The following is a 288,358-nucleotide window of genomic DNA, read 5'->3' as shown; positions in this document are numbered from 1 at the left end:
TCCTTCAAAAGTAACCATTGAGAGAGTGAAAAGGCAAGGCACAGAATAGAGAAGACACTGGCGACACCCATAACTGTTACTGGACATGATGGAGACTTTATGAAAAACTACTACAAAGAAATAAGAAAATGAAAGACAACACAGCGGAAAAACAGACAAAGACTTGAAAACGTACTTCATTAAAAAACATTATCAAATGTCCAAAATGTGGCAAGATTACCGATTAGTAATCATGGGAAAGCAAATAAAAAACACGTTATCTACCTTGATGGTTAAAATTAATAAGACTGACTTGCCAAGTTTTGGTGAGGATTTAGAGCTGTGGAAACTGAGATCTTGCTGGTGGGAGGGTAAATGAGGACAAACACTCTGGAGAACAGTTTGGCATCGTTTACTGAAGGGTATGTGCATGCAGTCTATTACTCAGTAATTTCACTCTTAGGCATAAAGCCCAAAGAAATGTGTGCCCACGCACCAAAAGACATATACAGGAATGTTTATAGCACACTATTCATGCTACCTCCATGAGGTAGCAAACAATCCAAATGGCCATCAGCAGTAGAATGGATACGTAAACTGTGGAATGTAGTGTGGAATTCTATAAGAGCAATAAAAATGAATAAACTACAGCTGAACACAAAAACAGATAAATCTCGCAAATATAGTGTTGAGTGAAAGAAACTAAAAACTAGATCCAAAAATGTATGTGCTGTGTAGTTCCATTTATATAAAGGTCAAAAACAGGCAAAACTAAGTATTTAGGGATGCACAGTAGGGGTAAAAGAATAAGGAAAAGCAAGTGAGGGATTAACATAAAAGTCAGGCTACTGATTGCCTTTAGGAGGATGGAATGGAGGTTGGAAGGGTCACAGCCCACCCCTGGGATGCTGGATGCTGGCACTGTTTAATTTCTTGTCCTGGGAAGTGATTGTATGGACAGCAATCCATCAAGCTGTACATTTATGTGGTAGGCACTTTTTGTATACATACTTTATTTTAGAGTAAAAAAAGTGTTTTTTTAAAGAAAATAAAAAAATTACAGGTATTTCAGTGTGAGATTTAGGTAGATTATAGTAGAGAGATACACAGTTTTGTAGGTTACTCACTGTTAACCTTCAAGAGAGAAGTTTCAGTGGTGGGAGCAGCAGCCACATTTTGAGAAGTTAGGAAAGAAATGGGTTTTAAGGAAATGGAGGTTAATAGTAAAGACTTGTAAAAAGTTTTCTGATGAAAGGAAGGGAAAAGATGAGCTAGCTTAATTGGCTAGGAAGTTTAAATTTTTATTCTATTTTATTTTTAAGGCTGTGAGATACTTCAATAAGAAGACAATATGGAGAGATTGAAAAATGCCGATGATGGAGAAGAGGATTGATGGATAAGGTCTAGGGGTATAAAACAGAGGTGGCCGGATTGGCTGTCACAGGGAGGGATTTACTTCCTCAGCGATGGGCATAAAGGAAGAGAGAGCTCCTGGGGAATGGAGGTTCGTCCAGTCAAAGGTCATTCAGTGGAAATCTGTACAGCAATGTCCATATGAGTTTAAGGAGTTCCAAAATACTCTTGCAGAACTCCACTGGGAACTTAGGAATGCTCCCAGGGTTTTGCAGAAGAGAAAGAAAGGGAATTGGACCTTTTATAGATGACATACATTTATTATCTGTGAAATTCAACTGGCTACTTAGAGTACGATTGCTGTGTACTTGGAAGAGTGGAAAGATGGGCTAAACTATAACTCCACCATATTGAGTATGCATATTATTTCAGTTAATATTTATGATGGTCTTGTGGGTCAGATCTTATTACCATCATTTATTGCGTATTCTGTTATTTTACACTATTTTTTCAAATTACAAGAAAATGCATCCTCCTTGTAACAAAGTACAGGGGTATGCATAGTGTAAATTGAAAGTCTCTTTCTTAACACATCTCATCTCTCACCCTTGCTGTTTTTGTGATAGAGACAGTGGTAGAGGCAGTAACGAAAGCCAGGTTTGCTTAACTAAAGACACTTTAATCTCTGTTTTATTACTTAAACACTGCTGCCTAGCACTGGTCTTTTCAGGAGGGGTGTCACAATGAACAGGAAAGAGAATCAGCAGAGATCTTGTGGACTACTTTTTGTCCATTGTTTACTAAACAGAAAGATCAGGCCATGTCAAGAAAATAAAATCTGCTGTGAATAAGGAAATTTTACCAACATGAGATGACCTAAACTCTCTCTGTGTATGGTTCTGGACTTGCTCATAAAAGCAAGCAAACATATAGCTGACTTCCACTCCAACCAAAGATGAAGTAATAAGGACAGGTTTTACCTTCCTACCTGAAAAAAAAATAAAAGACAATGGACATCAGCCATGACAGTGAGTGCCATGATTGCCCCAGAACACTGCCTGGAGAGAATGTGCAAGCTGTGGCACTGGCAAGTGGAATGCAGCTGGTCCCAGTGGCCTCATTGAGTGGAGGAGTTGAATGAGGAGTCTGGAGTGGTCAAGTCAGCTAGAGTTCTCAGGGCAGAGTAGCAGAGAGGAGAACACGGCACACACACAAAACTCCAGACATCCACAGAGGTTCCCCCTTGAGTCTTCAGCTTCATGCTGAGTGGCACATGAAACTCTCAGGGCTAGTAAATGAACCAACCAAAAGGATTATGGAGAACATAGCTGGAGCTCACACAGAGCAGGGCAGAGTTTCTGATCCCATCAGCCAGAGTGCAAAGCCTCGTAATCCATATCAGATAGAGTACCGAAAAGGTCTTTGCCTCAAGAGAGGAACAGAAGTAGCTCTAGAATAAATACTGCTCTGGCCCCACCTAAATTACCTTAAACTCAAGACCCAGAAGGATTAAACTGCTTCTAGGTAACTTAATTGCGTACCAGAAAAAAATCTCATGGATGTTTATAAGAGTACAAAAAGACCCAGCGCTCAACCAGGTGAAACTGTCAATGTCTAACATTCAGTCAAAAATTACCCCCAAATTATGCCTCTTCCTCAATCTGTGTTCTCAGTTCTGATCGATCTGTTCCATACTATGCCCACGTGCACCTTAGATGGCAGGTGTTAAATGTGTCTTTTATACATCTCTACCACTTTCTCTCAGCAACTCCTATTCCGCCAGACTTTTTCTCCCCCAGGAGACCGCCAGCTGTCACCTCTCTCTGCTCTCCTACCAAAGTTGTCTAAAGATACCTTTTAGAAGAGAGGCAGAAAAAAAAAAAATCACTCTCCTTTTATAATTCATCTACTCAGAGCTGCAACTTTGGGAGTGAATAACATAGTTTGTCTGACAATGTCTTAATATTATGATGCCACTCAATAGAAAAACCAGCAAACAGTAGGTTTGACAAATAATGTAGCAGTTTAATGATGGGAAGATTTGCATTCTGGCTACTCTTCCCAGCAAACCTCCTCAAAGACACAAGAAGCTTAAGGTTTAAAGGCAGAAAATAGAAGTTAAAAATGTGATTTACCTGGGTAAATAGGACCAAAAATATAAAATTTAAAACACGCTCTAGAAATATCCACATCTTCCCATGGAGCATGCTCTCCTTGTGTAATTAAACCACATATTTTAGATATTTCTCAGAAAGAATCCGATTTCATTCTTGGAGAAGAGCTATTAAATTCCAAGATCTGTGCAATGCATGATCTCAGACTGCTTGCTAAAAAGTAATGATACATTACTTTCCAGCAGTAATGATACATCAAAAACAAAGTCAGCACTGAAAAAGTTTGAACTGCAGTGATCTCTGCCTTATCAGGGGCAGGTCTCCCAGGCTGGGGATATAGGTTCAGAGGATTCACCTGGAAACTCTTGATACCCTGGGGATGACCTCTTAGGTAACCAAAGTGACAAATACTCGAGTATTCCTCATATTCCTACCATGTGCCAGACTCTGTGTTGTGTGCCAAAGGCTCGGAAGAAATGAAGCTAAGACCCAGCCCCTGGCTTAGTGATGTTCTTATTTAGGTAGTTTTGGTCTGGCCTCTTCTGATGGTTTATTCCATATTACCTAATGGTTAAAAGCCCCTATTTTGTAGCCAGTGCATCTTTCTGTGGGAACCAGGAGAAGACGAGATGGTGAGGTAGGGGAAATACAGCTTCATTCCTCCTCCCACTCTCTCCGTCTCCTTCATGCCCTCTGTCAGGGCTGTGGCGGGCAGGGGATCCAGTGTTCTCGGCTTTAGTTGTAAGTTGTCCCGTTTTGTCCAGCTTTTCCTCTAAGTACTGCTCTCCTCTCTAACTGCCTCCTCATGACTAAGCCTCACCCCTTGCCTTGCTTTAGTTATTCTTAGTACTCAAAGATCCCTTTGGTATATTTTGGCTCTAACCTAAGGCTAATTTCTTCTGGCCCAGCCAATCTCAGCTCTCCCTTTGGTCATGATGCACCCAGAAACAAATCTACCTTCTGCAAGGACCAACATCTTTGTGTGGCAAGTCTCAGGACACTCTGCTGTGTATTAGCCTGGCGATCAGGCCCCGCTGGGCTGGGCTGGGCTGTGAATGGCTTGTTCATGAATGGTCAGGACCCTTCCTGGCAGCCTCAAGCTCCTCCCCATAAACTGTACTTGGCTGTGTCCTGCTCCTTCCCCCTTCCAATCTTTGTATATGATGTTGCTTCTCCCTGGACCTCCTCTCACCATCCCTGCCCACTGCTCCTGTTTTCACCTAGTCAATGCCATTCTTCCAATGCTGCCTCCCAGAAAAGTCTTCTGGTTTAGGTCTTGTTTGTGTTGAATTATGGCTCCCCCAAATCCATAGGCTGAAGTCCTAGCCCCCAATACTTCAGAATGTGACCTTACTTAGAGATAAGTTTTTTATAAAGGTAATCAAATTAAAATGAGTTCTTTAGGTTGGCCCTAATCCAATATCACTAGTTTCCCTATAAAAGGGGAAAATTTGGACAGAGACATGCAGAGGGAAGACGCTCTGAAGAGACATAAAGAGAAGATAGCCATCTACAAGCCAAGGAGAGAGGCCCTCAGCCCTCAGAAGAAACCAACCCTGATGACACTTGGTCTCAGATGTGCAGCCTCCAGAACTGTGAGGCAATAAATTTCTGTTGCTTAAGCCAGCCAGTCCCTGGTACTTTGTTATGGCAGCCCTTGCAAACGAATTCTCTTTTCTCTGGAAAACAGAATCGGGAACGAAGATTTGGTTAGGCAAGTTTACTGGGGAATCTTTGAGATTAACACCGATAGGGGAGTGACAGGAGACTGGGCAGAGCCAGGAGTTGAACAGTGATGTATCTGCAATCCAGAACTCAGCTGATTCCAAGATCACCCTGGAGCTGGGATGGCCCTTCGGAGTTGTCCCATTTTGAGCACAGGGAGGTAAGGAGGGGATGCCAGATCTTTCTGCCCAACAACCTCTACCTCCCAACAGGAATCAGTCATTGAAAGGGAGGGGGCACCTTGGGTGAAGAGACTTTCTTTGACTGAGGGCAATTCCTGCAGAAGGACTCAGCAGACAACCAACAGCACGAACACCAGTAGGTGGGGAATGAACGATCTGTCCTGCAGGGGGAGCCAGGAGGCACCCCAGCATCCATTACATCCTCTGACGGGGGTTGCCCCTCTGCTGCACTCCCGTGACAGCACTGACCTCTGCTTCTGCTGCACAGGACTCGTCACAGTGATAATTTATTTGTACTTTATCGTACCTTTGTTAGTTATATGTAAATATAATACTTTGTGTAAGGAAGGGTGGTAAATGTTCAAAGATTTGGTTTGTTTCTGCTCACTTTTATATCAGCTATGCCTAGAAAAAGTGCCTGGACTGTAAAACGTACTTAATAAATATTTGCGGCTGAATGGATGAATAGACCATTGCCACTATACTCAGACCTGAGTATGACGTGCTTCTCCCACTGAATCCCCCAAGCTCTGGAATCTCTCCCCCTCTGAATTTACCACCTACCATCTATCCTGAAAAGTTAGCAAATGAAAGCAGATAAAAGTGCTTTAGAATTGGAGTGAAATCAGGACCTGAACATAGATCCTTGTTGTGTTAGGTGGGTCTTTGGTGTTATGGACTGAATTGTATCCCCTAAAAACTCTTATGTTGAAGTCCTAACCCCTAGTGCCTCAGAATGTGACTGTATTTGGAGATGGGGCCTTTAAAGAAGTAATTAAGGTCAAATGAAGTGATAGAGGTGGACCCTAATCCAATAGGACTAGTACCCCATAAGAAGAGGAAGAGATGTTTGGAATTCAGGTGCACAGAGAAAAGGCCGTGTTAAGACACAGAGGGAAGGCAGCCGTCTGCAAGCCGAGAAGAAAGGCCTCAGGAGAAACCAGCCCTGCTGGCACCTTGATCTTGGACTTCCAGCCTCCAGAACTGTGAGAAATAAATTTCTGTTGTTTAAGCCACACAGTCCATGGTATTGTGTGATGGAAACCCTAGCAGACTATCACACTTGGCCTCCCTGAGCCTCAGTTTCCTCATCTGTTAACCAGGAGTGGTAATTTCTATTTCATGGGTGCATGTGAGGATTGAATGAGATTGTCTGTGAAACCCCTGGATGGGTGGTGGTGCCATTCACAGTGTGGGGGACAGGAGGACATGTCTGTGCAGTGTGGGGGAATGAGTTCAATTTGGGACTTACTGATTATCAGGTGCCTGTGGCACGTCCAGGTGGGCATTCTAGTAGGCAAGGGCAGTGCTGGATAAGTGTTAAATCAATGTTGATGGAATCCCTTCCTTCTCCCTGCCCCTGAATGTCCCTCTCCCTTATTGGCATGCATTTCATAATCCAACAATTCAGCCTTTCTCCATCAGCCTCTCCACCTCCACTCTTCTCCCTCTCACTCCTTGTAATGTATCAGCACATGGACTAAAGCATCTATCTGCCTGCCTCGGATAGTTGGGGAATCATTCACTTTATGGAAAAATATAAATAACAGAAATGCATGGAGTATATGGGAGATGAATAGAAGGCTTCAGAGTGGAGTAGGGCTCCCTTTGTGTTACAAAGACGAGTCTGGGAGATGTGGAAGGATTCATGAGGTTGTCGATAGCACTTACTATGAGGAGAGAGCTGGGGAGCAAAGCAGCCCGTTTAGTAATATGAACTACTTCCTTCAAACATTGTTCATGGAAACATGCAAATAGAAATACCCAGGCACGGAGTCTCTGCACTTTAGTTGCTTCTGGGTTTTAAAGAAATAAATTAGAGTGCATTAAATGATTGTATCTGGGAAACTATATCTTATTGCTTATGCTTTGAAATGAGGGGAGCTCTGTCCTACGTTCAGCATGTGTATGCATGTGCACGTGTGTATGTGTACATATGTGTTCACATGTGTATGTGTACACACATGTATATGTGTGTGTTTGGATAAGAAAGTGAACTGAGGGAGAGGAAGAGACCTAATGTTTGCCTGTATTTACTAGGCTTTATCTTATCTCAAGCTGAAATCCTTTTTCTCTGGATACCTGTAAACTCTGATGACAAGTGTTAGTCAAGACTAACATAATGCCCAGAAAGAAGAAAACACAAAGTAAAGTTACCCAGAGAAAAGCCCAGACTGGACTTTTAAGTTTGACCCACTCCCTGACTTATTGTCATTCACAGAATTAGGATCCACAGCATGTTAGAACCAGGAAGAGACACCAATGTCACTGGTCCAGCTCCCTCATTTCAAAGACAGGAATGACAGGAAGAGAAGCTAGGTGACCTGTCCAAATGGCCTGCGGAAGAGCCAGTGGAAAAACCCCATTTGAACCTGGGCAGGTTTTCATGCTGAGTCCACTGACTGTGTGATCCGCGTGAGAATCGAGGTCAGGGATGACAGGCCTTTGAGAGGGCAATGCTTGAGCATGGCTTTTAAATTTATGAAATTGAATCCTACTTTGCAGTAAGCTGCTCATCTGCTGTTGGGGCAGGGGCCCTGGTAGCCTTTGGGACAAAGTAGAAAGAGCCAACCCCTCCATGTACGTGACATGAGGAAAGAGATGTGCCTCTGAGTAAAACGGGAAGCTCTTCTCCCTTCGCCACCCTGAGTAGGCACAGTCTGTCCATAGTGAGTGGGTGAAAGTGGAGTGCAGGCTGGATTGCCCCACTGCCTCTCTGCTGGGTGCTCTTCTGCAGAACAACCTGCCCAACTGTCCGGGGCAGCCCTCCACTCCACAGAACCGTGGGCTCCCTGTGCTGAGGGAACAACAGAGCGCTTGGGAAACAAGAGGAGACCTGGGCTGCTCTAAGCTGCTCCGCCTCTCTTCCTGCCTCATTCCTGTCCCTTCTCCTTTATCTCTTCTTTCTTTTCTCACTGTCAGCTAAAGTGGCTGGCATGGCCCCATGCTGGGAGCTAAGACGCTATTTCAGAATAACATACTGAGATTTATGCACTTGTACCCAAGCTTGCAAGTCATCAGCTCAAGGGAATCCTTGCCCAGATCCACCCTTGAAATGTCTGTAATCTTGTCTTTGATAAATGAAAACCATATCCATACTCCACCGTGGTTAATAGCTTTCTCTGGGCTTTGCCTCTTATCTTATTCAACATAGTTTCGATAAAGCCTGGAAGTCACAATTTAGGGTCATAAATATGTTTCAGTCCACTGTTTCCTCAATTCTATTTTCCACAGCTCTTCAACTTCTCTCTCTAGGTGTTTAGCGTTTTTATTTGGGGTTGCCAAAATAAATGCAAGTGGAAAAGAAAAAGAATCCTTTGCACGTTCCCTTAGGGCCAGCACTGGGCAATGAGAGTATGGGAAAAGCACAAGATGAACAGCCGGGGGGCCTAATATAAGCCTCTGCTCTGTCATTTCCTAGACAAGTGACATTGGGTAGGTCCCTTAATTCCACTATGCCATGGCTTTTTTCCCATTTGGAACAATGGGAGTAAAAACAAAGTCTAACCTTTTAAAATGAGACAATGTTTACAAAAATACCATAACTCCAAAGCACCATGGAAATGTTTATCATTTATTTTTGTTGTATTTGTTGTTGGTTAAAGATGGCCACAAATTCTTGCCACTCCTCCCACCAAGAGGTAGAGTCTACTTGCCCTCCCATGTGAACTCTGGACTGGCCTTGTGACTTGCTTTGACCAACAGACCAGAGATTGGGAAATAAGTGAGACAAGCAGTGCCATAGGAAGGAGAAGTCTGGACCTCGATGGCACAGGGGATGGGGAGACCTTCCCATCATTTACCAGGGGTAGAGCTAAGTTTGCCTCACACAGTCCAGAACAGCTTAGGGATTTACAAAGCTGAGAACACAGTGGTGAAACAGTGGAAAGAGGCCAGGGGAAGGAGGCAAAGTGGAGCAGCTGAGAAGATGTGGGAAAGAAAAGGCTAACACTCAGGCTTAAATGGGGCTAAAAAAAAGAGAGAATGGATTGTTCCCCTTACCAAAAATCGTCCTCCCTCTGGAGCACGTGGTGAGGTTTAAAGAGGAGAAAGCAATGAAGAGGTGAAGATGGGACGGGGAAGCTGCTACAGGACACTGAGAAGCGCAGTGGAAGCACGTGGATGTCGAAGTCCAACTAACTCGGGGTTGGTGCTGGCTCTCCTCTTCACTAGCTGAGACTCTGCGTGTCCACTGCCTAGAACAGGGGCTGGTACAGAGGACTAGAGAGAGAAAGATTAGAGGCATGAGAACCTTGTGGTGGAGACCACCAGTGGTCCCCCAAACCCACTCTCCCCTTCTTCGGACGCATGCTTGGTCTGTATTTCCCAGACTCCCTGGAACTTAGGCATGGCCATGTGACTGTGTTTCTTCTGACAGAATAAGAGCAGACAGCATGTGTGTCATATCCAAGCCTGGCGCATGAAGGACTCCCTGCATGTTTTTCCGTTCTCATTCCCCTTTCAGGCTGGCTGAAGTGTCAACGCCCACGGAGCCCTTGGAGGCCACTCGCTGAGCACAGGCAATGCTTCCTCACTCAGTGTCTCTGGAAGACTGTGCCAGGGAGAGCTGCCCCATCAACTTTATAACAAGAAATAAATTTTCATTGTCAAGCCATTAAAACTTTGGGGTCTATTTTTTTCCGCAAGCTAATACAATCCACTTAGGGGATTGTTGGATGCCCCAGGAAAGAGATGACGAGGGTCTGGACTAAGGATGTGGCCATAGGAGATAGAATAGCAAAGTAAATTGTGACTCAACTCCCAGAAGCTTGTCCCACATTCCTCATCAGAGAGGATGGTGAGGAGTTAAGGAGTGGGCACCCTTTGGAGTTAAATGAAAGTTCTGTCTGGAAGAAATGAACAGCAGGACGCACAAACAAGTAGCCAAACAAATAAGGGAGCTGATGGTGGAGGCGTCCTTAGGAAAAGTAGTAGCCATGGCAGTAGACATCCAGCAAGGCCATCAAGAAGCTGGGAGCGCAGAGTGATCTAGCAGGGACAAATGCAACAGGAAAACTTTACCAGCAGAGAGGATGTGGAAGCTGCTTAGACCTTCTGGGTAAGGCAGAGGTGGGGGTCCTGGGTTTAGCTTGGAGAGTGTCCTTGCTCCAACAGGCTCATGAGCTTGGGGGATCCAGGATACAGAGGGAGCAGAGGAGGATGATGAGATCTGGAGCTGGGACCTGCTTGAGTCCTTTCCTCTTCCACTTCTCTGTCCTCTCGAGAAACTTCTCACCCAGACCCTCCCTGGCTGTTTCCTAGGAAGGTAGAGCCCAGGCTTCTGGGCAGACTAAAACATTCCCGAGATGAACAGAGCCCCAAACACTTGCTAATAACCCATCTTAAGAGTTTATGTAAAGTGAGGGGGTGGAGTAAAACAGCTCATTAGAAGGATAACTGCTGACTTGGGCGGGTCTCAGAGGCAATTGCTTTGAGCCATTATTTGTCCTATTTTCCTCTATCCGCCTTCTCCTGTCCCAGCCTAATTTCACAGATCCATTCCTAAGTGGTTAAGAAATCCATGTGCTCTTGCTTCTCTTCCCCAACCTATTTTCTTTTGCTGTCAGTCTCTATTTCCACTTCTATTTCTTTCCCAGATATTATTGCAGCTCTGTGAAAACTTAATTGAACTTTTTTTTTAATGTGAGGATTTAGAGCAGAATGGAGCTGAATGGATGCTGTGCCGAGGGTTGATTTTATTTCAGCAGAGCATCCTTTTTATGTGCTGGAAAACACATGATATTTACTAAAGGATAGTTTTCAAAAAAAGGCAAAATCATGACTCTGATAGAGCTATAAAATGAACACGTGTTAAAGATTTTATTTGACTCATTAATTAATTAAGAGAACCAGGCAGATATTATAAGTGGATTAAAAGAGAAGTCAAGGGAGCACAAATTTATACTCCAGATTTATACAGAGTAAAGGAATGCTGAAATGAATATGCAAATGAAGGCAAAACTGCCCCCTTTTGGAGGGGGGGAAGGGTTGTCCCTCCCCTGGACAGAATTCATTTGCATGTTTATAGACAAGAATTCAGTTGTCTACAATTTTCGGAGTAAAATAGGTCCAAGGAATCAGAATCAGACACCCCAGAAGAGCGGGCTTTATACGGAGCTTTCGACTGAAGCATAAATTTTTTTCTTATATATTGATGGGGTTCAGGGCAGGCCGCCCCAAGATGCACCACTCTGGTATGTGGACTATTTTGGAGCTGAAAACAATAAAGGCTCAGGCTCAGCAAGAACATTTGACCTTTCCCCCCGTAACTACCTAAAAGAAATTTAAAATAAAGGCCTGTCCCCAGGACAGGCCATCATCATAGATAACTTTGGGTTCCGGTAGACTGGGAGGATCCTTGCTAAGCCCACTCTTATCAAAGTTCTATTTACCAAATATTGGCTTTTCCATTTCCATGTGGGTTGCCTTCCTCCCCTTTGAATTCCCAAATCACTACCCGAAATGTCCTCCTTGTCTGTTGCTGAAGATACTTAAACAGGCAGCCTTGGCCAGTTGGTGGAGTTGCTCAGTTTCCCTGAGCCTCTCCCATGTATACATGTTATAAAGCTTTGTTTAATTTTCTCCTGTTATTCTGTCTCATGTGAATTTAATTCATTGTCCGGCCAGAAGGACCCAGAGCAGGTAGAGGAACTGTCTTCCTCCCCTACAATATTTAGACCAAGTGCTTCTGGCCCAGGAACTCACTCACTGGCATCTTCCATAGATGGCTTGGGTGACCTCAGAAGGTTGATTACAATTAACATCTTAAATTTATAGCAATCTAGGTTAAATTAATACTAATTTAACTTCAATAGTATACAAAACTCTACTCTTAATGAGCTCCATCCCCTTTATGTTGTTATTGTCACAAATTACTTTTTACATTGTGTTAAGAAAGATACCTGGGTCTAATTGCAATTTGCTTTGCCGTTGCCACACGAATAACCCAAATCTAAATTTCACCCTGTCTGATTTTCATGGGAGGGCATTAAATTGCATTTCATGCTGAATTAAACAACCAGTACTGACTTTGGTAGTCAGAGACCTGAGATCTAGTTCCAGCTTTCTGGCTAAAGGCGTGTGTAATCTCTAAACCTCAGTTTTCTTATCGCAAAATGGGAGAGGGCAGACTAGATGTTCTCAAAGGTTCCTTTTAGTCCTTAACTCCTACGATTCTACTTCTCATGTCAGTGGGCTTTCTGTTTTACATTACTGTGACGGTTAATTTTATATGTCAATTTGGCTGGGCCATGGTGCCCAGATATTTGGTCAAATGTTATTCTGGGTGTTTCTATGAAGACATTTTTTGGATGAGATTAACATTTAAATTGGTGGACTTGGAGTAAAGCAGATTCTTCTCCATAATGTGAGTGGGCCTCATCCAATCAGTTGAAGACCTTAGTAGAATAAAGACTAACCTCCCCCCAAGCAAGAAGGAATTCTGCCAGGAGACTGCCTTTGGACTTAAACTGCAGCTCTTCCCTGAGGCTCCAGCCTGCCAGGCCACCCCATTAGATTTTGGACTTGCCAAGCCTGCAGAACTGTGTGAGCCAATTCCTTGAAATAAATCTCTCTCTCCTTCCCTCTATAGTATAACATATAGAGAGAACCAACAGGATGTGCGTGTGTGTGTGTGTGTGTGTATATATATGCACATATATATATGTATATATGTATGTAAGCGCATATATATATTGCTTTAGGCTTTGACAGAGAAACATATATAGAAAGAACCAACAGGATGTGTACCTTACATACATACACACATACGAGGAAAAAGGGAGAAAGTTGTTGAAAATGGATATGTCTAGACTCCTCTGAAATCTGATAAAACCTATGATCTTCTGCTCATACTCAGGGCAGAAGAGCGAAGTTTTGCATACAATATCTACCTATTCAAACGACCTTCCAGACTTCCTTCATAAAATCCAGCACATTTGTTGAGTAGGAAGAAGAGAATATGTTTGCAAGTGCGAGTCTGTTCCGTGGGTCATCTCCATTCCAGAACTCAGCTGAAGACACAGTTCCTCTATGGGATAAGCCATTCTAGTGACCATCAAGTGGAGTAGCAGCTGTCACATAACTGACCTGGAGGGTCAAGAGCCTATAAGTCCCTTCCCAGCTTCCTGGTAAAGTCTAGTTTTCTCCCTAGGAACCAGAAAGTTAGGTTATTATCCTCGACTTTTCACTACCACATCCACATGAGACAGGATGAGAGTCACCAAGTTTGAAAACACTCATTTGACTCATGGATTTATTAAAGTCCAAGGGTGAACAGATGGGATGAGGCTGAGGAAGCTGGTTGGAAACCAAGGGTCCATCTCTTACTGGCAACAGATCAAAACTATTTGCGTAATGACACCAAGTGTGCCAATGATCTATTACGGAATGAGAGAGTCTTACAGTATGGTATTTTTAAGCATAAAACATACCATGATGATATTGGGCTCCCACAATGTGCTAGGCTCTATTCCTTCCTGCAAGAGTACACATCTCCAGTTATTGTCGTGGGGTTTTCACTGCCTTCTGTAGGAGGACTATACATTTCTGGCCCAATGACATTGGGCTTGGTCATGTGACTTGCTTTGGCCATGACATGTGGACCACACGTGCTATGTTTGAGTAGAAGCCTTAAGAGCAATTCTTTGTTTCCAATAGCTCTCTTGCTTTTTTCCGTCTGCCACTAGAATGGCTTATCCCATAGAGGAACTGTTTCTTCAGCTGAGTTCTGGAATGGAGATGACCCACAGAGCAGACCCAGAGTTGCATATAATGACCCACAAGTATCATATAACATGAGTAAGAAATAAATCTTTGTTGTTGTAAGTAACCTAAACTTTGGGGTTGGTTTGTTGCCACGGCAAAACTGACCAGTATTTTTTTTTTTTTACTTTATTCTAAAGGCAATGGATTTTGGAAAAGACAACAAAATTTTCCTTTCTTCATTCTCTGGCAGTCCCATGTATTTCAGTGGTGAACAAAACCATATTTTAATTTCTGAATCTATTCAGATTCAATTGCTTTTTTCATACCAGAGACAATTCTGGAGGGAATAGAATAACAATTAGCTTAGGGCTCACTGTTTGTAGCCACTGGATTAGATTCACCTGGAATCCATGTAAATCTGATAGCACTGTGCGCTTCCAACACGTCGTAGCTGATGGCAGCAGAAACATCACTTCCCTCCAAATTGTTAAGTATATTGCCAATTTGCCAGATAGGAAAAAAGATTTCAAATTTAAACTTGAAGCTTTATTTTCCAACGATGGAATATTCTATTCAGGCTCAGCAAAGAAATAAACAGACAGATGTTTCATGCTGAGATGACCACCAGGGACATGACTTGGTAATGCTGGCCACAATGCTGAAAGTTTGTGCTGCCGCCAATGTAACCAAGCTCAGAGAGGTTTAACCTTCATTAGGTTAATGAGCAGAATTTGAGAATACATTTGTTAGTACCTCTATTTCTTATGTATCACTTAATTGAATACTAACAAGGGTCATCGTTCATCATCCAGTGTGAGAGGGAGCATGACAAGTGGAGAGCATATGAGCTTAAATAAGACAGTAATAGTGATGATGGTAAAGAAATAAAAAGAGAGAATGGGCTCTGGATTCAGTTAAACCTCAATTGCAAGAATGGCTTGCAATTTACTAGTTATAGGTCTGGAGAGAGCAACTTTTTAAAATCCTTGGAACAAAGTTTCCTTATGTATGAAATGGATGTAATAATGCCTCTCTGCTCTTCTGATCCTAAGGATAATACGAGATAAAGAACGTAAAGTACTTGCATGTAGTAGGTGCTCAGTAAACATTGTTGGAGTTTTCGTTCTTCATCTTTTAGTTTTTAACCTGCATCTCATCTGAATGTTTTTCCCAAGCCTATCAGAATCCCACCCATTCCACAGTGTCTGGATTTACCATTTCATCAAGGCCTCCTCTGACTTCAGGGTGTGATACTCTACCTTCTCTGAAACAGCCATAGATGTTCATTGTTTGAATTTATTAATTCATCCGTTTGTTTATTTAACAAATATTTCTGGAGTACTCTCAACCATGTACTTTTCTAGGTGCTGGAAATACAGCTGTGAACAAAGTCTCTGCTCTCGCCAAGCTCATATCAAAGTAGGAGGAGGGGGGTTATTAATAAATAAATAAATATGTAGCAAGTCAAATAATGATTAAGTGCTATGAAGAAAAATAAAATAGGGCAAGAAGAAAAGGGAGTGCCAGAGTGGGAGGGATGCTGTTTTATATCAGGTGACCAAGAAAGGCCTCACTGAGGTGATACTGGAGCAGAGGGAGAGAGCCATGAGGAACCTGTGGGATGAAATTTCAGGGTAAAGGGTCTATCTAGCCAGTGCAAAGGCCCTGAGGCAGGACAAAGCCTGACATGTTCTAGGAAGGGCAATAGTGTGGCTGAGCAGAGTGAGTCAGGGAGAGGGTGGTGGGAGATGAGGTCAGAAAGATCAAGTCTGGGCTTTCTGGGTGGGGGATGGGAAAGGATGGAAGAGCTTTGATTTTTAGTCTGAGTGAGTTGGGAATCCATGGGAGGGTTTTGAGCAGAGAAGTTACATTATTTTACTTAGATTTTTTAAAGGCTCACTCCATATGCTGTGTTGAAAATAGATTTCAGAGGAATAAGGACAGAAGGAGAAAGAAAGTTAAGGGGCTTTTGCAGTAAGAGGTGAGAGACAGGATGGTAGTAATGGAGGTAGTGAAAACTGGTTGGAGTCTGGATATATTTTGAAGAAGAAATAAAAAAGATTTTCTGGTAGATCGAGAATGTGATGTGAGAGAAAGAAGGGAGTCAAGGATGACTCCATGGTCTTTGGTCTGAACTGTGGGGACGTGGAAGATGGAGGGGAGTAGATTTGAGTAGAGGGAGAGTTGCATTCATTTTGGCATCTGTTGAGTTTGTGATATCTATTAGATATCAAGTGGACAGCCAGTAGACAGTTGGATATGAAAATCTGGAGTTAAAGGGAGAAATCTAGGCTTGAAATATGAATTTTAGAATCAAAAGCAAATAAAATTTACAGCTATGAGACTGGAGGTCACTGAAGGAGTGTTCAGGGCTTAGGAAGATGAGAAGGGACAAGGAAAGGAAACTGAGAATGAGCAACCAGTGAGGAGAATGGAGAGCGATGTCCTGGATGCCAAGTGAAGAAAGAATTTGAAGGAGGAAGTTATCAACTGTGCTGCCAATAAGTTGAATAAGATGGAGACTGAGAATTGGCTATTGGGTTTGGTGATGTGGAGGTCACTGAATATCTAGGTAAAAGCAATTTTGGGGGAGTAATTTTGAAAACGAAAGCCTGACTGGACTGTATTTAAGAAAGACTTAGAGAAAGAGGAAGATGGAAGTTCTGGGTATAGAAGGCTCCTTCAGAGAGATTTGCTGTAAAGGAGAGCAGTAGCTACTGGGGAGGGCGGGCTCAAGGGAGGTTTTGTTTTATTTTTGTAAGATGGATGGTAATTCAGCATGCTTGCATGCTGTTGGGAATGACCCAATAGAAGAAAGAAGAGACGACTGCTGGAAATATGTTTGTAAATATGCAAGAAGGGGTGGGATCAAGCGTGCAGTGGAAGGGTTTGGCTTATACAGGAATGCACCAACATCATCCAGAGCAACAGGAGGGAAAGCAGGGCATTCAGATACACATGCAGTGTGCTGGGAGCAGTGCGAGTTGGGATTATAGGGAAGTTCTCTTCTGAGAGTTTCTATTTTTCCCTCCAGTGAAATAGAAAGAGGTAAAAGGCTGGAGGAGGTGCTGGAGGTTTGAAGAGCGAAGAGAGCACATAAAATAGTTACTAAGGAAGTAGAGGATGGAACGGATCTCGACAACGTAGAAGGATTATCAGCAGCTCCAAGAGCCCACTGAGGTTGAGAGTTATGAGTTTAAAATGAGCCTTGTCAGCATGGTTGCGGAGGTTCTCTGCAGCCACAGTCAGGAGCTCGGGTGCAGGTGTAGTGTAGGACAGGAGCTGGATTTAAGCAGGGTTTTACCCGGGAGACACATGAAAGAAAAGTGACTTCAGGGAATGTGAATGAGGAGAGTGAATGCAAGTGAGCAATTGTCAATGATGGGCCATGGGAGTGTAAGCTGAATAGGGGGGAAGTAAAGACCTTAGGGGGCGAGGGACAGTGAAAGGGATAGACTGTAGGTCCAGAGGAAGTTGAAGAATTGTTGGAGTTGGAGTATTAGAGGAATGGCCCAGAAGGATAGGGTCAGTAGGTCTGAGAGCGGGATGCAGGAAATGGCAAGGTCTAGGGTATGACTACGGAGTAAGTGGCTGAGGTGAGGCGGAGGTCATTCACGAATTTTACCTTGGTCTAATGTCCCCAGCGAGCACTTAGAGGAGAGGAGCCATATCCTGTAAGTCTTTGCCTTTCTCCCCAAGCGTCTAGCACAGCACTATGAGTTTAGCAGGGCCTTCATTAACGTTTATGAATACATGATGAATGAAACGTTTAACCATTGTTGAAGAACACAGAAAAATTGGGGCAATGAGACAGATTTTCTACTATAAACTGCCACTGTCTGCACTCCCCCCTCCACAATGATTGCCAAGCCATTGGGATCAACTAGAGAGGATCCCTGGCCTTAGAGGGTTTAAAGTAATGGTTTCAATTATCCAAAGCCGACCACAGAATTCCATGGCAGGAGGTCATTTGTAATTTGTGAGAGCATGAGTTTGGACTCACCGGTTTTGAGCCATAGATGGTGAGTGAGACTAGCCAGCTACTTAATGTCTACACCTTTGTGTGGCCTGCTATTTCGCAGCTATATCAGATCTGTAGACAGTCTCTGAAGGGAAGAAAATGAATTCTCTGTAAAAATTGCCTAAAACTGAAAGCATCACTTTCATTGGGGAATCCACAGAGGCGTCTGCATACAAACCTCAAAAATGGAAGAACAACAAAACTTCGCATCCATGTTATTTAAATGCATTCAATCTGTATTTCAGCCTGTTGCTGAATACTCAGGCCAAAAAGTACCAAGCACTGGGGGACATTATCTTCAGCCCAAACTAGCATTAGTGACAAGCTCAGAACAGAAAAAACCTTTTGGGGTCATGGGCTGGGGGAATGAAAATAAACAGAGATTAAAACAACAACAACAACAAAAAACAACACCTTGTCAAATAAAATGTACTGCTTTACCCAGCAGTGGAGGGATAATTGGGAGGCTGAGGCTTATAGTAACCAACCAGATCTGACCACACAGCAGCTTTGGCAAAAAAGAGAATGGGGGCTTAAGTTAATGTTTTGGCAGGAGCTTGCTTCCCTTCCACTTGCTCTGCCCCGAGAGACAAGGTCTTCAGAGGGGTTGGGCATATCAGTAACACCATCCTCACCCCCGTGTGGTCCTCCCCCATGTGGTTCTCTGCAATCCACACATCTCACTGAATAAATTCCCACAACCACCCTATGCGATAGATACTAGTGTCTCCCTTTGAGGAAGTGAGCTACAGGCTCAGAGCGTCCAGGTCATGTGCTCAAGGACATCCAGCTCATAAGTGGCAGAGCAGTGATTCAAATTACATCTTCTGTATCCAGGGCGGAACTTTTCACACCCCAACCAGCCCAGTGTTCACAAGAGTCCAGCTTGGGGGACACCTTGTCAGCTCACTTGGGGCATTTGTCTTAGCTTACTGAAAAAAATACCATTTGGGAGGAAAGAACAACCCAGACACAGATTTTCAGCCTTGATTTTAAGAGGGTTGTGCTTTCCTTCATTATGTTTCATATCTGTTTCTTCCTCTTCTCAGTCCCACTGCCCTCCATTGCCTCACGCCAGGCTGTTGTATCTAAGCTGAACATTCTGCCATTTGTACCTCTTTCTTCTAAACCAGTTTTCACATTGATGTAGGTTAGTGTTCCTAACATGCTAGCTTCATGACTGATTTTAAAATGTTCACTGGCTATTATTCTCAGGATCAGGTACAAACTTGTTGCCTTGATATTCAAGACCTTCATAATTTGGCCCCAAATAATTTTGTAATATTATGTCCTATTCCTCCACCCCTTGTCACCTCAGAGTTTGTGTATTCCCAAATCTAAAGCTTTTTGTCTTGTGTTCACTCTGAATGCTGTGCCCTCATCTCTCCTCTTACATCTATTTATTCTACTTCTAGTCTTTCAAAGCTGAGCTCCATTTTACCTCCTCGTAGCTTTTGCCAAAATATTTCAGTGCTTGGCTATTCTTTCAGGGCTAGTGTCTTCTCTTTGCCCCTCCAGATCCACTTTCCACCCTCTCCACCGGGCTCTGTGCCCAGGAAGTCGTGCTGTGGACTGCCTCCCTTATTCCCCAATACTGAACTCTGTGGTTTTCTTCCCACCCAACACTCTCCTTTGTAAACAGCCTTTTTGAAAAATTAAAGTCTGCTCAAATTCCCAATTTGACTCTGCCGTCTGCATCCCGCCAGGACCCTGACTCATATCTTTCCATTCTTCTGTATACTTGCAGGCCTTATTTATTGCTTTCAGCCTTCATGTACCACATCAAAGGCTGCCTTGAAGTAATGGCTATGTTCCTATGTGATTATGTACACCCAACCTCACTAAAGTTTCCTGAAGGTAAAAAATATGTACTATACTCCTATGTAGGCTTGAATATCCCCCTTACCACCTCCTATCCCAACAGACCTTAGCACATCTTCTATTGTTATGTGTCCCGTGTAAAGAACACCTAAACTGGTGACAAAGCAGACCTATTTAAAGCCTTAACAAACACACACTTGAAAGTATCCGGAAATAATGGAAATCGGTAATTGGATGCTGCTGGGAGTTGAAATGATATATTGCACTTTCCTCCCCCAGGTAATTAGTTCCAATTTAGCCTTGCTCAGAATTAAGCAGATTATTCAGTAACTCAAAGATGTCTCCATTGGCCTCAGTTTACTTACTTCCTAGCCAGTGAGGGATAACTACAAAGGATGCTACCAACATTAAGACTCTGACAACAACATTTCTGTCCCTCAGAAATGGCTTCTAAAAGACCTGGGAAACAATTTTCCAGAAATCAAGGAAACATCCAAAGTTGTTGTAAAAGGTAAATCTACCCCTCATGACTTTTGTGAAGACTAAAATAATAAATGTAAAATACCTAGCTCAGTGCCTGCAACATCTTATTATTCTACGGAATAGCTCCCTTTCCCCTTATATTCACATGCATATATATTATATATATATATATGTATATATATAATTATATTAAAAATGTGAAATTACATATACAAAGTATACATAGGTTTAATTATAAATGTGTTGCATACATTAAATGTAGCATCAACATAATACAGATTGTGCTTTTGGAACTTAAACTGAGAACAAAATATACATGCTTTTTATTATAGTGAACATATCATACATTAAGGGAAATTACCATTTCCCAAAATTCATAAGCAAGAGAATCACTGCCTAAGACAATCTGCTGAAAATTAAATGTGATCTGTACAATGTCTTTGTGGCTATTGTGAATTGCAGATGTGGAAATGTTTTGGTTATTTTATTTAATTGCCCTGGGCATTACAATTGGTATAAATCTATAGGCTTTAAGAAGAATGACAACTGAATCAGTGGACAAGAAAAAAGATTTATAAAGAACCAACTAAAAAACTGTCTTTAGTTCCTTATAAAAGTCTCATAAGTAATGGGGGATTGAGGACTGCATCACACTGAATCCCAACTCTAGGGCGGACTGGAACGACCTGGGCTTTTTCGGATTGCCTCCATCTCTGCTTCTTTCTCCTCCTGCTTTTCCTATTCCTCTGCTGCTTTGTTTCTTGAACTCTGCTGCTTTGCAGTTCTTCTTGCTCATGGTTTCTACAGCCTGGTGGCTTCTGTTTTCTGTCTGTTTCTGAGTCCCCTGGCTTCCTCTCCACTCTACTGTTGGCTGAGTCTGTGCAACTCAAATGTCCTACGTCAGGGCATCTTCTAGAGGGTCGGTCACAACCCACAGAGCATGTTTTTTTGAAGCAAGCTCTAGTACCAGGTCAGCACCAGCATAGAGACGGCTCTTCTGCTTTAAGAGCTGCTCCAGGCCCTGCTCTAAGCAAATGTGACCAGGGGATTGATGTCATATGATACCTACATTTGAGAAGCTCCTCAAAGTGGTCTGTGGACACACCCGGCACCAGTGTAACTGGCAGAAGCATACAACCATCCCAGGAGAATGACCTTTGAAGTCACTTCTAACTCTAAGTGTCTATGACTGCCAAATCAGAATGAGATTCAATTAGCACACGTTGGATGAGTGTCATCTGCCAGATATTCGCACATAGATGGTCTCATTTATATCTTGTAACAAACTACGGAATGATTTTACCTTAGTTCATTGAATCTAAGATGCCACTAGTTGTAAACTGAACCATTATTTTATGTACCACGAAGATTGAAAGAATAATGCCAATTAAATTTCGACACAATGTTCTCTTATCACTTAGCTTTTTATGGTATGCATATCAAAAGAGCTTTCTTAGACTTATACAGTCATAGCTTTTGATTACACTTCATTTTGGTATATATATTGAAAGGAAAATATAGCAACATAAACTAGTGAAAGTATTCTGAAAACCTCTTCACTTTTCCGGTCCGACTCTTCTGGATTACTTTTCTATTGCGTTGTCCAAAGATGCCCGTGCTTTTGCCCTTGCTATCGTCCTTTAGACCATCAAGTGCATTGGGGATTCTGCTGCTCTTTAAAAAGTGCTCCACTGTTCTCTCTGATATTTTCTTTCATGCTGCTGATACCCAACCCCATTTTGCAGATTTTGATCCTAGGACATTGTTTTTTTCTTATTGGAAGTTGTGGAAAATTTTCCACCCACAACCAGGACTCACAACCCTTCCTCTAATTGTTCTCAAATGGTCAGGAGTGCTATCATTGTCCAGTCATGCCATCAGGAAAAAGAATAAGTTCACACATCGCAAGCAGTAACACCCATGTCGCAGCTGCCCTCTGGCTAACCAAGATTGTAAGACGCTGCCAATTGTAAGATGTTAAAATGCCAAAAGTGTATTTTAGAATCAACAATATAGGTATTATTACCAATTTATAGATGAGGCTCAGGGCCATTTCACCTGGTTCCCCGTGGAAGAGCTGCGAAGAAAATGAACAGTTACTGAGCGTCTACTTCTTTGGGCATTCTAGACACTTCATTTGTGTTATGTCATTTAATGCTCAGAGAAACTCTTTCACGTATGTGTTGCTTCTACAGATGGGAAAACTAAGGCCAGAAGGTTAAATAATGGGCCCATGATCACAGATCAGCAAATGGCAGAGCCAGAATGTAAAGCCAGGCCTTTCTTGTTCCGAGCTAGACCTGTCCATAAAGGTTGGAGTGGGATTAGAAGATGGGGCAAGAAAGACAACTAAGATTTGGAGAAAGTGTTCTTTAACAGACCAGCAAACTGTGTATCAAGGATGTTCGTGCATGAGTGGGGGCAGCTCCCTCGTGTCTGAGGTCTGGCAGTTAATGCTGCCTGCTTGGCAGAAGAAACCAGCTCCTGGTTTGCTCCCTCTTACACCCTAGGTTTTGAGTGGTGTCTCATCAGCTCTCAAGGGCCTGTCACCTATCACATGGGAGTCACACTACGACAGTTACATTCTGCATTCATTTCTTACCATTTCATCCAGCCTGCTGCTGGTCTGACCATGACCCTTACTTGCTTTTTTCTGCTCTTTTGTTGTCATTGGTGGTGGTGGTGGGTTTGTTTATTCGGTCCTTAGGTACTAAAAGGATTCCATTTTATAAGGAGATCCCAGAGACAAGATTTAAATGATTTTTGCTTTCATTTCATTCAACAGATTATAATGAACCAGGAACTTATCTAGTATAAAAAGAACTTGAAATGGGAGTACAGCTGTTTCAGAATGTTGTTCCTGAGATTAAAATTTCCACTGTGGGCAGAGGGAAAGTGCTGGATTATTATTTCAGATTATATTGTTGCTCTGAGCTCCTCAAACTCTTGGCAGGCAGTCAGGTGGCTGTGCGTCTAAAATGGAAATACAAAGGACAAGAAGTCAGACCAAACAGGGCTAGAGCTCTCCATGAGGTGCGAGTGTTTGATGAGGTTTGCTTTTCAGCTCCCGTTGCCCAGACGTTCCTGGGGTGTAGCTGTAGGAAGCAGGGCCATCTGCCATTCCTACGAAGCCATGGCCAACAGTCTAACTCCCAGCTCCACGAAATGCCCTTGGACAGAAGTGAACTCAAGGTTGCTCACCCTGGTCTGGACTCCCTTCCACACCCAGGAGAAGCAATTGATGGAGAGGTCTCTGGCGAGCTCTGTGAGATGGGGTAGATTTCAACAACAACATTAAATGGCTACCGAGTATTAAGAACATACCATATTTTGGCTATTTCACACATTTCATCTCGTTCAAGCCTCACAACCATCCTATGGAGACCTATTATTATTCCCATTTTAAAGTGAGGATACTGAGATTGGAGTGGGTTAAGCAAGATGCCAAAGCTCACACAGCCAGCAAACAGCTGAGTCAGCGCTCAAAAGGAGGTGACTGCCCAGACTGTCCTGTCTGCGGGCTGCACTGCCTCACCACGTGGATACCCTGGGCCTGGACTGGCCATACCTACGGTGACCAAGCAAAGATTTCTGCTCCAGAAAAAAAATAAAATGCCTGGAGGTTGAGGTAAGCTCTGCTTCGGTTCATAGAATCATAGTTTTTAAAACAAACAAATGAAAGTAAAAGCAAGAGTTATGCATTTGTCCTGCCTTCAAGGCTGTTAGCCTGAGTCTCACACTGTTTGAGCTGGGTGCCAGCCCCTTCCTTTTGCTTCTGCTCTCTCTTTGACCACCAGCTCCTACATCCCATCCAGCTCCAGGCTGTCTGGTGCCCTGACTCTGACCTTTTTGACCCCCTTGCCTCCATCCTAGCTCTGTCCTGACTCACTCTAGTTTGAAAACCTACTCCTTTGGCACTTTTCAAACACGTAGCTGCTATCTGAACACCTCTTCCCTTGATTTCAGCCTACCAAGTTGGTAAAACAGCTCCAGACACAGAGTCTCTGGGAAATGGGTGGGAGTTGAGGAGAGGAGTCTCCTAGATTTCCCCACAAAGCCTTGATCTTTAGATAAAAGCAGTTGACTGGGAACAACCAGGATACAAAAAGAACTGCACGGCAAACCAAAGTTGGGTAGTCAAGTTCTGTTGGAATTCTGTGGTCGATCGTTGGGTCTCTAATTTTGGAGAGCTGGCATGAGAGATGCCTATAGAGATTCAAGTTGACTCAGTCCTGGTTCAAGGTTCAGTGGTGGGGCTTCTAGGCACAGAAGAACAGGAATCATTGGAGTGAGTGTGTGTCTGTGCGTGAGAAAGAATGTGGAATTCTGACTGAGCAGGTGTGGTACAGGAAGATTGTGTTGGGAGGACAGCTAGAAGCTGTGGTTCAAGGAGGAAATTGTAAGCGGATATGGGTATTTTGGAACTATGAGTAATCTTTCTGTCTCATTCTCCATCTTTTACTTTCAAAACCCTTCTTCCTTTTTCTTCGTTGGTCAGTTTATTCACTCAACAGATACTCTACTGTATCTGAGTTCCTAGGACTCTGCATTTACTTTCCTCAGGGAAAAAGTTCACTCTCATAAAATTTCCCTATAAGGAAGAGAATTATTTGAAATATTACTCCACATATCCTCCCTGGAGTGCATTATTGACTCCTTACTGCATCATCTCCCTCCTCAAGACATTTCTCCTCAGGGAGGCCCAGTAAATGCTCAGTTGCCTCCCACAGAGGAAGTTGGAGGCAAGATTCAGACCCATCATCCACCCAGAGGCTCAAGTTGTTACCTCAGTGCTGTGTGTTTCAAATGAGCCTCCTGGCATAGCAGTCTGAGAAATTTGCTAGTTCTAAATGACCTTCCACTGACATCCCATTGTTGTTAAAATCAGGGGGAGAGGAGAAATAAAAAAAGAAGGGAGGGAAAGGAGTAGAGGGGAAAAAAAGAGGAAGGAAAAGGAAGGGATGGGAAGGGCAGGGGAGGGAAGGGAAAGGAAGGATATTGCCATTTCCCCCTGCTGGTCTGAGGAGAATAATTCATTGGGTCATTAAAAGCATCCTAATCCAGGAAGGGTCCAGTTATGGTGTATGTGTGTGTGCATATTTTTGCACAAGAGCACATGTGCCGTTTTTACTACTGCTTTGGAAGTCTTGTTAAAATGGATCACATTTGATCCATGACCAGGGTGCTGTTTATGTGCTTTACATTGAATTTACTAAATAAGCCAAGCTGAATAGGCCCCAAAACTGAAAATGAGATGCCCCTCTTCCTTGGCTCTCGCTTAACATTCCTTGATTGAGTTACTGAAGGTCTGTTTCAGTTTAGATCTATTTTTCTCTCCAACAAGGGTCAGTCCTGGTCTAGGGAGACCATATATCTTCAGCTTCTATCCAAACTGAATATCTTGGTGACTATACTAGTACAAAAGGGAATTACCAGTCTGAATAAGGTCCAAACGCATCCAGTATAATAACTAACTCTCTCTCTCTTTCTGTTTGGTCTTTGACCTTAGGGTCAGGCAGAGACTCCAAAGCTTTTCCATGACAGGTGTATCACTGCTGTGTCTTAGTCTCTGAGTCTTGGCGTCTGTTTCTCTTGTTCTAAGCTTTGCATTCTTGATCACTCTATTATAATGTTCACCAGGACTTGTTACTCGTTATATGAGTCTTGTCAATGAGTCATCACTGACATTGTTGTTACTCCTGTGCATGCTTGTTTTACTCCCATAGGTTATGACACTACAGAGGGCAAAAGCCTGTCCTCTTCATGTTTCCACGCACTTAGTAGATACTCAATAAATATTTGCTGCAGAATCCATGAGTGGTTGTTATCTCTAAACAAATGCTCTTTAAGAATGGGTAAGAATTTTCAGGTGTTGACAAATGATATTCCTTTTGATGGAGACCATTTCAAATTGCTGAGTAGTTTGGAATTTGTTTAATGGTGTCAGCTTGGGCACAGTATCATTATTTCCAGCAGTGAGTACCATTTTTAAGTGCTTACCACCTGCACTATGTTTGACTGATAACTTTTTTCTAATTTATTCAACATCCCTGGATACAAACTTCATTATTTTCATTTTAAAGATGAAGAAACTGAAACTCAGAGAGGCTACGTAACCGTCCCAAGATACCATAGATAATGAGTAGCGTTGTTGGGCTTCTTACCCCAGTAGGTCTGCATTCATTCCCTACATCTTCATACTTCTTATAACCAAACTCCAAGGAAGAAATAGGAACTCTAAAGATTGCTTGGGTATGTAATTTATGCAGTGGGTAGCTTTTCTGGAAGCAAAACCATTTTACCTTTGTATAGCATTTTAGAATGCATTAAGTACCTATGCACATATTGCCTTATTTGATCTTCTCTCAAACCTTATGAGATATTATGTTCATTTTTATAGTCTAGAGAATTTTATTGGATCAGAAAGATTGGAAAACCTGCCCCAGGACACATGGAGAGAAGTAGCATAGCCAGAACTAATCAGAAGATTTTTGTGGTTTCCACCACATGATTCAACATCCCAAAGACAGCGAGGAATCCTAAAAGACTGAAGGGAGCAGCAGTCAGCAGACGGGCTCCAGTCTAACGCTATGGAAACAGACTCGAAAATCAAATATGTGCTAAAATACAATGCTTCAAGAACGTACATTTAAAGAACATATATAGCAAGCACACTTCAGTGGTGATAGGGCATGGTTTCCATAGCAATATGATTTATTTCCAGTAGAAGTTGTCAACAAAAATTGTAAGTTTCCCCTCATTAAAAAAACAAATAAAAAGTTCACTGATTTTTTTTTTCCATTCTACAAAGATCATAATGTTTGCTTATGGCAAAGAGACAATAATTCTCACCACAGAGCAAATGGGAAATAAGGTCACCATGGTTTGTCTAGAACAAAATGGATTCCTGTTGGTCTTGAGGAGCTGTAGCAAAGAAAGGACACTGAGTGCCAGACGTGCCACTCCAAGGCTGGAGGTCGATGCAGTGCCAGCAAGAGTACTATGGTATACAGAAGTTTAAAGTGGCCTTCCTTAAGTAGGAAAAAATTAAAGAGAAAGAATGCTTTTCTCCAGGAAGGAGCACTTAGCCTTGAATGCAGCACGGAAACCTACAACCAGAAGAAAACAACAGTAATGAAAGCTAACATTTATTATATTCTTTCTCTGTCACACACTATTCTAAGATCCTCCTTCGAATGATCTCAGTTACTCTTCCCAACAGCAGCCCCACCACCACCGTGAGGTAGGTACCATCACTATCCGTGATTGACAGATAGGAAAAGGGATGCACCAGCAGTTGGGTATCTTGCCCAAGGGCTCACAGTTGGAGATGGGCAAAGCTAGGATTTAAGTTCTGGAAGTGTGGCCCCCGAACCTGCACTTTTAACCACTCTTCTACGTAAGTAAGCAAGGAAATAAAAAAGAGAAAGTTTCTTGCCTAAGCTCCCATAGTGTCTTAAGTGACTGAACTTAAGATCTTAGACAGTAAGTTCACTGGGATTTCCATCTTGCCAGGCTGGTTCTCCAGGCACAGGCCAGGAATTAGGAGAAGCAAGAGACTCGTGAGAAGCAGAGTGGTGAAGGTGCTAAAGGCCCTTGCTTTTCTCATGGTTTTTAATAAACATACTCGTCCCTCTGATTTCAAACAGAGTTTTCTCCAAAACTCCCTCAACGGCTCAAACCCTGCTAAAGCTACTTGGACGGCATGCCCAAGTTTGGATGGAGTTACAATTTGATTAGCTGATAATTATCGAGCCTCGGATTTGAGCTTGAAATGCCTTTGCCATCCAGTGATTGTTGTGTGTGGAGGAACGGGATTTCAGTGGCGCTCCTTGTAGCCCAGGAGTGGCGATGCTGTAAAATGGCCGCATTCCACACACCGGCTATCTTTGCTGACCTTGTAGATAAAAATACCTTGATTCAAAACAGGGACTTTGGCAGTTACTTGATGAAACTGAAAACCAAAAAGTTCATCTGTGAGCTGGAGTATGAAGATAAACACGGTGGAGGCAGCTTTGTATAGTGATTCATAATGTCACTTCTACAGGGGGGTCAAATCTCCCCTCTGACATCTACTAGGTCGGTAATCTTGAGGAAGTTATAGAATCCCTCTGAGCCTCAGTTTCCTCACCTATTAAATGGGGCTAATAACATCAGCCTCATATTGCTGTCACAATTAAGCAAGATAATCAATGCAAAGCAATCAGAACAGCATCTGGCACACTGCGAGATGTGTGCCTCCTGCTTCCTTTGCCCTTTGACCTCCAACAATACTGACTTTCTCTTCATTCTTGAAAATGCTTGTTCTCAAAGCCTTCCACTCTGCCTGGGAGGCTCTTCCCCTATTTGTCCTTTTGAAAACCCCCTCCTCATTCTTCAAGTTTAGCTCAAGTGCTTTCTGACTCACTCAAGCAGCCTTACATATCTCTTCCTTCCTTCCACTGATTCTAGTAATCCACCATTTCAATGCTCACTAAATTGTGATGATCCATCAGCACGTGTTTCTCTTCATTCCACTCCCCGAGTCTACATTAATCCTTGGCGCCCGGTGCAGAGCCTGGTCATGAGAGGCATTCACTCAACTGTTGTTGAATAGGTAAACAGGAAAATACTGAGTTTCAGTATAAAGTCCTGGCTTATGTTCAAAAAAATAAGAAAATCTTCTGGAGGTCTTAACAATTTAATACAATCAGTCAGGAAGGCTCTAAAATCTCAAGTACATTCCCATTTTGATTTTAATTGAACTCTAAAGCTTTAGAAATTATAGTCCAAATATAATTAGACCCCGAAGAGATTCCAGATCATTTTGTGACACGAGGAGATTCATGAGGCCAGTGAAAGGAGGCTGAGATCGTGACCCAACCTGCACCAGAGAAATTCCGCAGGATTCACATGCATGTCCCAAACAGCAAATTATCATTGATTTCTCTTGCCACCTAGAAAGTTTCTGAATAATAATGTGCTAAGAGACATGGGTATATAAAAGCACATCAAGAATAACTAACTAGGTATTGTCTTTCACACTAAACAAAGGGTCTATAGGAATAGTTATATCCCCTTCACTGTTCCAAAGGCTTATCCAGTTCTTGGGCAGTTTCACTGTAATGGAAGCAGAGCTATGAGTTAAGTCTGGAAACCAGCCCATCCACGCGTTTCAAAGCTTCTGCGGCCTAGACTGCTGTAGCAGGCAGGATACCGGCAGATGGGTCAGGGCAGAATATTTCTGCATTTTCTAAATGAGAACTGGGGGAATACAGAATAAAGGAAAACCTTTGTAAAGACACCCTGCAGAATGCCACGCTTAAGTAGCTTGCTGACCAGCCAGTGGAAAGCTGCATCAGCTCACAGCCAGTGGAGACCATGGAAGTCAGTGGTATTAGGGTAGCGGCAGGGTATCCCACAGGCTTCTGGGTAAAGGCCCCACAGAGCAGAGTGAAAGGCAAAGGTTACTCTCAGACAAGTCCCACAAGAATTTCCCATCTGTGGGTGGATTACACAGGATGCCTCAGGCTTGGAGGGGCCTCTGAGGTCCCACAATTTCTTTTACAGTCTACTACTGCTTTTGTAGACTCCATCTGCAATGTCATGCTCAGAAGGTGTGTGTGCCTGTGTGTGTTTGTTGCATAAGAACACCACCATATATTACTCAAGATACAGGACAAACTGATACCTTTTACAACATCGATCCTGGGAAGGCGGAAGTGTGCCCAGATTGAGACCCACTGAATCCAGTTTCCAGGGTTTCATCTGGCCGGGCCAGGGGTAGCTGTGTACGTTGAAGTATGAAGGCTGCAGAATTTGTGCAAAGACTGAAATCATGGCAGGTCCAGAAACTGATACTCAATTCTTTTTCACTGGTATTAAAAAACATTTCAATTCTTACTCTTCTAGGTAGAATGAATTGCGTCCTGGCCACATATGGAAGCATTGCTTTGATGGTCTTAGAGTTCAAGTGAAAGTCTAAAAACTCTCTAGCTGTGAAAGGAACATATGGATTCTACACTGTCTGCCCCTCATCTGTTAAGTTCCCTCGCCTGGAGAAGCTGATGTCAACTCATCATGTGATACTCAATTTGTACAATAAATTATGAACCTGGGGAAAAACAGAATCCACCTTACATTTCTCATCATTTTCCCACTTGGTTGTTTTCTGGTTTTCATAGGACAATGGTTATTCCCTCCTCTGACATTTCCTTCCACGTGCCGGGCACTGGATGCGAGTAATGCTTCTACTGTCTATCTTCTCCCTCACTGGTTCCTCCCCAGGGTGGAGCGACTGCTGTTGCTGGTGACTTTGGGAGAGGAAGCAGGCAAAGGGAGCTCAGCCCTTTCCACTCTCCTTCCTCTAGGGAGTCAGCTGTGTTCTGTTCTGACTCTCCGTGCTGTGTTTTCCATATAGGGAGGCTAGTGGCTGTCCAGATGAGGTTGTGACAAGGTGGGAAAGTCTGCCCGATTCTGGGGTGCAGTCTGAGGAAGCTCATTCTTACTGCACCTAAACCACCTTCACAACCCAGCCTTTACCAGCAAAAGAGCAGACACATTGGACTCCATTTACCTGACCATTCTCTGTATCTCGATTGGCTCAAAACTGGGCCGGGGAAAGGGGTATACTTATGGGCTCTCTAAAACCCCAATAGGTTTGTAGACACAGCTGATATTACCCATGGTGTTACCACCTTGTCTTTGCCACAGCAGGACTGATGGCAGTGTCTAACGGGTGCCCTCTCGTCCTTCAGGAGGGTCCCAGTAACCAAGTGGATCTCCAGGATAAAAGTGCTCAACTGCAGTGTTTGCCAGTTTCCATGGTGCAAATACCACACCATGGCTGATTTCAAGCTACCCTCGGGACGTCATTGAACAGTGTTGGGAAGAGATGTCCAAAATCTGATCTCTCCAGCCAGTAAGGAGCCAACTCTTCCAATTTGCTGCACCTCCCTAGCACCAGAGAAACATACTTCTGGAGAGACAGATGCCTCTGGCCGTGGCTAGATGTGCACCCCTTGGCTGGATTTCCTGTGTGGTGTTCGCTTGCTGCCTTAACTGAGAATAGCTCAACTGTAGGGAAGGGCCAAGCTTTTGTGCTGTATTCATTGGCAAGCCTATTGTCGATTCAATACATAATTAAAAGAAACAAGATGAGAACAAGGTCACCTTGCAGGTGGCCGCGCCAGGAACCAGCCCAGCATGGATTAGAAGGACTTTCTTCCCAAGTTCCTGAAGTTGCACATTTCCCTGGTCTTATTTTGGAGTTTGGTAATCATGTCCCATCACATCAGAAAAGTCATTCTTCTGTCCCGAGTCCTGATTTTCTAAGCAACAGGAATACTAGAGTTTGAATTCTGCATAATAGTTGAGTGATCATAGGCTGGTTGCTTACACCATCCTGACCTGAATTTCCATATTTGAAAGAAAAGGGAGATTGTGATATTTTCCCAGAAGCTCATTGGAAATATTATAAATGATGTTTCTAAACCAGCTAGGATGGTGTGTGGCATACAATAGGTAGGCATACAATAAATGGTAGACATTTAATGACTCCTTTGTTGGTGGCAGGGGTGCCAACACAGCCCAAGGAGGTGGGGTGGCGAGCAGAGCTCAGCAAATGTGGTTCCTTTTGATTCCCTTCCCATTTCCTCCATATGTGACGGTTCCATTAGTTTTGCCCACTTTGCAGACTGCATGCCTGCCCTCCTTCCAGTTCCGCCTTCTCCTGGGCCTCCCTCTCAGAAGTCCTCACTCTTCAGGGCCTGTGGGAACCGCAAGCAGAAGCATGTGGAGGCAGGGCCCTTGCTCCTAGCAGTGGATAAAGAAAAAAGTGTCCTTAACATGCTTATATGATTACCATTTTTTCATCCTTAAAATATACATTCTAAGTGGATGCATAATATCCCATTTAGTAGACACACCATAGTTTGTCATAATTTATTTAACTAGATCCTCAATTAGGTTGTTTTCAATATTTCACTATTATACAAAAATACTTTATTGAACATCTATGTGCAAAAATTCTTGCCTACAGTCAGAGTATATTTCAATATAGAATATATATAATATAGAAGGGAATATATATTCTATAAAATGTTACGATATTTTTATACATAGCAAGCAGAAAATGTGTGCCTATAAGAAACACTTCTGAAGCCATTCCAAGCCCCACCCAAGGAAAGCTGGGCAGTTTTCTTCCTAGTCAACCCACAACGATCTTCTAGACTCATTCCCTCCTCCCTCAATACTGCTTCCATTATTTTTATATATAACTTCCTAAAATAATCCAGTAGATCCAGAACAAAAAGATACCTCAGGATCTTAGTAAACCTGTTTCTTAGGTGGATTCCCCCAAGAAGCACTATGAAACAAAGATTCAAGTGCAAGTGGTTTATCTGGAAGCAAGGGAGTGGGAAGGCAAGATAAGGAAGAGAAGGAAGCCATCAAAGGATGAAGCCAATTACCATTATGGGCAACTGGAACTTATATCCTGAGAGAACTGCTTGGAGCCAGTGTAAACATACGCCTCAGAGACATCTCACCCTAGGGACAGGGGACCTGGGGGAATTATTCACCAAATCCTGTTAGTCACTGATTGAGAGCCTCTGCTGGACGGTGTTAATACCCTGGCACTTCCTGTGACACAGGTGAGTAACGTGGCTTCCTTGGCCAGGGAAAGCCATCAAGCAAAGGAATGCAAGTATTGATAGTTGGAAGTCTGCTGGCATGCGCTGAAGTTGTAGGGGTGAAGGCATATGGGTGAGAGGCCAACAGCATCTGCTAGAATCTACCACTAGGGAACACACAGCTGAATTCCTGGAATGCGGTCATTGCTTTAAATTGTGACAAGTGTGTCCATAAAGGAGGACATTCATGATCTAAAATCCATGCTCCCCACCCTATTATATGCCAAGCGAATATTGGGCAAGCTGTGAAAACAGACCACAACACAAGAGAAAGTAAGTATGGCTTCACATCTAAGAAGGTGACACTCATTAATTTAACAGGCAATTATCGAGGGTCTTTTAGTCTGCCAGACTTGATGATAAGCACTAGAATACAAAGGTGAGTTCAGCATAACCCTTGCCTGTAAGGAGCTTACTTTACCATCTGGTGGAAGAGACAGAATCCTCAGACCAGAAGGTGGGATCAGAGAGCCAAGGAGACCCATGACCTGCTATACAGGTAGATGACCTGGGAGGCAGCAATACCCCAGGGAAGAAATACCTGCTTGGTATGTCTAGGCAGACAGGGCCTCAGAAACCTCACAGAGTCCCCCAGCCCTAGCGTGGTCCAGAAGTGGAGAATGGACCCTGGCAATCCCCAGAGGTGTTGCAGGACGAATATTGTGTACCCAAGAAGGGCACAAAAGCAGCAGAGAAAGTTGTAAGGCATGAGGGGTGTTTGTTATGAGACTGAGGAATGCTGGCCATGACCCGAGGACAGGATGGATGGCTTAGTGGGCCCTAGTCCTAGCAAACAACAACTAAGAACCAGATGCCTCCCCTCCCACCCCAGAGTCCTCTCGGAGCTTGGATAGAACCAGAGAAGTCAGTTGAGAGGCAACCTGGACTGACTAAGAGTCCTGTCTCCGCCAGAGTGAGGTCTTCTCCTACAAATCCTATTGAGTTTCAGACAAATGAAGCACGACATTTATTCTATATTCAAGTTTGTGGATCGAAAGCGGTACCCACTGCCCAGTGATCCCCCTAATATGTTGTTTTCATCAACAAATCTCCCAGAGGGGTGAAGTAAAGAGAATATAGTTTTTGGAGTCACACAGACTTTGATTCGAGTCCTAACTCTACTGATTCCAGTCCTTACTCAACGTGATTATGGGCAAATTAACAATATTTAAACGCTTTTGAGCATTTGTTGCCTCCCCTGTAAAATGGTGGTTAGGGTGAGGATTAATAAGACAAAATAGAAGATCGTTTCCTGGGGAGTCTGAGAAGAGGAGGCTTCTAGAGGGGAGCGGCGTGCTGCCATGATCCCTGGCTTCACGTGCTGCGGGATGACGTCACCATGGCTCAGGGACGGAGGGGAAGGAACCCTGACGATGGGCCACAGCAGCTCCGCCCAGGCTGGGTGACAGTGTGAAGACCTCACAGACTTCATGGAGACATTCCAGATGCACAAGCTGACGGGAATTCGGAAAGGAAAGGCTCTGCTAGAGGAACAGATGGCACGGAGCAATCTTCTCAGAGGAGCTATTGCGTCATCCTCTCCTTTCCTTCTGCAGATGCAATTATATCAACCCCCAAGGATGAGGGAGTTTGCCACAAATCAACAAGCACTTCCAAAAAATAAAAATTTTACATATATATATCTCTGTGTGTGTATCACACCAGTTTTAAGGTGATGAGTAAGCATTGCAAATTCTGATTTTTATTATGAGAAATGCTAAATAGAATATTATTTTTGTATACATGCTTATGTTTCTAAAGATTTAAGATTTTAAGATTTTGTATAAGATGCTATTTTTTCCCTCTGTCAGATACATCCAGATGTTTTTAATCTCTGCAAAGTAAGGATGGATATGTACTGCATTCCTCGACTGATTTTCAAGATGTATTTATATAAAAGGGTTTTAAAAACACAATTCTTTCAAAATTGGTTTATTTTTTACCACATCTTATGGCCTGGAAAACTATTTTTCTATTATTTTGCTCTTTGGAGTTAAGATATCCCCACTTCAGAAATATTGTTAGTCTGAGGCAAATCAAGTCTCGGGAATTTTGGAAACAACTGCTTTCTGTAATATGAGTAAAAACATTATACACAGTGTTCAACAAAAGTTATTTTCCTCCCTTCTCCCCCCATCTGGAAAGAAGCCATCTGGAAAGAAGCCCACTTTCCCATCGTTCTTGTATATTGGCATGCCCACTCCTAGTCTGCCTCAAAACATGAAATATCTTCAGACGTTTCTGCTTAAACTGCACCAGGTGCTGGGAATGCAGAGAAGACTCCATCACTGCCCTAAGAGGCTGACAGTCTAGACAGGTTGAAAGGCACGCAAGCTTGGCAGACTGTCAGTCTGACACTCACCTGTCTAGATTTGATTCCACAGTTTCCTGCTACATTATACAATGACCTTCTCGCATGGCCAGCTCCCTATCGGCTTTCTTGTTCCTCAGGCCACCTGGTCCAGTGAATAGGGTCAGCCCTTCCCAATTACACCTGCCTCACACAAGTCCTTCAAACTCTAAGCTCCAGAAGACAAACAGCTCCATGGTTAGGCTTGAAGATTCCTTGAACAGGCTTTCTAAATGAAGGAGAATCTGCTCCTGAACTAAAGAAAGAGAAACTTTTTAAAAGCAATGATTCTAAATTAGAAAAAAAAAAAAAAAAAAGCAATGGCTTTATATGTAGCGAAGATAGCTGCCTACTCAAAATTTAGATTTTAGGAAACAAATTCTCTCACCCTCTTTCATTTTTACCCCTCGAACTTTTCATTTAATAAATATAGATAGGCTGTCAGCTTTGGGCCAGTCACCGTATAGGCACTGGGTTAAGATGAGGTAAACGTGGTGCCTGCCCTCGAAAGAGTTCACGGCCAAGTGGAGAAGAAAGGCAAGTCAACAGACAATTAGAGGAGAGTGCAACAAGGGCAATGACAGAGTCACGCACAGGGAACTTCAACTGAGGATTGCCTCAACCAATTTGGTAAAATTTGCTCTCTCACTGTGTGCCCCTGGCCAAGTTAATCTCCATTACTGTAAGAGCAGTGAGCCTGGCACAGAGACCAAGAAGTTATTTTTCCTGATTTCAATTTGGCTCCCCAGCGAGGTGGGAGTGGCGTATCTTAATGTTTGCATGCTCCCAATGTTGGGCTCTAAGGCCTGTTGAGAAACTGATCTCAATCCAACAGCCTCCTGGACTCTCTATTCTATGTCCCTGAGGACATGTCAAGAAATGGCAACAGAGGGACTGTCACTGGCATTGTCAAGCTCCTGCCAATAGAGCCTGGTGTAGAATTGTTTTTGTCCACACTGAAGGGAAGATTACCCCCTGGTATTTCCAGTCTTGGTCCACTGGTATCCCCCAATGGTTGGTGCTCCTCACCACCTCCTTGTTTATCACCATCCCCAGGCTGGATTAGATCAAGCAGAAAGTCTTCGTTTCCCTCCAGTTCTCTCTTTCAAAGGTGTGTCCCCTGAGCCTGTTTATTCTCATAATGGAAATGTGAGCTGAGGGGCTGAGGAGACTCTCTCCACTGATTCCAACTCAGAGAACCAGGAGACGGGGCGTGTCCTCTCTTTTGGGTCCCACCACTGCCTTGTCTAAAGTGGGAAGCTGACCTTTGCAGTGCTGGAGATGGAAACAGGGTTGGAGGAAAAGATGCAGGAGAGGCCCTGTAACCTGTGGCAGAACGGGAAGTGGGGAGACCAGCTGGCAGTGGGCCTGGTGGGCGGAGGTGGAATCGCGAAGGAAGTCTCATCCACCAGGCAGAACTCAGTGTGCATAGGAACGACATAGGTGGTGAGACTCAGAGCGCTTTTTAAAAAACTTACAAAGTTCTTAAAATAACATTTAAAATGAATAGAAATCAAGCCTGAAATACTTGATGCTTTGAAACTGACAGTTGTTTGTACATTTTTTTGGTGAGGATGAAAACTCATTTACAAATTGTGGAGTTGCTGGAAACATCACCTCAGGTTCTAAGGAGGTGTTGTTTATGAATTGAGAAGAGGAATGAGACCTTCTCAGAAAACTTTTTTTTCTGATTGAAAAAGGTTTCTACACCGCTGTGTGACTATAGTGTGACCACAGTGGTACTTTTTCTGGTTTTGCTCTGAAGAAGGAAAAGAGAGGCACCCCTCCAAGGAGGAGAGGGGAAGTGATGCTGGGTTTTCTCCCTCTACTTGCAGATCTTCCTCAGTTTAATGAACGGCAACAGGACTAAAATCACAGAGAGCAGCCCTGGGTTGCTGTAAGAACAACACGTTGCTCCAGTACAGAGGTAAGCTTCACATAAGCTGAGAGACTTCATTGGAAAATCAAAAAGGGGAGAGAAAAAAGCCAGGGTTTTGTCTACAGAAAGATGCAGGAAGTTTTAGGAACCATAATCCCTGAGGCTTAGTTAATAAGAAACTAAAAATATATGTAGGTGTTTATTTCTTTAAATTTTGCTTTATACTAATGGCATGTTTAAATATAGTGTTCTTGGGGCCAGCCTGATGGCGTAGTGGTTAAGTTCGCACACTCCACTTACGTGGCCTGGGGTTCACCGGTTCGGATCGTGAACACGGACCTACATACCACTTATCAAGCCATGCTGAGGCAGTATCCCACATAGAAGAACTCAAAGGACTTAACAACTAGGATATACAACCATGTACTGGTGGTTTGGGGAGCAAAAATAAAATAAAAGGAAGATTGGCAACAGATGTTAGCTCAGGGCCAATCTTCCTCGCCAATAAATAAATAAGTAAATATAGTGTTCTTGAACGTTCTCAAATATTTTTTAATAATACTGTATTTTCTAAGATGATGACTGGATAGAAAAGCAGAGTTTCTTTCTCAACTCACTTGCCTGTCGTGCAGACTCTCTGAGCGACACTAAGATAACTCAAGTGACCCGAAGTCAGGATGTCCAAATTGCAGGAACGCTCTGTAAGGAAGTTGGCATTAGCAGACTCTTAAGTGATGAATTGGCAACCTAAATATAAAGTGACAAAAGGTATTTAATAAATGTCTATCTGGAAAATGTCACTCTCGTAGTCATCAAGACATCTCAAAGACTGAACTGGAAGCACTGCGGGGAAACCATTCCCACCGAGCTCTGAAGGCGGTCAACACAAACTAAGGGCTCTGCAAAAATGATTTTGGAAGTCAGAGGGGGGCTTCTACGGGGATTTTAACTGTCGCAGTTGGAAACAAAGCCAAAGTAACCTCTCAGAAAAACGCAATCCCAGACACGGAGAATGATGCGATTTTTTTTGTTCTGAGATATGGGCAGATAATTCAAAACCATAGCAGTTCATTCACTGGATACCATATCTTGAAAGAGGTTAGATAACAAAAAATACTTTATGTATTTATTTATGTATGTGTTTATTAGGAGCAGAAAACCATCTACTCCTCTCTTGCTCTCATGGACACTTGCTTTAGGAATCCAGCCACCACGCTGTGAGAGGTCCAAAGACTCTCAGGCAGAGAGACCACGTTGGGAGCCACCTACAGGTGTTCTGGCCACCAGAGCCCAGCTGAGGCCCTAACCACCAGGATCAACATGCCAGACATGTTGAGAGGATTCCAGCGCCTCACCATTGTGTCTTCCCATCTGAGAAGTTCCAAACACGTGGGGCAGAAACTAGCTGTTCTTGCCATGCACTTTCCAAATTAATTGACTCACAGAATCTACAGCATAATAAAATGGTTATTCTATCCCACTAAGGATATTTTAGGGGGGATGGGTAATTATGCAGCAATAGTAACTGTGGTAGTTAAGATCTGTAAGTTCTCCAGGCCGGGGACTCTGTTACAGTACCCAGAGAATAAATCTCCATCTTCATCCAGGATAGAGGAGAGGCAAATGCCAGTCATTTGGATTTGGGGAGAGGATCCCAGGATCCAACTGCTTCTTTAATGTACTTTTTTTTTGGTCAATCTTGTTGCCTTTAATCACACACATAGTTCCACTTCTAGAGGTCGTGGTGCCATCAAATCGTGAGCCCTTTGATAGATCTGCTAGATTTTTTTCCTCACCTTTCCTTCGGCCTTTCTCTGGTCTGCGATGTGAGCCATCACTCATCCCTTTAGTATCCCAGCTTCCATAATTTTGTTGCTGCAGTCTTCTCTTGCGTTACTTTTCCTTGTGAGTTGATGCTTTTAAAAAAATTCTCTTATTGATGTTTTAGTGGGATTTGGGGAGGAAATGGAATTAAATGCCTATGTTCACCTTAGTGTCTTTAACTGAGATATTACCTAGACTTTTTATATCTTCTCTGGATATGTTGATTTCATTTCCTTTTATTTAGTTAGTTAAAATAAATTACTCAAAAGTGCTGGATACAAAAAGGCTTGTGCTTTATTGGAAAACAGCAATGACAACAACGACATCAACAACAAAAACCTTTCCACTCTCTTTTTTCAAATATTTCGGTTCTCTGAGATTTGTCCAAAGGCAAGCGAGTCTGACGTCTCCCCTTTCTCTAGTTCTAGTCTTCATCATTAAAGAGCTCTTGTGTATGGTCTGTGTGGCATGTTCATAAGAAGTTATAAAAACACAGGTTTATCCCTGAAGGAGATGACAGCCTAAATATGGAGAACAATGTGGAGAAGGCACAAAGCCTGTCAAAGAGCACGCCGTGATTGCCAATCAGTAGACTGGGTGAAATATTTACAGAATGAATGGGCCAAGGGTTCAGTACACCAGTAGGTGGTTTGGGCCATGAAGTCAAGAGACTTTGAGGTTTTGCTGTGATCATAGCTGTTACCACTCATTAGGATCGCTCACATGACCCTCCCTGCCCTTGCAGACAGGGCCTCGGAGGCTGCTGTTTCTACTGTTGGACTCTCTGGAAACAGGATAATCTCCCTCTCCTGTTCTCTCTGCTTTGGCAGAAATGAAAACTGCTGCCTGAAGGATGCTCTTTCTAACCCCTCAGTTCTGAACCACAGCTTTTCTGTTCCCTGCTGCAGGTCTTCCTTGGGGCCTCTGTTGGATGGCCAGAAAGGGCTGCACAGAGAAGCCTTTCTCCACAAACCAAGTTAACCAGCACCTCTGCTCCCTCATTTCTTGATCTTCTAGTGTTGGACAGCCATTCTTCTAGACTTCTACACATGCTGACCCATTCCAAACTCTAATTCTTCTCTACTTGTTAACTGATGTGGGGTTGGTGAGCCAAGGAGTCGAAAGAGAGACTTCTTGGACTCTCAAGGTCTGGCAGTAGTGCTATTTTATTTAGAGAATAGTATGGAAAAGCATGGGGACAGGACCCATGGGCACTCAGAGCTGCTGCTGCAGGCATGGGTTGAGAGTAGGGCTAAATTTAAGGCATAGGTATGTGAGTTATCTCTTTACAAGACAAAGGAAAAAAACACATTAAAAAGTCCTTAAAATGATATCAGTGCAGGTGGGGTCTGGTTATTGGGTGGTCCTATAACTTTAGATAAGAACTAGACTGGATTAAGTCAGGATGTCCTATGCTTCCCGGCGGATGCTGGTGGTGGGGGGAGTCTGCTACATGAGGTTACCAGACAAGCACAATAAACGAGACTTAAGTCCTTTCCGTCCCCATTAAGAGTTTCTGGAGATAAGGTCATCCCCCCTTCCTCCTGGTGCAGAGAGGGAGACACCCCCACAGATGGCAACTTCCTTCACAAATGCAAATGTCTCTCTCTCATCAAAGAGCAAGCAAATTCCACTCCTAAGAGCCTCCTTCTCATCTACAGTTTTTAAAAGTAACCAGCCTAAAATAATCCTCATCAGTAACCTCTCTCTCAAAAAAAAATCATATATACCTGTATATATATTCGCGTTTTAAAAGAGTTAGGGCATAGCCTGATGTGGTTTTTCACTGCTCCCACTAGCCAATGAAAGTTCAAGCATCCTGTGATTGTGTGAAAACCACACCTGCTAATTCACAAGTGTTTCCCTTGATAGATGGGAAGTAGATAGTCCTTAGAAAAATTGTATGTGTTCAAGTATTAAGTTTTTTATAGTAAGCTTAGAATTTCTTTGGATATAACCTTAAGCTAGTGTCACTTATTTTAAAAGTAGTGCATAAAAGCATTTTTGATAATCATATGCATCTGCAAACTTCTATTTATGCAAATACTTTCATGTAGAGTATTTATTTTTTAATTGAAAGTCTAAATGATTCAAGGAGTGTAAAAATAGTTGAAAAAACAAAGAAGTGCTTAAATGAGAGCCAAATGGACTAAGAGAAAAAAATGAAAGACTATGAAGACAAAGAAGACTGAAGGAGTTGTATCAGAAATGAAAAGGAGTGAAATGATATAAGACTAATGAAATAGAAACACCCAATGAGATAACTAACAAGCTATAATCCAGGTAAAAGAATGTGATGGGAAATGTCAGCTTCCTGTAATAAATGTCAACATTGATCTCATAGCACACAGTCCTTTCATTCCATCAGACAGTACTTCCCAGAGGCAACGAGACAGTTCTTTATACACTGCACACTTCCATAGTGACTAGTAAGAAATCAAAGGGGCAGATTTTAACAGAGTCTGCATATACCTCTGTTTTTATTCACAGTTATACATTGATCTCTCAATAATTCTACCATAGAACTAATTAAGTGTAGCATTGCTTTTTACAAACTGAGTTTTACATTACAACTGAGAGTGTACATTATGACAAAGCTGTGTCCTCTACGCTCATGACAATTCTGACATCAAATGTGTGGGTTTGCACACTAAGGAATTCTCCAATTCTCAGCAGAGTGGGTGTTCTACAGTTTAACTCAATTGTGACACTAACTACCTGGAGTTAGTGCAGACCCCATGGGTTAAGGGCTCAGTCCCATGAGAGTGCTCCCCAACTTCTGGCACCATGGCACGCCCCAGGTTGTTATTGTATTTCTCACTGACCAGCTGTAAATCAGAGGTTCTCACCCCTTGGGTTCAATAATTTGCTAGAATGGCTCACAGAATCCAGGAAAACAATTTACTTACTATTACTGATTTATTACAAAGAATATTTTAAAGGCTGCAAATGGACAGCCAGATGAAGAGATATACAGAGCAAGGTCTTCTTCTTCTTGCACAGAGGACAGGAGCTTCTGTCCCCATGGAGTGTGAGGCACACTATCCTCCCAGCAAGTGGATGCATTCTTGTTCCCTAACCCTGAAGCTCCCCAAACCCCATTATTTAGGGTTTTTATGGAGGTTTCATCACATAGACATGATTGATTAAATCATTGGCCGTTAGTGATAAACTCAACCTCGAACCCCCCTCCCCTCTCCAGAGTTTGCAGGGTGGGACTGAAAGCTCCAACCCTCTAACCACATGGTTGGTTCCACCGGCAACCAAGCCCCCCATCCTTCAGGCCTTTCCAACAGTCGCCTCATTCACGTAAACTCAGGTGTGGGTGAAAGGGGCTTGTTATGAATAACAAAAGACGTTCCTTTCACCTTTATGTATCTGGAGCTGTTTCAGAACTGGGGACAAAAACCAAATATTATAACAAAAGATGCTCCTACTGCTTTTATCACTTAGGAAATTACAAGGGATTCTGGAGCTCTGGCTAGGAGCCAGGGACGAACACCAGAATATATATTTCTTATTATATCACAATATCACATACATTATGTTCAAATGACACATATAAATAAATAACTAAAATTCAATAATAATTTATTAATGTGTTTAAAAATCTTTAAGTTCAGGTTTAGTACTCTAAAGTAAATGTGACACTCCTCAGATAAAACATCACAGCTCTCCCTTATTTCTCTCTCAATTTCCATTCCCCCTTTTGCTACCACTGTAATTTAATTCACTATGTAGTTAGATGCTCTTCCAGTCTTTTTTATTTTTTTGAAGAAGATTAGCCCTGAGCTGACATCCACCACCAATCCTCCTCTTTTTGCTAAGAAAGACTGGCCCTGAAGTACCATCCATGCCCATCTTCCTCTATTTTATGTGGGACACCTGCCACAGCATGGCTTAACAGGCAGTGCATAGGTCTGCACCCAGCATCTGAACCAGTGAACCCCGTGCCACTGAAGAAGAATGTGTGAACTTAACCACTACACCACTGGGCTGGTCCCCTTCCAGGCTTTTTCTGTGTATTTACACATATATGAGCATACACACATTTGTGATAAGCAGAATAAAGTCCTCCCAAAGATGTCTAAATCCTAACCCCTGGAATCTGTGAAGATGTTAGGTCACCTAACAAAGGGAAATTAAGGTTGCTAATCAACTGACTTTGTCGTTTATCTGGGTGGACCCAATGTAATCACAAAGGTCCTTAAGTGTGGAAGAGGGAAGCAGAGGAGGTGGGAGCAATGAGAGGTGAGGAAGACTTGACCTTCTATCTCTGCCTTTCAAGATGGAAGGGGCTAGGAGCAAGGAATGCAGACAGCCTCTGGAAACTGGAAATGATAGGAAAACAAATTCTCCCCTAGAGTCTTCAGGAAGAAACACCTCCCCGCTAACATCTTCATTATAGCCTAGTGAGACTTCTCTAGGACTTCCGGCCTCACAGAGCTGTAAGAGAATAAACTTGTGTTGCTTTAAGCTACTAAATTTGTGCTAATTTTTTACGGCAGCAACAAGAAACTAATATGCGGACATTGGGAATTCCTCAAGAAATGGCCTACTCAGTTCACCCAACAGGGAAGTTCAGAGTCAACAAGCCTTACACATGTACTCAGTTTCTAATCAGCGCTTTCCATTATTCTTAATCATGAGCAGACAGACAAGGATCTCCAGACATCTGATGAAAGTTTCATAATGAAAGATAAGAGAACAAAACAACTTAAAAAAAAAATCTTGCGTCATCAAATCTGTTCATCTTCTCTCATGGGGCGTCTAGATTTTGTGAATTGGTAAGCCAAACCTGCCCTCCTTTCCCATCAAGATGCTAAAATTAGTTTCCCATATTTTCCTCCAATTCTTATGATGTTTTAGTTATTAAGTTTTAGCTCTTAGATTCTCTCCCTTCTACCTATAATCTTACTGCCCAAGGGATGGGTGGGGAGGGTCGTCTGCCTGCCGCAAGACATGCCAATAGTTGAGAGGCAAGGTGGTAGGAAAGAAAGGGTTTTACTGCAGCTTGCTAGCAAGGGGGAAGATTGTGGACTAATGTCTGAAAGAACCATTTTATAGAACAAAGACTACAGGTCAGTTACATAGGTGGCTGGTCTCCAGGTCGGGGAGGCATCTGGTCTCTGGGTGGGCAGACATCTGGCCTTAGTTCCTGACAATCTTTTGTTTTACAAGATATGCATCAGATACTGGAGCAATGCCCTATAGCCTGATCTTTCAGTTGTCATTGATGATGGCTATCACCATAAACTCTCTGCCCGAGGGTCATCACATTCCTAAAGAACTCAAAAGAACAAAGTTATCAGCATATCACAGCTGCGAAGTCGTAAAATCTAGGAGCTTGTGTATCTCCCGAAGGGTGCATATCCAGCTGGGTTAGTTAATCAGAGGTCATTTCAAGTTATAGCATGGTTTCTTTTCCACAATATGGTTTCCCTTATCTCAACCTTGTGTTGAGCCAGTACCAATAAGCCTGGCCTGATGGTCTCAACCTTCTAGGGCATATATGGATGATTAGTGCCATTTATCATGGTATCCCCCTCCCTGAATAGTACTAGCCCTCAATGTTTTGTAAAAACAAATGGGTTAATGATTACAAAAGCAATTTGTAAAAATACGAAATATAAAAATACAAAATATAAAAAATTTTTAAAAATATTTTATATTAAAAAAATATAAAGAACACCACTCAAATATAAAGTTTTAGGATGATGACAGTGATTATCGCTATTTCCAACAGTCCTACTCTTTTCCAATTATCTGTAGGTAGTTCTTTCCCATCATCCCTGTAGTCTCTGTATTCCTGACTTCCCTTTTGTTCCCTCCTCATCTCTCAAGCCCCCAGAATTCTGGTGAGGAATTCTGCATTGCCTGGGAAGACCAACTTTTCATTATCAAAAATGTTGATGAAAATAATCCATAACCAATCTATAAATGAAAATTTGGGTGAGTTTATTCAGAGCTAAAATGTGAGGATTATAACCCGGGAGAGTCTTTCCACAAAGGAACAGAACACTCCAAAGAAGTGGGGGTATACAGGGTGGTTATATACCCTCAAAGAGTATGTTTCACATATGATTGAAATGTCCCTTTTACAATAGTCACGAGGCTGCTCTGTCAGCACAGCAATTGATGGAAACGGCAGATAAGTCTGCTGTCTCAGTGAACCCCTCAGGGTGGCAGGTCTGTTGCCTCGAGCTGGGCGGTCACAGATGAGCGCTGCAATCAGTTCCCAGCCTAAGGAAAGATGCTTAATCTTTAAGGAGATGCCAACGTTGGGAGGGGGAGTTGCACCTTTATCTTAAGGCCATTTGTTCTTGCCATAGTAAATGTTTTAAAGCAGATATACAATGCATGCTCAATAGCCACAGTCAGGCCCTTTTGGAAAAAACAAAGTCAGGCTGAATTAGGTTTATACCAAATGGCTTCCTCATATACTCCAATATATCCTATTGCTTGCCATTTTTATTTGTCAGAAACATGCCTAGATAGCACAGGAATCTAGGAACTCTAGTCATGACTCTAGTGTCACCGTTTGGAACAACTTTAATAATGACAGCTGCTCCACACAGACACAAGCAGCTCATCCTCTGGCTCCACCCTGCTGAGGTTTGTTTACCAGGCCAGTATTCCACACAGAAGCCCCATTCACTTCATCTCTCTTTCAGGCTTCGGAGGGTGGCAGAAACACACTCTAGGCCATCATTGAACCTGGGTAGGCTTGTTAATCAAAGTTTCTTTAGCTTCATCTAACAACAGGGGTGTGTTGAATAAAACTCCCAGAGTCAAGTATTGGCTCTGCCTTCTTGAAAAGAAAGCAGTGAAACAGGAAAGGCATCCAACTGAGATAAAAGCTAAGTTAACAAATGATAGCATTTCCAAAACAAATCACTGGGCTTGAATGCCCTGGAATGAACAGAGGAGGAGGGAGTGTCAGAGAAGAGCACAGGCTGAGTTCAACCCACTGGTCAAGAAGGCAGGGGGTAACAGAAGACCTTAGAATAAGATGTGTATCTTTCTGACAGTTTTTCCAAGAGCCCACGCTGCCTGTATCATTCTGCTCCTCCTGTTTTCCTCATATTTCCTGTCTTCTTCACAAGGTGCGTGTTGAGACGACATGTTAGACTGTCATTCTGTGTTTAAAGTTTTCCCTGTTTTATCTAAGGAAACAATCTATTGGAGAGAAACACAGAGCTGATTGAGAAGAAATAGCCTCATCATTTGAGCGTGGACAAGGAACAGTGAGAAATGTGGACCAAATGTGACAATGGAAAGCTGTTCGATGGTAGAGCCAAAATCAAGCTCAGGCCCCTTAAGTCACATAGTTGCTCCTACGTCCTGGTCAAGATTCCACTGCAAATCACTGGTGACAAGACACACATAGGTGATATCTGCATCAGACTGCTAAGGAAATATAGATGGGCCACTGAGGTGTGCTGCAGGAAATCATCTCAATGCATGACTTCTCGGTAGCTTCTCTGTGCCAGGCATTGTGCTAGGCTGGAAGGAGCATAAGGATAAGCAAGAAACCATTGTGCCTCTATGGGCACATCATCCAGCAGAGGAAATGGAAAAGTGGGGACACATGACCCAATCACTGAAGAGTTTCAATTGGATTTGGTGACTGTCTTCATTAAAATTCTTTTGGTTTCAAGGATGAACTTGAACTAACTAGCCTTAAAGTGAGCACGTTTACTGGCACTGTACTATGGAAAAACCAAGTATTGTAAAGGGCAATGATATAGTGGAGACTCAGAGTCAACTGAAACCAAGGTCTTGAATACTGTGAAGAACTATTTTTGCATCTCAAGCAACTCCATCTTTCTTTGCTCTTTCTCTGTTGACTATTCTCTGCCTCTCTTGAAAAGTATCCAATAGCATTCAGCTATTGGGGAGGGGCTATTTATTTGTGTTCTTTCTTGATTCCAAGTCTGAAGGTGTTGGGAAGGTCTCATTGATCCATCTTGATTCGTGTTCCCACCTCTGACCAATCCATTGAAGTGGGAAAGCAGATCGATACAAGAGCCCAGAAGCTCCCATGAAAACTTCACAGCTACCCTTTTCACCTTGGTAAACACCTCCAAGCTTCGCCTCTCACACTAACTTGGTTTCTCTTGCTTATCTGTTTTCTTCTGTTTTTCTCATAGAGTCTTGTATCCAGATTCTCCTTCTTTGCCCTGATATTTCAAAATGATGAGTGATCTGAATGATCTATGTGGTTTGAACCAGCTACAAGACATTGCCTCATGGATCTCCCACCTCAGCTTCACGAACATTTGGCCATAGGCTCATGATGTGTATCCGCCCTGGGCTCCCCGATGCTGGGTACCTTTGCCTAGATAGTGAGATTAAGATATCAATCAAATGACCACATGGAGCCATCCATAAGGCTGTTAGAATGTCTGGAGCCCAAAGAAGCATTAGAATTGAAGGCATTGATTCAGGGGAATCATCTGCCTAGTGATGACAGTTGAAGTTGTGGAAGTGTGCACAATTACTAAAGAAGAAAATGGTGTGTGAGAAGAGAAGAGGACCAACCTGGAGTATCCTAGATATAAGAGATAGGCAGAGGATAAGAAGCCTTCAGGTACGAGGAAGAAGATGAAGAGAAGGATAGGAATTTGATTCACGTAGATGACCAAAATGTGTTATACTGCAGGCAACTATCCAATGGTCGACAAGTGGTAAACTTTTCAGGTCCATGATTTCTCCCTATTTTTCTGTTTCTAGTCCTCTATTTCACTTCCAGATAGCATTACCCCTTTGCGACTGAGAAAGCAGATGGATCAATTTCATTTTGCTTCCAAGCGCTAGGCTTGATCAAAAGGATTGAATGACCAAGGTGTAGAGTAAAAATTTTTATTTTTTTACTTATGGATTTTTATCATCCCTCCAATACTGCATTAAAATTGTACATAATTCCTTAGTTGCTTAGGATTCTAAGTAACAGAGTGACAGACTTCCAAATTTGGGAGACCAAGGTATATAAGTTTGCTTATTATTCACTAGGGAGATCTGTCACTATTGGATATCCCTTTTATGTCATCCTGTTGTCCTTGTATTTACACACTTGGCATTTAAACCATAGCAGGAAATGAACAACTCTACTGAGAAAAATATATGTCTGTGTTAGTAATAGCATTCATTGCCTATTCATTGCTTTGGCCAATTTCCAAGCTTCTGAGTGTGGGTCTAAGATGGTCATGCCTGGCAACTGTGAAAAGATATAACCATAAATTAACATGGTTGTTGGAGGTCATAAATGATTTAGATAAGGAGCTCTTCTCTCATTAATGATGCAAAATCTTCCCTAAGGTTTTGAAAATCAAATCCTGTGGGTCAGATTATGGTTCTCTGCCAGGCAAGGTATATGTCCCATGATGGGTTTTTAATAAACGGCTCAGAACAATTTTCTGCAAGAGCCATTCATCATCAGCTTCCAAAATTAGCAATAAAGGAAAATTTCCAGTGTCCTTTAAAGATTCCTTTCTCTTCATACTTTGAATAATGAGCCAACTGAATGAAATCAGGAGATCCCTCCAAAGAAACAACAACAATTACAGTAAGTAGAAGTAGCAATCGTAGCAGTGTTGGCACCACCCTGGAGTATCAGTACCAGTACTGCACTCAGAGTATCAATCCCAGTACCACACTCAGAGTATCAATTCCAGTACCACACTCAGTTGGGCACTTCAAATATTTAGCGACAGGGATCACAGCAAGTTCTATGGTGTTTGCACTGTACCAGCCTTCACATATCCTACCAGTCTCCTACGTCTTCCCATTCCTGTTTAAACCACGTTTCCTAGACTCCTTCTTATCTTAGACATTCCCCTTCAGATCCACTCAAAGGTCCCTTTTTGTTTGCTCTCTTTTTTTTTTTTTGAGGAAGATTAGCCCTGAGCTAACATCTGCCACCAATCCTCCTGTTTTTGCTGAGGAAGACTGGCCCAGAGCTAACATCTGTGCCTGTCTTCCTCTCTTTTATATGTTGGATGCCTGCCACAGCATGGCTTGACAAGTGATGCATAGGTCTGCACCCGGGGTCCGAACCAGCAAACCCCGGGCCACTGAAGCAGAGCGTGCAAACTTAACCGCTGCCCCACGGGGCTGGCCCCAAGGGTCACATTTTAAATGTGGGGCCCAACCAGAGCCAAGGGCAGCAAGAGGACTCATACCTCTGGAGTCTGAAAACTACATTTCTTTTCCGCACAGACTTTGATAACAATTGCTTCATTAGTGACCTACTTCTTGTTTATTAAAATACATTTTATGGAATGGTTTATGTAAATCATCCGGCTCTGGGAAATCTGAAATTTGAAGCACAAGAGTTTTGGGGACTGAGATAAATTTGAAGAAATATTTCTGCCTAAGGAGCCATGGCCAGAGAGAGGGATTGGGTGAGAGAGCTTACTACTCTTAAGGATTAGGGGAAGGCAAAAATGAGGTAAGAAGTACCAAGATTGATAGTGGAGGAATTTGAATGCAAAGTGGGATCATGAGTGAACTATGGGCAGAAAAGAGTAGGGGCCACAAATAGAAGGATCCCAGAGCACCCCGTCTTCACAGTGTCCTGTGAGTGTTTTGGGAATAGGAAGCATAGTTGATTAGATTTGGCTGGACAAGATCTACTTAATTAAGTATTTGCAACAAAATCAGATGAGGCATTTATAAACATCACCTTCTCCATGGTTTCCAAATGAGAAATAAAACGTTTGATCCTAAGTGGGGTGGCCATGAGTGCTATTCACAAATTATTTCTAGCTTTCATTTTCTAGGCCTTGCCCTTCACTTCCCCTTTGAAGTTGGACGTGGTCATGTGATTATCTTCAGCCAGTGATTTGGGAGTGGAAGCCTCACAAATTGACATACAGTTTGCCATGTTCCAGTCCCACTGCTGAAATGATGGCAAAAGCACGTGCAGCATGATGCCTCTACCAGGCTGAGTCTCTGAGGGTTTACAGTGGGCTCAGCCCTTCTTCTGATCTGCTTTGGCCATGGAGCATTACTGAGAACTAGGATTCCAAACTGGTCTGTTTTGAGAGTGAAAAGGACAATAGGCACAATTCAAAAATGTATGGTGGTCGTGTTACCAAGATTAAAACTTGTGTTAAGCCACTGACTTGGGGGTTGTTTTTACTGCAGCATAGCCTAGCTTGTTCTGATTGATATGTCAAGGCATGTGTAAAAACCTGCACTAACTCCTTTCAAGAAGGCCAAGAGGGGAACCTCACTATAACTGTGAAAGGTTGGCAAGGTGAGGTCAGCTATGTTAGGATGGCAACTGAGTAAACTTCTGGGATCCAGAGCTCTTGGCTTCCAAGTGAAGGCTCTCCTCCTTCAGATCTTGCAAGGAAATACTTGCTGACGAGCGACCGTGAGGTCAAGAGTGGCTAACATCAGCAAAGGGTTAATATTGCCCAAAAAGACAAGCCTCAGGCTTGCCCATTTGACCCTATATGGCTCTGCATAAAAGTATGGCACCAAGTTTCCCCTGCAGAGTCCCTGAGAGCCAAATTCAGCTAGAGAATGTCTGATTTGGCCAGCAGGATATTGCACAGAAAAAGAAAAATTGTTCCCGCCTTCAGATTAAGCAAGCACTCTCAGGTTTGCCAGTACCTTCTGTTCCTTGCTGTTGTTATATCCTATTATTCTCCTCTCCTTCACTTCAATTACATTACAAATACCCACCTGGCCCCTGAAGGCATTTGAGTTTGGACCTCTGTAGAGAGGCATTGTGCCTAAGAAGGAAAGAGGACATAGGACCAGGGTTCAGGTGCTCATGTGACACGGGGAAAAGAAGACATGAATGTCAACAATTTCACTTCATTATCTCTCCCCACTCCTCAACACCCACCATCAGCGTGGCCTGGCTCTTTGCCATCCTCTGGGCCAAGTTGATGCCCAACCCCAGAATGGAGGTGAGCCCAACAGTTATATACCAAGAACTTCTTGCACATGACGTGGAGTAGGAAAAGAGGGGGTAGTCACACATCTGGGAACAGCCAGTAACATCTGCTCTTGCTAGCACACGCAGGGTGACTTTGTCCCTTCTTTCATGGTTAAATGGGAGAATGGGAATGGGGAGATAGGCTCTAAATATTATCAGAATCAAAGCAGTAGTTTCAAAACATTCTAATTCACAATTAAGCTCCAGTGGCAATGAGCGCACCTACTGCCCAGATCTTGGTCTCTAATACCATTTTTCAATAAAAGAAACCAGGACTCCTTCAAGAAATGGATGATTCTAGGTCTGGGGCTGCTAAAATACAAAATGAGCCTGAAGCATTTGTAGTACCAGAAAGTGATTGAGTGCTCAAAAACAAAGAATGGGAGTAAGTCAAACATACTTTGGAGGCAATCGAGAGAGCTCCCAATGGCCAAAGCTGGAAGCATTTGAGCAACAAAATAAATAACATAGTATTGGATTACAACCAAAGTATAAAATAAATATACATGAGTCCATACTGACATAAATAAGTAATTGAATAAATAAATGGGAAAGATGAGACAAACCATCCTTTCAGAAGAAGTCTATTAAATATATATAGATACTCCCCACTTAGGGGTATATAACATCATACTCTCCTAGGAGTGGGATGGATTTAATAACGTGCTTTCAAAGAGTAAAGCATGGAAAGGGGAAAACGGTAACTTGACAGTGGAGAAGTCTGGTAAACACGATCTTAAACAAGCGATGAAAGTTAGTTAGCATCAGCTGTGATGCCGTGTAGCTCTCAAGTACCCTCTAAAGTGATGAGAAAGGTACTTCTCCTCCGTGGTATTCTTTTCAGAAACCCATAACCCCAGTCTAATCATGAGAAAAACATCAGAAAAACCCAGATTGGCAGACATTCTAGAGGGCACCTGGCCAGTACTCCTCAAACTGTCAAGGTCATGAAAAACAAGGAAAGACTGAGAAAATATCAGAGACCAGAAAAAAATGGGGAGACACAACAACTGAATGAAATGTAGTACCCTGGATTAGATACTGGAACAGAAAGAAGTGGTAGATGGAAAAACTGGTGAAATCTAAATAACGTACTAAAGATGGTTTCTTAGTCGTGACAAATGTACCATGATAATGTAAGATGTTAACAATGAGAGAAACTGGGCAAGGGGTATTTAGGAACTCTCTGTTGCTTTTATTTTCAACTATTTCTTATTTTTCAACTTTTCTATAAATCTAAAATTATCCAAAAATAAAAATCTTATTTAAAAATTCTACTTCATATAGTGATGAAGAAGACACCATTCATACCTTCAAGGAGTTCTTAGTCCAACAAGGGAGATATAACTAACCATAACAGTGGTGGGAACTGCTGGCTAGTCACCAAAATCCCATCCCATTTCCTCTCCTTCCTCAGCACACAGCTCGATCACATTTGCCAGCCTCCTTTGCAGGTAAGTGTGGTCATGTTACTGAGCCTGACCAATGAAATATAAGTGGAAGTCATGCAGCCACCTTCAGGCGTAGCTCGTAAACACTTTCTACATATCGTTTTTCATACACTATCCCCATTTTGGTTGATAAGGACTAAGACAACCACATCAACCTTGGAAGCCACTTGTTGAAGACAGCAGAGATGTCTTCAGCCTGGGTCCATGAATGATGACATAAGGAATAGCATTCTCTGACCTAGAATCCCCATCTTGATTCTTAAACAGCTAAGAAATAACCTTCTATTGTGTTGAGCCATTCAATGTTTGGGTGCTTGTTACAGAAGCCTTGTGTACTTCACTAACCCAACAATACAACGTGGAAAGAACCTCATGAAGGTGGGAACAGAAAAGGGTCTTTAATAGGCAGGGTGGAGAAGGCAGCCAGGGAGAAAATGGCTCAGAGAGGGCTTCAAAGAAGAGGTGGTGTTTGAGTTGGGTATTTGGGGACAAGCTGGGGTTCCAGGTAGAGGGAATAACACAAAGAGCCCCAAGGACATGACAGTATCTTCCCATTGTTTTTGCAAAATCACAGGAAGCCTGGCTGACTTCAGCTCATAACCACCTCCCCTCTTCTCAGAGGCCCCTGAAGCCACTTGCAGCCGTCCCAGGGTTTACTGCAGACATTCTTGCTCCATTTGATAGACAATTCCCCACAGTCTCTAGTTCCTCTGTTGAGTGCAGAGTAGCTGTTGAATGATCACCCCAAATTATACTCATTCATTCAATGAACATTTATTGAATACATATCATGTGTGAGATTCTGTTCTAGATGCTACAGATACAGCAGTTTATTTTAGTGGTGGGGAGGACATGGGGAGTAAGAAGAAATAAAAAGTAATGAATAAATTAGAAAAATAATCTTAGACAAGGAAGGTTCCATGAAAATTATGACTATATAACTTATCACCTAAACTAAGACATTTTTAAGAGTGAAAGAGGATTGGCTAAGACAACAGGTATAAACCAGGAATGCCCTGGGGAAACCAGGAAATATGGTCACCTGGTCTATGGAGACAACAAAATCTGATGGTGGTCAGTTAAGTCTTGTCTAAGGAGGTGGCACTGGAGGTTAGACCAGAAGGATGAGAAGGAGCTAGCCATGTGTTGATCTCAAGGAAGTGTGTTCCAGGCAGGGGAACAGAAAAGGCAAGGACCTGAAGCAGTAATGAACTTGGCGTATCTGAGGAACACAAACAATTTCGGTATTTGTTTTTTGTCAGAGTGAATAGGGAGGAGAACAATACAGAGATCGAGCCGGAAAGGTATTAGGGTCATATCACGTAGGGCCCTGTAGGTCAGGGTAAGGAGCTTGGATTCCATTCTAAGGACAAGGAGAAGCTGTGGAGATTTTGAAACACATGAATGATATGGTTTCATTTATTCTTTTAAAATATCACCCTGGTTTTTAACTAGGGAATGGGCCATGGTGGGAAGGGCGGAAGAGGAGGAACCGTTTGGAGATTGTTGCTGGAGTTCAGGAATGATGGTGGTGACCTGGGCTGGGTTGGAAGCAAAGTTGATGGTGATGCCTGAACAGATTGAGGACACATTTTGGAGGCAGAGCTATCAGAACTTGCTGATGGATCGGATATGGGGATGTAAGAGGAAAGACAGGAATGAAAGTTCTAGGTTTTTAACCTACATAACTGAGTTGACGGTGCCATTAACTGAGATGGGAGTCTTGAGGAAGAGAAAGTTTTAAGGAGAGATGGGTGGGAATCAAGACTTCTATTTTGGCCGTGTATCAATTTGTGATCCCATCCATGCCCATAGCACCAGATATCATCCACATGCTCAGAATGCCCAGATTTATGTCTCCAGAGACAAGATCCTGACTCTAACATCAACTGCCTGACATTCCTGCTTGTTTGGCCAATAGACAGCTCATTCCTATCACCTTACCGAGAGAAGGCACCTACCTCACACCAGGGCTGCTGGAACTCTCAGGAAATTGGGTCCCGCTGGTTTCTTCAAGTTCATTTCCTTAGGTTTCCCCTTGCCTGCTACTGCCTTCAGAGGCCTGACTGACTTTGCTCTGAATGCCGGTACACCATCCCAGCATAAGTCGTTCCAACTCCACCAGGAAGGACCATCATCCTTTAGCTCAAGAAACACACCCCAGACCTCCAGGGCTCTGAGACCTCCTAGGTTTGTCCTCAATGTTCCCTGTGTGACACTATAACTCAGTATGTAAAGGCATTACCGCAAAAGGATTTAAGAATTCCTCAATTTGGCAGAGGTTAAAGGAGTTTTAGGAAAGGAACCTTATAACTGGAAGAGTTATGTGATGACTGTGAGTTTAAGAAATGACGGCAAGGAGATGTGGCAAGAGCAGTGAAAGTATCCCATTCCTTTCGTAACATCAGTAGTGCTGGGAGACAAGGGGAAGAGGGGCCCCCGCCCCAGGCCCAGCAAACGTGACCCAGCTCTGGCCCCCTTCTGGCCATGTCCCTTCTCACAGGGCCAAGGGAACGGGCTCCCATAGAGCCCATGCCTTCCCTTCTTTACCATATACCAGATGCTCAAGCCTCTGTAATTCCTCGCCCACATGTCCCCAGATCTGTGCAGGCCCCTTCTGTGGCTCCATCTTCCAAAGGGTGGGCTGTCTAACCATTTGAGCCCACCTACACCCTGGTGGTGGCCAACGGGAGGCAAGATAGTGTGGACAGAGCTTGGGCTGGTAAGCTAGCGTGCCTGCATGCAGGAGGCCCCCTGTGGGGTGGGATGGAGCCAGGGGATGGGAAAGGAAGGCAGGTGGGCTGTCAGCCGGGACTGGGAGCCAGGGGCTGGCTGTCCCATGCCATTGTGCTCTGGGGAGGAACTCTGAGCAGTCCAAGAATTCTAAAGTGGAGCCTGGCCTCCCAGGTCTTTATAAAGATATATTTGTGAGAGTAGGAGAATAGAATATATTAATTCATCAGTCTCTTATCTTGATGTAAAACTTCTAAGTATTTAGACATACGGCTTAGGGCCTCCTTTGCTATCTGCGCCGGGCCCTGCATACACCAAGTGGGAAACCACACCGACCTGCTGCTCTGACGCTCACCCTGCATCCAGTAGACGAAATGCTAATGGCTTGTGGCCCTCTCTACCCTGCTCTGCAGGGTGCATATCTTCGTAAAGGGTGCAGGGCCCGGTTTAATAAGCAGAAGATGGACTGAGCACAGCAGCCTCAGGATAGAAATCATCATCCCTCTACTCCCACGCCATGTCCTGGGGCAGGAAAGGTTACCTAAGTGGGGATAAAGGATTTTATGATTTTCTGTACAGAAAATCCATAGTCAGAACTCATGCAGTTGGCTTTAAACGTGAGGAGAAAGAGGCAAAAAGGTAAATGTTGAAGTCTGTATGGGGAAGATGATCAAGACCAATGCTGAAAGGTGAGGAAGGAACAGGCGTGTCTTTGATCTGCTGGAACTGGAGGAGTGTGTGTACATGTGTGTTGAAGGATGAGGAATGGGTGTGTCCACCAATCTGTCAGAGGTCAGACAACCCGCCCCCCCGCCCCTCCTGCAAAGAGCCAGGCCACTCAGCCTCACATGTTCAGAATAAGGCATCAGGCCCCACCTCCGCGTGGGACCCACCCTGAGGCCCACGGAGAAGAATCTGGGTCCCTGTTTGGCTCATCTTCACCCACCTATTCGAAACCCAGAATATGCTAGAGCTCTTCACGGCTGACACCTTTTTATATATTTATATAATTTATATTATTATTATAAATTATAAATATAATACACTTTTGAAATAAACATAAATATAGACATACATACAGATAGCCTCCTCCATTCATATATATTTTATAGAAAGGAAGCCAAGAGAAGATTCCTGGCCCACCTAACACGTGTGCACCCCAGGGGGAATTGCATTTCCAGCTCCCAGCTCCCAGCTCCCGCGCGCACACGGCCACTAGGGGGAGCCTGCGCCTGCGCTTCCAGCGGTGGGGTGTTTGTTCTCCCAGGTGGTTTAAAGCCCCAGTTTATCCTCTTTTTCTTTCCCCATTCTCCTTCTGCGCATTAAGCCCAGAGCAAGGGGCAAATGGAGACATTGAGGAATGGTGTCTTTTCTCTCTAAGACAGTACATAGTTCTCACCCAGGTCTGCCTCCCCTCCCTCACAATTCCCCACCTGGGATTTTAACTCAGTTGGTCTAGGCTAGGGTGGAGTCTAGGCGCGAGCAGTGTGCAAGCTTTCCACGTGATCCAAGGTGCAGCCAAGGTCAAGAATCCCTGCTCTAACAGCAACTCCCCCTCCCACCCCACACCTGCGAAGAGGTGTTCAGTCTCAGGCCAAACTTTCTCAAACTGCCTGGCCACGGAGACTTCATTCAGGAGAGCACACCCTCGGGCGTCGTTTCAGCAGCACTGGGCAAGTCTGTGCTGCTGCTGTAGACACAATAATGGTGAACTTAGACTCAGTGCAGTGTCCATGGCCCATAATGTCTCTCTCTTCCCTTGCTTGCTGTTAATATCATTTTGGGCACTGATAAAAATCAATATAAATATAGCTTACTGTGAGGGGTGAAACTTAAATATCTCAACCATTTCACTACTTAAAAAATACAACCCCCAGGGGCCAGCCTGGTGGCACAGTGGTTCAATTCATGTTCTGGGCTTCAGCAGGCTAGAGTTCCCTGGTTCAGATCCCAGGCACAGACCTACACATCACTTGTCAGCCATGCTGTGACAGTATCCCACATACAAAATAGAGGAAGACTGGCACAGATGTTACCTCAGGGTTAATCTTCCTCAAGCAAAAAGAGAGGAGGATTGGCAACAGATGTTAGTTCAGGGCCAATCTTCCTCACCAAAAAAAAAGCCAAAACACAACCCCAGGCAATATTTTATATCAAGAATAAAAAATACTTAAGAAAGGTTATTATAAAAATATTATATTTATTCTTAATAATTATTAGTCTTTTCATTTGTACAGAGGTCTTTTGCATGTGAGCTCTTCTTTTCCCAGAAAGGATGCAAGGAACCCTGCTGTGTGGACTGAGCTCTCTGGGATCCTCACCACTGATCATCTGCCCTCAGGCCAAAGGCAGGGGAAGTCCCACGGGAGCTCCCCCCGCCCCCAACCCCTCCTGAACCTCAGCCCTGATGCTGACAGCCTGGCATCACAGACTGGCTGCTGGTCCCAAGTCCCCTCCCCTCCCTGGACCATACTTTTTCTATTTTTTGAAAGACATTGAGAAGTAACCCAGAAGAGAATTTGAAAAAGAAAATGAATCGGAATGTCACTGATAATGGTCTCTGCCTCTACGGGGAGCAAAGAAAGTTTATCTGAAGGATAAAAAAAGGCATGGCAAGGTAGATGACAAGGAAGAGACTAGGAGTTGTTGTAGTCATAAGATAACAGCATCCAAAGAGCTGCGTGTCAGTTTCCAATGGCATTTGCTCTTTGATTAACTTGAGGCTGAGAGATAAGTCGTTTTCCACTTCACTGGTGATAAGTCAATATTTTTACTCCAAAGAATGAACACTTTCATCCTTCTTTTGCCTAAACAAAATTCTTAATTGATTAGTGTTTAACAATGTAAAACATTCAAACAGAGGTTTTAGAAGCACATCTCTCATTTAGCTCGGAACGATGTGTTTTAAGAACGTGTAGGCTCACCATGGGAGCCATTCCACGGCGTGGGCACCTGGCTGCTGCAGCCAGAACCTGGCGTGGCCGGTCACAGATGACCAGAGAAGATTCTCTCAGAAACCTTCTGAAGGTGAGAAGGGATGAAGCAGTGTCAAACACTCTAGATACATCCTCAAAACCACTCTAGAATTCGTAATTATTTCCATTTCGCGGATTGGTATGGCAGGCCTTTGAATAAAGGCAGAGAAAAAAACAAAGGACTATAAACACATAGCACATCCCTGTTATAGGAAAACAGATGGGTTAGGTTTTCAGTAGAGCCACGACACAACAACCCCACGTCCTGGGATTTGTCCTACAGATACATGCACACCTGCAAAACGTGCGTGTGCATCATTTTCATTCCAGCGTGCTAAAATGGCAAAAGCTTGGAAGCAAACTAAATGTTTACTGATAGTAGATTGGTTAAATCAATTTATGGCACATCCATCAATAGAATATTGTACAGCCATTAAAGTGAAGCCTCTCTTTCTGATGTTGAAGGATCTCCAAGGTATATTAAGCAAAAAAAGAAGATACAGAGTAGTGTGAATGTTGTATATAAAGTATACATGTATTCATTTGTATTCATATATATTCTATATTTATAGGATATCTCTGGAAAGATACTCTGGGAATGGGCTGCTTCTGTGAGGGGAGCTGTGTGGCTTCAGTGATGATAGGAAAGACTTACTTTTCACTTTGCACCTGTTGAATTTTGTACCATGAGCATGGATTACTTATGAAAACAATTGTTTTTAATGATTTTAAGGGGTCTATAGCCCTCAGTTAAGGCTCAAGGAAGTAAAGCGATAAGCTCAAGGTCACACAAGGTTGGAAGTGATGAAGCCAGGTCTGACCCGGGTTTGTCTCATTCTTTCACTGGCTTTCCTGCTGCTGCTCTGCTGTCTGTTCTCCCTCCGTCACTTCAGATGGTGAGACTTTGGGGCTGACACAGAACTCTCACCATCGGAACAGGCCCACTTCCCATCTTCAGCAGGATGGCCTTTAACCTCCCCTGAAAGAGGCCTGCCTATATTTAAGTGCCAAAAGAAATCCAAGAAGGAGGTACCTTATCTTGCTTGTTTCAATATCTTACAGATAATTTTATCCAGCAAAGCTTCTTTTTAATATTCTGTGGCAAACCAAGCTCCTGAATAATTTATGTGAGAAAATATATTACAAACCTATACTGTGACTTTAAGTTACAACCTAGAAATACTCATTCATTTACTTCAAAGACATTAACTGAGGGCCTCGTATGTACCAGAGCCTGTCTGGGCTCTCAGGTTGCAACAATGAATGAGATGCCTCCAGCCCTCAGAGGGCTTTGATGCAGGCCTGTTGGGAGATGAGACAGGCACGCAGGAATCTATGACATGAAGCAGAATGTGATGCCAACCATAAGCCAGATACAGAAAGTGTGGAACAAAAGATAGGATGCACTTGTCACATTGTCCTCAGAGCCCTGGTCATAAATCACAGGTCCACAGGATCCAAGCGGTACCACAAATGAGCAGTGGGGCCTGTGGGCATGGGATTGGGGGGAAGCTCAGGCCCCATCTCGAGGGGCATCACTGCTCTCCTCCTGCTATCACTGCCTCATGGGAAAGAGGGCCCAGTGTTGCCAGATCTTCCTATTTTATGTGAAATCTCTTAACTTGTATGTAGTGGCTTATATTTTTTAAAAGCCACCAAGCTTCTCAAAGAAAATGTGTCTATGGGCGAATTCTACCCACAGATCACCAATTTGAAACCCCTGTCCTTATGTTTTCATGTGCTTCCCACAGTTTACCCATGGACAAACACAAAGGCCCGTAACTTTCTCCGACTAGGGTAGAGGAAACTTCCAGTGCAGTAGGCAGCTACACACTTACTAATGATTTCCCCCTTACCTCATCATCACTTCATTAGAATGTCCTTAAGGACACATTTTCAATTCTTAATCTTCAGGGCAAATTTTCCCAGAGAGTTTTCCATAGCTCACCCCGCAGACATATCTTCTGTCTAAGAGCTGCCCAGGAGTCACTGTGCCCGTGATAACAGGGCGGTCTCCTGCCGATTGCTCCCGCCACATCCTTCCTGCTGACTTCAGTGCAGGTCTTTGCTCACACAGGCTTGCCTCAGCGTTGGAAGGGTATGGGAGAAGGGACCAAGCTCTAGAGTTCTGGGAAGTTTTCCAAAGTCTATTTAAATGTGGAGACAGCCTGGGCATGGAGCCAGGAGACTTGCGTTTGAGTCCTGGTTCTGCCTCAAATTCACCGTTTGACCCTGGGCAAGTCACTGTCAGTTAAATATCCATTTGCTCACCTGTTTAGTGTAGACTCTGATGAGAACATTCCTGATGTCCTTTCTGGCCCTTGTCAAGACTCACTCATCCTGATCTGAATGGACATAGAGAAAGCCACTCTCAACAAGAACTCTGTGGCTTGACACATGGCAGATTTAAATGACAGCTGAAGGACCGGGGAAGGGGAAGGGGTATACTCCAAAGGCCCCATATTCTTTATTAAGCCATCTGAGGACGATGCACAGATTTTGTCAAAGGGAGCACTGTCCTCAAATGCTTGAATCAGAGTAAGGCCATGCAGCATGGGGCCAGGAGAGATGAACCACTGGGGTTTTCCTTTTCTCCCCCTCTAAGCCCAGCTGGCAATTCCAAGTGATGGATGCTCTGATGCAGAAGGACATGAGAGCAGGTATCTAACCCAGGGTCAAGGGGAGTCCAGATCTTCTAGGATAAAATGCTCTTTAAGTAGAGGCCTGAACTGTGGGTGGGAGTCAGCCAGGCAAACAGAAAAGGGAAATGCAGGCAAACGGAAGAGGAAATACATTCTAATCAAGGAAAACAGGGAAGGTAGGGGCTCAGAGTTGCAAAAGAGTCACCACATTAGCACTGACTGAAATTCAGTATGGCTGGAGCATGGAGCGCAAGGAATTGGGACATGATGAAAGAGCATGTGTCTGGAGACTTAAGCAGATGCCATGTCATGACAACCATATTAAGCCATGAACTTCTACGACCAGTTCCTCGGTTCATTCATTTATTCATCCATCTTTGCATCCCATCCATCCAGTAGTCCACCCATCCATCTATTTATTTATCCATCTGTCACCCATCCAGCAAATAATGCGGTGGTTCTCAACCTTGGCAGCTCATTAGAATTACATGAGGAACTTTAACTATCCCAATGCCTAGGCTGAATCCCAGACGAGCTAAATCAGAATCTCTAGGATAGGACGTGGGCATCAGTATTTTTTAAGTTTCCCCAAGAAATTCCAACATACGGCCAAGCTTGAGAACCACTGAAATGACGTGTTAATTTACACACCTATCAAGTTAAACAAAGTCCTGCAATCAACTGTTCCACTTTCCCTTATTGCTCTGCATCATGCTTTCTTTATCCCGGGCCCGTGACTTGTGTGGGACTGCACATTCAGTCTAGACCACCTGTGGTCTATAGGACATCATTGTGCAAATTAGAACAGGTACTGCACCCTCAAAACATGTTGCTTCGCCTGTTTGAAATTTTCTTAATGTTGTATATTGATTATACTAGAATAAAATCTGTCCATCTGTCGTGAAATCGTTGTAATAATCATACAACTCTATGATGTCTACAGTGTGAATAGAGATCCTTATATGTGGCAGCCTTGTACAGTGCACAGTCTGTACAATCGTATGTGATGACCCTCATTTAGTCAGGAAGGGTGGTTCCAACTCCCTAACTCTCCAGTCTGAGCCCAGCCAACTTTCTCTTTGATTCCTTTCCAGTCAAGATGATCCATAAATAAGGGGAATATATTTCCAAAGCCTAAATGTATACCCTTGGCACTGAGAAAGGCTTTTGCTTTTCTGATTAGTGGAATTACTTAAAAGTCCCATAAAGGCGTAGAAATTAAATCACATTTAGTTATTTACCTAATGAGCCATCTTTATTAAAAATAATTATATTGCATGAAATTGGAACTGTTCTGGAAAATCTGAGAAGGATCGCTGCCAAACTCTGACTTCCAGACTGAAATTCTGCAGCTCTGCTCTCCAGTCCCCCATGGTGGGGACTTTCGTGCCCCACTCTGCTCCCTATGCCCAGCAGTTTCTTTGTGGTTTGGAGGCCACTGGTGGTTGAGATGGTTCTGACTGGGAAATGAGAGATGTACAGAGCACCATCCTTGCTGTGCTCTCCCTCCATGGGCTTTTGTGCACAGACAGGGCTGCTTGAGAAGGAACAATTAAGCCCTGCAATGTCTCTTTTAACTAGCCCTTGGTAGGTACGCCACGGTGGTGCTGCCATGAGGTAGCCTGGGCTCACTAATGGCCGAGGAAAGGAAAGACAAAAACTGACAAGGGTGATGGTGGTCCCAGAGACCCACATGAAGCACTTGTCCCGCGGACGATCAGGAGGGAGGGGGACGCACCTTCAAACCAGGAGGAGCTGCGCTGCGCTGGAAACACCATTGTGAGCTTGAGCAAGGCATCCTCTACCCACCCGTGGAGAACAGAACAAGGACTGTTAACCAGTACACAATGCAGAGCATTGTAAGTAACACAAAGCAGTGAAAGTAATCTTTCAGAGAACTGTCATTCAAGGGGGGCGGGGTGGGAATAAGGATATGACTAAGCCCCATCCTTCACAGAATTCTTTGCACAAATAATCTAAGGGTACTGTGAAAAGAGTCACATTCTGGAAGATAGGATTGCAGTCCCAGTCCTGATATTAACCAGCTGTTTGATCCTGGGCAGGCCACCCCACCAGCCGGTACCTGTGAATCCACATTTGTGGAATAAGAAGGTGAACTAACTGACATCCAAGATCCCTTCCAGATCTAGAGGCAGCGCAGCACGGAGCAGGGACTCTGGAGCCAGAACACCTGGAGACTCTTAGTGGCTCCACCTCCTGCTAGCTGTGTGATCTCGGGCATGTTACTCATCCTTTACATGCTAGAGTAAAATGGGATAAAAATGGTACCTATTTCATAGAGTTGCTGTGAGGATTAAGTGAAACCACATTTGTGAAGTGCTTGGAACAGAGCTTGGCACATAGAATATGCTCAATAAGTGTTCTTCTAGAATGGAAGCCACATGGGAGCAAGAATCTGTGTCTGTTTTGTCATTCACGTGGTCTAAGTGCTGATAACATTATCTGGCACATAGTAAACGTGTTGAAAGAATGAATGAACCACTACACACCTATTAGAATGACCAAAATTCAGAACACTGACAGCACTAAAGGCTGGTGAGTATGTAGAGAAACAGGAACTCTCATTCATTGCTGATGGGACTGTGAACTGGTACAGCCACTTTGGAGGACAGTCTGGCAGTTTCTTACAAAACTAAAAATACTCTTACCACATCATTCAGGAATCACACTCTTTGGTATTTACTCAAAGGAGTTGAAAGCTTGTGTCTACACAAAAACCTGCCCACAGATGTTTATAGCAGCTTTATTCATAATTTGCAAAAGTTGGAAGCACCCAAGATGTCCTTCAGCGGGTGAATGGATAGATAAACTGTGGTGCATCCAGACCATGGGATATTATTCAGCACTAGGAAGAAATGAACTGTCAAGCCATGAAAAGACATGGAGTAACCTTAAATGCATATTATTAAGTGAAAGAAGCCAATCTGAAAAGACTGCATACTGTATGATTCCAACTATATGACATTCTGAAAAAGGCTAAACCATAGAGACAGTGAAAAGGTCATTGGTTGCCAGAGTTGGTGGGGTGGGGAGGATGAACAGGGGGAGCACAGAAGATCTTTCAGGGCAGTGGAACTGTTCTGTGTGATATCATAATGATGAATACATGCCGTTATACATTTGTTCAAAGCCTTTGAATATATAACATCAAGAGTGAACCTTAATGCAAACTAGGGACTTTGGGTGATAAAGATGTGTCAATGTAGATTCATCAATCATAACACATGTACCACTCTGGTGGGGGATGTTGATGGGGGGAGGCTATGCATGTGTTGGGGCAAGGAGTATATGAGAACTCTCTGTGCTTTCTGCTCAATTTTGTTGTGAATCTCAAACTGCTCTAAAAAATAAAGTCTATTTATTTTTTTAAAAAAATGAATGAGAGAATAAACGTTCTGACTTTACAGCCTCAAGATCAAGGTTTGCAATTAGGTCTTCTCCTGCCCCCACTGTCCTCACTGAGGCATCCCACCATCATTCTTATTATCGTGCAGAGAATCTTGAAGAAGTAAGAGAGAAGAACAAAATATGTAAATTATATATAAAAAAAAGAAGTACTTAGTTACTGTGACAGATTGCATTTTCCAAAAATGGCTGCAACAATATTTTCAGTTCCACATGCTCTTCCAGAAACTTGCCGCTTCCCCACCAATAGTTGGAGTCTAGGTTCCCTCCGCTTGAACATAAGCAAGCCTTTTGACTGCCTCGACTATGTGAATATGGGTGAAGGGTATGGTGAATGTGATTCTGTGTGACCTTCCAAGACTAGGTCAGAAAAAGTGATACAACTTCTGCCAGGCTCTCACTTTCTTAAAATACTCAACTTGGGACACTGAGCTACCAGGTAAGAAGTGCAAGGCTGCCATGCTGTGGGGAAGCCCAAACTAGTTTATGTGGAGAGATACCATAGAAAACCCCTGAGACCACCTGAAGAGAAAGAGATGCTGGCCAGCCCCCAGCTGCCCCAGCACCCCTCCCCCATTCCTGCTGCAGCTGGAGCTGACTGACCATAAGTGCATGAGAGACCCTGAGCCATAACCACCCAGCTGAGTTGTCCCCTGACCCACAGAGACTATGAGCAATAATAAATGCTGTTGTTTTAAGCCAGTGTTTGGGGAGGATTTTTTCTGCAGCAATAGATAAACTGGACACACTGCTTGGAAAAGCATAACAAGCAAGTCTGGCTTATTCAAGCCCACCTTTCTCAAGCCCCCATGGCTACTTGGGCCTTGAGAATGTTGGGGCTTTTCTGGCAGGAATCCAAACATAACCTCCCCCAAACCACCTGGGAATTTTACTCCTGGCGATACACCAAAACCCCAAGCTCCCACTCCCGTGGTTCACGACCAAAGCACCATGTATTACTCTAGCCTTGGCCCTCAACCTTGCTAGCCCTCTTTAGTTTACAGGGAAACCTTCACTCTTCATCAGGAACCTTGTTTTGTCTCTTTACTTCCAGTAACTATTAGCCACCTCAAGAATCCTTTCTCATTGGCTCTTTCTTGAAAGGTTTCACATTTCCTTCTTTTTCCCATCATTCATCATCACTTTGCTCAAGTCTCAGGATGACAGTACCTCCAATGTCTTCGTTTGTCATTAACATTTGACTGATTATGAAAGTGAACAGCTATCCACACTGATAAGCATATAAAGAGTTGATTCTAGGAAGATAAGGTACACATCATGGTGAAGGAGGAAACTATTCACCACAATGGTAATTCAGGATGTATATTTACACATTTTAAAATAATAACTGTATTTTGGGTAATCTTTTACAATAAAGTGTTCAAGGAGTTCTTCACACAAATCTCCTTGATAAATTCAAGGCATGGCTGCTCTTCTGGGACAGAAACGTCAAAGAGAGAACAAGCCCATATCAGACATAACAGGTCTTGGATGCCCAAAAAGGTGTTCTCCAAAGTTGAGAACAGAAAGTAAGAAAGCATAATTCCAAGGTTACCACAGCAGACAAGTCAGGTCTGACTTCTCAGAAGCAGCTCATAGTGCGGTGGAGAGAGCCTAGAATCTGGAGACAGAAACTGGCGCTTATGTTCCAACTCTGTGACTTACTAGCTGTAAGACTCAAACAAGTAAGATCTCCAAGGCCTAATTTCTTCATCTGTAATATAAGATATTAATAGATCTACTTTAAAAAGTATATAAGAAGAATTGAAAAAAGATGTTCAAACAAAAATTTGTGCACAAATCTTCATCACAACACTGTGTACAATAGCCAATAGGTGGAAATAACCTGAATGTCCATCAATTGATGGATGGATAAATGAAATGTAGTACATCCATAGCATGCAATGTTATCCAGCCATAAAAAGGAAGAGAGTACTGGTATATGCTACAACATGGATGAAACAGGAAAACATGTTAAGGAAGCCAGACACAAAAGGCCACATATTGTATGATTCCATTCATCTAAAGTGACCAGGATAGGTAAATCCCGATGTAGAAAGCAGATCAGTGGTTTCCTGGGCCTGAGAGCAGGGAGGAAAGAGGAGTGACTTATTAATGAGTACTGGCTTTCCTATTGGGATGATGAAAATGATCTGGAACTAGATGATGGTGATGGTTGCACATGACCGTGAATGTTCTAAATACCACTGAATTGTACACTACAAAATGGTGACCATTATGTTGTGTGTGTTTAACACAATAACAAAATTAAGTATGTAAAGCACCTAGCACATGTGTCACCTTCAGTCCCCCCCCCCCGCCTTGTCATTAGACTGAAAGGAAACGAGCAGCAGCCTGGAACAGGTTGTCCCAACCACTCCATCACAAGTGGACATTCCTACTAAAAAGTCAGCAAGGGAAAGGACAATAAATGTCAGAGATTCTGCTTCATTTGCTTTGGATGCAACTGGGGCATGTGTATTTTGCACAATCTCCCCTGGTGATTCCCACATATGCCCCTAGTTAGGAACTTCTTTACAAGGTCAGGCAGCCTCCCACCGACAGGCTCTGGCCGAGAACTCCGCTTCATACTGAGCGTCTTGTTTACACCTGAGTTCACCTACAGTGACGTTCTCTCCACCAAAGACACATAGCTCACAAGACACTCTATTCAGGAACCATCTCAGGAGGACAGACAAGCCCCTTGGTGGCCCAATTAAATGGAGCTGCCTACCTCAAGTGGGTTGAATTGCAATCAAAACTCTATCCTTGGCTTTTATCACCGTGAGAAGCAGCCATTAAAATATAGTTCTAATTATTTTGCAGAATTGTTATGGAATGCCTTGTGTAGTGAATTGAATAGCAGCTCCCCAAAAACGATGTGTTCAAATCCTAACCCTGGTACCTGTGAAGGTGACTTTACTTGGAAATAGGGTCTTTGGAGATGTGATTAATTTAAGGATCTCGAGATGAGATCATCCTGGATTTCAGATGAGCCCTAAATCCAAAGACTGTTTTTCTTACAAGAGAAAGGAGAGGAGTTCTGAATCACAGAGGGGAAGGCCATGTGAAGACACAGGGATACAGAGACACACAGGGAGAAGCCATGTGAAGACAGAGACAGAGACGGAGTGGTGCATCTCCAAGCCCCGGAACTCCAAGGATCGCCTGCAGCCACCAGAAGCCAGGAGAGAGGCGTGGATTCTCCCTCAGACCCTCCAGGAGGAACCAACCATGTTAACACCTTGATTTTAGACTTCCAGCCTTCAGAATTGTGAGCAAAGTTTCCGTTGTTTTAAGCCACAAATTTGCAGAAATTTGTTACAGCAGTCCTAGGAAACTAATACACTTGGTGTCTTATATCACACTTAATATTGGGGTTAGAGAACAGATGTCCTTCTAGAATTCAGCACAAGGAAGCATTGCATCTCTCCAGATAAATGTGCACGCGCCCCTTACTCAGCAAGGACAAAGAGGGTTGTGTCCTGCACGTTTTGCACTTTTTTGGTCAGAAAGCTCAGATGGAGGCTAGGATTCCAGTTCCCTGATGACGTTTCCTGGATTCTTACTATAAACGTCTCCTTACTTTTCTGTTTCTGTTCTCACTTTCATTTTGAATTTTATTTTTAATTAGCTTATTCTGTATATATATATAGTTTTATTGTTATTCACCTAAAATCCCATTTGAAAAGCAATGGCTATAAAATTACAAATAATAGCAGAGAGGCTGACAGAGTGGGCTCAGGAACCACACTTCCTTGGCTAATTCCCAGCCCCACAACTGAGGAGCTACGTGGCTGTAGGGGCACTCCATGCCTCAGTTTCCTCAGCTGTGAAGTGTGTGCCCTATCAGGCTGTTGTGAGGATTAAATGAGTTAATACACACATGCAGAGCACTAAGAACAATGTCTGACGTATAAAAAGTATTCATTCAATGAATGTTAATTACCACTATTATTTGTCTGTGTTACTGCCTTAGTTAAAACTCTCTGCGGTGCTTCATTGCCTGCAGGATGCAGTGCAAGCTCCCTATCACAGCACACGAGGCTTTTCATGCCTGCTTCTTCCTGGGGCTGCAAGCTCGTCTCCCGCCAGGTGTGTCCTGCCTGACCCTCCAGCAGCACTGACCACGTCCACACACTCCGCTGTCTGCTCTGCTGGAGATGCCCTTCCTGGCTCCTACTCACTCTTCCAGGCTCGGCTCCGGGTTACCTTCTCCAGGAACCCAGCCGTGCCTCCCCCCAGCTGTGGGAGATGGTCCTCACCTCGGTTCCCTGGGCCGGCCTTCATCTGCAGCCACCACTTCCACAACCTGTTAGGGTGACTTGTGTCGTGTCTCTCTTGTCCAGGACATGTCTGCATCTCCTGATTTCAATTGTCCCTGTGGGCAGAGAATGAAAGCACTGAAGCCCTTTGAAAGATTGAACTGTTAGGCTGTGATGAGAGAGGGCCCTGTCTGAAGTCTGTATCCTGACTGACCGGATGTCCCTGGAAGGGATAACTAGCACTTGACAATTTAAAGCTCCAGAAGCTTCCGCAAACCCATCCGGTCTGCTAATGCTTGGGGTAAAAGTTGACTTTTCCACGAAGGCCTTTGACTCTCAGGGCTGGCGTTACTCGGGTGGCTGAACGTCATTCTGGTCATTCTGCGTTTAGCACCACTGACCCCTGCTTTTGAGGGAGTTAAAGAATAACAGCCCCGGGGAGAAAGAGAGTTCCCAGATGGCTTTGTTTAATCAAGTTTGGGAGAACGACATTAAATCCTCTTAGAGGTTTGCCCTCATGCTCTTTTTTTTTTCCAGCTTTACTAAGGTATAACTGACAAAGTTATAAGATTTTTTTTTTTTTTTTTTTTTTAAAGATTTTATTTTTTCCTTTTTCTCCCCAAAGCCCCCCGGTACATAGTTGTGTATTCTTCGTTGTGGGTTCTTCTAGTTGTGGCATGTGGGACGCTGCCTCAGCGTGGTCTGATGAGCAGTGCCATGTCTGCGCCCAGGATTCGAACCAACGAAACACTGGGCCGCCTGCAGCGGAGCGCGCGAACTTAACCACTCGGCCACGGGGCCAGCCCCAAGTTATAAGATATTTAAAGTGTGCATTGTGGTGATTTGAAATATGTACACACTGTGAAAGGATTGCCACCATCTAGTTAATTAACACATCCATCACCTCACATATTTATCTATTTTTTTGTTTTTTGGTAAGAACACTTAAGTTCTACGCTTTTAGCAAATTTCAATTATACAATACAGTGTTATCAACTGCAGTCCCCATGTTATACATCCTCAGAACTTCATCTTATAGCTGAAAATTTGTACCCTTTTACCAACCTTTCCCCGTTTCCCCTTGCCCCAGCCCCTGGCAATCACTTTTCCATTCTCTGTTTTTATGAGTTTGGCTTTTTTTTAGATTTCACGTATAAGTGATACTGTGCAGTACTTGTCTTTCTCTGTCTGGCTTATCTCACTTAGCATAATGTCCTCAAGGTCCATCCACGTTGTCACAAATGGCAGGATTTCCTTCTTTTTCATGGCTGAATAATATTCCTCATGCTCTTTTTGAGCACCTCAGATCTGGAGCTTGGTGTAATGTATGTGTTGTGAGAGAGAGACAGAGACAGAAACAGAAAGAAAATTGGTCAAACATTGCCATCTGGTATCATGGAAACATCCTCGTTTGAGAATCAGAGGAAAGAAACCTGCATGTGGACCTGGGTATAGCTGGCCCTGTGTCCCACACTCACCCACAGCCCAGCTGTCCAGCTGCTCCCCACAAAGTTCAAGGTCTCCCCTCCCAGAGGCCTCTCTTCCTACCAAGCAGGATGCATGAGCAAGAAGGCCCAGGCCTGGTATGGGAGGGCCTGCACACTTCCCAGGACTGGACCTGAGCCTGCACGGGGGAGAGGGGGTTCCCTGACCACAAGGGACCTCCTGCTTCCCCAGGGCCCTCCCAAGGCTGCACCCTTTGACACCCTCCACCATTCAAGGGAGCTCTTACTGGTCTCTGGTATTCAGATGCAGAAAATGAGGTTTTGCCAGGTGAGTGGAAAGGGATTAGAGGATGACTTCTCCTCAGGACAGGCCTCCGCCGTCAGTCAGTGTGACAACAAAATCGAGCCTGGAGTCAGACAGACCTGGCTTAGAGCCTGGGGTGGGAGGAGGAGGGAAAATGGGAACCTGCTCCATCCACACCAGATTCGAAAGGCCTGTGAATGGGTAGCCAGGGCCAGGCTCCCCTGCCTGGACCCAGCCATGAAGGCTGGCACAGAGCACATTTTCTTGCACACAGAAACCCTTGCGCATCAGCCTCTACTCTATCTCCACGTCCCAACTCCTCCACCTTCCCAGTGGCGGGGTGAGACTTGGTACTCCTTTGAGGTCATCTGGCCCAGTCTCATCTTTCAGCAGGTGGGAAAGTGGGACTCAATGGTGCTCATGGCAAGATCAGACCTGTCTTGAGCCTGAGTTGAGCTGCAAGTGAATACATCCCTGGCTCTGGAGCAGGGCTCAGATCACTTACAGAGAGGCCACAGACAAAAGTCAAGCGCAACCCAGGAGGCAAAGTCAGTTCAAGTGCAGGACAAAAGGTGCCAAGTGGAGCACCCATCAGCCTGAATTATGATCTGGGCTAAGGTTGGACATCAGCAGCAGCAAACAGGTGGCAGTTAGTCAGTTAAGAGATCACTAGTGAGCGCCCAGTAAGTGTCAGGCACCCTTCCAGGTGCTGAGGACAGAGTGGGAGCCTACATTCCCAAATGAGAAGAAAATGCCAGTGATCCAACCCAAGTCTGGAAGGTGCCCTGTGGTGTGGTGAGGAGCTCACACTCTGTCTGGGTTTGACTCCTCTCTGCCCCTTACGCCTGTATGACCTCAGGCAAGCGATGTAGCCCTCTATGCCTCAGTCTGCTCATCTGTAAAATGGGAATGGTAAGAGTAACAGCCTCAGAGGGCTGCTGTGAAGATTAAACCAGTTAGGTAATACACTATGCGTGGTGAGAATTTAGCTATTATCACCCTGGACACGGCTCTTATAAAAATGCTGGGAATGTGCAATGCTTGCACTCCAGAGCATTTTAAAGACACCCAGGGCCTGACAGCTTGTGTTCCATCAGCGGTGACAAATTGTCGCCTGGCCTCAGACAGCTCACTAATTGTTCTCAGCCTCCATTCCATTCCCCAGGCTGGGGATGGCAGAGGAGGGATGATGCCAGATTGCTCAGAAGGCATTGGGAGGCGATATGAGGTCACCTCCAGTGGAGTCAGAGCAGGCGGCTCTGTGTTTGCCATGGAAAGAGATAGAAAGGCAGACTGATCACAGAGGGGGCCCTTGAAGCTTCATCTGGGTAGGAACTTGGGGCTTTCAGAAGTTGTGTGTGCACTTGTGAGCTGCCTGAAGGGTGGCATCTAGAGTTGTTGTGTCAATTTATTGAAAGTTGTACTCAAATTAAATTGAGATTGAAAGGTTAATTACTGAACTCTTATAGTTTTTTAAAATATCTAATTGTTTCATTTTGGTGAAGTTGGGATAAGAGCAAGCAAGGAGAGGATTCAGTGTCCTACAAATAAAACTCAGGAAGACTGTCACTATTTGCTCTGCTTTGCCATGGCCAGGGCACAGTCTGAAATAATATGTGTCCAGACACCAAAAAACTTGCTCTTTGTTGTGTTTAGAATATGTGTACTGTCCAATATGACAGCCACAAGCCACATGTGGCTATTGAGTACTTGAAATGTGGCTAATCCGAGTTAGATGTGCTGTATGTGTACACTCTGGATGTCTAAGACTTAGTATGAAAAAAACATTAAATAGCTCATTAATAACTTTTTGTTGATTACATATCGAAGCACTAATATTTTTGATCTATTGAGCTAAATAAAATAAAATAAGTACACTGTCAAAACTGATTCCACCTCTTTTTATTTTTTTTACATGACTACTGGAAAATCTACTGTAATGTGTGGTTTCATGATATTTCCACTGGACGGTGACTTTTAGATAGAGAATGGTGGTCTTGGGGTCTGCTTTTCCCAGCAGTGCCAGTTGAACAATAATTGATTTCTCTGAACAAGCTCTCTGCTCCTTCCCCCGCTCTTCTCCCTCTGGGATACCTATAACCCTTATGTCCCTTTCCTAATCGAGTTAGATATTTCTGGAAGAATTTCTTTGTTTTTTTACAATGTTGGTTCTTTCTCCTCCTCCACCTGAAGCATTTCTAGATTTCTATATTCCAGGTCACTGACTCTCTCCTCCATAAGGTATGCTCTATTTTTTGTGTTTTCTACACTATTTTTTATCTCATTAATTGTGTTCTTCATATCTAGAATTTCTGTATGGTTTTTTTAGGGCTTCATTATCTTTGGTGAAGTAGTCCTTCTGTTCATTCATTTTATTCCTGAGCTCACTGAACTGTCTTTCTGGGTTTTCCTGGAACTCACTGAGTTTCTTTATGACAGCTATTTTGAATTCTCTGTCATATAGATTTTAATCTGTGACTTCAGGTTTGGTTTCTGGAGAGCTGTCATTTTCTTTCTGCTCTGCAATGCTCCTGTAGCTCTGCATGGTATTTGATGAATTGATCCTCTGCCAAAGCATCTGTGGCAGTAACCACGTTTTCTTACTTGGATACAGCTTTGGTCACTTTGGATCTGGTCACCTGGGCCTTGTGCTCGTCCACTGGGTCTCCACAGGCCTGGATGCTCCTGTCCCATATACCACCTGCACTGCTGTGCCTGGGTTGTCTTGGGGTGCTGGCTGCACTGCTGTCAGGAGTGCTGGGTTCACAGGTGTCACTGTCACTGGCAGAGGCCGGGGGACCCAGAGACTTGTAGACAGCCCCTGCTGCTGGTGGATCTGGTGTTGCGGTTGCTGTCACTGGGGGCTGGGTCATAATTTCTGCTGTGGTTCCTGTTTCTTCTGGTCACAGATTCCAGCTGCTACCACTGTAGGGAGGGCCAGGGGCTGTGTTTTCTGTTCCCACCCCAACTGCTAATAGTTGTGCACATTGAGGTGCTCTGTGTTTGTGCAGGCTGGCTGCAGCTGTTCGATGGGTCATGCTAGCATGGACAGGGTGCCCTTGCATGGGCCAGGATGCTGCATTTGGTGGACAGGTCCATCTGGGCTGCTGTGCTTGGCAGTCAGGGTGACTTTGCACAGGCTGAGCCACCACCACTCAGTGGGGAATGTTCATGCATGCAGGTTACCATGGCAGGCCAGGCTTACCATTCTGAAAGTTTTCGCATGTGGGCCAGGCTATCCTTGCCTCCACTCACAGTTGCACCAATGACTGTGTGAGGATCCATGATCTGGATCACTGCCGCTGAGGAGGGGGAGGAGTCCACTCCCTTAGTTCCACTGTTTTTCCGGGGTCCAGTCCACCACCTTCAGATATATAGCTGCTTGGATCTCTCAGGTGTCCTGTTGTGCTGTGTAGGGAATCCTCCATGGGTTAATGGATGTCCATTTAGTTGTAACTTCAAGGAGAGAGACAAAGGGAATAACTCACTCTGCCATGATGCTGACGTCATACTCTCAGCTAACTTTTTTATTTTTTGAGGAAGATTAGCCCTGAGCTAACATCTGCTGCCAATCCTCCTCTTTTTGCTGAGGATGAGTGGCCCTGAGCTAACATCTGTGCCCATCTTCCTCTACTTTATATGGTGGGACGCTTACCACAGCATGGCTTGCCAAGCGGTGCCATGCCCACACCCAGGATCCGAACCGGTGAACCCTGGGCTGCTGAAGTGGAACATGCGAACTTAACCACTGCACTGCTGGGCCAGCCCCTCAGCTAACTTTTAAGTAGTGTCCATAATTGATTTTTTCTTTCTCAAATAGCAAGAAGATGTTGGGAGGGAGAAAACACTGGACCACGAGACTGCTGATCCAAATGATCATTTCACATTTGTCATAAAGTTGCCGCATGGCCTTGGTAACAGGAATAATAGTAGCAAACACTTCTATAGTGTTTTTTATAGTTTAGGCCCCATTTTAAGCATTTGACACATGTCAGTGTCTTACAACAAGCCTGTCAATGGGAATTTAATAATAGTTAATAATAGCTCCCTTTTCCACGTGAGGACACTGAGGTGTGAAGAGGTTAAGAAACAAGCCCAGAGCTCAGGGTTGGAAGGTGGTGGAGCTAGGATTCAAACTCAAGCCATCTGGCTCCGGAGTCTGTGCTGTGAGCCACTTCATTGCCTCTCAAGTTATTCAGACTAGCTTGCATTCAGTTTCTTTACCTATAAAACAGAGTCAATAATATCTGTTTTGTCTACTTTACAGGATTGTAATGAGGACCAGAAGATGACATGGGTGACCACAGACTGTACAAGTGTAAGGCGGCAGAAGCTTAAGAAAGGAAATTACATTGAAAAAGCTTCCCACTTATAAGGCCATTAAAATCCAGACCCAGTTCGTTCATACAGTGTCTTGTCAAATGCCCCACATGGAATAATGTTTCCCGTAGCTGCGCTCCATAGCATTGTGTAACACGTTACAGTCCTTCACACGACTTATCTTTCATTGCGTGTATGTGTCCATTCCCTTCATTACGCTTCAAGTTTCTTAAAGGCAGACTGTCTTGAAGGTCAATGTTTCTCAGCTGGAGGTAACTTGCCTTCCAGGGGACATTTGGCAACGTCTGGAGACATTTTTGATTGCCACGACTTGGGGGGCTCTACTGGCAACTAGGGGGTAAAGGTCAAGAATGCTGCTAAACATCCTACAAAGCACAGGATAGCCCCCCACAACAAAGGATTATCTGGTCAAAATGTCAGTAGTGCCAAAATCATTATATGAGCCATTGTGCCTCTGACACGCATGAAACAATAGGTACTCAATAAATGATGAAAGATTGATTGAGTGCATGAATAATACATATTATAATCACCAATCTGCCTTGGATATAACTTCTTTGGTTACACTCAACAAACACATATTAAATACCCACTACACGCCAGGCCCATGGTAGGGCTGTGGAGACAGGGGAATGCAAAGGTCTGAAAGACAAAGGCCCCTTGCCTCAAGGATCTGGCTATCTCCCAGGGGGGTCAGAGTCGACAACAAAGAGACTCTCAAATAATGTGGAAATGATGAGTGCTGTAGTCCTCACCAGCCCTGTGCAGGAGCACCTCTCAGGAGCTTTGTAAAAAGACAGATGGCTCAGCCAATCTGGACAGAACTAGTCATTTTTTCTCCATTTTTTATCTTGAAAAATTTCAAACACAGAAAAGGCAGAAAAACAATACAATAGACACTTATTTATATAGGAAATCCCTACGTGCACGACACAGTGAAACTTCAGTGAACAAGTCCTCGCAAGCAAAGCACCTTCTGCTGAATTTAGCCGGGCACAGAGGTGGTCTCCCAGACCCTTCTGTTCCAGGTTGGTGCTGCAGCTGCTGAGGGCAGGCAGGGTGGGCCTCGAGAAAGTGGGGCAGCTATGTCTGAGGGGGCGAGCTCACACAGCCATCCCCAACATTGTCTCATAGGTCTCGGAAAGGTGCATTCCCTTGTCACAGCAGCCCGGGAAGGAGGGATGGGGCCCCATCGCAGGGCCATGGCGGAGAATGCATATCCAGGTCTCATCCCTATGACTACTATATCTTCTTTTGATAATAATACTTTTTCTAATAAAATGATAAAGACGATCACTGGAAGCTCCTGTGATGAAAATTTTATTTTTTAATAAATGTGGAAAGAGCAGGAATGGGCTTTGTTGTGGGAGGGGGAAAAACTTAGAATGTGAGGATATTGTGGGCAGACGGAGTCATTTCTCAGGCCTCTATTGAGTCCTAAATTGACAATACCTCACCAATATCAGGTCCTGGGAGAGTGGACTGACATTGCTGGGTTCTTCATGCTGTGGCCCAACCCTGGAGGCTAGATTAGTTCTAGGAAAACTCTGTCAGGGTGGGCTTCTCACCTCCACCACCCACCCATGTGATCTAGGCTCAGCCACTTCCCCCAGGAAAATCTTTGAAATTCTCTCCAGTTCAGACCCACTGCTTGAATGTGGCCCACAATGGATCTGGCTTGGGCCATCATAGTGCTCCAAGTGGCATTTATTTTCCACAGGGCTTTGTGTCCAGGTGGTAGCCAGGCATTTCCACATTTTACTTGTTTAAAATTAAAGCCTTTCTTGTGAAAACATAAAGAAACTAGATTCTCTAAACTAAGATCAGGTGACGGACAGACCCCTCTATGTACCAGTGGCCAGCTTGTTGGTAGTCATCTTTTCTGAAGCCAAGCCAAGACCTAAGCTCTTTAGGAAGAGAAGGCCCAAATCTAATTAAGCAGGGAGATGAAGTGCCAACTCGCCAACACTGCATCTCCAAGTCCCTTATTTCTCTCTGCAGACATCTGCTACTTTTGGCCTCAACATCACAGTGGTGTCCATCAGTAATAGTGATGAAGTCACTCCTGAGGCTCCAACGTTGGACAGGCTTGTGTTTATTCATTTTGTTTCTCTTCATTACGAATGGGTTTGATTATAATTAGCACACTCCACGGAGTGCTACTGGGTTTCAGAATCTTTATATATCTGCAGTAAAAATATTTCCTTTTCTTACCAAGATACTTGATAAATTGGTGTTTAGTTGAAGTGTATATTCAGCCTCATAACTAAATAGAATTTGCACCCAGAGGACTGGCCAAGTTCTGGACATCTTCTCAGAGTGGGAGCCTGGTCCTGGAGGATGGGGGGTGAGAAATGCCCTGGCCTCTTCCCTTTTTGCTGTTGACTTGGGTGGTTCCGATTTTGGAAAAACACTTCTGAACATGGACTGTTTCTCTCCCAGATCAAGTGGGAAAGCATCGCCAACTTTCAGTGAAGGAGCTTTACCCTAGACTTTTGGCCATGTGCACAGTTAATCAACAGGCCGTGCAAATTAGATGATAATTAATTCCTGGTAGCAAGAACATTTCCATTTAAACTGTTGCTCCAGCTGCATATGCTGTGTGGTAACCAGTTTGCTCTCCGGGGAAGCTCTGGCTCCTTCCGTCGTTTGTGGGTGTTGGACTTGCATAAAGAAGGCAGGTTTCAGAGCCTTGAGAACATCAACCCTTTCACTCAGTCCCACAGCTTATCTTGCCCAAGAATGGAGAAAGGCAATCTGGGATCATATACGCTGGAGCCTCTTCAAGTCTCTGCACCTTCTACCTTATCTAATGCTTTCTCTCCGCACCCGGATTCATCCTACACAGAGTTGCAAGATCAGCCTTCCTAAAGAACAGCTCTAATGACATCACTTACCTGCCAAAAACCTGTTACGGCTTCCTGTTTGAATTACCAAATGATGTCTAAACCCCTCAGTAATGAACTTACTTGAAACTCCATGTGGTAAGAGAGAAATCGCCCACTTTCTTACGTTCATGAAGCTGAAGTCTGTCCCTCTCGCTGTGACTGGAGGTTTCTCCATTCCTGATAGACGGCTCTGCCAGCCTGTGTCCACTTCAGGCTGCTCTTTAAGGCAAGGTGTGGCGCCTTTAAGCCAGGGTTTCATCTTGCCTGCCTGGCAATTACCATTGGCTCCTAGGACAGTCATAATCATCAGTTATGGAAATCTGATCTGACTTGGGTATGAGAAAGGGACTTGATTGATGGCATCTGTTCCTAGTATTTGCCATTCATATGGCAAGGCCAAGAAAAAAAGTGTCTGTGTGTGTATACACACATATAATCACAAACTGTACAGAGCCCTCCCCGTCACAAACGGTCTACCACCAGGGGGCCCGAAGGAGGATATTCGCTGACCCCTAACTGCAAACAGGCCCTGAGGACTCGGGCCTAGAAGCTGGAAGCAGACGATCTCAGGACAGGCTGGGAATGCCCACTTCCAGGCTGGTGAGTTCAAAGGGCCAGGAGGTCAAGAAGAAGCAGAGAATCAAAGCAGGCCCCCTATCAGAGGCTGAAGTCAGGAAAAGCCAGGGACAAAGGAGGAGGTCAGTGCAAGCTGAGCAATTGAGGGAACGGAGGGAACTTTGAGACTGAAGGCAACCATCCCCAGACATCACCCTCTTCAGGTGTCCTGCTGTGGATGCTGGGCTTCCTGGGGGGAGCCCTGCCCCAGGCCAAGTTCTGCAGTGTTGCTGTGCCCTGATCCCCACCCCTGGCCTCGGAGGTCAGCCCATGCCCGCCTCTCCCCAGCTGTTCTGAGGGCACTAAGCACACCCCTGCCTCAGGGCCTTTGCCCTTGCCGTTCCCTCTGCCTGCAATGCCCTTCCACCACAATCCCACGGTTTGCCTCCTAACTTCATTCAGGACTGCTGAACTGTCACCTTCTCAGAGTGGCCCTCCCTGATGCTGCTGGCTGAAACAGCATCTCCTCTGACTCTCCATCCCTTACCTTGCTTTATCATTATGCGTAGCACTTCTGTCTGCCTGACAATATATTAAATTTCTATTCAATTATGTTTTTAGTGTTTTATCTCCCAGCAGAATGTAAGCCAACTATGGGCAGGGACATTTTCTTATTCACCGTGGTATTCCCAGTGCCCAGGACAGCTTCCAGAACATAGGAGAGTCTCAACAGATATTTGTTGTCTGAAGAATGAACTGATTTAACAGATGAGGAAACTGAGGCTCAAAGGGATGGAGTGATTTTCAGAGGTCAGGGAAGCTGCTAACATCCTACAACGCACAGGACACCCCTCCACAATGAAGCCATGACGTCCACAGTGCCTGGTTGAGAAACGCTGGGCTAGAGATGGGTTGGGGGGTTGGGAGTGCAGAGAGCAGGCAGTAGAGCTGGACCCAGAATGGCCGCGCCGTTTGCACATAGGGAGACAGGCAGGAGCTGCTGAGGGAGGCAATGCGAGCCCTGGTTCCACCTCTTCCTGGTGTGTGACCCCTGTAAGTCAGACTGTCAGTCACACCCTCATTTGGGGCTTAGCATCCACCCCTCCAGTTGTGCCAACCAAAAATATCTCCAGATATTGGCAAATGTCCCCTGGGGGACAAAAATTGCCCTGGTTGGCAACTACTGAGAGTTTACCCTCTTCTTCCTCAGAACTTCAGCCCCACTTTGCTACAACCCTTCTGAGATATTGTGATTTATAATAAAAAATATATATCTGGTCTTCCGACCCCTTCCTGGCACAGGGCTCCTAAAACCCTTGGAATTTCCTAAGTGATGAGAACGATAAAGGCATCTTTTGTTATGTCAGTGAGGTGACTTTTGGAAGCACCTAAGAATGGGGTGGTTGCCAGGAGAACAAACCATATGATTAGAGGGTGGGAAATTTTAGTTCTACCCACCCCCAACCCCCCAGCTCTGGGGAGGCGGGAGGGACTGGAGATTGAACCAAGCACCAATGGCCAATTGTTTAATCAATCATGCTATGTAATGAAGCCTCCATAAAACCCACAAGGAAGGGTTCAGAGAGCTTCTGGGTTGGTAAACACAGGGAGATTTGGGGAGAGTGAGGCCCTTGGAGAGGGCATGTAAGCTCTACTCTCTTCCCCAATACTTTGCTCTATCTATGTGTCTCTTCCATCTGGCTGTCCCTGAGTTATATCTTTTGGCGACTGTTGACCTTCAACAAATAGCCAGTAATTTCTCCAGCAAAAGTGGGTTTATTTTGGATCAGCAAACACCTGCAATTAGGAGTCTGCCAACATGGTGAGCCATGTGCAATCCCCCAGCAGCAAAGGGAAGAGAAACTCTTATAGGAAGGAAGAAGTTTGAAGGACTGTTGCAAACAGAGTTTGAGGTGTAGTAGCTTTGCATCTGCTGAGTTGGGACAGTCTCTCATTGGCTGAGCTTCTTACTGGTCGAGAGGAGGAAGTCTTTCTTCCTCTTGGGCTCTGATATCAATGTAGGGCTTGAGAGCGCCCTCTTTTGGTCTCCTAACGCCAATTTAATGAGGTTTCTGTTAATTAATTTTAAATAATAATCAGGTGATCTAGTAAGTAAAATGTTTCTTTGAGTTCTGTGAGCCGCTCTAGGAAATTAATCAAACCCAAGAAGGGCGTCGTTGGAACTTTGGATCTATAGCCAGTTGGTCCGAGTGCAGGGGACAACTTGGACTTGGCGATTGGCGTCTGAAGTAGAGGTGGGGACAGTCTTGTAGGACTGAGCCCTTAACCTGTGTGATTTGGTGCTACCTCCAGGTAGTGAGTGTCAGAACTGAGTGAAGTTTAGGGTACCCAGCTGATGTCCGAGAATTTCTTGGTGGTATGGGGAAAAACCTACACACGTTGGAAGTGGGGTGCATAATCTTACCTTCTTAAAGGCCCCGAGTTCTATGTTGGGGTCAAGAGCGCCCCTTTAACTTGAGCATCTTCTCTCCTGCTGGGTTGTGGCTCTTCATTCACCATCTTCCTGGGTCCCCTGTGCACACTGGTTCCTCTACACTGTGCCCATTTCTTCACACACAGGAGCAAGGGGCATCCTGGGGAATCCATTTCTAAAGCACTTGGCTACCATTGAAGGAGAAATGACCTAACTTAGGGCCAAACAGAAACAGGTAAAATGTCTAGAGATTCTGGATTTCAGTGGCTGCTATACAGGTATGATGATATCAAGCCATTATGCTAGACAGATTTGTAAATAACTCTCCTATAGCTCTGATATTATAGGGAAGCCTTTTGAAATAAGAGGCTGACAAGTCTCTATTAATCACCACAGAACATTTGAATGAAAGCTGGGAGAGGAAAGAAGCACAGAGGGCAGAAAACCAGGTAACTTGATTGGCAGTTCAGACAATAGTCCCTGAGGGCCACTCGAAAGGGCTCAGGACTGCACCATTTAGCATTTAAAGACGTTGCTATCTGTTCATTCAAAGGGAAAAACAAGCTATTTTTTGTTTGGTTTGGCTCTCTTTCTTTCTGGTTTTAAGATTCACCACATCACCCAGGTTGGTGGATTTCACTGAAATATTTTCCCCAAATGACCTACAGTTCCATTTTCTAATATACTGCCACCCACCCACAGCATAGAAGCCGGAGATTGATATTCTGTAATTTTCAGCCGCTAGCTGAAGCTTTCCTGTGCACTTCAGTAACACTGCTGCTTATTACAGGTAAAAATAAAGAAAGCGATAATTATGCTTGTGGAAAACTCAGTTGCAGCTCAAAGCCGATATAATTCTAAATTGCAGAAGGATTAGGAATCCATGGCTGGACTGAGCAAGTACAGGTCAGCAATTTCACGTTAAATTGCTTATTGCAAGGTGGGGCTGGAAGATACTGCAAAGCAAATTCAATTTACTTTGAAAATAATTAGTGAGATGCGAAGGCCTGGAGATGGAAAATTTCTTTGAAATTAATTATTGCTGCTCAAATCTAGCCAGTCTCTTTCAGCAGCAAGGACAGTCTGCAACTAGAGATTTTATCTCTTTGAGTGTTGCTGAAAGGATCTGTTGGTTTCTGACCTAAAATCGGCTTGAGTCTGGTGTTATAGGGGAGAGCTCATGCTGTACAAGGAGCTCAATGAGTCTCAGATGAGCTTCAAAACGCACAGGCAAGAGAAAAGTAGGAAGCAATATCTGAACCGAACAATCACGTCTGATTTAGAGGCCTTAGCCTGGTCTAGTAACCCAGGTGACTGTCACTTCCTTTGTGTGGATGAGGAGAGATGACTGTCTCCTTCACTCATCAGACACAGCACACCCTTAGTCGTTGAAGACGTAAAAATCGAAGGGAGTTGACACATCCCATTTCTAACGTGCAATTCACAGCACCCTTACTTGGGAGCACTCCAGGCGCTGAGGCAGAAGTTGTGAAGTCAATTAAAATCATCAGCAATGACTGTCAAGGAAAGGAGCTGAGAGTCTGAGTCTAGGCACCACCCCCCTCCCCACCGCCCCAGGGCTGGACCTCATGTCCCACAAAGGAGGGACATTTCATTGCTCTGAGGTGTCCTTTGCCCTTTAGGTCTGTTTTTGTTGCCTACACTGAATATGGGAATACCAGGAACAGGTTCTGCCGACTGTACTGCTGATCCTGCATCGCCCGGGCGTCCCATGAGCTGGGGGAGGGTGAGTCTGCACGGTGACCCAACTGGAGGAAGAGGTGAAAACAGCCGGCCATGGCTGCTTTGCCCACAAAACCCCAAACAACCAGAGGGACTGTTGTCGTTGGTCTGTGGTTTTCTACGTCTGTTGGAACAGCCAAAGTGGTCAACACTTGGAGAGCAACGGGAGCCCCGCCCTGTTACTGCTTTTCTGGCTGCAGCTGTGAGTAGAGATGACTCAGGCTGCAGGCAAAGCTCAACCCACAGGATGGGGGGGGAGGGAGGGACAGCAGAAAGAAAATGGATCTATTGGCAGATTTTCTTTTCTTAATGAATTGAAGCTCAAATACGTACATTTGGCCCAAGGTGGCACCAGCCCGTACTCCCTGGTATGAGCATTAAGAAAAAGCAGCTTTGGGCCGGCCCGGTGTCCGAGCAGTTAAGTCGTATCTCCCCAGGATTCACCAGTTCTGATCTCAGGTGTGGACCTACACACCGCCTGTCAAGCCATGCTGTGGCAGGTGTCCACATATAAAATAGAGGAAGATGGGCACAGATCTTAGCTCAGGGCTGGTCTTCCTCAGCAAAAAAAAAAAAAAAAAAAAGAGGAGGATTGGCAGCGGATGTTAGCTCAGGGCTAATCTTCCTCAAAAAAATAAGAAAGAAAAGGCAGCTTTTTCTGCAGGCAACAGCTTGGTGAGCAGATTGCAGGCTGAATTTCAGGGTGCAGCCACTAAACCAACATGCACACACTCCATGACCATCTATAACAGTCATATTCCAGCAGGAAATAGATGGCACATTCAAATTAGGATAATTCAAGGAGAACTTAATAAAGGGACATTGACTAGTGTATGGGCAGGGTGCAAGAAGGAATCACAAGGGATAGCACAGAACTCTTAGGCTGAAGGGTTGAGGGTCAGAGCATCGCTGGAACCTGGAAAGAGAGGACGGGGTGGAGAGGGTCGTCTGACAGGTGCTCTGACCTCTGAAGAGCAGCCAGCCGGAAGCAATCTCACAAGGAGGAAGTTGAAGGAATAAATACCCCATCCTCACCCTACTCCATCCCTCCAACCTCCTTCTGACTCCTTATTGGCTGAACTCACCTGGAAAGCCAGAGGTGAAGGAGCCCATTGATGCGGCCCTGCAGGTCAGCCTCCTGGGCAGAGAAGCAGGTAGAGGATGGAGGTGGATCTGGGGGCACACATGGGAGGTATTTGCCAGCCAAGCAGGGACACCCCAATTGTTTACTCGTCTTTCAAACATATCAGATCATCTCCTGGACACTGCGCCAGGTTCTGGGGACACATCCATTACGGATCCCTAACCTCAAGCAGCTTTTTCCAGTAGGGAAGATGGGTTTGTTCTTTTTGTTTATTTGTTGCCTGTGAACCAGAAATCTTTTTCAAAGAATGGATTTAACAATCTTGGGAAATTGAAATTCTTTTCTCTTTCTTCCAGCCATGTGGCTTAAGCTTCCACTTTAGGTGACTAGAGGGGGCTGACGTTATCTCGACAGCTTCCATTTTATGAGTTTATCTGCTTTATGAAATATGAATCAGAAAAATATTAAAGTTTGCAAATGCAGCCACAGACCCAGAGGGACAAGGAGATGAGACAATTTTTGATATGTTTTTAAAAACATAAAAAGCATATCTGACAACAGAGGGGGAAAAAAGCAAGGCGAGGTTATTTTCCTCTTTCAACGTAAGCAGGATGCTATATGTTTGTTTTCCATGGACAGGGCTGATTCACCAACGATTTAAGGATTACTAATGAGTGTTTTCGCTTCTGGTTTACAAATGGAATATATTAAGAAATTGCTCAGCCACTCTGTGTGGCTTTTAATTGAAACCTACCCGTCCGTATGGAAGAGCAGAATTTGTTTTTCACTGAGCACCGGGGCTGCTTGACCTTTACAGCTTCGGAGGGCCTGAGATGTGGGCGACACATTTCCTCTCTTCACATGAACGACCCATGCAATCTGTTTAAATAGAGCAACCAAATTGTCTGATTTTTCTCAGAATTCAGAACTCATTGCCTTAGAATTATCTCCTCCCTCACTCCCCCCGCCCATTTCTCCCATCCCACCTTCTAACACCTTTTAAGTAGAGAAAAATGCAGTAGGAGATGACACATTTATTAGCCCAACTTCTACTCTCAATTTTAAAATATGAAGCAAACCATAGACTGGAACGAATTATCAGCCCAAATGGGACAGGCAAAGAGTTAATATCTGCTCATATTCAAATGCCAGTAAAAGTCAATAAAAATCCGACACTGGCAAGTAAATGGGCAAGGAAGATAACCAGACAATGCATTCAGAAACCACAGCTACTGAACAGACTGGGGGAACTTTCAACCCCATTTACTCACTCATTCGTTAAATAAACATTTATTGAGCACCCACTGTGTGCCAGGTACTACACAAGACCCTGGGAACCTATTGGTGAATAAAACACAGACTTCATCCTCAAGGGGTTCCTATTTTAGCAAGACAGACCTGCAAACAAGATCCATGGAATAGGCTGCTGTGCTCAGGGAACTACAAGCAATTAAGAAAGCTAAAATCAGGGCCGGCCAGTGGCCCAGTGGTTAAGCTCGTGCGCTCCACTTTGGTGCCCCAGGGTTTTGCCAGTTCGGATCCTGGGCATGGACACGGTCATCAGGCCACGATGAGGGGGCATCCCACATAGCACAACCAGAGGCACTCACAACTAGAATCTACAACTAGAGGCACTCACAACTAGAATCTACAACTATGTACTGGGGAGCTTTGGGGAGAAGAATTTAAAAAAAGGAAGAAGATTGGCAACAGTTGTTAGCTCAGGTGCCAATCTTTAAAAAAAAAAGAAAGCTAAAATCTTTCAAAGGTGAAGATGTCCAAAGGAGGATTCAGCAGCCATAGAAGAAAAGAGAATTCAATGAAGAAATTAGCTTTTTTTTTTGGAGGACAATTAGCCCTGAGCTAATATTCCCCGCCAATCCTCCTCTTTTTGCTGAGGAAGAGTGGCCCTGAGCTAACATGTGTGCCCATCTTCCTCTATTTTACATGTGGGACTCCCGCCACAGCATGGCTCAATACGTGGTGTGTAGGTCCACACCTGGGATCTGAACCAGTTAACCCCATGTCACCAAAGCAGAGCCCGTGAACTTAACCGCTGTGCCATGGGGCTGGCCCTAGCAAATATTTTTATGATAACACTTAATGTTGTAAAGCAATAGTGAATCGGGATGACCTTATGACTATGCAGTAATAACCATGGTTCTCTAACTCTCTTTCTGGAGATCCATATTACTGGTGTAATCTATCAGAAAAGCCATATGCCATAAGATGTTTATATGTCATGTAATAACTAGTGTTTAGAGAGAGCAAAAAGTGGAATCTTTCTAAATGCTCAACAACCACATTCAGTGAGTTATAGTATATCCATTTGCCTGAATATTCTGCACCCATTAAAATGTTTACCATATATTAACTGAAAAAAATTATGTATACACTAAATAACAATTATTTAAAGATATGCACAGAAAAATAAATCCCTGGGAGGAAATACATTAAAATGCTAACAATGATCGAATGTATGGCGTTTTTTTCTTTTTCCTATGTTTCAAAATTTTTTAATAAAATAAAAAGTGAAACTTGCATCAAATGCCTAGTTATCAAAGAAAATAAAATCCCACCCATGTCATACAGTGGCAGTTCTCCACCAGCTTGAATCAAACCGTGGGAAAAGCAGTGTCATCCATCACAAGTCCTGGATGGCGGGCCTCTCTCTAGTCCCTGTGTAATTTTGGCCAAGCCAAAATTTCATTGTCAGAAAGTGAGAGACATGCACTGAATTATCTCTAACGCTCCTCTGGCCCAAAAATCTACGAATCTTGGCATTCTAGAAGGCAGAGCACGTGCCTCCATTCACTGAAATCACAAACAGGCACTGAGACACATCTTCACACAAATCAGGAGCAAAATGTCGGGCAGAGGAGAGACAGAATCAGAAAATAATGTGTGTTTGTCTCACCAGACACTTCTCGGAAAAGATTAAACGGCGTCTTTTCCCACTGAATTCCTTCCATCCTCTGGTCCTCGTTCCTAAAGCCAGTCTTTACGGAAGAACAAGCTTTATCAATTATTCAACACCTCCGTCTATTGTTATTTGGCCGTGTGGAGACGTGCCGTTTATGCAGGATTTGGGTTTCCTTATGCAAATACAAAATCTCTCTCTCTAATTTATAGGTTCTCCTGCCCTTTTTATGGTCATTCACAATACAGCATGCTCTGAGCCTCTACAGATGCACTGTCTCAAACTGAAGATGATCTGGGTAAGAAAATCTACCCCATTTCTTCAGGCTGGGGCAAAGTGCAGCCTTAGTAGGGTATTTCTTAGCATGTGTATGCTTAGGGGCCTGGAAATACTCTCAGTTTCTTTTTCCAGTTAGAGAGGTTTTAAACATGAGGTTGGTCTTTTCTTAGGGGCCAGAGTAAATAAGTCATCTCTTGGATTGAATGAAGGCTGACCGGCTTCCCTTGATCAAAGCAGTCGATCAGTGGTTGGTGAAACGAAGCCTGAAATCCCTTCCATTTCATGGGTGGCCGTGGGTGAGTCCATCCCCACCTGGGAAATGGGGAGGCTTGGGCTTTATGCTCTCAGTGCTCCCTGCTGGCCCCTTACTTTACAGTCTCACTACAGAGCATCCACAGCTGTTAAGTGCTGAGCTACTGGAAGACGCAGAGGTAAGAGCTTGTGGGGCTCTGGGGGAAGACCCACAAGAGTTACCTACATCTATGAAAACAGAGAAATGAATGGCACTACTCTGGCAGCTGTGCACAGCTTCCAACTTCCAACTGAATAAGGCGACTGCCCACACGGTCACTGAGCATGAAAAACCTCACCCACACTTGCCCTCTCTTTTCCCCATAGGAGGGTTCCTAGGGTTCGGGGGATACCAGAGTAAAGAAAGCAGGCAGGAAAGAAAGAAAAAGAGCTGAAAGAAAAAAACGTCCCTGGATGATTCCCCCTGACTGTTGAGCGGTCAGCTAATAATGAACACATTCGGGATCCTCAGAGAGCTTGAGCTTCCACCAGGTGGGGATTTACTGCTGGTTGCGGTGGGCTAGCCCTGGGAATGTTAGAGGTGCAGTCCTGGGCCCCCTTCTCTTCCCCATGATACACTCTCCTTCAGAGTCTCATCTAGTCTTTAGGCTTTAAATATCAGGCTGCTGACAAGTCCCAAATTGATCTCAGACTCGTGTATCTGACTGCCTAGTTGACAACTCCATGTGGATGCCTCATAAGACATCTCCAACTTAAATATCCAAAGAGAACTCTTGATTTCCTGCCTTCTACTTCTAAATTTGGTGCCCCCCGCCCAGAAACCCTGGAGTCATCATGGACATCTTCCTTCCTTTTCCCTTATCCTTCACAGTCATTTCAGCTGTCAGCTCTGTGCCTGATCGAGATCCATCTTGTCGCTTATTCTCCATCTCCACTGCCACCACATGGGGGCAACACCAACAACCTCCTAGTCACTCTTCTTTCATTCTTGCTCCCTCTCCAATCTATTTCCACATAGCAGCCAAAAGTTCTTTTTTAAACATGATTTGATCTATGCCATTCACCTGCTTAAAGCTTTTACCTGGCTTCTCTTTGTTCCTATAATGAAATGGAGGTTCCTCCTGTGGTGCCCTGGGCCTTGCATGCTGGGTCCCCTGCTCTCCTCTCTGCTTCACCAAGGGCCACACTCTCTTCTGCCCAGCGAACTGCAGTCCCACTGGCTGTAGACAGGATGCCAAGTCTGATCACACTTGGAGCTGTGGCCCCCTCTTCCCTCTTTCTCCTATTCTGTGTGGCCAACTCTTTCTTCTCCTTCAAGTTTCGGTGTCAATGTGACTTACTCAGAGAGGCCTTCTCTGATCCCCTATCTAAAGGATGCCCCACCTTCCTTCCTATCTGTGGTAGTGCCCTGTTTCTTTCTTTTTTAGCACTTACTTGTAATCAAAACTTGTAATTATTTTATTATTTATTTGATTACTGTTCTATACCTTGTCTAGATTATAAATTCTACAGGAGCAGAAGTTGTCTTCGCCCTGAGCATTTCACATCCAGCAATACATACTTGTTGATCAAGTTAATTAGTTAAAGAAGGCCATTAGTTATTCATGCCTTATGGCAGCTAGTTGTTAGGACATCAATCTGATTAACCTTATCTGATGGAGGCAGACTGTTTTTCTCCCTCTGCCTCTACAAGTAGAGGTCCAGCTGCAGAAAAGGGGAAAAACATTTGCAGCCTCATTTCTTGAAACAAACTCCTAAAGGAATGGGAGGGTGTACGCCTTGCTCAGGAGAGCATCTGAACTACTGCCTTCTCTACAGCCTCTCCCCTAGAAAGTTCTGATTTCGTAGGGTATAGACAACATTAATTATAATTTACGTGAGCTGTCCCCCATTTTATAGTCAATTACCTTGTAGCTCAATAACATTTATGTATATCATTAATATGTGTCAGATTGGTTTTCTTGTAAGTTTTAATTATAACTCAGATAATACTGTTGTCCCTTTTTTAAATTAAAGGAAACAATATACCAACTAACTAGACTATTATTCAACCATAAAATTGTTATTATGTAAACATAATAATAAATAATAATGTTTATGATTCTCTTTGAGACAAAAGCAGAATACGTAATTGCTCTGATTTGTAATTAAAACTATCAATGTTATGTGTACGAATGAACAAGTGCTAATACGAAACAGGAAGAAAACATCTTGGTTTTCTAGAGTGATGGATTAATGCATGCTTCTTTTTTAAAGTATTACTATTTCTTGGTACAATATTAATTGCACAGTAACCCCTGCGGGAACGTGGGCTACGTGATTGCTGGCGTGCTCCCACAGTTATTGTAGTCATCAGAAACACCTGGGGTTGGTCCGAGACCGTCTCCTTGTTCCTGTTCCTGCTGGTTTGGACTGCCTGGAAATTGTGCCCTTCTGTTCAATGCCTATGACTTGAGAGCCTGATTAACTCCTTCACTCGGGTATTCCAGCCAGGAAACAGCTGCAAGAATGAGCGCCTTTAACAGTCATTGCCTGTTTGTGTTCTGCGTGAACATCCTTGTGAAAGTGTGTGGATTAGAGTGGAGGAAACAGGGAGGATGATGCATTTAAAGTAAACACAACAAAATAAGTTACAAAAAATGAGAGGGGTTTGTATGTCCTAGATGGAACAATTCCCAAAATATTTTGTTAAATTGACTGTCTTTAAAAAGTAGAAATGTGCGCATCGTGCTACCGTGTTAAAAACAAAATAAAACAGAAAAAAAATCAGAGTGTATATGCATATATTATTTATTTGTTTAGTTGTATATAGTTATTTTCATAAAGGATGCATTTACATAAATGTTATATATCTATAATATAAATGTGTATATTCTACACATATACATACACCACACACGTGTTTTTAAGTAAAGATGTCTCTAGAAAGGTAGACTTCTCGTGGGAATAACGGCTGCCTCTAGGGAAGAGACCTGAGGGTCTGAGGTGCTAGTGAGGTTTACCTTTCACCATATAATTCTTCATCTTATTTCAAATGTTTACCACGGGCATATATCATCTATTCAAACAAATGATCAAGTCTTTGTTCGTCAACAAACCAAAGTATCTGCATATGAAGTGAATTACATTAAACATGTTTCATGAATGGATTTTTTTAAATACCTAAAAAATAAAATAAATGCAACTGGTATTATTAAGTGCTAAGTTGTGTGCTGAGCATTTGGTGAGGCACAATGGGGCAGAGGTGTATAAGATGTCTCTATCTGTATTGGTTTGCGAGGGCTGCCATAACAAAACACCACCGCCTGGGTGGCATAAATGACAGAACTTATTCTCTCACCGTTCTGGGGACTGGAAGACGAAGGTGTGGGCAGGGCTGCTGTCTTCTGAGGCCTCTCTCCTTGGCTTGCAGACAGCTGCCTTTCTGCTGTGTCCTCACACGGACTTTGCTCCGTGTGTGTTCATCCTGGTGTCTCTTTGTGTGTCCTAATCACCTCTCTTATAAGGACACAGTCATATTGGATTAGGACCCACCCTAACAGCCTCATTTTACCTTTTTTTTTTACCTCTTTTAAAGGCCCTCTCTCCAAATACAGTCACACTTTGAAGACTTCAACGTATGAATTTTGCGGGACACAATTCAGTCCACGACACTATCCTTGAGGAGTTTTCAATTTAGTCAGCGAGCTGTATATACTTGGAAAAAAGGAAAGAAACTATGTTAAAGCCAGCGAACAATTAAGTATCAAAATGAATAATTTTGATATATGCTATATAGAGGCTAATAAGGTGAGACTTTCTGGAGATTCCCAGGCACAGTCTCCTATTTTAAAAAAAAGTGAAAATCAGGAACACGTGAGGAGGAAAATAGCAGTCAGTCCTCAGCATAGTCACTGTGCACAGGTCAAGGGTCTGTCTGCAAAGACTTTGGGAAAACAGTTCACTAACTTAAATATACGGTGGGCACGCTACTAAAGCAACTCACTAGTTCAATCAATTCAGTGGAAAAACAGTACCTCTAATGCTGTTTGAAATGGTCTAGGGAGAGAAAATTAGATTATTGGAGTGTTTTATTTGTTATCAATTATTTTATAACAAGAACAAGTGAATGGGACTCATATACATAAAAATACAAGAATTCCTCCATCCAACAGAAGATGTTATAAATTACCTCTGTTAATCAGTTTAAGTGAGGTGCTCAGACCATTTCAGGGCTCGTGATGGAGCAGAGCAGGGAACTGGCACGTCTACCCAATGGAGCACTCGATCCAGCCAACTGGAGCTTCCAGGGGATCAGAGGCCCTTGCCTTTATTTTTACACCCTGACTTGTCTTCCTTCCATGCTTCCTCTTAGCCAGCTTCCCCTCCTCTTCTTTCTTTCCTCATTTTTGTCTCATTCTGTGTGCCTTTTTTTATCTGTAAAAGAGCACGTGATCTGGAACCACACTGCAGCAACTTCATCTGTAACCTCCCTGATCCACACAATAAGACAGTGAAGCCATTATATGACCCATTATACACAGGGGCTCCCAATGATATTCTGTTCAACCTACTCTGCAGAAATCATGAGGGTTTGATGAGGCAATGCATGTACAAGCATTGTAGGAGTGGTGAAGCCCTCTTCAAATGTTGCCGTTACTTCAGTGGGGAACTAAACAAAATGGAGAACTGAAACAAAAACCGGATCCACTGGAGCTGGTCAACTGGCCAAGTCTACTCCAGCCATCATGTATCTTGAGAGTAATAGGACTAAGATGCTTTTGTTCCCGCGAAGGGTGAAATGTGGAGCCACATAATGAGGGAAAGGCTCATTGGCAAATGTATCAGGAGCAAATATACGTATTGTGGAACAAAGGGAATTTCAATATCCTCTTGCTTTTTGTAAACCATTTATAAAGCAGTGTTGACCCTTAGGTTTTCTACAAAACGCCTGATTTTTGGGCGTTATCTCAAAAGGACATATTGTAAAACAGAACAAAGTGGTAGTTTTGGTGCTCTGAATTCCAGGAAAACAAAAAGAGACCCAAGAAACTCCAGGGCCCATCAGCTCCTCAATATGATCAATCATTTGGGGTAGATTAGATAGTGGCTGAAAGAGAGTTTAAAAGCAAAACAAGTGATGGAGCTAGTGGCCTGCAGGTTGACTGCACAGATTGCCTTTCCCTGAAAATGGAAGCCACTTCCAGCGTAACAGCAGCCTCAGTCTGCACCACTCTGCCCCAGGCACCGGCAGCTGCTCCCCCGACCGCCTTGGTCCCTGTGACACACGCCAGGGGAGATGACTCTTCAGGACAATTTTCCAGGCCATTGACCCAGGCTGGGTTTTCCTTCCAACACGGAATCTTAGGGGGAAATTCAAACAAAGAAAGGAGTTGTCAACTCCATTTTCTCAGTTGAAATTCCCAGAGGGTATTCGGGGGGTGGGTGGGGCGGGGGGGGGGGGGGGGAAGCAGCAACGTAAGACCACTTTTTGGATTAACTCAGCTCCTTGCACGAGTCTACTTCTTTGTTTGTTTTTCCCACTGACCTGACTTAACCAGTAATCTAAGTAGCAAACTTCCATTTTGCCTGAACGCCCAGCCTGGTTTCCCTGAGAACCTCAATTTGTTTGAATGGGAGGTCCTTGGGCCACTCCCCTTCCGACAGAGAAGTGGCCACTCCAGTGTGAGCTGAGGGACTTTCCAGCTACTCCACAGGCAGGGAGGAAGCCGGGATGGGATGCTGGCCTATCACTCCAGTCTGGGTGCTTGTCTACTAGATGGCACCCATTGCCCCTAAGCTGAGCCAGAGGGAGCATCCGGAAAGCACTCAGGCAGCACGGAACTCTTCACTGTCATCAACTTGCTCTTCCCTCTCCTGCTTTAGTGCTTCCAAGAAGAGGGAGGCTGATACAAAACTGGGGGATCAGATCTGCTGTGCGGTTACATTACACTCATGCTAGGCAGGGCTCTGCTGGGGATGGCTGTGCTCTCCTCACACTTTCTTGGGCTTCCACTGGGCATCTGCAGAAGGAGGTGGAAGGAGGGACGAGGAGAGGCCGCATGCTGCACAGACGTGGTGGTTAAGCCTCTGTGTCCTTCCTGCTGAGAGGTAGCATGCTCTGAGGGAAAGGGCATGCTCTGTCAAGTCAGACAGGCCTGGGTTCAAATCCTGTTTCAGTCACTGTGCTAATCAGCTTAGGCTAAGTTTTGCTGCAGCAACAAACAAACCCAGAATCTTGGTGGCTTGCAATAACAGAGGTGTATTTCTCACTCAAGCTATGTATTGATTGTAGGTCAGTCAGAGCTGCAGCTCTGTTCCATGTTGTCTTTTTCTCAAGACCTAGCTAAAGGAGAAGCCTCTATCTGGATAATTGATCTTATGGAAGAAGGAAAACAGACAGTGGAACCATATGCTGGTCTTTAAAGTTTCTACTTACATCACTTCCACTCATATCTTACTGTCCAAACAAGTTATCTGTCTAACACTGACACCAACAGAGCAGGGATGTCTAACCCATCCCCAAAGAGGGACAGCAAATATACTGAACAATAATACAACTTAACACAGCCACTTACCAACTCTATCCTTTGGCAAATTACTGTGAGGTGAGAATAATGATATGAACCCTGAGTTGCTAATAGGAAGATTAAATAAAATATAGATTTTAAAAATGAGTATAACATAGTAGGAATTAGATAAGTTAGTTTCCTCTCACACTTCAAACACAAGACAGAAAAGAAATTCTCGTCCCTGCAGAATTAGCTCTTCTGACACTCTAATATGCAGACGTGCCAATGTTAATTACTTCTCTTGGGAAATACTTGCATTTTAATAATGGCCTTGCCTGCTATTTTAATCTAAAGCCTTAACTCTTACGGTGGGAATTTCAGGCACCAGAAGGTGTTGATCTGCTTGACCACTTGCCTCCCTGCACCTACGGCCCTCTAAGCTTTCCAGTTTGGACCACTTGATCTTTACCTGTGGATTCAGCCCTGGGCCAGGCGCTGAGACCATTCCTCTTTCTCACCATAGAGGATTATGTAATCCCAGAACAGACACTCGGTCACTTAGTACCAAGGCAACCTTGAAACTTGTTCCATGCACCCTTTTCCTGTGATTCCTACAGGTTCCATGTGGTTCCTATAGGTCCCCATCCTGGTTCCCTACGCTGCACCAGATTTTCCTAAAACCACAGTTCTCTCACCTGCCAGGGCATTCGCCTTTTGCCTCCCACAGGACCTCTGTGATACCCACTGTCCACCTGTCTGGATTGCTACCAACTGCTGGCTGATTGTACCTCCTGTGCCCTCATTGATGTGTTGGCCCCAGTTAACCATATTCTGATGGTCCTGGCACCAATCACACTACCACTCAGCAGCAGGTAGGAGGGAGGTGTTTTGTGGAGTTGCGTAGTCACTGCCACCAAAGCCAGGCCTGGCTGATATTATTCTTCCAAACATCAAACCATATGACATTTCCTCCAGCCACTGGGTCACGGCCTCCATGTAGTCTCAACATAGCATGCCAGTGACAGGAACAGGGGCAACAATAAACAAAATCAAGGAGTTCATGTCTTTGGTTACCAATCTGGCATTTCTGGCTCCCTCAAGCCTTTGTGACAATGATAATTAGGGGTCCATGAACACATTTTCATAATTTCAAAATTCCCTGTCACAAGACACTGAGCAGAAGCTTTTCTATTGCCCTGCAGTTGGTGACTAGATATCTTTACGTTCTAATGGAGCCATCAATGGTTGGGCCACACATTGCCCCCAGAACAAAGTAAGAGCCAACAAAATGTTCCCTCCCATGCCCCACCTTCACCCCAGCCCAATCCCCAGTTTATGTAAGACTGGAAGTTGAGAAAGAGAGTGTGATGTGTTCCATGTAAGGCCTTTGGTGTTCATTGTGAGGGCTTCTTTCTCACTGTACCAGGGGAGAGGATGGGTGCTTCCTCCTCACGTGTAATAGTGTAGCATTAGCTGCCGTAACCAGTGACCCAAACTCTATAATAGCTCAAACACAGTAATTTATTTCTCACATCACAGTTCAAAGCAGATGTTCCTGTTCAGCAGAGACCTTTCATTTGTAGGTGATTCACGGATTCCATCTTGTGGCTTTGCCATCATATCCTGGGTCCTTATTATCACCTCCAACCAGCCTTTGGAACTGGAAAGAGCGCCTGGAAGAGGTATGTCTGCTTCTTAAATGCTTCAGCCTGGAATTGTCCCGTATCACTTCTACTCACTTTCCACTGGTGAGAACCAGTCCCATGGCAGACCCAGACAAAAAGCGGGCTGGGAATTGTAGTCTCTGGTTGGGAAGTTTTTCCAAGAGACATCTCTCTACTGTAGAAGGGAACACAAATCTTAGGGGACATCAACCCACAACTGTTACATCACCTAGTGCCACACGATGGAGAGAAGGCTCCAAGGGAATCATTTGTAGAGATTGGAGGTGGTCACAAGAAGCGGCGCCTATCCTCTCACCCCCTAGATGGATGCTTGCTGAGCAGCAGAATCTCCATCCTGCCCTGATCTTGCCTTCCAGAGAGGGACAGAGTGTGGTGACAGAATTCTTAGGAGATCTTGACACATGTCCCCTGATGGGGAGAGGAGATCTAAGACAGGTGCTTGCTTCTTGTCTGGATATTTCTAAAGGGGGGTTATGGAAATGAGCAGTAACTATAATGTATCATGCCATGTAAGAAAATGATAGTTGGGACAGCCTCAGCCCAGTCCCGCAGGACTCTCAGAGGATGTGGAATACACCTCAATGGCTTTGATGGCATCAAGGAAAGCAGCATAGGAGCTTCAGTAGGAGGGAGGAGCTATAGGGTTTCCAGGGCAGCCACCAGGCCAAGTGAAGTGATACTCCATCAGGAGAGGAGGGTGGAGACATGGACCACTCGCCAGGCCAAAAAGAGACCCAGCTGTCTCTCTCTGAGGGATTCTCAGTACCAAGGGTGGGGCGGAGCAAGAATCAGACAAAATTTGACACCACCCTCAAAGAAACCTTGAATAGTATCTATGCAAAACCACCCCATCAGCAGAGGCCACCAGCATCAAACAGAATCAGATCAAAACACAGCTTGGCCAGGGGCAGGCATCTCCCTGCCACGCACACACACACACACGCGCACACACACACACACACACACACACACACACACGGCTAGTTATGTAAGATGACCGCTGCCTGCACTATCTCTCCTTCCAGCCCCCCAGGACCCTGGAGGATGGAACCCTAGACGAGGAGGGGGCAGCATGCGTCCGTCTCCCCTCCTCTGCCTCCAGCTCCAGAGGCCCCTGCTCAGCCTTGTGCTGCAGGAAGGGGACCGTGAGCTTTAACAGACTTTGGAATTGAACTGGACTCTTAATTAGCAAACGTGACAAGAAAGTTATGGAATCAGCTAAAGATGCTGTTAAAAACAGTAAATGGAGGACTTATCCGAGCATAGTTTAAAGTGGTAATTGGAAAAAATAAAACTGTCTTACTCCACTGAGTTGAATCTCCTCAATAAATTGTTAAACCTATTTCTGAATCATTACCTGCTTGTATTTGCCTGATTAAGGACTAACTTTCTAATTTCAGGGGTGGAGTTAAAAGCAGGTTCTTTTTCATTTAAGTAGAGGGCATTAATTCAGGGAACACAGGCTGGTATGCACAGGTGAAACCTAAGCAAGAATTAATTCTGCCTTCCAATCTCCCTGGTCCCACAGGGATCCTAAAAGGGGGAGGAGCTCCCAGCCAGAGAAAAGTTTCTTCTCATTCCAAGCAGAATTTCACACTTATAGATGGTAAAGAAGGGATGGAGTGGTTCCAACTGCCTGTGATTTCCTAAGAAAACTAGGTCTGCTTCCTCCAGTCAGGGGAAAGGACAGCGTGGGAGTACATCTCAGAGGATGCGTTGTGGACACATGGGCTGGTGTGTCCCCTTACCTGAGACTGTCCTGGAGAGACTGGGAATAGCCCTGAGTCTTAACAAGAGTGGTGAGGCTATTTCCTCAATAATTAAGCAGACACATTCGTTCAGCAGATATGTGCTGAGCATAGTGCGGCAGGCATTCTTCTGCTTCTCTGTTGGGATACCTCAGTGAAGAAACGGAAAACTCCCTACCCTTATAGTGCTCGCACTGTAGTGAGGGAAGAGAGATAACAAACAGTGATCATATACCGTATGTTTTTCGAATCAAGTGAGGAAATAGGCTGTGCAGTTTTCTCTGGGGGAAGAGCCTTCCAGACAGAGGCTCTGAGGCAGGAGCTTGCCTGTTGTTTTTCTGTGTTTTTGTTTTTGTTTTAAAGAACAATGAAAAGATCAGTGTGACTGGAGTAGACTTTGAGGGGAGGAGAATTTAGTAGGAGATGCAGTCAGAGAGGCAAAGGTGAGGCCCATCACAGGGACTCTGGCTTGTACCCTGAGTGAAACTGGGAGCCATCAGAGGCTTTTGAGCAGAGAAGTAACATGATTTGATCCTTTAAAAAGGATCATTCTGGCTACTTGAATGACTTGATGATAGCTTCTAGGGAGGGCAAGGGTGGATGTGAGGAAACCCATTAGGAGGCCATGGCAATAATTCAGTTAAGAGATAACAAGGACTCAGGCTAGAATAGTGAAAAATTGCCAGATTTGTGTGTTTTTTAATGTATAGCTAACATGATTTTCTAATGGATTGGATGTAGGGTACGAGAGAAAGACAAAAGTCATGAGTGACTATGAGATTTAATTGAGCAACTGGGATATAGAGTTTCCATCAATCAAAATGAAGAAGATGGCCAGTGGAGCAGGCTTGAGGGAGTGGATCAGGAGGTCAGCTCTGATCATGTTAAATTTGAGATGTCTATTAGACATCAAGGAAGAGACGCTGAGTTGACAACTGGATACACTAGTCTAGTATTTAGAAGAAAGGTCAGGACTAGAGATGTAAATTTTGGATTCATGGGAATATGGGTGTTTTTAAAAATCCTGAGATTAGATGAGATTACTAAGGGCATTCAGTGTAGACAGAGAAGAGAAGGGGACCAAGGACTGTGCAATGGGATATGGAAATGTTGAGAGTCAAGAAAAGAGGAGAAATCAATAAAGGAGATGGAGAAGCAGGGACTAGTGAAGCATGAGAATAACCAGTGATGTGCTGGTAAATTTATAACAACCAATTCACCAGAAAAAAAATCCTAATACATAGTGTTTGCCAATTTCCGTGGCATAAATACCCTCACCATGGCCAATTACCAATCGTGACCAGTTATTAATGTGACATCAACTACTCACGAAGTCCCTAAAAATTTAATAATCATCAGCTCTCATGATACAATATGAGCTAGCACCACCATACCATTTATATGACTATTATAAACAACTAGAAACCAATATGTTTGAAATCCCAGTTAAAATGAATAGGCAGAATTGACACAAGAAGAAACAGAAAACTTGTAAAAAACCAATTGCCTTTAAAGAAGTTACAATTGCAATAAAAATCCCTTCTTTCCTCCCAAAAAGCATCACACCTGCATGATTTTTTGTATGAGTTCTATCAAACTTTGAAAAATAGATAATCACTCTCTAATACAAGTTGTTTAAGAAGAGAAAAAGAAAAGCCATCAAACTAACTTTGCTAGGATTGTATAATCTTGATAATAAAATTGGAAATGGACAGTATAAGACTAAAAATTACAGGTTGAGGGGCTGGCCCTGTGGCCTAGTGGTTATGTTCAGCTTCATCAGCCCAGGTTCGGTTCCCAGGCATGGACCTACATCACTCATTGGCGGCCATACTGTGGTGGTGTCCCACATACAAAATAGAGGAAGATTGCCACAGATGTTAGCCCAGGAAGAATCTTCCTCAGGAAAAAAAAGTTACAGGTTGATTTAACTTTTGAACATAGATACAAAATGCAAAAGAAAATGTTAGCTATCTCATTTTGGGATACCCCAGAAGCAAACCCTAAGATAAGGATTCATGCACAGTGATTTATTTGGAAGGTGATTCTAGGAAACACCAGTGAGTGAGTTGAAGAAAAAGAATAAAAGAAGGAAGCAAGTTCATTTTCAAACAAGATACTATTATGAGCAACTTGTGTTTAATCCATTGGGTCAGACTGGAAGCAAGTGTAGACCATGGACCTTAGTTTTCTCTCTCCCAAGGGGCATGGAAACTGGGTCCTCTATCCTCTCAATTCCATCAGTCATTGGTTGAGGGCTGCTCTTGGGATGGGAGAAGCATTAATTCTCTGGGACTTGCAGCCTGATCTGCACACAGGGCAGAGGAGGCTCCAGTGACCAGAGAAAGTCTCAGGCCAAAAATTACAGATACTGGCGGTCCGCTCAGCTGGCACAGAAATGGTCCATACCAAGTGGACACGAGCAGGTCATAAATAGCATCTACTATTTTCACTAACTGAATTCAACGGCATATTAAGTATAATACTATCACGGTCAAGGAGGGTTTAATGTAGGAATTCAGAGAACATTAGAAAATCTATCAATGTGATTTGTACCACATTATAGCCCTACGTGTGAAAACCTGCACAAATATCTCAGTACACAGTTTTCAAAAGTATTTATCGAAGTCCAATACCTACTTATGATTTTTTTAAAAAGGTTTTAGGAAAAGAGAGAACTTATTTGACTTCCTTTTGGAGCAGGCTGCACGCAGAGATATACGTTTCCTCTTCTCTTCTTTGCCAACAGGCCAGATGCCACATAAGCAACTTCATGTGATGGCGTCAAGAGCTTATCCATCACTGCCTTGATGCTTGGTGTCAAGAAGACTTATAGTGAACTGCTGTCCTTCCTTATAAAGACTATCCATGATAAAAATGACGTACTCTTGGGCCAGGAAAAGCAATTAGAAACCTTTATCACTCTCATGCCACACCCAGAGTACGTGCACTCCTTTTTGTATCTGTGGATTGTATTAACATTTAAATTAAAAAACAGTCTTTCAAAAGTATCTAGATTCTGGTCATTTCTCACCAAATCTATCACTCTCACACTGATGTAATTGACCATCATTTCTTATCTGATATATAATCAAAGTAATAAACCAAATCAATAGCAAAAGAATGTGTTATTTAGAAAATGGTATTGGGGAAAAAATACTGATATATGGATAAAATTGAGCGGAAGCCTCACCTTTCACCATATTTAAAAAAAAAAAAACCCTTCATGTGTGTTAAATACCTAAATGCAAAGGTAAATATAAAGAAGTGGGGATGGACTTCAAATCCTGAGACTGGAATTAGAACAAGGATGTCTGCTACCCTTCTCTTGAATATTGTCTTGGAAGTCATAACCAGTACAAAGTAACAAAAATAAATGAAGGCATAAGCTTAGAAAAGAAAAATGAAAGTGTTGCTGTTTACACATGACATGATTGTGTAGACAATCCACAGATTCTAAAGATAAACATTTAGAATTAATCATTTAATTTAGCAAACTTACTAGATACCAAGTCAATATTTAAAAATCATTAGTATTTCTATATGTAAGCAAAAAATTAGAAAATAATATTTTCATAATAGCATTAAAAATATCAATTACCTAAAAATGTTTAACAAAAGATGCATAAGACCTCTACCCGAAAACTCTAAAAAATTATTGCCATAAATAAAAGAATACTTAAGTAAATGGAAGGATCCAGCATGTTGCAGATTAGAATACTCGATATTGTAAGTAAATCCATCCTCCCCAAAGCTGATCTAAATATTCAATGCAGTTCAAGTTGAAATCCTAAGTAGGTATTTTTTTTGGAAATGAGCAAGATGATTCCAAAATTAATAAAGAAGTGCAAAGGGCCAAGAATAGGCAAAAATCTTATAATAAGTAAAAATGGATGTACTTGAGTAAATTCAAGACATATGAAGATATGGTTTTTAATAGAGAGAAGTGTTGATGTCGGGATAGACAAATAGATCAATGAAATAGAACAGAGGGTCCAGAAACAGTCCCACATGCATACGGACTCTTGAAGTAGAACACTGTTGCACTGCAGAGTAGCGGGGAAGACAACCTTTTTAATGCTGAGTCAATGGGTTATTTGAATATTTTAAAAAACGAAATGACCCCTACTTGACCTTACACAAAAATCAACCGAAATGGACTGAGAATCTAGCCGTAAAAGGCAAAACAACAAAACTCAATGAAGATAATATAAACTAATATCTTCATATTAGAGATAAAGATTAAACAGATACAAAAAAGCACTAATAATGAAAGAAAAGTTGATAAATTGGACTATAGTAAAGTCAAAAACTTCTGTTCATCAAAAGATGCCATTAAGAGAATGAACAAAGCAAGCCAGGGGTGGGAAAAGATATTTGCAATTCTTGTAATGAAAATTTATAAAGAATTGCCATGAAGCAATAAGAAAAAGGTAAACAACGCAATAGAAAAACGGGCAAGACACCCAAATACACAATTTATAAGAGAAGTTACCCAAATGCTCAATGAAATGAAAAGGAGCTCAGTCCAATTAGCAATCAGGAAAATACAAATTAAAGCTGAAATAAGATGCTGCTATATATCTACTAGAATGGCTAAAATTAAAAAGACTGATAACACCTAGGGCTAACAAAATGTGGAGTAACTAGAACTCTCATACACTGCTGATGGGGATGTAAACTGATAAGCCACTTTGGAAAACTATCTGGCCTCATTTACTAAAGTTAAATATATGCATACTCTATGACCCAGCAATTCACCTCAGGTACATACCTATCAGAAATGCACGTGTGCACCAAAAGTTATGTCCAAGAACATTCTTGCAGTATTATTTGTGGGAACCGCAATGTAATTCTGAGTGAAATAAGCCAGACACAAAAGAATATATATTTCATTATTCTATTTCTATAAAGTTCACAGAGAAGAAAAACTAAAAGATGTTAGAAGTAAAGATAAGTGTAGTCATGGTTTTAAAAATATGTCCACAATTCTTTGATATTCCTTCCTTTAAGAAGTGGAGTCTAATTCTCCTCCCCTTGAGTGTGGGCTGAACTTAGAGACTAGCTTCTAACAAACAGAATAAAGTGAAAATGACCATGTGTGACTTCAGAGACTAGGTCAGAAAAAAGCACTACAGCTCCTTCCTCTCTCCCTTCTTCCTTCCACCACCCCCACCCCTCACTCTGGGAAACTTAGCTATCAGGTTCCGAGTAGCCTAGGGAGAGGCCTGTGTGGTGAGGGACTGAGGCCTCTTACCGTAACAGCCAGCGAGGAACTGAGGACTCCAGTCAGCAGCCATATGAGTGAGCTGTCTTGGAAGGAGATCCTCCAGTCTTAGGAAAGCCTTCAGATGACCACAGTGCTTGATCACGTCTTGACTGCAGTCTCACGAGAGCCTGAGCTCAAACCACCCGTCTAAACTGCTCCTGGATTCCTGACACTCAGAAACTGTGTGAGATAATAAATAAATGTCTATTGGTTTAAGTCACTAAGTTTGGGATAATTCGTATGCAGAAATAGATAACTAAAACAGTTGTTAACTTCAGGGAAGAAAGGGGGTTAGTAAAGAAAAGAGAGCAAAAGGCAGACATATTTGTAATGTTCTGTTTCTTGTCTTGAAAGAGAACAAAGGAGTGTTCACTTGGTGATAAATCATTAAGCTGTGCATTTATGATCTGTGCAAAATTTTGTATCTATGTTATATTCTAATTATAACCCAATCTGAAAATTTTGCTAAATGCAATTACGCCATTCAAAAAATTTTTGTTCATTAAATAGACAAAAATCAAGAGGTGACTGTCTGGGAGAGGGTGTTTATAATATCCATGACTGACAGTAGATTAATACCTCAAATAAACAAAGAATTCTGCAACACAAAGAAAGGTAAGCAAATAGGAAAGTGGTCAAATGATAATAGCAATTCATAGTAAAGGAAGCACAATTACTTAATAACTATGCAAAGGAACGTTCGACCTCACCAGTGATCAGAGAAATGCAAATAAAACAATGGAAAGATACCACTTAATACACATCAGATTGGCAAGACATAGAAAAGCAAACAATATCAGGTGTTGATGAGGACTGATGAAAACGAGACTCCTCTCGCACTGCTGGGGGAAATGCAACTGGAGCCGCCATTTTGTAAAGCAATCGAGCCCAGGACGCATGCTGTATGTGACAGCTCTGTACCACTCCGGGGTGTATACCCACAGAAAGTCTCATACGAGCGCACAGAGTAAATGGTTATTAACTGGAGTGTGGTTTGAAACAGTAAAGAGTAAGACTCAACCACCAGGGGATTTCATAAGTAAAATGCAGTAGCTGCATAAATTCGGGTATCTGATAGAATGAACTAGATCTGCATATTACAATGAAAATAAAGCTCAAAACATAATTTTGAGCTTTAAAATAGGAAATATAATGAGATTTCTGACAAAAAGCCATTTCTGTACATGTAAAACACACACACAGCAATATTGCGTATTTTCATTTATATACATGTGTGTAAATAGACGTGAATAGTGAAATAGAAAGACGTTCATAAAATAAGTGAGAATGGCTACCTTTGAGTGAAGGAGGAGATTGGGGTTGGGGTTAGAAGAAAGGGGGAGAAAATATTGAAATAAAATATAAACAAAAGAAGGGTTTTCTATAAACTAATGGCTATTGTAAGGCAGGAATTCGGGAGAAAGTGAGCATGAACTTGGGAACAGGCCCGATGAACTCAATTCTGTACTGCAGAGTGCAAAAGAAGACAAAGAAATCCAGGAACAATGGATAACCCATTTCTAGACTACCCTGGAGAGGAAATTTAGCTCCAAAGCCATTGAGGGCTCCTTCCCGATTGCCCCAGCCTCCGCCACATACCTGCCAGTCAGCTCCTTTCCCAGCAAGAGTAAAAAAGAAATAAAGTTGCTCTGGGCCTACCTGCGATGAGACTGTTGGCTCCTATCCAAAGATAGTGTCTTCTGCTTCTCTGTCTATACACCACCCCAAGAGAAAAGAAATCTTACTGGAAATAGTAATATTTAAGTTTAGTAACCACCATTTATAGGGCACCTACTGTTTGTCAGGAACCATGCTGGCACTTTACATGTGTTATGCCTATAAATCCTCACTACAATTCTGCAAGTTAAGTTTCTTACCCCACTTCATAGATTAGCAAACCAATGCTGAGAGAATTAATTTCCCCAAAGTCATAGAGCTGGCAAATAAAACTAAGCTTCCAGGTCTATCTGGCTTTGTGCTACTGTGCTGCCTCCACACCGGTCTCAAGAAAAGAAACAGATACAAGCCCTTTGGGACAGAAAAGTCCACACATCATATGACTAAGAGATGGAAAGCAGCCCTAGGTTTAAACATTTGTTTTAAAAGTATGTCCCCAGAATTAGTGCATTTATAAAGATGGTCTTGGCCACAACCCTGACAATAGATTCTGGGAAAGTGGGACCAGGAACAGCTGCTGCACTGTGTGTCTCCAGACACCCACCTCCAGCTGCCTACACATATCCATGGCATTTGCTGCATCAGAACGGGGGTGCAGAGAACACCTCCACTCTCTGCGCTGCCCCCACACTACTGTGTGAGCCTTCCTTGCTGCTGCTGAATTATAAAAGGAATGAGACTGTGAAGAACCTGTGTGCGCTCTCTCTGTGATGACTGCTCTTAAACACTTCCTTCTCTATTAGTCAAAATGGAGCCTGCCCGCCCTCTGCCCAGTCTGCCCTCTAGATAAATATCTTCATTTTCCCCTCAATTTTAGAAACCAGCACTGTTTATACTATCTGCTTTACCTACACAGAAATATATTTCACCCAAGACAGCAACACTTGGTTTCTTAGGTGCATGGGTGGGGCACCCTACCATTCTAAGAACCACACCAAGTTTAAGGAAAATGTCTTCAGCAGGTGAAAGGGACTTATAAATACTGTCTGGAATATTGTCTGATCATTCCTGCCTAAGTGACCAACCTCTACTTTATTTCCAGGACAGCTCATGAGATGAAAGCCGTAAACGCTAATGATTGTTTTAGATAATCCCTGATTCTCTTAGAGCTTTCCAATAGCACCCACCACAGTGGACTGTAATTTTCAGTGTGCTTCTTTGCCTTCTCCATTAGATAGTAAGCTCCCGGAAGGCAGAGATTATATCTTCTACTGTCTATTCCTAGTAACTAGCATGGCATTGGCTACATGGAGGCTTTATAAATGCTTGCTTAAATAAGTGAGACTTAGAGCCTTCTGATGAGTCTAAATAAAAACCTAGAGGATGTACAAGGCTTTAAAGCTAAAATCAAGGGCTAAATTCTACTATCCCTTCCTCAGACTTCTCTTGGTTTCCTCCCCAAACCCAGGCCTTCCCCATTCCGTTCACTCAGGCCACCATCTTAAACTGAAAGAAAAATCATAAAACATTTTTTTTATCCACTCAAAAATATGGTCTAGGAAATGAGTATGGTGAGAAGATGGGAAGATGGTGAAAGGAAAGCTCATGGTCCAGGAGCTAAAGGGGATGATGTCACTCAAGGCAATGTCAACTCCCAAAATCAAAAGAGAAATCATAGAAAGAAAAAGAAGTGCTTTTACATATAAGAGTGCTCAGTGAAAAATGCCAGATCATCCAAAGCCAAAGAAGCCAGAGGTAGGTATTGAAGGCAGAGGACAGAGTACAGATTCGAAGTTAGTAAGATGGAAGCAAGAGCAAGCATTAAGTGGATGTCACTATCTTTATACATGGAGGCATGAAGGAGAGTACAAGTCATTCTCCATTTGTGGATGCCATCCATCTAGATAGTTTAAGAGAAACTGAATGTGAATGTCTCTTAATGTAGTTTTTCTAGGAAAAATTTTCACAAACAACCCTGGCATAAACACAGACAATTTCTAATCAAAGCGCTTAGTCATGTCTGCCATCGCTGACGAGCTCCAGACATACTTTTACAGCAGTTCAAATTTAATATGACTTCAGATATTTTAAGAACTGTTCACTTAGTTTTACAAGGGCACAGAAGTGCTCCCTTCCAAAATGATGCACTTTTCCATGAAAAATTGTTGCTGAAGTATTAAATGAATCATGAACTCTGATACAGATTGTTACAGAGTGAAGCAATATGGAGAAGAAATCCTACTCATTTTTTTCTGTAAATTCGCAATCTCTCATGCACGCTCTGGTTTTTCAACTATTGATCTGTGAAATGAATAAAAAGCATAATAATTTAATTTGATTAGAATTTTATTTCATTAAAAGTCTCCACTGGAAGAGAACAATTTTTTTGCATGGGCATATGGAAGCTTTGACAGGTCATCCATTTGAGTGACCATGACTTGCCATAGCGATGTCAACTTTACTAGCAAATTTTTATACACTGATGATTGGAGTTGATCATTTGAGTAATGTGTTCTGCTACTAGTAACAAATATTTCAAATAAGAGTGGCTTAAAAGATTTATAAGTTAATTTTTCTCTCACATAAAAGAAGGCTCTAGGTAGGAAGTCCAGGGCTGAACTGGCAATTCTGCAGTCATAAGGAACCTGAGGTCTTTCTGTCTTTCTGCTCCACCATCCACAGCTCATGATCTCCATTCTCAAGATCACCTCCTGGTCCAAAATGACTGCCTTGGGATCTAATGATTACATCCTGATTCAAGGTAGGGAGCATGATAAAACAGAGAAAGTAAAGAAAGTCACATGTCAACTGTCATTTCACTTTTTAAGGAGATTTCCCAAAAGCCTTAGAGGCAGAGTAGACTAAGTATAGACTTTAGCTGGCAATTTTCCAACCAGAACAAAAAGGAGTTACTGTTACTAAGGAAAGAGAAAATGGGTAGCAAGTACGTGAGTAGCTCCCATTATTTGGATAAGGAAAACAAAGCTCCAAGTGACTAGCTGGCTTGCACACTCTCACACAGCTAGTAACGACAGATCCTAGACTAGTGTCTAGGCATCCACTCTTCTCTTTCTTCTGCTCTCCTAACAGAACCCTGATTTTCTTCAGGTATCCACTCCTCCCACACACAGTGCCCTTGTATTGACAGAATCTGTCCACATGTCTGCTCCAGAGGTGGACTTTATTTCTTTAAAGGCAAGGCCATCCCATCTCCCTTGCTATAATTGGCTCTGGACTAGTCACATGATGTCAATTGTGTCAATTAGATGCAAAAAGAAGTTTGCTCATGGCTTCTGCAAAAGTTATTTCTTAATCTTCTGGAGGGAAGTACCCAGAAGCAATACTTTATTTTCCTTTGTATTCTCTCATTGGTAGATATGAGGCTAATTCTAGAGCAACCACCTCTCCATACCAGCATGAAGCTACCATGGAAAACAAAGATGGAGTAATGGATTAAGTTAGCATAGTGGTCTGCCTACCTCTGGATTCTAGATAAATTTCCTTGTTCTTTATAATGATTTGAGTCTGCTGGTTCTTGTTGTTATTGTCAGTTTGTCAGACACACCTAATTTGGCGCTGGTCCCGACTTGTTTACCTGTGCCATCCTGAAAGACTCCTATACATTCTACCGTGGGAGCCATACTATTAACATTCTAGGCCTAACGGCACTTTGGAAATAACATGCAAAAGACCATCTGAGTAGTAATAAGTCATTTCTTGAATTTAGGCTAATCCTAAGGATATTTCCATATTTTGCTATTTACCACAGTAACTGTAATTAAAGTTTCCTTTTTTTCTGCTTTCACAGAAAGCCATGCTTTCTTTCTCCACCAAAGCCTGGTATCATAGGAAGGGTCACAGCTTGTCTTCCCTATCTCAACAATCATGTCAGCTTTGCTGCTTGACACACATTGGGAATCTCTTGACTTCCTGTTGCTTAAGTCTGAATTCATTCCTCATTGTATCTGATCTCCAGCTCCTGCAGCATGTCAGCTGTCTCCTTAAATTGTTACTTGCTGACACATATTCGAGGCAGCAATCTAATCAGCTGAAATTGATGCTGCTACATTTGCTCCTGGAGGAGTTTCCATCACAAATGCCATTGCAGCTTGGGTGAACGTGCCATGACCGAAGTCCACTGACAGGTGAACTTCTGTCAATGTCTGGCTTTCCAGAACTGTACACAAACCATCTTTACTGATGGCTGTTTACACATCCAACAATGTGGGTTGATCCAAGTGCTTATCGTAATTGGAAAGTTTAAAGATTTTTTTTGTCATGGTAAGTATTTTGATGATTAATAGTTAAATAAGGAACAGGTCATTAGAGGATGTAAGCAGCTCTGTCAACAAAAGCACAAATACTGATTAGAGGATTATTAAGGAATTTAGCCAGTTGATGGACATTTGCTGTAACAGCAGCTACATATATAGACAACAGTGTCTATAATTGAAGTTACTCATTTATATCAAAATTGAGGAAAGCATTTGATGTAATATTTTTTAGTAAGAGAGGAATATTAGCAAATTTGCCCAAAACAAACCTGTTTACATTTCCGTTATCAATGTAGTTCGCTATAGTCATATCTGCCTATATGAAGTCATATACTTTTATCTCAGAAATAATAATGAATTATGCATTTGGAGTTTGATCCCTGAGGTCTGTCCCTATTCCATGGTTTTGAACTGTGGTTGTTTTTGTAAAGGTGCAATGTCTTAAGATTAAAAATAGCAACATTTGGGCAGAAACTGTTAATACATTTGCTACAAGCTATTCTCTGTTTTCCAATTGTAGCCTAATTTGGTTCCTTATTAAAAGCACGCTACATATTACATATGAGGACACAAGCATAGAATGCTAAAATCTAAAGACATCTTAGCAGTCACATAGTGCAACTCCCTATTTTACAGAGAAAAAACTTGAAGCCGGGGAGGCTAAGTGATTTGCCCAAAGTTGTGAAGATACTTAGGATTTAGAACCTATGCCTTCTAATTCTTGGTCTGTGATCTTTCTACTAAGCCACAGTATTGGGTAATTGTCATTGTTTATAAACGTTTACAGTCATCCTTAAACATAAATGTCTATTCATTTGTGTAATAACTACAACCTTTATCAGGGTACAAAGTCTACTTGAAAATCCCAATTGGACTGAGATTTCTGCATTAGTTCCAGGTCTAGAAACAAAGTTCTCAAGTTCTTCCTATAAAAACGTCTAGTGATCAGACAGAATTTGTGTATTCAGATTTTAAAGAATTCGAATAGAACAAAATGCATTTAACGCTAAACCTGTTTCGAATGTTATTCAGCCTATGTCTGATGATTCAGAGGTACTAGCTATGTTTTGAGACTCATCATTGCAAATATTAACCAACACTGAACCATTAATTCATAGACATACTGGCCAGCAGAAATTTTCAGTATATAAAGACCAAAATTGATTTTCCAAATTTTAAGAACCATTAAGTTTTTTAAATGGACAGCTATATTTCTAAAAATAAGCCCTACAAACGTTTCAGAAGGTAAGAACTAAATCTATAAAATGACATATTGATAACTAAACGGATGGCCACCCATTTATTTTTATATCCAAGTCACTCTGGTAATAGAAATCAATGTGGAAACCTAGAGCCAAGCATGCTAAGATGCTTTAAGAAGTTCAGAAATCGCTATCTGGCTTTAAATATCTCAGTGTCATCATCAAGCCATTTTTCCTAGGATTAAGAATATAAAGAATTCTATTAAAAATGTTGATGGACTTCTGAGGCTTCGAGAAGAAAGCTTCAGAGATAAGGTCCTCCTGTTGTTATCCACTTGTTACTGGTTCCTGCAGGCGGCCAAAGGAGTTACCATTTAGTAAGCAGCTACTTCATGCCAGGCACCATTTGGCACTGTGTCATCACCAACTTATGTAACCATTCCCCAAATATGATGAGGTCAGTGTTATTATCCCCTTTGTCCCATGAGAAACTTGGCAATCAAAGAGGTTAATGATTGACTCAAGGCTATATGACAATTTGATGTCTGTCTGTTCCCAAACCCATGTTTTCTACCTCTGGGTATTCCAAGGGGAATAACTGGCACCGTACTTTATGCTGCAGAGCATAATTTCTCCCCACATGACACTGTCCTAGGATACTGAACGTGTTTCTAAAAATAACTCCTTTGATCATAGAAGCATCCATCTGGTCTTTCTCCAGCTATTCCAAAGGCATTGTTTCCTGTGCTCAGCACCATATATCTAAAAGCCATTGCTGCTGCTTTTTTCTGCAACTGGAGGTTTGGGATAAAACATTTTCCAAAGCAAATCTGCGGCTCTGAGTGATTGCTCTGAAATCTCTATTCCTCATTAAACGATGCCAGTCATGAAAAAAACAGTAATAACTTACATTTGCATTGTAAACTAGAAAATGCTACTAAATTTGTGATCTTTTCTTTGATCACAACAACCTTGTGAGGTGGATAGGGTAAATATTATTATCATTTCTCCAATGAGAGAGACTGAATTTCCGATATGAGATATGGAACTTGTCCAAGGTCATGGAGCTGGGACACAGCATCACTGAGTTCCAAAATCCATTGTTCTTTCTGTCATCCCCAGCCCCTTCCTATACACGGCCCACGCCTGCCTGAAATCCTTTGTAAAAGGAGACTAAATAGGTAATATCCCAAAGGAGAGACAAAGAGAGAATACAATAATATAATCCTACTCTCCTGGACTTTGTTTGAAGTTGCTTCCCCCACATCCAACTCTTGTTCTTTGGTAACCACCCAGTTCACTCAGCCCCCACGTGATCAAGGGGAAATGAATCCCAATTCCAGCCTCAGGGGTAGAATACTAATCAGCATAATCCAAACATCTGGTTAGAGCTTTTGATCAAGAAAGGGCCTATGACCTAATTCAGGCCAATGAGTCTGAAGGGGATGTTCACTGGGGGCTCGTGAGAGTGAAAGGCATGCTCTCTCCTTCTTGGTGGTAAATGATGCAGATGTGAAGGCTGGAACCATTGCAGCCATTTTGATGCCATAAAAAGAAGCTTTTTTTGATGACTGTGTTAAGCCACTGAGTCAAAAAGATCCTGAACTCTCCCCTACATATGATCTATCTAACTATCTATCTATCTACCCATCCTTGTCCTAAAAAAGATCTAAGCAGACATAGTTATAAGAGCCAATAAATTCCCTTTATTTTCAAGTCAGTTTGAATCAGGCTTTCCGTCACTTGCAACCAAATGCATCCTCACTGATACATTCATACAAACATTTATACATTCTTGCATAAAAATGTATCACCCAGTGCTCTGTAGCAGCTCCCACTAAGGCATCTCAATGCCACTGCTCTAGAACATAATAACTTAGCGCCTGGACCAGTGTCTTCTGTCACTTTTCAGATTGACAGCGAGGAGCAATTTACCAGTCTTCTTCCTTCAAGCAGCCCTTTCCTCTGCTATTTTCTTATGGCACTAAAATAAAAGATATTTTCACCAAGGCCAAGCTAATTGGCACATTTCACATCTTCATTAAGGGTTTTGGAGTCCAGCAAGGTGACAGGTGGAGCTACAGGGAACTTGGAATCGGCTATGACATTTTGACAACTAATGACAAGAAGACTGGTGTTTGGTAGCTGAGGTCCTTGAGTGACTAGAGCTGATGGCATCTAAGAGCTAGTGAGATGGTGTGTGGGGGAAAGACTTGATAAAGCGTACAGCGCTGAACAAATGCAGGGCGGTACTTTGAAGAAGAAATGTAACCACTGTTATCATTGTCGATATGGCTGTCCCCTGGGGTGTAAAAATATCAGGCAATGCGTTTTTCATCTTTATTTACAAATAACTTTAATGGAGTCAAATAAGAATCTGTAGGCACAAGACTGTGATTATTATGCAACGTTATTTAGGGACCAGAAGGCACTTAGGACTGCATTTCCCCAAGTGTGTTCTACTGAAGAGTAATCTCAAGAAAAAGGATTCTGTGGGTGTTAAGTTTGGGAAATACGCCATTGTTTTCACCTGCCCAGAATCTATTTTCTTCTGATAATAGTTTCCTAAACCCGCTCCCAGTCCGTATGGTTTATGTGGTGCCAACCCCACCTCCCAGAACTGTGATGGGCACAGAGCATACACCGGCCAATTGTCCCAATCCACTTCCCTGAACTTAGTGATTAATTAAGGAATGGGCAAACGGCCTCAGTCCAATGAGCGTCAGCCCCAGGACTAGCGGAGCTATTGAAAAGAGATACTCACCTTTCACCGGGGACATTAACCTGGTAAACAGTGAGCCTGGAGCCACTGGTGGCCATTTGCCACCCTTGAAGAGAGCTTGGCTGAGGATGAAGTTAATTCAGAAACAAACAGAATTAAGAGATAACGACAGACACGTAGGGACGTTCTTTCAGCACCTGGACCCAGCTATGCCTGAAATTCCTGACTTTTCAGTTACGTGAGCCTTGCCTTTAGAAGGTCATTCACAGGGAAGACAAAAGAGGCCAGGCCACAGCCACATTCTCCTTATTGTCCACTCAATTTCAGATCACAGCAAGGCCAACCAAACTGCTGGGCACGGGCTGCCCCTCACCTCTGCCTACTCTTCATTCACACACACCATCCTAGGGTCTACATCCAAAAAAATGTCTCAGCTCTTCTAAGCAAGTCAGATTTTTAGGTAGCTCTTTTCCTCCTTTCTTTTATCACAAAGGCCCAGCTTGGTCACCGTGCATGTGGTGGCTCTTGGGAATTAGCTATTTGATGTTTGTTGAATGAATTTTCCACAGGGCAGCTGTTCTGAAGTTCTCTTTGAAAACTCACATCTCAGATTCCACCTCTAATTTGGTCATTCAGAGTTTATTTTGACTTAGTCAACAAGTGACTGAGATCTATGACTTTCCTGAACTCCATCTAGTCAGCACACAAGAAATGTTAACCATTATAATTTTTTATTTTAAAAGTCTTCTAGCCTTCTTGACCAGGATGAAATCACTCAGAAAAGAGATGCTTTTTCACTTGCATCTTTTCCATTTTGTTCAAATAAATATCTCCTCCAACAGCTGTCCTGAACCACTGCAAGCCTCATCAGGGACGGCCTCGGGCCAGAGCTATCATCTCCACATCTCCCGTCACTGAAGGTTATTTTACCCCTCACAATGTGTACAATTTGGGATTTCTTCATCTTATAATTCACTTACCAGACGTGGTAAAAAGGCCTAATTCTCAAAGTATTTAGTGCTATTCCTTTGACTTACCTCTCAAAGCCGAAGGCCACGCCGCCTTCCTAAGCAGGACGAACATTCTATTGTTGCTCTCCTTCATGTTGACCCTTTTTCTCTTGTTTTGTGAGGGTTCCTAACCCGCGGAAGGCATTGGTATGTGTGAGATGGCCCCAGTTTTATGCAGAGTTTCTTTAGTAAAGAATCAGGGATGTTAGTGCTACTTAAGGAATTCAAAGGAGATGGGCGCTTGCTTGTTAAACTAGCCATTGTCAGCATCTGTTCTGGACAAAACAATTACAGGCTTTAAGCTGTAATTGTGCGATGGGATTAAGTTTGCCTCATTTCCCATTATAGCTTAAAGTACTTCTTCTGATGATACATTAATTGGTACAAACGTTTCCAAGACTAAACACAGTGAAAAGAGCAGCAGCTGATTCAGCCAGGGTAAGGGGCTTGCGGTGGGGGAGGGGGAGGGAAGGCCTAGACACCGTTCCTGCACTGTCATCATCACCTTCATAGCAGAATATCTTCCCATCAGAAGGGAGAGATTCCAGAGAAGAGGCAGAGACGCTCATGACTGGAAGCAGACCTCGTGGGCAAAGCAAACCTTTGCAATGACTTATCAGGGCAGGGTAAGGACAAGGGGAGCCATCTTTACTCCTCATAACAGTGGTATTACACTAGATAAGTGCCTCCTGTTTGATCATCCTTTTAGCAGAGGCTCAAACCTCTGCTGAACGTAGATATACGAACATAGATCAAAACGGGAAAAAATTCAGCGTAGCTCCTGTGCAATGATACAGGACTTGGCTAGCTAAGTAAAGGTGGGGCCTGCAGGGTCAGAACCTAGAAAGCAGTGAGCTGGTGTCTGGTTCAGGACTTGATCCAAGAGGCCGAGTCATATTTCAAGATGTGGAAGCTCCCTGGTAGTTGCCCCGAGCCACACGAAGAAGGTGTTCCAAACTCAGCTGAACGCAGAGCCAGGGGCCAGCGCCCAGAGCGATGGGCCAGTCTCGAGGCAGAGGGCTGCAGGGAGTGGCTGCTCCAGCAGGATGACTGAGTCCTCCAAGCAGAACGTACTGATTCTCGCCTTGAGTCATCTTAAAGGTGCTCCTGGTACCTGACACAATGAGACATAGGAAACCTTGATGCAAGGATAACTAAACACTGAAACATTTTGTGGAAGGAAGGGGAGTGGGGCAGCCAGGCTGTGAGCTCCTCCTCCTTGGGGATTCTGAAAACAGAAGTCTGCAGTTGATGATTTAGGCCTTCCTCAGCTGGGACCTGGAGGAAATAAAGACTGGAACTTCATTCTCTTTTCTAAATTGTCTCATCACTTTCGTCTAATGTGCTGGAATGCTTTACAGAGTCTTTGGTCTTCTTAAGAGCTTTAAGAAATAAGTAAATGGAATGAAATATTCTCATTTTCTAAAAGTCATTGAATTAAACAGGAGAAAGCTTATACACAGTAGGTGAATACATAGCTTTAAAAGGCTGACAATGAAATAATCACTGTTTTACACGATAGATGCTTACTCAGATGGTGGTGATTTGCCTGCCCGTCTCGTGAAGGGAATCTGCTGTGGACATAATTGACCCACTACCAGTATAATCCATTCTCCACTTGGTGGCAATAGCTTGGGCTGCCGAGACTGGAGCAAGCTGACGATCCCATTGGAGTGAGCTTCGTTCCTCTCCCTGCGATTCTTTCAATGCTTATTGACATTTTTGTTTTGTATTCAAAGCTGCTGCAGTGGCTGCTGCCTCGGCATTTAGCAACGTAATCTTTCCCACATGCAAAGGTGGCTACAAAGACCACCTCTTGACCCATAGTCACCCCTATAGCGCCTATTGTTGTAATGGGTCATGGATTGGTGGCAATGGCAACAAAATGAAGTCTGCTACTGCCTGGGTCTCAGGAACTCTGCCAGTGGGCCCGGGGACTCCTTCACTCAGCATGAGCTCTTCCCGTTCTCCTCGCTGCACCGGGTGTGGCCCCTCACCACGACTAGTCCCCCGCTCTCCCCAGGAGAACACCACGACTCCTGGCTCGCTGACTTGAGTCTATGAAAGAGCTCTTAGAAGAAATCTGCTCTGCTCCCTCATTTTTCTGAAGAGCAAATGGAGGCTCAGAACAGGAAACTCCCAGGCTAAATTCATTCAGGAAGGTGGAGACTGCGCCTCTTTGGTGTCTTTCACAGCCATCTTCTTAATACTAATAACACTAAGAACAGCCATTGATACTGAGCAACCATATGTGCCAGGCACTTTACATATATTATTTCCAATCTTCACCACAATTCTACAGCTGGTCATTATTATCCCCTTTCACAGGCTGAAAGACTAGGTCTCAGAGAACTTAAATGATTTGACAGATACCACATCATTAATAAGTACATGAGTTTGGATACAAACCCAGGTATGTCTGACTCCAGAGTCCCTGCTCCTTCCCACCATGACCTCAGCAGCACAAGGGACAATTCTAGCCTCCATCACTCTCGGGCTCCAGAGGAAGACTCCCCAACACCCACACTGGCCTTAACGTGTGATATCCTCCCCTCAGTGGCTTCAGAAGAAGCTCGGTCTCCCAGGAAGACTGTATAATCTCACATAGCAGCCAGAGGATGTTCCAGCTGTTAGTCTGCCTGTGCCTGCTACAGCAAAGCCACGTCTCGGGAATTCTGATGTCCGTGTGCACATGTAGTCTATCCTTCAGGACCAATCCCGCCCTGCTCTGTAAGAAGACTTTCTCAGACTTCCTGAGAGAGACTCTAGATTTACAGTTGGGCGTTGATCCTGATTTACTCTCTTTGTTGACCTTGACAAGTTGTATAAGCCCTGTAAGCCTCTGTTTCCTTGGGTGTGAAACAGGCTAATAACAACCTGATGGGAATGTTAGGAGGATGAAATCACATAAATGTCCTACCACAGGGCCTAACATTTAGTAGGCCCTCAAGAAACCGTTGTTTCCTTTCTTTCCCTTACTTCCCTTTTTCTCTGCTCCTCTCACTGTCCCAGTCACTGTGGCCACTTTTCTTTTTGATGGCCTTTGCTGTCATCAAATTTTCCTGGCATCCTGCATTCTCTCTGCCATTATACTACCTTTTTCTTCCATATGATACAGAAGGACCCAGGGAGAAAATGGACTCATGGTGGCCCCATTGGCCTGTGAAACTTGGATAGAGGAAATCATGAGAAGAGGGGAAAAAAAATGAGATGACACAATCAAAGATTGTTAGAGATAGAAAAGCTATATATTTGGTAGAGACCTTTAATGTTCATTGTATCTGATTCCACTCTCATTCTAGGCAGATGGAAGTACTATTCTTCTCCACTCCTCCTTGTAATTGCAGTTGAGTGGGGCCATGTTCTGGCCAATGGGTTGTGGGCAATAGTGATGTGTATTACTTCCAAGCAAGAGCATTTAGTTGCTGGAACAAGGTCCTCCAGCCTTGGTCCTGCCTGTCAGGGTGAACTCTAAACCCTCATGTTGAGATGGGGCATCATAAAATGGTATAAAGTGACTCCATGGTGCAGAGCCCATAGTGACCCACAGTGGAGACATAACATGAATGATAAATAAACTTTGTTATTTTTTAGCTACTGAGAGTTTGGGCATGTTTGTTGCCACAGCATAACCTATAGGATACAGCAGTCCAAACTTTGGCTTTCCTGTCGTAGCCCCATGAAAAAGACTTTTTTGGCCCTGGTAGTAAGTCAGTGACCTTAGAGATCTTTTGGTAAAGAGCACTGGATTGAAAGATAGGAAGCCTATGAAGTGAGTTTTAGCCTGGCTCATCTACCAACTAACTACAGGACCTCACGTTATCCACAACCTCCAAGTCCTCACTTTTCTCATCTATAAAATAAGAGTGAGCATATCCCAAGTGTAGGACACATACCGTCACTGGTACTTTAGATCCTTGCTACTCAAGAGTGGTCCAAGAACCAGCTGCACCAGCATCACTGAGATTGTGTTAGAAATGCAAGTCCCTGGGTCCCATCCCAGACCCACTGAATCTGATTCTACATTTTTAACAAAATCTGCAAGTGATTCTTATGCACACTAAATAGGAGAAATATTGATTAGACAGTACTAAGACTCAGCGCTAAATGGCCTATAACCACACAGTAAGAAAGTTATTCCTTTTCCACTTGTCTTTCAATCTTTCTGATAACTTCATGGAGAAAGTCTCAGTTTGATGCCAATATATCTTTACCTCTCTAACAGTTGCCAATTGTCTTTTTTAATAAGGAGAGAATAAGCCTCAGGTCCCTGGGCAGGCAATAGTCTTTAACTTGACTATAATAGCATTCTTCTATTTTTACAGTGTTTATTTAAATGGTTATCTTGTATTTATTAAAACCAGTTTTCTATTTAAAGTGGTGATGGAAACCTCTTTAAAATAAATTCATCTAAGTAGAAAAGTGAATGTATTTAAAGAAAACACGCAATAAGTGGGAAGAAGTGTTTGCTTTAAATGTTTCCTTCCATTGCAGGGCATTGGTTTGACAGTCCTGACTTCTCTCCACAGCTTCATCATTAAGCAACTTTGTTCACTCTGCATGGGGCCAGTGGGGAGTACTACATCTCATTGTAAATTTGGGAGGAATGAAATGAACATGCTCAGGTCAGCATCTCCCTTCTTCCTCTTGGAATTTAGATGCCCAGAAGATAATTACTCATAGATAATTGGCTTATAAATTCCCAGTCTAATTGGTAGGATCCAGCAGCAGGCTATTTATTCAACATGTCTTTATTGTGTGCCTATGATATGCTGGGTTCTGGTTCTGTGTCTTCTCTTCTCTTTCTGCTGCCCAGAAGCCCTTCTCCCTTTGCAGGGCTCTGGACCAGACTCTGGCCAGGCTGTTGCAGTGTCTTGGTTTCTTATCTTCTGAATCTTTCCAGGGGCAAAAGTCAGGGACATCAATGAGCCTGGGGTCCTTCTAGAAGAAAGCATCAGGTACTCATCATTGTAAATCATGAGACAGAAACAGGTAATCGTGTTCAAGGCATATGGTCAATAACCTCATGGCCTAACCATAATACATCCAAGCAGGTCAATCATTAAAGAATTTTAGTGGTTACCCTGCTAATGACAGAGACTTTTGGCAAAAGACCTTAGGTGTGAGGGCACAGCCCATTCCTTGGAGAGTAAGAAATTTTGTGTCTGAGCCCTGCATTTGCCTTTATCAGTTTTCCGCCACTCAACTAAAATGGCGCCCCTTCACTCCTTATTATATGGCTCTGTTGTGTTTTCATCATGGTATTTATGTCCACTTCTTTGTTCACTTGTGTAGGGTCTGACTTCCTCCACTAGACTACAAGCTCAGGGAGAGCAGGAGCCATTTCTGTGTTGTTTGTGGCTGTATCTCCAGTGTCTAGAACATGTCAAATAAGTGAATCAACACTCCCATATTCCAATTGTTGGAACAAGAAAACTAGGATGTGTACTTTCAAGATCTAATAAGCAGTCACTCTGTAGGTTCATTGCTTAACCCTGGAACTGAGCTGTGCATCAATGGTTCCTGCTGCGTGTGGGTCGAAGTGCTTGACTACATTTTTATCTACTGCATTTCTGTTCATCGGTTCATTAATGCTCTGCCAACAGCTGCAAAGTGTCTGCAGTGACTTATAATGGAAACAGTCAAAAGATAAGAGCTCATAAGTAAAGGAGTAGGACTCAAGGGAAACCTTATCAAGAAATCATTGTTAAGGTATAAATTTCTATTGCAATCTATGCAAGATCTGTCACCCAAGCTCCCTTTTCTGCCCTTTTCTGGGCATTCAAAACTGGTTTGAAAAAATTATTCACAGTCCTGGAGCAATTTCTAGTAAAACTACCCGACATTTTCTGAAATTTATACTCATCCAAGTAACTACTTATAAGGCACCATTTTTGAGGCAAAATTAAATTAGTTCATGCTTATTCTTCCATTTCTCATGTTTGCGCATGACAACACAGGAGTGGATAGGAGTCAGAGGCAAAATTTTACCTGGCCTGGACAATTTTTTAAATGATATATATATGAGCACGGGTAGGCACCGTCTGGTCTTTTGGTCTCCCTAAATATTAAGAGGTCTAGATTGACACTTTGTGAAGAATATTAAAAGGAAACAAGCCAGGAAACTGAACAGGAACCTGCTGAACTGTGGGGGAAGCTCCTCAGGAGCCCCTGCTCATGTGAGCGTTTCATTGGGTTTATTGGCAGTGAATTGCAGACTCGTATCACCATTCAAGGTGCTGATGAGTAACCAGAAATTGCTCCTGGGTGCTGAATATTTTTTCTAGGAAATCAAACCCATTTTGAATATCCAACCCCAATTTTACTTAGCAAAAGCAGAAAAGCCTGCTGTCCAGAAATACAGGCACAAACTTAGCTCAGATATCAAATACACATAACTACTGTGATTGTGGCTGGTGTCATTCTAAAAATGAAAAGCCAGGAAAAAAATGAGATTTAATCCATAAATTCATCACAGAAGAGAGGGAAAATGGAAAACACAGCACTCAAAACACTGCACCCCTTAAATTGCATGCACACACACAGACTCACAGAAACACACCGACATTTCAGTAGCTGCCTGTTTCAAGACAAGTGCCATCTCCCCATCCTTTCATGCCCATAATGCAGCTGGATGGGAATAAATTCAGGGTTTTCTTCAGTCCATAATATTAATAGCTTGTATTTGTTTACTCTTTACTTTTCAGGTGTGGCTTCTCCTACATTATCCCATTTGAACGCTACAATCATCTCATGGAGAAGGCATACAGACATTCTACTCCCATTTTAAAGATGAGACTCATAATTTGAATGATTTGCCAAAGATCACACAATAAGTAATTGGCAGAGCATTCACTAAGACTCCAAACTTCGGATTCTCTAAGTCTATGCCTTTTCTGCCATGTTTCACTGCTTCTTGGGTATCCCAGAAAGTTTGATATACCCTGAAGGACTCTCATAAGCTTAAATTATGGGGATGTCCCAAGACTTCAGGCCTCAATGATAGTCCAAGGCAATAATAAACTCGAGCTAGGTGGACTTACCAAGACTGTCCTGGCACTGATCAGTCATTTTTCTGGGGAGAACCCAGGGCCTCTGAGCTAGAACCAACAACCTAAAGTAGATTTTAACTGTTCCATCCCAGGGAGGGGGTATCAGTTAGCCAGTATTCTCCTCAAACACAAGCCAGTGAACTTGTTTCCAAGGGCAGGGAGTTACATTTCATTAGCTCCTATATATTTTGAGGGCTTGAACCAAAGAGGCAAGAATTCGTGAAGGTACTTTCCATCTATATCAGTCTACTCAAAGCATGTTAAATAATTCACTCTCTGATGAGGCCAAACACGGCTGAGTTGGTACCATCTGGTCCTCATCCTTTGAGACATAACTCTGGAATACTCATCTGAATGGAAACAGTGAAAAATATAAGCCTGTGTCTCTCTTGTCTCCACTCAAACTAGTTATCTGTCTAGCTTGACCTTACAAATGCCCCCTTCCAAGTTTACAAAAGATAGCTCCATTCTGCTGGCACAAATCACAATCTTCTTGTTTTCTGAAATTTATTTTAACTGAGGCAGGGGAAGGACTCTTATTTACTGTGTTCCAAGTATACGTCCAGCACTGGGCTAGGCAATTTCAAGAACATTCTCATTTCTAATTCTCATGACAGTCCTGTGAGGGGGTCATTTCACAGATGAGAGAAGAAAGGCTAGGAGAAGTCAAATACCCCAAGGTCACACAGACTGGAATTCCTGGCCCCTCCTCAAATCTCCAATCCACAATCTTTCCACTCTAAGATGTTGAGAACTCAAAGATAAACTTGGCCCACTTGAGCTTTGGAGAAGGAAGAGGGTCCTGTCTTTCTTAGGAGGAGAGGGGAAATCCATCTCTCCCATTCGTTCTTTCCAGTAATGCTGAGGGAGATGGGAGAAATTTAGGAGCAGCAAGGGCCCAGCAGAGGAGGGGGAGAAGCTTTCAGAGGGCAGGGAGCAGATCTGGGTAGCCACCTTGGTTCAGTGCCTAGGCCAGCAGAGGTGGAGCTGCTGGCAGATGCCTTCTCAACACAGGTACACTGCAGAGTCCTGCCTGGTCCTGCTTTCCTGGAGCAGAGAACTGACCCTATCTCTGGACCCCTCAGCCTCTGGACAGCCTGAGATACTGGAAGCGGCCCCTGGAGGCTCAGTAGACCAGGGACAATTTGAGAGTGGCAGATAGCAGAGTGTGTGTGTGTGTGTGTGTGTGTCTGTGTGTGTGTCTGTGTCTGTGTCTGTGTTGGGGGAAGAAGGGAGGGGTGTCTGGTGAGAGGCTTTGGCTCCATAATGTAAGGGGTTGGGCCGCCCATGTGACTCCAGGAAGGCGGGGACAGGCTAGCTGGAGGGAGGACTGACAGGCCGCTGGGAGGGGTGCGGGGTAGGGGGAGCGATCTGAATAATTGAGGAGCTGTTCAGCAGCAGAGGCTGTCTCCTGCCTTCCTTTGCCACCGCCACCCCGCTTCACAGTGGGAGACACAGAGCCAGCGCTTAAGTGCGGACCGCTACCAACAGCCCGGGCAGCCAGTTCATCGCCTCCAACCCTTTGGTGAGTGAACGTCCCCCTTCGCCGCAGTCTGTCTCCCTCTGCGCCCCCTGCATCCCAGCTGGACCCTACGAATGGGATGATCACCTCTCGTTGAATGAATCAGGGAGCCGGAGCCACTAGGAGGGGGGAAGCAGGAACATGGCGCGGAGGCTGAGGGCGCCCTCCGGGAAGGGGTCCCCTGGAAGAAGGAAGGAGCTGGGTCGGGGTGTCTCTGGCTCTGGCCGGTAATGGGGCCTGGACAGTGTCCAGGGTCAGGGCACGCCGGGCTCCGACTCGCGGGAGCTGCCAGGCAGGGCTGGGGCAAACGCAGCCCCGGCGCGGCCGGAGCGAGGGGCGGAGGGGGGAGCTGCGAGAGGCATCCCGGCCGCCCAGGTCTCCAAAGAGGCCGAGCGCGTCCTTTTCTCCCCGCCTTGGTACACACTCGGCTCCCGCAGCTCAGTTCTCGGCCTCGGAATGAGTCCACGGAAAGGAAGAGACGCTTTTCCGGCCAAAGCCCGAGGGGAGGGCGGGGACAACGTCTGCCCTTTTACCTGAGAACAAACTCTTCAAAGGGACTCCAGCTGAGCCCAGTGCCTTGACCAGGCCTGTGTGCTCCAAGGGGCATCTATCCCCAGAGAGTGGTGACATGTCGAGGACGTAGAGGAGGACGTGATGGGAGCAGTGTCCCTGGCCTGGGTGGCAGCCCCCGGGAAAGAATTCACTCCCGCACTTATTCACCCCGTCAGAGGCTCCTTTCTTCCCCCATCCCAAAGCACAACAGTTTCCTACGAATCCAGAGGGCCGGAGTAGGGCAGTGAGGCCCCGCAGGACGAGGCCCCGAACCTCCTGCTCCCTCCTGAGTAACCCCTCCGCAACGTATATTTTACATTGTAATTGAAAAGTAAGATAGAAGTCTTCAAATGACTAGAAGCAAAAGGAAGGCGGAGGAAAGATGCGGAGAAGGCTGGAACAGCAGGGTTCTCGCCTGCTCCTGTCGCTCTTCACCCCACTACCTGTGCGAAGCTCAGTTCGTTGAGGTCTTGAACTGAGAGGCGCAGAGGAACGGCCCTGGGGAGGGATTCTCACCAAAATGACGGGGCAGTCATTGGCTAGAGATGGCCAAGGACCACAGAATCATAACCCGCTCCCTCGCCAAGGTAAGGGGTCCGGAGAACACCGCCGGCAGGACAGCACCAGGCAGGACCCTGGGGCGCAGAGCGGACTGCAGGGAGGGGCGCTGTCCGCGGTGCTGAAAGTTATCCGAGGCGGGTTGCTGATACTGCCGGGGAACTGGCGTCTCAACCCTTGCCAACATTTCCCAAAAACAGAAACTGCATTTGAACCACATAAAGTGAGTCAGGTGGAGCAAGCGACCTAGAGAGACAGGGAAATGCACTGCCTTCCTGGGTTCTCTGAATTTCCCCAGACTCCGTCTGGAAGGAGGTTTTCTGCACTCCCGGGTAGAGCAGCAAGGAGCGGATGTCACTCCAGATTCCAGCTTTGCTAACTTTGGGTGGGGGCGAGGAGACCTGTGGTGCCTCGTTCTATTTCCTCTGCCTGCGCGGTGAATCTTCCTTTTGGTAAAGTGTTGGAAAAGCAGTTAAGTTCTGGTAAACACTTCTGTGGCTTTTAGGAACCAGAGAGTTGTGAGGCTACACAAAGGAAGAGGTTTCATTCCCGAGATACTGGGCTTTCCATTCCTGACATTCCTGACTATGGCTTTTCCTCTCTCCAGCACCCTTCTCTCCCCACTACGTGTTGTTTACATCCTCTAGATATAGATCTCTAAGCAGCCCTGGGCGTTTGTTTCTTTGACTAGCCTTTTATATTATGGGTAAGATGGGGAAAGAACTAAGCCAATTTTGGGAAGTCAAATTATGAGAATATTTACTGATTATCTACTATCTTCTGGGTAATATTATCTCATTTAAACTTCACAATAGCTGCTAACTGTAATTACAACAAAGATAAGAAAACTGAAGTTAGGTATCTCGAATCCAGAGCTTGGATTCAAATTCAGGTCTGCTTAACTCCAAAGTCCAAGCTGTTTTCACGCCCTCATTTTGGTGTTTGGCTTTGGATAGCTGTTATTGGGGAATATAGCAAGAGAATGTTAAAGGAGGAAGGCCTGCTTTCTTTTTCACACACACTATTCTCTCTTCCAACCCTTTTCTCTTTAATTTGCCCACCCACCCACTGTCACTCACTCCCACCATACCAACTGCTTTTGTGCATGCTGCTTGAGATACCACTGTTCACACAACTTGAGCTTCAGGAGTACAGAAACAAGTTAGAGGACTAAAACAGCAGGCTTTCCTGAGAGAGAGCAGGGCTTCAGGGAATCTGGAGGACTAGAGCCCACATGTGCTTTTGTATTCAGAGTTATACTGTTGAATTTTAGGACTTTAAGGAATAACCTTAAAAATCATTCAGCACCCTTATTTTACAAGAAGAAGAATTTGGGACCAAAAGATGGTCATTAGTCTGAGTCATGTGATTGAAAAGTTAGGATTGGAACCCAATTGCCTTCACTCCAGAGCCAGTGCCCTTTCCACTATGCCTATGTTGCCTCAAATACTCTTCCATGCTGCCTTCTTTGATTATCTTTGACAAGAACATTAGCATCAGTGAGCTATATTCAGTAATATACCATAACGCAAGCACCTAAAATACAAGCAATCCTCTTACTTACTTTGTCTTGCCATTCCTTCCTCTCTTGTCTCACTATTCCAGTGTTGTCTGACCTAACATGCCTGAGACATCCAACATACCTTCCTCAGAAACAGTTCCCCCTATGGCAGCAATTTGCAAATGGGGATAGTGGAGTGGCATTCCTCCACTTGCCTTTATGTTGTCTATATTTTCTCTTCTGTGATCTATTCCCAATAAAATAATTTTTCCAAAATCAAAGTGTAGGTATATGAAAGTACTTTAAGGAGCATGATTAAATCTGTAAAGGTTGATAACTTCATACAGAAGTAGTATAGAATAGTCTAGTATATAAACAAATAGGATTGTTTTAACTGATGCATTTCTGAATGTTTTTAATCCCTGGTATAAATGTATTTTGCTTTATTATCATTTTTCCACTGAAGAAAAAACACTTTCTGGTTCTTGAGATTTCTAATTGATTAGGTCCTATTAATTAAGTTCTATTAATTACTGTGTATTGTTTTTGGTTTAGTTTATTTGGTCCTGAATATTTCTTTCAGGAAAAAATTAACCAGGAAGTCTCAGTGGTTCTCAGCTTTTACCTTCTAACTGATAGTTTTAAGTCAGTTGTCAATAGCTATCCTGTCATAATAATAAGGATTCAGAGATACCATAAAAAGTATTATGGATATTCCTCAGTATGGGTAAGTGAGGGGGATAATTTAAAAGGAATATTTTCACTATTACTAGTTGAAATGAGCTTATACCCATCTCATGAGACAATGAGAACAAAAATAATTCTATTTCATGCATTGATCTCAAAACAAACGTAAAGACCATTAATTTGACTGAATTCTCGAGGATGCGTTAGGGATCCTGATGTTAAGAAGTCTTTAAGCCACCCATTCTCTATGATAAAATAAGCTCAGGTCATGAGTAGAACCTTAAGCACTTAGCTAACATTTACTCTCAAATCTGGCACCTATTGCTCACCCTTGAGCCTTGATCTATGGTGCTTATGCATCAAGTAGGAGTGCTTTTTTATATCCCTGACTGGGTCAGGAGATGACACAAATGCAGCCATACCTTCTTTAATAGGTCACCATTTTGATACTTAAATATTTTTCTCTTACAACACCAAGGTTCACACAATGCTCAGGCAGTATAGAAAAGAAGCTTTCAAAGGAAGCTGTTCCATCAGATGATTCTTAATTGTCTTTATTATGGTTGTTGTTCATCTTGAAAACTCAGAGAAGTATTTTATTTTATTTTATTTTTATTTATTTATTTATTTTGTCAAAGCACCTGAGAAATCAAGCTGAGTATGGCCAAAGGCTCTAGAGTCTATCTCTGGTTCCAGGATCTCTGGCAGGTTATTTCCTTTCTTAGGCACCTAGTTAAGTCTTAACAAAGGCATCGATGATAACTTGTAAGATGCTCTGCCAGAAAAATAGCTGACACATACTCTTAGCCCCTGATGCTGATCAAGCATGACTTTCTCAGGCCATTGTTGCATATGGAATTATATTACTAAACAGAAAATTAGGGATATTGTCAACTCTGGCCTCTAGTAGATCATGCTGGCTTTAATAATAAACACTCTTTTGGGAGGAATCATGGTTTATTCATTTCATGGAAATTGTTTATCTCTTGGAAGGACCTGGATTTTGAAAGAGGGAAAATATATTACCTCGGAGTTGAAAAGAGTTTAATTTTCACCATCTTTAGCTTGAGGGATTTCACTGATTTTGTATCCCAGGAAATAAAGAGAACTGACAATGTAGCTTTGAAACTCATGCTGGTAACATGCAGTCATTCACTTAATCAATAAAGTAATTGAGAATTGTCCTATAGTGTCCCAGAAATGCTGTGGTTACAGGTGTTTGGAACTCCCATAGCCTGGCACATGAGTGCTCAATAAATATTTGTTAAATTCAGGCCATTGTTCTAGGTCATTTCATGCCATATACTCATCTAGCCAAGAAATGAGTATTCTCTGTGGCATTTTCCTTTAGCAAATAAAACTGGAGACAAATACAGAACATCAAATCTGACCCTGACAACCACACTTCTAACCCCTCTGGGGGCATAGGTAGTGGTGGCCAAGACAGGTTGCTCCTGAGGATTGTGTCTTCCTGCCCTTCTCCAGGGAACAAGGAACACAGCAGCCCAAGGATCTTGCATGTCACTGTGATGAGGCAAATTCATAAACTCAATGCTTAAATGGAGTCATATGTTATTTTCCACTTTTACCTTAAAGAGATATGTGTTATTTCGAGAAAGTATTTGATTGGCCTTCATGATTGTTGCAGGCAATTACTATTGTTCTTAAACTCAGAAGGAGCTCAGCTTAGAATGAAAGCACATACATTAATTAGAGAAGAGCTGGTGACATCACAGTCTGGCAGGTCACAGAATATTACCCTTTTCCAGGAATAATTGGGCCTCCCTTTAAGAGTCTTAACTGGTGATTACTGACAAAAATGAAATAAAAATAGATCATTCTATTCTAGCAAGTCAATAAGCAAATGCCTGGAATTAACTGATTCTCATTTGCCAAAGGCAAAATATTCCAACCCAATAAACTGTCCTACAAACAAGCAAGCCGGTTTCCATGGCCTGTTCACTTTTTAAATTGTTTTTTTCCCTGTTTGTTTTTTAAATAATTAGCAAATTAAAAAACAATTGTATCCAGGTGTTTGAACATTCTGATGACAAAATCGTCTTCATAATTGTAAAGACTTAATTGTTCATTAGAGATTATATTTGTACAACATAATTAATTGTATAATATATGTAAAATACATAATATAATATAAGTAAAATTTATACAATATACTATTGCAATACAGTCATATTTTAAACTAATACAATATTTTGTAATAATCATATAACCCAACTCTCTCATTTTACAAACAGAAATTGAGGCTGAGAACAACCACTCAAGTTCATTGCAGAGGCAGAAGATTTGAGTCTCCTCTGAATCCCCTCTTCTTTTCATCCTTTAACAGCATGCGTCTTTTCTTTTTTTTTTTTAAGATTTTTTTCCTTTTCCTCCCCAAAGCCCCCCAGTACATAGTTGTATATTCTTCGTGGTGGGTCCTTCTAGTTGTGGCATGTGGGACACTGCTTCAGCTTGGTTTGATGAGCAGTGCCATGTCCATGCCCAGGATTCGAACCAACGAACCACTGGGCTGCCTGCAGCGGAGCGCGTGAACTTAACTACTCGGCCGCGGCGCCAGCTCCCAGCATGTGTCTTGTCATTAGTCATGAAAACTTATTTAGTTAACGAGTTTAGCCAACAAACTAATACCAGGGCTGCTAGAAGTAGGAAAGTGGGTGTATTTGGATTTCATATTATTTCCCTTTGCACCTCCAGGTGAAAGAATTTCTGGTCAAGGATAGTCAACAGGGAGAAATGTCATGGGTGGCACTATGAGCCAGAAGAAATCCAAGAATCCTTGTTGCCAGAATTTGGGCAGGAATTTAACTCCTCTTACCTTCATCATCCTCATCTCTAAAACAAGAAATTTGGATTAAATAATGTTTCAGGTCCTGCAAACTATGGCATTCTATGGTTCTATGAAATGGGGCCAAGGACTTGAATAATCCATACTCTGCCTCATTCAGCCCAAACAATCAAAAATAAATCAAGATTATTATTTTTACATCCTTATTTTTTGGAAGCTCTGACAACTCATGATAGTTCTTCACCCAGTAACAATAATGATAATAACAACAATAATAATGATGATGATGATGATAGCTAATACTTACTTACATTTACTATGACCCCATCATCTTGGTAATGTTTTCATCCCCATTTTCCAGATGAGAAATTTGGATCCCAAAGTAGTTAAATAATCTGCCCAAATTCATACAGCTAATAATTTTGTACCACTGTGCTACACTGCCTCTTTGATAACCACTAGTCTCTCAGATAATTGATATGCATCATTTATAGGCCACTTAACACACAAATCCCTTCTCTGGTGAATTTCCATTTTACCTACATTTTATGGCTGGAGGAGCAATCAAGACGGTGAATAGGACTTCAAGCTCCAATTGTGATGAAGCTATATAGGGATCTGGATTGTCTTTCTGCAAGATGGCTCTTGTCTTTTTGCAATTGATGCCACTGATCAACTGTTTCAATGGTTCAGTATTGAGTGTTGGTACTTTGCAGGCTGCTGCATGCAATGAGGACCCCTCTGTTGCTTTTCCCAGAATGTGTGGACAGCCTGCATTGCCAGAAGTGGATGTATACACGTGCAGGATCCAGCACCTTCTAAGTCTACAAAAGTTAGCCTACCACATCTTCACTGTTCAGTGGAGTTTTCTGCTTTCCGCCTCCAGGTTTCAGACACACAGTGATAATCTAGACAATTTTAAGACAGAGAGAGAGAGCTTCCAGAGTGTCGTTTCCTAGTGTGGGCTTTGGTCAAAAGTAACACTAAAACTCTCAAAATAGTAGTAATAAAATAGTAATGTGAAATTTATTTTCTTTTCCTAAAACCTACCTTATCAAATTAACCATAAATACAATACACGACAGTGCCCATCTATTTCACTGTGGATTTTAACGTGAGCTAAATCTGCTCATGGGCATATAGCATTTAATATGGCACATCTAACAAGCTGAGACTGCTCTGATAGCAGCCAAATAAATGTATCTTTTTATTCTTTAGCTTTACCTTCTGGCTTGGTAAACCAGCCACATAACCCACCAATACCAAAGCCGATTATAGAATTCATAACTCTACTTCTGTCTCTGTGATTTTCTAGATGACTTGTGGGGAGTGAGATGACCTAGAAGTCAGTGGAGACCTGGTTTCCAGTCTCAGTTTTGAAACGGCTGTGAGACTTAAGCCAGCACCATTCAACTTCTTTAAGACTCAGTTCCATTACCTTTAAAATAGGGGTGACAGAATCTGCCCCTCATATCACAAGAGAGGCCAGTGAGATAGCATTTGTTAAAACTCCTTGTAAATCATAAAGTCTGTACAAAAGAAAAGGAATGGGACTTCCATCCTTTCAGTCCTTCTCAGTCAAAAGTAACTTTCAAGCTGCTGATACCCAGTCCTGAACCAGCGTTGACAGCTAAATCAAAGCCTTCAGGGTTAGGAAGACCTTGGATCTAAACTTGCATGTCTAGAAAATGGCATTTACAAAATGGGAGGCATCCTGGTTTCTTCTAAAATCAATGGTTCTTAACCTGGGGCAGTGCCATCTCATTAAGGGGTATTTTTTATTGTCACAGACACTGCGGGGATAGGTATTGCTACTGGCTTTTGGTGGACTGGAATCAGGAATACTAAGTATCCTGCACTAAGCAGGACAATCTTGCACAACAAAAAAAGTATCCCACCCAAAATGCCACTAGTACTCCTCCACTGAGAAATAATGCTCAAAGTAATATGCTGTTCATGATCCCTAACTCCAGAGTTGATGCCGACTGAGAGAATTTACTTTTGGTAACCTCCCCCAGGTAAAACCCAGCCATACTCACATGAGGCCTACAGCAGCTCAGAAGCATTACTGGGCTTCCAACAATTTTATTGAGAAAGGAAATATGAGGTCAGAGATCATTGGTTTTCAAATTGGCCTTTGGAAATTTCTACAAGAAGCCCTCTCCAACTTCAGCAGGGGCAAGGAGTCACAGTAGGTTAACATGGTCATACCACAAGGCTCAGATAAAGGTTAGCATGTGGGGACCCAAAACCAGTGAATCATGATTCTGAAAACCACCATCTTTGTAGTTCGTCTTTGCAACATTGAGCTATGCCCCTATTTTGTGATAAGCATGGGTCTAGCTAAGCCCTGAACACAATCCTTGCCCTCAAGTCATCAACAATCTGACAGGCAGACTGGTGTAAACTCCTCTAATTATGTGTGCAACATGACATATGCTGCAACCTGTTATGAGGGAGCCTCTGAGGAGAGACCAGAGAACAATTCACTTCCGTAGAAAAATTACAGTTGAACTGTACTTTGAATGACATGTGATATTTTTTCATGTGGATAAATGAAAGGAAAAGTCATTGCAGCAATGGGAACAGCACCAGCAAATGCTGCAGTTGGGAATGTAAATGACGTAGGTGCAGACCAATGTGGTTAGATAAAGACCTGGCTGGGAATGGTGGAAGGTCATATTGGAAAGACTCTAAAGAAACTTGAAGGTAGCTGAGCAGATATATTTATTCAGCTGAGTTTACCCTTTGAACAGGGTTTTTATGAATACTTTGGGAATATCATTAAATTCAGGCTGGTTCATGGCAGACATCAGAATCATGAAGTCTAATCTCACAGCTAGAAGGCATCTCAGAAATCATCCCAGCCTTCTCCTTTCCCTCTGTTTTACAGTTGAAGTAATTAAAACCCAGAGATGTTAAGTGACTTGCCCAAGGTCAGCCAGCAAATTAGTGGCAGAACAAAGACTAGAGCCTATCCATAGTCTCAGTTCATAGTGTTTTACCCTGCTTTGTGCTGCCTTCAGGCATTTTATTCCTCATTTAGCATAATCTAATGTAACACACAATGTGATTATTCAGTATTTCTGCAGCTCCAAGTTTTCCATTGCTCACTGTGAAGATATGGTTCCTTCATTACAATCTGGTGAAAGATCAGATCCTGGGTTGCTTCTACATGAGAGCCTTCTCTTCAGAAATGCACACAGCATACCCGGCACACGAGCATGACATTCTTCCCCCGCCTCACACACCCTCCCCTGCCTCTTCGTTTCAGACTGCCAGAGATTATAGAGGCACAGCCTGAACAGAAGGCATCATAATCTCTGGTGGTTCTGTAAATAATATGTTGTTCATGCTTGCGTATAAATGATCACAGCCTCCCTGTTTTCTAGATGAGGGAGCCTTCACAAAGACAAAGTTGCCTGCGCACAGAGCACACCAGAGATAGGATTTCAGACTCCAGAGCACCAGACCTCTTTGTAACAGGGTTGAATTTTTCACCTATCTGCACATTCCTAGTAATTTATCCAAGCTTATGGTCTTAAATTTCATGTCTTACTCAGGTTAGTCTGTGCATGTGTAGGTTCTAAGATTGGTTATTTCCCACTTCCCTGCCTCTGGTCACCTTTACTCTACTTTTTATACAATGTACATCCAGTAAAATCATCTAAACTAATCCACTCATTTTACAAGAGTGGAACCTGAGAGCCAGAGAGGTGAGGCCACTTGCTCAAGGTTGCACAGCTAACAGCAGCACTGTGACAAGATTCTCTGACACTCAGTCCCATGCTTTGCCCTCCACATCAATTTGCTGCTTCCCAAGGGTAGATAACACAACATTTTCCCACTCTCCACCACCCCTGCCCCCCATTCACTGCATAACCTCATAAGGATAGATGGAAAAGACTGATTGCACTGTGCTCAGAGGTTCATTAAAGAACCTTGTTTAGAATACGCACAACTTGCTATCCCCCATGCTGTACTGGTCCACCTATCATGTGAAGAAGTTGGTTACAAAGGAGTTGAACACACTTTCTGGTCTAGACGATAAATACCATCCACGCCATCACTCAGGTAGAGATCACCACAGAAAACAGGTGCCCACAAAGAAAGAGGGCAGGGCCCATGGCTCCTATCATTTGATAATGGAGCAGAGTTCATCCCAAATTTACAGTAAGTGGTAGATTATTTGATTCATAATCCCAGAGAACAGACAATTGGGTAATCAGATGGATTTAAGTAAGATTGGTAGCAGCCAAGAAAGTGAAAAAAGACCACTGCCAGACCATTTCGGCTGCAAGGGCAAGGTGTTTTGCCTGAATTGATCAGCAAGCTTCATTGAATTTAGCGTACACAAAGTTTACAATGATGAATTTTTTCTTTTTTGCTCATTTTAGAAAATCAATGGAACTCAAATTTTCTGTGTAAAATCCTTCTGAGGAATCATTTAAGACAAAAACTTCAGTAAAAATTATATTGAAAAGAGAACCAGGAAAGAGGGGAGAGAAATCCAAGAACTAGCTTCACAGGCAGGGCTTCGTAGGGTCGTGACTGTCACACAGTCTGACCAGGCTCATTAGGTCCAGAAACTCAATTTTATCAGTTCTATCAAAAGTCATCTGGTTCTGCAGAATCAAGCCATGCTCCCCAGATCCCAAGAGGCTGATTTGTTAACTAGATGCCAATATAGTCACATGCAGTGGGACATGCTTGTGAGTGTTGCCCTGGTCATTCCCTTCCTGGTAGTAGGATAGTGAGAAAAGCAAATGAGTGGTCAAAGATGACCTGTGAGCACAACATCAGGGTTAATGGATTGGACAGACAGTCTCATGAAATGCGCCATCCAGCTGCAACAGAGACTAGGGAATCCTTCCAAATTCCACCCAAGAACACCTTTCAGGTTACAGGAATAGCTGTGCCCTGCAAATAGAGGGTCTTGTTTCCTCTTTTCATAGAGTCAGAGAAACTTTAGCAAATTCTTTCGGTAGAAGATAGAGGTTTTGTCTAGTCTCTGTGCAGCCCGTGTCTTCTGTTAAGATATTCTTTCAGACATGTTATAACTTTGTAACTCACCGCCTATCTCATATTGTTACATGCTAGTCTCCTCGGGTAGATGCCCCCGTTTACATACAGTCATGAATAAACCACCTTGGTGGTTGAGTTGTTTCTGTAAGGGGCAAATCTCTCATACTGTGCACTGATTCTGTATATCCTGCTTCAGAGGGGAGCATGATCTGACCTCACTCTGAGAGCACAGAGGTCTGGCTTATCCTTGTCAGTAATCTCCGTGTGTGGATCCTGACATTTGAAACTCTATCTGTTAGTCACTCTCAACACAGAAAACATTCATGGGGTGACTATGACTCATCCACAAAATGCCAAAAGAATCAACTCTCAAAAGGTTTTTAAAACTCAGACAACATGCTTACCTCTGAAAGAGGCCAAACAACCATTTTGATCATTTTTATTCTCCCCTGGGGCTGACTGGTTATCCTGGTTCCAAGCAGGTACAAACTACACAGACTGTTTGAGATTCATTTTAAGTTCTTTTCTAGTTACACAGACTTTTGACACACTTTCTGTTCCAGCATCCAAACACAGAGGGAGAAAATATCTGAATGAGTATAGACTGTCACACCAGAAATAAATTCCTAATATAGACAACTAAAATATGCCACTATAGAACTTAGCTGTCAAAATAGAAACAAGACTTCTCTGTTTCGATACTATCTTAGTGACTAGCTTGTGTTCTTCCTTTCTGCCCCCAAGTCTATTCCAAACTACAGTTATAAGCAAATACTATGGTGCCTTCACAGTACATTGAGAATCTGGCAAGAACTTGTCAACTGAGCATTATGATACCTATTTACACATGTGATTCCAATATGGCAAGTTATTGAGTGTTCTTAAAGTCAAGGATAATTAGATAGCTACGTTATAATACTTCTGATAATTACAACAACAGCTCACATTTACTCATTTAGTCCTGTGAAGTAGGTATTATTATCCCAATTCTACATAGGAGAATTATCAAATTTTTTTTTTAAGATTTTATTTTTTCCTTTTTCTCCCCAAAGCCCCCCGGTACATAGTTGTATATTCTTCATTGTGGGTCCTTCTAGTGGTGGCATGTGGGACGCTGCCTCAGCGTGGTTCGATGAGCAGTGCCATGTCCGTGCCCAGGATTCGAACCAACGAAACACTGGGCCGCCTGCAGCGGAGCGCGCGAACTTAACCACTCGGCCACGGGGCCAGCCCCTGAGAATTATCAAATTTAAATGACTTGCCCAGGCTCTCATAGCCAGAGAGGGTTATGGTCAAGATTCAAACGCTGTGCATTCTGACCGCCCCATCCATACTGCCCATCCACAGTTTGAAAATGCCCTCTGAAATGGACCAGTCCTCTTGTATCTTACATGACTGCAGGGGTAAGAACGACTCTGCAAGTCTCCCTTTGTGGCCTTATCAGAGGATCAGACCCAGGCATCCAAGGACTTGGTGTGGAACTTCGGGCAAGTCAGATCTTCTCCAGACCTCAGTCACTCCATCTAAGAAAGTGAAAAATAGCGGCTGTTTATTCATTTAGTTATTCATTCAACAAATGTGCTAAAAGCTGTAGCTACAATAGGAAAAAACACGGACTAGGAGCTGTTAATAAAAATCAGAACCACTGTCTAATACCAAGTTCCAATTGCCTAGCATACGTGGAGAATTGCATCAAGACTGGTTGTTTTGGTTTGGTTTTCTTAATCTGTGAAGTGATATGAATTCTTCCCGGGGACCTGTCAAATAAACAAAATGACAGGCCCAATTGACCAACATAATGCAAGTTACTACTTACAGAGGCAACGGTCTAGTTCCTCAAGCTTCCTGCGAATGGTTTCTGGAAGACAAATTTGCCCTAAACTTTCAGAGATGCACACTGCATCTCCAGACTTAAATTAATATTCTAGAACTCGAAAGTACATTTTCATTTGCCTACGGGAACTCATTTCTTTCAGTGAAGGCTGAGATTGGGTGATTACCCCAAAGCAAGAACACAGCACGGGGAGACTCATGAGCTGTAACGGGACAACTAATGGCGGAAGGGATATTTACTGAGCAAAACAGAATGGGGCATTTGAAAAGAAGCCAAGTAATTTGAAAGGGCATTTTGCTCAGTTTAAGAGAATTCTAAAGTTTAATCTTGCTGATAGACCAGAGCACATTACAGAAATGTCAAATGGGATAGCAAAAAAGAAAATTAAGTCAACAAAAAAAGGAGGGGAAAAAATTATATTCTTTCTAAAGCACTTTCCCTTAAAAGAGAGAGTTGGGGTGGGAGGTGTCAGGGCCTTTGCTGGGCCTTGAGAAGTGAGATGCGTCTCCTTCCCCTTATCAAAGCCTTTGTCAGTGTCCTAGGCTTGAGAGAAGGAGGTATGTCTCGCACACAAATGAACAATTGGCCTTTTCTGAGTTCTGAATCATTCAATTGTTCCCCAATTTTCAAAAGTCACTTTCAAGAAGCATTATTAAGAAGCTATTAACTAATGATCCCAACTTCACCAAGCCTAGAGGCCTAATCTATATATCAGAAACTATTTGGACTTTTAAGGTGATTTTAAGGTCTTAAGACCAGAGACATCAAGCCTTTCCTAGCGTAAAACCAAAACAAACAGACAAAAAAATCAAGAAGAAACCACTGTGATTAGAAAATGAAATAAATTTGCCAGCCTAATCTCACAGCTCAGCTTCCACGAAGGGCCAATGTCTAGTCCAGCGGAATGTTTATGGTGTAACTCAGGGCATGACTGCATAGCAGCACCCAGGGTGGTCCATTTTAACTTTGCTTTAAATACTAAAGCAAAGGTCTTGGGGTTGGCTTTTTTATTTTTTTGACAAACTACAAGTTGATCCTTGCCAAAACTCGTTTGGGGCTCAGCAGCTTGGAATTTTTCAGAGAAGCATTTCATTACAAGCTCAGTGGCAACAAGATGAGTAAAAGGCATCTCTCCCGGACCTTGAATGCCAAGCTAAGAAGATTAGGCTTCAAGCCACAAGCAGTGGGAGCTGCCAAAGGTTTCAGTGCAGAGGAATTGTGACCAGAAGAGTGACAGAAGGTTCTGGTAAGTGAGTAAGATAGATCAGGTAGACACGGAGAGAGGACAGAATAGGAAAGTAATTCAGGAGATTAAACTGTGAAAAATGTGAGAGAAAAAGAACATCTCATAGCTGTAGAATCAGGGCCCATTGTTGCTATTCCTTGCCTGGTTTTGAACCATGTTGGAGACAGCACAACTCTGAGGACTGGGGAGAAAGAGCGCCCTCTCCTTGTTGGCTTCACACCTGACTTGAGTGGCCCCCCTTTCTCTCAGCTGACAGGAGCCACTCTCCACTTGTGGTGAAAGGACTGGTGGGGACGGGCAGAAGTGCAGAGAGAGGGTAAACCAGATGACCTTTGCATGCCTAAAACCAAAACAAAGATAAGGAAGCCCCATGGAGAAGTGGAACCGGGCTGGTGGTTTCACAGCCTCTCCAGCTGTGCGCACCTCACCTCACACCAGAGCCTTTGCTTTTCGGGGCCTGAGACGCCTCATCTATAAGACAGAAAGCCTAGCACAGATGATTGTCACAGTGCTCTCCAGCTTGAAAATTTATAACATCAGCAGCATATTATTAATTTAAAGATGCATTTCATGGATCACATTCGATTCCATTCGGTTCCAGGGTGGACCACTGTACAAAATGCTCAAGCTCCTAAGGGCTTGATTTCTTCAATTTCTTCTTCCGCCCTTCATTTCCTGGGGGTTTTTTTCCATCCCTTTTCTGATGCAGTATTTTTCCTCTCTTCCATTTTTTTCTTCATTCTCTAGTGACAGCAGGGAAGGGGCTGTGTCCATAGGACAAGACGCTGAGGTCATCTGTTTATCGACAGGACAGGGAGGAGCCAGGGCCTCTCCAGCCAGCTATTTTCCACACCATTCTGCTGGTCACCCTCAGCCCTGCACCAGCAAGAAGAGGAAGTTGAACTCAGCCTCCCTTCTGACTTACCTTTTTATCACTGTTTTCTCCGCCAAGCTGCAGGCTCCCAGATGTTCCAGGGAACTCTCTCTTTCACTGCCTGCAGGTCAAGCAAGGGGATGGTTGTCACTCCCTTTTCCTAGGAAAGTAATAAAGAGGGAGGCGATTTGCACAAGTCTTGCTGTAGTTTCACTTGACAATAACCACTATACACATGCACGTGTACACACACCGCCTCAGTCTCCCAACTGCAATTGCCTCTATTTAACCTTGGCCAGCTCAAACCCAGCAGGTCAGCAGAGCCACGCCAGCCTCGCTCCCAAGGACAAGACTGGATCCTGAATTAGTCACTCGTCTTCTAGTCCCTTGAGATACTATTGCATTGGAGCACCATCAGCTCATTGCCTCGCTCATCTCAGCTGAAGCTGAGCTCAGGTAGGGTCTCCCCTACCTTGTTACCCCCATCGCCACCCACCTCCTCAGCCCAAGGCTTCTGAAGCACTGCTTGGGTGTCTCACTTCCCGTACCAGCCTGGCTCTCTTTCTTTTGAGACAAGGGAAGTTGCCCTAGAAACATTCAGTGAAGAACACAGATTTATTTCTCCTGGTCCTCAGAGCCTGAGGGGCTACAGATTTCCTCCCAACAATCCAGGATTCTGCAGTGAGAACCAGACCTTGTGTGGCTAGAAATCCTTTAAAAATAAAACCCTTGATTCCCAAGAAAGGCCTTTGTGGAACCTGAATCTACATCGAGCCCAAAGCTGGAGAGATGAGGAAAGACTTAGTTGCCAAAGAAGTGCTGTAGAAAATGCACGTTATTGTTAAAATTATAGGTCGCAGCTGGTCCACCACCATCTTTTGGAATAATAATAATAACGTCTGTATTTTCGTCTAGTATGTACCGGGCACTTCCTATACATTAACATGAATTAAGATAATAATCCTACAAGGTAGGCATTATTATCCTCATCTTTCAGATGAGGAAACTGAGGCTCAAAAAGACTTTAAAGCTGCAATAGATGGGACAGGGATTCTAACGCAGATCTATCTGACTTCAGAGAATATAGCCTATTACTTCTGCAAAAGAATAAACTGCTAAAGCTTAAATTTCTTAAAAGAAAACCCAAACCACTGTACTAGAGACAGACCTCCTGAGTCCTTACTGCCTGTAACTAGCACTGTGACCCTGGGCACGTCTTTTGGGGTCAGATCTGATCACTTCTTCCAGCTCCAGCCCTGGGAGCACGCTCTCTGATGCCTCCATGTCTCCTCCATGGGGGTCAGTAGCTAAAAATCTCACCTCAGCACAACAGAACTCTAACAACAGGAAGTGCCACTTCAGAGGCTCTGGAAATGACTCAGAAAATAATTCTGTTCTCCAGAGAAAACCTATAATTTGTATGACTGTGATTTCCCACTGGTCAGGGCTGGCTCAGGTAACATTCCCTGCTGTTTATTTCACAGCACTCCACTCCATGGCGCTCTCTGACAACATTGAAGAGAGGACCTGCACTCAATATTTGTCATCCATGTGTTTAAAGAGTAGTGACTCAAAAGTGAAACAGGAAGAAAAGATAAACATTACACACCCACACAAACCTCTTATGTGAAAATCCATTACCAGAACACCTTAATGGTAGATTGGGCTGGAATTATTTTCCGGCAAGGATTCTTCATTTAATAAAAGGAATCACCAGGATTCCTAAATAGTATGTGTTTACAGGCTATCAGAGACTGAACTTGATGGAGAGATAGATACTAAATTCAATGTTGACTAAATGCAGATCAAAACCAGAGGGGAACATGTGTTATTTAATGTAAAAATATGATATTCTGTTTGCAAAAGTCTGCTTTACACACAACTTTTAGGAACCAGTGTTTGTTGAACTGATGGGAATGTATCTTCTGTGTGGCGTGAGGCCCAACGGTGTAAATCTATACAGAGGGACTGGGTGCACACTGGTGAGGGAGGGAGAGAGGGAGGTGGAGACAAGATGTGAGAGCCCCATTTCTACTTCAAAAGGCACCATGGTGGTAAATATTGCATTGACTTAAGGGAAAAAACTGGAAGGATGTTGCTGAAAGAGAGGATGACATTTGATGCAATTCTTTGAGTTAAACAACCAAAAATGAAGCTTCCTCTAAGCCTTCCAGAATATCAATGGGGCTCCTTTGGTCAACATATTGACCATTAAAGGGAGTTTGACAAGTGAAAAAGTATTTCTGTAGCAAGGCCAGCAGCCAGACAATGCTAGAATAAACAATATTTCCCAAGAGGAATCAGGAAATCTTGTTATTGCCTCTGTGGTTTGCCAAGTCCTGACCCACAGACAACAGCACATTATCAACAACATACCATGGGTAGCCTTTTAAACTTTATAACACTTTCCCACATGGCATTTCTCATTTAATCCTTGTCACAGCCCCGTGGGGTAAGCAGAGCAGAGCAGATATTGCATTCTCATTTCATAGACAAAGAAACTCAGGTTCAGAAAGGTAGAATGATTTGTCTAAAGACACACAATTTTTCTACCACAGACTAGTATAAAACCCTGGACTTCTGACTCCTAGTCCAATACTCTCTCCGTAACACCCCAACAGGATCTCTGGCTTGGGGGATCTCCAACCATATCAGTTTAATTGGAAAACAACTTATATATTTTGTATGAAGATACACACACAACAATTGCCCAGACTGGTGAACTTGTGGATTAATTAGCAAACATTTGTTGCAAGAAGCTTGCTAGGTTCCATATTAACCCTGAAAAAGACTAAAACGTGGGTCGTGCCTTCAGCAAGCTGAGAGCTGTGGGGCCTAGACTGTAAAGGGACTTCAGGCCACAAGACGTATCATCAGAAGCAGAGTTAGCTCCACTTAAGTTTCAGAGAATGACGAGGTGAAAGAGTCAGACGAAAGAAATGGGGACACGCTCCTGCAGGGGAGGGTAAGAGGAAGAAGGTCTCTGAGACCCAGGAAAGGGCACTAATGCTTAAGGGCTTGGCCTGGAAGGCCCATGCAGAAGAGACAGTGGATGGAGGCCCATTGGAGGAAGAGAGTTGGAACCAAACCTCCTACATGGAGCTAGGACCCTCAAAACACCTCACTCTTGGTGAAAGGAGGGACTAGAGAAATCCCACCCACTGCAGCAGTGATCATCAAGGAAGCTTTTCCCTGACCAGTGCTCTGAGTAGAGGACAAAAAAAGCTTTGCATGAGAAATCAAAACCTCAAGCCTTTCCATGCAAGGATTTGGAGTCCAGATTCACACTACTCACGTGGTGTGAGAATCCCAAGGCTGAGAAGTTAACATAAAAATTGGGCATGGATACCCATGAAGTACCTGGCAGAAGGAAAATGCAAGCCAACTCTGGAGGGATATTTTTCTCAATCCAGGCTAGAGAGGGCACTTCAGAGAAAATAAACTCCATTAAAGTTAGCTAACAGACAAAAATTATAAAACAGATGAAGAAATACTCCCCCAGGAGTCAAAATGAACTGGAGTTAGGCATTCCAAGAACCTGAGAAAAGAGGAAATCTGAAGGAGAGTATGAAATAAATGAACATAAAATATTAAAGAGCTAAAAGAAAGGGGGGAGGGGACCACAAAGAAAACACAAGATGTCATGAGAAAAAAATAAGCAGTTTGCAAAATAGTCAATTGAATTTTTAGAAATAAAAATATGGTTGTTGAAATTTAAACTTAGGCAGCAGATTACACATAGCTAGACAGAGAATCAGTGAACTGAAAGACAGACTTAGGGCAATTGCACAAGATGCAGTAGAGAAAGATAAAAGAGCTGAATATATGAAAGCATCATTAAGAGACAAGAAGAATGAAACGAGAAGGCCAAGTGTTTATCAAATATCCCTTTCAGAAAGAGAGATCAGAGAAAATGTGTAGGCAAAATGTTTGAAAACATAGTGTCTGAGAATTTTCCAGAATTTCATAGAGATATGAATTCTCAGGTGTAAAGACAACCATTCGCTCTGAGCAAAATAAATAAAAAAATAAATCCACACCTAGATATATGCAACAAACTTTAGAATCTCAAAGACTAGAGGAAAAAAATCCTAAATGTGTGCAGTGAGGATAGAAAGATTACCTAGAAAGGAATGGCCGTTGCAACTCACACTTGCCAAGAGCAACAACAGAGGCCAGAAGACAATGGAATAGCAGGTTCAAAATGCTGGAGGGAAATAACTGTCAATTAGTATTCTAAACACACTAGGAGTAAGGCTGAAATAATGACATTTCCCAACAAACACTAGGAGAGTTAATCACTCGGAGACCCTTAATAAAAGAAAATCTAAAGAATATTCTTATGGAAGGAGATTAAACCAGAGAATAATGAGCAAAGAAAGAAACTGGGAAACTTGTGGGTAAACCTAAAGAAGCATCTACCTGTTAAAAATAAGAAATAAATCAAAATAAAGGATAACTGCCAAAGCAGTGAGGACTTAAAAACAAGACGGGAATGAAATAATAGGGAACGATGACACTGAAGAACAGGGGAAATTAATAAGAGTGACATGAGTCCAAGGCACTTGTTTCATGCAGAAGGCAGGCAATGATATTGACTAGCTTCAGATTTTAAGTGAAAATTAAAGAATAACTGACAAAAATAATAGACTGTATAACAATCAAATGAGAAGAGAAAACTTACTTGTCCTATAGAAAATTAAAAGGAAGTGGGGGGTGAGAGAGGCAAAGCAAAGGCACGGTAACCACACAGCACAGAATAATATAATGGAAATAATCTAAATATTCCAGTAATCCAATAAATATAAACAGATTCAATGAGTCATTTTAGGATTCTAAACGTGGATGTTTAATATTTTCATTTCAGGGATATACTTGAAAAACATAAAGACACAGAAAGGTTTAATGTAAAGGGATAGAAAAAATATAATCAACATTTTTCAAATACTAATCAAAAAAGGCTGTTATAGCTCCATTAATATCAGACAAAATAATTTTATATAAAAACATGATTATTATAAATAAAAATGGTAATAACGTAATGATAAAAGGAAAAACCAGGAATATTTAATTCTGAACCTGTATATGCCTAACAACATAGCCTCAAAATATATAAAGCAAAAATTGCCAAATGGATAAAATTCCCAAATGTGAAAAGCTAAATTTTAGAACTTCTAGATAAATATGTAAGATAAAATCTTTATGACATCAGCATAAGGAAGGATTTCTTAAACAAATCATACACACACACAAAAAAAAAAACAGTAAATCATAAGGAAAAACATTGACAAATTTGATTACATTAAAATTAAAGACTTCCATACAATAAAAGACAGTTTTAAAAAGAAAAAAGATAAGCCACAGACATTATAGCACTGCATTATGAGCTACATATAAAATATTAGAATGCGGAGTAAATGTTAAAATAGGAAACAAGACGAGCCCCCAAAGCTCATTTCTTCCTTACATACCTAAGAATAAAAACAAATGTAGGGAACTGGCTGGTCCTGTTTTCACAGGTCAGCACAGCACAGTTTAGCGTGTGTGTGTGGTGTGTCTGCTATGCGTTATTACAGACACGGGGAAGGTGGTTAGACATGTCGCGGACGCAGTTTCAGTGTATGGTCTAAGGTGAAGTGAGTCAAACAGATTAATTGAATACAGTTGTTCATTGGAAATTAACAACACTGTCCGGCTCTCCTCAGGATTGTCTTCTGTTGTTGAGAGGAGCTGCAAATGCTGGGCCCCTTCCTGCTCTGGCTATTGTTTTCCGTGAACCAAGACTTTGGTCGCCAGCGTACAGACGGCGAGGGGCTCGAGGCTCTTGTTCTGTCTCCAGGGGAGGAGGCTCCTCTCCCAGTTAGGTGATTTCTTTTGGTTTTAGGACATAGGAGTTATTTTAACCAAAAATTTTTGAAGCATCCAGGCTGTATTGGATAAAGAAAATCCAATCCCCATACTTCCCCCTTTTTTGGTGAAATTTCTCTCCTCAGCGTTTTCATAAGAAATGGATGACTTAGAGCCTTGTCCCAACTAAATTCCCTCTTGAAGCAAACGTCACGTGAGCTCTCAGAGCGGGCCAGAAACAGCACCGGAGGTCTGCATTTGCCATGGGACGGTAGCATCTTCCATTTTAGGTTCTGAAAACCAAGTTTCATCGGAAAGAAAAAATCCCTTTTTAATTTTAGGATTCTGTCGGCAAAGTAAGTGTAATAGTCAAGTCTCCTTGACACATAAGAAAATGAACTTTAAAAAAAGGAAAAAAAAAAAGAAAAGCCACAGACCAAGAGATATCTTCAATGCATATAACTAACAAGAGATTAGTATCAATCAGATGTATTTTCGAATTCCTACAGATGTATAAGAAAAGGACAAAACACAGTAGAAAATGGGCAATGATTAGGAACAAGCAATTCACAGAAAAGGAAACCATATGGTCAAAACACATGTGACAGGACCTAGTTAACTAAATGGACAATCAGAGAAATACCAATTAAACCTCTTGAAGCTATTTCAAACCCATCATACAAGCAACAATTTTAAAGTCTGCTAACACTAGGTGTTGGCGAGGACGTGCAGAACCAAGAAGTCTGACACGTTGCCGGTGGAAGCATAAACTTCCGCAACCACTTTAGAGAACAAATTGGCAATATCTAGTAAAGTTAACATCCCCCCACCTTACACCCCAGCAACTCCAACCACACGTGTGAAAGGAGGCACACACTGCCAGGGTATTCACGGCAGCATTGTTCGTATTTGTGGTGAAAAGAGAAACCACCAAACTGCCAGCATTAGAAGAATGAGTAAATAAATTAGTATATTCATACAGTCAGATATTATGCCTGAGTTAAAATGGGTTATCTAGACCTAGAGACAGACAAATCTCAAAAATAAAAATTTGAGTGAAAAAGCTAGTTGATACTAGTTTCAAACATTTTGAACACAGACAAAACAATAATCTATATGGATACAACTTATGTGGTGGAAAAAAAAGTTTAAAACATCCATGGGCGTGACACATACCATCTCCAGGAGATCAGTTACCTCTAGAGATAAGGAAGGAAGAGAAGACCCAGGGGAGCCGTAGCTGTTAACTGGTACCTTGTATTTCTTTTCAGAAAGAGAGATCTGAAGCAAAAATGTTGAAATCTGTTAAATAGGTATGGCTGATATTGCTTTCTGTACTTTTGCTTATGTCTAAAATATTTCAGAATTTACATTTTTTTCCTATTTTATTTTTTATTGAGGTTATGATAGTTTACAATTTTGTGAAATTTCAGTTGCATATTATTATTTGTAAGTCACATTATAGGTGCACCACTTCACCCTTTGTGCCCACCCCCTACTCCCCCCCTCCCCTGGTAACCACTAATCTGTTCTCTTTGTCCTTGTGTTTGTTTATCTTCCACATATGAGTGGAGTCATACAGAGATTGTCTTTCTCTACCTGGTTTATTTCACTTAACATAATACCCTCAAAGTCCATCCATGTTGTTGTGAATGGGACAATTTCATCCTTTTTATGGCTGAGTAGTATTCCATTGTGTATATATACCATATCTTCTTCATCCAATCATCAGTTGATGGGCACTTAAGTTGCTTCCACGGCTGTTGTGAATAATGCTGCAATGAACATAGGGGTGCATGGGTCTCTTTGAATTGCTGATTTCAAGTTCTTTGGATAGATATCCAGTAGTGGGATAGCTGAGTCATGTGGCATTTCTATTTTTAATCCAGAATTTAAATTTTTTAATGTTTTATTTTTAAAGAAGAAACACTGTGCTAGCCCTGTATCAGAGCAGCAAGATGGCCTCGGTGAGGTTGAGGGAATTAGACAAGTCTTCCTAACAATTCACGAGAGAAAGTGGAGTTTTGGAGGTCACAGTCCCATGGAGGGAGATGGGGAATAATAATACCACCAGGCTCCCCAGGCAGGGCTCATGCACACCTTGATCAGCCCAGTCCTATTCGTGCTTGTTTCTTCAGAGATCCCGGCAGCATCAGCCACAGATGCTCTCTAATGGAAGGAAGTTCTTCCTCTAGCTTACTACTGATCCCAGAGGATGACTCAGCCAGGCCTGAGAGGCTGCCAAGACTGAGCCGGTCCTTCTCACCTCTGAAACGCCAGTGGACTGAAAGGGTTCGATTCGATTTGGTTGTTAATTACACATTGTGAGAGACCGGAGTCCCACTTAATAAAACCAGCCACGGTGTGGCCTCCCAAATTCAAAAGAGAAAGCAAAAGATGGAGAGAGAGGGAAATGGAGAGAGAGAAACTCTGTACGTTGTCAGTTTACTCCGTCTGCTTGGTTTTTAACCCCGGTATTAGAATTAGTCATTTTTTTAAAAATCTATGGCATTTAATTAGAGCATGGATTAATCAATATGCCTTTCCTGAATAATGCAAACTAATGAGTGTTCATGGATTAAAAAAAAAAGATTTGCTGGAGAGAAAGAAAGGAATAAAAAATTACTCTGTGAATATTACCTGTCTTACATGAAAATAACTTAAAAACTGATGTAACAGTAGTAGGCATGTTAAGGTGATAGACTATAGGTCTTTTTCCTACCTTCCAAATTTTCTACAATGATAGCTAATTATTACTTTTACAGTAACAAAATTTTTAAGGAAAAGGGGTAGCACTGCATTTCTGAAACCAATTAGCTCTACTGATTAAGACAAATATATCTTTTCTGGTACCCAGAAGACGATCTTTACAATTCCTTAAGAAAGCGGTTTAATTTAATAACCATCCACCTCTCCAAAAGAGAAAAGAATTGCAGTCTATATTCTCCCCTTGAACAAATGCAAAATTTGAAACAACCCTTTGAAACAATTAATGTACTGTTTAAATAGGTCATTGATCTGTATTAATGCTAGCAATTGGTAAGAACATATTAATTAGTAATTTTGTGAGGCACAAGTTTAGAAAGCACAGTCTGTCATTTGCAGGTTTTGTGAAGCTGACTTTCATGCAGGTGGACTCCTACATAACCTCCCAAGAGGGTCTCTCCGCTGGGCGGCTACAAGCATGAAAATCCAGGGCTCGCGTCCTTCAGCTGAGCAGGCCACACGCACGCAGCACAATTCATACCAGGCCTAAGCACTATTATCAGAGGAAGGAATTGCCACCCCTTCTGTTTAAGGTGCAAGGAGAAGCTTAAACAAGCCATTCTTATACTATAACCGTGTATTTATAGCCAGAGAAAAAGCCCAGTCATTGAAATCCAACTTTGTAATTCTCCTCCATTCAGAATGACATTGTAAGAAAAACATCATGTTTAACTCTGTCATTTGACATTTTTCATACGAAGTGGGTGTGTTTCCTATTTGAATTTCAGCCACACAGTCTTATTACTGAGCTACTCACATCTACCATGGTGATCTGAAAATAAAACTGGCTATTTGCCCAGATACCTCGGTGTACAAAACACAGCAAGTTAGAAGTAGAATGGCAATTTAGAATTTGCCAACTGAAATCTGAAAGGGAATTTAAGCAGTTAATCCATCCCACCCCGCCGTTTTGGTTTCTAAATGGAGAATGCCAAGGCTCCACACGGACCTGCCTGAATTGGGTTGTTACAGTTTCCCACTGACTTTAACACAGGCCAGGGGAGTACTGAGGTGCCCCGGGGGAGCCCCTGTGTTCTAGACACATCCTTCCTGCCCCCAGGGTGGAGTACAGCTCCCTTTCCCCTTGATAGTCAGCTCCTTCAGTCCCTTTTGTTTCAGAGGCGTGAGCCTTGCCCAAGACTACAGAACTGCTCAGTGGGAAAGAGAGGACTAAAATTCAGGGCTCTGGCCTGTCAACAGTCGTGATAAACATCATTTACTGATGCTTACTATCAGCCCTGCATCTTCTAAGCAAGTTCCATGGAGCATCTCATTTGATCCTTACAATAATACTTTTAGGGAGGATGCTACTATTACCCCCATTTTACAGAAGGAAAAAATCAACTTGAGATGTAGAGAGCTCAAGTTACAAGGTCACATAGCTAGCCAGTGAGAGACCTGGAATTTGAACGGAGAGAGTTGGACGCCAGATCTCCACTGTTATTCACTAGGCTGTGCTACCTTACTCGGACCCGTGTCTCCCAGTGCAATGACATTTCCACCACACAGGCACCTGACTGTGAGAACCCTGAGGACAGGGACGTGGTCCCCTTCCTCTCCTGCCCCAGCACCCAGCACAGCACCTGATGCAATCAGCACTCCTTAACTGTTTGATAAATGGGATCGAACTTCTTTAGGTAACAAAATTAGGCGACCCATTTGCTCTATTCTTAAAATCAATATGGAATTGTGTAACTCAGGGATGCTTACAATGAAGGTTAACTGAAAACTTCCTAGCCTGAAGCCATGATATTTTAAGTAATAAAAAGGTTGGTTTGTGGGTTTGTTTCTTTAGCGCTTTCAGTGCACCTGGACTGTGCTAGGTGATTCAGGCACGTTATTTCATATGATTGCTCACAACAACCCTGTAAGATAGGTGCTGTTTTTACCACCACGTTACACACGAGAAAGCTAAAGCTAGAGCAGCTGGAGTAACCCACCCAAGACCACGCAGCTGGGAAGTGGGAGAGACAGGCTTTTACACGGGACTGTCTCTTTCCCAAGTGTGCCCCTTACTGCTGTAAATATAACATCTGTGTTAAGCCAGCCATTTTGCCTTTTTTCCAAAAATTTCCTTATCAGTTTGTTCATGTAAAGATTCATGTCAAAGACCCCCCCACCCTCGCTCCAGCTGCTCAGAATGATCCTTGGGGCCCAGCAGCTGGAAGGAGGAGGCACAAGGGCAGAGCCAACTCAGGAGGGAGGCCAGACCAAGTTCCCCCTGGAGAGCACAGCTCTGCCTCTCCTCCGAGATGCAAACAGGAAGGCTCTGGGCAATGCCCTGGCTGCATGGAGCTTGCTTAGAACATTTCAGCCACACTTTCCTCCTTCCTGTGGCCCAGCTCAGCCTGTCTGCCTCTGTGGATGGGATGCCTGCATCTCCCCACCCTGCCCCCCATGGACTCGGGTTCAGCTGGGCAGCGGAACCCCCTGTCATTGCGTGGCTTCTGAGAAAGTAGGTTCCACATTCCAAAGGATTAGCCTACCAGGGAGCTCCCATAACACATCCATTACAAAGTCCTGGAGAACCTACACCTATAAGGGGACCAAGCAATCCATCTAAGTATGCTTTTTTCTTTCTTTCTTTCTTTCTTTCTTTTGGTGAGGAGGATTGGCCCTGAGCAAACATCTGTTGCCAATCTTCCTCTTTTTTTTTTCTCCCCAAAGCCCCAGTACATAGTTGCAGGTCATTCTAGTTCTTCTGTGTGGGATGCCACCACAGCATGGCTTGATGAGCAATGTGAAGCAGTGAACCCTAGTCTGCAGAAGCAGAGCACACAAACTTAACCACTGGGCCACGGGGCTGGCCCCCCAAGCAATACATCTAAAAAAGGCAGAGAGTTAGCCGAGAAATACACTTAATAGGAGAATTATGCTCCGTAATCCACCCGAAAACCACTGGAAAGAGCAGGAGGTGAGGACCCCAGGAAGCCTGATCCAGTTCTCTGACTGATTGGGACTGAGAGACTGTGAAAGAGAGGAACTCCTTGAGAGCAGAAAGGCCCCATGAACATGATTTCTTAAACGAAGGTCTCAAATATTCATTTATTCCTCCGGGCTCTTCTAGGGTCCTCCTCTTGTTTTTCTCCTTAGTACCGTAGTGGTTTTGATATTTTGTTACAAATGTTCTGATGGGAGTCAGGGAGAGCCTGGTAGGCTATATTTCAGTGAGGATAATCTAGATCTTGAAATAATTTACCCGAAAAAGCCATGATTTGGTTTCCTTTGGTGTGCCAATGTCTGTCTACGGTGGGGCAAAATCAGTACCCAGTTCCTCTAGATTTTCTGAGCCCTGTGTCTAGATTCTGCTATTAAAAATACACCCACAGAAAATAGGCTTATACGGTGACTCACCGTTCCCTCTGCTCATGATGAAAAAGAGGATTAATGCCTTCCTCAAAGAAAAACCCTGGTGGATCAAACTTTATGTCATCACCCAGGGCACACGGTGCCTAAGTGATTTGTTGAAATGTGTGTTACAATAATAGCTATGACAATTAAAACCCGGTATTACAAGGAGCCCTACATACACTATCCCATTTAGTCCTCCCATGAACCCCGCCAAGTAGACATCATTAACAGTGATTACAGAAGAATTGAATTCCAGAGAGACTAAGGTACTTTGCCCAAGGTCACACAGAGGGGAAACTGAAGCCAGGGCTGGGGGAATGCAAACCCGGTTAACTTCCCAACTGGCCATGTGGCCTCCCAACAGCTAGCCTCCATCCTTATTCAGGTTACAGGCCATCCTGAGCCCTATAGAAAATCAGTTACCCACACAAGAAATGGGCTGTGATCACAACTATTTGTGAATACCATGTCTTAGATATGTACTATTACCAAAAATCTGAAGGTACAAAAACCATAGTATGTCACTGTTTAAAGGTAATATAATTTAACACCTTCTGTTTACAAATGACAAAGACCCAAGGAGGTGAACTGCCTTTTAATTCAACCAACATTCATAGTGCACCCATTATGGGCAGAACACTGTGCTGGTTTGCACAGGGTAGACACACATTTAGTAGGGGAGATAAACATGCCAATGATTAAAATAATAAGCCAAAGAGTTGCAAGGTGCCATCTTCTAGGAATCTCTTCTAAGTAAACATGAAAAATGTGATCAAACATTTGTATGCAAGCAAGTTCATCGTAGCCTTATTTATAGTTCTTGAAAATTTGATAGAAACCTGAATGCCGAGCAATAGCAACAATAGATGGATGATTACATAAATTATGGCACAACTATACAATGGAACATTGAACAACCACTCAAATCATATTTTATAAGAATATTTTAATGATCTGAGCAAATGTCCATAATATAATAAGTGAAAATAGCCAAATACCATATTGTATGTACACTTTGAGCATAATTTTGTACCATTTTGCACTGAAGTGTTAACAACGGCTAATTCTAGGCAATGGGATATGGGTGATTATCATTTTCTTCTTTACACTGCCTATATTTTCCAAATTGTCTACAATGAGCACATTTAACTTTCATAATTAGCTAAACAAACAACATTTTTTTCAAAGTGCATGGCAGCCTCTTCAGAGATGACTTTTCACTGGAGCCTTCTGAGAGTAAGAGAATATAAGGCTGGAAAGGTAGACTAAGGCACATAGCCTGCTAACAGCATGAACTTCCTTTTGCATCAGGGAATTGTTGAAGGTTTTTGAGCAAAGAGGTAATAACCAGGGCTGGGCTTCGGAAGCAGTGTCTGCCATGGGGCAAAGGATGGGCAGGAAGGAGCTGAAAGCAGAGGCCCATCAGGGTGTCAGAGGAGGTCAGAGCAGCCATGGCTCATGATGGCTGAAGTTGGTGAGGGAAGAACGACAGGAGCCGTGCCAGAGACAGGCACAGGCTTAGTGCTGGCCGTGTGTGGAGCAGAAGGAAAAGCCCCCCAGCTGGGAGAAGGAAATGCTAAGCATCAGTTAAGGAGCATCAGTTAAGGTGCATCAGTTAAGGCCTCTTGGACTTCATACTGCATAAATGAAACATAGACATAGAGGAGAAAATGTTGAATTAATAAACCCCACAAAATCCATTTTTCCTTAGCTTTAAGAGCCAGGAGCTGCCCTCTGACTCACGGTTAATTTCGTTCCGGTCATTCTGAATTGCATTACCGACATCACGGCTGTGCAGAGAACGATGTAACAGCACCAATGCTCTAATCACTCCTCGCCATGCCCAGCACAGTCCCCAGCAGAGGAGAAGAGCTGGCAAACTCCTCAACGTTCCTTGTTTACCCTCTTCTTGCTCTTGCCTTTTTTTTTCCTTCTTTTTTAGCTCTGAAATTTACAGTTTTCCCCAACAACTGGCTATCAGAGTCACACCAAGGAGAGGTTAAAAATACTGGCGAGAAACAAAGATGCTGGAAGCACGTACACCAGAATATTCACAGTGCCATCTATAGGCAGTGGAATTCGTGGTGATGGATGTTGCTTGTTTTTATTTAGCCATATTTCTTAAGATTTTTCCAATTAATGTGCATTAATTTTGGGAAGAAAAAAAGAGTAATTTTTAAATGTCAAACCATGTAAAAGAAAACAATTTTAACAGTGGCTTGGGCATCAGAACTGTAGCAGGGGGATTAGTGTCCAAGGTTGACTCCAGTGACAATGTTTGAAAACAAGTCATTTAAACACGGCAGCTGCCACTTCAGACAAACTTCTGCTTGTTCTCTTCTTAGGGGCCCTGTACTATGGCTCCTTTTGGGTTCCCAGGGCTTCCTCATCTCTCCGCAGCCTCTGCTTTTCTTCTCTCAAACATTTCCACTGTCCTTAAATTTCTCACGTGGGGCATTTGAGTTTTAAACTGCCTCTTTCTTTATGGAACAAAAAGACTTTGCCCTGTGAGAGAATTTCTAGTATTTGGGAGACTTTGTGTTGCTTTTTTTGTTGGTGATGATGATGATGATGTTGATGTTTTGAACTGGGAGCTTCCTTCCCTTTCTCCCTGGAATTATGCATACAGAGCCCTGTCTATCTTCTCAAATAAAGGCATGTGTATAATATAAATAAATGGTAATAAATTTTTGTGAGCTGCAAAGGTAATCAACGTCTCAGGAGAACCGGAGCAGTTAGTTTCCCAAGGAGTAAGAACTTATGGAAGTACTGAGGATTCATTCTTTCAACCAAAATTCACTGACCCCAGCAGTGTGCCAGGCAGTGTGCTTGGCACTAAGATAGAGCCAAGGATGCCAAAATGAACAAGGCAGGGCGCTTACAGCCAGTGGCAGAAAGAGAATTCAGCTCTTGCATTTCAGAATGATAAACGTCAGAACGGAAGTCTTCCAAAGGCATTTCGGGAGCTCAAGGCAGGACACCACCAGCTGGAAAGAGGACCCACGAGGCCTCCAGAGGTGCTGATGGGGCCGGTCCTGAAGGATGAACGGGATTTCCAAAGAGCTGTCCATGTGCCTGATGGAGGGGCAGCACATAGTGGCAAGGCCAGTTCCATAGGTCAGGTGGCATGCAGGATGAGGATTTCGAGAGAATTGAGCTGATGGGCCATGTTTAAAAATTTGAACTTCATTTCACAGGACATAAGGAGACATACGAATCTGTTAAGCAAGAAATAACTGGGAAAGACTCGTATTTGAGCCATGTAGGTGATGGGCTGGAGAAGGCAGAGAAGGAAATAGGCTGAAGGATGCAGAAGGTAACTTTAGAGGAGTAGCTCTCAGCGGGAGTATTGACACCTGAGGGGTGTTCTAGAAACTTATGAGACATTTATTGCCAAAGTGATCGGGGGGCACACTGGCATTTAGTTGGCAGGGGCTAATAATGCTAGAGGTACTGCAATGGGCAGCATAGTCTCACACAGGGAAGAATTGCCCTGCCTCCCACAAGACTTTCAAATGTACCACTAGACAATCATATGGGTGAAAAACCTGTTGATAATTGTCTGCACCCAGAACATAATTCCATTTTACATGTAAATATTGTGCATAAATTTTATGTATGCTATAAAGATAGACATATAGATCAATGGAATAGAATCAAGAGCCCAGAAATAAACCCTTACATTGATGAGCAACTGATTTTGACAAGCGTGCCAAGACAGTTCGGTGGGGAGAGAATAGTCTTTTCAACAAATGGTGCTGGGGCAACTGGAATCCACATACAAAAGAATGAAGTTGGACTTTTATCTCAGACTATCTACAAAAATTAACTCAGTATGGATCAAATGTAAATCTAAATATAAGAGTAAAACACCCAGAAGAAAACAGAAGCATAAATCTTCATGACTTTGGACTAGGCAAGGTTTCTTAGATATGACACCAAAAGCATAAGCAATAAAGGAAAAAAATAGATAAATCACGCTAAATCAAAACCAAAAACTTTTGCATTGCAAATGATACCACCAAGAAATTAAAAAGATAGCTCACAGAATGGGAGAAGATATTTGCAAATCATATTTCTGATAAGGGTCTAGTATCTAGAATATATAAAGAACTCTTATGACTCAACAATAAAAAGACAAATAACCCAATTTAAAAATGGGCAAGGGATGTGAATAGATGTTTCTCTAAAAGAGGTATAGGAATGGTACAAATGGCCAATAAGCACACAAAAGGATGCTTATTAGTTATTAGAGAAATAGAAACCACAATGAAATACCACTTCACACTCACTAGGATGGTCATAGTAAAAAAGACGGACAATAAAAAATGTTGGTGAAGATGTGGAGAAATTGGAACCTTCATACATTGCTGGTGGGAATGTAAAATGATGTTGCTGCCTTGGAACAGTCTGAACAGTCAAAATGTGAAACACGGAGTTGCCATATGACCCAGCAATTCCACTCCTAGCATATACCCAACAGACTTGAAAACATGTCTGTACAAAAACTTGTGCACAGATGTTCGTAGCAACATTATTCATGATAGCCAAAAAGTGGAAACAACCTAAATGGTGTCAACTAATGAAGAGATAAACAAAATGTGGGGTACCCATGCCGTGGAATATTATTCAGTCATGAAAAGAAATGAAGTTCCTATGCATGACACAGCATGGATGAACTTTGCAAACATTATGATACATGAAAGAAGCCAGACACAAATGGCCACAAATTTATTATTGCATTTATATGAAATGTCTAAAATAGGCAAATCAATGGAGACAAAGAGCAGATCAGTGGTTTCCATGAGTTGGGGGAAGGGACAATGGAGAGTAGCTGTTCCTGGGTATAGGTTTCTCTTGGGGGTGATAAAAACGTTCTGAAATTAAATTGTGGTGGTTGTACAACTCTCTGTGAATATACTAAAAATCACTGAATTATACACTTTCAAAAGATAAATTTTATAGTATGTGAATTGCACCTCGATTTAAAAAACGTATATGTGCCGAATTTTTCAGAAAGGTGACTAACGTACAAATCAAGGAAAGACGGTATTAGGTTTAATTTGGAAGTTTTCAGAAAATCACTTCACCCACGAGCCCTCATCAGTAGTATTTGAATTGCCAACACCCCACAGCTTTATCGTTTGTGGCGGTTGAGATCACAGTGATTCTGTGCACAGATATAAGTGTGAGTACTTCATTACATTGTGCTTGAACATTTACAATTTGAAGAGCATTTTTTATTATAAATTAATTGCCTTCTAGTTCTTCATATTACTAGTGCACTATATTGATTTTTCTTAAGCAATGTTTTGGGTTGATTACATTATCTATAAATTTTATATCAGGATGGGAGCAGGTATAACGCCTCATCACATGCTTACAGTAATATGTGCTATAAAAACAATGGCATTGAGGCTAATAGAATTGAAGACCGCTGACCTATTTTCAGATCAGCCCCTCATTACACACACGCCCAGTTACAATCATCATTTAATTACAGCCCAACATCTTCCTCTTTTCCCCTCTGCACATAAAATCACAGAGAGGTAAAACCACAGCAACCCCAGCTTTCGGCTTTTCCCTAGACTGAGGCCTTCACCCATCTGGCCTTAGCCCTCGCAATTACGAGATTTCCCTGGAAAGAGCTTAAATTGCTTTCCTGGCTTGACTCTCCTTCAGATTCTGCGCACCTCATGGGTTTGGAGGAAGGTGATTTTTTGCTGATTGATATATGTATGTTTTCTCCTCTGCTCATGTTTAAAAAGTATGACGTGGGCGGCCAGCCCATGGCCGAGTGGTTTAAGTTCTGCCTGCTCTGCTTCGGCGGCCCTCTATGCGGGTTCCGATTCTGGGCGCGGCCCTACTCCACTCATCAGCCATGCTGTGGAGGCATCCCACATACAAAATAGAGGAAGATTGGCACAGATGTTAGCTCAGGGCCAATCTCCTGCTCCAAAAAAACCCCACAAAGTATGACGTGGAAGTGACCAGGGGAACCATTGTTTATTCTCAAAGAATGCAATCTTGAAGTCACTGTTCCAGCTAAGGTCCTCTTCCTAGGATGGCAGGGGGGAGAACTGTCAGCATTTTTAGTTTCTGAAATCATAAGTGTCACACTGGGGACAATTAAACAAATTTCCTCACCTTGGGCTGAGAATAAAATCTGTGGAGGAGAGCCTGGAGAGGCAGAGAGGGGACTGGTCTGGGGTTCCCAAGACCAGTGTCCGACTCTGGACTCATGCTGTGTCATCATTAACAAATCACTTTGTTTCTCCAAACCTTTGGTTTTTTGTTATAAGATGGAGATATTAATGCTTGTACTTCCTACCTCACAGACGTATGACAATTGAAAGTTAAAATATTTACAACATGTTTTATAATGTATATCTACTCGTTTATTCATTCCTGTGTCCTGAATGCCACCTACTTTCCAGTGGGCCCTGGCTTGGTGCTGGGGACACTACAGTGCCCAAGACAGACATGGCTCTGCCTTCATGGGACTCAGACACTAAAGGGACACAAATTCTAATGAGTAAGGACACAATTAATTTGTTTATTACATGGAGTGCTCCAAAGGAGAGGCGTGGGTGCTATGAAAGTTTACAGTGGGGGACAGGGTCCAAACTCATTCCTAGATCAGAAGTGATGCTCAGGGTGAGGCCTGAGGGTCAGTAGGAGCAACCTAACCAGCAGTTCCAAATGTATGGCCTATGATTTTGTTTAAAATACTGACTCTTGGACCCCACTCCCAGATGTGGATTCAGTAGCTCCATGGAAAAGCCTGAGAGATGTGTTTATTCTTTTGTTGTGGCTGTTGTCTAAAGTTTCCCAGGTAATTCTCACATGCAGCCAAGTGTAGAAACAACTGAACTAGGCAAAGAGGGGGGAGCAGAAAAATAGGCAAACGGAACAGCTGTTGTGAAGACCCAGAGGTGGGACAGACCCTGTTGCCGGATGCAGACCAAGTGCACGGGCACAGGCCTCTTCTGGAAGCTTCTTAGAAGTGCAGAATCTCAGACCCATTACAGACCTACAGAGGCAGAAACTGCATTTTAACAAGATGCCCAGGTGATATTTATGTACATTAAAGTACCCAGAAGAACTGGGTAAGGGAATTAAAAGCTCCTTGAAGGCAAGAACTCTGGCTTGTGCAGCTTGGTAATCTTAACACCAAGCATGTATTAGGCACTCTGTAAACGCAGCTTGAATCAAGTTACACAGATGCAATTTTTATTTTATGGGAACTGCCAATTTCAGAGACTGCTCAGACTTTGGGAAATGGGCACAGGCATATTATACTGAGAAGCATGTAAACTGGCGCCATCTTTGGAAACGGAATCTGGCAAAGGCACTAGAATATAAAAGAAGCATATGATTCACTTGGTGACTCCACTTCTAGGATCACAGGCTAAGGAATTATATGGACATGTTTGTAAAATATATGTCCACTGTAGCGCTGTTTATAAGAGCAAAATAATGAGAAGAGCTGCAATTTCCATTAAAAGATTAAACTAGTTGTTGAATGTTCATAAAATCGGCAACTCCCTAAAGTGATGTATTTTATTTTCCCAAAGAAGACTAGCCCTGGATTAACATCCGCCACCAATCCTCTTCTTTTTGCTGAGGAGGATTGGCCCTGAGCTAACATCTGTGCCCATCTTCTTCTACTTTATATGTGGGACACCTGCCTCAGCATGGCTTGATGAGCGGTGCTAGGTCTGTGCCGGGGACCCAAACCGGTGGACCCCAGGCTGCCAAAGGGGAGCGCACAAACCTAACCACTGCACCACCAGGCAGGCCCCTAAAGTGATGTATTTTTAAAGCGTCACTTTAAAGTGACATTTACTGTCTTGGAATGATATCTCTGATACATTAAATGAAAAAAGAAAAACCATAAAATAGTGTCTCAATTGTGCAAAAAATGTATGTGTGAATGGGTTAAAAAGAAATAGACATATTTACAATAGATAGGTATTGTCTTGTTTATAACAGATGGAGAATATCTTCGTGTTCATAAAAGAAAACAAAACCCTCTAGTTCAGAAAGTGAAACCTACTCTGTTTTGCTCATTGAGTCTGGCAGGAGATGGTGAGGAGGAGGCGGACAGGGGGAACTGGGGGACAGGGCCCTGACTACCTGAGGTTGCTCATTGCTCCCGCCAGGTGGTCTCAGCCCTGGCTGCACACGGGAATCACCCGGCGAGCTTTCCAACAGCATTGATGCCAGGTTCTCCCCTCAGACCAGTAACACATAAATCTCTTAGGAGTGGGACTGGACATTGTTATTTTAGAAACTCCCTAGGTGACTCTAATGGTTCTAAATAATTCTCAAGGGCTAGGAACCCATGGGAGTCTAGCTTGAGAGACCCAGGAGGTCTGTGCATTGTCCACCAGCCTGTGATATTATTCATGGTGCTAAAGATTCCACCGATAACACCAGTTCAAGCGCAGCCAGTAGAGACCAAAAAATGACTGGAGGTGTTACAGGCTGATCCAAACCACCTTCTAGGGCCAGCTGTCCATCAGCGTGAGGGGCCTCTCCTCTGATTCCTTTATAGGTGGATGCACAGGGAACGGCACGGTTTTGACAGCAAGATTGCTCCAGGAGTTAGCTTGGCAGTCTGATTGAGAGCTCCTGTTTAAAGTACAATGCTAGACTTCATATCTTGAGAAATTACAAATTGCCTTCTTATCCCTTTCTCCTTCTCTGTTCATACCACCATGTAAACTTGTTCCCTCTAAATGAGCCAGTGGAAATGAGAACACTAGTTTATGTCAGTGTTCTGGATTTTTAAGTACCCTAGGTTGGCTGTACTGGCATAGCTCATCATTATTTGAGAACCACCAAGTCCAGGATGTGTCACAGGGGAACTGAAAACATCAAGGAGATGCAAATGCAGAAGCCCTTTCTCCCCATTTTCTCAGCGTCCTAAAGGACATCGTCTCTTGTCTCTTCTCGAGCTTCTTTCCAACGGACTCCCACTTTCCAGGTCATTGGAAATACTGGTGTGCTCCTCTCCACCAGGAAACATTAGCCTCTGCCTTCTTCTGTCTGGGAGCTGGGTGAGCCTTTGTCTCCAGATAAGACAGCAGTTGTATTTTGTGATCAGATGGGCAGGCTGCTATCTGACAAAGTAACAGCATTTCTTCTCTTCTACTGTCAAAAAGGATTACCTGCGTGCTTTAAGCCTGGGTGCACCTGTGTTTGAATTCGGTTTTTCTTTGTAGAACAGAGTCCTGTTTTCTCTGTTGTGCCCAATGGTTAAGTGAGGTTTCCCATTCGGATACGTCCTAAGTCACTAAAGGAAGGCAAGTCAATGAAATGTTAATAATTTTTGAGAGGTTACTGGACACAAGACACTGTACTTGGCTCTTCACGGATTAACACAAGGTTGGTTTATTCAAAACCCTGCTTAAGAAAAAGTGACAGTCTCCCAAATCATAAATGATTGTATATATTTTTCTTTAATAATAATATTAGCTAATGTGAACCTAACTGAAAGAAGTTTTTTGGGGTGAGGGGAAGGGATTTCAAGTTAAATAGCAAAGCTTGAGGTAGATATAACTTTAGTACTTTTAACCAAAGGCTGTTTTGGTTATGCAGCATATATTTTGTTACCAATGATGGAAGAATTGGGGTAGGTTGGAGCGAAAAATAACCAAGAAGAAAGAGACAAAGGAGAAGTTTGGGATAAGCCCTTAAGAATGTTAAGAACAAGTACGCCACTTATTACCAAGTTAAGCAGTTCCACCTGGGCCAATTAAACCCCACAGGACCTGCCACATCCCCCACGCATGTAGCATGATGTTCTGTCACGAAGTGCTGTTCTCCTGTTACTGTGTTAATAATAGAGGAAGGGAAAAAGAGACTCTTTGATAAGGGTGTAGGAAGAAAGAGATGCTTTCCGATCCTGTTTGGAAAGAGATGAAGAGCTGGAAGAGTGGATTGGTAGGGGGGTGAAGGAGGGTGCGTCTCTGGTGACCAGAGCACGTGGCTTTAGTGGCTGGCATCCTGGCTCTTCCACATTCTAGTTTCAGAGCCTTGGATAAATCGCCCAATTTCTCTGACATGCAGCATCCTTGTCCTATAAAGGATACCACCACCTTTCTGATGTTATTTATGAAGTTAAGCACAGACACTACAGCTGTGTTGTCCAGTATAATAGCCACTAGCCACATGTGGCTATCCAAATTTAAATTAATTAAAATTAAATTTAAAATTCAGTTCTTCAGTTGCACTAGCCACATTTCAAGTTCTCAATAGCCACATGTGGTTATGGCTACCGTATTGGGTGGAACAAAGACACGTCATCATCACAGGAAGCTCCACCGGGCAGTGCTGCTCCAGATGACCCACTACTCTGGAGCTACACGGCCTGGAGTCAGATCCTGGCTCTGCCACTTAGTAGCTGCATCACTTTGAACATGGCAGCTTTAACTGCTCTACCTCGGTTTCCTCCTCTTTAATTTGGAGGTTACAAATAATATCTCCCTCCTAGGGTTGTTGTAAGAATAATATATATAAATCAATTAAAGCCATGCCTGGCACATAGTAAGCATCATATGAGTGATGCTGTTATTTATGTAAACGTTATCCAAGATAAGATGTGGGCAGCATCTGACTCATAGGAGGGGCGGGGCAAATATTTCTACCTCAGGTGTACAAACATAGAGGGCAGAGAGGGGAGACTCTCTTCTTTAAGCACTATGATTTGCATTTTAGATATATAACCATTTAACCTCTCTGCTTTTAGTCTCACAATAAGAGACTCTCTTTTGTCTATTTTTACCCTTTATCTACTTGCAACAGAATGAGACCCACAGTACGAAATAATAAGGAAGCCGTTTCAACCCTGTGATGTGTCCCAAAGGGAGTTCGCCCCTTTTTACTGGGAGATTCTCACTAACTGCACGGAATGGGGGTTCCGGTCAGACCCCAACCACAGGCAGGAAGGACTGACACTCTCCGTGCTTGCCTGTGACAGATGGAAGCAATTAAGCATTCTCCATACCAGGCTCTGACTGCAGAGGCTCATTTGTTAGGATACTCTTCAGTTGTCAAAGATGAAACGCAATTTGGCCCATCTGCTTTCCCACTTCCCTTTGCCCCAGAGAGACTGTGCTTCTTATGGATAGACGTCCGTGAGCTCATGGGTCTCACTGATACAGAACATACTAAAATGGGCTCTTCTTGGGCTGATTCCAAACACTAAGCATCGTGGCCTTCTCTTCTGAAGGAGGCGTAGAGGAACAGGTCGGACCTGGGCTGCTGTCTTCCCGGGGAAGGGAGGAGGTCAAAGGCACCAGGGCAGCAGGTCTACCAGCCTCGCTTAGCAAAGGGACTTTACACTTTCAACCTGAGCTTCAGATCCTAGAGAGGGCGAGAGTCTCAGACAGGTCAGCTCCAAGCACAGGTCAAGGTCAAAGACGACAGATAGTCCACATGGACCTGAAAGTTAGTAAACCATCTGACCTTTTACCTCAAGGAATATTTTTATTCTTGGTTATATTTACTAAGCAGATTCTCCCATTTCTTTTTCATTTGAACTAAAGGACATTTAGATGGTCTCTCTCCCCCTTCTAGACCACTCTTTCAGCAAAGACATTCCAGGCATCATGGCAAAAGAGTTTCTTGATGTTGCCTCACACTGATCGATACATGGTCACATCTGTATCTCATTCTGTGATTCCATTTAATAGTAGACATCACATTAAGGACTAAAAATGTACCAGCAGTAAGGATCTTCTGGAGGATGTGTTCTTCCTATTAAAAGCTCACTATACTGAAGAAGAGAAAAAAATCCCAATAGCTTATTCCTAAAAGGATGATAGGAGGGCACCATCAAGTTTGCATGTGACATACACACACTCATCCCATGGCTCTCACTGCTGTAAGATGAAATGAGAGTGCTTTGAGAAGGAGGCCTTGAACGACTGTGCTGAATGCCTCTGACAGGTCGAGTGCAGGAGATGAGGGCTAAAGTACATTCATCGCATTTAGCAACATGGAAGCCATGGAAGAACCGGGCAAAAGAAGTTTTGGTGGCAAGGAAGATGTGGAAGGCAAAACGGAGAGGGCCAGTATCTGAAGTGGACACAGCCTGGAGGACAATAGCTAAGTGTGGCAATGCCTAAAGAGGGGCGTGGTCTTGGGTAGGGGAGTGTTTGTACTTGTTTTGTAAGATGAACCTGGGTGAGAATTATTAGAATTCTGAGAACAGTTCCTGAAATTATCAGAATTAGTTGCCTGTGCGGGATGGTCAACATGGAAGGATAAAAGCCAAGCTATGAGAAACCAGTGTCGTAGGACTGAGGCGTTTGCTTCTGCCCGGATTCTGTCTTCTCGGCAGGGATGTTGGCCTGAGCTTTCTGTAGCGACTGGGAGAATCTCACCTCCAGGCTCCTGGTGATTCAAATCTACTGTGTAAGGCTGATTCTGGAACCAAGTCAGAGCTTTCCCTGGGCCTGAAAATTCTATGCCCAACATAAAAAGCGTGATAATGATAACGTTGGCTAATCTAATGCTGTTGGGGGAACAGATCCTAAAACAGTTTCCCATAAAGGAAGATGCATAGAGGCATAACTACAAAAACCAAAGATACCTCTTCATGGCCAGGAATAAGAACATATGCATTATTCTGCTACTATGTTTTGTTTTTTAATTATTTTTTTCTGATTTCAAAGGAATACATGCTGACCACAGAAAAGATGAAAATAGAAATGATTCGTAATCCAACCATCCATAGGTCCCTACTTTTAATATTTCAGCACACTGCCTTCAAGAGAGAATAAAACTGGATCATACTCTATACAGAGTACTAGATCCTTTATTGTTACAGTTGTTTTAATTTAATACATCTAGAGTAATTTTTATGTCAGTAAATATTATTTTAGAACACTATTTTAACGGCTGCTTAATATTTTATTCTTTGAAGGCCTCATAATTCATTTAACTCTGTGCCTATTTTTGGACATTTAGGTTGTCTCCAGTTTTTACCACTATAAATAATATTGCAATGGATGCCCTTGAAAAAATCTTTTTCTGCACCTGATTATTTCCACACGATAGATTTACTTTCCAAAAACATTCATGTCAGTTTACATTCCCACCATCAGGGTATGAAAGTATCATTTCTTTGACCCCTTATCAACAATGAGTATTTTTATTTTTTTTAACCTTTGCCATGAAAGGTAATAAGTGAAAAATTCGCCTTTTATTTGGCGTTTCTTTGAATACTTGTGATAGTGGACCTATCGTTCCACACTGTTGAATATTTATATTTGCATTAACATTTGCTCCTTACTGTAGTCTACGAGCAATGCATTTGAACTAAGAACTTGCAGCCTAGAAAAATTTTATCTCAACACTTTGGCAGCAAACACTTTTCAGTCAAATAGCTTGTAGACTGGAAATTCATTTAAAAGTCCCCAAATGAAATCCGGCATTCCTTTGTGAGTTAGGGCTGTTGGCATTGAAGGATGCTGTCAGATTTCTTAATGAAAAGAGATGATGATAGTTAGGAAAGGAACTTACCTCTGGAGAGGAATTCTCTGGGCTGTGGATCCAAAGCGTATCCCCAGGGCCTGCAGACTCGTGAACCCTGCATAGGCGCCATCCTCAAAGGAGAATGTGAAGCTGGAAATGAACAGTGCCCCCACAGGGCACAGCAGACCTCCATTTTTCAAAAATGTGTTAAATTACCAGGCTGTCAAAGGTCTCCACTATTTCCCTCCCGGATGAAAAAAAAAAAAGCAATAAAACAAACTAAAAAATATACCTTCTCTTCTGTGATGTATGCTGTATGATTTAGGAGGTTTTTACTGCTCTGATTGGGTAAAGGGCTATTTGAGATCTCCAGGGAGCTGCATGGAACGTATACATCAAAAAGTACAACTCTAACCTTAACTGGATTTTGACGTTTTAATATCAAAGATTTTAATATGATAATACCGTGAATTTTTAAGTCAGTCTTTCCTTGACTTACCTAATATCAAAGGATCAAAAACATATAGCGATAATTTGTTTATAATTAAATAGACTTATTTATAGATAATCTGGTTTCCCAAAGGGATTTGTGAAGGCAGTCAATGAAAACAGAGTTTTCTCATTTGTCACATGTGAGACTTGGACCAGATGATTTCTAAGGTTTTGTGTTCTGTAATTTTATGCACAAAGAATAATTAACAAAGAAAGTCATCTTACATTACAATAGATGTCTCAAGATAGCAGGGATTATTACAAGCTGTTATTGTAAGTGGTATCTTTTATAAAGACATACTTTATGCCCAATGCTCTGTTTAACACTGTGGAAGACTCATTCTACAAATATTTGTTGATTACCTACTGTGTGCCAGTCCCTGCTGTGGTCACTGGGGATTCAGCCAAGAATGAGACAGACAAAATCCCTATCTTCAAGGAGTTTACAGTCTAGAGGGAGGATGCAGATAATGAAAACATAGATAGACACAAAATAGGATAAATTATTCAATAATACATAAAAATAGGTAGATGGATGGATAGATGATAGATAGATAGATAGATAGATAGATAGATAGATAGATAGATGGATAATAGAGAGAACATGAGGGAGAGAGTAGGAAAGACAAGGGCTACTTTTAGCTCAGCTGGTCTGGGAGGGCCTCCCTCCCTCTGCAGAGATGACATTTCCACTGAGACCGGAATCATGAGAGGGAGAGAGCTGTGCAAAGACTTGAGGCAAGAAAGTCCAGAGCAACAAGGGCAAAGGCCCTGAAATAACAGAGTTTAATGTGTTTCAAAAACAAGGAGGAGGTCAGTGTGGCTGAACCAAGAGGGAGGGTAGCAGGAGATAAACTCAGAACTGAAGAAGACACCAGACTGCGTAGGGCCCTGGGGGCCATTGCAAGGAATTTAGATTTCACTCTCTTTGCGATACAAAACCATTTGGAGGGTTTTAAGAAGATCCCAGCTCTCAAGCGTGTAACAATCCGTGCAAGGCAATTTCATATGTGCTGAGTTGGAGGTCCCGTAGGAAATCAGAGAAGAGGAGGCCCAAGTGGTTAAAAACATATTTAATGACATATGGGATATGAGTTGAGTCCCAAAAGAACGTGAAAATATTGATGGCTTCCGGGGGAAAAGGTGAGAAAAATAGCAAAGAGAAAGGCTAAGAAGTAAAATCATTGTAGTCGGGAGGAGGCCGGCTGTGTCACCCTGGGTGGTCACTGCAGTGTTATGCCTGTCTTCCCAGCCAGCCCTGGAGTTTCTGGAGGGCAGGGGCCATCTTCTTCCTCTTTCTATCTCTGCATCTTGCACACGTGGTACCAGACATTTACTTGGTGCTCTGAACCCACGAGAGCAGATGGTGTGTTCTGAGAAAGGTACAAACCCAGAGTAGAGTGGGGCTGGGTATGTGGAGTCAGGCTTTCTTGAGAACTGAAAGTTCATGGAGCACGTATAACAGCCTACATCGATAAAACCAATATCTATATGTGATATTGCTATATCACATAAAAATAGCCATATCAAAACTTGAAGGGTCTACTTGAAATTATCTGACTTAAAATTCAGACTCTTTGGAAGACTGGAAATTCCCTTTGGGGATAGTGGAAGGAATCTCAAAGAGACAGGTGGCCAGCCTCCAGAATAACCAAATCCAAAGATCAAAAGAGGCCTGGGCATGGGCTAAGACACAGCATGTAAAGAAGCCAAAAGTTTTCAAATGTGCATCCAAACCCAAAAGCACGAAGTCAGTTATCCAAATTGCAGTTGTTGACTTGTGAGGGAGTTCTCACGTGGGTGACTATCCAGCGTGTAGCGATGTACCTACTGAAGATTTGCCTGAGCAACGCTGAGGAGCCAGCTGGTTAATTATGTGAATAAAAGCATTTAGAAGACTCCTACAAGAGTTGCGCTTCTCCAAATCAGGATGAGGAAATTCCCATTGAGGCCAAGTCACTAGGGAGAGCTCTGAGGAACATTAAATCACCCTTGTCGCTTGCCTCTGCTCCCGGGGGGGGAAATATATTTTAAAGGAATATTACCACATAGACAACTGAGAAAACACCTAATTTTCCTTTGGGGATCATCCCAAGCCTGGCTTGAGAGCAATATCATACAAAGAAAGTGTAGGCAGCTCCGTTTACCTTCTTAAACATGGAGCCGTAGGGAGACCACTGGCATGGAGGGCAGGAGACCCGCCATTACCTGGTGTGTGGCCTTGGAGAAGTCACTTGAGTGCTCAGGCTCCAGAGCAACTCATCTGAAAGGAGCTGAGTGAATTACTCTACCAGGGGTATTCCTGAGGAACATGAGTGGATGTAGTTTGGTTACACTTTTGTTTTAATTAGGGACAGAATTTTGGAGAGAGGGTATGGAGAAAGGCTGAGCCAAGTTTTTTCAGGAAAAGAAAGAGAGAAGAGAAGAGAGAGGTGGCTGTTTGCCACAGGGTGTGGACATATGAAGAGGGATGTCTAAAGAGTTGTTCTTAGAAGGTGTGTAGGCTGAATCACGAGCCCCCAAGATGTCCACGTCCTAATCTCTGGAACCTTACATGATAAAAGGATTTTGCAAAGGTGATTAAATTAAGGACCTTGGGATGGGGAGGGTATCCTGGATTAAATGAGTGGGCCTGAGGTAATCACAGGGATCCGTATAAGAGGGAGGCAGGCGGTCAGAGAGGAGAGAAGGTGCTGAGCTGCTGGCTTTGAAGACAGATGGAGGAACCACAAGCCAAGGAATATAGGCAGCCTTTACTTTCCAGAAGCTGGAAAAGGCAAGCAAAGTGATTGTCCGTTAGAGCCTCCAGAAGGAACACAGCCCTGCAGACTCAGAATAGTAAGATTATCATCAATTTGTGTTGCCTTAAGCCACTAGGTTTGTGGTAATTTGTTACAGCAGCCACAGGGAACTAACAGAGGAAGAATTTCTGTGTGGTGCAGGAGATCATGTCTCTATTTTGTCAGGAAGGCTTCAGGAAAGTCTGCTTACCCTTCAGCAACTTAGAAGGCCAGCTGGGGTTTCTGTCTGGGGTGTGAGGGCATGCCTGAGATGGGCATCCAGATTGGGTGCAGATTGGCTTCTGGAGGCTCAGCAACATGCAGATTAATTAGACGTGGCATGAAGGTGCTGCACTGGACGACCTCAGACACAAGCATCCCATGACCTCATTATTCAGAATGGCCTCTCAAATCACCATTTGGTTTAGAGAGAGAAGAATTTTTGTGCAAAAGGCCACCTTGGGCATCACCTATGAATACGCTTTGCCATGTGTAGTGTTGCATTAAAAAGTAGATCATTATTATCTATTTCTAAATGAGAAAATAGAATCCTCAGCGAGCTGTGGCTTACTCAAGTTCTCACCGATAGCTTGGGACAGGGCTAAGGACAAGACCTCAGACTTCTTGATTCACAGTCGCGTGCTCATCGTATGAGGGTGCTTGCTCACCTTTCAGTGTTAACTTTAAAAGTCTGCATGTGTTTTAGAAATGGCCTCGGGGCTCACCACATTGCCCAGTAACTTTTATATGCAGTTGAATTCCAAATAGTTGGAATGCTTGGGAAATATGTTCTAGCTCATTAACTTTTCTGGCTAGCCAAATGCGAGTCAGAAAAAATATTATGTCAGTCTCCCCATTCAGAGGTTTTCCAAACTTTAACGGTTCACTATCCTACCTTGGTAGGAGGAGCATAGCAAACAGGTTTTGGTCCTCTTTTGTTAATTACTAAGTCTGTCACTGAGTCTCAGCCACCATTTGGGGAATTGGTCACCATTTCAATGTCTACACTGATAGGCTGCTTTGTAGTTTTCAAATTGCATCCACAAGCATCATCTTGTTAAACCCTCATAACAACTGTACAAGGTAACTATTATTACTCCCATCTTTCAGATGAGAAAACCACAGCTCAGAGATTTTGAGACTCACCCAAGGTCACACAGCAGAGTCAGAGTCCAGACTTCAGTGTTCTGACTCCAAACCCAATGTCTCTGTCGACATGGGCAGTGGTGGATTGTCCTGACTCTCTCTCAGCCCCAGGATATCCCCGTGTATCAGTCGGGTCCAAGCAGAAAGCAGATGGCACACTCAAATCTGATATTTTGGGGAAGGTTTACAGACAGTAACTATATACAAAGGTGTGGGCAGTGGGTAGAGAAATCATAAGGCAAAGTGCAATTCCAGGAGCACCATCCTCTGCCTGAAAGGACAAAAGGCGAGAAAAGTTATCAGGACTCAGAATGAAAGGGTTCCATGGAGAGGGCCACCCAGCAGGAGCCATGGTCCTTAGTGGACGGACACAACCAACAGACAGCAACCCAGCAGGGGTCGCTGGAGATAAACACTTAGCATCCCTCTCCTCCACCTTCCCAATGGCCTGCTGGTGCCTCTGGTTCACCCACCCAACCAGGGGGTCTCTGTTGTGCTCCATGCGGGTCAGCAACCCAGGACATAGCTGGTAGGTGAGTGAGAGAGCATCTGGAAGGACAGAGGCCACCTGCTCCCCCGAAGATGCCTTGTGTCTAACTTCCTGATATTCTGTGTCCTATAGTAATTTCTTTTATGGCCATAACATCTACCATTGAGCTAAGCACATAGTAGGAACTCATTAAATACTTCTTGCAATGATTAATTTAATACAATTTCTTAAATCTTGTATAGTGGCACGGAAGGATCAACTGATTTTCCTGTGTAAATTATCCCTTCTAAAAGAGGGCTTTCCAGTGAAATCTGATTAGCAGGGAGTTTTTCATTTCCCTGGGCTCTGGTTCTGCTGATATTACTATATGTACAATGAATAACACATGACACCAGGCAGACACCCGAGATCTTGGACCAGGATCAGTAGGAGAGAAGAGGGGAAGGTGACGTCAGGCTGTTACATCCTCTCTGCCTGGGGTGTTGGAGCAGAAAGGTGGACCTCAGCGCTAAATAACCAGATCTTGAACAAGCTTCTCCTTGTGTCTCCCACTAAGTAGATGCCAGACACTCTCTTGAGAGTGTTTTCACGACAGTTTCAGCCAAACACACACACAGAAAATATTCTCAACCACTGAAGTGTTGACAGACAGGGGAACAGAATGGGAAACTTTTTTTAAAGCAGAAATATTGTCCCAGATCAGGTAAAGATTAATTATCCTCACAAGGTTTTGAGAAAACTTTCTTGTTTATTTCAAACAAGTAAAGTTAAAAATGACTTCTCATTGTTTTGTTCTGCTTGGTGTCGGAAGCAGATGAATTTTGGGTTTATACTGGTCATTAAAGGAATCAATAATTACGCCTTTACAGAATTAACTGTGGAAGTACAGGAATGAACACAACAGGGTCTCATTAAGTTTATACCTCAGATGCGCAGACTTCTGCCCATTCCAGAAAAAACAGCCTCAAAAAAAATATAATTGCTTTGCCTAGTACACAGTAGGGATTCAGTGAGATGTTATAATATCATCACAACTATTCCCATCCACCTTTATAGGCAAAGTATACAACCTCACCCTTTGCATGTGACTCACCTGTCTTTTGTGGAAGGAGTATTCATCCCCCAGCCCCCTGGCACTGCCGCACTGCCCCCCCACCCATTAACCTTGGGCTTGGTCGTTCGACTTACCTTAGCCAATGGAAAGTCCGTGGAATGCCAGTTCCAACCAGAAGCAGAAGAGGCATTGCGCGTTTCCACCAGTCCCTTGTTCCTGGCCTGTGCCACGAGCGAACAGCATGTGTCAGGCAAGGACTGCTCCTTTAGCCTCAATCCCAGAATGAGAAGACACGTGGAGACTCACAGTCCAGATAAAGGAAAAAAACCTGAAGCCAACCTGCGGTCCGGAGTAGAGTCACAGCAAGAGATAAATGTCATTGTCGTAACATATTGAAATTCGGGATTGGCTATTACTGCAACAAACACTGATTAATGCACTCAACAACTTTTTAGAAACGGCAAGCTTTGAAACGGAAGCTGAATTGGTACAACCTCTTTTGCATAGCTACTCAGTTGTCATAGATTCCAATTCCTCTTTGAAGACATTCCAAGAAAAACAAAGCCAGCACGTCTGAGATTCCACATACAATATAAATGGGCCAGCACATTGTTAAGTAATATGGTAGGTGATGAAAAATACTTGAAGAGGGTTTGATCAATCAAACACTTAGCAAAGACATAATAGAAGATCAGTTATCTGAAACTCAGGAACCCTGTTTGTAAAGCCAGTTGTACAACTGAGTGACTTTGTCAGGCCCCAGCATTGTATGACTTAGGAGGCACAGACACACACACACACACACACACACACACACACACACACACGGGCCAGTGATCAAAAACATCTCCCTCACCACTATGTCATGGTCCAAAAATGTCAACCATGATAAACTGCAGCCTGCCCAAGAAGTACAAATCAGAATGTGATTGATCTAGAAGCTGTAACATGAGAGACACTGCTGATCACTGAAGAAACTGAAGATGTTTAGTCTGGAGAAGATAAGACTCCAAGAGATATATTAGTTGCCTTCAAAAACTTGAAGCCTTTTCCCGTAAACAGATTAGCCCTAAATTAAAGAGCAAAACTGGGGACAGCAGGAGAAAGTTACCAGGACGCAACTCTCCATTCAATGTACCAGAGTGTTCTGTGAGGATTGGGCAGCCCTCAGATTCATACTCACGTGAACCATGTCTGGCCACCCAGTGTAAAGTCACAGTGACTGATATGCACCACATCCACGATCGGCATACAAACACATAGCCATATCTGGCAAGCTTGGAAGGAATAGAAGAGCAAGAGAAGCAAGGAGCTTGGCAGAGAATCCACCACTGGAGACTGACAGAGTGAGCCACAGTAAGCCATGGGCACAAGGTCATAAGGGGGTCGTGTTTTAAGGGATAGGGTGGTGACTCTAGGTGAACCCACTGTGACCTAGCCACCCAACAGTGTGTGTACATCTTGGGGAGAAAAGTCAAGGGTATAAGAGAATGAGAGGCAGTATAATACCCAAAGGGCCAAGCAAATCTGCTGAGGAGCCCCTTTAGACAACGAAACATGGGAGGAAAAAGCCATGCTCTACAAGCATGAGAAAGGTCAGCACGAACCCCTTTGAGTAAAAGTACCAGGGCGTACACGCTGCAGTGGGAAGAAACCCAGTGGAGCTTCAGCAGAGAAGAGCCCTGAATTCGGACTGGGCAGAGGCCAGGGGCCCTCTGAGAGCTGCCTGGGGAGGCGGAGGTGGTTGGAAATTGTGGCAGCAGTAGGGGACAAAAAGACCCGGGCAGTGGCCCAAGCAGGTGACACCACCTGTTGCTCCCACAGCACTCACACTATGCCAGGCACAGTGCCAAAGCTTCACACGGATTAACTTCCTCACTTCTCATCACAACCCTGTGAGCTAGGTACCACTGTTATCCCATTTTATAGATGCAAAACCAAAGCACAGAGAGGCTTTGCCCAAGGTCACTTAGCCAGTAAGGGCAGGGCCAGAATTTGAACCCAGGGAACCTGACTCCTGAGTTATGTCCTTAACCAGGAGCCAGGAGCTCAGCTCAGAGGAGGAAAAGCAGCGAGCCTGGTGGGGAAGAGAGTTAGCGTAAGACCCCAGAATACAGGAGTTGGGGCGGGGCCTCAGAAGGCTCCTTCAGATTCTGCAGCCACCAGGAGGCGCTCATCAATCCAGGCACCTTTTACTCTAACTGTAGCCTCATTTTCCAGGGGAACCTGATTAGAAGAATTTTATAGCAATCATAAATGTCCAACCAGGGGAAGGGACTGCTTCTGGTTATCAGCCAATGCTCCCTGCTGCACCAGATGTTCCAGCAAAGGCTGGACAACGACTCATGGGGAATGTCATGCAGGGATTCTTGTAATCCCTTTGTATATTTACAAAATCAGGCAGGAATGGTTTTTGGCTGTTTGCTGTTTTGTCAGCCTCCGTTTCCTTCCTCTCCTCACCTCCAAAAGTAGACTCCATCCTAATTCGATAATCCTACCTATTCAGTGAACTTCTAAGCCATAATTATTTTCATCCTTACACAAACCTGCTTTTACTGTCATTATACTTGGAGCCCAGTGAACCCTCAGGCACGCCGGCAAACACCGCAATGATGACTCTCTTCTCTCAGCGGCCGGTAAGCCTTCCTTAGTTATAGCTGTGAAGTATTTTGAGAAGCTTGAATTAAAGTGAGAAAGAAAGCACAACACACATTTATTGCTCATCTTGGAAAGACAACAGCAATGAGCTTCCAAAACTATCTTTGATTAACATAATCTGGGGTAATGAATATGGATATTGTCAATAGTCACTAGAAGCATGTTTTCTTTTGTACATTTTGTTCTCTCCAGTAAATTTCCAACCAAGAAAGGAGAGGCCCCCAAGCCCCTGTTTGCATCAATAAAGCAAGCACTCAGAGGAATGACGTGGAGGGAAGAGAGCCAGGAAGGAACTCTCGCACCCTCAACCTTTTTTCTAGTTGATTCTCTATGTTCTCACCATGTTTCTAATTATCTATCAGGTAGAAGCTGTCACCTCCCTAACCAGCCTGGTTAATTTCTCAGTGTCCTTGTGATAGTTTCTGATGGAGGGCTGATCAGGATGAGTATCCCAGAGGGTGGCTCCAGACACCACAGCATCCATAATACCGCCTGCACTATAGAGCTGCCGAGAAGCCCGACTGGGAGAGAAACAGGAAGTATCCGTCAGACCTTGGTCCTGTGTGGAGAGTGGCAATGTGTTAGTGAGGGTTCTCAAGAGAAACAGAACCAACAGGATGTATACAGATATAGACAAGGGGATTTATTACAGGAATTGGCTCCCATGGTATGGAGGCCAAGCAGTCCCACAATCAGCTGTCTGCAAGCTGGAGAAGGAAAGCTGGTGTGTCATTCCATCTGGGTTGGAGGACCTGAGAATCCTGAGGAGCCGATAGTGTAAGTCCCCGTCTAAGTTCGAAAGCTCAAGAACCAGGAACACCATTGTCCAAGGACAGGAGAAGATGGATGTCTCAGCTCAAGCGGCATGAGTGAATTCACCCTTCCTCTGTCTTTCTGTTCTATTCAGGCCCCCAACAGATCAGATGATGCCCACCCATACTGAGGAGATCTATCTCCTTTACTCAAGCTACCAATTCAAATGCTAATCTCTTTCAGAGACACCCTCACAGAAACACCCAGAAATAATATTTTACCAGCAATCTGGCGTCCCTTCGCCCAGTCAGAGTGACACACAAAATTAACCATCACAGGCAATATCATGTTTCCACACCGGCACTTAGTCATTGCTGGGGGCAAAGAGCAGCAGACCCCAACTCTGCCTTGCTGGAATCGCCTGGGGAGCTTTCAAGAATCCCTGTATCGAGGCCACCCCTCAGACCAATTAAGTTGGGATTTCTGAGATGCGGGCTAGTCACCGGTGTTTCTGAAAGATTCCTGGGTGATTCCACTGTGCAGCCAAGACGGAGAGCCACTGCCTCCCTCAGCAGCAGGTCCACACTTCACTCGCTTTTCACATCCATCCTGGGACTAATTTATCATTGGGCATGATTCAGTAAAGCACACAGACGCTACAATGAGCTACTAAAAACGAAAACCATATCATGTTACTCACCTGAATAAAACCCCCCAATCACTTTCCACTGCACTCAGAGTGAACTCGAGCCCCTCGTCTTGGGTTGCAAGACCCCCAGCACTCTGACCCTGGGCACCTCAGGCAGGAGAGCAGAGAGCAAGGACATGAGCTCTGCAAACAGCCACACCAGGGCCAAGTGCTGGCTCTGCCCCTATGGGCTCCCTCTCTTCGGAGAAGTTACTGGACTTCTCCTGGCCCCCACTGCCTCATCTGTAAAGGTAGATTTGTTACAAGGATTAAATTAGTCAATAGGCAGAAAGCTCGAACACGACTCCTCCTCTCTCTGTCCCAGTCTCACTCGGTTCCCGGAACAGGCCTCCCCTCTTCTCCCCTCTGGACCCGCTCTGCAGTAATGCTCTTCACTGACCCCTTCTTGTCCCTCAGGAGCCAAAGCCGTGACCACGGAGACCCTCTCGCCCCTTCATCACTCTGTCTGATTTCCTTTATGGCCTGTATTCATTTGCTAGAGCTGCTGTAACAGAGCACGGCAAACTGAGTGGCTGAAACAGCAGACACCGACTGTCTCACAGTTCTGGAGGCTGGAAGTCCTAGATCAAGGTGTTGGCAGGGTTGGTTCCTTCTGAGTGCTGCAAGGGAGGATCTGTTCCTGCCTCTCTCTTGGCTTCTGGTGGTTTGCTGGCAATCCTTGGTGTTCCTTGGCTTGTAGATGCATCACCTGATCTCTGCCTTCGTCTTTACATTTTATTCTCCCTGTGTGTGGCTCTGTGTCCAAATTTCCTCTTTCTATAAGGACACCAGTCATATTGGGTTAGGTGTCCATCCTACTTCAGTATGACCACCTCTTAACTAATCACGTCTGTAATGACTCTGTGTCCAAGTAAGGTCACGTTCTGGCGTACTAGGGGTTAGGACTTCAACATACAGATTTGGGGGGGACATGACTCAACCCATAACACAGCCCTTATACCTCTCTGGAACAAGCTAGTTTTATTTATCCATCTGTGTATTGTGTTGTCTTGTCTTTTCTCACTGAGTGTCATTGTTACATTGTCTGATTTTTATGCAATAGACATGCTATGGTTTTTTAATAAGAAAAATAATATGGGGTCTGCCCCATGGCCGAGAGGTTAAGTTTGCACGCTCCACTTCGGCAGCCCAGGGTTTCACCAGGTTCTGGTCCTAGGCACAGACATGGCACCACTCATCAGACTACGGTGAGGCGGCATCCCACATGCCACAACTAGAAGGACCCACAGCTAAAATATACAACTATATACTGGGGGGATTTGGGAAGAAAAAAGCAGGAAAAAAAAAAAAGAAAAAGAATGAAAGACAAGCTTTTCAGAAAAAAATCCTTCTCTCTTGCATTGTGATGTTAGTGTCCATCATCTCTCATTCTAGACTGGAAGCTCCATGAGGGCAGGGACCACGTCTTTGCACCCCCAGACCTAACACTGTGCCTGGCACACAACAGATGCTCAATACCTGGTGACTGAGTTGAAATTAAATAGGGATATACATCAGTTTCCCCACAAGAGCTCAAAAGTTCAAGCAAAGCAATGTTCTTACAGCCTTCCTGGTATACATGTGACGCATTTTCTCACAAATCTAGAAATCTTTAAAGAAAAAAGAATGCTGACAGTCTAGGCTTTTAAATGATTCTGGTGTACACAGCAGTGATATTTAAGGTGTTGTCAAGAATTAAAACACAGTATGAATAAACACTGTCAAATCTAGAAGGAAATTAAACCAGTAGGGCTGTCACCAACCCCTGTGAACCAAACTGCCACATTTCACCTGATTCTTCTAATTAGATAGTGTTTGCAAAGGCTTTAGAAGCATACAAATGTTACATTAAGTGTTAAGTTGTATTAATTAATAATACTGGTAAATTACACAGGCTGGTACTTATATAAATGTAAATGTCCTAGGCTTATCAGCACAGTACATGAAATCAATGTTCAGCTGTACTTTAAACATTCTTTATAGAATTTTGTAAAGCTTCTGGCTTCCAAAGAAAGCAGTTTCATATAATCTTTGCATTTTCTAACTTAACAAAACTTTAGAAATCATCTAATACAATAGTTCTCAACTCTATCTGATCCAACACCTCTTTTTTGTAATGTGTTTTGTCACACCCCCCCCCTTTAATATTCTGAAGCGAAATTCATGGATAACCTACCTGTATATAACATATTTCAGTATGTAAACATTCAGGCACGTCCAGATGAAGTTGTCAGATGCTTGTGCTATATGCAGAATCACTGCAAATGGGCCTGTTCCAAATGGCAGGCTGTTGCAGGTGCGCTGGTTGGAGATGCAGTACCGTGGGTGGCATTGCCATGGGGACCTTGGTTTTCTGAAATGGTGAAGAACTCCTCTTAAGTTCCAAACTAAAGAAGTTACAATCTTCCCCTTCAATTTATTCTATAATTGCATTCCTCGAAAATTCAATGTATTCATATATTAAAACCATCTAAAAATACCCCATGAGTTTTTATGTCAAGTAGAGTTAGGTTTTAGGTTCAGATCATCATAACCAGAATTTTCATCTACAAGAATGTCTGATGAGACATTTGAAAATTGCATGGCACCATCCCATAGATTTAGCATCTCTGGGGCCCACCCACCAAATACCAGGAGCACTCTTCCTTCTCCAATCTTGGAGAGCGAAAAATGCTCAAAACATTTTACATTTCATTGAGAGCAAAGTTCTAAAAGAACCCCATGGGGTGGCACTGTCCCTCTTGAGAGTCATAGATCTAATTTTATATCCTTATGTAAAAAATGAGGTTACTGTGTCCCCAAAGAATATGCCCAAGAATCACAGACCAAGTCTTGGCAGATCCAGCTGAGAAGTACTTAGAGTTTGGACAGATGAGCATTTTCTGTGTGCCAGACGTTGTCTTAAGCTCTTTTTAGACATACATTAATTGAATCTTCTCATCAACACTAGGCAGGAGGCTTTATTATTCCTGTTATACAGTTGAAACTGAAGCACAGAGAAGTGAGGTAACTTACTCAAGTTCCCAGAGCAGTGTGGCAGAGCCCTGACTCAGACCATCCTCTTCGGAATGACTATGCAACATAGTGCAAACTGCAGGTTGTCATTTAAGACTAGAGGGGACACAAAGTGGGAAATGCAACTCTCCCCCATATGAGTACACAGGATAAACTAGTTCAAGGACCTCCAACCATGCCTCCAAATGATGGTTTGCTTTCCACTTGGTTTCATCTTCTCCTTGCTTGTGTTTTTCCTACAGACGTTCATGCCCAGGAGAAGGCTGCTTTGGGTCCCTTTGGACCTTTGCTAAAAGGGAGATCTCTGTTCACCAGATGAGTTCCAGAAGCATCCACTAAGGCTTCCATAGCCGTCTTCTATCAGTTGACCTTCACCACCACCCCTATCACTCAGGATGAGTGGCTTCCTCGCCTCCCTGGACCCCCGGCGGGTGCAGTGGGGGGCTGCCTGGTACGCCATGCACTCCAGGATCCTGCGTACCAAACCAGTGGAATCCATGCTGGAGGGAACTGGGGCCACCACACCACATGGCACCAAGTTAGCCCAGGTGCTCACCACCGTCGACCTCATCTCACTTGGCGTTGGCAGTTGCGTGGGCACCGGGATGTATGTGGTCTCTGGCCTGGTGGCCAAGGAAATGGCAGGACCTGGCGTCATTGTGTCCTTCATCATTGCAGCCGTTGCATCCATATTATCAGGTAAGTGTCTTGGTGCAGAGGAAGGCCCACGGAAAGTGTGTTTGCCGGCCTGCTACCGTTCACCCTACTCTGCTAGAGTATTTAGTGGTGAGATTTTAGTGGTGAGTGTAGTAGAGAGGTGGACACCATGCTCCTTTTTTGTCTTGACTGCCAGGGAGTTCAAGGATAGGTTTTGGCTCAATTGTGGTAGCTTCCCTTTTCTTTGGTTTTTCAACATAAATAATTATTCTGATGCCCAGCCATCTGCCAATTTCTCATTCCCTGTCATGTCCTAATGGCTCTATTTTTGTTATAACTCCCTCTTTCATTGGCAATAAGTCAATCCCTTTGGGAGGGTGGATGTAACTAGGATATTATTTATAAATAAATAAAGGTTGGCAGAATAGCAAAATGACAGGTTACTAAATCTGATATGATTGGGATTTGATGAGCCTCAAAGTGGCCCCCAAACAGGGGGAATCCAAGCTAGGAAATATAAAGCCACTGTGAGAATCACGAAACACCATCACCATAAGCACTTCGACAGACGGGTATTCTACGGAGGTAGCTCAACTCGCCCCTTCTCTCCCTTTGAGAAAGAAACCATAAAACTCCTTGGTTTTTTTTTTTAACGAGGTATTACATGTTGATAATTTGTGAAATCACTCTCCTATTTCCTTTTCCTCTTCCCTCTTCTCTTGAGTCGTGATCCATGATATCTTCCCAGAATGCCAGGACTAGGTCAATGGACAACTTGAAAAAGAAGGATAAAGAAACCTCCTGCTTCTTGGTGGTTATACTACAAAAGTGTGAGGAGTTGCTGGGTTTGGGGGTGGCACATGATGTGGATCAACTCGTGAACTGGCAGTGAATGCTGTGGTCTCTTCAAATTTGTCAGGAGAGGTAGGAACACTCACGTATCGAGAGCTCTGTGATATATCAGGAGTTCTGTGTACTAACGCATACCATCACGAGAAAAGTTCTACATTAATATCGTACATCCAGACTGTCGTCTTCACCCAGCTAGGATGCACAGACTAGGAACATGCACCCAGAAAGTGCACTGGCTTATATTTGACATCTTTTTAATTTGGTGAGGAAAATATTTCAGACTTATTTTATTTATCCCCTGTCATGGCTTACTTCCCTATTAGTTTCACCATCTCCTTTTCCTGAAATCATTCTCTAATATGCATGAATATCCTAATAATTAAGGTTCATGCAGAATAGAGGATTTTTTTCCTTATAGATGAAAACTAATAATTCACATGGATGAATTCCATGGATGCTTGAAATTTTATTAACCTGACTGCAATCATTTCCCAGCTTATTTGGCAAAGAAATTATTTGGGAGAAGCTGCCAGACTCTTGCTCACCATAAATGCATAGATCTGAAAGTGTTTACATAGAATAGAATAGCATGGTGGGACAAAAGGCAGACATACATCCAGGGAGTCCCAGAGAGGGCAGAGGGCAGGGCTTAGAGTCCTGCCCAGTTACTGCAGACTGCACAGTCTCCTCTAGATCCCGCCCTATCATAGCCTAGGGCCCCAATCCATGAGGATTCCCCCAAATGGATCACCCACTTCTCATCCTTCTCAGTGCTTTGTTACATTTAGGAACCAGAACAAGGCCCAGCCGCATTCTGAAAGCCTGCCCCCTGCCGCAGTGTTTTCGGTGCTACACAACCTAGACTTTTCTGCTGCTCAGATGGAGGGCCTAAGACTGGCCCAGCCAGCATTGTGCTGGAGCCCTCCTGCACCAGCTGCCGAGAGCCCAGATTCTACACACCTCTTGCCAACTTTGCATTCAAGTGAGGTCAGGCTGTAAACTTGAAACCGGCTATGGTGGGAGTATTTGCACCACAGACATTGGCAAATGCTACAAACCAGAGTTTGTTTTCAGAGAGTCTGTTCTTAGCTCCACTGAAGGCCCTGGTTCTGCCCAGTAACTGGTGCCTTCACACTGCACTAGGCACTAAAAGACAACCCTGCCTCTCCCCTAATCAGGGACCCTACTATCCCCATATGGCTGCATCCATAACACTTCTCTGCAGTTTGTGACTGACTCATCTCCCCACCGAGGCCAGCCAGAATCTCCCGGAGCTCCTAGCCAGAGCCAGGACCAAATAACTTGTCCCAAAGTTAGGATATTTATAGCAGGTTTCTTCACCCTGGCCTCTCACTCTGTGATCCTTTGTCACCAAACTAAGGAAAGTCTCTCTCCACTGTCTTCTTTCTGCTCCCATACTATCCCCGTATTTCCTCTCCATATCACAATAATCAAACTCCCCTCTATCCTCAGACTTTTAAATACGTGCTCCTTTTCTCCTTCTGGACTTAACTAAAACCTAACTCAACACTGAGGACACCATTGCCCTGATACTCAATATGGGGAGGCTGCCACCCCTACACTCCTCACCCACTTACAAGGTCAGGAGAGTCGGCCTCCCCACTGCCCCTTCAGACTCCTGTTCTTCCACCGTCACGTCAAAGCTCCATCTCCACCCAACTGTCTGAGCTTCAGAAAGTCCCTGAGCCTCTCAAAGTTCTCAAAGTTTTGTTTCCCTCATCAGCAAAATGGGGATAATAATGGTGCTTAACTGAGGTGTTGTTAGAAGAAGAAATGTGAAAATAAGTGCAAACTCTTGGCACAGCGCCTGTCAGTGGCAAGCATCCATTAAAATTCACCTTCCTGAGGCTCATGCCCCCTAGCCCGCGATGCTTACCCACTACGATCTCCTCGTCTCCCAGTCACTCCCTCGCAGTCTTCCTCTGCAGCCCAGCTTCTGCCACCATCCCAGGCATAATCCCATCCAGGTGGATAAAACCATCCTCCACCCTAGCCCGGCCATGACTGGACATTGTTATGCCCATGGCCCTCACCTCCACCAGTGCCACAACAGCCACCATTCTCATGGCCACACTCTAGTGTTGTCATTACCTGGAACTGCTTTGCCTCAAGAACCTTAAACTTAAACCCTACATTCGAACCATGGCTCATTCCCTCACTCCCACTATACTTGCTGCCAAACCTTATCAAGAATTCCCCCAACACTCTTGACTCCCTTGTGCACCATCCAGGCTCTGAAACTACCCAGAAAAATCCATCCCAGAATCTCTTCCTTCCCAAGCCTTCACCTGAGTGAACAAGAGCTCTTGGGAAAGGTCATACAGTCCCACAGAGGAGCACACCACAGAGTTATGGGCTCCAGCCTCCCTCAGCTGGGCCCACGAGCCTTTCACTCACCCTTTGTCAAATCTTCTCAATGATTTTTCTACACTTTCACTGCTCTCTTCAAGCCCCACTCAATGCACATCTCTCCACTTAGAGCAGAACCTTGATTCCTTGAAGATATCTGCCACAAGCTCTTTAAATATTCTACCACCAAACATGTATCTCTACCCTCACCCACACTTGCTTCCTTTCCTCCAGTTTCAGAGAGTAAGGTGTCCTTGCTTTCAAGTCAGTGGGATCCCTTGACCCCTTAACCCTATCCCCTTCCACTCTCAATAATCCTCCTCTCCAACTGTGTCTTCAGCCTCTCCTCAATTAGCTTCTTCCTCTAGTCAAGTCTCTCCCATCCTAAGATGTAATTCTTCCTAGGCCCTCATCCTCTTCTAGCAACTTCCAATCTCTTTCTTCTTCTTCCTATTCAAACTCCTCAAGAATGCTCATTGATGGCTCTTAACCTCCAAGTCATTTCTCAACTCACTGCTTTCTAGCATCTCCCCCACTATGTGATGAAACTGACCTTAATGAGGTCACCAACGGCACCCTTTTTGCCAAGTCTTATAGATATTTTTCAGTACTTATCTTACTGGAACTCTCTGCTGCATTTGACAAAGTCATGCTATCTCTCTTGAGACATTCTATATTCTCTTGACTGCTATGTGACAACATTGTCCTTGTTCTCTTCATACCTCTCTGATCCTTGCTTCTCTGTCTTCAGGGCTTCCTTTCCTCCACTTGGTCCATAAATGTTGGTGTTTCCCACTTTACACTCTCTCCAAGCTGATTCTATCCTTTCACGGTTTCAACTGCCATCAACATCACTATGCTTATATCAATATCCATAATCATGTCTCAGCCACATACATCTCCTCCAAGCTTCACATTGCCTACCAAACATCTCCATCTGTTCCAGACATACCTCAATTCAACATACTCCAAATTAATCGTCTTCCTCCAAACCTGGTTCCTCTTTCTATATTCTTGCTCTCTCTTTCATCCATTCTAGGCAGAAACTCAGTGTTATCTTTTCTGCCTCACCTCTCACATTCAATTACAAGTCTTATCAGTTTTGCCTCCTAAATAGTTCTCAAATCAATCCCCTGTCTTTATCTTCACTCCCCCTGCCCTGAAGTCCCTATTAGTCAGGAATCTTTCTATTTAAAGCCACAATAACCCAACACCACCAATCAGGAATGTATTGGCTCAATGGCTGGATCCAGAGCTCGATGTTGTTCACACTTTCTCTCTCCAACTCTTTGTCCTCCTTCCCTCGTATATTGGCTTCTTCTTTAGGAAAGTTATTTCTTCATCTTTACAGCAAGAAACCCTCACCTGATATTCACATATCAAATATCATGGAAAGACTCTGGTTGGCTTTTCTTAGGTCATGTGTCCACCTTTATATTGCTAGAATAGGATAAACACAGCTAACACCTTTGCTGATAGATGCCATATAAAACTGGGCAACATTGACTGCTTATTTAAGATTTGCAGTCATAAATTTGAAGGTCAATCCAGTCTCCACAGTCTGCACTAATCTCCAGCAATCATCACAGCTTGGTTGCAAGAGTGGAGCAAAGGAAAATTTGGGATGAACTAGGTTTAGCTTTTTCCAAACAGAGAGAGAAAAAAGCAATGAGGTTAGGGGTATTTTCCAAGGAAGAGGAAACAGAGCTGGACCACACAATCTAGGTTGGATGAGGAGGGAAGTGAGAAATGAAGGTAGTGATGCTTCATGAGAGGTGGCAGGACAGATGGAGATTGGTGATCTCAATGAGTTCAGGAAATCATTGAAACGAAAATATTAAGAAAGTGAGCTAGGAGGATACCAGTGAAGTCAAAGAGTGGGATATTTGAAACTAACATTCCAGAAGTGGTACAGTAATCAGTAATGTTCAGTTTATTCTTGAAACCTGGCTCACCCACTGACTAGCTGTGAGACCTCAAGCAAATTCCACAATGTCGCTGAGCCTCAGTTTCTCCACTTTGAAAATGGTTATAATAATATCTACTTCATAGAGTTGTGAAGACTAAATGAGATGGCTATAAAGTGCCTGGTACAATGCCTGGCACATAGCATTAAATAGGTGGTTACTATTATTTTGTGTCAAATCCTATATTAGGTGCTTGCCACACATTATCACATTTAAAACTCATAGTATCTCTTCAAGGTAGGTTTTATTATCTCCAATTTCACGTATTGGGAAACTGAAGTTTAAATAACAGAACCTAGATTCAAATTTCTTATGCCAAAATTATCTTCCAACCCTGACTATGAATTTAAATCATTTGAAGAAATTTTTATTCTGAATAATGTATTGCGGGGGATCAGCTTTATTGAGTTATAATTACATATGGTAAAATTTACTCTTTTAAATATACGATTCTATGAGTTTTGACTGGCACACACAATTGTGTGACCTCCCCCACAATCAAGATAGAGGAGGGTTCCATCGACCCTTATAATTCCTTCATGTTACCTCTTTGTAACTTTCCTCTCCTGCCACCCACAAGCCCTGGCAACTACTGACCTATTTTTTCCATCCCTATGCTTTTGCCTTTTACAGCATGTCATATAAACAGAATCACTCAGTAACATTTTGAGTTTGGTTTCTTTCACTTAGTATGATGCATTTAAGATCCATTCATGTCATGTGTGTCAGTGGGTCGTTCGGTTTTATAGCTCAGGAGTGTCCCATTGTATGGGTATACCACACTGTGTTTATCCATTTACTAGTTGAAGGACAATTGAATTGTTTCCAGTCTGGGACCATTATGAATAAAGCCATTGTAAATATTTGTGCATAGGTTTTCATGTGCTCACAAGTTGTTATTTCTCTTGAGTAAATACCTAGGAGTGGAATTGCTGGTCTGTATAGTAAAGGTATGTTTAATTTTATAATAAACTGCCACAGGTTTTTCAAAGTGGCTGTACTATTTTTCATTCTCACCAGCTACACGTGAAAGTTCCAGTTGCTCTGTTCCTTGCCGATGTCAGAATTGTCAGATGTTGTTTCTTGTGGTTGTGATTGTTCTGTTTATTTGTTTGTCATTTTAAAAGGTGTATAGTTATATTTCAATGTGATTTTAATTAGAACTCACAAATTACTAATACCTTGAACATCTTTTTTTATGTTTATTTGCCATCCTTAAATCTTCTTTTGTGAAGGGTCTGTTCAAATGTCTTGCCCACTTATTAACTGGATTTCTCTTTTTCTTACTATTAACTTTTAAGGGTTCTTTATGTATTCTGGATACAAGTCTTTTATTAGATATGTGTTTTTGCAAATATTTTCTCCCAGTTTTTGGCTCATCTTTTAATTTCTGTTTATTTCCTTTTTAAAATACTGATATCCAGGCTCCACTCCCAGACATTCTAATTCAACTGGACTGGGGCAGAGCCCAGCAACTGGTGTTTTTTTAAAGTTCTCCATGGGGTTTGAATGTGCAGCCAGGGTTAAGAAATACTCTGTTATAGGACCAGAACCTACCTTTGCTGCAGCCATAACTTACAGGAAGAGGAAACATTCATTAAAATAGACATTTTTCGTCCAGCAGATTCTTAAGAGATTTTCTTGGCCTTGTGGCATCATCCCCCATGCCACACAAACCAGCTTATAACAGGAGACAAATCTAACTCAGAGAGAGCGCTACTTTCTCCATGATTTGACAAGAGCCAAAGTTACATCAACTTCCCTCCCTCCTTCCTCCTACCAGTCCTGCCCCAACACCGTAGCTGCCTGCAGCGCTATCACAGGTGGAGGGAAACTTATCAGAGGAAACAGCTTGTGTGTAACCTTTAGCTTTTGTCCAAAAGGTCTCATCTACTCTTCATAGCTCAGCAGGCCACAACCAGACCCCAAGCCCATGCCAAACCTAAAAACTCTTTTGTATATGCCAGATTAAATAAACCAGATGGGGAAATTGATTTTTTTTCCTAGTTCCCACCTACAGCTGTGTTAAGAGACCAAGGGATGGAAGCAGGATGGCGTGCAGAAGTGCTGTACTTCAGCTGGCCTAGGATGAAACACAGATCAAAGCCACCATGCCAGTGACATCTGGTCATTCAAAGCCCCAAGAGACTCCTATGAACTTGAGTAGGGAAAGGATGGCCGATTTGACTTTCTTTTCTTGTTTATTTCCAATTCTCTTTTATTTAAAGACTGGCACCTGGGCTAACAACTGTTGCCAATCTTTTTTTTTTTTCCTGCTTTATCTCCCCCAGTCCCCCCTGGTACATAGTTGTATATCTTAGTTGCAGGTCCTTTTAGTTGTGGGATGTGGGACGCCCCCTCAACGTGGCCTGACGAGCAGTGCCATGTCCGCGCCCAGGATCCGAGCCCTGGGCCGCTGCAGCGGAGCACGAGAACTTAACCACTCGGCCACAGATCCGGCCCCTCCAATCCTCTTTTAATATTATGAAAATTGAACCTCAAACAGCATATAGGTCTGAATAACTATAATAACTCTTCAAGCCCATATCTCAAGTGGTTTTGGTAAGGATTAAACAGCATACATGCACGGTCCCCTGTCTGGTGCACAATACCAGTAATTTTTATCACCTACTCATAAGAAATAGTTGGCAAAAATCTAAAAAGATATGGTTCAGTAAAGATGTATTGGGTACCTACCATATACCAGTCCTGGCACAGCACCCAAAACAAATACGAAATTGTCTCTACCCTAAAGAACCCATTGCTTATTGATGGAGATGAACACCAAAACTGATAAGTAACTATGACAATAATAGTAGTAACAATAGTAATAGTAGTAGCAGCAGCTGCCGTTTATTGAACACTTACTGTGTACCAAAAGAGTTCTAAGTGCTTAGCACATTGTTTTACTTAATCTCCACAACAACCCTATGTTATAAGTGGTGTTATTATCCTCATGTTACAGATGAGAAAACAGAGGCTTCCAGAAAGTTTGGTAACTTGCTTAAAGGCTCCTGCTTAAGAGGTGACAGAGCAAGGAATAGAGTGAAAGCAGTCTGACTCCAGAGCCCACCTCTTAATCACTTTGCTGTTCTGCTACTCTACTAGCAGATTAGGATTAGGTTCAATTGCGTACAACATGAAACTAAAAATGAGCGATAATTCACTTTTCTCTTGTTTAAAAGAAATCTGGAAGGAGGCTGCTATTGTGGCTCCACAGTCATGAGGACACAGGCCCCTGGATCTTTCTGCTGTACCATCCAGATGCTTGGCTTCCAACCTCAAGGTGACTTCAAGATCCAGGGTGGCTGCTGGAGCTCCAGTCAGTACATCTGAGTTCCAGCAGGCAGGGAAAACAAAAGGTTGAGGCAGGTCATTTCCCACATTTCTGTCCCCTTTTTAAGAAGCTTTCTCATAAGCCCTTCCTATAATTTCCACTTACATTGGCTAAAAGCTAGACACTTAGCCACAGCAACTGAGGCTTCTGTGGGTATACTGTCAACCCCAGCATTACAGAGGTTCTGTCGATGGGAAAGAAGAGAAAAACTGGCTGTCCCTGACACATCTGTAATTGACGCCTAACCCCTAAGCCCTCCAGTTTGCTGAGGTCAAGTTGTTCTGAAATGTTTAAGTAAAATTGGTCCTGATTCTCAGTAACGTACAGTTGGAAAATCTAGCTTCCCCCTCAATAAACCTAGTGATTGCTTTTCTCCTAGTTCTTACAACTCTGAGTCTCTGCTTCCGTGAAGTCTCTATCTCTACTCTGCACTTCACTTCCTGTTGCCCCTTTTCTTTACCACAGCATCCAACTAGATGCCACCCCAATCTCTCTCTCCCCCAATTATCAACAAGGCAAGGTTGTATGTTTAGTGGACTTTATGGAAAGTTTGGGCCAGAGTTGGGACATATAATGCAGTCCATCCCAACAGATAACAAGCTTGCAATTGAATAGAGGACACTCCAGTTCTCTCTGCCTTTAGAGAACGTCCACCAACCCTCTCTGCCTCTTGGCTCCAGCCTCCAGCCCCATTGATGGGCAGCCTTTCTCCTTCACCTCACCTTCTACTCCCTAGCCTGCTCACTGCCAAGCTGTAAAGCTCTTGTCCGTATCTTATCCAAAGCAGTCTACTCATCTCTCTATCTCCCTACAAGTTCATCCTGGCCATTCTGCAAAGACTGTCATTCCCCCAACCAATAAGGTCCATCAAGATAATTCACTAAACAAAGTGGGTTCTTGGAGGAGGGGTTTGGGGGCCAAGCCAGGAAGGTTAGATATCCCTCTGTAGGAATTGAGAAGTTCAGCAACACGACCAGATTTGTATTTTAGTAACACAGTAGGGAGAGAATAGATGTGGAGAAACTGGTTGCACACATATTGTACGGAACAGGCAAGAGACTATGAGGCCCGGGGCTCTGACAGTGGAGGCCGGGAGGAAGCTTAAGATGGAGAGGATTTGGGCACGGGTGGATGAGAGAGGATAAGAAGGATCAATGCTCTTGCTAGCTGAGAAAATTCACATAATAAATGAATATGTTTTCTAAAGAATGTCATTAGAATGATGAATTTACAACACACTTCTGGTGACAGAAAGTGAAAGTAGAAACAGGGAACTCGAGTAAAGAGGACCCCCACAGAACACCACGAGGGGCATTCATCTAATCTTTGTGTGCATAACACTGCATGTGGTGGTTTCATGTAGCCCCTCCTTTCTGTCCTCACCAACTCAGCGGAGGGAGAGATGACTTTAGTTCTGCCCTCAGATGAGGAGCCAGAGGGTCAGACATAAATCAACTTCCTGAGAGGCAGGTAGATATTTAGTGGCAGAGCCAGACTCAAATCTAAGACTACAGGACTCCAAAACTCACGCTCTTCCATTTCAGCAAGCTGCCTCTGAGATCTTTGAAGCCAAACAATCTGTCTCATTAGATGTGGATCCATAAATTGCGATCGAAGAGAGGGTCTAAAAAGCAGTAAAGAGATATCACACAGAGTAGCACTTTTCTTGGCACTTAGTTTATGGTTTAGCACTAGGGCTCATCATTTACATGTCCTACCATCCTCATTTGCTCTGTAGTATCTTCTGATCCATCATCAGGTAAGCCCACGGTAACTGAATGCCTGGGGAGGTGGTGAAGGGGGCAGAGCTCTGTCGCACAGATTCCTTTCCCACAGGCAAGGCTCTCAACCACCTCCCTTGGTTGGTTGTAAGGACCTGCAAAAAGCTCAGAGTCTCCCCATTCCAGCATTCATCTTGGGTTGGATTTTCAACACTGAGGAAGATTTCTAAAGATTCAGAGTCTATTTAGATAGTCTGGTGAGTTCCCTTGTTTTGTTTTTCAAACCATTTTCCTCTCCTCAAATTGAAGCCAGACTTGAGAGGCGAACACCAGGAGGGTGGGTCCTTTTGCATCACTGTTCGTTCTCCGTGATCTAGGATCACTCGTTCATTCCACAAACTTGCATTCTTCTGTCCTCCTAAACATATCTGAGAACTGCTTTTCACCACACTTTGGGTGGGAGAGGCAGAAACAGTGAGAGGGCAGGGAGGGAATGCAAAGATGGACAAATGCAGGCCAGTCTTCAAGCCTCTGGAAGATCAGCTCTCCAAAATATTGTCAAAGTGCGCAGCTATATGTGAAAATCCTAACGATGACAGCAGCTACTCCTGATGTTTGTAAAGTCTCTAAGACACAACTTAGTAAGCACTCCATAAATGTAAGCCATTATTATATTACTGTTTTTATTATTATTAGGCAAATACTGTGCCCCAGGCATTGTGCATACGTTAACCCATTTCATCTTCTCTATCTCTCTGCAGTATTAGTGTTCTCATTTTATGGCTAATCATAACAGTTAAACTATTGAGGACTTAACGATGAGCCTGGCACTGGCTGAACACCATTTACATAAATTTCTCCACAAATCCCACAAAATAATTGCCATTATTATAATCATTTTGCAGATGACAACACTGAGGCTCAGAGAATAGGTTACTTGTCCAGGACCATAAGGTGGCCAGTGACAAAGGCCAAGTCTAAATTCAATTCTGCCTGGCTTAGGATACTGTTACCCCAATCTGCTTTATGCAGATACATCCCTCAAAATTTTAAAAATAATCAAGTGAATCAAGGAAACCCTCACTCCTATTGGGGTTTCAGAAAAGCGTGTATCTCACTCTATTCTATTGATTAAGAGAGCACTTTTCGAGATCAAAACTTCTGTAACCCAGGTCACGAAAATGACTTCTAAGCTCAGCGCCTTTCTGTCACCTGTCAGCAGTGACAAGGGTGTTGTGAAGTGCATGAGCTCTCCTGTATAGGGCTGACTGACAGCCCTGTAGGAAGGATGTCAGTTACCAGTTCAGAGAAGGTGAGCGCACTTTAACAGAGATTTGCAAGTTCCTCAAATTGCTGATTGTGAAAATGAGTTTCCTCCAGCGAACCCAGGGGAACCTGGACTTCTTTTAAACCTTTGACAGCACCTGGTAGAGTGGACAGTGCATAGTGAGAGCAGCCAGTGTGACTGCGGGAGGGACTGGCCACCTGCTCTGGACTCAGCATGGCAGAGATGCGGCAGAACATAGGAAAGAACTCTGAGACAAAGGGCTTGACATCAATGCAAAGAAACAGCACAGACCCGTGGGAAATGATTGGGAGCCCCGCAGGAGACAAGAGGGCCTGGGTCAGAAGTGGGGACACTTGAGGTCTAGTGACAGCTCTGTCCCTCAGCAGCTCAGGACCCTGAGGCAAGTCATTCACACATCTCGACTCAGTTTCCTCCTCTGCAAAATGAAGAGTTTGGGTTAGGTTGCCCATATGAGTTAGGATAAGAAAGAACCCAGGCAGGGTAAGATTTATAAAGAGAGGTCCAATATCTCAACTCCCCACACTCACATCCCAACCCCATGTAGCCTCTGGGCCCAGATGCAGTTAATCCCTGGAACTTATCTACCTCACTCCAAGCCCTGTTCTGCCATTTACTACTTGTGTGACTTGGGAAAGATACTTAACCCAGAGCGTCCCAACCAGATTGCCAAAAATTACAGGTGTGCCAAGGTATCGATCCCTCCATGCTCAGGGCAGTGGGGAGGTGGCAGAGGCCCCAGACTAGTCACCTCCACCTGCGAGCAGCCTCACCCCTTTACAGACGACCTCCTTCTCATATCCATACAATAGTGTCATTTTCCAGGTGGGTTCTACAAGTGGAAAAGATTGGGAAGTCTTGATAACCTGTCTTGATCTTAGACTCATCATCTATAAACGGAAATAATAACAGTCGTTGCATCATAACCATCTTGTGAAGATTAAGATGGTGGATGTGAAGCGCTCAGTAAGGTTTGCTCTTATAATTATCACCCCTAGGTCTCCAACCTAACAAGGCAAGTTTTGTTCTTAATGAAAATAAGCAGTCCATGTTTCAGATTCTGAAGCCCCTCAGGGCATACCTAGCAAAAGACCCAGTAGGCCTTTCTTTTACTCATCTTTCCTCCAGATGAACCTTGTGCAAAGATCATATTTTTGGATCTGAAAGTATTCGCCCAGAAGGAATTCTCATCTCCACCGGGACAGCCCCCTTCAAAAACATTGTGCTTCAAAATATACAAATAGGCTGTGCCTAGAAAACAAGTAAATCAATACATATAATAGTTAGAAATTGTGATAAGCACTATAAGGAAATTAAACAGGGTACCTGACGAAGTACTCTCTCTGAACAAGTGATAGTTAAGCAGCCTCAACTCTGTGCACTGAAGTAGGTGCTAGAGGTGAGTTGGGCATGATGGCCGTGGGACAACTACCTGAGACTTGAGTGCTGTTGGAAACTCGTGAAGAGCACCAGCCCTCGCCCTCAGAGGCCTGGCACAAGGCAGACTTTGTGCATAGAGTCGAACTCGTTGACTACAGCAGCTCAGGAGCTTTGCACAAGCCCAGCCATCTGCTCTGAACATTCAGTGCCCCTCCTCACATTGCTACGTCACAGAGGCTGGTGCAAACGGGCTGTGGCCATCTGAGGGAATCAGAGAGCCCCTGGCGAACTCCACTGGCCCTGGTGAGAGGGTGAGATCACCAAAGCAAAGGGTGTAAGGAGAGACAAGAGCTAAGGGCAGAAATTTGTTAAATGACTGCAGACAGATGGAGACAGAGAAATAAGAAGCAACAACAGAGAAAGAGAAAAATGAGCAGAGGAGTAGTAAACCTGAAGGAAATACAGACTCTTACACAAGGAAACAAAGGTGTAAGCACTGATGCCACAAGCTGCAGAGAAAAAAGGCCATTACAGCTGACAGCCTATGGACTAGAGATGGCAATTTCTGGGGTGTGGTATAGGCAAACATCACAATACAAAGGGTGGAGTTGACACGGAGAAGAGGGACAGCAAGCAATAGGATGAATCTTTGATTTAATGACCTAAGAAGTGCATTGCACTCATCCCGGACACAATCTGTGCTGTTGTTTATGGAGTGCCCGTGGGTGGCTGTATGTGTGTACACAGCAATGATTTGCTAACAAACATTACAAACATTTCATACTATACATCACCACTGGCCATTTTCATGAATCTGGCCCCAGAAAGTCCCTTGCAAAGTAGTTGAAAACATACATACATTTACGTATACATATACATAAATAAACATACTTTTATATCCTATCAACTCTTCAAGAATTTCCTATTTTGGAATAAATTCAGTAATAGCCCTTGGCTATATTTATTTATCTTGAGATTTTATTTATAAATACTCCAGCTTATAATTTCTTAGACTTTTTAAAGAAAATAACCAGTGTAACAAATTTCTCCTATATGTGAAACATAAATGCAAATGTTTGCTCCTTTGCAAATATTTCTAAAATATTTTAATTATGAGAGCACTTGATACTACAGCCAAGAGCACTCCATGTTTTCCTTGCTGGGAATGCCTCTTTCAAGAAGCCACCAACAGATCCAAGGGATTCACTGTTCCATTCGCAGAAGTTGTCTTGTAGAAAAGTCGGCTAAAATCTTACCATTGTTATTGCATTCAGTAGGGGCTGCCCAGATGGAAACAACCCATGAAGACCATCTAGGTGAGAATCTTAGGAAGAATAGTAACCCCCAGATCCTTGTCGGCTATGCACAGAAGGTACTGTGCATAGTACTGTTTACCAAGCGTACATCACTGTTCCATCCTCATAGACAAGTAGGTGGCAACACTCACTCCTTAAAATGCAAATTTCATACTTCTGCCCTATAGAAGGCCAAATTATTCTAGAATTTGAGAGCCAGAGGTAGAAAGGGGGAAGGAGAAGGCGGGAGGTGAAAGTGGTAGGCATATGTCTCACAGGACAAAGAACTAGAAGTAGGCACTGTAACCAATCCCCATGCCCAAAAGATTCCCTTGAACAGTCTCCTAAATGCCAAGACTCTCGCCCTGCTCTGCCCTCCCTACACGTTGGCCCAGTTTGGAAAAACGTCAAGATGGCACCCCTTCTATGGGAAGTTTCTCATGTCTCTGGGAAGGTCCTCCTCAGAAAGCTGATCCAGGCCCATGAGAGATTCACCATGTCTCACCCTCCTGGGCATCTGCTGAGAATGCAGCCCGTCCCTGTGGAACCTGGTCCCACCTACTCATCACATGGGCTGAGGCGACCAGGCAAGGGCCTGAGTGTGTTTTCTTAGCACTCACCTTTAACCCTGTCCACTAAATTCTCATGACAAGAGTATGGTGCCCTGGTCCCCTCACAGAAGCTTCTCAGGTCTGTTATCTTTGTTGGTGCCACTTTCATCTGCTTTAGAAATGGGAGCACTGCCTGCTCCTGGAGAGTGATGAGCTGCAATGGAGAGAGGAGCTCCTGGAGAGTGAGAGGGAACTCCTGGTTGTCATTTTACCGCCTGCTCTCCCTTCCTTTCTGCACAAAGCCTTTTCAGCCCAGTTATCAGAGTCATCTGGACGAGAGGCTGTAGGCTTCATAAAGAAAGATTGAGCAAGAAAACAGGAAATTTCTCTTCACCTCACAATTTCTAACTGAACTTGTAGAATAGAACAGATGTTTCTAGATTAAAGATTAAAAACCTAGGAAGAAACTTTTCTAGCTTCTGTTTTAGAAGTGCATTGAGGGCTTGGTTTAGACTGCAGATGATTTCTCTTTTTATTTTCCCTCCCCAATGTCCCAGTGCATGATTGTATATCCTAATTGTAAGTCCTTCTAGTTCTGTGTGAGCCACCACCACAGCATGGCAACTGACAGACAGGTGGTGTGGTTCCATGACCCGGAAGTGAACCTGGGCTGCCGAAGTGGTGAGCACTGAATTTTAACCACTAGGCCATCAGGGCTGGCTCTAGGTGATTTCTGATGACCCTGCCAATGCTGAGTCTCTAAAACCATCAGCAAACCATACTAGCTTCCAACCTCCTTTATCTCACCTCCAAGGCAAAAGCTCTTGTATAAATACTCTGGAGGCTACTGCCAAGGAAAGTTCTCTGAGCTTTCTTTCCCTCATCTGTAATAATAGCCATGGCTCCCACTGGAGAAGCACTTACTATATTCCAGAAACTGGACATGTATTCCTTTGAAGACCCATAACAACCTGCACAGCAGGTGTCACCATGACCATTTTTCCAGATGGGGAAACTGAGCCTCAGTGAATTGGATGACCTGCTCAAAGCCATAGTTGGTAATAATTTTACCATTTCCATTTCCATTTATTTCCATTATTTCCATTTATTAAGCACTTACTCTCTGCCAGGCACTGGGCAACATGATCTGTGTGCATGAACTCATTTAGTTGTCATAACCACTCTCTGGGTCTCTCTCCAGAGGCTGTGTGGCTCCTATGACACCTCACTGCCTCTCCTAAAGCAAAGAGGGGCTGTTGACAGAGGTCTCAGCATCCCCTCACAGCCTACCTGAGCATCAGACAAGGAACCGTATACAACGGGCCTAGCACAGATAGATGCCAAAAAAACATGCCTTTGCCTCCCCTTTTGTCTCCTCACCCCCCACCAAGGCTGCCTTTGATGTTAACCTGAGGTCACCTACATAAAAATGTTATGAGCAGAGAAAAGGAAAGTTCCAGACTACCTGCTACCTAAGCAAGGAGGAGGGACCAATCTGGGCCAGAAGATGGGCTCAGGGCACAGCTAACCCTGTGGATTCTTTGGTTGGAAGCAATTACATGAGCACTGTTATTATTATTACCATCGTCATCATCATTTGATAAAGCAATAAAGTAAAGTAATGTATACTAATGATGATAATTAACAATAGAATGACCAGACAATATTACACATGAATTGATCGTGTTATGGAAAGAGACATCAGGCCTCCAATAACCTCTAAAATATTTTCATACAGGGAGACCAGAGAAGAGAGTAAACAGATAGGCTGGTCACATTTAATCAGCAAATTATTAAACTTCCTTGACCTGTTTCAGGGGTCACTTCTCTGACTACGAAGACAGCTTCTTTCCTTCCTGTTTACATGTTGATATATTGTGCTGCAGTTGGGGAACTTTCGAGTTCTCTCTTCCCTACCCAACTTTAATTGGAGCCATGTCAGGTTCAGTAACTAATGGTGTCACATGCCCCCTGATTGAAGATGCTGTCCATCCTCTAAACACAAGCTCCTACTGTCCACCTGGGGCCTGCTTTGACAGAAAAATTACAAGTGTCTTCTTAGACACAAAGAAACATAGGCGTTCCCAGACAAATTGCTTTTCTTCCAGACGCATTTGTAAAAATTGCCTGGGCTTCACTGACGGGTGATGGAGTGACCAAGGTCGCTCAGGTAGAAGAGACAGTAGCAGTGAGGTGGCAGGGAGAGAGAGCCTGACGGATTACTCCCTGAAAAAGGAACCCACAATTTTCTTGGCTAATCAAAAGCATTGGGAGGAGGACATCAGTGCAGGATCACAGGGTCCCACTGTATGCAACAGGGGGCCGAATAGATGTTTCTCAGAATCCAGCAACCTGCTTCACAAGGGGGACAGCAGTGATGGGAATACTTCATTACCCCCTATCTGGAATTCACTGTCACAGAAAGCAAACATTTCCGAGAGAGTTCACACTCTGCTTCTCTCTGAGGTCCTGCGATTTCTCTTTATACCAGACTCTCAATCTACATGTAAGCAGTACTAGCAACCACGGCAATATATACAACATGTCTTAGCCTTGCTGTGAATTTATAAATGGAACAAAGATGTTTTAAGAAAATGAGAAAGAAATGGGTAACAACCATCTCAGCAAAATGCTATATTTGGTGAGGACTTTCTTAAAGACATGTTTGGGCCTAAGTGGTGAGCCGCACTGGTGTAGTCCAATGGATTTCATCTGCGTCTGGGAGATGGCAGATAATTGGCACTGGGGAGGAACTGACTTCACGGAGGAGGAATCGATGACCTCATCCATTTGCCAGATCAGCCCACCCCAACCTTCCTACCTCCCCTGTGAAGTGTTATAGAGACAAGATGTTCCAAACAACTAATCAGGACTCATGCCTGTAACTTGGGGCCCATCGCCCAAGCAAGACCCTCTGAGAGTGACCCTCTGAGCAACACTCGAGATGTTACTGATCCAGAGGCCTGGATGAAACTACAGAGTTGGCAAGCTGTTTTCTTAGACACTTCTCTCCACTCCTCTTATCTTCTCCTTCCTTCAGATCTCAATTTTGCAGTTCTTTAAAGCAGTTCATGCACTTTCCCCCACCCCCTGCAACTAATTTTAACTTTTATTATAATTGTTGATTTTCTGATCTATCTTCTCTACTAGACAATAAGACCCACAAAAAAAGGAACTGTTTTCTTCTATTTACCTTTAGATCCATAAAATTTAACATAGAGGCATAGAAATGGTACCTTATAAATGTGTTAGATAAGAATGAATGAATTAGAAAGCTCCTAGAACTGGATGTCTGTCATTAATTGAATATGCAACATCAGGTCTGGGGCTCAGTTGCATCACCTATCAAGTAAGAGAACAAGCCCGATGAGCAGTTGACACCCATCCCACACCATCTCAGTACAGCCCTGTGAGTCCACAGAGGAGGGTCAGCGGCCTTGGGGAGATGTGGGATGGAGGAGATCCTGGGAAGACCAGCTTCGGCTCGCCCAACCCTGACTCAAACAGAGCCACTGTGCTTTTACTTATTTATGTGTTCAGCTCTCAAATAAGACTTTGCATACAAAGAAGCTTTTACAACCAAGACAAAGTTTTGAAACCATAGAAGTGGGTGAACTGTACAATCCCCTTCAGCTAGATCCCCCAATCTATTACAAAATTCCCACTCCCACAATCACTTGAGCCCAGTTCACCTCTGCAGACTCCTCCTCCTCAGTCCCCAATGTAGCCCCAATGTGTCGTTCCAGCTCTGCCCTTTCATCTACCTAAGACCACCCTTTCCTATTTTTTTCTGCCTGGCAAAGCCCAGTTCACCCTTCAAGATGCAGCTCAAAAGCCTCCCCCGTTCATCCCCACTTACCCAGCAACCAAAGAATCATGCTCCTTAAGAACCACGCTCATCCCAGCAGGCTCCCAGAGCACTCATAAACACTCTATCTTATTAAATGCTGGCCGTGTGGCATCGTCGGTTTATTAAACTCTTTCCTGATTGGAATATAGTTGCTTCAAGCTCAGGAGATCTGCCTTATTACCCTTTACGTCTCCGGTATTTACTCCAGTGCCTGATTTAGTAGGCACTTAACAACGTGTGTCACATAAAGGAAGGAAATTAGGAAGTCAGAAGTTATTTAGGAAATTGGTAAGTTAGTTGATAAGTAGGTTAGGGAATTAGTCAATAAGTTAAACTATAAGTTAATGGGAAAACTCCTCTTTATCTGAGTAGAGCAATTGGCATTCAAGTGCAAGTAACCCCTACATTTAATCCTTCCAGGTGAAAGTACACTTTCAAAAAGTACTTATTTATCTAATGGCTTTCTTTGGTGGAATGTGGAGGGAAATATACTACTTGAGTGGAGAAACCCTTCTCTACCTTTCCCCTATTCCCAGCTGGGTCTTTCTCCTTTACACCCTCTTAGGAGGGAGAATGTTTGCCTCCTGGTTCTGAGAGGGTAATAGAGAGCCAGGACAGGCTGTGAGCGATGGATGAAATTGGAGGAGGAGGGACACGTAGTCAGTATCTCTACTATTGGACAGTGCTCTCTTAGGCACGGTTTGGAAAGGTCAACATTGTATGCAGGCTCTCTGCTGGCCTCTTATGCCTATATATGATAGAACCACAGACCCTCTGAGTTGAAAAGAAATTCACATTGAAAGGGACCAAATTTTTCCAAACCCCAAATCATACATTGTTTGGGGACAAGCAAGGATTGATAGAGAATATTTCAAATATGTAATCTGGTATCTTCTCCCAACACTCTTTTCAATGCATAAGTTCTAAGTTTGACTGCTTTTTAGGCTGGCAGCTTGTCAATTTAACCAAAAATAGTTCTGCTTATAGAAATAAAACAAACACTAGGGATATGACAAAATAAAAACAGGGTATGTTTACAGTAGACTTAAAGGGTGGATCATTGAAAAGGATATCAAAGTTGCAGACTGTGAGAAATCATTCCTATTCCCTCTCGTCCTGCTGAAATGACTCCTCCGTATTTCTCAGGGACCTAGACTGGCCGTGTCTGAGCAATTCTAATAGGAAAACTTCCATCCTGTGGTTTGCAGCACGCAGTCACTCATCGATGGCTATCTGGACCTCGACATTGTACTCGATATTGATTTTCTCCAGCTACATGGTTATACTTTTGGAATCAATATGCCTCTCCTCTGCAATCACTTGACGGGGAGCCAAGGAATGCAAAATCACTTTGATAATAGCATAAGGCAAATATGATTAGGAAGGTAACTCTGGGGCAAGAATTTTTTTTAATGCATTACTAAAATGAGTAAAGACTAAATTTCTCTCTCATTTAGAATAGTGATTCTCCACACTAGTACACCAAATCAACTGTGGGTAATAAATACGTCACAGTCCTTCCTTTGCTATTCTGAAATGCAAACTAGAGATAACGTTACCTTCCTACACAAAGAATTTTTAAAAAATCAATATTCCCTTAGTATGAAAACAATGAAGGAAAAGTAATTTCTAGAAAAAAAAGCAATATTTATTTCAATGTGTGAACGCTGGGGCATAAGTACAGTAGGAGACGTAATGAAGTTGTCAGATGTTATCTGTCATTTGTGAAACCACTGTGAGCACAACTGCTGCAAATGCACACTCACATAAGTGTGCTCTTTGGTGCTCAAAAACCATGAGGGATGTTACTGTGGATGTGGTTTTCCAAAATGATGACTAACTCTTGGTAAATTCCAAACAAAACAAATTACAACTGTCCGTCAATTTATCCAGTCGTTGTAGTCCTGGAAAACTCAAAGTATATAAACCTACGCATTAAAAAATGTTTTGTGTTAATATGTAAAAAGGAGATGGAGCCAGGCTCAGAAATTATAAACAGGTTTTTACTTACACGAATGTCCATTGGGACTTTCAGAAGTCATGTAAGACACAGGACAATGCCTCATTCTGTGGGATGGTCCTACATATTTCAGAATGTCTAACAGCCCAGGTTCCTCCCCATTTAATGCCATGAGTGCCCACAATCATCATGAGAACCACAGACACCCCCACTCACAGATTTGTAAAATTCCCCCAGAAGGCTTTTGCTGAGAAGCACTGATTTGCAGTATTTTCTACAGGGCTTCTCCCATTGACTCAAAGATGATTAAGAGTCGACTCTAGATGTGAAACTAAAGAATGATAGCACTGAAAGGAATCCTAAAGCTTATCTAGTTGGTCACCTCACTTTACCCATGTGAGGTAAGGAACGTGTCCTTGGCACTCAGATAGTACATAATCTGGAATAAAAACCAAGGTTTCCCTTTCCGTGGCTTTTATTTCTTGCTGAAATTAGAAAGATACCCTTGAATTTGTCTTTCGTACACACCAGATACTTCAACACAGTTGAATGATTCACAACATTTTCCAGTTTTTCCGGGATATCTAGAGTCTAAATCACTCACTCCTCACCGCTGAGTTTCACTGCCAGGCTGGATATTCTCTAGAGCCCACTAAAAGCCTGGACTCCTGAATGCAAATAAATCGGAAGGATTCAAAATATTATAAAATCCTTTACAATGTGTTCAAAATGAGAATGTATCTAAAAGAATGATTTGAGGGAGCAAAAATTGCCTTACACAGTCAGTAGCTAATTGATTTTCCCACTGTTCTCCCCAAACTCCAGTCATCAGGATCCACATGGGACCCTGGGAAATGAATGACTAAGACTCCATGTGCTCCTGCACCATGCACAGCACAGGGCCTGTTCTTCTGACTTGGCACAGCAAGGGGCTGGGCCCTTCCCGGGACCTGAGGAAGACTTGGCTATATGCTAATTACCCTTGGCAAGTGGGTTATGATGGTGAATTGGGCATTTTAAAATTTAATTTGGCAGATCAAATATTAAGGAGAGAACCCTTGATTGCACAAACTCCACAACACTGGCTCTCCAAATTAAATTTGCAAATTGCTGCCTGTTTCAAAGCATTGCTTGGAAAAATTCTATGTATAAGTCTTGTATATTATGAGAGGGTAAAAGAGGGTGGAGAGAAGAAGCTCATAGGATATAAGAATTATTGGATAAAGCTGGGGATCCTACACCGAAGAGGAGAAGTTAGTTGCTCCTGGTTCCTTCCTCATATTGCACTAAAAGAGCAACCTACCCTGGACGTGCGAACTCAGCTCTCCTAGGAGAGAACACAAGAGTCCTCCAGGTCCAAGAAAGTCTCATCAGGGCCTCATACTGAGCGCTTATACACTATACTTTCCCTACGGAAGAGGTCTTCAGGCCTTCCTTCAGAGACCACTTCCTCTTAATTTTAGACTCACTCTAACAATTTAAACATCAGGTGTTGGAAGCAGCAATTTAGAAAAGGAAGTGGCCTGACTGCTCAGGGTAAGCCCTGTGACAGCAACAAGAAGAAACAACAGACAGTCTGATCTCCAGGAAGGAGATGGAAAAGTATTTGACAAAGGGCAGGCAGCGGGGCTGACATAGGAACTCAAAATAAATGGCAGCCTAGGCCATTAGATGTAGGGACAAACAGCTTTGCTAGCGCTGAGAGCATCTCTATAAAAGAGAACAATACAGTAATTGATATAAAAGAAAAGTAAATTGTGCCCGGTATATTTTGCAGCAAAATTCATTATACAGTAGTCCCTCCTTACCTGCGATTTCGCTTTCCACGATTTCAGCTACCGTGGTCAACCTTGGTTTGAAAATGTTATATGGAAAATTCCAGAAATAAACAATTCATAAGTTTTAAATTGCGTGCTGTTCTGAGTAGCTTGATGAAATCTCACACCCTCCCGCTCCGTCCTACCCGGGATGTGAATCATGCCTTTGTCCAATGTATCCACGCTGTATATACCATCCGCCCATGAAGCCGTTAGGAAAAGCTATAGTAAATATAGAGTTCAGTACTTCCCATGTTTTCAGGTATCCTCTGGGGGTCTTGGAACATATCCCATGTAGAAAAGAGGAGACTACTGTAACGATAGAATCCCAGAGTGTTAGAGTAGGAAGACCCTTAATAGAGCATCCAATCTAATTCCTTTACTTTACAAAGAAGTAAACTGAATATAGAGATGGACAGGCTCACTGTGGAGTGAAGACAAGAGCACAGCCCAACTGCTCCAGTGTTCCTTCCATATGGATGTTCTGACAGCCGATGCCACTGAGGGAAAGGAAAAGAGATTTTGCATAACATTTAATTATTCATTGTGTCATTGCTTTTGACATCTCTGTTCTTGCTTCATTGTATCGATTTCACTCCTTCTAAAGGAGAAGAAACTTACTCTCTTTAGTCACAAAAGAGTGAACTGTTGTTCCCCGATTTGTGATGAGAGAACCTTAGGGTGGGCCCTGTCCAAAATTGGGACTGAAGGTAAAGTTTACTTTCAGTTCCCCCTACACTCCTTTCCTGGTGTGTTTCCTCCTAGCTGTCCTATGTCTGTCCTCCAACTTAGCACCCACTGGCCCCACACCCAGAGTTCCTAGCACAATGTAGGAAACCCTCCCAACTTCCAGAGGTTTAGTGTATTCCCATCTCTTTCTAGCTTGATTTATAATTCTATCAAACAAAGCAGGCAATATACCAGTATTTTTCAAATATAAGTGGGAAACATTAAAAGACAGATTTCTGTTCCCCATCTCCTAAAATTATGATTCAATAGATGATTCCAGTGAAAGTGGATCTTTTATGGAAAACACATGGCTTATGCCTGCCTCTCCAGCCTCATCTTCTCCCAGTCCCCTCATGCACCCTCCCTTCCACCCAAATGCTTCCTACTGTCACTCTCTGCCTTATCTTTGACTCATGTCCCAGCTTCTTTGTCCATTTAGTTCCTCCATAGACCTCAACACCAGCTGATGCACGTCTCCTCTCCACTCTCCTTGTTCGTTTCATCTCTGCACTATTGAGCTGACGCAGCCGATGATGGGCACTGATTTTCTGGTATATCTTCCCTTGAGAGCAGGGCCATGTCTCACTTGCTTTTGTTAATTCCCAGCACTTAGCACCCTGCCAAGCACTAGTAGGCACTCTAGAAGTGTTCATTCAGTGATCTTTTGCATGTGCTAAATTTCCTTGTTGATAACTAGACATTTATTTATATTTGCATTTTTTATCAACTCTTCCACTAGAAATAGTACAAGATTTTCACAGATTGCTCAAAGGATCGCTCTCAAATGAGGAGCACCTTCTGTAATATGTAAAAATGAAGGAGAAGAATGTTATGCATAATATAACCCTGATGCCATCAAGTGTGGGGTTCGTAATGAATATGAATTAGGCTCACGTTCACCCTGGATATGTGACAGAAAAGGAACAGCGACAGAGACACATACAACAAATGGGAATTTTTCTAAGTAAAGAAGATCAGTTACCCATATTTCATTAGAATTAGTTCTAGAACTGAGGTTGAATGACATTAGAACTGGCTTTAAAGTTATTCACGTACATAAAACTTTGTGTATTTGTTCTAAGATCTCAAAGATTCCCAATATTTCTACCCAAGACGGTTAACCATCAAGAGGTCAGCTCATATCTTGAAGTCCACCATCTGTGTATTTGTCCCATGCAGGTGTCTGCTATGCAGAGTTTGGAGTCCGTGTCCCCAAGACCACAGGGTCAGCCTACACCTACAGCTATGTCACGGTCGGCGAATTTGTGGCATTTTTCATTGGCTGGAACCTGATCCTGGAGTACCTGATTGGCACCGCGGCCGGCGCCAGTGCTCTGAGCAGCATGTTTGACTCACTGGCAAACCACACCATCAGCCGCTGGATGGTGGACAGCGTGGGAACACTCAACGGCCTGGGTGAGACTGCCACATCCTCCCACCCCAACGTGCAAACTTACTGGTCCAAATAAATGAATTCCTTTCAGGATGCTATGTAGCAAAATATATCAAAAGCCTTAAATATGTCTTTACTTTTTTTGTAAAGTAATTCTTCCCCTGTGAATCTATCCTAAGGAAATCATTCTAATTTCCATAAGAACTTTATAGGAAAAGATGTTCATCATAGCCTTATTTATAATAACAAAAAGTGAGAAACAGCCCAAATATACTACAGTGGAGCAAATGATTACGTTAATTGTGGAAGCATATTATGTAGCTAGCAATTAAAAAGATGATTAGGAAGACTGTTGCAATAACATGGAATACCTTTTTGATGTAATGTTGTGTGACAAACGATACAAATTATACATGCATCTTGTGAATAACTATATAAAAATAAAACCAATGCAGGAAAAAGAACTGTAAAGAACTTCTCCAGTGGTTTTATCAGAATTTTTAAATTTTCATAAATAACATGTATTAATTTTTAAATAAGAAAATATATATACCTGTAAATATATATTTTTTTTGCAGGGAAAGATTTGCCCTAAGCTAACGTCTATTGCCAATCTTCCTCCCTTTTCTTCCTTTTTCACCCCCCAAAGCCTTAGTACATAGTTGTGTATGGTTGTGAATTCTTCTAGTTCTTCTATGTGAGCTGCTGCCACAGCACGGCTACTGACAGGCGAGTGGCGTGGTTTGGCACTGGGAACTGAACCCAGGCCGCTGAAGCAGAGTGTGCCAACCTTTAACTGCTAGGCCGTGAGGGCTGGCTTGAGAATATATATATAAAATTATTATTATATTATTTTAGTATATATATTTTTTTCCTGAGGAAGATTAGCCCTAAGCTAACATCTGTGCTGTTCTTCCTCCACTTTATAAGTGGGTGATCGCCACAGCATGGCTGACAAGTAATGTAGGTCCACACCCAGGATCCAAACTCACGAACCTGGGCCACCAAAGTGGAGTGCACTGAACTTAACCACTATGCCACGGGGCTGACCCCAAGAAAATGTATTTTTAAAAGGAACAAAATGGATTCTAATCTATCAGAGGTCAAAGAGGGGTAATGTAACTGACTGAATCCTAACCAATCAGAAGCTCACATAACAAATACCATGAGACTTTAGGCTCCATCCATCACTTGCCACTCACTTTTCATCCTGATATCTGACTTTATCCTTTCACATTCCTGGGAAGCTAACCAATAGTTGAGGAAGCTTTAGGGTCTTGCCCCAGAACGTCCAAGGACTGATTCTGTGGCTGCATGCAAGTCATTTGACTTCAGTGTCCCTATCTCAGAAGAACTGACAAAAATGCCAAAGACCCAGACACCGTGAGAAGATAAAAGGTAGGAAGGCTACATCTCCTCAGTGTACCGATGTCACAGAATTTTAGGTCTAAAAGGGCCCTCCAAAATCAGGTAGTCCGACCCCTTCACTTTCAGATGAGGTCCAGAGAATGAGGCACTTGCCCAAGGTCACAAAGCTGGTAATGGGCAAAAGTCAGGACCCTGACTGCTGAGGCAGTGCCCTGTCCACTCTGTAGAGGGCAGGAGTCCACCGGCCAACGGACTAGACCAAACAGGCGGGGCATGTTCACTGGTCATTTTCTCTGCAACCACATACACATAAATGGAAAGAACACCCTTTTCCAATAGTTTTCAAAGACATATATTTAAAATTTGCTAATAATGAAAAGATTGCTAGAATGAAATAGAAAACTTATAGATTATAAAGTGAATACCAATGAAGATAAAGTAGTTTTCAAATAATTTCAAATATTAGACCCATATATGCATCCCAAGTGTCCCAGGAGAGTCCTGACTTCAAACGTTCTGTGCTGTGGTTCCAGAGGCACTGTTGTCATCATCATATCATGTAGCCGAATTTTTGGTCCAGGATACCAGGTCATTTCACCTATATACCAAAACCTTCTCATTTTCAAATGACACATGTGGACCTCAGTGTAGGCATGCACATGCATGCACACACGCGCACACGGTTCCTTCTCCTCCCTCCATGACAAGCTGACCGCGTTCTCAGAGCTCAGTGCAGATGCCCTGGGGTGGGGCTGGGAGTTCGCATGGCCCTTTTTTCCCTCTGGACAATACTAACTCATGTCTTTCCCCTGTAGGGAAAGGTGAAGAATCATACCCTGACCTTCTGGCTCTAGTGATTGCCATCATCGTCACCATCATCGTCGCACTGGGGGTGAAGAATTCCGTGGGCTTCAACAACGTCCTCAACGTGCTGAACCTGGCAGTGTGGGTGTTCATCATGATTGCAGGCCTCGTCTTCATCAATGGGAAATACTGGGCTGAGGGCCAGTTCTTGCCCCACGGCTGGTCAGGGGTGAGTTCATTCCTAAAGCTTGGGAAAGCTGTCGCACGTTCTACCTCTCACCCTGTGACCGACCTGAGACATACTTTCAAGAAAATGCTACTCTGTCCTATAGTCTTCACGGTTCCCTCTTCATCACCTTTTATCTGAATTTAATTGGAATGTTCTGAAGAAGTGGTTTTCATATAATTTTTTATTTGTTTGTTTCACGTTTATTGAGATCTTAGTTTATACAAATAACACTAGCAGATTGGATATTTTGGCCACTTGCAATATGCCTAATGCTATGATAAGTGCTTTGTATATAATATCTCTTTTAATCTTCCTAATAACCTTGCAAAGAAGATATTTACATTCAGGTCTTGTGGATGAAAAAACTCACACTCAGAGAGGTCAAATGACTTGCTATTAAGCATGTTGTGTAAGTGGCAAAGTCAGGACCCACGGCAGAAAAGTCTGATGTAGTCTGGGGGCTGGCAAGAGAGTGGGCAGGACCTAAAAGACATTTTCACACCTCATCCCTGTGATCGGGTGGTCTGGTTTATGCCAAAGAAAAATGAGAGGGTCAGAGCAGCAAATTCTTTATCCTAACAAGTAGTTCCAAGTCGCACTCGGATTCTTTCTCTAATGTGACTAAAAGTGCTTACCTTATGGATTTATTGGTAAAAATTCACCAGCCGATTCTTTAAAAAAAAAAAATAATAGAACATAAGCCAGAGACTTTTGAGCTGGAAAGGACCTTAGAGGTCACCTCGTGCTATCACCTCATTTAACAGGTGGAGAAACTGAGACTAAGAGAGACACACCTGCCCAGGACTGGTGGCAGAGAGCCAGTCCAGGATCCCACGGTTTTGCTTTTGTAGCTTTTGCTTAGATTGGTTTTCTTCCAAGATGTCCAGGGACCAGAACTCTCTCTTGGAGAACACTCAAGATAATTTCTGTTTATTCTGAACCGTGGCATGCTGTTCAATGCAAAGAAATAAGCAAGGAAGCAATTTAAGCCAAGATTTCTAGTCTTCTGCTTATCTGTGAGAATTCCACAGAACCACAAAATTCATCCCTCCTCCTTGAAATGAATAAACCCTGAAACTGGTTAAAACCAGAAAAAGAGACAAAGAAACACTGTTGACCCCATTCTGGATCCCCAAGTCTATATTTTCTTACAATACAAATCGTTCCTTTCCTATCAAATAAGAGAAACAACAAATTATAAGAGTGACAAAGAAAGAATGTTTTTCCGAAACTCAATTGCGTTTTCATCATAACACACAAAAATGTTCTCACTATTTTCTTAACAATATAAGAAATTATTGGGTTATTGACTTACTGTAAGACTTTGGCCAATGACTAACTTCTGCGCTTTCAGGTTTTCCCATGCATCAAGTGGGAAAAGTAGTTGCACCAAATGCTTGCAAAGAAGAATTAAATCTTGGATGTTTTTAGGTGCATGTTGTGTGGTTAGCCATAGTGATAATTACAGGAGGAAGGAGCTAGAATTTATTGATTACCTATTAGGTGTCGTCCTTGTGCTCTGTGAATATTATCTCACTCTTATAACAAAACTTAAAAACAGATGCTACTATCCCCAACTTACGATGGAGAATCCAAGGCTCAGAGAGGTTAGTTAACTTACCTGAAGTCACTTAGCTAGTCAGTCCAGGAATTAAATTCCCACCCAGGTCTGTGTGACTCCAAAGCCCTTTCTACCATGTCAAGTACCTTGTTGCACAATGACCCCTCCCTTCTGAGTCTTCTGTAAAAAAAAATTAGTAAAGTAATTAACCTGACATGTTACATTTTCATTTCCTTTGAGCTGGGAGGAACAATAAGAGATGGGCTAGTCTCTGTCCTTATTTTCAGATGGGAGTGCAGTTAAACCAGCCCAGGCCAAATGTGCATTGTTTACCAAGATATCAGATCAAAATAATTTGAAGACTTGTCTTAATTACTTGGTTCATGCTTAATTTTCAAAATCCTCCTGATAGCTCACCTCAGTGGCTCACGCTGTGGTCTAGGCCCCTTGTAAAGCCTGGAAAGAGTTAACGTCCTCTGTGTAGATACCCTTTGCCCAGGCTGAAGAAGATCAACGAGTCTTTCAGCCCTTCCCCTTGTAATTTGTTCTGGGGTCTTTATTCTCTTTGGGGGTCTCCTCTCCCCTTCTCAGGGGCTCCACATCCTTCCTCAGTCAGGAGCCCACCTCATCATGGAAGGAGCTGATCGAGCCAGCCTTAGGGGCTCCCATTTATGCATTCCAGGTTCTCACTAGCTTTTGTAGTCAGAAGAGAACATCAGAAATCATGCATAAAAATGAAAGGGAGGAGGGGCTGGCCCCGTGGCCGAATGGTTAAGTTCGCGTGCTCCGCTGCAGGCGGCCCAGTGTTTCGTTGGTTCGAATCCTGGGCGCGGACATGGCACTGCTCATCAAACCACGCTGAGGCAGCGTCCCACATGCCACAACTAGAAGGACCCACAACGAAGAATATACAACTATGTACCGAGGGGCTTTGGGGAGAAAAAGGAAAAAATAAAATAAAATCTTTAAACACCTTGCCTTTAAAAAAAAAAAAAATGAAAGGGAGGATGTTATTTCTAACACAACATTTTCTTTATGACACACTCTTTCATAGACACTTTTCACTTAATCTTCACAACAGCCCTATAAAATAAGTGCAATAATCTTGACTTTTACATCGAAATAACTTAAGTTTGGAAAAGTTAAGATCACAGTCTAGACGGTAATAGAGTTAAAATTCAATCCCAGTTCTAGATGAGCCAAAGCCCACATTTGCTCCACATCCCACCGGTTTGGACACATGGGACCAATTGTCTTTCTTCGCACCTTGGGCCTTACTGACCTCACTCCAACCCAAACCTACTACCGAGTAGGCTTGTCACTGGCCACCAAAAAGGCATGGCTGAGAGTTTGGATTTTTCACTGCAAATCCAATACCCCTGCAGGAAATTCAAATAAGTGCCCTAGTGGCTGTGACTGAAAGCATCATCTGAGCACAAAGGACAGCCCAGTGTGAACATGTTGCTGACTCATCCTCTTTGCTATCTGCCTGGCCTTGGATTTCTGCAGAGTACATTTCCTCCCCCAGCAAACTGGCCTGGACTTGTTCTTTCTCAATTTTGGTTTCGGGTCACTTTTCCAGTCCAGCAAGGGTGTTTTGAATATAGATCCTATTTTTTAAGATCTGACAGCCTCTCATGAGCATGCCATCCACCAAGTTAATAAATACCCTCCCTGTTCTGTTATCTAACAATCATCAACAAAAGCAAATTGCCTACTTAGCAGCTGCATGAACTTCTTCACTCTTTATGGAAAACCTGGCTCCTACCATTGACAGGAGGACTAGTTCAGAGTTCCAATCCACTTTACTTTTCAGTCACTTTAGGTAGGATGGGATGGAGAAAACCATTGTGTAGGGAACGGTTTATAAGAATACCATTACATGACTTGAAACACAATTCTCAAGTGCTTTGAGAGGGTTAACAAACAATCTTTCCTCTGGCCATGGACCCCTCATAAGCCTATTCTTTCCCCTGATGCAACCACTTCCTTCCAAAGAAAATAGCTAAAGGAATGGTTTACTCACTTACAGGTTCTGGGTCAAATGCTTCTTTGGTCTTGAAGAGCTTAAGAACAACAAACATTTGTCCCTGTATCAAGTAACTGCTGGCCCTCAGCTGAACTCCTGCTTCCATCTGCAATTCCTCAGCCCCTGAACATTGTTGGACATGTATTCTCTGTATGTTATTTGTTCTTGATGCTATCTTATGCTTTTTCTTTAGCCAAAAAAGACATGCTATCAGCACAAATAGCTCCCAAGAAAACCATCCATAGCAAGTACTTGTGGGTAATGCTGATAGCCTCCAAACAAAGGAAAAGTTGTTTTTCATGTTCTTCACATTTGAATCCATTTGTTGGAACATATTAGTACATTCCACTGCCACTGTGGACAGGCTGCTAATAGATCTGGAGCATGAGGATGATGGAAAATGCTATTAGAGTTGGAGTTTTGTCTTGTTACCTTGGAAGTGAATTATATAAAGATGTCTAATTATCTCCCAGGCATCTGGCAGACTGGCCAAGGCAGAATATGGAGAGCTGCCTCATCTCAATGCCTCTCAAATATCAGCAAGGCACAGGAGGCCAGCTTTTAGGGACCCCACACACTGAGTAGCAGGCCACTAATGACACTGCTTGTGACAACTCATTAAGCAGCAGCACTCCAGCAACTGAAGCACGTGCTGCTTCCCCACAAAACTCTACAGAGGGACAGACCTATCTGGATCGCCTGGCTGAGCAGCTACATCAGGTTTACTTTGGAAACAATCTCTGCTTATGTCATCAAATTAAAAAGTCAATACTACTTTTCACTCACGTAAAATGTTAAAGGTGAATTAAGATAAGGCACCAATGAATCCAGAAATACACATACACACACACACACGCTTCACCCACCAATTTTATTCACGGACGATCACCCCTAGGTACCACACGCATGCTTTCACGCATGGAAGGGTATCCTAGTCCTAAATACGAGTGACCGGATCTGAGATCTGGATAGAGTGAAGTGGAAAGCAATTTTAGTGGTTATTTGGGTAGAGACACACCCATACACAGCTTCTTTTCACGGCCCTTTTGTATTTACCAATCAGGGATCATTTGCTTGCAAGGAAGAAAAACTCATCTAAACTAAGTGAAGTAAAAAGGTGACCTTATTTGCCAATTTTATTACCTTCTCTTCAATAATCTGTTTATTCAATCTACATGTTTTTAGGGCAGGGTCTGTTTGACCTTGGCAGGTGTGCTGGTTTTTCACCATTTGCCTCCACTCCGCAGATGCATTCTCCACCCGACATGCTCTGTTCTATGCTCCAGTACACCTCTTGTTGGCCGCTTCCTGTTGGGTTTAGCCAATGGGAAATATTATCAGAAGCTGAGGGTGTTTCTTCCTCACTCCTTCCCAGCCTTGGCTCCTATAGCCCTTCACTGAAATCATTCATCTGAACCCTCCAAGTTAAATTCTGTTTCCTGCCTGACGTAGTAGAAACTCCAAACGTCCTACCTCTGATCTGTTCAGTCTTCAACCATAATTGCTTTTGAGTGCTACCTATGCAAATTCAGGCTAACAGACCTTCTCTTTGCAAACTTATTCTTTCTCCTCCCAATTGAATCTCAGTTAATTTTCTAGTATCTAAACATTATCAGTAATTGCCGTCCATTCTTTCATTCATCTGGAAAAAAGCAGCATTTATGTTTTACAAATAATATAGGTACTTATTAATTTTGTTCAATTTGTTACCACAGTCAAGGTTGCCTTTTGGGTCTTGCAGTATCCTCTCGACTCCAAGCCCCAGGGGCCAAGCTCAGGGTACTTTTTGCTTATGACTGGATCCACATCAGCTAGCACAGTGCCTGGCACAGGGGAGCGGTTAATAAAATGTGTCCATTCCAAAAGAAGAACAAAGAGGAGGAATTTGTCTGTGCCCTTGGGTTTCATCTACTTCTAGAAAAATTTACAAAAGTAATAAAAACACTGCTGATAAGAGCTGATATTTATTGAGTACCTACTGTATTATATGATGGTGATTTACTATATTATCTCTCTTAATCCTTGTAACAACACTATGAGCTAAATACTATTTTTATCTCATTTAAGTGATAAAGAAAATGAAGCTCCAAGAGGTTCGGAGTTTGTTCTAGGTCACCGAGCTAGTATGTGGCAGAACCAGCTGAGGTTTGACGGTCTAGAGTTTGAACTCCTGACCAGACCTGACCCCGTTCACATGCGCGGCTCTGGGATTCCCTCTGGAGCCTACAGCTTACCTCTCTTCCAACCACTGCATGGTCTGCCCTTCAGACTTGGAGGGTGTCCTCCATGTCTTCCACTGAGTCCTCTTTTCTTCAAGTGAGATGCCCCTGGGTCCCCACTTACTCCTCACATAGCGTGGATTACAGACCTCTCATTTTTTTCTAGGGTAGATTTGCCCCCAGAGTTCTTATTTAGGACCCTCCCACCCTCCTTTCTTCAGCAGTGAGCTCTCCCGGTATCTATGACCTTTCCATCCAGAGCTGACCACACCAAATAGGCATGGCACTGTACCCCTGGGACAGCCTAGTTGGGAGTGACGCATCATCAGACTGATTGTCGTAACAGGTCACTGTATGATCTACAGGAGGGGTGCGTGTGTGTGTGTGTCGTGTGTTTGTGTGTGTAAGGGAAGAAGGGAGAACTTGTTTTCTGGAAGCTGTCTTAAAGTGAGGATTTCCTTGATGGAAGCAGCTTAGCGAACCTGCAGTCCCAGTATCCGTCTATCCTTGAAGACCAGAAACATTTTCTAGATCAATGAAAACAAGCACATTTCCAAACCTGTGCACCTCTACAATGTACAATGAGGTGAGCTCTGTTTTCCCTCCTTGCCTGGAGGCCAAGAAAAACAAAGGACTTCACTGGAGTGAAATTGGAGTTATCTCCTCTCCTAGCAAATAGCCCCCGGGTGACAATTGCTGGTTTGAAAAGTTCTTTCTACATGGGTTACTAGAATAGACCAGGAGTTCTTAGATTTTCTTTTTTGTGCCATGGACTCCTTGGCAGTCTGGTGAAAACTGTGGACCCTTTCTGAAAGTTGTGTTTATAAATGAATAACCTAATTACATAGGAATTCAAAAGAAATCAATTAGGGGCTGGCCCGGTGGCGCAGCGGTTAAGTGTGCATGTTCCACTTCGGCAGCCCGGGGTTCGCCGGTTCCGATCCCGGCTGCAGACACAGCACCGCTTGGCACACCATGCTGTGGCAGGCGTCCCACAAATAAAGTAGAGGAAGATGGGCACAGATGTTAGCTCAGGGCCAGTCTTCCTCAGCAAAAAGAGGAGGATTGGCAGCAGATGTTGGTTAGCTCAAGGCTGAACTTCCTCAAAAAAAGAAAGAAATTATATTGAATATAGTTATAAAAATATTTTTAAATTGTAATATAATAACAATGTGCTCCTTTATTAGTGCTTTAAATATTAATATCTATGTCTAATAACTATCATAATTTGGAAGTAGCAATGAGCACAAGCAATATTTCAAGATCTCTGCAACAAGTCTGATGTGACAGGAAAATATCTGATTGCTACTGGTGACAAAGTCACAGGAACTGTTAGCTTGCCACCTACATCCATTATTAAAAGAAATGCTAACATTCAGTCTGAGGTTAGTGAAAATAAAGATTCAAATTTTTATCAGCAAAATTCAGAGACCCCTTAAATTGCATGGACCCCGGGACAAGAGCCCCCAGTTAGAGAATTGAAACAGAATCCTAACGGGAGAGTCTGCAGAGGAGACCAGCTCATCTTACAGATGAGCAAAGGTGCTTTTGAGGATTTCAGAAGACCTTCAATTTTGTGAGGTACCTTGTAGGTTCCAGTACTTAGTATTTTGTCTTTTACTTACTGAGAAGTTGATGGGAACGGTAAGAGTCAAAATTGGGGGCAGGTGTCTGTTTGGCACTTGTTTTGAATGTCATCATTTATAAACCCAATGTGGAGAAAAAGAACAAAGGGTCCAGTCTACAATGAGCATCGCTCCTGGACCCCTGGCTGGAGCTTACATGTTGCCAAGGCCCTCCACATACACACAAGTCCAGAAAAATCTCTCTCATCTTCCCCTTAAAGGACATCCCCAAGCATTCAAAGACGCACATTGTTTTTTATTTTTTTTTTGAGTTCATAATAGTTTACATCATTGTAAAATTCCAGTTGTACATTATTTCTTGACTATCACCACATGGGTGCTCCCCTTCACACCTTGTTCCCACCCCCACCTGCTTTGCCCTGGTAGCCACTGAACTGGTGTCTTGGTCTGTGTGTTTGTGCATATTCCACACATGAATGAAATCACCTGGTGTTTCTCTTTCTCAGTCCAGCTTATTTCGCTTAACATAATACCCTCCAGGTCTTTCCATGTTGTTGTAAGTGGGATGAATTTGTCTTTTTTATAGCTGAGTAGTATTCCATTGCATATACATACCACATCTTCTTTATCCAATCATCAGTCGATGAGCACTTGGATTGTTTCCATGTCTTGGCTATTGTGAATAGTGCTGCAATGAACATAGGGGTGCATATGTTACTTTGGATTGTTGATTTCAAATTGTGTGGGTAGACACCCAGTAGTGGGATAGCTGGGTCATAGGGTAGTTCTATTTTTAGTTTTTTGAGGAATCTCCATACTGTTTTCCATAGTGGCTGCACCAGTTTGCATTCCCACCAGCAGTGTATGAGGGTTCCCTTCTCTCCACACCCTCTCCAACATTTGCTATTTTTAGTCTTAGTGATTATAGCCATTTTAACAGGCGTAAGGTAGTATCTTAGTGTAGTTTTGATTTGCATTTCCCTGATGATTAGTGATGTTGAACATCTTTTCATGTGTTTATTGGCCAGCTGTATGTCTTCTTTGGAAAAATGTCTGCTCATCTCCTCTGCCATTTTTTGATCAGGCTGTTTGTTTTTTTGTTGTTCAGTTGTGTGAGCTCCTTATATGTTATGGAGATTAACCCCTTGTCAGATATACGATTTGCAAAAATTTTCTCCCAATTGGTGGGATGCCTTCTGGGTTTGATCTTAGTTTCTTTGGCTTGCAGAAGCTCTTTAGTCTGATGAACCCCCCACTTGTTTATTTTTCCTTTTGTTTCCCTTGTCTGAGAAGACATGGTATTCAAAATGATCCTTTTAAGTTCATTGTCAAAGCGTGTACTTTATCTTTCAGGAGTTTTATGGTTTCAGCACTTATCTTCAAGTCTTTGATCCGTTTTGAGTTTATTTTTGTGTAAGGCATGAGATAATGGTCTACTTTCATGCTTTTGCATGTGGCTGTCCACTTTTCCCAACACCATTTATTGAAGAGACTGTCTTTTCTCCATTGTGTGTTCTTGGGCCCCTTTGTCGAAGATTAGCTGTCCATAGGTGTAAAGTTTTATTTCTAGGCTTTCAGTTCTGTTCCATTGATCTGTGTGTCTGTTTTTGTACCAGTACCATGCTGTTTTGATCACTATGGCTTTGTAGTACATTTTGAAGTCAGGGATTGTGATGCCTCCAGCTTTGTCCTTTTTTCTCAGGATTGCTTTAGCAATTTGGAGTCTTTGGTTGCCCCATATGAATTTTAGGATTCTTTGTTCTATTTCCGTGAAGAATGTCATTGGGATTCTGATTGGGATTGCATTGAATCTGTAGATTGCTTTAGGTAGCATGGACATTTTAACTATGTTTATTCTTCCAGTCCATGTGCATGGAATCTCTTTATGTAATTATCTATTTCTTTCAATAATGTCTTATAGTTTTCATTGTATAAATCCTTCGCCTCCTCAGTTAAATTTATTCCTGGGTAGGGGGCTGGCCCCGTGGCCGAGTGGTTAAGTTCGCGTGCTCCGCTGCAGGCGGCCCAGTGTTTCGTTGGTTCGAATCCTGGGCGCGGACATGGCACTGCTCATCAGACCACGCTGAGGCGGCGTCCCACATACCACAACTAGAAGGACCCACAACAAAGAATATACAACTATGTACCGGGGGGCTTTGGGGAGAAAAAGGAAAAAATAAAAAAAATCTTAAAAAAAAAAAAAAAGATTTATTCCTGGGTACTTTATTCTTTTTTTGTGATTGTAAATGGAATTTATTCTTGAGTTTTCTTTCCATAAATTCGTTATCAGAGTACAGAAATGCAACTGAGTTTTGTAAGTTGATTTTGTATCCCGCAACTTTACTGTAGTTGTCAATTATTTCTAACAGTTTTCTGATGGATTCTTTAGCGTTTTCTGTATATAAGATCATGTCTTCTGCAAACAGTGAGAGTTTCACTTCTTCTCTCCCTATTTGGATTCCTTTTATTCCTTTCTCTTGCCTAATTGCTCTGGCCAAAACCTCCAGTACTGTGTTGAATAAGAGTGGTGATGGTGGGCATCCTTGTCTTGTTCCTGTTCTCAGAGGGCACATTTTTTACTTTCAGCTGATAATGAGAATTCTAAAGTGGGGAAACTTCATTTAAATTTCAATAGATTCTTTGGAAGAAAGTAACACACTCCTCAAGGAAAGATTTTCACTGTCATCTTGACTTATCAATTCCCAACCACCCTGGGAGCCACATAGGCTCTTGTCAGACAGACATCCAGCAGATGTCACTGGATACCACCTCCCCAGCTTTCCCTGCCTCACACCTCGTGTCTTCTCCTGCCTTATAGCCCAGTGAGGTCACTTAAGCCCCCAAAAGGAGCAGAAAAATCAAACTGTCTCTGCCTGTCTTCCTATGGCAGACAATAGAATATCTGAAGATCTGAAAATTCTTAATATCATTTCACATCTGGAAGTTACCATACAGCTGATTTATCAAGAGCACTAATGGTAGTTTGAGCAGGACAACTCTTTGTGCAGAAACATCTGAGTCCCCTACACTAAATGCCAGAAGCACCCACTCCATGTCTCTGTGACAGTTACAATACCTCCTCACATTTCTAAATGTCCTCTAGGGGTGGTCATACAACCTCTGGTTGTGGTTGAGAACAATTGAATGAAAACAAAGTACAGAGAGGTTAATGAGTTCCCCCAAGACATAGGGTTAGCCAGCTTATTGATTTATTTATAATTCCACATAATGCCAAAAATGATTTGAATGAGTTGAATGACCTAGTTTTTATTCGGACATAATTCTTCTCATCTCCATTTTAGACATGAGGGAATTGCCCAGGGTCACACAGCTAGAAAGGGGAGGAGATCAAAATTCGAGTGCTTAACAGAAGTTCCACCATATTACCCCCTCTGCACTCAATAATGTCTGCCGGGCATTGGGCACTTGCAGGGACCACGTCTAAGGCCTTGGTGCTGCCCTCTCACTGAGTCTAACAAATGCCATTATTCATACAGGTGCTGCAAGGTGCGGCCACATGTTTCTATGCTTTCATTGGCTTTGACATCATCGCCACCACCGGAGAGGAAGCCAAAAATCCCAACACGTCCATCCCTTATGCTATCACTGCGTCCCTGGTCATCTGCCTGACAGCATATGTATCCGTAAGTACCAAATGCTTATGGAACTCTCCTCACGGCCTTTTCATATTTGATTTTAAAATGTGGCTCTGGGACAGAGGTCCCTGCTGTCGGGAACCAGCCCTTTCCTTGTGCCTTTTTAGTGTTTCTATGCACATGCCTCATGCCCCCTGGATCCCCATCCACTAATGACAAGAAGAAAATCAGCACTCCAAACTGGAGATGGGAGAAGCCCCAGGCCCTCACTTCAGCCATGGCCTCTGAGTTTCCATCCCTGTCCCACTCTACACACAGGCCCTGGGTGTCCACTGCAACCCAGGGGATAGCGTGCAGGGAGTGGGCCGCCATCCAAGGAGCTCAGATCATAGGCTGGCAGTAACGGGTGGGTGTGCGAGCAGAGGCATTGTGGCCTCTGTGCACCCTCCTCAATGCTCTTCTGTCTTCTGGGAGCTTCCCGGCAGCAGAGGCGAGGCTCCCCCAGAGTGGGGAGAGAGAATACATTATCCTCTAGAGACGCTCTTCTTAAATCTCCCAGGGGAAATGCAATTTCTGTCTGCTCTTGCTCGCTCTTTTTACACCAGCTCAAGCTCTCCCCTTCAGGTTTCCCTGCCAAGGAGAGTCCTCAGAAGGAAGCCTGCAGGCTTGTCTCCCAGGATCATACCCCTGAGATACATTTCACACTTTTGATGTGTCATCTCTCAGCTGGGGGGTCCCATCCCAGCATTTCTATCACGGAAACAGTTTAGCCACATCCAACATCCTCCTCAGCCCCTGGCAGTGGAGGGAACCAGCTGACAAGCCAACAGGTTTGTAGTTACACAAATGCTCCCAGGCCTTGAGGGTCCCACTCACTTCAGTCACCAAATTGGGAAAGAACCAGCATCTGGAGTGTACCCTGCCATTCCTGCTGCCACTGCATGTGAAAAGCACCTCCTTCCACCCCCCACCTCAAAAAGAAAAACAAAAACCATCTTTAGCAACTACCTAAAGAAACCAGACCAGTGGATCATTAAGCTGCAAAACAGGATTGTCCTGGAAGCCAAAGGAAAACACAAGGGCAACCTTGGATGCAGTTTATAGAAATTCAGCTGCCCACCCAAAGGTTTACAGATAGGTCAGTTAGCACCACCCCCTGTGCACATGCGTGCAAGTGGCTTCATCTTATCCATGCCCTGATCATCCCAGCAGACAGAGCATGGGTGTGGGGGGAGCAGCAGAGACCCTCTGCTCTGCATTTCCCCTCCTGTTCCTCCCTCACACCTCCCCCATCTCCAGTGGTCTACTCTTGCAGCACACAAAGTAAAGTTAATAATCACAGTTCCTTCCTTAGAATAACACGTTATAGACTACAGAGGACTTCTGTGCATCTAGCAACTTTTTGCCCATCCTGATCTAACATGGGCAGGAAACTCAACGCAAATTGCTGTAAAAATCAATCCCCTCTCCTCTAGCCCATCCCACCCGACCCCCAGAGGAGACGTTGCAAGTGGCGATGTTGCTCAGAAACATTCCCTTTCAGAATGCAAGGGCCTTAACCAGCCCTCAGGGGCTGTTTGGTCTTGTGCTGGTCACCAGCCTGCCGTTTCACCACCAGGAGAAGAGCCAGATTGCTGGGCTGTGGGCCTCCCTAGTGACCCAGGACTTCACCGGAGGGTCTTGGCTCCTGAGGAGTAGGCAAAGAAGTGGTCTAGAAATGCACTGCCCTCTCCCTTTCAGGCTCTGAACTCCCTTCTTGATGCCAGGATTAGCTTTCGCAGGCCAGGGTGGGTGGGAGCCTGGCCATAAGAAGGGAGGGATGCTATGGCAGATCTATGACATAGGAAGAGAAATAGGTCCTGGGAGTCCCAAGTGATTCCTGGTTAAGCCATAGTGGCCTTACAGCTCCAGAGTAGCACTGGATTCCATCTTGATGCCATAATTTGTTTGATGGCCTGCTCGGCTCCTGGAACTGAGCTACAGAGAGAAAATAGAAATATGAGTCCTCATTGGTTAGTTGGCTGTGGACCTCCTATGCACGTCTCTTTGGAGTTTTGATCTCTGGTCTTCAGGGTGAGAGGCAGTACAGATAAGACCCTGTAGGACCCTGAAAGTATAAAAGAAATGAGGGGCTTGTCCATGTGGGCAGGGTGTGCATGGTCACTGCCAGGCCCTGGCTCCAGCACCTTTGGCTGCAACTCCTTCCACCTGGTAATATCTGCCCTTCGTTGAACAGTCAGCACGGCTCTGCTTCCATGGGGCTGAAATACCTGCAAACTTATTCCTCGAATATGAAAGGGCCATAGAGAGATACTAGAGGTTATCTGGTCCAGTCCTCTAAATTCTCATGTGGAGAGAAAATACTGAGACCAAGAGCTCCAGAGGCCAAATGACTGGTCTAAAGTGAAGGCACATGCTGGGAAGTGGCAGATCCAAACTGCATGCAGGCCTCTGCCACCAACTGCAGACTTCTTTCCTCTCCTATGGGACATCCATCCATGTTTCAGTCCCCTCTACCTCCAGCCATGTTTTCTCTTGCTTTGACAGGTGAGCATGATCTTAACTCTGATGGTGCCGTATTATGCCATTGACACGGAATCCCCGCTCATGGAGATGTTTGTGGCTCATGGGTTCTACGCTGCAAAATTCATCGTGGCCATTGGGTCTGTTGCAGGCCTGACAGTCAGCTTGCTGGGCTCCCTCTTCCCAATGCCTAGGGTCATTTATGCCATGGCTGGTGATGGGCTCCTTTTCAGGTAAGTGCTATGCTCTGTGGAACTTGTGCTGTTCTGCCATGAATGTCCAGGGAGAATGTCACCCACTCTCAGCCTGACTAATTTTGATGTGAGTGCCTTTAACATAGTCAGTGGCACTTCTCATTTATGCTGACAAAGAGCTTCAGTGAAAACAGCTTAGGCCCTAAGGCAGCCCCTCAGTTCGACTCTGGTCCCTCAATCCAGTGCAAGCTGATATGTTGCCCTAACTGGCCCCTCCCCTCCTGCCTGACACTGTGTGTTCCTTTGTGAACATGGTGGGTGCCAAATTGCTGCACTGAGTGGCCTTCAGAAGGAAGAACCCATCCCGGGGACATCTTAGGCCTGCTGTCACTTTGAGACCTAGGGACTGCTCCTCTCCCCACAGCCCCTCTGAAGTTGAAAAAGTTCAAAGCTACAATCAAAGAGAGAATAAGACCCTCCTAATGGAACCTAACAATTGTAGCAACAATAGCTACCGTTTACTGAACGTTTGTGCATCCCAGGTGCTTTGTATACAGTATCCCATTTAGTCGTCACAAGAACTCTGTTTCAGATGACTATGCTAGATGAGTACACTCAGAGAGGTGAAAAAAACTTGCCCTAAATCCCCCAGGTGCTGAACGGGGGGGGCCAGGATTTGAACCCATGACTGAATGGCTCCAAAGACCAGACTTAACCACACCAATGTATTGGCAGTTCCAGTCCCCTACGTTGGCCACAAAGTGGCCTATCTGCCCATAGTACAAGGGGATGTGGCCCCATCTCTTGGTTCCCAGTGCCCACCATGTGAGAGACTTGTGGGGAAGGCACTCTTCAAGGGCGCAAAGCAAAGAGTAAACCATGGAGGCCAATGAGCTCTCAGGTGCAGAGGGATCCAGCTCAGGGACTTAATCTCTGCCATCAGCTGTCACCTTCTGCTCCATTTCCTGTGTATACCCCCTGAAGTCATCACCAGGTCAGAATTTCTGTGTCTAGAGAGCTGGACAGATCAAGAAGAGGCTGACCATGGTGGAGGTGTGACAACTTCACACATCCAGAAGGTTTTTCTGCTGTCAAAGAAAACTAACAGGAAAGATGCTGGGGCTCCAAGAGCAGTTTATAGTCTTGTGTGAATCATGAAAATCAAGGCGGAATAGAAGAGGAGGGAGGAGACAGGATCAGGAGGAGAGAGAGGAAGCAAGCAGGCACCTACCTGAGGCCAACAGGAATCGTCCTCCACTTGGTAACTGGCTGGATTTAGCCTGCATCTATGAGCACGTGTTCTTAATTATTGTGCTGTTTGCCAACTAACTCCCTGTACTTTTATTGTAGCACAGTGCTTCTCAAGCTTTGGCATAAATCAGAATCCGCCGGAGGTTTTTTAAAGCATCATTTGCTGGGCCTCACCCCCAGAGATTCTGATATAGCAGGTCTCAGGTGAAACCTGAAAGAGTGTATTTCTAACAAGCTCCGTGGTGATGCTGATGCTGCTGATCCATAGAACACACTTTGGGTGGCAGAGGTTTAGAGGGCCTCCATGAAGGTGTATGACTTCTCCAACTATCACTTCTTCAGAGCAAAGCCTGTGCTTCAATTTAGGCTCTCTGGCATACCTCCTAGATTATATCAGCCCTTCATACCACATAACAAAGTAAGAACTTTAATAAAGAAGTTTGCCTCAAAACCAAGGAATTATATTAAATTCTTTTTAAATTATATTCCAGGAACCAAATCCTGAGGTAGGAATAGCAGGTATATTTAAAACAGTGAATCCAGAAGTAAATTGGAGGAGCAGGGCCCGGAGGCATTAAGCCATGTTAGAGTCAGTCACCATCTTAGCCCTCTGTTAACCCTCTTCTTGCCCCTCCCGGCAGGTTCCTGGCTCATGTGAGCTCCTACACAGAGACGCCAGTGGTGGCCTGCATCGTGTCGGGGTTCCTGGCGGCTCTCCTCTCTCTGTTAGTCAGCCTGAGAGACCTGATAGAGATGATGTCCATTGGCACACTGCTTGCCTACACCTTGGTCTCTGTCTGCGTCTTGCTTCTTCGCTATCAACCAGAGAGTGACATTGACGGCTTCGTCAAGTTCTTGTCTGAGGAGCACACAAAGAAGAAGGAGGGCATTCTGGCTGACTGTGAGAAGGAAGTTTGCTCTCCTGTGAGCGAAGGGGAAGAGTTTTCAGGCCCAGCCACCAACACATGCGGGGCTAAGAACTTACCATCCTTGGGAGACAATGAGATGCTCATAGGGAAGTCCGACAAGTCAACCTACAACGTCAACCACCCCAACTATGGCACTGTGGACATGACCACAGGCATAGAAGCCGATGAATCTGAAAACATTTATCTCATCAAGTTGAAGAAGCTGATTGGGCCCCGTTACTATACCATGAGGATCCGGCTGGGCCTTCCAGGCAAAATGGACAGGCCCACAACAGCCACAGGGCACACGGTGACCATCTGTGTGCTCCTGCTCTTCATCCTCATGTTCATCTTCTGCTCCTTCATCATCTTTGGTTCCGACTACATCTCAGAACAGAGCTGGTGGGCCATCCTTCTGGTCGTTCTGATGGTGCTACTGATCAGCGCCCTGGTGTTTGTGATCCTGCAGCAGCCAGAGAACCCCAAGAAGCTGCCCTACATGGCCCCCTGCCTCCCCTTTGTGCCTGCCTTTGCCATGCTGGTGAACATCTATCTCATGCTAAAGCTCTCTACCATCACATGGATCCGGTTTGCAGTCTGGTGCTTTGTGGGTAAGCAACTTCCTTTGGAGCCTTGAGAGTTCCCTTTTAAGCCTTAGCCCAAAATTACCTTCTAGGTAGACCAGGCATCTCCATTCTGAGAAAAATCTGGCTGGTTCTATGGACCCTTGCTTTCTGCAGTAGTCAATAAAGCAAGTTGTCTCCTTTCTGCCTGTCATGGTCTTGGTCGTTGGTTCTGAAAAATGATGCTGATCAATCCATCACTTCATTGAATATGATGATTGGAAGTTTTTCTTATGGATAATTAGTACCAAAAAAGCTCATTTAAAATGAATCCACATAAAAAAGGGACAAAAATAGCGTAGTAAAAGGGAGAGGGGGAAAGGTTGATTAAAATTCTGAGAAACTAAAAATTATGAAAAAGTTATTTATCTTACATTTGACAAAATTAAATTAAAATAGTGATCATGCTCTAATTTTTTAAATTAGCAAAGTATGAATTAAGTATGGATTTTTTGGCATAATTTTTCTGACAAAATTGCATCATGGCACCATTTAACATCTCTCTCTTTAAATTGACTTCTGTAAAATATTCAAGAGTTTTTCACTTTTTCCCAAGGTCTCTTTATCATCCTTTGATATACCAGTCATTCTCCTGGGCAGTATCCATCACTCCACCATCCTTGTTGATTGTCTCTTCTTCTGTGAATAACTGGTATGACTCTCTCAGGTCCTCAATTGCCCACAGCTTTGGGTGTAAATTAAAGTTTGTCTCTAAACTCAGTCTAATGCCTTCAAGAAGTTCTGTCCCTTTCCTAGGATTTCTAGCCTTACTTTGTGATCAGTTTATATTGCATTCAGATTACATGCTTATCATATCTGACAAGCACTGATGTTTACAATGTGGCTGGGGATTGGTGCTTGTGATAACTGAGAGGGTTGTTTAAGTGAAGACTAATTTTAAAGTTTCTGAGTCACTAATCTTATGTTCCCTAAGCTACTTGGTAACCCTGGGGTCTCTAATTAAAAATACTGAGCTAAGGATCCTTAGGTGCTTTAAGGAGTAGAAAAGTAATGGAATGAGTAACCCCTGCCTTAAGAAGAGGCAAGACAAACACACAAGAAACAACCAGCCTGGGCATGGCAGTAGAGACTCATCAATCAGTAGCCCATCTACTCCTTGAGGTCAAGGACATGGGTGTTCAACAGGGTGTCCTCTGTGCCGAGAACACAGCACATGCTTAAGAAACACTTCTCAATGATTATAAAGCACTCTTCAGACGAGAAAAAAGAAACTTCCAGTCAGAATAGCCAGAAAGGACTTTGAGGAAGTAGAATCTGAACTGGGCCTATAAGACTTGCGTAGAGGGAAGTGGAGTAAAACAGTACTCAAAGGAAAGGGCATATGTCTTCTGGCAGACTCCTCACCTCTGAAGCCCATCCTATGCCTTTCCGTAAGCATTTGTCCCCATTTTCCACTGCTCGAAGCCTCATCCCTTGTTAGACTTTAGGGGGATTTCTTGAGAGGACCCCACTGACTCGTCCAGGTTTTAACCATTTATGTGATTTATTCACAATCTCTCTTCTCTGTTTAAACATTTTTCCACTGGAATATGTAGTTAACCAATGGAAAGATTCTACTATGGGTGAAAATGACTGAAGGGAGTAGAAATATTTCAGTCACGTGTTTTTAAATGAATGAAGGTATTGACACAAAGCCACATGGATGTATTCATTCATTCCCACACTATTAAAGCTGGAAGGGGTCTTCAGTATCTAGCACAATGTCACCCATAGTGTGGTGACCTGGCCGATGGTAATATTTGGGCTGATTTTTAGAGAGTTTATGAATGAACTTTTCAAAATATTATATAGTTATTATACATTTTCATATATACTAGAAAAAATGTACATCCATGAATCTGGCGGCTATTTTTAAATGTAAAAAGTGAGTCAAATCAAAGAAAAAAACAGTAGAACCAGTACAGGTGCCATATGATTCATAGTAATAATGAACACTCATATAGCACTTATCACCTATCAGCCATTGTTCTGAGCACTTTACTTACATGGATTTATTTAATCCTCACAATGGTCTCCATTTGACAGATGAGGCACTTGACTGATGTCACATAGCTAGAATACAGCAGAGCCAAAATTAGAATTCAGGTAGTATGGGTCCAGAGTCCATGATCCTAGCCACTATATGAAAATGTGCTATATAAATAACTAGAGTTTGAGAAACACTGAGCTGGTCCACCACCTCTCCACTTCTCCCTCTCTCAATTTTACACATGAATAAACTGAACCTCCAAGAGGCTAAATATCATGCTCAAGGTCAATAGGAATAATAGGAAATTATCCACAGAGATGTTACTACAATCTAGTATCTCCATCCTCAGATCTGGGGCTCCTACCTCCCCAGCAAGGTGCCTCTGAGCACACCTTCTTATTTGATCAGATGTTTCATGTGTAGTTTGCACTGTTAATACATAACGTCAGGACTGGCTTCACGGGCATGCAACCTGTGCGGTCACACAGGGCTCTGCACTTGGTTTAATGCTCTGATGCTGCCTTCTTAAATTCTTAATTTTTTTTTCTTTGCTGAGGAAAATTCACTCTGAGCTAAGATCTGTGCCAATCCTCCTCTATTTTGTATGTGGGATGCTGCCACAGTATGGCTGATGAGTGGTGTAGGTCCACGCCCAGGATCTGAACTTGGAAACCCAGGCTGCCGAAGCAGAGCATGCAAACTTAACCAGCCGGCCATGGGGCCGGCCTCTTGAATTCTTAATTTTTTAACAAGAGGCTCCAGCGTTTCATTTTGCACTGGGGCCCACACATTACGCAGCCAGTCCTGTATAACATCTATGGTTTCTGGAGCACCAGAGGCATTTTGCAAAAGTGGTGAGGTGGCAGCTGCCTTGCCTTTGGAGTCAAACAGCCCCAGATTCAAATCACAGCTCTGCCACCTCCTTGTCTTGTGACTGCGGGAAGTTCACTTAAGTCCTCTGGGCCTCAGTTTACTCATCTGTAAAAATGTAGATAATTCTCCCAGCCTTGATCTGGTTACTGTTTGGAGCTTAAATAAGAAAATATTGGCGAAAGCAGTGAGAACCGTTTCTTTCCTGCCTTTTTGTTAAAAAGATAAAATGATTCATTGTCCCCCAGACCAGCTATCACATGCCCAAAGCACAATGTGAACCTGTTCTGACTCAGGCTGCCCTCCCAGTTCTCAGGCAGAAGAAAACTCCCAGGGAGGCTTCTGTAATCTTGCTGATAGCCCAGACTCCTCCAGAAACTGCCCCTCCTGGATATGGGAGGAGGCCACCCTGCAGCAGGCCAGACAGAGGGCACAGGAGCCCGCACTTCAACAAGCGCCCAGCGGCTGGCTGCTAACTGTTTTCTTATCACGATCTTTGAAGGCTGGGACATGAGTAAGGGTCACCTAGAACAAAAATTCTCAGCGCTGACTACACATAGAGTCACCTGATTGTTTCTGAAACATTCTATGCCCAGGATCCCCTGGCAGAGATTTTCTGATTCAATTGGTCTGGTATGGTCAAGCACGGGACATTTTCCAAAGCTTCCCCAGGTAATTTTATTTATTTTTTATTGAGGGAACATTGGTTTATAACATTACATAAATTTCAGGTGTACATCCTTATATTTCAATTCTATGAAGACTACATCATGTTCACCACCCAGTCTAGTTGCCGTCCTTCACCACACACATGTGTCCCTTTACCCTTTTCACTCTCTTCTCTCTCTTCTTCCCCTCTGGTAACCACCAATCTATTCTCTGTGCCTATGTGTTTGTTTGTTGTTGTTGTCTTAACTTCCACATGTAAGTGAGATCATATGGTATTTGGCTTTCTCTGTCTGACTTATTTCACTTAGCATAATGCCTTCAAGGACCATCCATGTTGTTAAAAAGGCAAGATTTCATCTTTTTTACAGCTGAGTAGTATTCCATTGCATATATACACCACATCTTCTTCCTCCATTCATCCATTGATGGGCCTGAGGTTGTTTCCAAGTCTTGGCTATTGTGAATAATGCTGCAATGAACATAGGGGCACAAATATCTTTTTGAATTAGTGTTTTCATTGTCTTTGGGTAAATACCTAGAGATGGTATAGCTGGATCATATGGTAGTTCTATTATTAAGTTTTTGAGGAATCTTCATACTGTTTTCCATAGTGGCTGCACCAGTTTGCATTCCCACCAGTAGCGTACAAGGGTTCCCTTTTCTCCGTATCGTCTCCAAAACTTATTTCTTGTCTTTTTAACAATAGCCATTCTGACGCACTTAAGGCAATATGTCATTGTAGTTTTGATTTATGTTTCCCTAATAATTAGCGATGTTGACATCTTTTCATGTGCTTGCTGGCCATCTGTGTATCTTCTTTGGAACAATGTCTGTTCAGATCCTCTGCTCCCCTAGGTAATTTTGATGAGCAGCAGGTTTACAAAGATTTGGAACTGTGGTTCTCAAAGTGTTGTCCCAGGCCAGCAGCAGCAATACCATATGGGAACTAGTTAGAAATGCCATTTGGGACCTCAACCCAAACCTACTGAATCAGAATCTCCAAGGGCAGTTGAGGTTTTAACAATCCTTCCACGTGATTCTGACGCATGCTCAAATTTGAAAGCTACTGATCTAGAGAGAATGAGAGGATATTAGCAAGCAGGGCAGATAACTTAATTACAATAACTTGGTGTTTTTCTAAAACAAATTTTTGCGTATGTAAAATTTATCCATCCCACAACCCCAAATTGCCTTATAAAATCTCTAATGATCTTATAGGATAAATATTCCACCTCTAAACTTCTGAGCTTCCATGTCAGATGTGCCTTCTTAATCTCTCTATTCATAGTGTAAATTTTCCTGGGGAGAAGAGTTGCTATATTTTTTAATGGATCTTCTTATGAAACATCAGCTACTCTTTTAAAAAGAAGATTTACACGGTTAGTCTGAGTCATAACTTGATAATCTTCTTAACCACATTTTTTTATCCATCCTTCCCTAAATGAATCTTAATTACAGCATTTTTATATCAATGTTTTGCTAAGCTTTTGGCCTTCAGAAGACATGACTCCTGGAGTAAAATGAGGCACAAGTCCCAACAAGATTGCCCAGAACTTGTTTCTTTTCTTTCAGACAAGAGAAACAACACGATTAGCAAATGTTTAATAATCCCAACAAAATGAGCACAAATTAGGCTGCATTTTCCTTTTCTCTTAGCTGGTGCAGTCTTGTAACAGCACACCTCAAGGGGCTGGGCTGAGTCTCAGAGAATACGAGGTTAGCAGAGACGAGTGAGAACACTGTCCGATGGTATTTTCCAGGGCATCTTTCAGGTCTGCTGTTCCCTGTGGGCCTTTATCATAAGTTAAGCATCTGGAGATCAGCCTGTGGGCCCCCTCACCAGGGAGGCTGCCAAGTTTTTATTTGGAATTTTTTCAGTCCCTCTGAGAAAACAAATTCTTGTCTATAGGTTTAGAGAAAAGACAGTGATCTGGGCCATGGACCTCATAAATCCTGTACTAAGTAAACATAAATATTCCAAAGAGAGGACACACCTTACCGTCTGTGCCTGAGCTATCATCCGGGAAATCCTATTGGAAATTGATCCAAAGCAGCCATCGTGCTGAAGGGAGGAGGAGGGAAAGAAGGAGGCCATGAATCGGGACCTGAGAGGGCACCAAGGTAAACAAATTCCTGGTGGCACGTCCGCCAAATAAGTTTGAAATTCTCCTTATAGGCAGAGGAGAAAACAATAGGCACCTTCAACAGCAAAATCATGCTCAAAAGTGCAAGAAAAATCATAAAGGCCGGGATGAGGATGGTAACAGGGCCAGTGCGATTCCAAGGAGGAGGGAGCATGGAGGTGAATTCTGCAAGAGTCAAGGCTGCCCGCTGGCAGGGGTGCTGTGCTGGACAGGGGGACACATGGGGAGCAAGGGGCAGGGTGATCCCACGGTTCTGCACCCAGTGCCAGCTGAAATGTTGGCTGTCCTTTGAGACGAAAGAATTGAAGGGAGAGAGAACCGTGGCAGAGGTGGAAGGCCCTGGAGCAGGCGCATGCAGGCACCTGGGACAGACTGAGAGCCATAAGAGTGGGCGTTGGGCTTCTTTCCCTCAACATTACATTTGCGAGATTCATCCACGCATTGCTTGTAGTTTTAGTAAGTTCACTCTCCCTGCTGTCCAGCCTTCCACTGTGGTAAGGTACTGCAATGTGTTTGTCCAGTCTAGTGTCCATGGCCACTTAGCTTGTTTCCAGGTTGGGGCTGTTATGCATAGACCTGCTGTGAACATTCTTGTACCTGGTGGACATTCTTGTGTGATGGACACATGGACACATTTCCCTTGGGTTTCTCGTGAGTTAGAAGTGAAGTAGCCGGCTTGGATTACTGGATTTTTTAAGATTCTTTAACAAGATTGCATTCTGTCTCATGGCTCTTATACACTTCAAATAAAATAAGGGTCCCCAGCTCCATTTTGCAGATGGGAAACTGAGGCATAAAGTAATGTGACTTTATGTTAGATCAGTTGCAGGGCCAGCGAGAGAATCTCCCCCCTCCATTCCATCCTAAACCTGCTCTTCCCGGCCCCACGTATTAAACAAACCTTATTGTTATTACAGTCAACAAGGCTTGTGGTGGTATTTAAAAAACAATCAGCAAGAGTGGGAGTTGGTAGGGATTGCGGTGGGTGGGAGCACACCTTCTCATTACCATCCAGTCTGTGTTTCTGCATTGGCAAACATCTGTTTTGGAAAGTTGATCCCAGAGTAGTAAAAATAAAAAAGACTCTGGGCATAACAAAGTGCCCCAGTTATCTGCACCAGGCAGGGCTTCCTGCTGGAAAGTGAGCCCCAGGGAGAGGCAGCTCCACCCAACCTCAGGTCAGGTGGCCCACCTCCCCTGGTCTGGAGCATGGAGCTGCCTGCAGAGGACAGGAAGTTCCTGGGGACTCTAGAGACCAGGGGCCTGCTCCTCAGCCCGAGCATGTGCCCACAGGGTCAGAAATCTGCTGTTATTATCTACCCACACATCAGCCAGTCTCTTTTCAGAGTTGAGTTTTTGTTCTAGGTTTTCTCCCATTTGATGCAGAGATGGCCCCCACACACACTCCTTTCATTTGTAGGTTTAGGTCATTTGCTTAATTTGCACAGGATGGATCAACACAAGTAGAGTGAGTAGGTGTCTCACCAGCTGGTGCTGAGGTGCCCCAGCATCTGAAGGCAGGCTTGGCATAAACCTTACCTGGGGGGACCTGGGAGGGATGGGAATAGCCATTGGTTTAGACTCAACAGATGTGAGTTCCAGTGCCATTTCAATCACTGATTATTGCACAGTTCTTGACTTCCCTGGGTTGATGGATGAGAAAGTGCATTTTTATAAAGGGGTTTATGGTCACAAAACGTTCTATTACATAAAGAAAGCCCATTCAACTGCTGACGGCATGATTCGTCATCTTGTCTTGTCCAAACCTCTCATAGGCACGTTCTCCACCAGGGAACTTCTGTCTGGAAAAGAAGTCAAAGCTCCCCTCTGAATATGTCCCTCTGCTGCAAACAGCCTTTCATAGGACTCATTGCCATTACCTTTGACCAGGGCTGGCATTCAGCCTGTGTACCCCAGCACAGCCATGTCTGTTGTTAAAATGCTGAAACACTTAGTGCCTGCTGCTAACTAGTCGCTGCCCTCAGCGCCCCCTCCTGCCACGATCCATCAGCTAAAAGATACTTCCAGCCCAGCAGGAGTGCGTGTGGACCCTGCTGCAGCACAAATCTGATTCCCTTCTGATTTTTCACACCACACCTGCCTTTCATTTATTACAGATATAAGATGTGTAAGGAACAGAAGAGCTAAATATCCAAACAGAATAAATAATATTATTTATCAGTTAACCGCCTTTTTCTTGAGGCTCGGTTCCAAATGACTTCTGGCTCATAAGGTGAAGAGTTTTTCCCCACATGTATCATAATTCACGAAAACTTTAATACTGCTGGATATCAGATGATATTAAGGAATTATTACGAGTTTTTAGATGTGATAATGATACTACGTTTTTTAAAAGAGTCTATTTTAGAGATTCATGCTAAAATACTTACAGGTGAAACATAGGAATGGAAGGGATTTGTTTCAAAATAATCTACAGAGAAGAGGGCAGGGGGCTAGGTGTCAGAGGGAGCTGGTGATGAGTGCATGGGCTTCTTTATACAATTCTCTCCATTTGGGGGAATGTTTGAAATTCTTCAAAATAAAAAGTTGGGCAAAATCGTTTTCAATCAGTCTATACTTGTAACTATCCCTGGTAGATGGGAGAAATAACAAATGGACTCAACCTGGATGAGAACATGGAGAGACCCAGGAGGATTCAGAGTCCGACCACTAACCTTGTTGCTGAGGACAATCCTTCATTTTGTCCTGTGTCCCAGTTTCCTGTCTGTGAAACGCACAAAATCATAACCTCCACACACATTTCCAACAGGCTAGGAGGAGCCTAAACCGACAACATTTGTATCACGTTTTGAGCTCCTCAGAAGAGATGTGCCACATGAACGATGCATCTTTATAGGACCTCAGGACCCAGAGGTGTTGTGTGAAGCTCAGTTGAGATGATTCAGGATTCCCAGAATCCCCACAGATTTTTCAGAAACTACCTCATACTCAGTTCTCTAAGCCAACTGAAAAAGGAGCAGAAACAAAACACCCGCGTCGACACAGCAGGCTTTTAGCAGCTCTGTTTACTCCTCTGACACAAAGCCCTTGTTTGTGTGGGACAGATGGTGGTACATGTTTCTCTCCTTTCTCTCTCCCTTCCTCCCTCCCTCACTTCACTCGTTCCCCTCTGTTTCTTTGTCCTCCTCCATTTTTCCTTTTCTCCAATCCTTCTCTGCCTCATACCACTTTTTCTGAATTGACTCCAGGGCCAGTGAGGAGGATAAAGGCAGACAGACGCCAAGAATGCCTTCGCCCAAGCCAACTGTTTATTCTAGTTATCCCGTCGGGCTGCATGCACACAGTCGCTTCTTCGTTCACAGCTCTCATATCTGAAATGTATTTTTGAAGACAGAGTGACACACCTTTGAAACTGTAGGGGGCTCAGAGCAAACATTAAAAGACCCATAAATATTTATGTGGCAGATTTCCATGGATTGCTTTCCCAAAGTAATCACAGTCGACACGTTGGCACGCGCACACACACACGTTTCTGCTGGGCCCAGCCACTCCCAAAGAACAAATGTAGACCTAACCTCTTACTGAATGTTTACTGCAATAAGCACAGTCTATAAAGCAGCAGGGGAAGGGGGGATGTGAAGGACTGGATATGCAACAGCCTTTTCCAGATCTGTATGGAATGCTGGTTCTGCCCATCTCAGACCCAGGCAAGTGACTTGCTCTTTTCCAGCCTCTGTTTCTTCTTCTGTAAAGTGAAAGTATTCAAATACATGGATGATCTAAAGACCTCTTTCCAGCTCTAAATATCTATGATTCTGCGAGCCATCACACGAAGACTCCTGGAGAATTTCCGTAAATATCAATCTACCTCACACCCCAATGCCTGGTGGGGGCAGGGGGAGTTCTGGCAGAATAGATGTCAAACCAGGGCTTGAACAATAACCTGTGTAGCGGCAGAGGAGAGACGTTACGGGCAAGGGGAAAGGAAAAACATGGTACTAAGTTCAGTAGGGAAATAACTTGCTTATAACTAGGGTCTGAGAAGGGGAGGGGAAAGGAAAGAACTGATATAACAGATACCAAGCAGGAGCAGGCGGCAAGATCTGGCACCTGCCTGGATGGCTAGGAGAAAAGACAGCACAAAAGCAAAATTGGGCAAAAGGAGGTTGTGCCTGCTGATCCTGCTTGGTCTTCTGAAACATTCTCAGGTCTCAAACATGCTTTAAACAGAGGTGGTCTCCAAGAAACAGCATACTGGCCCTTTTAGAAGTGGCCTTAATTGAATACCTTGTTCCACACGAGCATAACAACTATCCCCCACGGCCACCCCCGCCCCCAGACAAGAAAGAGTAAAGATCCGTGCTCAGAAAAATGAAGTCGCCATTTGAAAAGTAATAGCTACATCTGCAAACGATTAACTCTAGGATTTATTACCAATTAGGACATAAATCTCTGCTTACTTTGGCTCCTGGAAAGTTGATTTCACTGGGGATGGGGGGAGGGGGCAGGGAGAAAGTCATTTGAGACAAGGATGAGAAATCCAAACTTAAAAAGGCACACTTCAACTTCAAAAGGGAGCAGGATTTCTCAAGCCCCAGAGTGGAACGCAGGCTGGACCTTGCAGTTCTAAACAAACAGCCCAGCAGATGCCTACCTGGCAGGAAGCCAAAGGGAGTGTGCCCCTCAGAAGAGGGTGTCAGCGGCCTGGATGGAGGTGGTATAACTGAGTGGCCCCCAGTGGCCAGGCCCTAGCATGGCCGGAGTTGGCACTGGGGTACATGTGTCAGGCTCTCTACGTTCCTGATCTCAGGGGTTCCCAGCCTTGGCTGACCATTGGACTCACCTGTGAAGTTGCCTAGGTCACACTGCAGACCAGTTAAATCAGAATCTGCACGAGTGGGGCTTGGGTATTGGGATGGTTCCAAAACTCCCCAGGTGATCCTCAGGTGCAGGCAGGGTTGAGAACCACTGTTCGTCTCATTTCATCCTCCCAGCAACCCCATCTTATAAGTATAATAATAACTTTCACAATTTTACAGAACAGAAAACTGAGGCACAAAGAGGCTAAGTGCCTGGTCCAGGGTTACACAGCTAACAGGGATGGAGGCAGATTTGAACCCAGATCTCACGCTTTAATCATCATGGCCTATGGCCTCCCAAGACCATGGTTCTCAGCTTTCCAGGCCCTGAGCCTTCAAGGGCTCTTCAAGGTAGAAAACGGACTCAAACTATTTTTATGTATTATTTCAAAAATATTCTAATAGAAATGCAACATTAGCCCATATTAATGCTACATATTGACTAGGGAAGCAAGTTTCTTTCCTTTGCTTGCAATGACTTCAAAACAAGGAGGTTACACTGGGCATTTCATGCTCAATCAGGACTTCTCATTCATTCGTTCAACCAACATTAAGTGGCAGTTTTCTGCAGAGTGTAAAACAGAACCACCCTGTGCAGATAATCACACAATAGGTGTTCCAAGGGCCATAAGAGTGACATATACTAGACACTCTAGGAGCCCACAGGAGAAAGTGGACAACTGTGAGTGGCAGTGACATATTATGCTTTTGGTGAGTGAAAATTGGCCGGGTAAATCATAGGATAATAAGTGCATGTTGCTAAGTGGCAAAATTAAAGATGGAGTCTCTAAGTGGAGGCCTGAAATAGTAAAATGTTATGAGAAGGTTGGGGATACACTGTTGCTCATCACAAATATTTAACCCAGGGTAGAAAATGCAAATTCCTGGCTGGCACCTACATAAGGATAGTGAGCTGGCTGTCAACAGGCGAGGTAGGGACTGAGGTGACCCAGGAGCCCAAATCCTGTCTACCGAGGCAACTAGTTCTCACCTCCAGCCAAAAGTTACCATATAGGAATGTGGATGCAGTGTTGTCAGCCCTTCTGACTTTTTTAGGGGGAGCTGTAAATATGGGTTGCTTAATGCAAGATCTCCTAATTTGTAAATGGCATCTAATCGACCAAAGAAAACACACCCGCGGCCAGTTCTGCTTTCATTGTTGAGAGTGGTCTCTCTGCTAGCCCCATGAATCCCAAAGCAACTGCTTATTCTCCTGTGCCTTTCCCCCCGCAGGTATGCTCATTTATTTCGGGTACGGCATCTGGAACAGCACCCTGGAAATCAGCGCCCGAGAAGAGGCCCTGCACCAGAGCACGTACCAGCGCTACGACATGGACGACCCCTTCTCGGTGGAGGAGGGCTTCTCCTATGCCACAGAGGGCGAGAGCCAGGAGAACTGGGGCGGGCCGGCCGAGGACAAAGGCTTCTATTACCAACAGATGTCAGATGGGAAGGCGAACACCCGGACAAGTAGCAAAGCGAAGAGCAAAAGCAAACACAAACAGAACTCAGAGGCCCTGATCGCAAACGATGAGTTAGATTACTCTCCAGAGTAGGAGGGAACACCCAAGAAATGTGTGGAATGGTGGGGATTTATTTTCAGTAACCTGGGGGCTAGAAGGTGAAAACATTTTTGGCTCTCATTTCAAAAATCCAGCCACCCCTAAAGTCAGTCCCCAGTCATACCTGTCATTTGCTACTTTTGCTCCTTGAGATAGTTCTGTCGAAGGGTTTAACCTGGGTCCCCTAACTGGTCCCCTTGTAAAAAAAAAAAAAAAAAGAAACAAGAGGCTATAAGAAATTCTATCTTAGGTGCAACCGTCAGAGCTGATGGCAGCAAATGTTCCCTAGGTCTTTGCTTTGCTGATTGAATCTTTTTGCTTCTTACTCACACCCAAGAAGCAAGGAGCAAACTTTTTGGACCACCCCAAGGCTGCAGGTGGGCATGGGCACAAGGCCCGCATTTCAGCCACCCGAGACCACAAGGGCAAGCTCTGTTCTCAGCATGCCCGGCTGAGAGCAGCTCCCAGAGCCCGGAGCGGGCAGGTGGGCCTTGGTATTTCCTTGGCAAGCAACGTCTTGTCCTGAATCCCACAACACAAATTCATGGAGAAGGTCCATGCTTGTTTTTATTAAAAAGGTTCTCAGAGTCTCCAAACTATAACTTTAGGATCCAGCAAAGGTCAGGGACGCTGAGTGAGACCATCTCCCTAAAGGCTTCAGATTCACCATAAAGCAGTCATGCAGATCCAATCATAAGTTAAGAAGCACCATCAAAGCTCTACTTAAAGGGCTAGAAAAAAATAAATAACCATCTCATATGGTGAAGGCCAGAGGGCACTGGCAGCAATGAGCTCTCTGTCATTGCTTCTCTTATACCGGACTCTAAGCTCCTGCTGATACGATGAAAGAGGGCAAAGCTGGAGCATGACTTCACAGCACTAATATGTCTCAAAGAAGCAGGCTGTTTGTTTTACAATCAGATAAAAATCTTTATAAGGAGAAGTGACCCAGCCACTGAGATCACATTGCAAATTCTATTTCAGATTTCTGAAATTATGAATTCTGTAGTCTTTTGAGCTACGCAACCGCCTGATTGGTGGGTGCTGCTCGGAAGACAAAAACGGTGACGCACAGCGACCTAGGTAATTGCATTCCATGAGATCATGTTTCACTTCTGAACCTTATTCTTCTGGAGCAGCTCAATTTTAGACACGTATTTTTCCTGTTATTTCCCAAAGCGGTTTCTCTGAAGACCAGAGAAAGATCTGAAGAGTAAGTTCTGAAGCTGAGCCTTAAGAGGGACTCTTAAAGGCATTTTCTCAGAAACAACCTAAATGAGATAATTTACAACAGGGAAAAACACATGGTCCTTAAATTCTGCTCTTGAGGTACAGGATTCCCATGGCTGCCCTAAGATGTGTACGCGTGTATGTGAAGGCACAATTGGGATCAAGCTAAAATCTTGGTGAGAATTTCCTGAAAGGGAGGGAAAATAGCAGATTCCACGCTCTCTCTCTCTCCTGGATCTAGCTTTATGCCAAAAGTTTTCCAGAATATATTGACTAACATTTAGGTCTACTCTATCTTAAAGGTTGAGGCTTGTGCCATCTTGGCATGCTTTAGGATTCTGGAGAGGAGCCAAAAGTCCATTTTTTTTCACTCAACTAACGCTGATCGAGAATGTACCAGGTGCTAAGTGATGGAAATGCAAAGAAGTATAACATCTGCCCTTGGGAAGTCACAGTCCCAGGAATGAGCAGCCTGAGAGATGTCAGTAAAACAAGCGACCCCAACGGGTCCTCACAGTTGATGCACAGGCTGTAACACAGTATAAAGAAAGATCCATCGAAACTAGTTTTAAAAAAAAAAATAAGCTTTCACATAAGTTGCATCTCATACCTATAGCCAATATATGCCATTAAATTCAAATAACTACTATTTTCTAGATCTCCTTTTTCATTCCTCTATATTAATTATTTAGAACTCTGGTTTCCTGAGGTCCTTTTGTCATTTTAACATAATGCCTGGCAATGCGTGCTTTCTCTCCCCTAAACTTAGCCGTAAAGATGCTGTGCCTGGTCTGTGAAATACATCTTTGGGGATTAATTGTACACGAATTACCCGTAACTCTTGTGAACACAAAGTTTTGAACCGGTTTTACGACTCAACAAATCTGCCTAGTGTGATATAATCTGTTAAGCTTGAGATACATCCAGATAGATGAGGCGGAGCTGCCTTCATTAAAAATGTTCAAAGAGAAATATGAATGCAAAATAACAAAACCTTAATGTGAATCAAAGAGCTTTCTTTTATCAGTGAGGTTTGGGTACTGAAGTTGACAATGGTTTGGCGGGAGATGTGCAATTTCTATAGCCTGAGAAGGGGCAACACGTGCTCTGGTAAAGACCATTGGTATTGATTTCATGAAGATCCTATGAACCACTCATTGCAGGAGCCATTTCTCCCAAGTAATATCTCTATATTTTCTAAGCTTTGCTCTCTTTATTTCTTTAAAGTTAGTCATTTCCCCAGCAACCTTGGTTTAAAAAAAATAATAAGTCAACATAATGAAAAAGTTTTTTTAAGGTAAATAGACATGTTTTCCCTCATAATTCCCAGCCTCTGTGAAACAGTCATAGATTTCACAATGTAGTTTTCAAATACCATCAGTCACTAGAATGATTATATTAATGTTTCCTAAAATTTTCTTAAGGCCACATTTGTGGGACCATGTTTAATGTAAGATCACCTTATAAATAATTACAGGAGAAGTTTAGCCCCCTTGAAAGGACCCAAGGAAGAGCTACATTTTGTTGACTTCTTCTCTAGAGCAAGAGCTCTTCCAGTGAGCTTTCATCATGTGGATTTATGGTTTGGAGCCAATTACTTGATTTTTTAAAATTGCATTCTGTTTATTGGTACTCTGCTTCATTTCAAAAAGATTTGAGGTGGCTATTAAAATACACATAATACCAGAAAAAATCAAGTGAGGAGCTTGGGGCAAATAGAAATAAAGGATAAGACAAAGCTAAAAGTGTGTCTGGTGCTCAAATGCAGAATCTTGACATGCATTGCTAAATTTGCCAATGAGGGGACAACTTGAAAAATAATGGAATTGTTGGTAGTGACAGGAAGAAGTACTCCTGAATGATAAGAACATATCTTGCCCCATGAGGGCAGAGAATTGTGATAGCATAGATCATTGGAACCCACAGATGAGCTTCAGACCTAGATTTTACCAACTACCAGTGCCTGGCATATAGTAGATGTTCAATAAATATCTGATGATTGGATGAATGAGTGAATGGAAAATGAAATATCATTTATTCAACAATTTTTTGTGGAGGGTCTAAAGTGTGCTATGGCATAAGAAATAGGGGAAATAGGATATATAACAAGAACAATAGCGAAGGTAGCAGGTGAGATCAGGGAGTTACATGCGGCAGAGGTTCAAATATGGAAAAGGCCTCCTTCCATTGAAAGATGATAGAGAATGGAGCCTTTGTGCTTGTGGAAAGGATGGAATTCTGCCAGGTAGAAATGGGGGAAAGGCTTGTCAGGTGAAGGATCAGCATGAGTAAGGTAGAGGCTGTGGCTGACGCTGTCTCCTGACTAATAATTTGTACTGTGCCTCCTTTAAGGGAAAGCAAGAAGCTAGTTTGACAGGGGCTTATGATTTATATATAGAAAGTGAGAAAGAATGCTGAGAAGGCAGGTTAGGGCTCACTCAGAGATCGGCTTGAATGTCGAGCTGAGCCGGCTGGCTCTCCTGGGGTGGGGAGGACACAGGAAAATGATGAAAGTGTGATTCAGGAAAGGGTGGACTTCAAGAGGCTGGGCAGTGGCTTCATCTGCCTACACAAGGAGCTAACCAGTCACACACGCACTCCAAGTTGATTTAACATATTAAAAGGAAAAAATATCCCTACTTAATGCAATGTATGATTCTGCCTTTGAGTCCCATGTCTGATTTCATTATTAACCCAGGGGAAGTATAGTCATTTAACACGCGGACAGACAACACAAACAAAGATATTTGCAGCCACACTGAAATTTTCAACGAGTTTAAACAACCAAACCTAACAACTTTTTATATCTAACTAATCTAAACACGGAAACCTCAGCTCAAAATTTTACTCGGCTTGAGTTAAAGGACACATTGAACTAGTGCAAGGAATTAAATGACAGAATTAGGTTAAGAATCCATTTCTACTCCTTAGTAACAAACTAATAGCTAATCAAATGTCTACGGAATGGTCATGATGATCCTGGTTAAGTAAACAGGAAAAAATGTTGAATTTAATGATCCATTTTTCTCTAGAACCCATGGGTCCATCAGGATATAAATCTAGCAACTATTGAGGGGAAAAAAAAAAACTCCTTTAAAGAAATGTCTTTCCCCTGTTCTCCTGAAAAGGGTTGATAAACTTGACCTCCTTTACATTACATTTGTTGGAAGTCTACCTACCAAGGGGCTGCCTCCTCTCTGCATTCTAAATAGAAGCTACAGGAGTTTGAGAATCAGCCTAAAAGACTGGAGGAAATTGCTGTCCCCTCTCCCACCAGGTTTTACCGGAGACCTGAGACGTCAGTGGAAGTCTGCTGAGGGTCAGCCACAGGTTTACCTAATTTAGTATCTCAGATTAGAATGTCTTTTTGGGTGGAGAAGTCAGAAATCAGGAAATGTGTCTGAAGCCAGAATTGAGGTCAGCTCACTGAGTCCAGGCGGCCGTTAACAGTCCACTGGGATTTCAGCCTTGGGGCTAGTGAGCAGTCTAGGGATGGCCTTAATTTGTCACACTGGTGGGGAAGTGGGGAGCAAAGGAAACGCACACTCCACAGTTAGCACTCTAGGGCTGCATGGCAAGCCCCCATTTCCGTGCTATTTGGAACAAGACTAGTGAAGGAGAGTGTTTCTATCCAAAATTTTCACAAAGCCTCGGTTTCTCCTGTGTGCATGTCCCTCTCTGAGGCTGAGGAGCCATTTGTCTACAGGGCCCCTTTGGAGTCCCTAGGAGAGAGAGGCGCTAGCTGGTAACCAGTGGTGGCCTGGCTGTGAAAGAACCAATACTGGTAAACAATGCACAAGTGCAGAAAAAAGCATCCCCAACCCCGAGCTCCACCACAAGCGGGAGCCAGGCCACTGCTTCACCAAGGAGTTCTCATTGTAATTCTGAATCGGAACGGTGATGGGCAGCAAAAAGTCCCTTTTGTGTACAGAATTGTTAGTCCTGGGTCTACTTTCATTTTCTCTAAGACTTTAGAGGACAGGCTGTTGTAATTTTTCCCCTCCTCAGGAGCAACTTCCTTTCTAAAATGCCTTTCTCTTCTTGCTCGGCTTGAATAACACACGTCTCATTCTGAAATACCTAAGCAGTTGCTTTTTGCCAAAACTACTTCTTTAAGAAAATGTTCCTTTTTTTCTTTTTTTAGTACTTAAAGCCCAAAAGGGATTGGTGGAAGTTTCGAAGCCCATCAAAAGTGAATAGATATTCTGTATTCTGCAGTATCAACTAAAAGAGTGTTGAGACTCAGTGAACAGTATTCCACATGCATGATCTACAGAATTCATACAGGACTATCACAAGGGCAGCTGCGGGCTTGACGTCTTCTGAAAGCAGGCAGCACTAACTTCCTGCTCTGGGAGAACATTTAGTGCATTTGGGCACAATAAGGAAAGAAAATGGCTTTTATTAAGACTAGGAAACAGGAGCAGCCTGGATGTTTTCACTAGTGCTTTGTCTCTGTGCTTTTTTTTTTTCTAGTACACTTTCTTGACATTCACGTTGGTGACACTGGCTAAAGGGGATTGTGGGTCATGTGAATTTCCCAGGAAGCGCAGACTTTGAAGGATTGCATTCATTCTGATGTGGGGATGAGGAGACGAGACTGGTCCTTACACGTCTCTTGGCAGTTACCAATACACTTGTCTCACTCACTCATGCTCCCAAAGGCAAGACTCTACACTGGGAATCATAAACCCTCACTCTCCAAAGCAAAGACACTGTTGATGCTACCATGGCGCATAAATACCTCAACTGTCTGGGCTGATAGAAGGGGCTGCGGGTTTTTAAGAGAGCGGCTATTGTCCTCATGCCATGTAGTTACACCATCTAATGACGGGACTCCACATTCTAGCTTTTCTCACTGTGGTAAAGAAACGCTACTGTTTAATTCCTATCCAAAGTTATAACCATGGCTTGTAAATTTGACTAACTTGTTTCGTTCTCGTTTGGTCCTTGAGAAGTACAACTTGCTTTTGCGGATGGTAATTTCTGGTGTCGTTCTCTGCTTTTTTTTTTTTTTTTTTTTGGTATGAAATTGCTGTATTTGCTGAAGTTTGTCCGTTTTGTGGTTTTTAATTCCCATTGGTGCACTGTACAATGGGATGTTGTAGTATATTATGAAGAAGAAATAATGTGCAGATATGTTATGGAGTGTGTTTTATTTTAAAATGACTGTGGTGTTGAGAATATATTGATTTATCAAGATACTAAGGGAAAATTCTAAATTTACCAAAATGTGTATATTTTAATAAATGTATAAAGCTTTATTGTGTGCCTTTAAATTTAAAATGGGGTGTATAAAGAAAGTCAGAAACAAAAGTGTCTTACAATAAAATATCCATAGTAATGGAAAGCTTTTACACAGGAGACTACCACAGGAAAAAAAAAGAAAAAGAAGCTTGCCCGTATTTTGTTAACCTTAACCAGTACCTGAAGTCTCATACTTTCTTTCCATTCTAAAATGGAGAGGAACAAGTGAATCTTGCCTTAAATGTTTCAATTGTCCTTTGTAGAAAAGCCAGATAAATGAGCTCGTTATTTTGAAACTAATTGCATTATTGTGGAAAATTTGTTTTCAGAATAAAAATATTTTAAAAATTGCAGCTAACCGACTATTAAAATTTAAATTTGAAGAAAGTCAGTGCCATCCACCTTTTAAAACTCACTTTACTTCCAATAGGAGAACTAAAAGTTCCATTTTAGTGGACTCGTGGGAGAATGTGAAGCGATTCAGTCTCCCTCTCGCCATTTTCTTCTATCTGGGCCCCTGCTCACTACGCTGCCTCCTTAACTACTGCATTCCCAGTACCAGTGCTCAGTGACAGCCACAGCCTGCTCCAACCTCAGCACTACCAAGCATTTGACTCACTGCCCCCATTCATTTTAAGGACAAACTGGAGGACCATTACATGCCTATGGTTCCTAACCCAATTACAATAGCATTAGTGGTGGTTTAATTTATTTTACTTTTCAATGGTACAGGAAGTGATACCTGGAGAAAAGGTAGAGTCGTGTAGCAGGGTCACATATTTCCCACACTACACAAGATGCAAAGAAACCGCCATGTCTTTATTTCCTGTAACTCATGGCCCTCCCTGGCAGAGGCCCACCTGCCTGGGTAGCAGGAAAGAAACAAAAACTGTGAATGTACTAATTTACGGAATCCCAGTTGTCTCCCTTTTAGTCTCTTTTGAGATGATTGAGTCTCCTTGGGATAAAGGCTCAGTCTGTTGGACTTCCTCCCCTCTCCCTTGCTTCTCTCCCAAATGGCATCTGGTAACAGAGCCTGTATGATCTCATAAGGAGAGGGGACATTGGGATGCAGGTGAGAACCAAGTGCTCTGGACCCTTAACAGATGCTGCTGCAGAATGGTTCCCTGGACGGCTCCCCGGACGAGTGACCACAAAGAAGGACTGGCCTGTCTAGCCATATGGCTTCATGATCACATTCACTTGCAAAACCCACAGGTCTAGCATTTAACTCCAGTTGTGAAGTTTCTGCACGTTGACGCATCTTCGTTTGCACTCCAGGCCTTTGCTGGTCCACTGAGCCTTCAGCACTTCAACATTAGAACCCACTGCATCCCTGCCCCTCGAGACCTGGGGAACCAAGAACATCACCCCGGGCTCAAGCATCCATCCACCTCCTTCACTAACGATACACTATCATTTCCGGGCTCTGCTTGCTGTGGCGCGTAGTCAGTGACGTTCTACAGCCTGCTCGTGAGAACGATTGTTAACTTTCCATGAGTTCTAGGAGTCAGTTGCTAAACACATCCACTATTAAAACTTGACTTCTATAACCTTACAACTAATTATATTGAAAACAAAGGTAATAAGTACTTGAAACTATTTTACTATATTTAACTGTTAGGTATGCTCTTGCGGTTATTTACAGCTATTCTGTCTGTGTGAGGGAAACACTATACGATGATGTGCTACTGCACGTCTCTCCCCAACTCTAAGCTCAGTGGGTTCACAGCGGTAGCTTGCAATCAGCCGTGGTGGGAGTATTTACACCATGCAAACTGGCAAATGCTACAAACTCAGGGTTGGTTGGTGTTTTCCACAGAGCTGTCTAGTAAACATTTACCAGCACACCACTGCTTATATCCTTTCCAGCTCGGTATGCCACTACTCATCCAATGCTTCAGGCTTTCTCACTCCTACCACAGCCCCACCCTTGGAGGGGGAAAAGCCTGGACAGGTATTTTTTCCCTCTCTGTCCTACCTCTGTTTCTCTTCCTCTCCCCACCATGCCGCAGGACAAGCTGGGGCTGGCTTTCCACTTTTCATTCACTCTGACAGAGATTCCCCCTACACGTTAGCCGCCTTCCTGGGGACAATAAGCCTCATAAATCAGTCTCACTGATGGAAGGATTACCCATTTGCATATTTACAAATAGAAGAGTCACAGGGTTACTTGGAACTAGAGATTACTAGCACCAAAAATAATTGAGTCAATATTCCAAAATACAACCTCATTACATGGACCTTAAAATTCAGAGGTTGTTTAATAACAAGTGTTGCCAAAGACACAGAGAAATTGGAAAACTTGTGCACTGTTAGTGGTAATGCAAAATGGTGCCACCACTGTGGAAAACAGTATGGCAACTGCCCAAAAACTTAAAAATAGAATTACCATATGCTCCAACAATTCCATTTCTGGGTACATATCCAAAAGAATTAGAAGGAGGGTCTCAAAGATATTTGTTCATGGCAGCATTATTCACAATGGCTAAAACATGGAAGCACCCAAGTGTCCATCAATGGATAAATGCATAAAGAAAATGTGGTATATACATACAATGGAATATTGTTCAGTCTTAAAAAGGAAGGAGGGGCTCGCCCCATGGCGTAGTGGTTAAAGTTCAGTGCGCTCTACTTCAGCAGCCCAGGTTCACGGGTTAGGATCCCAACACAGACCTACGCCACTCATCAGCCATGCTGTGGCAGCAACTCACATATAAAGTAGAGGAAGATTGGCATGGATGTTAGCTCAGGGCTAATCTTCCTCAGTTAAAAAAAAAATGGAAGGAAATTCTGATACATGCTACAATATGGAGGAATTTTTAGGACATTTCGCTAAGTGAAATAAGCCCATCAAAAAAGACACATACTTTATGACTTCACTTATATGAGATACCTAGAGTAGCCAAAATCGTAGAGATAGTAAGAAGAACGTGGTTGCCAGAGGCTTGGGAAAGGGACAATGGGGGTTATTGTTTCACACATGTAGAGTTTCAGTTTTGTAAAATGAAAGAGTTCAGGAGAGGATGGTGCTAATGGTTGCACAACAATATAAGTGTGCTTAGTGCTACTGAACCATACACTTAAAAACAGTTGAGATGGCAAATTTTATATTGTGTATATTTTACCACAATTTTAAAAACTGAAAAAAAGTTTTAAAGTTATTCAGAGCATCAAAGCTGCTTTACCAGCATCTTCTCCTTAGGTCATAACTCAAAATCACTTTAAAAATTAAATACTCTATTAGAAATTTAAGAGATCCCCATATTCTAACATTAAATTGACAGCCCTTCTTCATTTTTTTTTTGACTGGCAATGAGAGTCCTTCCCGTGTCACGTTCCCTTCCTCTCCTTCGCCCACATGCGTCTCTTCCCCCACCCGAGGATGGGTTCTTTCTGATCTCCCGTTGGCCTCAATCAATTCAAAACAACTCCAAGCTATGAGCTCAGAGAGAAAACCACACACCCCCATTTCTATGACCTAGAAGTCTGAATTCTCTAAGCTTTTATTACATGTATGTGTAAGCCTCATGCTTACCCATCAGAGCCTTTTAGAGTGTTTTCAGGAAGGGATGAGCTCGCTATAAGTCAATTAACTGGATGAGTAAGTACTGTGGCCGACTTTCCTTCAGGGAAGGGAAATACAAATGATGTGTGACTCTAATTAACTTCAAACACAGCAACAGGAATACAATTTGGAACAGAATCCAAAGAGGAAATAGTCCATCCAAATTCAATTCTGGTGGCTGGAAGACTATGATTGAATTTCCTTCCCAGTGGAGACACTCCTCACAGAGTGAGGTGAGGAGGGGAAGGGGGTTTCCTAGCAATGGGATTTCCCTGATCTTAGAAGCTCTCTGTCCAAAGCAGCCCCTTTAAGGTACTGGCAACAAGTTCAGGGTGTGGATACAATGTCCTCGACTTTCTCCCCAGCCTTACCAATCTTGTGCAAGAAAGTGGACACTGGATAAACCAACCACAGCCAACCGGGCATGAGAAGACGTGCTGTGAGCCTTGAGGACCAGTGGAGGAAGGGCACCTCTGCCCTATCTGCCCCCTGATGCCCAAAATGCCTCCACTGGAAACAAAGTCTGCCATTCCCAATAACAAAGAGATCCTTAAATGCCTTCACAGTTAACTCCTCCTGGAAGAAGGAACACATTGTTTTCACTCATCCACATGGAGATATGAACGACTGATAGCAGTTCCTTCTCAGAAAGCAGGTTTTTGCAAGTCACAAGAAAGGATTAGGAGGTCCCAGGATGCCTGAGAGGGGGTTGGGGGACTCCAGGAGGGGAAAGGGACACAAAGACACACTTGGCCCCATTCCCTTTACAACCTCACACAGAGTTGGAGGTAAATACAAAGAGGGCGCAAGACACCATACACCTGACCTGAAGTGATGCCTCCAGGACCACTCTGAGGGGAGAGATGGATGGCGGCCTGCAAAGAGGCTTGAACCGTAAGAGAGAAACCCATCTTCCCACTGGGGCTCTCCATAACTGGGTTTGTCAATGCAGGCAAGCCTCTTCCCCTGTTCCCTCACTTGCAAACAAGAAGTGGATCCACGATTCCTAACTTTCCGGATCACTGCCGTGGGGGTGGTGAACACATCTCTCTTGCTTCCAGCTGCACCTCAGTGCCTAGTGTAGAGCCCGGGATGCAGGAGGCATTTAATGAATATTTGCTGAAGGAATGAATGAATAGAAGTTAAGTTCTCCTCTTCATTCAGAGGCCCTCCCCCTGCTTTTGCCAAAGTGGAGAACCATTTCAATCACTCTACGTAAATATTCGACAGTTCACCTCTGACAGATTTCGGATCCCTTGAATCACTTTTAGAATTGATCCTAGAAAAATAAATAATCAGAGATATGATCAGAGGTTTACGCCAAAGGATATATCTACAACTACAGGAAAAAAATAGCAGAAAAACTGAAATCAGTGTCCCAAACTGGAGTTTGTTTACATACGTGATAGTGTAACTGTGGAACTCAGAACGATACAGCGTCGAAAAGTATCTTTCCAAAGAATGTTTCCTGACAGGGTAATCTTCATTAATTATGTTGAATTTTAAAAGTAGGATGCAAAGATTATTAATAGTATGTCTTTAGTCTTGAAAATAAATGTATTCTATATATGTATAGAAAAAGATTTAAAAGGACATTATATAATGTGTTAACCATTGCTGCCTCTGAGAAGTCTGATTTGGGGTGGTTTTGTATTTTCTTTTTTATACTTTTTTTTCCAAATGTGCTTCAAAATATATTTTACTTCTATAACCTAAAGTGTAATTAATTTTTACTTCCTACGACATAAGGGCTTTTTCAGATATTTGCTGTGGCCTAAATGGCCAACCGAGAAGGCATCCTGACACCTCTCCCCAAGTAACGACACAAGTAATAGAAGCTTCCTCTCAAAGCCACACCACAGACAGATTTGTCTCTCTACATGGGCACAGATAAGTTTAGGATCCTTATACTCCTTCAGCAGAAGGAGTCCATTCTCAGGTAGAGTGTATTAGCTTGGACACTTGGCTCACATACGTATTGTTAAGTATTAAATACTAGTGTCAATTCATTCCAGACGTCAAGGATATTGAAAAGACATCACTATTTTAAAGGGTAAATACACATATTTGTGTATTTAGCCATAATTATTTTGCTTAATCCTTCTACCAAGTAAAATATGCGCCAAAATACCTTCGTGCTGCCTTGGGGATGTTGCCTGTCACACAGAATATGGTCAATAATTATCTGTTAAATTAGATCGTATAGCATTTCATCCACACCTGACAAAAATGTGATTTTCAAAACGTACATATTGTTCATGATTTATAACTGAAATACATCCTTCACGAAGGTCATTCCTCTGCTTCAAATCTCCAGTGGTTTCTGCTGCCAACAGGACGAAGCCCTTCATAGCCTGCATCCCGTCCGTCTCTCCAGTCTCGTGTCCAACCCTCCCCCAGTGTCCTATGTTCTGACCCCAGAAAGCTTTCAAAGTTTCTAGGCTCACTCTCTTATCCTCTTGTGTCTTCTTGAATATCCTTCACCCCCTTGCCCACTCAGCAAACTCCCCCTCGTCCAATTTCCTCTCAAATGTATCTCCTCTCTGAATTTCTGGAATTTACCCTCCCCCCTACCCTGTCCTCCACCAACCATATGTTCCCATAGCATTCCTTTTCAATGTATATAGCATTTTACATGGTGAACAGTTATTTGTTTATATATCTGTCTCCTGCTATAGATCAGAAGCTCCCCAAAAAGATAAAAAACAGAACACATTAGAACTTTTATTTTTGTAAAATATTTTAATATATTTTAATCTAAAAATTAAGAACAAAATTAAGCCTTATACTCAATATACTAATATTATTAGCAGTATATTGTATACTAATATTACTATATAATATAATACATTGAATATAATTAATATTAGTATATTATTGTAATATACTCATTATATTATGTGTTTAATCATATTATATATTATTATTAATTCTATGCATTAATTGTAACGTATTCAATATGTTGAATGTAAGGCTTAATTTGATTTGCGTTGTATTGTGGAGCTTATTACGGATTATACTGAGCCACATACTCATCAGACCCTCCCTTTGAGGGAGGGGTGGGCATCCGGGGCTTCAAGAGCTCCTGAGGGCAGGGGTCCTCTTCTGTGAGGAGGGGTGGACAGCAACCCCTTGCCACCCTCACTGTTTCATTCAAGTTATGATATTTTGTAGATTAAAAATTCACAGTTAAGTGGATTTATGGATTGCATTATCTTTCTTTACTAACCTAATGCCACAGAAAGAGCGAGTCATTTTTAGAGATTCCTGCAAGATACAGAGGCCAGATCAGGAGTTGCCAGAGCAGGGGCTGGGGAGCAGATGAAACAGGTGAAGGGAGTCAAAAGGCACAACCTTCCAGTTACAAAATAAATAAGTCATGGAGACATAACGCCCAGCATCGTGACTACAGCTAATGGTACTGTATTGCATATTTGAAAGTTACTAAGAGAGTAGATCTTTAAAGCTCTCATCACCAGAAAAAAAGCTTTGTAATTATGGTGATGGATGTTAACTAAACTGATTGTGGCGATCATTTCACAATATATGCAAACATCAAATCCTTATGTTGTACACCTGAAACTAATATAATGTTGTATGTCAATTATATTTCAATAAAAAAATTATGCAAAGAAACTGTAAAATAGCCAATGCAGCAAAAACAGTGAAGCCGAAAGTACAAAAGTTTGCCACCTACCAAGAATTTAAAAACAAAATACACGTTGTTAATCTGTAACAATTCATGAAAAAGCAATTGAAATGAAATTGCTTTTGAAAGAAAGATAGCACAATGGAGAGATCATTTTGAAAAGAGCTACTTGGACATGTATGTGATTTTATTACTGAAAATAATATGTATCAACTATAAAAATGGTCTTACTGTACGTATAGAAAATTTAAAATTTTTAAATCTGATTAAGAAATCTTACAAATGAAAAGTTTCTATGGATTTTCAAACAATTTTTTAGAAATATAAAAATGTAACCTATCTGATTAGTTTGAAAAAAAAACAACTGAAAGACACCAAGGAAGGTGAAGAACCTCCAAATTTAATACAAATCTTTGCAAAATTGGTGGTGGAGGTTGAAATAAGAGTATAACGACTGAGGAGGACAGTCAATGATGTTCTTCTCCTCCATGGTTCTCCGTGTTCATATGAGGCGTCTTTTTTCAGCCCAAACAGCTGTTAAAACCAGTAGTAAAACTGACGGGAACTAAGAATCAAACTTTCGAATGTTTGTATCTTAGGATCAAATAAGGAAGTAGGTTCAAACCCATTGCTTTCATTAAAATATTATTAGTAATATAAAAAGAAGAAAAAGAGTTTGCATCATTCATAAATAATATGGAATTAAAATATTATTTCACTTTCCCCATTCTTTATTATTTTTGCATACATTTTGTACTGCACATATACATTAATAGAGTTGCTCATCTATAGAGATCAGCAAGTAAATGTACATGTAGAGACAGGCGAGATAGTTCATAAAAGTTTGCAGAATGAAAATCTTCTTATAAGACTTAATAGCAGAAATAAAAATAGCACCCCTGAGTCCTGTGCATAGCAGGTGAAGCAAGACACAAAAAGGGAAAATAACAATTCTTAGGTAGGTCATGGTCTGTTTATTTTGTATTAATCAAAGGGAAAGAAATCCTCTCTAAAAGTTTTGGTGCCCTAGAATTTAAACTAGACCACTGAGTAAAAGATAATAATATGGAATTGTATACCCAGCTAAGAAAATGTATTAGAAAAGAAATATACATTGAAGTTTAGTGGCACTTTCTGGCAAACTCTCAAGATCTAATCATTAAATAAAAATGAATTCACTTGACCCAACAAAGGAACATTCTAGTATCTTTCCTAAAAATCACTAATTTGAATTCATGAATATGATGACATTCCACTATGTGTCCTGAAAATGCCCAGCCAGTCAGTGAAAAGAACAGAGGAAAATCAGAGGCATTTTTATCACTTATCACGATATAGCAATGTAGGCTTTGAAAATGAGATTGAAACGTTTCGTATTCTTCTCACCAATTCTGCGGAGCTTTTGTTTCCATTTAACGGATTAGAAGCTGGATGCATTTGAAGTTAATTCACCTGTTGCTGCACCTGGATCTTCAGTCGCTGCACAACATTTCCCCAATCTTCTTCAGCAAAATTTGCATCTCAAAAGCTGCTCCTTCTCAGGTGCTGAGATCGGTTTATTGACCTATGAGATGAGGTGAGAAAACGTGGTGGCAACGAAATGAATTATTGATGGAACAGGGCAACCAGCTCACAGGAGACAATCTGAGGACAGATAAAAGGGAAAAGGACTTTCACCATGGGCGGTAAACATATGGAACTGGTTAACTCCAAGTGACAGTGCTAGCAGAAGCATAAATGGGCTCAAGGAGGGTTCAGATGAGTTTGTGGAGAACAACTCTCTAGAGGGTTATTAAATGGAGACTCCAGGCTTTGGAGCTGGACCGCAAGGAGAACACCATCCCACTCCTCTCCATGAGGAAGCGCTGCCGCTAGCCCAGCCCCACACAGAGCAAGGTTCCTTTATTCTTACCATGACATCGGAAATCCCAAATCCTGATACACGGAGAGAGTCTTTGACACCCCCCTAGGTCTTGGCACTGCCCCCACTCCTCCGGCCCCGAGGGAAAGTACATGACTGAGAAATCAGAACTCTGGCTCCCTCTTTTCCATCCTGAAGCCAAATATATTTTTTTAACAAAATCAATCAAATTGCAAGTAGCCCAGGAAGACCTAGAGTACCTCTTCTACTATTTTCCAGCTTTAGGCCCAGACTGGTTAACTTCAAAAGGGCTCTCTGAAAAATCACAACATTGTTTTCCTAAGGAGGCTTTATTGAATGACTGATACTCTGAAGATTTTCCCACCCAATGATGTCTTTGCTAAAAACAAAGTGTGCTCACTCTTTTTGGCATTTGTTTGCAAACTCAGCCCACAGTCTGAACACTGTCCATCCCCCCACCTTAACAACACTGGGAATTGCTAAGAAGTGGACCCCAGTGGAGTAGACCCAGTGAAAGGCACTCTCACACGACTACTTTTTACATACAGATTGTGATCTCTGTCGTTCATCTGGACGTCAAAGGCTACGTGAGAGGTTACTGCCTTCAGTAGCTAATTCCATTTGTTTCCTGAAAATCTATTTGTGGAGTGGTGGAGAATATGAGTCTACCCTTCCTCTTTCCAGAGATACAAATATTCAATAGCCCTTATACCACAGAGAAGCTTGAGTTCCCTTTATTTTCCAACTGACTACAGATAAAGGATCCCTTCCTAAGAATATTTGTCTTGAAGACTAACAGGCCCAGAATTTAACCCTAGTCCTAAACTAACATTCTTAATTGGGAGATTATTTATGTGAAAGAATTATGCTAATTTTGAAACTGTCCTTTCATTAAAAGGCTTTCCATAGTAACTCATCTCATTTTCTTATGGAATAAACCCCACTTGAAGGTAGAGTGGTGGTTAATACTTTGGGTGGTTAATCCTTTACAGTCAGACCTGCAAAGGTTATAATCTTGGCTGTGGAACCTTAGGCAATTTACTTAACCTCCCATGCATCTGTTTCCTCATCTGTAAAATGGGTATATGATAGCCTCTAACTCATGGAATTGTTGTAAGAATTAAATGGACAAATACGTGTATGGTGCACTCTATGTTACTATTTTAAATAAAATAAAATTATTAAAAAATAAAAAAAGATATGTTTATCTTTAATAGCCTATGAGAAAGATACTTATTTTTGACATTTTCATTCTGTCATATTTTGTTACACTTGATTTAGTTTGATTTCGTAAACTCCAAGTATGCTGCAGCAGGATGTGAACTGGCCTTAGCATTGGAAGACATGAGCTCAAATCTTGACACTGATACTAATTCTGTGGCCTTGCCTCAGGACTTCATATCTCTGAGCCCTGGGTTCTGCACATGGAAAAAAGGGATGATGCTCATAGCTGAATGGACTGAATGTTTCTCTGCCCAACATTCATATGCTGAAACCATAGTCCTCCAACAGGACAGCATTTGGAGGCAGGGTTTTTGGAGGTATTTGGGTTTAGATGAGGTCATGAGGGTGGAGCCCCCATGATGGAATTTGTGTCTTTATAAGAAAAAGAAAAAGGACTAGAGCTCTCGCTTGCTCTCTCTTTCCACCATTTGAGGATAAAGCAAGAAGGCACCATCTGCAAACCAGGAAGGGAGCTCTCACCAGACACTGGAGCTGCCGGCACCTTCATCTTAGACCTCTCAGCCTCCAGAACTGTGAGAAATAAATGGTTATTATTTAAGCCACTCAGTCTAGGGTATTTACTTACAGCAGTTCAAACTGACTAAGACAGATACCCTCCTCACAGGATTGTTAGAAGATAAGACATAGGCTACAAGTTTCCCTCAAAATTCATTCTCTTTTTCATACAGGCACATAGCCAGCTAGAATAAAGCCCAGGGCTGGCAACACGGACATGTGACCTGTGTAGTCTCACAGCCCCCACAGCAGAAGGACCATGAACTTGGTTTAATTCTCTGCCATTTTGAAATTCTTAATAATTTTATCATTGAACTTGTGTTTTGTAAGGGAAGTCTAATGGGACAAGGGAGCACACGTGTGAACAGAGAAAATACATGCAATACCATTCTAATAAGAAACATGTCCACCATTTCTTGCCACCCTACTTGCGTAAAGCGTTCACTATGCCCCATGAGCATGGAATTCTGGTAGACCCATGATGTGGGAGCTCATCAAGATTCAAAGCAAGCCCAAGGGTAAGTGTGGGTTACGTCTATGACTGAGTGCCATGGGCTGAACGTTTGTATCCCCCCAAAATCCATATGTTGAAATCCTAATCCCCACAAGTGATGGTATTAGGAGGTGGGCCCTTTGGGAGGTACTTAGGTCACGAGGGTGGAGCTCCAGGAATGAGATTCATGCTTTTGTAAAGGAGGACCACAGAGCTCCCTCAGCGCTTCCACCGTGAGAGGACACAGCAAGAGCGTGCCAGCTACGAACCAGGAAGAAGGCCCTCACCTGAATTCGACTACGCTGCACCTTGATCTTAGACTTCCAGCATCCATAACTATAAGAAATAAATTTCTGTTGTTTATAAGGTGCCCAGTCTGTGTTATTTTGTCATAACAGACCAAACAGACTAAGACACTAAGTAAGCAGGTGCACTGAGAGTCCCCAGAGGCCACATTTACTATTCAAACCACAACTTGCTTCAATCTCCCAACACCCTCTACCTTTAGCTTACTGATGAGTAAGGAAGGTCTGAAATGAAAAAGCACTATCTTATCTTTCCCTTTCCTTCTACATCATCATTGTAATGCATATCAAGAAATAAAATAAAAAACAATTGAATTAGGGGCCGGCCTGGTGGCATGGTGGTTAAGTTTGTACATTCCACTTTGGCAGCCTGGGGCTCACGGGTTCAGATCCCCAGTGCAGACCTACACACTGTTCATCAAGCCATGCTGTGGTGGCATTCCACATACAAAATGGAGGAAGACTGGCACAGATGTCAGCTCAGGACCAATCTTCCTCACCAAAAAAAAGAAAGAATTAATTTTACACAATGTTTCCACTATTCTAATAAGAATTAAATACTAATACCTGTATGAGCTACCAAATACAAACTGTGGAAGTTTGGTATTTCTGCAAAAAAGTGAAACACTCTTATACTTGCATTTAAAACAGACATTGCACAATATAAAGAAGAATGGTAAAATTTACTCCAGTAATTTAAAACTTTGTCTTTACTTAGAACAACATTAATAGCAAAAAAAAAAAACCCACCACTATGACAAGTCAAAAGAGAGACCATGGAAAAAGGAAAAAGCTTTATGTTTTAGTATCTTTCATAACACCTTTTTCCTGCTTTTTGTAAAAGCTCCGCATTTTTGTTTTACACTGGCACCACAAATTATGCGGCCAGCCCTAATAAAGACTGTATTTCCCAGCCTCTCTTGCAGCGAGGAATGGCAGTGTGACTTCCTGCAAGCAGATTCCTGTGGCAGCTTCCGGGATCTATCCCAGGACCTGGTGGACGTGGGCCTCTGCCCCTTTTCTTTGATCCTTTCTCCACCTACAATGTAGATGCTGCCATCTTGGACCATGAGGTCAAGAGCCACCTTCTAGGGCTGGGGAAGCAGCGAGTTGGAAGGAGCTGGGGTCCCTGAGGGCTTTGTGAGGCGGAGCCACCATACTGGCCAAGACTGTAGTCTGCCAAACTTTTACAGTTCAAGAAACAGATTTCATGAAATGTGTGATGGTGTGTCACCAAAATTAGCCACTCGATAAACGCCTAGATTTTTGTTTTTATTGTTTGTTTGTTCTTTAATCAACTATGAAAAGAAACATTATTCTTCATGTTTTTTTCTGAGCAGTTCAGCACTCTCAGACCATCTACAGTCCCCAGCGTGAGGGCCACCACTTTAAGTCTCCACCGCGCTCTGCCAACTGTACCTCGTCACGCCTTTTATGTCTGTGTGAGTGCCAGCTGATTCTGTTCTGTTTTGTTTCACTAGCACAGGAAAAGTTGAGCTCTGACACCTGGGGAGGAAGTTTTTGAATCATTCAGACAAGCAAAAGATGTACACCTTCAACTAAATTCCAGCCCTAAGAAGAAACCCAGTGCTCCCCTGTGGGAGGTCTCAGCAGGATGTCCGGCAGAAGCCCGGAGAAGGGACTTTTCTGCCAATTCCTCCCTGTTTTGCTCATAATTAAATCAATAGACCTCAAGGAGTTTAGGGATTGGCTGACTTTCAATACCCATAAAAAAGGTGCAAACCTGAGAAAAGACCTAGTCAGTCTGCCTTTGTACATCAAGTATTCTGTAAACTCTTACCTTTTTTTTTAGATTTTTTTTTCCTTTTTCTCTAAAAACCCCCCAATACATAGTTGGGTATTTTCAGTTGTGGGTCCTTCTAGTTGTGACATGTGGGATGCCGCCTCAACATGGCCTGACGAGCGGTGCCACGTCCGCGCCCAGGATTCAAACTGGCAAAACCCTGGGCTGCCCAAGCAGAGCACATGAACTTAACCACTTGGCCACTGGGCTGGCCCCTGTAAACTCTTATCTTTAATCTGTGTGATAATGTGCTTCTGCTGGTATTTTATTTTCCCCACTCAGTTGCGGGTAACTTTCCAAAGCAGATTAAAGATGGCCATGATAAGAAGCCAACAGCATCATTATTTGTGAACTGCCTGCCTACCTCACTATCTGTGAGGTATTTGAGAGCTGGGACTGTCTTTGTGCTTCCTTTTTATAGCTGGTGGCTAACACATGGCTGGCATGGCAAGCCTTGCATGCCAAGCTAAGTCATTTGCACTTTATCCTGAGAGCAAAGGGAACACATCAAAGGATGTCAAGCCAAGGAAACACATGTTGAGATTTGTGTACTGATGAAGCAGAAGGTGGACTGGAAGGAGGAGAAGGAGAATTCATCCAGGAAGGAGATGATGCGGTCTTGAGGCAATAAGGAGACAGTGAGAATGGAGAAGAGAAAGGCACCAGGGGCAACAGCCAAGGTAGCATCAATGGGAAAGGAAGTGGTCCAGAACCCAGGTTCTGGTTTTGGCTGTGGGGAGCCCAGGAAGAGAAGCAGGGTCATCTCTGAATCCGAGCAGTAGAAGCGTCAGACATCCTGAGTGCGCCCGAAAGCATAACCCATGCCAGTGAGGAAGGTACATTTGGGGATCACTTTTGATTTTTTTTGGTTTCTGCTTTGTTTGTTTGCTTTTCAGAAAATTATTTTAATAGTTAGAAAACTTTTTTTACAGAATCAGTATAAAATAGCACTCGATTTCTCCATAATTATCAGAATTATTCATATTTGGGGTCTTGGCTAAGTGGGGCTGAAACCAACAAAAGGTCTTGGACTGTTGGCTCAAAAACCATCCTAGGATGCCTGCCTCCTTGATGTCTGCCATGCTTAGCTCTTAGGAGGTGACCGGGTCCTTTAAAAAAAAACAAAAGTATCTCTTTATTAATTCTTTGGAGGTTTGACGTGAATTTGGCAGCATTCATTACACACCTTCCAGCTCTTATCATTTACCACTTCTTCAACATTCAGTTCTGACTGCATCAGTTCCAACTTTGTCTGTTCTTTTCAAAGTTGCTTTAATAATGTTAAATAGTCCAAATTCTTTTCTCGGAGGATTTTTACTACTGATGAGGTCTGAGCTATATGGTTTTTTATGACTCTACTCCTACTTGCACGAGCTGCCATCAAAGACTCATAAAGTTGTTTACAGGTTTCACTGGCGTGAATTTCCCTGCAAGTGAATTTGTTGGAACTGTAGTGTTTAATACGCATACTATTCTCTCCTCAATCATCCTCATCACCTTGAGTAATTCCTGGAACTTGGCGAACTCACAGTTCACAACCACTGTGAAATGGGTGCCGCCATATTGGACTGGGAATCAGCTTTGAATCAATGTCCTAAACAAGTCCAGAAGTACTTATTTGTGAGGTACTCACCAGCAGGCTGTCAGAGAGTGCTCATCCTCTGCCCCACCTCCCTCCTTCTTGAGGCCTGGGCAGCTACCAGATTTTGAGACTTCCTATTTGGATCTGCTCTGCCATATTCAGACTTAACTGCTCTGAGAATCATTTCCTGCCCTTCTGTTACTCTTCTATCCACATTTCCCAGGCTCCCTTGACCTCTGGCTGCCTTCTGGCTAGTTCAGCCAAAGCGAGGCACTGACAGAACACTGGAAGGTAGGAGGAGGGGAGAAACCAGGGTATTTCTCCCTCTTTTGCTCTGCTTTGGGTGGCTTCCTCAGCAGGGGCTGAGTATCCTCCATGATTCCAGATCCCACAGGACAGCCCCTCCCTCTTTGGTCTCAGCCCTCACCAGGCAGCCCCACCATAGTCCCAGTTCCCACCAAATTACCCCAGTTTCTGGGTTCTAGACACATTGCTTTCTTCCATTGCCTCTCTATTGCCTGATATTGGCTTCTTGCTATTGCCAAACTCTGGGTTACTTCATCATCCTGTTTGGCTTTTCAGCTCTTCCAGTAACTGCAATCAATTCCCTGTATTAAATTCTCTCTGCTTGCAGTCCCAAGGTGGTTTCAGTTTTCCTGAATCCTGTCTTAGCAGCTAGTATATGGTGGGAGGTCGGGGGACACCAGTGTTGGAGGTGAGGAGCGTGTCTATGGGTTTCAGTTAGGATAAACATTCAGTTAGGATGATAAAACCTCAGCCTTCTGCTCTGCATAAATTTACCATAAGCAGCAACCCAAGTATGAAACTGCCTCAGGCTAGAGGTCTAAACCAAATGGTCAAAGGGGACCTCTATTAGAGAGGACTTTTTTGATTAAAAGTGACAGTGGCCCAGCTCAGACTACTTTTGACCAAAAACAATGGCGCTGGCTCCCAGGTCACCTAGAACCCGAGACCTGAATGTTGTTGGGCTTCTTGCTCTCCGTATCTTATTTCTGCTGTTCCTTTCCCTTCCTACAGATAAGCTTCTTCACAAGGTTGACGGACACCACGGATACTGGAAGCTCTCCTAACTGAAGAAGAAAGGTCTCCTCTCAGTTTCAGTTTGGAAAATGCCAGGAGAGAACTTTATTGGCCTGATTTGGATCATACATTCATCTTCTGGACTTTTCATTGTGGCAAGAGAAGAGGATCAGGGTCCCATTCAGACCCAGCAGCTAGTGAAAGAGAAAGTGCGATGCCCCTGAGGAAGAGGAGAAAACTGATGAGGACACTGTGGGAGCCACGTCTATAACTAGAGTCTCCTCCTAGTAGAATTCTTTTGACTGTAATTGACAGAACTCTATAAGGAAAAGTAAAGGGGTGAGTGAGGATATCGGTTTGTGTAACCATTTGTGAAGCTGGCCTCTGAAACGATGGAACCAGGCCCCCATATACCAGAAAGCCCTTTCTCTGTTCTTTTGTCTCTACGTCCCACTGCATTTGGCCTCTTTCTCCCAGACTCACTTTTTCCACGAGGCTGGAACTACAGCTGCCAAGAGCTTCCAGGCTCACATCTTCCCAGTTTTGTTATCAGAGAGGAATGTGCTCTGACTTGCAGCTCCAATAAAGGGTGGGCTCTGCCTGGTCCAGTTTGGATGTACTGCCAGCCACCTGGGCCAGTCCCTGTCCTCTCAGGGCAGTGAGCTACCACGATTGGCCCAGCCCGAGTTGGAACTCACCCCAAGACAGGGAGGACGGGTCATGGACGACAAGGAAGGCTCTCTTTCCGCTGGAGGGCTAGTTCAAAGAAGCAGCAGTTCCCCCGCCACAGCCCCAGCATTTTATAGAGTTCTGGGGAATAGGAAATAACTCTCTAGAAATATGGTCTTGGGCAAATCTCCTGACCTTTCTGGCTGCTAGTTTCTGCGTCTGATCAGATAATCTTTCTGTAATGGTCTCTTCCAGTACCCACATTCATTGAACTTTTTTCAATGATTCTCAAACTTTAGCGTGCATGAGAATCACCTGGGGAGCAATTTAAAATGCAGATTCCCAGGCTCTGCCCCCAGACACTGTCTCCATGGGTCTGGGGTAGGACCCACAAATCTCCATTTCACTGAATGAGTCTTGTCCTGGTGATCCCCATAGCATACTTTAGAAGTAATGAGTGGAATGGCTTGAGATTCTTGCTTAGACAGTTTGTGACTGAGGCAAATCTGAGCCGTGCTATGGTTTGGGAAAGGCCGAGGAGAGGGAGGAAGGGTTTGGCATAACCCAGAACTGAAGGGAAGGGCAGCACCCCCAGGTCAGCCTGTGGGCTGGAGTATACAAGTGACATCTACTAATTGTATGCTAGGAAGTTTCTGCTGTGTTCATGGAGACCAAGAATAACCAAGAGAAGGCCCCTGGCTTCCCTGTAGTATAAATGCTCTCATCTCCAACAGTCCTGGGCCTTCTCATGCCTCTAGAAGCTCTATTTTACACGCATTTTTCCTGACCCTTTGTTGAAATCTAAATAAACAAGACCAGGCAGCAAGAGAACCCAGGCAAATTTCCTTCCTTGCATAACTATAGGATTAACAATGTCTAGAATGCTTTGCAAAAGGGCAAGTGATTTTTTTTACCCTGCTTTCTTTTTGTCTCAATAGACGACACTTAGTAGATTATGATGGGAGCAAATAAAATAAAGAAAAATGATGTGGCTAACAACACCCCAGAGCTTCCCATTCCTAACCAGGGCTCTGGAATGAGAGCGCCCCCAGCACGAGGTCTCCTGAAGAGAAACGCTCCTGTTTCCTGTGGATCAGGGTCAACTGAAGCAGAAATGCAATGTAGGGCAGGCTGAACTTCAGACCCCAGCCTCCCCTACTCACATCTTTTCTCCTATCCTAAATACTTTTGGAATTTTTTCATTGACAGTTTATTACGAGTATTTTCTTATATAATTCTATATCAACATAACTGAAATTTTAAATATTCCAAATAATCTTCAAAGAATAACACATTAAATAGATATACTGCATTCTATTGCAAGAGCTCGAGGAAGGTAGGCACCCCCCTCCCAAAAAAATAAACTGTTCTTAAAACCATCTCTGGACTATGTGATCCAGCAATTCCTTTCTAGGAATTTATCCTAAAGCGGTCATCATGTGTATGGGCAAAGATTTTCCTGTGAGGATGGTCATGGTAAAATTACTTAGAAGAAATTAGAAAGGAGCCAAGATGTTCTTGGGAACTCATTGAATAAATTATGGGACTTCCAAATGATGGAATATTCTGCAGATATTAAAAATCTTGTTATAGAAAAACACTTAGTGATATAAGAAAATGTTCTCTACATATTAAGCTTTTCTAAAGAGCAGGTTACAAAACTATATGTAAAGTATGTTAGAGGTTTTGTTTTACAATAAAATGATGAAAAATAGATACAAAAGAAATTAGCCTAATGATGAAATGATGGATTTTTTTTTATTTTCTTATTCGCATTTTCTGCAGTGTTCAAGTTTCCTCTAATGAGTATATATTACTCCAGGTGCGAGCCTAGACCAACGGCATCAGCATTCCCTGAGGGCTGGTTAGAAACACGGAATCCCAGGCCCCGCCCAGACCAGCGGACTCAGAATCTGCATTTTAACAAGATCCCCAGGTGGTCTGTACACACATTACAGTTTGAAAAGCAAGCTGTGTATAACTCAACATAAAAAAAAACCATTTGAAATAAAGACAGTCTCAGACGGTGACAATTGGGTGCTCTTTGCTATTTGGAACGTAATTTTGATGTAAAGTGTAAGCAATTCTTACCTTCCACAGTCCTCTAGAAATGCCTTAACATTTCCACGTTTTTCATTTCAACAATGGGGCACGGAGCAGTGACAAGTCCCTCTGTCTCCACTCCCTCCCCCGGCCACAGGGCCACAAAGCCCAAGCTCTGAGATTCTGCGTGAGGTAGAGAAATATAGATTCCTCAAGAGCTGCTATTCAAGCCATAAGCAGCATGTGCCAATGCTCCACCCACAATTCTGCTTCAGTCTCCATTAAGCTGCACATCTGGCTGTCACACAGTCTTTTGTGGGGACATCTCAATGGCAGCACTGATGCTGCCTCTCCCTGGGGCCAGCCCTACAGTGGCCTCCCTGTCCTCTCGGCATGTGATGTCATGAGCATGAATGTCCTGCCAAACATTTAAGATGCTGCAGTTGACATTGTGTACATTGTATAGAAAAACACTGACACGCGGATTGGAAATTTTAAAAACACACACACACAGGGCAAGATACAACCAGACCTTGTTCTATTGTTATCCCAAAACACCAATGCAGCGCAAATAAGTAACTTGTGTTCTTTAAGGACACAATCTTCTCTTTTTTGTTACTCTCGGTAAAACTAGCATCCTTAGATTTGGAGATTTCCTTGAAACATTCTTTGTGTAATTTGGTTTCTATCAAATTCTTGGAAAGCATGAGCTGAACTGGCTCATTTCAAACCAAAGGTCCCTGCATGTGGGATCTTCACACTAGGCCGAAGAGTGGGGGAAGCGAGAGGTGCCTCTCAAAGTCATCTCATCTCTGAGGACCGTCAAAGAGCGATGAGGGAGGGAATTAGCTGCTCTACAGAAAGGCGTGAGAAAGAGGCCCTTCCTCTCACTGTTTCTCAAAGTGTAGGTGGGGATCACCTCATCAGAATCACTGGGGGGTGCACAATAAAAAGGCAGATTCTTGGGTACCAACCCAGAGCCGGTCTCTGCGGGTGAAGAGAGAGAATCTGCACTTTACATGACTCCCTAGCAGTGATTCTTAAATTAGAGGGCAAGGGCTTCAGAGCTGGAGAGCTTTAAATCCAATTTTAGTTCTATATAGTACCTATCTGATGCCAACAAATAACCTCAACTCTCCACACCTCGTCGTCCTCGTCTATAGACAGGGACTGTAAGGAGGATGAAAGTTCCTGGCACAAGCAGATCTCAAGAGCATGAATTCCCTTCTCCCTGTTATTCAGGTAGAGCTCTTGGGGTCTGCCATTGTCTTCCGGGTGACAAGTATGGTCACTGTATCTGCCAGGCTCTAATAGAGCTCTAATGAGAGCAGCGAAAACCAAGACGGAAGCCCTCTGAATGGTTACTGAGGCTGACCTGCTGTCCTATAGCTGTCTTTCTAATCCAATAGCCACTAGCCCTATGCTGCCCTCGGGCACTTAAAGTGTGGCTAGTATGAACTGAGGTGTGCTGCAAGTGTCAAATACACACTGGAATCCAAAGACTCAATACAAAAAGAAGGATGTAAAATACCCCATTAATAATTGATTACATATTGAAATGATAATATTTTGGATGTACTGGATTAAATAGAATATATTAAAATTAATTTTGTTTATTTTTAGCTTTCTTAACGTGGTTTCTAGAAAGTTTTAAATTACATACGTGGCCCCTACTGTATTTCTACTGGACAGAGCTGTTCTAGAGGGACAGCCACGCCGCCCTCCTTCCCTCACACTACGGAGAAACCTAACACCAAAGTTATGACCAGCAAAATGGAAGTCCCCAATTAGGCAGGCAGCAGTCAGCTAGGAGAGACTTGGGGTGTCTCTTCTCTTGATGCAGGGGACAGAGGGGATCAAGTAGTACACCCTCTTACATGAGAAAGCAAGCAGCAGCCTCAGGGAAGGAGGCAGGCGAGCGGGCACTTACATACACAAGAGGAGAGGAGAACGACTTGACACTTCTGATTCCAGCTGGCGGTTGTCAAGAGAGGAGACATGCGGACTCAGTTTTACTTGTCCACCCTCCCTCTGAATGCCTTTTGCTCCATTCATGTTCACACCTGTCATGCCGTGACAAGTTTTTATGAGGAAGGAAGGGTCCTCCAACATCATCACATGACTTGTGTCCTTACACAGCTGTATCATAACTAAGCAAATATTTTGATCAACGTGAAGATTGTCCTTTCTGCCTAAGTCATTTAGAAATAGTTTCCACCAGGTTATAATCTCCTAGCATACATAAATATCTACAAAAACGACCGGCCCAAATGGATGTTTCCAAAGAGGAAATGTTTGCCGGTGATTATACTATCAGCTAGTAAAATCAGTATTTTTGGAAAAATACTGCCAAAATAGATTGTAATCTGTTTTTTTAGAGTAGGTTCATAACTTGACAGAGTTTCTGGAATAGAAAACAAACAAAAATCAACTCAATGTGTCTGTCCTTGTTCAAAATTTTCAAACACCTACATGCAGATGTTTGAAAGAAATGTATTTAGATATTATGACCTAAAGATCCAATACAACGGGTTTGTTTTATCCTTCCCTTTATACCTAGCCACTTCCTTTACTGAGTGTTCAGAGGAGATCAGGGAGTTTTTATATATCTGGTCATATATAAATGGGCAGCAATCTGAAACCAAGCGTCAAGCATTGCTGCCCATTTATGTATGACTCAAAGATGCCATACTGTTACTCTGCTGAAGAAACCTAGAGAGCATCTAGGTTACACTTTTATGACTACACATTATCATCATGATATTCTGTAGTGAATAAAATATCACTTCTTAATTATTCAGCACAGTGCAGAATGACCTGTTCTTGAATCACTGATCAGGATCCCTAGAAATTACTAGTAGAGATTAATGAAAATTTTTTAAATCAATAGAAAATACCTCTGGATACAACAGAATATGAAAGGCCAGTTTTGCAGACAGCAGGTTATTTTATTGCACAGATTTCACTTAAAGAACAAAAGGCACCATCAATGTTTGGAGGGTTTGGGGTCTCAGATACTGATAGACCATCAGTGTTTACACCCGTAAAGCCAAATTCAACAGTACAATTTATGTTGAACAATATCACTTCAAGATGGCTAACAGAATGGAAAGAGAGAGAAAGGGGGAAAAGCCTTAAAAATGTGTTAAGTTGAAGCACATGCAAGTGTAGGATTAAAAACTACATCACACAAACCTGCAAATCAAAAATGTTTTGTGGAATGTCAGAGTTATACTCACTTATATTGTTATTTACCATATAATTAAAGTTTATTTGGTTCATTTCCTTCATACTGATGAATTGAGAATTTCAGGAAAACCATGGTTATAAAAATGACCAATCTTGAAAAAGTATGTACAGATAAATTTAAAATCAGAAACTAAAAAATATCCCCACCCTTTGCCCTCAACCTACAAAAGGGAAACTTTCCCATGGAGACAAAGTTCCCCAATTCCCCTCCCTCCCCCACCCTATGTGCCCAGTTCTATCTGTTTCTATCGCTCATAACTAAATGACCTTGGAGCTGAAGAGGAGAGAAGGGAATAGAGAGGCATCTTTATGAGGCTCCCATTGTCATCTGTAACAGTCTGAAAAGTGTCTTTTATTTCTCTCCCCCACACCTAACTCAGCAATATTTGCAAGACATTTAAAATTTAAAGAGAGAAAAACAAGAAAACAAATAATATATACTTTAGTGGGGAAAAAAAAAGAACGTCCAAGAAAAGAGGTAACGGGGCAGAACCATGAGAAAAATGTGTGGGCATTATCTGAGCGGAAGATTTCTTTTAAGGCAACAAAAAAGGTGGTGTTAAGACTACAAAATGCCAGACCGATGCTTTTTGAGACCTTTGGCTTCGGAGCCTGGCAGAGGAGTGGACATCCCCCTCCCTGGGGCGAGCAAACCTCGGGGCACGGGCCCAGCATCGACAGCACCTCTGTGGGCAGGCTGACAGCTCTCTCATACATGGGCACTCTTGGCGTGAGTCGGGGAGCTGGAGCCCGAAGAGTAGTAGAAACGGTTTTCACCAAACGCCTGAGCATCTCCGGCACAGCAGACGATGACACAGCCCCCCACGAGGCACAGCACAGAACCAATCCAGCCCGCGTACAGGGAGTAGCCAAAGCTCACGATGGTGGTCTCACGGTGGGCACACACAGGGAACCAGATGGTGGCGACCATGGCGCAGAGAGCTGGGGAGACACGGAGAGGGCTGTGAGTGGGCATACCCATCACACACCACGTGCAGCAGGCAGGCTCCCCTTCGCTCCACATACACACACCTCTGGCTTCCAACCAACTCCAAAAAACTCTGATACACACAGCTCTGCCCCCTCAGCAATCTGAACCCGAAGGGTTGCATCTATAGAATAAGCTGACCAAAAGTTTATGTCAAACTGCTGCGTCCTTATTTTTTCGACAGGTGGCAGGGACAGAAGAACTCCGATGTAAGAACCTAGAAATAAATAATTTAAGTCCAAAAATATTTATTTGTATTTACTTATATATCTTGACTTTACATACTATTGTTATAATTCTATTATTACACTTACCTACTTGTATTATAACGATCTCTTTCTATGCCTGTTTCCCAAGTTCTGAGTTCCTTGAAGACAAGTGCCACATCTACCTTATGTTTGCAAAGTCAGTGATTGGCTCGGTACCAAGCACATGACATTTGCTCAATGTATAGTAGTTGAATGACTGAATGACATGAGCTATTCAGAAATGAGAAGCCAGATGGTGCCCACTTCAATCTTCCTCTCTATTTTTTCAATTTGGTCAATTCACATTACAAAGACCTGATGAAGCTATGAAAATTCTCTTGCTGCCGCGACTATTGCTAGACATAAGGGGAGCATCAGCTAAGAGTTTGAGTTTGTGTTATGCTGTTCACAATCACAAAATCTCAACACACAAATCAACAGTTCTTGGAGTAAAAGAATTTACACACTCAAGGATCTTATAGTGATGATATTTGCTGTGATGGGTCACAATGGCAGAACTTTATGGTCTGGTACTGACCAGTCTAACTTTCAGATTTGATTGAGATTTTAAAGACGAGATAAGAAACAGCCTCTGCATCAGTTACTTCTTCCCCTCCTCCTAAGCAAAGCAACAAAGCAAGGGCAGGCAGAAGCCTACATGGAATTAAAATGGCTTTGGAACCTCCAGACCAGCTCTGTGAAATAGGGTAGCCACAGCGACACGGACTATTGAATGTTTCTCACGAGGCTAGTGAGACTGAAAAACCGAATCTGAATTTTAATTAATTTAAATTGAAATGGCTACATGTGGCTAGCAGCTCCCATACTGAACAACTCTGCTCTAAACAAAGTAACTCCGTATCTTCCTTTGGTGTCTTCTGATTTCTCACAGCTGCAAGCGGGACAGAAATTTTAGTTAAAGTTTTCAGTTGGCATGGCACTTGAAGGAGGACAGACGTTAAAAAAAAAATGAGTTTTCTAATCATCAGCCATAACGGCCTCAATAAATTCAAGACAGGGCATTGCAAGGAGTCTGCTGTCTGTTTCCTGGGGTACCCCTGGCCCTTTCAACTCAGCAAGCTTTTTCTGATTTCTACGCATACTGAATGATTTTCTAACTTCCCTCTGTGCCCACAGAGAGGAAATATAAGTTTTCTTTACTAACTTCTAAACTGAGGAAAAGATTTAAGACTTACCCATTTTGAAAGACCTTTTAAACGATCTCATTGTATTTGCATAACTTGTAACACAGGCTTTTGTTAACAACAGACTAAGCCCACCCCCACAAGCTGGGGAGAAACACACATAAATAGAAATGATTCTTATCCTAAAAAAGTACAGGTTCCAAGTGGAAGTCAGAGGGAAGAAAGTGCATTTGGGAGCTCTGAATTGCCCAAATAGGCTTTCTAATAGCCTAAATTCACCCCATTAATTGTGAACTAGTCACACAATTAAGGAGTTTATATACATTATCTAAGAAGCTAAAATCCAAATGTTAAGGGCTTCCTTTTTCTTAAAGAGTCAGCACAATCATGCCAGCTTCTATAATATTTTTATATGAGATACGATGAGGAGATATATCTTCCTTCTGTGAATAGAATGTTCAAGAAGATCAGTGTTAACCAGAACTTCCCTTTCCAGCCCAGGAAAACCTTAGATGCAGGGACAAGTCTTTTTCTTTCTCTTCCCCTGGCCGCGGATTTCAAACCAGGCTCTCTCGGAGAACCACGGGGTATTGTCACAGTCATACTCTCTGCGGTGCACAGAGAAAAACTTTTTCTTTATCAGGATGAGGGACAGAAATCTCTTCTAGAGTGTTTCAGCCAGAGACAACTACTGTAAATTTTCCATATCAATACACAGTCCAGCTACGCACCCCTAGCCCCAAAAGTGGGCATTTGCTCTGCTATGGGCAAAAACAGCAACCCAGCAAGGGCTTCCGAACACACAGGCTTGTTTAGAGGAAAAGAGTGGGAGTGAAAAGGAGAATTCCATAGGAAAAAAGGATTTGCTTCCCTTGGGGCCAGCCTGGTGACACAGTGGTTAAGTTCACGCACTCCACTTCAGCAGCCCAGGGTTTGCCGGTTCGGATCCCGGGCTCAGACCTATACACCAGTCATCAAGCCGTGCTGTGGCAGGCATCCCACATATAAAGAAGAGGAAGATGGGCCAATCCTCCTCAGCAAAAAGAGGAGGATTGGTGGCAGAATGTTAGCTCAGGGTTAATCTTCCTCAGGAAAAAAAAAAAAGATTTGCTCCCCAAACAACTGATTTGGTTCAATCCAACCAATCTTTCCTATAAACAATTAACCGGTCTCAGAACATCTCATGGTTCAAATTAAGTTTTATATTTTCAATTACGTTGTATTTATACAGACAACACATACATGCACACACACAAAAGCATTCCTCACATTTCATGTAAACCTAACTTTACTTTCAGATCGGGTTTAGATTTTAGTGACTAAGATAAGAAATTGCCCCTAATTTCATTTAATTCTTCCCCTCTTCCTAAGCAAAGCAATAAAGGAGGTTATCATCACATAAGGAAAGAATCAGGCTCAATATTCCAAAAGTAACCATCAGTCTCGATTTTGAGAGTTTTAGAGATTTTCTTAGATTTTATTCCAATATAATTCACCAGAAAAAAGAAAAATCAGAAAAATGTCTAAATCTTGAAATAATGAACCTACAGGACTGGACAAGTGAATGGGTGGACGGATGGACAGATGGACGAATGGATGAGAGATGGTCTCATTTCAATTCTGCTCTCCACTTCACACACACCAAAACTGACTTCCAAAATCGTGAACCCTTCATGTGAGTTCGATACACTTAAAGTTACAAACTCACGATTTACCTCATTAAAGATTTCCTTGTTTTTATAATCCATTCAAAACAAGGCAAATGAGCACCAGCAAGCTCTTACTTCCTAGTAGATAAATGAACTCTGGGTGGAATTCCTGTGGCTCTCAGAGGCGAACCACGTCAAAACTACCAAAAGCGGACAGAGCGCCACACAACATGAAAGGAAATGAGGGCTTCACCGGGAACAGTGACCGTCAATTGAACCCACAGAGAAGAATGTTTAGAAACTAAAAAAGGAGAATTTATTCAATTTCAGCAATGGTTTGAGGGGAAAAAGGGATATGCTGTAACCAATAAACGTAAAAGTGCAAGTCAAATCATTATTTAACTTAAAAATGTGAAATATTAATAGAATTGGCAATAATTTGGGGCTTTTTTAAAGACACAGAAGGCCTGCTGGATTTTTTTCTATTTGCAGATACACTACACACACACAAAACACATTCAAAAAAGAGTTTGTAATGGTTCTCTCCATTATTTGGGGAAAATATAGAAAACACTTTTCAAAGAAAGTCACAGTTACCGGTAAGGTAAAGAAAATTGAAGAAAAATAAAGGGAATTTTCATTGCTTTTCTTTTTGTGTCATCAGAATTTATTTTTAAATTAAGGCTCTCAGAAGAAGACAGGAATTTTAACGCTCAGATTTTTCAATCTGTGTCTCCTCTTCCACCTTCAGAAGATGAATAGTAGGGAGAAGGGAATCTGCCATTTGGGGGGAGCAGAAAGTGGAAATTGGGGACATTCTTAGCTGAAGAAAACAAAAGAAGAAGGAGGAGAGAAGAGAAGAAAGCTTCGCTGTGCAGACACAGATCCATCTGGGCTCATAAAGAGACACACAAGAGAATTCCTTGCTTCACAGAATAAAACTGTTTGCCTCTTTTGATAACTTTCAAATGATCTAATACGACGTGTTGTTTAGTTGATAGAATGCACCCTACTTAAAAGTTAAGAACAATCTTGATGTAACCAAACACAGAAAATATTTGGAAAGACAATTTTAGAGCAATGAGACGTAGGTGTAGCTTTTAATTTCTTTAGGGATTAGATGACATATGGTAATATATGGAGTGAAATAAATGTGACGAAGTTCAATAAAATTGGTACAAGTGCGTTTGCCTGTGGAGGTAACAACTCAGAGATAGAGAGAAAGACAGACCGAGAGATAAAGAGGCCCAAAAAGACAGAAGAGTACCAGACTCTGACAGTCCTTCCTTCCTCCAATGAACACCTCTGTTTTCGGGCTTTGTCAGTTTCAGTACTAAGCATGGAAAGAACTTCTAAAAGCATCATTTCTAGCACACAGCAATATTTTCATTAAAATCACTTAAATTACTCCGATGTAAATTAGTAATACTGGAAAAAATCTGCCTTGGTATAATAACCAAGATTTGCATCAGAAAAGATCTGGGTACTGGAAGAAAAGGAGAAGTGTGTAGATGAAGCACATCGGCCATGAGTTGGTCATTACTGACAATGAGCTTGGGTTGATGGGGGTTCATCATACTTTCTACTTTAGCGTATTTTTAAAATTTTTCGCAATAAAAAGTTTTTTTAAATCCCCCTCCATTTAACATTTTCCAGTGCACTGACCACCGTCTTCTGAAATCAATGCTATTATGACACATGATCTAATCAGCAATTCACTTTGAGCTTTTCACAAAGGAGCCAGTTAACTCAAGGCAACAAGCAACGAGATTTCTAACAGGCAGCTGCGTGGAGTCATATTTATTTGTGGTTTCCTTATAATGGAAAACTAGAAAAATTTTTGTTTTTCTTTTTTCATTTGCCATTCTCTAAGTTTTCACTTAAGAAAACATTGCTGCCAAGGACATACTTCTGTTACACCATGACTTTTATGAAGATCTAATATTTAAACAATCATCAAGTCAATGGAATATCTGAGTGTATTATTTTCCTGGCTTGCTTTCAACATTTTTTCCCTTGTTTCTATTCCACACATCATTATCTTTTTTTTCCTATAACCTTTTTTGAAAGCTAGCCTTATGGCCATTTGTTCATTTTTTTTTTTAAATCACAGAATTTACAGACAGCAGAGACTTCATAAAGCAGTTAATCCCTCCAGTTTTATTGAGAAGGTCATTTAAGCCACAACAATACTAAGATGCCACAGCCTTTCCACTGCCCATATGAAATTTAATTTAGATTAGGGACTTGTGCGTATAAAGCTAATGACTTTGGAAGAAGACTTTTTCTAACTATTCTCTTAAGGCCCCGGGATTAAGGGCATCTCTGTTGATTCCACACACAAGGATTCCCCTCCCCATAGGATGCCTGACTTTGTGTACAGGATGAGCTCAATCTGTCCCACATTTGCACACATCCTTCATTTTACTGTAATTTCATTATTAACCTGTAAGTTCCAAGCTAAAACAACTTTTTTCCAATACAAATAGGATTCCTGGGGCCATATTTTTAGAAAGAGAGAGAAGATGAAAAAATTTCACTTAGGAAGGAAAACACATTTCCTTTCCTTCCATTCCTTACCCTATCTCCCCAAGAAACACCCAAATCAAATACTTTCTAACTTCTAGAGAGGTGAGAATTAAACTGAATCAGAACTAACTTGACCATTTTCAGTTGGGTAGTTTAATATGGCTTTTTATAAGGGAATAGGCAAAAAAACTCCCACTATTGATTCCTGCACTCTGGTTTCTACAAAGTGAACAAAAGAAATATTTCTGTTATACCAAGATGCAACCTAGTGTTTCCAGGAACACCTCATTGTCTCTCCTTACCAGCTGTGTGTGTGAAGACTACCCTGCAGAAATTAGGATCAGAAGAATGCCGAGCTGCCCTCTGGGTTAGCTCCGTAGCTCCTCTGACCAACAGCAATAATAATAGCAATCATTTATTGAGCACTTAGTTGTTGAGCCAGACATCACGCTGAATAACCTGCATACATCATTTCACTATTCTTATCAGCTTCGGAAGTAGGCATTATTGCCCCCATTTTACATAAAGGCTCAGAGACATTAACTGCCCCAGTTCACATGGGTAGAAAGTGGTAGATCTGAGATTCAGTACAGTTGGTCTGACTCCAAATGATAAGATAAAGCAACTCAGGGCACAGGCACCTCCTGCCTTGGCAGGGGCTCTTGAAAAGCCACAAACAGATTAGATTCACTTCAGATCATCCCAGATCTGAGGAGCCTGCTGCTCCTTGAGCTACTCATCTGGCTTAAGAAGCCAGCAGCATCAGGCTCTCCTTTCTTCCTCCACAGCAGGAACCAAATCCTCACGCCATTAAACTTACGCCACTGAGAAGATAAAGCTGTACAACAGACATAATTTTATTAAGCTTTCAGAAAAATAATTAAAGCTTTTCAGGGTTAGGAAGAGCTGATTTTAATTAATAGCGCTTACAGTCTCCATACCAAGATTAGCTTCGACAGTGTTTCCAGTTCCCAGGCCCCGAGACCCCAGTGTGGCCTGGTCCCCCTTGGTCAGCGACCACATCTCAGCTGGAGCACCATCGGTGACCCCTAGGACCCAGCACAAGCCCAGCACTGGCTTCTCCCAGGACAGCGACAGAAGCCAACCCAGAGGGACACAAAGGGAGCCTTCACTCTCTCTTGCTCCTCCCACCCCGGCCAAGAGGGGAAACAAGGCACAGGGGCTCGGTGGGGAGAAGACAGAGGAGACCAACAGGTGCCACACTTGAGACAATGAGCTTTACATTTCCAGAGCCAGCTCGTTCCAGTCAAAACAACATCCAACCCAAAGGCCAGTGGTGGCCCACCGAGAAATCAATCCGGACAGGAGGAATCAAAGAGGAGCAGGTAACACTGGAAATGCCCGGCTACCAGAGGTCGAGGAGCACTGCCCTCGTCCCATCCCAGGCTGAGCAGCCAGAAAAGCACAGCCTTCCTGGGGGGTCCTCAATGCCCCCTCCATCCTTTCACTGCAGGCAGCAGACAGGGGCTGAGGAACTCACACCACACACTTTCCTCTCTGATCTGTCTACCTCCACCAGCCCACTTGAAAGAGACAAAGAAAAACTTTATTGAATTCAGCCAGGAAGTTTCAAACAAGTGGTTGACACGTTTTTAAATAACCCTGTTATTCAACAACGATTTATTTGTTTTTAGGAGGTTTTTTCAGACTTATTTGCCTGTATGTACGTTGCTTTTATATCTATTTTCCACAGCATTTGGGTTTGGTTTTGCTTGTTTCTAACGTATCCTCTTACTTGTGGATATTCTGTGACTCTCATACGGAAGGCCAGAATTTCTAAAGATGATGATCTAAAACAGACCCATCCTATGGCTTTGGCATCCTCAAAGCCAAAGAGAGCCTTCTAGGGCTTCTGTAAGAATGTGAGGACAGTAACAAGCAAGGGCAAATATCTCAGATGGGAAGGGTTTCACCTGGATTCCGCAAACCAGTCTCCTCGTGCAGCTTTGGTGACCCGCTGGAAAGAGAATTCAGATACAGGGATCTGAATGCCAAAAAGCACCACCAGAGGGGACTGTGTGAATTAGATGCAGGGCACGATGCCGCCTGTGTGCTCCATGTGGCACTCCCACACACATTCTTTGTGGCTGGAACCAAAATGGTCACGCCCAGATTCTTTTCTGGAAATTACAGTGGTCTTCTGGTCTTTTCACTCCTGTTACCACACACACACAGATGCACACACACACTCTCTCACACACACACACACACACACACACACACACAAACCCATCCTCTGACTTCTGGGTGGCTTCGCAAGCCCCTGAAAACCTCCAACCCTTTGCAATTTCATGAAATGGTGCCCCTACTTCTCATGTCCCCTCACCTCACGAGTGTCATTGTGGGTGACCATGACTCAGTGGCCCTGAGCCAGACAGAACCCTGACCTGTCACCCTTACCCCTTAAGCACATGTCTGAAACGTGTCTGGGGATGGGAATTCCTTGGCCCAGGAGAGCTTGACTTTCTTTCTAAGCCACATGCAGACCACCATCTCCGCACTAATGTATTAGTACACTTTGCAACAAGAGCTGCTGTTCCCAAAACTCACATCTTCTCTTAGAATTTAGAAGGTGCTGACGGAATTAGCATTCAAGAAAAAAAAGAAATGAAGTCACTGAAGAGTACAGAGCTAGAAGGAGCCTCCCTAGGTTATTAAGTCAGGCCCTCTGTGTGTATGAAATCAGGAAACCTGAACGCACACATGCCATTTGCTTGGCCTGGACTGTCCCTCTCTCCCATCCATGACCTGACCACCTTCTCTTCGATTCTCAAAACTCATCGCTGGGGTCCTCTGCTCTGGAAAACTCCTCCAGTCTGGCTTAGGTGCCTTCCTATGTGTGCGCACAGCCCGTGTACCTTTTCTGGATGAGCACACAGCACACTCTATCGAGATGTCCCAGTACACTCAAAGCAGAGGCCACCTGTTCTTCCCCAGTATCCCCAACGCCTCCCAGTGCCTGGCACTCAGCAGGTGCTCAGTGAATGCTTACTGAATAAAAGCTTGCGTCATCACTGAGTGATCTCGCGCTCTCAACATCTTACTTTTCTCTTGCCCTCCTCTTTCTCTAGTCTTAATTTATACATTAAATGAAGTTCTCAATCCTGCCTGCACGTAAGAGTCACTTGGGAATCTTTCAAAAAAAATCTTTGCCCAGCCTGATACCCAGAAATTCTGACTCAGTTGACCTGCGGTGGGACCTGGGCACAGGAGTTTTCAAGAACGAATCCCATCGGGAAGCCTGCGTGGAGAGCCACTGTGTAACTCTCTTCTGTCCTGGTTTCTCTCTTAGGTGTCCTCAAAATCCATTCTTTCTTTTTGTTTTTTAACTTATTTTTATATTCAGTGACCCCTGCAGATATTACCTATCCCTCTATATAAACTGCCCATGAAACATGAGGGATACACATGGGGGTCTATTCCGCCACAGATTCACTCGGCTTCCTGTCACATGCCTCTTGAACTCGAGGAAGGAGTGGCAAGATCTGAGACTCATCATGTTCACTCCGAGTTGGGGCGCTGTATGGGAAGCTGTCTTACCCAGCAGAATGAGCATCACGCCAGCCAGCTGGGCCCGCCGGTACTTGGCCACACCAGGCTCGTGGCCCATTCGGATGCAGGGGAGAACTGTCAGCAGCAGGAGAATGGCCGGCAGACCGAGGACCGAGGCTGCAATCATCAGGGCTCGGCAAGCCTGCACATAGCCTGGCAACGAGAGAGCAGACGGGGTGGGTTAGGCCATGGTCCCCTTGGATCCTGAACCCCGCCCCACGGGAATTCAGCACCATCTACCTTCCTCCCTCGTGCCCCATTCCAGGACTTAGAGTGTGTTCAATGTTGTTCAAGATCGTTTCACGCATTCAACCTTTAAAGCAACTCAGTGGCAAAAGAGAGAGGTTGAGGGCTGGAGAGGCTGAATGAGGGAGTCCTGGTTTAGACCACTGGGCAAGCCTCCAGGATGAAAGGGCCAAGAGCCCATTACAGTATTACACCACCTTGTGAGCGATCCAGATTCTCAGATCTTCCAAGAAGCCTTCTGTGACGGGCTGCGTTGGGTCCAGCCTGCTGTTGATACGCTCTACCTGTGTGACCTCGGGCAAGTTACTGAACTGCTGTGTCTTGACACTTTCCTCATCTATAGAGTAAAAATAATAATAGTACCTACATCTCTCTGATCGAATTCAATGACGATGAAATCAGTTAATTCACGCAGTGCTTAGAACACTGCCTAGCACATGCTAAGTACTCCAAAAAGGTCAGCTATTGTTCCTGGTGGTGTTACTCTGTGTATGCAGTACTTTTATCTCTGGGTGTACTTGGTAATTTTGTCCCTAACCATGTGCTTGTCATTCACATTGTGTATAAATAGTGTGTGGCCCTAACTGGGACTCAGGCTTCTTCTCTTGATAACTCGCCAAAGGCTGCTGTGCTCATGAATCCTGCCCCCCATAGATGGTCAGGCTCCGTCTCCTGCCTCACCCAGGGCGCCCTGGGCACGCTTCCACAGTGGTCCATTATTGCGTTAAAGGCATCTCTCCAGCCCCAGGGATTCTTGGAGGGCAGACACCTGCCTCGGTCTTCATGGAGCTAACACAGTGCCCACAACACATGATGTAAACAAACGATTATGAATGAAGGAATAAGCAAGTTGAAGAATAAGAGTGGAGCAAACTACCTGAACTTTATACTGTCAAATAAAATGCGACGGAACGACTTTGCTAAGAAACGGATCACAATATTTGCCATATTTATGTAAAACAAATCCGACAAGACACAGGGAGAATATGTCAGGCTTAAACGTATTGTTTCTCATTAAAACATTCTCCCTCCTCCAAAAAAAAAACGGGCGGTTGTATTTATTGCTCTCCCCTTTTTGCTCAGAGGGAAGTAGAGCTAGTGGCCTGGAGGAGGCAGAGTTAATGGCAAAGCCAAAAATGAGCCCCAACTTCTGCCTCACACGCCAGGACCCTCCTACCAAAACTGGCCAGCCCGCCCTGTGCACCAGGACCCAGCTGCAGCGCTGCCTCTTAGCAAGGTACGTTCCGCCAGGATTCACACTCCACAAGGGCACTCTTCCAACCACTGCCCATGTCAGCTTCTTCAGAGTCAAAGGTAATCAATCAGTCAGGTATCTATTGACCTGAAGACCCCCACAGAGGAGCCACAGGACGTCTGAGGCAGGACAGCGCGCCACAGCCCTATGCCCCTGTGGCTTGTAGGAGAGCCAGGGCGGACACAAAGAAGACAGTCAACTAGCTGAAATTCATGGCACAGGCTGTCCACGTGTTGGGTGCCAAGGCCATGTCTGAAAATGAAATGATGGAGACTGAACAATGTCCCTGTCTCCAGCCGAAGTGTGAGGGAGGGGGACAGCAGGAAGCAGCAGGCCCTCCCTAAAATGTACTCCATCTGTGGGATGGTCTATGTTCTCTGAAAATAAACCACTTGGCACTGAATGCTCAGTAAATTTACTTTCAGGGGAAGGAAGCAGAGAGTCATTTTATGCTTCCCTCAAAGATTCCTACTAAATACCGTGCCCAGCTTTTAATAAAAAATTACAGTTAGCGTTTACGGAACATCTACTACATCAAAGGAGGATTATATCTCTCATCTCATTTACTCCCCAAAACAACTCTGAAAGATAGGTGGTTTGATTTTCATTTTTAAAGAAGACAGCTGGGGTTCACTGAGGTTCATAACCTGTCCCAAACGACCCAGATCGGGAGTACTGGATGCGAGTCTGACCCAGGTCTACCAACGCCAGCACTGACGGCAGGTGGGTCCAGATCTGGGTTCCCCCCTCTGTCATTCTGAAAGTCCGAAGTGGAGAAAAGGAGCGTGAACGGCAGGACTGGCCCACCTTGCGTGCACCTGCCGTGTGCCGGTGGCAACGCCAGGTCCAGGCGATGATGCAGAGAGAGTAGGACGCCATCTACATCTCCAAGGAATTTAAAATGTGCTGGGAGAACCTGACTCACAAACAATGAACAAAAAATCGAAATGTGCCCTGATGGGGATAAGAGTCAAACAGCAGGAGAGCCAGGAGAAAAGGGGGACTGATTCCCACTACAAGGCCTGGGAAATAGGAGGCACTCCGGGGGGGCGGCTTAAAGCGGGAGCAGAGTCTCTGGGAAGCGAAAGGCTCATCCGAAAGGCTCATCCGGGACTAGGCACCAAGCCACAGGCTGGCGCTCAGCAGAGTCAGGCCGCTTGTTAAGGAAACCAGGACAGACCTTTAAACGCGCACCATCCTCAAAGGCTAGCGGGACAGACGGCAATCGCGTTCAGGCCAGGGATGCGAGAAACCCTCACGGCAGGACGGAGATTCCGAACAGAAAACCCGAAGGGGCGCCCACGACCTCGCCAATCACCCACCTGGCTCAAGGTTTAAATCTGAACCGAAACTGTGTTCCAGCACTTTTCAACGGGGCAGCAAGCGAAGATGGGGCCCTCGCCTGGCGTCGGGGGAGGTGGAGGCTAAGCGATTTTTCCCTCCGCTCCCCACTCCGGGGCCCAGCTGGAGAGTCGGCCCTCCGAGGGGCGCCCGCTCTTCCCCATTCCACCGAGCGGTGCGGAGGAGGCAGGGGGGTCATGCAGGCCCGCGGACGGACGCCCCCACTGCGGCGACAAGGGGTGGGGGAAATAAGATGGGCCCCGGCACCTGCGGGAACCGACCTGGCGGAGCTCGGATGGCCCTAACTTGGCCAGGACGCCTCCCGTCCCAGGAGGACGGGGACACAGCCTGCACCTGTTCAGAGCACTTGCGTTTCTCTCTGTCCTCCTCGCCTTTGCTGGGGGAAGGCTGGGGCCAGGGGAGTGAAGTACTTCTGATCAACCTATGGCCAGAGCATGGGGCAGGTGGGGCGACGTAATTAACATGGTCTGAGTTCCAACTACATGTCTATGAGTTGGTTCATTAACTTCTCAGGGTGACTCGGCCAGTGGCCGCCACTGTGATCCCAAATTCCAGATAAGAAACTGAGGCTGAAAGAGGGCTGCCTAATTCCTCTAGGTGGGACTGAAGGTGTCAAAAATGTGCCTAAAGGTTTTCAAGCCCCAAAATGTTTCTGTGGACGCCGTCTAATGTCCCCCCCCACCCATCCTTCCTCCCCCCACCCCCCCCACCCCCGCCCCCAAGTCTGCCCTGAGGATAAGGGTTTAAGAGCAGCCACTTGCGAGGCGGGGGTTCTTACCCGGCAAGATGAGGATGTCCACCAGGGGCTTGCAGTGGTACAGCCCCGTGGCCATGACGCAGTCGGCCCACAGCCCCTTGGAGCCCAGTTCGTCCAGCTTGCGGCAGGTGGGGATGGTGTAGCCGCAGGTCACCACCCAGTCATTGGTGGACGTGGTGACGATGATGCCGATCCAACCCACGAAGCTCGTGACGAAGCCCACTATCTGCAGGCACGTAGCCACCATCATAGCGACCGCCGCGTCCCTGAGCCTCGCCCCTCACTGGCTGCGCCCGCGCCCCGGGCTGGACTGAGCCTGCCCCGGTCCTCCCTCTCCCGCGCTCGAGAGCCGCTGGCCGGCGACAGCCCGACGCAGGATGCTCGAAGCGGAGACAGGCCACTAGAGGCTGCGAGCGCAGCTCCGACGGCACGACGGGCGCACGGCGGGGACAGCGGCGCGGCTGGGCAGCGCGCCCCCGCCCCCCGCTTTAAACCCCGTAGCCCCCGCCGGCGAGCGCCAATCGGCGACGGCCCGGGGTCGAGCCGGCCAATCGCAGGGCGGGGTCCGGGGTTAGGGAGGGGAGCGATCCCGAGGCCGGCCGGCCCCGTCGCACAGCCGGTGCTGGAAGTGAAATGATTCGGTCCAGTCCAAGAAATGGAGAGCGACGAGAGGGCCCGCGTCAGGCACGGGTCTGTTTGGCTGCGAATTCTCTCTCTCCTTGCTGCGCCTCTCTCATCTCTGTCTCTGGTCTTCGCTTCGCTCCATCCCACCCTCAACTTCTCCCCAGGCGCTCCTTCTTCCAGCTGAAAGCGGAGAGCTTGGTGCTTCCGAGGGGACTGTGTTCCTCCCCGGCCCAGTGTTGTAACTGATGAGCCGGGAATTGCCCTCAGGAATAATCGAAGCATTCAGCATACCGCAGTTACCGGGAGAAAGAAAGCGATGCTCTCCCGTGGTCAAAAATCATCAGGGGCTGCCATGGCCATCATAGTGCTGACAACGACAGCAACTCACATTTATCCAGCTGTGTCATGGACTGGTGCATGCATTTGTATTTATGTATTATCTCACTTAATTCTCACAGCAACCCTTTGTGGTAGGAACAATTGTTTACACAGAAAAGTGTGAAGAAGCAGCATGAGAGAAGTTAAGTTGCCCAAGTTCACACCGCTAGGAAGGGGTAGACTCCGTGGGCCGTCTCACCTCCCCTCCCCCCATCTCCAACCATTCCTGGGAACCTGTGCTGATTATCACTTTCTGAAAGTTCCTTAAGGGTTCAAATGTCCCGTTTTTGACACATTAAATGCTAGGCTGACAGCTCCAGGTCACTGTAAATAAGTGAATGTCTGTGCTCCCCTGAGAATGCTGCCTGGCCCACAGTGAGCGCTGACAAGTGTCAGCTGTCATCACCGTCAACAGCTTCAGGCCACCTTCTCTCCTTACCTTCAAATAAGACCCATTATATGCACCTTTACTATCATGTAGAAGAAGTCGCCCTTGGGCTCCATTTACATTAAAGGCTTTTAATTCTCTTTGACACATTTGGCTTACCTTATTTTATGCCTCTATGGACAACCAGGAGATGGAAAGATGCAAAGGGTTTCAGCAAGCACAAAGCCTTCTATACGACACTCTCGATCTGAGATACAGATCACAAGTCATGGGTACTATGCTTCCCCATGTCTGTGCTCGGCGTCAGGGCAAATCACCAAGTCTTCTAGGGAAGAGTGGCTTCAAGAAGTCCCCAAAGCAATCAAGCGCACAAACAGAAAGGGCTCTGTGTAGACGACAGTGTCAAATAAAAGAACCACAATAATCACCCAGGAGAGCACAGTGGTTAAGAATGAGGGTCAGGCTGCCTGGCTTCACATCCTGGCTCCGCCACCTACCAGATATGAGACCAAGTTACTTCACCCCCCTGGGCCTCAGCTTTCTCATTTGCAAAATGGAGATGAAAATAATGCCTAAACCTCAGAGGTTTCTTGATGATTATGTGAGTTAGTACACATATGGAGCTTGAAGACAATGTATGGTACAAAGTAAGTGCTCAATAAACCCAGGCTGCTATTATTATGGTGATTCAGAACTCTTGCCTCGGCCCTCTTACGTGTTCTCCCTGCATCCATACAAGTTAGATTTGTGGAAAGCACTGTATAGAATGTGTGTCCCTTTTTGGAGTGAGCCATTGTGTTTGGAGGCATTTCATCACTAGGATCTATTGACCTGGATGTTTTCAGGTATTTCCTCATAACATAAAAGAGAGAGAGAGAGAGAACTTTTAAGTATGATATAAAATATAAAAACCAAGCAACAGCAATTCATTGAAAAAGCAGTTATGAAATCTGCACTGTTATGACTCCATTAGCATTTGACATTCTAAGGATGAAAACTCAACCCCTCAGAAGTCAGCAATGCCCAGATCACCCACAAGTCACGCACACAGAGGTATTGTAAAGCTGGATTTCAGGACTCAGGCACTAAATGGTAGAAAGAGTTGTCGAGTTGTTCGGATCTTGGAATGGAACCTCCTGAGTTCATATTCCAACTTGATCACTTAGGTTGTCTCTCAACTCATGTGACCCTCAGGTTCTTCATCTATAAAGTGAGAATAGCAGATGCTCCCCCCAACCCCACCCAGGGTTGTTGTGAGGACTAAGGGAGATCATTTACACAAAGTGCACAGCACAGTGCCCAGCACGGATGGGCACTCATAAATGTTAGCTACTGTTAGTATTATTTGTAGGCAATATAGATCAGTTGGAAATATGAGTTGCCTTTGATAGAGACTAAAACTAAAATAACTAGGTTATTATTATCATTATCTGTTAATGGGAGAGAAATCCTAAGATGAATGTGTAAACAATTGCAACGCAGATGTACAAAAGGCCACCCGAGGGAGGCCAGCAAAGTGTAACCTGTTTGAATGAATTAGCTGTAAATAGAGTGTGTCCTTTGGAAAGGAAGTTGGGCAGCCATGAAGCACAGGGAATTGGGAGCCAAGAGGCACGGAGAGGCCACGAGCATCCTCTGCTATCCACAGGAGATGGTGTGGTGGTGCACAGACTCCGAGGATGGGGTCCCTGGACAGTGGAGAGGCCCCTCAAGCTGTCTCAGCTGAGGGACTTGCTCTGAAGTCGCCCACGCTCCCAGCTGTGGCTCTACTGCCCAGCCCTCCTTGTGATAAGAACCTGACTTCCCACATAGCGTAACTTGATAAACTGACGTGCCAGGTCTGCCACGTGCCAGGTACTCCTTGTGTTGTGAGAGTCAGTCTCTCAGGGTCCAGTCACCCCAGAGAAGTGTCAACAGGGGGGCCCCAGACCTCCCAAAGGCCTTTCTCTCAGAAAACTGCCGTGTCATCTCTTCACAGTTCTACAGGACATAAAAGAACTAGTAAGGTATAGCTGAAGTCTGATTTCAGGCTTTCGACCCTAAGTCCAATATTCTTTCCATTATGAAAAATGTAAAAGTTTTTCCTATGGCTTGAGCATAAGTTCCTTAAGCTTATTCTTATTAGAAGATATTTAAAAGGGAGGACTAGAGAGCCAGTCAATGCCCTAAATGCTAGATGTGTACTGAACAAAAGAAACGACCTGGTTAACTGTTCTTCTGCCATTTACACCTAAAAATATTCAATAACTAGCCTGTGATTCAGTTAGAGCGCTAATGCCCATCGCAGTGGCAAATGCGTCTGCTGACCAGCGGCAAAAGCCCACGTTGAAAGCAAAGCTTGAGCCAAAGGAGTGGGCTCGCAGCGACTACTAGTGGTTGTCTTTTGTCATTGCACTGCTGTGTAAGGGGCCCGTGGCTTCTAGAGAAACGTGGTTGACCGCAGCTTCCCACGTTCCAAATGTGTTCGTTAGACCCGGGTGGAATGTACGTGTCTCTGTGAAAGCTTTCCTCACATATTAAAAAGGATGCATATCTTTAGAAAACTGAAGATGAAATCATAGGACATATATGAAATTACTTAGGTGAGATTTTTTCATTCAAAAAAAACCACTTTTAATAAGACCTCTTTTTAAAGGATCAGTTCCTCTGGTGGATTTTAATGTTTGGTAATACAAAAATTCTATATACACACACATTTTTAGAAATATTGTGGTACGAATTCATAGTGTAAACAAATGTATCAAACATAGACTTAAAAAAAGGAAATGCCCTGTGAGTTTTGGGGTTTTGTGCATTTTGTTGACCGCTGAAATCTGCGTGTGGCACAATGCCTGGCACATATAAAGGCACTTAGGTTAATGTTTTATCAGGGCACTAATCCCATTCCTTAGGGCTCCACCCTCATGACCTAATCACCTCCCAAAGGCCTCACCTCCAACACTGCCGCATTGGAGATTAGGTTTCAACATATGAATCTGGGGGGACAGGAATATTGAGTTCACAGCAGATGGGAGTCTGAAGAGCCGGTGCAGAAGCGACCAGGAGGGGGGTTAGAACAGGTCCAGGGAGCGGGCAAGAGGCAGAGTGACGGCTCTGTGGTCTCTGCACCCACCTGCTGTCCTTGGTAGAGTGGAGCCTTCTCCAACAGAAGGGATGTGTGCCTCAAGCAGGAAAATCTCTGGTTACCAAGAGATGCTGGCCTCCGTTAGGGCGTCTCGGTCAAGAGCGCTTTCACTCCCATGCAGAATTTCCACCTCAGCCGCTGGGGAAAAGTTGCCTTTTCAGAGTTCCATTTCTTGACCTTCATGGTGCAATTAAAATACCATTCCTTCAGAAGCCATTTTATTCCAAATTTCCCCTCCTTCCACTTGGAGATAAAGCAAAATAATGAAAAACTTCTATCTAGAATGTTAGATTTGAGTCCTTTCCGGGGTGTTTTCTCTCTTCTGCCTTCAAACAGCCAATTCCATTTATCTACTTCTCCGCCAGGAGTTTCAGAATATGTTGGATGATATCATGTCTAATTCACCCTGTGAGATCCTACTTCCTGAAGAGCAGTAAAAGTCCTTACTTTTAGTTCAAACTGGAGACCATATTTTCTAAAAACATAATAGTATTAAAGTATATAAGTTCTGAAAGGAAAAACAAGAAAATTAACTACAAAGCCACACTATTAAATTCTCTTAGAAATTAAGAACAGGTGTTTCCATTTTGCTATCTAGGACTTCAAAATACAATTTGTCACATTTTAAGTGCTTTACTGAAAATGAATGAGTCATAAAGTGATCAAAACTATCATATGTCCTCTTGTTATTTATTCTATATAATATTAACATCATATAAAAGCATAAATTATATTCTCAACACTATACTCTTCCATAAAAAAAAAAAATGGCTAGAAGAGAACCTATGTCTCGTTCATACCAATTGTTTTCTTTGTTTTTTTTTTGCTTCGTACACAAGTAAGACTCTTCTTTATGAAATCGTCCTGAAGGGGAACATTCCTGGACACCAGGACCCAAGGGAGACCATTGGAGCAGGAGGGGAAGGGCACTGGGCTGGAACCCTGGCTCCATCACTTGCTAGTTGTGTGGCCTAGGGCAAGTTATTTAACTTTTTATTAAATAACTCTGTTTAGTAACTACTATTTTATTTCCTGCTAGTAAAATGACATTAAAAATAGTAATTATTTCATAATAGCCATGAGAATTAACGCATCACCATATGTAAAATGCTTGGAGGAGTGCCTAACACATAGTAAGTACTCAGCAAATATTAGCTTTTATACCAAAAATAGTTGCTCAGTTGGTTATAAACCTATTTGAAACCAACATGACCTTAACCTTCAGGTTACATAGCAGTGAAATTCAAAACATTGCATAACCTAGTAGCAGATGAACAAGAATTTGAAAGGAAAGCAAACAGCATCTCTTCCACAACTACAGAATGAGGCCTTTTTAACAGCGAAGATATTTCCAGTCACTTCCCTGTTTTTGCCATTAAGATTTAGCCACTAGATACTATTCCTTTTAATTCCATTGATAATAATATTTTTGCAGAAATGAGCTTGGCCACTGGAGGGCTCTCACAGACTCTCATTAATGCTGTCTGAAAGTGATTCCATAAAAATAACTAACATAAGGAATGAAGGTCACAAAATATCAATAACACAACTGATACACCCCTCTTTGAAAGTAATTCAGCAATGTATAGCAAAGGATTTAAAATATGTATAGTCTTTGATCTAGCTTCTAAAATTCTAAGAAAATTATTATGAAAGCTTCCAATTAAGTTTTTTCAATTTACATTTCAATTAAATGTTCAATTAAGTAGATGTTATGTTATAAAACATGTTTCAAAATGCAAATTGCTAAATTTCTTTTTAAAATATCTGTATAGCTAGAGACTGGTTTTTAAATATATAAAAATATATTTGGAAAATATACACTGAAATGTTGACAAGCAGTTCCTTTGGTTAGTGAGATTGAGGGTTTTGTCTCTCTTTTGTTCTTTAGGCATTTTCCAATTTTCCATAATGAACATGAGTTGATTTTATATGAGAAAAAATTTTTAATTTTTTAATTTAAAATATTTTCAACATTTTTAAATATTCATTATTATAAGGGTCTATAAAGAGCACTCATGTCCCTAAACACTATGTGAGTAGCCTGACGATTATGTTGCTACCTCACTGGCAGTCCTCTTCACCTTCAGAACATAGTTCAGAGCCTTCACAAGATCGCACAGACCTTTTATGACACAACCCTCTCAGCAACCCCTCCACTCCTCTGTGCAGCCCCCTACCCCAAGGAATGTCCACACCCGTCATAACGAACTCCTTAGGGGTTCCTCATAGAAGAACAGCACACTCTCTCATCCTCTATGATTTATACCTGCCCTTCATCCTGCAGGAAATGACCTCCTCCACCCAGCTACTTCCCAGGCACCCAAAATTAATCAGCCCAAGAACCTCCTATAACAGGATTTTCCTGCTTCTTCCTATGAAATTCTGAAGAGTTCCCACAGCATCTTGTGCATGTTTTAATCAAAATATAAATTACCCATATGATACTGTTTAGTTTCGAATTTAACTATGTGAATTGTTTTCTCACAAAGTATAATACTGCATTCATTCCTAGCTTCCAACATAACCTTGTGCAGATCCTTCTGTCTAGAATGCTTCCCAACACAGCCACAGCTCCCCCCTCCCCTCAAATCACATCTCTCAAAGTTCTGTTCCGGTGTCATTTGGAACAGAAACATTCCTCACTCTCCAGGCTGAGCTAGGTGTAGTCATCATGTTCCCCTAGCCATCTGTATAGAACTTAGCCACACTGCTTTGAAATTATCTGTTCAGCTGCCTAGGAGTTCCTCAAAGGCAGAAGTGGTGCCTGACTCATTCCAGTAAGTAATCTAGCAGAGTGTCAGTGTCAGGCCAGAGCAAACAGTAAGCATTATTATCTGAGCTAAACACCTTCCCTTAAAGATTTCCAAACTACAGTTCTAGCTTTAATGTGTGTAGTTTCAACCGAGACCATTTTGGAGGAAAATTCTGGTCCTATCCTGTGGTAAGCAACCTCTAAGAGGACCCCTGGTGATCCCCACCTCCTGGTATTCACACTCTTGTGTAGTACCCTCCCACATTGCTCCAGGGTGGGTCTGTATGAACAATAGCCTATGACAGAAGCAATGGTATATCACTGGCAAGATCAGGTTATAAAAAGACTATGGCAAAATAGCAGAGTGGTTAGCAAAATGATGAACTAGGAAGCTCCAAGCTCTCATTCTCCCACAGAAACATATAAAAGAAAAAAAGGAGAAACTTTGTCGGTGCTCTGGAAAATAGTCAAAGGTTTCTAGCACCCAAGCAAACACCTCATCAAGAAAAAGCCATCTTCAAAATGATAGAAAAGTTTGGGGGCATTTTATTCACTTTTTTCTTCCCATCCCCAGGGCAGCAGCAGTCTTGATCTTGAAGGAGCAGCAGCCCATTTTCCCAGTTTCCTCCCTTGAAGAAGAAGGAGCAGAGAAGACCTTATTCGAAAATCATTGTGTCCATCTGTTCTGACCTGTCTGGGGATACTCGAACTACTGACATTGTATCTCATCTTCAATTTACCTAACTTGGAATGTAAGTGGAAAAAGTGGTGGGCACTGCTTGTAAAAGATGCGAGTTGGAGTACAGACTCACAGATGCCTGAGACAAGAGATTATGGGTGCAAACAATCAAGAGACTGTCTAAGGACTAGAGGAGAAGCTAGGATGAGATTATTTGGGAAATTAAGACATTCCAAAGCACCTGTGTATGTGGGGGAATTTAGAAATTCACACACACACACATGTCCAGGCAAGATTCATGCCCAGAAAAGACCTGAGATGGCCTTAAGCTTTCACTTTGGGCTGATTCCTAGGATCACTGCCAGCATAAGTGTTGAAGGTAGGCCCCAACACAGAGCCAAGCTGAAAACACTGGAAGAGGAGGTCAGATTTTTTGTTATTTTCCTGCTTCTCTTTTTTGATTTTTTTGAGTTTTTGTGTGTGTTGTCTTGTTTTGTTTGTTTAGCTCCTGGCATCAAGGAAATCTTTCAAAACATTGAGCCAAAGGAACAGACACTTCAGTGACACACAATAAGGAATAGTCCTTGCAAAATAGTGGGGAAAAGTCTTAAAACAAATGGACTACCACAGCCTTCAACAATTAAAGGAAAAAAACCAGCAAACCCTAGGGAAGAGGAAAAATTTTATTTCCAGAGTTACCACATTGTAATTGTCAAATGCTCAAATTTCAACAACAAAAACAAATTACAAGGCACACAAAGAAACAGGAAAATATAACCTATTCAAAGGAACAAACAAATTGACAGAAATTATCCTTGAAAAACCCCAGACTTTGGACTTGCTAGACAAAGACTCAAAAAAACTATGCTAAATATTCCCAAAAAGCTAAAGGAAAATCTGGACAAAGAACTATCAAAAATCAGGAACAATTTATGAACAAATTAGAAAAGCAATAAAGAGATAGAAATTATAAAAATAAACCAAACATAAATTCTGAAGCATCATGGGAGTTCTAGAAGGAGAAGAGAGAAAGAGATAGAAAGATTATTTCAAGAAATAATGGCTGAAAATTTTGTAAATTTGAAATACATGAACCTATAAGCTCAATGAACTGCATATAGGATAAATTCAAAGAGATGCACGCCAAGAGACATTATAATCAAATTGTTGAAAGACAAAGGGCGAATTTTAAAAGCAGCAAAAGAAAAGTGATGCATCAGATATAAGGGATCCTCAAGGATGATCAGCAGACTGCTCAGCAGAAACCTCGAAGACTAGGAGTCAGTGGAATGATGTATTTAAAGTGCTGGAAGAAAAAATCTTTCAACTAAGAAATTTATATCCAGCAAAACTGTCTTCCAAAATGAGGGAGAAATTAAGACATTTCTAGATGAACAAAACTGAGGTAGTTCATTACCACTAGATCTGTCCTACAAGAAATGTTAAAGGGAATCTTTCAGAGTGAAACAAAAGGACACTAGACAGTAACTTGAAGCTGTAAGAAGAAATAAAAATGTCTAGTAAAGGTGAATACATGGGCAAATATAAAAGCCAGTATTATTGTAATTTTGGTTGGCAACTACATTTTTTATTTTCTATGTGACTTAAAAGACAACTACATTAAAAAATTATAGACCTATGTTATTAAGCACACAAGGTATAGAGATATAATTTGTCAACTCAATAACGTAAAGGGGGTGATAGGAACAGAGGTTTTTGTATGCAAATGAAAGTAAGTTGGTATCAATTCAAATTAGATTGTTTTAAGTTTACTATGTTAAATGTAAGCCTCATGGTAACCACAATTTTTTTTTTTTAGGAAGATTAGCCCTGAGTTAACATCTGCCACTAATCCTTCCCTTTTTGCTGAGGAAGACTGGCCTTGAGCTAACATCCATGCCCATCTTCCTCTACTTTGTATGTGGGACGCCTGCCACAGCATGGCTTGACAAGCAGTGCATAGGTCTGCACCCAGGATCTGAACCGGTGAACCCCAAGCTGCTGAAGTGGAATGTGAGAACTTAACCGCTGCACCACCGGGCCAGCCCTTAACCAAAAATATTTATAGAATAACACACAAAAGAAAATGAGAAGCTGGGCTGGCCCGGTGGCACAGCAGTTAAGTTCGCATGTTCCACTTCTCAGTGGCCCCGAGTTCGCTGGTTTGGATCCCGGGTGCGGACATGGCAGCACTAGGCAAAAGCCATGCTGTGGTAGGCATCCCACATATAAAGTAGAGGAAGATGGGCATGGATGTTAGTTCAGGGCCAGTCTTCCTCAGCAAAAAGAGGAGGATTGGCAGTAGTTAGCTCAGGGCTAATCTTCCTAAAAAAAAAAACAAAAAGAAAGAAAGAAAATGAGAAAGGAATCAAAATAGTTCATTACAAAAAATTCAACTAAACACAATATAAGGCGATAATGGAGGAAATAAAGGACAAAAAAATAAGACATACAGAAAACAGCAAAATGGCAATACTAAAGCCTTCTTTATCAGTAATTACTCTAAATGTAAATGGATTAAACTCTCCAATCAAAAGACTGAGATTGGCAGAATGGATTTTAAAATAGATCCAACTATATGCTGTGTAAAAGACATTCACTTTAAGTCTAAAGACACAAACAGGTAGAAAGTGAAATGATGGAAAAAGATGTTCCATGATAATAGTAACCAAAAGAGAGTTGGGGTAACTATGCTAATATCAGACAAAACAGAATTTAAGTCAAAAGCTGTTGCAAGAGCCAAAGAAAGATATTATATATTGATAAAAGGGTCAATTCATCAAGATGATATAAGAATTATAAACATACATGCACCAAACAACAGAGGCCAAAATATCAGAAGTAAACATTCACAGAATTGAAGGGAGAAATAGTTCTACAATAATAGTTGGAAAATTTAATACCCCACTTTCAATAATGGATAAAACATAAGACAAAATCAGTAAGGAAATAAAAGGTTTGAACAACACAATAAACCAATTAGACCTAATAGACATGTACAGAAGATAATAGCACAATACATTCTTCTCAAGTGTACATGGGAATTCTTCATGTTAGGCCACAAAACAAGTCTTAATAAATTTTAAAAGAATGAAATTATACAAAGTATCTTTTTCAGTCACAATGAAATTAAACTGGAAATTACTAACAGAAGAAAAATGGGAGAACTCACAAACGTGGAAATTAAACAACTCAATCTTAAATAACCAATGAGTCAACAAAGAAATCACAAGAAAAATTAGAAACTATCTTGAGACAAATGAAAATGAAAACACATCACAACATATCAAAACTTCTGGGATGCAGCAAGAGCAGTGCTGAGATGGAAATTTATAGCTGTAAAAGCGTTCATTGAAAAAGAAGAAAGATCTCAAATAAATAACCCAACCACAAACCTTGAGGAACTAGAAAAAGAAGAGCAAACTAAACTCAAAGCTAAAGAAATAATATACAATGGAAATGAATAAAATACAGAACGAGAAAATCAATAAAATCAAATCTTGGTTCTTTGAAAAGATCAACAAAATTGATAAACTTTTAGATAGACTGATTAAGGGAAAAAAAGAGACAAATTCCTAAAATCAGAAATGAAAATAGAAACATTTCTACCTATTCTACAGAAATAAAAAAGATTTTAAGAGAATACTATGAACAGTTGTATGCCATCAAATTAGATAACTTAGATGAAATGGACAAATTCTTAGAAACATACAATCCACCAAAAGTGACTCATGAAGAAATAGAAAATCTGAATAAACCTATAACTAGTAAGGAGGTTAAATCAGTGATCAAAAACCTCCTAAGAAAGGAAAGCCCAGGATCAGATGGCTTCACTGGTGAGTTGTGCCAAACATTGAAAGAATTAACACCAGTCCTTCTCAAGCTGTTCCAAAAAATCACTTTCTAACTCATTCTACAAGGCCAGGATTACCCTTATACCAAGAACAAAGACACTACCAAAAAAAAGCAAAAAAAAAAAACCCCTACAACAAACATTCCTTATCAATATTAATGCAAAAATCCTCAACAAAATCCTAGCAAACCTACTTCAGCATATTATACAACATATAAATGTATCAAATTAACATGCTGCACACAATGTTTAAATTTACACAGTGTTTGGGGCCAGCCCCATGGCCAAGTGGTTAAGATCACACACTCTGCTCCAGCCGCCCAGGGTTTTGCTTGTTCAAATCCTTGGTGCAGACATGGCACCGCTCGTCCAGCCATGCTGAGGCGGCACCCCACATGCCACAACTAGAGGGACCCACAACTAAAAATACACAACTATGTACCGGGGGGCTTTGGGAGAAAAAGGAAAAATAAAATCTTTTTTAAAAAACCTTTGTTAAATTTACACAGTGTTTTATGTCAAATATATTTCAAATAAATAAATATAAAACAGAATATTAAAAGGATTATACACCATGAGCAAGTAGGATTTATTCTTGGAATGCAAGATGGTTCAACTTATGAAAACCAAGCAGTATAATACATCACAGTAATAGAATGAAGGAAAAAGCCACGTGGTCATCTCAATTGATGCAGGAGAAGCATTTGACAAAATTTAACATCCTTTCATAATAAAAACACTCAATAAACTAGGTATAGAAGGGAACTTCTTCAGTATGATAAATAGGTCATATATGAAAAATCCACAGCTAACATCCTCCTCAATGGTGAAAGACTAAAAGCTTTCCCTCTAAGATCAAGAACAAAATAAGGATGCCTGCTTTCACCACTTCTATTCAACATAGTACTGGAGATTCTAGCTAGAGCAATTAGGCAAGAAAAAGAAATACAAAACATCCACATTGAGGGGCCGGCCCGGTGGCACAGTGGTTAAGTTCGCACGCTCCACATTGGTGGCCTAGGATTTGCAGGTTTGGATCCTGGGTGCGGACCTATGTACCACTCGCTAAGCCAAGCTGTGGCTGTGTCCCACATACAAAATAGAGGAAGACTGGCATGGATGTTAGCTCAACAACAACCTTCCTCAAGCAAAAAGAGGAAGATTGGCCACAGATGTTAGCTCAGGGCCAATCTTCCTCACCAAAAAAAAATCCAAATTGGAAAGGAAGAAGTAAAATTATCTCTGTTAGTAGATGATGTGATCTTACATGTAGAAAACCCTAAAGATTCCACATACACACAAAGAAAACCTGTTAGAGCTAGTAAATGAATTCAGCAAAGTTCCAGGATATAAAATCAGCATGCAAAAATCAATTGCATTTTCTACACACTAGCAATGAACAATCCTAAATGGATATTAAGGAAACAATTCTATTTACAATGCATCAAAAAGAATACTTAAGAATAAATTTAACCAAGGAGGAGAAAGACACGTACATTGAAAACTACAAAACATTGCTGAAAGAAATTAAAGAAGATATAAATAAATGGGAAAAAAGCTCATGTTTATAGATCAGAAAACCTAATATTGTTTAAGATAACAATACTATCCAAAGTGATCCACAGATTCAGTGCAATCCCTATCAAAATTCTAACTGTATTTTTTGTAAAAATAGAAAAACCCATCCTTGGAGAAATCTCTGTTGGGATCTTTTGCCCATTTTTTAATTGGGTTGTTGGTTTTTTTGTTGTTGAGCTGTATGAGTTCTTTGTATATTTTGGATATTAACCCCTGATCTGATATATGGTTTGCAAATATCTTCTCCCAATTGTTAGGTTGTCTTTTCATTTTGTTGATGGTTTCCTGTGCTGTGCAGACGCTTTTTAGAACATATATGGATGGCCAACAAGCATATGAAAAGATGCTCAACATCATTAGCTATCAGGAAATGCAAATCAAAACTACAACGAGGTATCACCTCACTCCAGTCAGAATGGCTATAATTAACAAGACAGGAAACAACAAATGTTGGAGAGGATGTGGAGAGAAGGGAACCCTTGTGCACTACTGGTTGGTGTGCAATCTGATGCAGCCACTATGGAAAGCAGTATGGAGTATCCTCAGAAAATATAAGAATAGATCTACTGTATGACCCAGCTATCCCACTGCTGGGTAGTTACCCAAAGAACTTGAAGACGCAAAGCCATAAAGATACCTGCACCCCTATGTTCATTGTAGCTTTATACACAATAGCCAAGACTTGGAAGCAACCTAGGTGCCCATCAAGGGACGAATGGATAAAGAAGATGTGGTATTTATACACAATGGAATACTACTCAGCCATAAGAAATGATGAAATCTGGCCATTTGTGACAACATGGATGGATCTTGAGGGTATTACGCTAAGTGAAATAAGTCAGAGGGAGAAAGTCAAATACCGTATGTTCTCACTCATAAGCAGAAGATAAAAACAATGACACACACATAGCAACGGAGAATGGATTGATGGTTACCATGGGGGAAGGGTGGGGAGGGCCAAAAGGGGTGATTAGGCTCACATGTGAGGGGATGGACTATGAGTTTTTGGGTGGTGAACATGATGAAATCTACACAGAATTTGAAATATATTATGATGTACATCCAAAAGCTATATAATGTTACAACCCAATGTTACTGCAATTAAAAATAAATAAATAAAATTGAAAAAAAGAAAAAGAGAAAAAAAAAAGAAAAACCCATCCTAAAATTCTTATGGAATCTCAAGGGATCCCAAATAGCCAAAACAATCTTGAAAAAGAACAAATTTGGAAGACTCACACTTCCTCAAAACTTACTACAAAGCTACAGTAACGAAAACCATGTAGTATTGACGTAAGGACAGATATATAGACCAACGGAACAAATGAGAGCACCCAGAAATAAACTCTGACATACATAGTCAATGATTTTCATCAAAGGTGTCAAAACCATTCAACAAGGACAGTTTTCAACAAGTGAGGCTGGGAATTGGATCCCATATGCAAAAGAATGAAACTGGACCCCTACCTTACCTCATATACAAAATTAACTCAAAATGGATCAAAGACCTAAATGTAAGAGCTAAAAATATCAAACTCTTGCAAGAAAACATATAGGAAAAGCTTCATGACACTGAATTTGGCAATGATT

General features: G+C 43.1%; 2 protein-coding genes, 1 long non-coding RNA gene and 2 pseudogenes across 3 annotated transcripts; 2 read left to right on the top strand and 3 right to left on the bottom strand.

The window, feature by feature from the left end:
• Positions 1-30,201: 30,201 nt before the first annotated feature.
• On the top strand, positions 30,202-30,491 carry LOC103553752 (ATP synthase membrane subunit K, mitochondrial pseudogene; annotated as a pseudogene).
• A 90,602-nt stretch (positions 30,492-121,093) lies between these two features.
• On the top strand, positions 121,094-237,965 carry SLC7A14 (solute carrier family 7 member 14). Its single transcript, XM_008524441.2, has 8 exons — positions 121,094-121,396; positions 175,247-175,703; positions 199,976-200,212; positions 202,373-202,590; positions 213,483-213,629; positions 216,129-216,337; positions 218,191-219,068; positions 230,807-237,965. The coding sequence occupies exons 2-8, from the start codon at positions 175,400-175,402 to the stop codon at positions 231,127-231,129; spliced, it is 2,316 nt and encodes a 771-aa protein (XP_008522663.2). The 5' UTR covers positions 121,094-121,396; positions 175,247-175,399; the 3' UTR covers positions 231,130-237,965.
• Positions 133,565-150,430, bottom strand: LOC139076990 (uncharacterized). The gene is made up of 3 exons (XR_011529078.1): positions 150,184-150,430; positions 136,528-136,636; positions 133,565-134,045 (listed from the first exon to the last, which is right to left on the bottom strand). It is a non-coding gene; the product is annotated as an uncharacterized lncRNA (long non-coding RNA).
• Positions 237,966-252,066: 14,101 nt separating the features above from the next.
• LOC103553753 (protein MIX23 pseudogene) lies at positions 252,067-252,628 on the bottom strand (annotated as a pseudogene).
• Positions 252,629-259,315: 6,687 nt separating this feature from the next.
• Positions 259,316-274,257, bottom strand: CLDN11 (claudin 11). The gene is made up of 3 exons (XM_070583100.1): positions 273,411-274,257; positions 269,758-269,922; positions 259,316-260,579 (listed from the first exon to the last, which is right to left on the bottom strand). Exons 1-3 carry the CDS (start codon positions 273,637-273,639, stop codon positions 260,347-260,349), a joined length of 627 nt encoding a protein of 208 aa, XP_070439201.1. The 5' UTR covers positions 273,640-274,257; the 3' UTR covers positions 259,316-260,346.
• Between the last annotated feature and the right edge of the window lie 14,101 nt (positions 274,258-288,358).

The sequence above is a fragment of the Equus przewalskii genome, chromosome 18 (assembly GCF_037783145.1).
Source record: "Equus przewalskii isolate Varuska chromosome 18, EquPr2, whole genome shotgun sequence".
NCBI lineage: Eukaryota > Metazoa > Chordata > Mammalia > Perissodactyla > Equidae > Equus > Equus przewalskii.
The sequence above is the reverse complement of the archived record's forward strand: the minus strand, read 5'-3'. Positions and strand labels throughout refer to the sequence as shown.

Bases quoted from the DNA above. Each gene is read 5' to 3' on its own strand.
- CLDN11 (XM_070583100.1), bottom strand. From the start codon at position 273,639: ATGATGGTGGCTACGTGCCTGCAGATAGTGGGCTTCGTCACGAGCTTC. The intron at 269,923-273,410 runs GTAAGAACCCCC...TCTCGTTGCCAG, and splicing joins GGACATCCTCATCTTGCCGG to GCTATGTGCAGGCTTGCCGA. The intron at 260,580-269,757 runs GTAAGACAGCTT...GTGTCTCCCCAG, and splicing joins CGTGATGCTCATTCTGCTGG to CTCTCTGCGCCATGGTCGCC.
- SLC7A14 (XM_008524441.2), top strand. From the start codon at position 175,400: ATGAGTGGCTTCCTCGCCTCCCTGGACCCCCGGCGGGTGCAGTGGGGG. The intron at 175,704-199,975 runs GTAAGTGTCTTG...TGTCCCATGCAG, and splicing joins CGTTGCATCCATATTATCAG to GTGTCTGCTATGCAGAGTTT. The intron at 219,069-230,806 runs GTAAGCAACTTC...TTCCCCCCGCAG, and splicing joins TGCAGTCTGGTGCTTTGTGG to GTATGCTCATTTATTTCGGG.